General features: G+C 41.8%; 3 protein-coding genes across 6 annotated transcripts; all 3 read right to left on the bottom strand.

Moving 5' to 3' along the window:
* Positions 1-23,519: 23,519 nt before the first annotated feature.
* On the bottom strand, positions 23,520-45,706 carry Ldhb (lactate dehydrogenase B). Its single transcript, XM_038319134.2, has 8 exons — positions 45,600-45,706; positions 43,097-43,230; positions 38,719-38,836; positions 35,676-35,849; positions 32,634-32,807; positions 27,507-27,624; positions 25,705-25,828; positions 23,520-23,877 (listed from the first exon to the last, which is right to left on the bottom strand). The coding sequence occupies exons 2-8, from the start codon at positions 43,223-43,225 to the stop codon at positions 23,710-23,712; spliced, it is 1,005 nt and encodes a 334-aa protein (XP_038175062.1). The 5' UTR covers positions 43,226-43,230; positions 45,600-45,706; the 3' UTR covers positions 23,520-23,709.
* An 89,152-nt stretch (positions 45,707-134,858) lies between these two features.
* Kcnj8 (potassium inwardly rectifying channel subfamily J member 8) lies at positions 134,859-141,750 on the bottom strand. Its single transcript, XM_038319603.1, has 3 exons — positions 141,448-141,750; positions 140,174-140,616; positions 134,859-136,627 (listed from the first exon to the last, which is right to left on the bottom strand). Exons 2-3 carry the CDS (start codon positions 140,545-140,547, stop codon positions 135,727-135,729), a joined length of 1,275 nt encoding a protein of 424 aa, XP_038175531.1. The 5' UTR covers positions 140,548-140,616; positions 141,448-141,750; the 3' UTR covers positions 134,859-135,726.
* Positions 141,751-160,974: 19,224 nt separating this feature from the next.
* Positions 160,975-279,872, bottom strand: Abcc9 (ATP binding cassette subfamily C member 9). 4 transcript variants are annotated; one of them, XM_038319434.2, is made up of 40 exons: positions 279,798-279,872; positions 278,922-279,028; positions 274,726-274,886; positions 271,359-271,500; positions 270,332-270,453; positions 264,226-264,392; positions 262,573-262,815; positions 256,042-256,236; positions 252,803-252,955; positions 251,938-252,093; positions 249,804-249,938; positions 244,710-244,872; positions 242,629-242,669; positions 241,597-241,739; positions 235,236-235,344; positions 229,537-229,641; positions 227,781-227,853; positions 223,321-223,426; positions 217,170-217,208; positions 215,387-215,488; positions 212,612-212,696; positions 211,063-211,143; positions 207,772-207,909; positions 207,520-207,645; positions 202,838-202,934; positions 201,546-201,775; positions 200,327-200,475; positions 200,076-200,145; positions 198,531-198,688; positions 193,414-193,506; positions 186,424-186,526; positions 179,619-179,723; positions 178,355-178,475; positions 176,862-176,992; positions 176,109-176,187; positions 173,624-173,732; positions 171,696-171,799; positions 170,575-170,708; positions 167,357-167,419; positions 160,975-163,835 (listed from the first exon to the last, which is right to left on the bottom strand). In XM_038319434.2, exons 3-40 carry the CDS (start codon positions 274,865-274,867, stop codon positions 163,698-163,700), a joined length of 4,650 nt encoding a protein of 1,549 aa, XP_038175362.1. In that variant the 5' UTR covers positions 274,868-274,886; positions 278,922-279,028; positions 279,798-279,872; the 3' UTR covers positions 160,975-163,697. The 4 variants fall into 4 exon arrangements, with proteins under 4 accessions (XP_038175362.1, XP_038175363.1, XP_038175364.1 ...); XM_038319435.1 differs by lacking the exon at positions 279,798-279,872 and adding an exon at positions 279,290-279,622; XM_038319436.2 differs by lacking the exon at positions 279,798-279,872 and adding an exon at positions 279,290-279,622 and having other exon boundaries at positions 215,387-215,485.
* Between the last annotated feature and the right edge of the window lie 8,486 nt (positions 279,873-288,358).

Genomic DNA, 288,358 nt, shown 5'->3' with positions numbered 1-288,358 from the left:
TTGGACAGACCAAACAGGCAGGGCCATGGAGTTGGCCATAGCCATGCCCACTTGGCATTAAAAAAATAGTGCTCCTGGACAGAAAATAATTACAGATATGCAATAAAGACAGATTCAGATGAAAAAGAGCACTAAATGTGCCATGGTGTTGGATAAATGTATGTAGGCTTGGGAGAGAGAAGAAATAGTTATAAAAAAGTAAATGTTTTTTTTTAAAGTAAATCTTTAAAAAGACAGCATACAGACATTCATAGATCAAAGGAGTAAAGAAAAATAAACCACTTAAAGATGAACTATACACAAAAAGTCTGGGTTATGTATATTATTGCATTTCCTTTGGATATTTTGACTGTGAATGAGCTAAGTATAGAGAGACATTTCATTGTACAGGCTGCTAAGCTAAACCAGCACATATACTTTAAAGGTATCTTGACTTCTTCAAAATTTGGGTCTAACGATATATTGCTTTGGAAAAGAGGTTCTGCTTTTGTTTCCACAGAGGGTTAGAACCTGTGGATTCCTTCCAGACTAATGTGGTTTGATGGAACAAAACCCCTGAAGGTTTCCATGAACCCCCCCCCCCCCAAATACTTTACCCAACAAAGAGTGGGAAGCAATTTGGAGAGAACTATGTCCAAATTCCCAAATATTGTTCATAAATGTTTATTTACATTTAAAGGGGGATATGCTATAGAAATTAATACTTTGAATTGGTATGGATCTTTGTTTTTGATACAAGTTTAGGTCAATTTTGTTATATGTATATTTCTGCTCTTGATTAAGGTATTGTGTTTGTGCCACTCATTTAAAAAGTAATGTATAATTAAAAATACAAGTTAATAGATAATCATCTATAATAGTCAAGCTTGTAGTCATCTTAGTTAGGTTTTCTAGATGTACAGAGATATATTTCAGATGGATAGATATTCTTCAACCCTTTCAAAGACCTGCAGAATATAGCATTTAAAATGTTTTAAGAACTTAAGAGTTTCCATGACAATGAGACACATCTGCTCCTGGCAGCACTAATTCCTTCAGAGAGGTTTATGGGCATTAAAGAAACTCGTTATGGAATTTGCCTTCAATGTGACAAGGCTAGCCATTCGGGCAAGAAACTGCTATTGCCCAGACTGCTTGATGGTATGCTGTATAAACTGGACATGCAGGACCTGCAGAAAAATGATTGCTGAAATTGTCCAAAGAAGGTGAAATGGTCCTTCAGGGCTCTTGCTTCATGAAAGAGTCTGCCAGACATTCTGCAGAACACAGAAGAAAGTGACTGACAAACTGCCAATATAGGTGGAACTGTCCTTGAAATTTTCTACTTCATGGAGAAGTCTGCTGGATGTTATGGGTCTGTAGGCTGAAAATAGGTGACTGCAACATTACAGAGGAACTTTGGATGACTGTCGAGATTTCTCTGTCAATTCTAGAGGTTTGGAAGTTGCTTACTATGTGCTTCCTGTTTACTTAGGTAGTATTATAGCCTTCTGGGATCTTTGAAGAATTGAAGACAGATAGCTATAGTTTTCCTTAGTTATGATAAAAGATAAATTAGATGTAAAACTTTAGACTCACAAAGACAGGATAAATGATAGAGTATTTTCCTTAATTTACCAAATATAAATGTATTAAATATTGTAACTATATTCTTGCTTGATAACTGTTTTGTGTATGTAATTTTATTATGTTAAAGTTAAAAACCTTCCTTTTTAATTAGATAGAAAAGGGGAGATGATGCGGAATATTCTTCTGTGTATGTGTTGCTTTCATTGGTTAATGAATAAAGTTGCTTTGGCATATGGCAAGACAGAATATAGTCAGGCTGGAAGGGATCTAGAAAGAGAACAGACAGAGTCAAGGAGATACTATGTAGTTGCTGAAGGAGAAAGACACCAGCTGCCAGCCAGAACCTTACTAGTAGGTCATAACCCCATGGTGAGTCTTAGATGAATAGAAATGGGTTAATTTAAGATGTAAGAGTCACCTAGAAATATGTCTAAGCTATTAGCTAAACAGTGTTTTAATTAATATAGTTTCTGTGTGATTATTTTGGGTCTGGAAAGCTGTCTACAAAATATGTTTTCCAGGACTCACTGACATTTAAAAAATTCTTATCCTTACCTATTATTATACTTGTAATTGCATAGTTTATTGCTTATTTGTTTGAAGTCCAACAGTAAAGCTTATATGGATAACTTTACAAATCAAGTAAAGGGCTGGTGAGATGGTGCAGTGGGTAAAGGATCCTGCAGCAAGCCTGGGCACTTGAGTTTGATCCACAGACTTTCTGAAAAGGTGGGAGGAGAGAGCCGCATGCACAAAGCTGTCCTCTGACCTCCACATGTATACTGTGACATGCATTTCTACTTTCTGTTATACATAAATACACACAAAAAATATTTTTAAAGAAAATCAAGTACTACAATAGCATATGTGCCACATGCTCAACATGTCTGTGTCTTTGAAGAAATGGCTTGTGTGTGTTGACACACAAGGTTAACTGCTGAGGGTTCTGCAAATACAAATTCCAGTAAAACTGAACAGAAGGTCACGTTGACAAGTAATGAGAAAGGGGTGCCAGGGAGGAGTCAGAGCTTATGTTTGCTGTGATCTCAGCAACCACTAAGCTATGAATCAGTCTCTGGTGGAGACAAGTCCAAAAAGCCACTTCTCAAGTTATACAAATGCATGCTGATGCTTACTAAATTTAGTTTCTATCCACTTGGCGCAGAACAATTCCATATATGTCAAAGTGTTTAACATAGGAGTAAAGTCACAGGAGAAGTTAGAGAATAGTTGGAGAAGGGTCTTAACTAATCTTCCATCCTGGCTACAGGGTGTCTTTAATGATCTAGTCAAGCCTCCCCCTAAGGGCAGTGGTCCCCACTGGAGGGTGATGGAGTGAGAGGAAGCTTTCTTTTTTAAAGTTATTTTTAATATCATGCTATGGATATTTAATCACATAAAACACTTGAGGTGATGACCTTAGATGAACATAATTTTGAAGGCACATCATATAAATAATCAGTAGGGTATAAATTAGAGTGAACCATAAGGCTGAATCAAGTCTGTAAACATGCATATGCATGTAAGAAGGGAAGCCCAATCAACAGGCTAGGTGGCTCTGTGCTAAAATTTGACAGTGATTGTCTCTAAGTGGTAGTGGTAATGTCTCATATACATGACTTCATCCTCACCAAATTGTGCATGTATATACACTATCACAAAGTAAATAAAATAGTTTTCCAAAGTGCAATGATAGCACCTCATGGCTGTTTCATACATGTCCACTCTTGTTATTTTGAACTTTTAACAGATTTGTTTGTTCTTATTTGTGGATGGATGTGTGTATGCATGTGTATAAGAGTGCCCACACAGTCCAGAAGAGGGCTTCAGATCCTGTAGAACTGGAGTGACAGATCTTGATGAGCCTCCCAGTGTGGTTACTAGGAACAAGAGGAGCAGTCAGCACTCTTAACTGCTGAGCCATATCTCCAGCCCTATTTTGATTTTGTTTTAAAATTCCTGTTTCCCTTTATTTTCTCATGACAAGTTCTGGCACGTTCAGTGACTTCTCCTAACGGTGCCTCCGAGGCACGTGTGGGCTACTGTTATTCTCAATGTGGAGGAGAGGGTGTTTTTTTTTTTTTTGCCAAACCTTTGCTTTTGTAATGGTGAATACCATTTTGAAATTGTTATTTAAGTCAAGAGACATGAAATCCATGAAACTATATGATGTGTCATTGCCAATTATAGTCTCACCCATCCGTGTCATGAACATGAAGTCTCATCCATCCACAGAATGCCAGAAATCTGGGCAAGAAGAAAAGAGAGAGAGAGAAAGAGAGAGAGAGAGTGAGAGAGGGAGGGGGAGGGAGGGAGGTAGGGAGGGAGGGAGGGAGGGAGGGGAAGGGAGGGAGAGAGGGAGAGAGAGAGAGAGAGAGAAAGAGAGAGAGAGAGAGAGAGAGAGAGAGAGAGAGAGAGAGAGAGAGAGAGAGAGAGAGAGACTTTCATCAAGCAAAGTCCTCTCCTTCACAAACCTCTTGTTTATTTGAGAAATACAAAGTGTTGAGCAGGAAGTTGAAGGAGAGGAACTGCTCCAACAGGGGCAGAGGAGGAAGAACATTAGAAGGATGATGAGACCCAGTTTCACAGCTGTGCCACTTGGTGCAAAGAAACATGAGAATAAATTGGACGTAATGAAGATTCATTTTAATTCCTGTGTTAACTAGGCCAGCAGGGGTCACCAGATACACTTAGGAAAACACCATTGGCTGGGACATGTTGGAATCTTTAGGATGCCTGAGGCTTGAAAAACTCACCTGTATGTTCAGGGTGATTCTGGACATTTTTGTTTGTTTGTTTTGTTTGTTTTTGTTTGTTTGTTTGTTTTTCAATACAGGGTTTCTCTGTGTAGCCCTGGCTTTGTAGAGTAGGCTGGCACTGAATGCAGAGATCCACATGTCTCTGTATACAAAGTGCTGGAATTAAAGACATGCACCACTATTCCTGGCTGATTCTGGACATGTTTATAAACCATCTAGCATGTGCACTAGTCTAGTAGTCCAGGATATTTTATGTTTTTTTTTCTTAGACAAAGTCTCTCTGGCCTTAAACTCAGGGATCCTCTTGCCTCTGCCACCATGCCAGAGGCCCAGGATATTTTCATTGAACAGTAGTCTCTGCTTTCATGTGAACATAGGGACTTTAATCTTGTGAAGTATAGGTAAGTCATTTTGTAGCAGAACACCATGTTTCTGAAAAAGATTATAAAATGCTAAGCAGTATCACCAGATAGAAGGGGGGACCTGTGGAAGCCAGGAAGTAATGTCAGAACAAGAATATGGTAAACACATGAAGAGCTGACAGAAGTGGTAACAAAGGGAAAACCAGCATGCCTGGAACTCAAGTAATAATGAAAGTCAAGGGAAGACAAATGAGAGGAAGCAAAGAACAAATGGACCATAGAAAAACTGAGAGTGTGGGCTTTATCCAAGTCATTAACAGTATGACATTGGAAGAGAATTTGCTTTATAGAAAAGGTAACATTGAGAAGGGCAGGTCAGGATGCATCCAGTCAGAGGTTATAAAGCCTACATTTCAGTGGCAAATTCTAATGTAAAATGTTGTCTCTCCTGAGGTAACATCATCTTCATGTTTTCAAAACTGAAATGAAGGTGAGATATTTAATATTTGGATGTTAAGATTTCGATTTTCCAATGTGACATAGTTATATATTTCATTTCCATGTTGTCATCTGTTCAATATGCGTCCTTTACAACACGTCTGCTGGGGTTGTGATGACAAAATTAAGAATGCAATGTCAGGCTCTGTGATCAGAAGCCATGTTCTTGTGGGGTTTCTAGGATAGCATGTAAAGCTGATGCTGATGAAGTAAATGAATGGCCTTGGATTAGTTACTTCTGTAACCAAACATGTGATAGAAACAAGTTGAGGGAGGAGGGGTTGATTTTAACCTGTGGTCCCACAGGGGACAGTACATCATGACAGGAAGGCACGGTCCTGCTCCTTGGTTCACAGTGAGGTCAGGAACACAGAATGGGGTATATAGGAAGGAACCAGGGCAAGGTATTGTGAAGTCTGAATTTATGTCTTAAGTTTTAATTACTATGCTTAACAGATCTTTAAAACTAAAATGCCTCCAATCTGTAAGTCCCACTTACCTGAGGACAGATGGCTTCCTGGAATCCTGGGGGTTATTTGTGTAAGAATACAAGCCATGTGTTTTCGCTTCTATAGACAAGGTTGGTTGCCCCAACTGTACTGGATGTGCTTGGTCACATGTAGGTGGGGGTTACATAGGTAGGAAGTACATCAGGATGTATTCTTGCCCTGTTTGTACAAAGGTGGGAAGTACTTAGTCTTGTTGGTTTTGCCTTTATATACACCTGATTAACAAAATTCACAGGTATTTTCTGGAAATCCTGGGTATGGACCTGGCCAGTGTCCATTGTCCTGGCCAGTAAAGCTTGCTTCAAATTTGGCTCAGAAACTGTGGTAGGGGTGTTATTTTCCTCGAGTGAAATTAACATTTGTGGAGGCCCCAGTAAGATCAGAGCATCCACCCAAATTCTAAAGCCAGACCTTCACTCCTGAATGTAGTGAGGAGCGACTCTCCCACATCACCCGAATTCTGGCAATGAATTTCGCCCTCAGGAGATGTTCCAAGGCTCTGAGGTACACTTTCAGTTCTCGTAGATAAGGAAGTGAACTGCTGTGCTGAGAAAAGCAGCAAGCATCTAGAGAGTCCTCTCCTGGTAAGCTATAGTCTGGTTCTGTTCTGAGGGATCCCAATCTGGGGTATGGGTGGGTTTTACAGGACCCGAATACTCTCCTGTCAAGGGCAGGACCATTGCTCATCCGCACGGTTCTGGTTGTTCGGAAAGTTTTGTCTGCCTGTTTTGTATGTATGGATAGGTCAGTGTTTTCTGGAGTGTCTGTAAGTTTTCTTGCTAACATGGGAACTAAGACAGATATGGGTCAGTTTCAAATCCTACGGATAACGAATGACAATTGTTGGCCACGACATGTTTTGCTTCTGAGCTTTGAGTGACTGAACATTCTGCGTTCTGCGTTCATTGGTTTTGTTTTGTTTATCTTCGCTACTTCCAGCCGCCAACCACCACGGCTGTCGCCACTTGCTGTGGATGTTTGGATGGCTAGGACTCAGAATTTACCTCTGAATCTTGTCACTGGATTCTGTTTAGCAGGGATTCAAATACCTTTGGGGTGTGAATAACATTAAGGTTGCTTTGGGCTGTTCTACTTTATTGAAAAGGTAGCTCTACACTTGGGCTATGAATCTCCCTTCTCCTCTAGACTCAAACATACTTATGCAAGTTTCTTCTACACTGTGTTAGACGACCTACTTTGCCCTGTGAAAAGGGAAAAGAGGACAAAGCAAAACAGCCAAGGCTATTGGTTTCATTTAACTGACTAAAACTTTTGCTAAGATGCAATGCTCATCTCAAGATTTCTAAAACTATTATGGAAACTTTTTATACGTCAATATTTGTATATGTTTATTTGGTATGGTTAAAAATATGTAAAATCTATAACAATAACATTAATTTAAAATTCATAACATAGGAGGTTGGTGGTTAAAAATCTATACACAGATAATCTTAAAGGAACCATGTGACTTGCTGCCATCTTAGGTTCTGTCCCCCATCCTGATAGAGGCAGCCATGTGTCTGGCAGCCATCTTTACTGGGATTAGAGAGGATGAGTTGGTTCCTTATGACATTACTACCCTCTTGATTAAAGGTGACCACCTGATACAAAACAAGCAAGGAGGCAACAACGGGTCTCCAAGTTATTTTGAATTAGGATGGATTTTTGTTTGATAATTCCTGATCTGAACACAAAGTCACAAAAGTAAGATTTATGGAAAACAGGACTTAAAAACAATGTGTGTTTAATAAGGTATTAAAGCTACAGCTCCATGCATTTATATACAAGAATGTCCCCGAACTGTTTAATGTAAGAATCACCCAGGTTGTATTGGCTTCACAGCCATGAAGGGGTTGTGGAGAACAGTTGAGACTTGGCACTGTGTAGCAGGGCTGGAATTCCTATAGAGAGCCAACGAGAGGAACCCTGGTAGTTTGGAAATGCTTGTGCCATGTGATGATCACCAGAAACAACAAAAACAATGAAATGGAGCCAGCGAGGGCCTATAAGACAGGTTGTCTGTGTTGCTGAGGGAGGGCCAGAGAGGTGACTTAGTCTCTTGGGGAAACCCAAAGGTTTATGAATAAATTCCAGCTACTGAGCATTGAGTTGTTTGCACTGTTGGAGTTTGGTTTTACCTTGTTATGGTTGTTCCAGTATCTTTCTTCTTAAAGAAAAAAGGGATCTTTAAGAAGAATACTTTAATTTTGATATTGCAGAAACCCACCACTGAGAGACTTTAAGCTTTAAAAAATTTTAAAAAGTTAATATATTTTTACGTCCGGCAATGGTGGTATATGCCTTTAATCTCAGCACTCGGGAGGCAGAGGCAGATGGATCTTTGTGAGTTCGAGGCCATTCTGATTTACCAGAGCAAGTTCCAGGACAGGCACCAAAGCTACACAGAGAAACCCTGTCTCAAAAAAAACAAAAAACCATAAAAAACCCATAATACTATGAGACTTTTGAAGTTTATAAAATGTTTTTATATTATGATGCCTTTATTAATATGTAATCTTCAAAAAAATAAATAAAAGACTAAAGAATTAGGGCCACAGATATGAGCACTAAACACCAGAAGCTGGGACATTCCTATCTTAAGAAGCAGCAAGACAATGACCTTAGCTCTTTGACAGAGAGTAAGCATGAGGTCTAGACAGGCTAACAGAGATGATTTAAGAATGTGTGCCTAAACCTCCTTGGTTTTGCCAACCTTGGTAAGCCTTAGCTATTTTGATAAATTGATTCATAGAAGAAACTGATATTCTGTAATAGTGCAGTATGTAAGGACCAGGAAAATAAAGTTGCTAGTGTTATGGTTTTGGTCCCTGGTCCCTTTAAGAGACAAGCCACGCCCACTTCCTCCCCCATCCCCTGAGGCAGGCTGATCTTCAGCTTCGGGCCTGAGCTAGCTCTCTTTTCCATCTTCCTCTCGGAGAGGCAGCTTCGCTTCTGCCTCTCTCCCCACTTTTCTGCTCTCCCTTCTCTGTCTCTTTCTCCTCTTTCTCTCTCCCCCCATTCACCCTTCCCCCTCCATAACCCCCTGAATAAATATTCAACCTCACTCTGCATGTCGTGTCTATTCATGTCTCTGTCTCCTGCCTGCCCACCATGTGTCTCCCTGCCTAGGACCAGCCACTGCTCGGGGACCGACAGCAGTGTTTGCCTGGGATTGGCTGTTGCCAGGGCCCTCTGTCTGCTGCGACATGGCCCACTACCACATTTCTGCTGCCTACTGCTGCCGGGGATCTTGCAGCATTTTTTTTGAAAAAAATTATAAAAGCTAATCCCCAATGGGCTATATTTATGATTTAAAGTTTTATTTTTATACTAAAAGAGGTTTGGTTAAAAAAAATGGTAATTTTTTAAGGCATAAACTTAACAGGACTAAAACTGTAAAGTCATAACCTTTTGAAATCTACTAACTTGTTAAAAATCTTTAAAGATGATTCATACATGCAAGTTAATAGTCGCTTTATAATAATTAAATTCTTTAATGTATTCAGAACTATACTTGTAGCCATGCTAAATTCTAATATAATTAATTACAAGAATAAGCTTTATTTATCCTCCTGTATATGTTTTCAAGGTTAAGCCTAGAGCAAGTGACTAGACAGAAGTAAAGTTTATTTAAAATCAGAGATACTTAACAAATCATGGTGTTCAAACTCTTTGGAGATCTGCTGAATATGGCATTTAAAGTTTTTTAATGAAGAAGCTTCCAGTAATAGAGAAAAATGCCAGCCCCTACTGATACAATAAGGTCTCCAAAGAAAACCATGGGTCACTGACTACTCCACCTGGATTGTGGTAACACTAACCACTGGGAAAAACTTCCCCATGCCTTGCCAGCCACCAGGACTCTGCCCAAGTTGTTGGGTTGACAATTCTATTCTTCCTGGTTAAAATAAGGTCAATCCCTCAAGTTCCTCCTCTACAGAAAGAAGTCTCTCAGACCTAGGTCTGACAAAGGTCAATGCTGCTCGATGTGGAAGCTGAAGATTAGATGCTATCCTGTATGACGTCTGATGTTACTGTCCCAATAAAACCGTCAAACCACAGGAACCGAGAGCAGCTGTGGTTCTGCTTCTCCCTAGATCTTTGGCCGCATTGATCCACAATGGTGGAGGGAGCAGAAGCAGAGACCAGAGTTCAGGATAGCTGTGGGTGTGCTGGAGACAGCTCTCTGGGAGACAGAATTCGGTGAATCCGCTCAGCTTTATTCCAGAGTATAAGAAATATACAGGATAGGGGAGACTAGGGACAAACCCTAGTTTGCACTAAATGCATACGCCCATCACGAGGTTTCATATGTGGCAGCTGGCTTGATATCAGAGCTCCTAGCACAAACCTTCTAGCAGGAATCTGTGCTAAAGATAAGTCAGGCGTCTGGTTTAGAGACAGCTTTCAGATAAGTTCAGTCCTCCAGGCCCAGGGACATTCTCCAGACAAGGGCAGCTAAAGGTAGAAAGTTTTGCTGGAAGCGAGGGAGGGAGTTTCCGTGTTGCCCAGCTTTTGAGAAAAGCTGCCAGGCCATGAGATACCGAAACTGCAACCAGCCCACAATGCCTTCCAGCATCCCTTCCTGTTTCATTTTGTAATGAAGAGATGTCATTGTTAGCCCTAAGGAACCTTTGGCAGAAGGGTCCAGGGCCTGGTAGTGAACCTTGACCTGGTTGTTGGTAATTTTGGCAATGGTGGTGATTTGCTTTACTCAGTTAGGAACTGAGTAAAGCAAGGGGGTAAGAACCAAAATGAAGCATAGCATAATCAGAGAATCGATAAAGGGTAGGACCCAAGAAAGCAAGGGGTTATAGAACCAGCTAATTTGCTCTACAGGATGGATTTTCAAGGCCTGGTCTTTGAGTAGTTTTTTTTTGGGGGGGGGGTGTTGACATTAGTTTTAATAATATTTGATTTATTTACATAAAACGACATTCTTCCCCCAAACAAAACAAGCTCCCTGTGTCCAACAGTTACTAGGTCTAGCAATCTTCTGTTTTGGAACATGACCCCAGCAAGAGCGTTCATCTGCCTGTGGGGTGACTTGAGGCTTTCAGCTGTAGACGTCATGGCCTGATTGAGTCTGTCTCTCAAGTCTCCAGGCAGATGATGTGTCTGGATGATCCAGGGAGAGGGCAACTCCTGTTTCTACCATAAGGGAAGGAGTTCTTTCTCGCCTTTGGTTTGTACCGGCAGTGTTGGTTTTTCCTCCTCGTATAGATAGACCTGTGGAAAAATCCTAACAACAGTGCTAAACCCTGGCAGGAGGACATCTATGCAGGAGGCTGTCTTTCCCTTACACCAAAGAAGGGGAGGGGGGATGTATGTCAGCCTGGAAGAAGTGAGGTTAGTGAGAAGGTGTAGGCTGGTCCTGACTGGAAGTGTAAACTGGATAATCGGGCAGCTGGTCAGATAGGAAAATGTCTGACAGGTAAGAACCAGTGAAATTGCCTTCCAACAGGTAACCATCTAGGCAGGGGGTAAGTCTCTATCATTTAATTAATACATCGGTGATGTCTTATTACCATTGGTTAATAAAGAACTTGCTTTGTCCTATGGCAGGGCAGAAAATAGAACTAGGCAAAAAACCTGAACTGAATGTAGAGAGAAAGAAGGCAGAGCCAGGCAGACACCATGTAGCCGCCCAAGAAACAAGATTTGAGGTAACGAATCACAAACCTCATGGTAAAATATACAATAATAAAAATGGACTAATTTAAGATGTAACCAGGAATACACCTGAGCTGTTGGCCAAACAGTGGTATAATTAATGTCTGAGTGGCCAGGAAATGAAAGCGCAGTCTATGCTTACAGATAGGCCATTTAGACTATGTGTCCTGCTATAATTTACCCGTCTCAAATCTCTGGTGGCATTGATGGCTAGGCTAACTCTAGCTTTGTCAGTTTAATAACAGCAGCAGATGACTAGGTCCTTCCCCCAAGGCATCAGCCACCTTTTTGGTTCATTTCGTATACAAAAATCAGGCCTTGCTTTTTCTAGAGCTTTAAGGTCTTCTGCTGAGAAAGGCAAACAGATTTGCTTTGCTAACAGGCTTCATATTAAAGGATAAATAAAGGATGTTCCTTTATTTAAAAGAACTTACTTTGCAATGACTGTTCTTGGTAATAACTACTCCTGTCTCTGGTAAATGGTTAGATGGAAAGAAAAAGGTTTTAAGTTTAATTTCTGAGGGTCTAAAAAAGTGTTTTGAGGTATGTAAATGTGAGGTATAAGAATGTGATTTAAGGTAATGGAAAATGTGTCAGATTTTTTTCCCTCTCTATACTCTTGTTAAACTAAGATTTCAAAGGTTCAGAGTTTTAGTGTGGATTAACAGAGTTAACCCATTTCTGTTAATCTGTTACTGTGGCATGACTGTGGCTTACCAGCAAGGTTCTGGCATGCCTGTCTCTGGAGGTAGCTACCTGGCTTCTTTTTGACCCTGCCTACTCATCCTATTTATTTCTTTTAGCCTGACATTACTCTGTTAAGAAACTAGTTGAAAGCATCTTCCCTTTTTACTAACCAATAAAAGCAACATATAGACAGAAGGACTTCCCACACCATTTACCCTTTTTTGTTTAAATAAAAAGGAAGGTTTTAACTTTAACATAGTAAAGTTATATATAATAAAACAGGTATAATAACTAAGGAAAACTATAATTATAACTATTTATTCTTCAACTCCATCAAAGACTCCAGAAGGATATAATATTACCTGAGTAAACAGAAAGTGCATTGTAGACAACTTCCAAAACTCTAGAATTGACAGAGACATCTTGCTGCCTGGACAATCACCCAAAGTTCTTCTGTATTATTGGAGCATCCACCTTAAGCCTACAGGCCCATAGTGTCCAGAAGACCTTTCCATGAAACAGGAAATTTCAAAGACATTTAATCTGGCAGTTTGTAAGTCACTTTCTTTTGTGTCCTGCAGAATGTCTGGCAGACTCTTTCATAAAGCAACAATCCTGAAGGACTATTTTACCTTCTTTAGGCAACTACAGCAGTCATTTCTCTGTGGGTCCTGCATGTCCAGTTTATACAGCATACCATCAAACAGTCCGGGAAATAGCAGTTTCTTGCCCAAATGGCTAACCAACTACATAAAGAGCCTCTTCAATACTCATCTTCTTCTTGAAGTAATTGGAGCTACCAGGAGCAGATGTGACTCTCTGTCATAAAAAAAATCTAAGTTCCTAAAACATTTTAAATGCCATATTATAAATGTCTCTGAAAGGTTTGAAGAATAACTACCTGAAATATATCTCTGTACATCTAGAAAACCTAACTAACATGTCTATAAACTTGACTATTATAGATGAGTATCTATTAACCTGCATTTCTTAATTATACATTACATTTTTAAATGAACTGTACAAACACAATACCTTAATCAAGAGCAGATATATACATATAACAAAATTGACCTTAAATTTGTATCAATAAACCAAGATCCATACCAATGAAAAGTATTGATCTCTATATTATATCCCCCTTTAAATGTAAACAAACATGTATAAACAATCATCTAGGGAATTTGGACATAATTCTCTCCAAACTGCTTCCTGCATTTTGTTGGGTAAAGTAATTTTTGGGGGTGTTTGGTCTTGGTTCATCAAACCATGTTAGCCTGGATGAAATCCACATGTTCTTATTCTCTGTGTAAACAAAAGGAGAACCTTTTTTTCAAAGCAACATATCCTTAGTTCCATATTTTAAAATTAAGATACCTTTAAAATATATATGTTGGTTTAGCTTAGCAGCCTGTACAATGGAATGTCTCTATGTACTTAGTTCATTCACAGTCAAAAAAGCCAAAGAAAACACAATGATATACACAATCCATAGTCTTTGTGTATATTCCATCTTTATGTGGTTTATTTTTCTTTATTCCATTAATCTATGACTGTCTGTACTCTGTCTCTTTTAAAGACTTTGTTTTATTTTTTTAAACTATTATTTCCATTTATAACTGTCTATACTCTTTTTCTTCTCTTTCCCAAGCCTACATACATTTATCTAACACTGTGACCCATTTTGACCATTTTGAGATTTTTTTTTATCTGAATCTGTTTTCTTTTCTTTTCTTTTATTTATGTGTCTGTAATCCTTTTCTGACCAGTTCCACTTCTTAAAATACTAAGCAGAGCAGCTTGGACTAAGTTTGCTTTACCTTTTGGCTCCACTCAGTCCAACATGGCGGAGCTATATTTAGTGCCAGCTCTGGGAGTCATACTCACAGCCTCATTTCCAGGCACATAACAGGTCTATGTTGCCATTAAGCAAGTTGTAGCACTCTGCTCAAAAACCTCATTTAAATGTTCTGTAGCCAGACCTCTCAAAAGAGCTAGAGCCATTTGTGATGGTGAATCAGGAAGCCACTGTTTTTTAAAGAAGTCATGCAGTTTTTACTGCACCTCCTTTGCAAACAGAGCCTGTCTGAAAAAATGCTGTTACCAAGAGACTGAGTTTGGCACCCATTTTGTGGGTCCAGAAGCCTTTTTTTTTTTTTAAAGAAAAAAGCTTTCTTAGACTTTATGTGGAAATTCTTGCCCCACGCTGGCACCCCATCTATTGGCAGTGGCTGCTCATTCGCTCACAGCTTCCCAGACCCAAAATAACCACACAGAAACTGTATTAATTAAATCATTGCTTGGCCTATTAGCTCTAGCTTCTTATTGGCTAACTCTTACATCTTAAATTAACCCATTTCTATTAATCTGTGGATAGCAACATCACTGTGGCTTACTGGCAAGGTTCCAGTGTGTCTGTCTCTGGTGGCTACATAGCTTCTCTCTGACTACTCTCTGTCTATATTTCTTTCAGTATGGTGCTACTCTGGTAAGCCATTGACTGAAAGCAGCTTCTTTATTAACCAATAAAAGTAACACATAGATAGAAGGGCTTCCCACACCAAATGCTTGTGTCGCTTAGAGTTCTGTTGATTTAGTCTTGTAGGATTCTCCAGAACTGCCTGCTTCTGCATTTTTCTGGAGGCACCGCCCTAGTCTAAGTCTCATCATTATTGTGTTACTTGACCCTGGCAATGGTTTCCACAGAACTTCTCACCCACTTGACCGCTAAGGTGCATTTTGCCTCAGATGATTTAGTCCCAGTGTAATCTCAGAGGAGATCTCCCAAAAAAGAGCATTTCACTTCTTAAACTCTCTTATTTGGCAATTTGAACATTCTCCTCCAAATCTTGTCTCTCATAATGATTACTGTTTATAATTATCTTGCTGTGTTTTACAATGATTGGCGTTTGTAATTACTTCACTCTCTAATTATCTCACTAGTGATTTTTACCCACTGGGTTTCTCTGTACCTTCTACCTTTCACCTGACTCATGCTTTGGTGCCTATTAAGTCCTTCACATAGAAATACTACAAACAAGATTGGGCACCTTCTGGTCATGTGAGGAAAATATCAATGGTCACAATTACTTACAGGGAAAACAGAAGATTTGAAAAACATTGAAAGAAGGAGAGCAGGGGAAAGGAAAATGCAGAAACACAAAATCAGCTTGGAAGAAGAATGATAACCTTTTTCTAGGCAGAATCAAGAGCCTCCTTCTGAGGAAGCCCGTAACTTTTGGACCCAAGTGTTTCTTTTTTGAGTCAAGTGTGTCTATCTATAATCAAGCCAGAACAGTTGCTTCCCATATCATGAATAGTGGAAGATAATATTTGCATTTTTATTTGATGCTTAAGCTTTACTGTAGGTGAAGATAATTTAATTTTATTCAATAGTTTATTTTCTGTGAATCTTATACACAAGCATGGCATCTACCTCACTCACATCATCTTCCCAACATTTATGTGTCAGTTTTACATTTATTAGCATTTTCAGTATATGAGTGCTTTGTCTGCAGGTATTTCTGTTCTCCAATGCCGAGGAAAAGTCAGAGGATAGCACCAGATCCTCTGAAACTGGAATCAAAGACAGTGGTGAGCTGCCATGTGGTGCTGGAAATTGAGCCAGGGTCCTCTGCAAAAGCAACAAGTGCTCTTAACCACTGAGACATTATGTCTCCAGCCCCCCAATACTTATGTTTTAATGATGAAATGTGTAAATACCATTCTCTGAGAGTTTACCAGGAGTACATTTTTTATATAAACACAGTGAGCCTGAAAGTCATAACATTCAAATTCTCAATCTGTCAGCAACCCCTGCAGATTATGAAAATCTAAAATTGCTTTTGTTATACATATCCCAAAGTAATATTTGGTGCTAGCCTCAGTGCCAGACCTAGTGAAGACAAGAGTGTGTTGTTTTCATCGTTGTACCCACCATCCACCCCTTAACACACAGTGTGAAGCAAAATGCTCAATGGAGTCTGGGGATGTTTGCTGCTATTGGTCTTTGCATGGTTTTAGATAATACTCTAACTTTTGTTTAGATTTTGAAATAACAATTTTCACCTTAACAATGATTCAAAGTCCTTGTGTCCCAAGCTGTATTGCATAAGGCTATGAGCAGTATTAATTTATATACGAGCAAGGTCTGTTTTGACATATGCAACTCAAAGAACCAATTGTTCAATGAAACTTTACAGAGTAACAGGTACTTCTGAGGGCAGTGAAGCATAGGAGTATTTGTGCTGTGGAATAACACACTTATACACTTTAAAGATTTGTCACTCATATTGGTACACTGGTTGGCCAGTAGTCAGGAAGGAAGTATAGGTGGGGTGACCAGACTAGGAGAATTCTGGGAAGAAGAAAGGCAGAGATGCAGTCACCAGCCAGACATAAAGGAAGCAAGATAAGAATGCTTTACTGAGAAAAGGTACCAAGCCATGTGACTAAACATAGACAATAATTATGAGTTAATTTAAGTTGTAAGAGGTAGTTAGTAGTAAGCCTGAGATAACAGCCTGAACAGTGTGTTTCTTTGGGACTGAACAGCTGTAGGACTGGATGGGACAGAAACGTCTGTCAACATGTTATAGTACAATTCACCATCAGAATTTGCTTCATGATTTTTCTTTTTTCTTTCTTTCTTTTTTGGTAAGCTTATTTATTTCATGTGTACTACTGTTTGGCCTGCCTGCGTGTATGTGTACCAAGTGCATGCCTGGTATCCATGGAAGTCAGAAGAGAGCATCAGATCCCCTAGAGCTGCAGATATAGAGCTTCCAGTCTGATGCTGTCAATCAAACCCAGGTCCTCTGCAGGAGCGGCAAATGCTCTCAACCACTGAGCACCTCTCCAGCCCCTGCTTCATGCTCCTTATTTGTCTGTATGAAAGAGGAAAGAAGGAAACATTTTATCCTGTTCTCAGTGTTCATAAGTCTAAAATCAATTCATCAGTAGAACCTGTTCTTTCCTTTAAATGAGTTTGGCTGCCCAAATAAAGTTGTATTATTAACATATAAATGACTTTACTATTTATTACAATCAAGGAAGTTAAAGGAAGTGTTTGAAATGAGTCATGCCATTTATAATGATTTATAAATACATTGTTGAACTTACACAGTATTAAAAAGGAAGGGGACTGGAGAGGTGGCTCGATGGTTAGGAACACTTCCTGAGGCCCAAGCTCGATTTCTAGCATCCAATTGGTGGTCACAGCCATCTTTAACTCCAGTTCAAGGGGATCTGACACCCTCTTCTGGCCCAAGTGGACACCAGGCACACATGTATTGCATAGACATACATGCAGGTGAAAACACTTATATACATAGAATAAACAGAAAACTGTTTAAAAGTTAACATGGACAAACTATGCTTTGTCATCATCTATATGACTATTACCTTGACTTGTAGAATTATCATGGGCTTTTAAAAAATAAATTTATTCTATGACAACTTTATACATATAGATTTTGCATTTTGATCATAGCCCCACCCAATCTCATCTGCCTCCAACCCTTGCCAACCCCCTCCCTGCAAGTACCACCTCACTGACTTTTAATATTAAGACCATTTTTGTTAACACACCATTGAGCCTGTTCATGATAAGCACCGTGAAACATTCTTCTTCATTACCCTGGCTATATATTAATACTAAAGACAGAAATGATAATAAATAAAAATAGTTTTAATACACTTTTAAACGTTAAGGGAGCAGCTCATGATGCCTGTTGGCAGAGCTAGGAGCTAGAAGCTATTTTTAAGCACTGTTAAAAATACCCCACACATCGTTCTTATAAATATTCAGCCGATTAGAAAGAATAATTCATTTCACCAGGGGAATTGAAAGCAACAGCTGCAGGGATGAGGTGGGAGGCTCATGTTCCAAGCAGCCTTCACCCTCCTCAAGGCCAGGGGGCAATCCTGACAACCATCAGTGTTTTGAAATACAGGTCACTAAATATTTTACAGACAAAATCAACGAGAACCTGGGGCGTGCACTGTAGCTTTTTTTCTGATCCTCCTGCCACCCCGCACCCCATTTTGGATGAAAATTCCCTGTTATTTAACCCTTCAAACCCTTCAGGCTTTCTATATTTCCTGAAAAGTTGTTTTTATTCAAATTGAGACTCATCTTGAAATAATGTGCTGCTTATATGTCTGCTCTTCTCTGACAGTCCTGAGATTTCTCAGTTTCAAAATAAATTACTCCAGTCTCCTGGGGATGAAAGTATTTGTTCCTTCTCTGTCAACTAATAAGAGATATTGGTTTTGACACTGTAAAGTCTTACTTTGCTATCAGCACAGATGAGTTAAGGGATAGAAAAAGAAAATGATGGTTCACACATCATTATGGAGTTCAAAAAAAAAAAAAAAAAAAAAAAAACCAAGGGCCTGTGAGATAGCTCAGCAGGTAAAGGCGCTTGTGGCTAAGCCTCGTGAACCAAGTTCAGTCCCCAGGACACACATGACAGACAAGCAATTCCTGCAAGTTGTTCACTGACCTCCATACACATGGACTGTGGCATACACACACACACACACACACACACACACACTAAATAGATAAATGTAAAGGTTTAAAAAATAAATTAATATTTTAGACTATTTTCTTCTATTCTGTGAGTGAAAACAGTCTACCAATATCTTTTTTCTTATGGATAGTTTTTTACATATTTAATATCAATTTGAATAGTAATTTTTAGAAATAATCTACCTAGCACATGATATGGGCTGTCCTTCTGTATATGTGTTGCTTTTTTTTGGTTGATGAATACAGCTGTTTCAGCCATTGGCTTAGCAGAGTAAAGCCAGGCAGGAAATCTGAACAGAGATATAGCGATGGAGAGCAGGCAGAGTCAAGGTGACACCAAGTAGCTGCCAAAGGAGGCAGATGCCATGTAGCTGCCCAAGAAGCAAGATGAAACAAACCAAGAGCCTAGTGTAAAATAATAGAAATGGGTTAAACTGTAAGAACTAGCTAGAAAATATGCATAAGCCATGGCCAAATAGGGTTGTAATTAATATAGTTTCTGTATGATTATTCAGGTCTGAGCAGCCAGGGAAACAAAAGAACTATCTTTATTTAGAGGCACAGCACCTAGAATCTTTTCCCTAATTTGTTCTCAAAATTAAATCTTAATTCTTACACGCTGTGTAGCTGGGTCTTTGCCTTGTGTCTCCTTGTGTCAGCTGCTGTTTCTAGGGAATTGTTTCTCTGGGAAGAAACCTGGTTCTCTTGTGAAAAGCCGGACTTTGAACCTTGGAGAAGTTTTTCCAAACTTCAAGGCAGTAAAAGGATTTTCCAGATTTATTTCCTAATTAAAAATAAATACTATTTTATGTATGTGGGTGCTTTGTTTCTATATATGTCTGTATACCATGTAAGTGCCTGGTGTTTGAGGAGGCCAGGAGCCTCTGGAAATGGAGTCACAGACAGTTGTGAGCTGCCATGCGGGTGCTGGGAATTGAACCCAGGTCCTCTAGAAGAGAGCTGATGTTCCTAACCTCTGGACTATCTCTCCAGTCTTCCCAGGTATATTAAAGCCTCCATGTATAGATATTTGCCCTCTGTGTTGGGTGAGATAAGCATGAATGTTACACTTTTCCCCAGCCGTGCTTTCAGGTTATTCATACTGCTCCCACATTCCCAAATGGTTATGAATTGTTCCCTATCATTTCACAGATTGTTTTCCAAGACTGGCAGAACACTTTGGACTTCATCCCTGTGCTATTCTTACCACCACAACAAAGGCATCCAGGTTTACAACTGAGGCCACTTCCAAATGTTACTTAGTCTATAGCACTTGTTACGTTTTAAAGAGTCTGATTACGGGCTTAGAACTGTGTCTCAGGGACAGGATACGTACTTAGCATGAGCAAGGTCCTCGATTTAATTTCCTACATCAACTAAGACTAAGAAAAATTAAAATGGAAAAAATATGACACCATGATTATATATATTTGGAGAGCTATGAATCTTTAATATCAGGACTAGTGTCCCCTTTCTATATTAAATATGAAGTAGGGCTGAGATGTACAGGAGAGTACTTTCTGATGGAGGATTCCCATTGGCTAATAAAGAAACTGCCTGGCCCATTTGATTGGCCAACATTTAGGTGGGCGGAGTAGACAGAACAGGAAAAAGGAAGTGAGGAAGTGAGGTAGATGGCTCAGAAAATTGCCCAGCCTCTCCTCTCTGAGGCAGACTGCCATACCTCTCCTAAGAGAGAGAGATGCAATGAAGCTCCAGCCCAAGATGGACGTATGCTAGAATCTTCCCCGGTAAGACACCACTCGTGGTGTTACAAAGATTATTAGATATGGGTTAGTCAAGATGTGAGTAAGAGGCTGAAACTAAGGGCCAGGCAGTGTTTAAAAGAATACAGTTTCCGTGTAATTATTTCGGGTAAAGCTAGCCGGTGGCCGGGAGCTGGGCAGGATGAAAAGCAGGCCTGCCCGCAGCTCCACACTACAACTTTCTGCTTTTGCAGAGGACCCAGCATCCACAGCCACCTTTGACTGAACCTCCAGAGGGTTTCACACCTTTTCCTAACCGTCATGAATGTGCACATACCCACAGACAATGTTTTTTTTTTAAATGGGAACATATAAATATAATGCACATTTACACATTTTGTTTCCCTGAGTCATGGACTACCTCTTCTGGCATGTAACTCTTACTCAAGACAATACTTGAACACTTGCTGCTTAGTTCTTTTAATGTGTCATGGTTTCCTGCTATTTGCTTTATTTATTGTTCCTAAACTTGGCAAACAGCTTCTGTTTCCTAGCTGCAGACTTCCATGGCAGGATGTAGGAGGTCCAGCAGACACAAATATCCCATGTAAACTCTTAACTGATCCATAAGTTGAATCTTGGAAAACAATAGTTTACTATGAATCCAGCATTCACTTGGGAATTATGACCAAGAACTGGCATTGAGACTTATCCTCTCTCCTTGTAGAAATGGTCTTGTTGCAAACTTATATTTTGGAAATATGACTTGAAAAAATAAATAATACTTGTCTTGGTTGAAATGTGACTTGAAAAATTAATTTAATATCTGTCTTGGTCTCTGTTACCATAACACAAACATTCTCAGGTATGTTAGAACATGAAACAAAACTTCAGCGTGTTATAAAGAAGTGGTGTTTGCTTCAGAACACTCGAAGGTTAAGGGCAGTTGTTTAGATCTCCAAGGTCTGGCTTGAATCGTAGTTGTTCAGTGACTGGCTGTCATCTTTGGACACCTCTCATTTTTCCTCATGGTAAAACAGAGATGCAAATCTTCAGGGCAGTTATTTTAACCAGGGTGACTTTGTCCCTTCCGCCAGGAACATTTGAGGATAACTACAGGAATCTTTAGAGTGCCCTAAGGAATGGTGTCCATTGACATCTGTCAGGTCTGTCAGGTGACCATCCGAGCTGGGGCCAAGCATTTCACTGCCAGTTTTCTACAGTGAGTACCATCCAGTCCAAGCATCACTAGTGCCAAGGCAAAGAAACACGGCCTTATTACTTGGGAGATCAAAATCTGTGCATAACACCTGCAATATAAGCCCTACTTGGGTGTTAGCCCCTACTATGGCCACACCTGTACTAAGATTGCTATATAATTCTCTCATTTTATTTACATATCTTTGGCTAGGGATACAGCTCAATGGTAAGCATTTGCCTAGCTTCAATTCATATTGAAAATGAACCATTACTACCACTGCACATGAATGAAGGAATTAAGGCTTTGGTTTAATTAGACAGCAGGTAACATGCTCAGACCACTGTCAGTCCAGAACAGAGCTGACTCTCAAACCCAGGTGTCTTAGTTAGGTTTTACTATTGCTTTGAAGAGATACCATGACCATGACTGAACTTACCTGGAGAGAGTGAGAAGGGAACACGGAACACAAACCCGCTTAAGAGTTTATTAGAGGGGGTGCATACAGGCCTGGGGATCGGTGTGCAGAGAGGTGGGGGGAGGTGGCGCGTCCAGCTTTTAAAAGCTGCTTAGCACATGTGCACAGGGGGTGGACGTGACTATGTTATACACTGATGACGCAGATGAGCGACTCATGCATGCGTGCAAGGGTTTAGCTGAGTCATACGTGGAAGTAACCATGCATGTGTGCACATGGGTCATGCAGGGGTCCTTTGTGCCCGAGGGCCCGTCCGCACATGCCTGCCTTTAGAACCCGGAAGTGCAGCCTTATCTGTGGCTGAATAATTACAATGGCAACTCTTATAAAGAAAACATTTGAGGGTGGCTTGCTTAGTTTCAGAGGTTCAGTCCATTATGATCATGAAGTAGAGCATGGTAGCATGCAGGCAGACATGGTGCTGGAGCTCAGAGTGCTACATCTTGTAGACAAAAGAAAGTCAGCCGACTGTCAGGATGAGTGAAGATTGAGAAAAAGACTTCAAAGCCCACCCCTACAGTGACACTTCCAACAGAAGGTGTGGCCCAGATTAAAGGTGTCCACTCTAGCCTAGATTGCTGTGTGCTCCAGCCTCCAAGTCTGGATTAAAGGTGTGTGTCATCCAGCCTTCTCCAACAAGGCCACACCTCCTAATAACCCCATTCCCTATGACCTTATGGGGGGCAAAAACATTCAAACTACCACACCAGGGTTGTTATAATGGCTCTTAACCATCCCCAAACTGAGTCTTATATAACCCATGTGTATCAGTCTCTATCTCTGTCTCTCTCTTGTTTCTCTATTGTGCTGTCTTCCTGACACCTGGGACTGGGTGACTCAACCTAAACATTCATTTTCCTTCACTATCAAAAGCAACTCCAACATAAGTCTTTCCCAATTTCACAGAACAGTTTCTTCCTTTCAGAGAATTAAAAAGGGAGATTTTATAAGAAAGGTACACAAGCGAGCATGCGAGCACACACACACACACACCTCCATACACACACACACACACACACACACACACTAATACACATTACTTCTCTAGTTATACCTTCAAAATTGTAGCCACAGCTTGAGAGATGGCTCAGGGGCAAAGATCATGTTCTGCCTGCCCTTTCAGTGGACCCTTGCTTGGCTCCCAGCACTGACATCAGTTAACTTACAACCACATGTGACTCCAGCTTCAAGGTATCTGGTGCCTGTGACACCATGTACACATATCTACACATAGCCATAATTAAAACTCTTCAAAACTTGTAACCATATTCTCAAGACATGGAAATCATGGAACACACTACGAGTGAATATTCTAGTGCTGACTCTAAGGCAGGTTACAGAAACAGAGATGGCAGAATTTAGGGACATTGAAGGTGGAGGAAGGGTCATTTAAAAAATGGAGGAGAAGCATACAAAGTGAGCTTGTATCTTGTATCTCTTCACCAGGGAAGCGGAAGCCAGAAGGTCAAGTTCAAGGCTGGCCCTAGCTACAAAGGTCCTGAGACACCATCTCAAACAGCCTAGAGAAAAGGACACAAGGAAGCATGCCGCAATGTCTAACTTTATTTGTTCAAGAGCTCCTAGTGCAAGCATCAAACAAGTCTGGGTTTTGATCTGTGAGCTCGTATCACATGTCAGGGGAGAAGCAAACTGTGACCTACGGACAAGGCTGAAGACTAAAGGTTCACGGTTAGTGATGTTGGAGGCTTGGATTTTACAGCCTAGAACCCGGCAGTTACAGGTCTTTTAGGTCCTTCTGGATGTCCCACAGGGTGTCCGCACTCTTCCTGAGCTGAGCAACCTCATCATCCTTCAGCTTCTGGTTGATAACGCTGGTCAGTCCCCGGGCATTGAGGATGCATGGGAGGCTGAGGAAGACTTCGTTCTCAATGCCATACATCCCCTGTAAGAGCAACACAAGTATTTAGACCTGGCATGAGGTCATGGAACAAATGACCAGAGGAGTTATGTTGAATACAAATGACTGTAGAAATTTGGTGAACACAAATTTATTCTCTTTTTCATTTAACTGGTCCATATGTCCACATATCTTTGGGTTTTGAAGCCAGTTTCATATTTATAGACTACACAAACTTAGACAACAAAAAAACTAACTACAAGAAGGTAGTCAGTACTTAGTTTTTAAGTCAAATACTATTTTCTGCATAAATAAACTTTGCTATATGAGTCTTTAAATGACTTTCAATGATGTCCCTTAATGAACTTTCCATCAACTCATTTTTTTCATTTTTATATTGTTTGTGCCTGGGGTGGCACATGCCTTTAATCCCAGCACTTGGAAGGAAGAAGTACACAGATCTTTGAAGCTAAACTATGCAGAGCAAGTTCCAGGACAGCCAGGGCTGAACAGAGAAATTTGTCTTGAAAAACAAAACAACAACAAAAAAATTATTTTGTGTATGTGTGTTTGTGAGTTTATGTGTGCCAATGAGTACAGGTGTCTACAAAAGCCAGAAGACAACATCAGATCCCCTGGAACTGGAGTTACAATACCATCAAGAGGTGCTGAAGAAGCAGTTAACTATCTCTCAAATGCTCTTTAAATAGCAAAATTTATTATGGGGTCAATTTCCCTATATAACTAATAAATTAATTATAGTTAACAAGTTATCTTAATCTTTAAAACTATACCTCAAACATTTTTGTACATACACCAAAGTAGATAAAATAAAAACATTCTTCTCTAGGCACCCAAAAGTCAACAATTACTCAAGTTTTCCCATACTTTCTTTGTAAACTGTCCATAGTACCCTAAGCCAAACAACTGGTGCCACACTGCACTCCTAACTACCTTTCTGTATGTGTGGGTATGCATGTGTGCATCGTGTTTCTGTGTGTGCATGTAGAAGTCAGAAGTTGGCAGCAGGTGTCTTCCTTGATGGCTCTTCACTTTACTTCCCTTTGAAATGACAGCTTGTCAATTCAGCTTCCCAGCCAGCTTGCTTACTTTTGGGGATCCCACTTACTTTCCATATTTTTTTTTTCATTCTTGGCACTGACTTGTAGAATCAACTCACTTGCTACATATGGTGTTTTAACATAACTTTACTTTTGTTCAGGGGGTTTTATTCCAATGAAGTAATGCAGTACAGGTTCGTCTCAAACTGCCATGTAGCTGAGGATGACTTTGAACTTCTGATCCTTTTGTCTCTACATCCTCAGTGCTCAGATTACAGATCTGCACAACCACACCTGATTTCAGCAGAACTGGGAAACCAAACCTAAGGCCTCATGCATGCTAAACAAGCACTCTTTCCACCAAGCTACATCTAGGCTCTGGCTTCATGTTCTTTTGGCCTCTTTTGTATGTTTGTTTCATAGTTTTTGAATTAAACTAGATTTGCTATGTTATTGAGTGCTCCATGAAAGACTGTCTATGGTTTATTACATAAGCCTAAAATGGACCTCGTATATGCTTATTTAATAGTACAGTTGAGGCAGGTTCTGAAGAGGATTCATGGTTAATAGTTTTTATGGCATACAAGGAAGATTTCTCAGAAAACGTATCAGACACTTTAGCTCCTAAAAAGTGAAGTGCTCTTGCCTTAGACTTTGGTTGGGAAGAGATCAACTATGTTTATATAAACTACAAATGCAGAAGTAACTGTGGATTGAAGCTTCCTTGTTTTTCTCTAGATGAATCTCTTTATACAACATGAGACTAGACACGCTGCTACTTCCCCCCCGCCCCCCCAGCGGTTTCTCTTACCTTCACCATCGTAGACACAGGGTGAATCCGAGACAGGTTTTTCAACATGGACTCAATGAGGTCAGCCACACTTAGCCCAATGGCCCAGTTGGTGTATCCTTTCAGCTTGATGACTTCATAGGCACTTAGGAAAAGAAACCATATGAGAGATCATTGAGCCTGACACTGAATTGACACCTGCTGTGTCTCTAATGGTGATCTTGGCCAATTTCTAAACTTTTCTGGCTTTAGTTCCTCTTAGTAAAGGAGAACATACACTTGCTTTGTAAGCTTTTTATGAACATCAAGTGAATTAATGTACAAATAAAAGCTGTAAAAATGTGAGGACTACGTGGCAGAGTGAGACACAGGTGTCAGTGAATATTTATGAAGTCATGATGGCTATGAATGTTCACTCTCTTTTCAAGATATTTTAAAATTTATGTGTGTGCACCACGTTTGTCTGTGTGTCTGTATGTGCAGCTGGGTACATGTGCACATAAATGCCAGTATCCAGGGGCCAGAGGTATCAGATGCCCCTAGAGTTGGAGTTATAAGCAATCATGAGTCGCCAGTGTGGGTGATGGGAACTTAACTCCAGTCCTTTATAAGAGCAGTACACACTCTTGATTGATAAGTTATCTCTCCAGTCCCTAAAACCATACATTTTCTACCATCATTGATTTACAAAGAAATGTATTTCCAAATGTATTAATGAATTTAGGAAACAGTGAACAAGAGAGGCCATCACTCAAATGAGTAGTAGCTTTATTCATAAAATCAAAGCACTGAAAAATCTAAGATTTTTTTTTTTTTTTTTTTTTTCCCGAGACAGGGTTTCTCTGTGGCTTTGGAGCCTGTCCTGGAACTAGCTCTTGTAGACCAGGCTGGTCTCGAACTCACAGAGATCCACCTGCCTCTGCCTCCCGAGTGCTGGGATTAAAGGCGTGCGCCACCACTACCCAGCCAAATCTAAGAAATTTTTAACCTGTAGATTTATTTTTACTACACAGTCAAAATCTCCAAGAAGAGTCATTCTAAGTAAAACTTCCATATTTGAGGTAGCAATTTTCCTGCAAGAACTTTGCAAACAATAACACTGAACGCTTGTTAGCGATAAAGCGTGGCCCTGTATGTGATGTGTGGCTTCATTTTGACAATTCATTTCTCCAGGGCCTTACACTATACACAACTAACGGGTCTATAAGAACGTTATTATCGATGACTTAACCTATACTTAATGCATCTATGAGAAGAGGTGTGATAGATAACCCTGGAGGTTAAATGGCTTCCAGTACAGTAGTCAGCTTGAGTATCGGAACCAGAAGCATCCAAGCCTGCATTTTTGGCTGCATTTCAAAGTAATACATTGTTGGGGCAAAACAATCATGAAAGAGAATAGTTGTTAACTGGGAGGAATGGCTTTAGAGAACGAAATTAATGTGGGAGACTTTTTTTAAGGGGGTGGGGTATGGCGAAGGGCAGTAAGACCAGTGCTGCTTAAATACTTTCAGCAATCTGCCCGGCTGTGTGTGCACGTGGCCATTTGTCTAACAGGGTCCAGGTTTACCTCATTGGTTGACAGGTAACACAGTGAAGGCCCTCTCCCTAGGCAGTTTCATGTTGACTGCTATAGCTGGCTTTCTATTGTAGCTGTCTCTAGATACACACAACAAATCTGACTGGTCTAAATTAATCCTGCCCACTTCTCAAAGAGACACATCAAGTGAAGAGCTTCCTGAGCAGGCTGTGTGGAAACAGCTTAGAGTTTTACCTTCTGGGACAGGACACGAACTCACCAAAGTGGGGTCACCTCTACTCACCTGTCCACCACCATCTTATGTACTTCCTTCCAGTTTTCACTGTCGTTGTCCGTTCCCATTTCAGGGTTCAGCTCCTGAAGGGAGACTCCTGCCACATTCACCCCACTCCACACAGCCACTGTGAGAAAAACAAAAATTTCTTATCTCAGATCGCAACTCTGATGCAAATTATCCCAACACCAGTTGGTACTATTCAGTGGCATCTGACTCTAGTATAGAGTTTTTATCCCCTTTGGAGGGAGTATTTGTTCTAATACTTGGCTTCAACTAGCAACAAAACTGACCTTTTAAATATATACATATATATTTAAATAAAATATACAACATGCATGTGTACATACACACATATATAATTTTTATGCATGCATGAATGTATGTATGTATGTATGTATGCGTGTGTGTATGTGTGTGTGTATGTATGTACATGTATGAGCATGTACAGGTACCCAAGGAGTCCAGAAGTGAGAGTCAAAGCAACTGGGGCTGAAGTGACAGGCAGTTGTGAGCCACCTAATGTGGGTGCTAGGAATTGAACTTGGTCCTCTGCCTTCTGCCACAGCAGCGAGCGCTCTTTGCTGAGTCATGCCTCCAGTCCCTACTACTGACCTTTGCACTCTCAACATATGTGGTTCAAAACAGTCACTGTATAATTTACAGAGAACACAAAATTCTTTCCAAATCTCTAGGTTGGTAAAAATTACAAGAGATTATAGTTTGGGACCATCCTAAACTCTCAATTTTAGAAATATAAACTTCTCTATTGGGGATTGTTTGGTAACAAAAGCCCCTTTCTTCTTAAGAAAAAAAAATCTATGGTAATTATCCCCAAACACAGTTATTATAAAAGCACACTAATATGTAAATTAGGGTCTTCATAATTTAGGGGAGAATGTCTACAAACAAACACAGGAACTGGACTTTGAAACCCCAGTCTCACGCTCCTTAGGGACTTTTGGAGAACACTGGTGACTCACAGTATGAACAAGGGCTCAGGGATAGTCCAGTGCAATTACGTAGATACAGCAGCTAAACTGCTAGGGACCAAATAAGATCCCCTTGGTCCACAGTTTCTACTGTTCCAGACTAACTAGACATCCTCATGGACTTTAAGGAAAACCATGTGATGTGGGATTCCCCTCTGTATGCTGTGAATACCATGGCCTATTGATAGAGCAGAACTTAAGTAGGCAGAGAAAACAAATACAGAGTTTAACATGGCTTCTCGCTGTTTGCTGGTGGTGTGCTGCAGCTCCTTTAAGAGAGGTTTTCCTGACCCATCTGTAGCTGTGGCTTTGAAATGCAGGCTTTCTGGGTCCTGCTGCCAGAGTGACCTCTGACTCTTTCAGGAGATCCAGCCAAGGAGCATTTAAATGGGGTCTGTGAGAAGAACGCTACAACTTGCTTTGTGGAGACATAGACCCACTGTGTGCCTAAAAATGGGGCTGTGAGCATGGCTCTCAGAGGCAGCAAACAGCTGCACCATGCTGGGCTGGGCAGGGCAAGCAGGCAGTGCCGTATTTCCTCTAGCAATGGTGCCACTTAAGTTTATAAGAAGGGCTTAACATTTTAAGAAGCACTTCTAGTCAAAAAATAATTACAGTTATACAATAAAGACAAATCAAGATGGAAAAGACCTCTAAAGGAGACAGTGTTTTAAAAATGTACATAGCCTTGGGAGAGAAAAAAAGTAAAGAGACTGTAAATGTAATATAAAAGAGTACAGATAGTAACAGATTAAAGGAGTAAAGATAAGAAAATAATTATTAAACTTGTAAAAAAGGTAACAGAGTAAAAAAATAAGCCATGTAAAGATTAAATATATGAAGAGAATTGGATTATGTGTATTATTATGTTTTCTTTAAATTTTTTGACTGTGAAGGAGCTAAGAGAGACATTTCATTATATGGGCTGCTAAGCAGAACCAACATATATATTTTAAAAGTATCTTAACTTCAAAATATGGTTCTAAGGATATGTTGCTTTGGAAAAGAGGTTCTTCTTTTGTTTTCACAGAAAATGAGACTCTGTGGATTGCTTCCAGACTAATGTGGTTTGCCTTAAACAACCCTTAAAAAATTATTTTGCCCAATAAACAGCAGAAAGCAGTTTAAAGAATTGTGCCCATATTCCCAAATATTGTTTATAAAGGTTTGTTTACATTTAAAGGGGGATATGCTAGAGATTTGCATTGGTATGGATCTTGGTTTATTGATACAAATTTAAGGTCAATTTTGTTATATGTATATTTTTGCTCTTGATTAAGATATTGTGACTGTGTAGTTCATTTAAAAATGTAATGTACAATTAAGAAATATAGGTTAATAGATAATCATCTATAATAGTCAAGCTTGTAGTCATGTTAGATTTTTTTTAGATGGACAGGCATTTTTAGATGTATTTTAGATGGATAGGCATTCTTCAAACCTTTCAAAGACTACAGAAAATGACATTTAAAATGTTTAAAATCTTAGGACTTTTATGACAGTGAGACACATCTACTCTTGGCATCACCAATCTACTTCAAAAGAATGATGGTCATCAAAGAGGCTCCTTATGGAGTGTGTTAGCCATTTGGATAAGAAACTGCTCTTGCCTGGACTGCTTAACTGGACATTCAGGACCCACAGAAAAATGACTGCTAAACTTTGCTTAAAGGTGAGACTGTCCTTTGGAGTTCTTGTTTCATGAGTCTGCCAGACATTCTGCAGGACACAGAAAAAAGTGACAGACAAACTGCCAAAATAGGCAGATCTATCTTTAAAATTTCCTGCTTTATGGAAAAGTCTGCTGGGTACTATGGGTCTGTAGGCTAAAGATGGATGCCCCAATGGTACAGAAGAACTTTGGGTGACTTTCCAGATAGCGAGATGTCTCTGTTAATTCTAGAGTTTTGGAAGTTGCTTATAATGCACTTCCTGCTTACTTAGGTAATATTATATCCTCCTGGAGTCTTTGATGGAGTTAGAGAGTAGATAGTAATAATATAGCTTTCCTTAATTATGATAAAGGATAAAATAGATATAAATATTGTAACTGTAATTATTGCTTGATACTTGCTTTGTTATATGTAATTTTACTATGCTAAAGTTAAAACCTTCCTTTTTATTTAAACAGAAAAGAGGATGTGAGGTGGGATTCTCTTCTGTATGCTGTGAATACCATTGGTGAATAAAGGAACTGCCTTGGCCTGTTGTTAGGGCAGAACTTAGGTAGGCAAAGAAAACTAAACTGAATGCTGGGAGAAAGGAGACAGAGTCAGAGAGAAGCCATGGAACTACCAGAGACAGATGCACTGAAAACTTGCTGGTAGGCCACAACCTTGTGGTGATGCACAGATTAATAGAGATGTGTTAAAATAAGATGTAAGAGCCAATAAAAAGCTAGAGCTAATGGGCCAAGCAGTGATTTAATTAATACAGCTTCTGTGTGATTATTTCGGTTCTGGGAAGCTGGGACAAATAAGCGGACCCTTTCCAACAACCATGGATCTATCTAACTGTGCCCAAGCAAGAATGACTTTTCTCTCATTCTGTATAAGTACAGGTCAATAAGGAAATAGGAAAAAACACTGCTCTAAGTCAAAATTGACACACTAATAGAACAAAGCACTGCACACCCACCGGAAAACACAGCAAAGGACCCAGAACCTGGGCAAGATTTATCTGGAAAGATAACCTTGAACTCTTCAGAAACAGACATGGATGGACATTCATGCTCCAATAATGTCAACATCAAGAAGACACACAGATCAAGAACTGCTCCAGACTAAGGAAGACTCAGGAAACAAAATGAGATACAACTCAAGATGTCAGGATGGATCCAGATGGGGAAGAGGGCCCACAGGACATCAGAGGGTGACATTTGCAAATGGCCCGTGGGTTAAATATGGGCTCAATGTTACATTTCCCAATTTTGCTTCCTGTACCGTGGTACAGGAAAAAATAAAAGAAAAAAGAAACCTCCCTAGGCTTTGGTCCCAGCAATCTGGAGACAGAGGCAGGAGGATCAGAGATCAGGGTTATCTTCTGCTACTGGGAATTCTGGGCGAAACTGGACTGCATGAAAAACAAAAGCAAAGCCACAGAACAAAGTAAAGCATGAAGCAGGAGGGAAAGATAGGACAGAAGAAATCACAAATTAAAGGACTTATGGAGAAAAGAACATGATGACTGTGATGTAATGGGGGACGGCAAACACAGTGAGACAGGCAAGCCGGCTAAGCAGGTAAGGCTGTTTGTTGCCAAGCCTAATGGCCTGAGTTTCATCCTTGGTAACTTTGTGATAGGAGGAAACCAACTCCCAAAATTGTCCTCTGATTTCCATGTGTGCAGATGTTCACACACAGATATTTTTAAAAATATGTAGATGAAGTTGGGCATGATGGCACATACCTCTACCCCCTGCACTAGAGAGGCAGAGGCAGATCTCTGTGAGTTCAAAGCCTACCTGGTCTACATGGCAAATTCCAGGACAGCTACATTGTAAAGTTCCACAGTAAGACCTTGTCTGTAAATCAACCAAAAAAAAAAAAAAAAAAAAAAAAAAAAGGAAGAAAAGAAAAGAAAGAAAGATAGCAAGGTGGATGGATGCATGCATGCATGGATGGGTGGATGGGTGGATGGATGGATGGATGGATGGATGGATGGATGGATGGGTGGGTGGGTGGATGGGTGGATAGGTGGGTGGATGGGTGGGTGGGTGGATGGGTGGATGGGTGGGTGGATGGGTGGGTGGATGGATGGATGGATGGGTGGATGGATGGGTGGATGGATGGGTGGATGGATGGGTGGGTGGGTGGATGGATGGATGGGTGGATGGGTGGGTGGGTGGATGGGTGGATGGGTGGATGGGTGGGTGGATGGGTGGATGGATGGATGGATGGATGGATGGATGGATGGATGGATGGGTGGGTGGGTGGATGGATGGATGGGTGGGTGGATGGATGGATGGGTGGGTGGATGGACAGATGGCAGCAAAAGCAAACTGGAATAGAATCAAAAATACAACTATACTACTTCTAAATTTTTTCTGAAATATAACAAAGCATATAAAACTAAAATTCAAAATAAATCAAAAAAAAGAACAGTCTACATAAGCTGAAAGCACAAAGGAAATCATTTTTCTTACCGCTGGAGTCACCATGTTCTCCCAGAATCCACCCATGGCAACTGCTGGGATGAATGCCAAGCTTCTCAGCCATAAGGTAGCGAAACCGAGCAGAATCCAGGTTGCATCCACTTCCGATCACACGGTGCTTAGGTAACCCGCTTAGTTTCCAGGTGACATAAGTAAGAATATCCACTAGATATTTTAGAAAAAAAGAAAGTATTTGGAAGTGCTGAACCAATTAGAAGGTGTTCTGGCCTCTCCCTCTCCATATGCCCCTCTCTTGGGTGAGATGTGACCTAAAAGACGTCTGTAACTTAACTTTTCAGAATCAGGTTCAGACAGATAAAAATGAAGTATTTGTAAAGAAATGTAAATATGAAATATATAAAAACCATGCACATGTATTATTTGACATAAGAATATCTAGGAGCTTTACAAGTCAATGAACTTTACCATGAAAGAAAGAAAAGGGCTGGTTCAGCCCTCACTGGGATAGCTTGACTAAGAATGTCCCCCACTGGCTCCTGTAGCTGAATGCTTGGTCACCAGGGAATGATCAGAAGAATCAGGAGGCATGGCCTTGTTGGACTAAGTATGGCCTTATTGGAGTACGTGTGGCCTTGCTGGAGGAAGCATGTCAGTAGGGAGTGGGCTTTGAGGTTTTAAAAGCCCATGCAAATCCCAGGCTCCCTCCCTCTGCCTATGGATCAGGATGTAAAACTCTCAGCTATTGCTCCAGCACCATGTCTGCCTGCTTGCTGCCCTGCTTCCTGCTATGATAATGGACTAAACCTCTGAAACTCTAAGTCAGCCCCAATTGCATGCTTTATTTTGTTATAAGTGTTGCCTTGGTCATGGTGTCTCTAACAGCAACACGGCACTGACAAACACACTTAGATTGCCCCCAGTTCTAACAGTCTGTGGCTGTGGAGGTTGTCATCACAAACAATGTCACTTCTAGGTTAGCAAGGGCTGCCGGGATGCATTTTCTTGAGTATGATATTGTCTAACAAGTTATCATGAAATTCATGTCATTACTGTATCATGGTTGGGCAGCTGCTATGTAACCTTCACCCCCGTGTGGCACAGTGGTAAGACGTTTGCTGCATCATAGAAGGTAAAGGCTATGTTGGAAAGAAATGGAAATATGCACACTGTTGGAAAAGAAGCCAACAGAGAGTTTGATGATTCCCCCCAGTGCACTCCTCTGTGCAGCCTGGCAAAGGTATTTTAAGCACACTCTGCCTGAATAATGCCTTTGTATGCCAACTTGAATGCATCAGAAGTGATCCCCCCTGCAGAAGTGGTCCCCACCCTGCAGAAGTTCCCTGAAGACTCAGACTAGGAAGGTTTACCGTGGGAGTGATATAATCAGTGGTGACTGAAACAGGACCTGGATATGGAATAATATAGCTAGCTCTCTGCCATTTCTGTCCTACAATGACCTGGTGCACATGTTTACCTACAAGACTGAACCATTCAGGAAACCCCAGTCTAGACTCATAAAGAATGGGGATACAGAAATGATCTCCTAACAGGTCCCAACCCCCAGTACCAGGGGAACTGCAGCGATCCCCAAGTTTCTTTATAATCCTCCAAGGAAGGGTCAGAGATATCGTTACCATTTTATCAGCATTCTGTCTATGCCCACCATCATGTCATATCATGGATAATAAACTACAGACCGAAGATGGGTGACCCTGACCTGAGCTGGGGCACAGCTCAACTGTTAGAATACTAACCTACCATGCAGTTCAATTCCCAGTGTACCCCAAAACAAGCGTGTGTGCATGTATATATGTGCGTGTGCGCGTGCACGTGTGTGTGGTGTGTGTGTGCAACAGAGATGGAATTTTAGCCATTTGTTCTGGCACATGATAAAGTAAAATTTACTTACAAAACCTTAAATTGTCCTTAGGAAACGTTCTTTTTATAAACAGAAAGGAAAAAAAAAGGCTAAGGCAAGAAAATGTCAAACAAAAACCAGCCTGGCCATTTCAAAATCACTTTCTTTGCAAGATGGTGACAGAGAAGTAATTGATACCAGGTTCTAAGAGCTGACTCTGTTTTTAAGAAGTTTTATTTACTTTTGTTTTATGTGTGTTTATTTACCTATATCTCCATGTGCCACTTGCAGAGGCCAGAAAAGGACATTAGATCCCCCAAAACTGGAGTTACAGAGAGTTGTGAGCCACCATGTGGGTGATGGGAACCGAATCTGGGTCCTCTGCAAAGGCAGCTGGGGGCTCTTAATTACCAAGTCAAGGGGCTTAACTCTCCAATCCCCTTTGGGAGATGTGACTATTTTATCTCTTGTGCTGAGTTATCAATTCAAATGAATGGCTCACTAGCAGCTTGGTGGTGTGGACTTTGCTTCGTGCATCCACTCTGATGGCCCGGCAGAGGCTCTAAACAATGGCATCATATAATTTTTATTATTAGGCTAACAGAGGTGGTGTCAGGGACTGGAGTTGTGTTATATATGGCGTATGCACACAAGAGCACACACATACCTGTGCGAGTGTGAAGGCCAAAGGTCTATGAGTCTTCCTCAGTTGCTCCCCATCTTATTTTGAGATGGGGTTTCTTAACTAATCCAGAGTTGGCTAGTTTGGCTAGGATGGCTGGCCAATGAGTACCAGGCAACCTCCTGTTGCCATCTCCCTAGCACTGAAATTAAAACTGAGTGTCCCCAAGCATGGCATTTTACATGGTTGCTATAGATCCAAACCCAAGTCCTTACGTTTTCGTAACATATACTTTGCAGGGTCGTCGCCCAGCTCCACCTTTACAGCATTAACAAATGCCTTCCAGCTCTACAGCACACATGGATGAAACAAAAAGATAAAACCAAAACCCCACCATACAAAACTCACGTCTTTAAACATTTGGCCTGGGATGGAGCCATCTGTTTTGCAAACACCATCTTTCTGCACCAGTAACAGAAGACATGTGAACCAACTCTGCCAGTAAGTGAACCCAAAACAAAGTCCCCAAAAGCGAAGCAGACAGAACAGAACCAGACAGGCCACTGTCACAGTTAAAGCCTCGTGTCAGTACCTGGGTTGGACACCACAATGATGGTGCAGTCAGGGCTGTACTTGACGATCTGAGGTATAATGAACTTGAACACATTGACATTTCTCTGCACCAGGTTGAGTCGGCTCTCTCCCTCCTGCTGACGGACTCCCGCGGTCACCACCACGATCTTAGAATTGGCTGTCACCGAGTAATCTTGAAGAGAAATGGCAAAGGAGGGAACCTTAAATTCAACTCCTGGGCCAAACAGGCCATCTATGGTATGCTCTGGAAGCTTCACTATGCATAAGCCTCCAGAACTTACAAGAGTTAAAGTTTCTGTATTAAAAGACTGTGTTTTAAAAAGATTGTGTGTGTGTGTGTGTGTGTGTGTGTGTGTGTGTGTGTGTGTAGATGCGGGCATCAGATCCTCTGGAGCTGGAGTTGTAGGTGTTGTGAGCTGCTCACACAAGTAGTGTGGACCAAACCTAGGTCCTCTGGAAGAGCAGCACAAAGTAGTCAACTAAATACTAGGCTATTCCTCCAGCCCCTATTTAAAGGTTTTCAGAGCTGGGTGGCAGTGGTGGTACACAGCTTTAATCCCAGCACTCAGGAGGCAGAGGAAGGTAGTGTGAGTTCCTGGCCAGCCTGGTGTACAAGAGCTAGTTTCAGGACAGGCTCCAAAGCTACAGAGAAACCTGATCTCAAAACAAACAAACAAAAAAGGAAAGAGAAAAAGCTTCTGCAGCTGCATTTTTCTTCCCTGAGAGACAACGAAGCAACCCCACTTTAAAACTGGCAAATAATGAACCAGGGAGATACCCTAAAATATGTCTGTGGCTAAGAAGTCCATTGTATTTTAATGAAAAGCTGAAACATGTCAGTGAGCCCACAGCCCAGCAGACAGGCTTTTCACAATCACGATGAAATTACGGTTTTGCATATTCCTGTTAGTAACACACAATACAAATAAAACTCAATTTTAAGTTTCTCTTTAGCCATATAATGCTACTGATATTTATAAAGGAAAAAGTGTTAAGTTTTGATTGGAAATCAAATTTTGATTTCTAATATTCCATGTACCAAGGGATGGGACACACTTCTAATACCAGTACTCAGGAGGTTGTACCAGGATTGCCATGAATTCAAAACCAGTATGAGTTACACACTTATGTATTATACAAATATATACATGTGTATGCAAAGGCATGCATGAGTGCACGTGTGTGTGTGTGTGTGTGTGTGTGTGTGTGTGTGTATGTATGTGTATATCTTTAAGAGAGTCTCACTATGTAGCCCTGTCTGGCTTGGAACTCATTATGTAGACCAGGCTAGCCTAGAACTGCCTCCCTCTGCCTCCTGAGTGCTGGGATTATATGTGTGTGCCACCATACCTGGTTGTAACATATTTGTTAAGGAAGATTATTTATGTTCTATAGCATTAACTTTTGGAGAAGACTTTATTTTTCTGCTAAGGAAGTGTTGACGCCATCAAAAAATTCCAACACAATAGCTCATTCACATCACTAATGCAGAAGATTAACAGTCTTTTCCCATAAGATGCAAGGACTGGGGGCTGGAGAGATGGCTCAGTGGTTAAGAGCACTGACTGCTCTTCCAGAGGACCCAGGTTCAATTCCCAGCACCGACATGTCAGCTCACAACTGTCTAAAGATCCAGTTGCAGGGGATCTGACACCTTTACACCAATGCACATAAAATAAAGTTAAATAAACCATAAAAAAAGATGCAAGGACTGGTCTTATCTCCTCCTTATGACTGTGTTCTGAAGGTGGAATGACAAACCCAACCACCTGACGCAGGACTCTGAATGCTACATAAGTAACAGTCATTAGCTGGCTTCTTCCAGGCCACCAGTCCCTGGATGCAGAAGGAAAGAAGAAACCACAACATTGTATTTATCAAGACGGGAAGAAAAAATGAGCTGAGGAACTAGAGGACAATTTGGGATAAACGAAACACAGATTACTTGAAAACTGAGATATTACATATAGTCATTCTGGGGTTTTATTGTTTTATAGAAGGTATATTTTAAAGATGATTTTTTAAAAAAGAAAACATCCAAATTTTAGTTCAGAAAACAAGCTGCACTGCCAAGCACAGCCCTGCACACCTATAATCCTGGCAGCTAGGAGAGGCTCGCCTCAAGTGCATAGTGAGTTCAAGGCAACCTGGATTCCATGAGATCTGTCTCAAGCAAGCAGAATGAACAAAACCCACGTGTCTGTAAAGTAAAGCTGACAAAGATGGCGGCTGGTATGTGGAGCACAGGACCACATTCTACAGGGATTCTCAAAGACAGAACGTGTTCACATGCTATGTGCATCTAAAGCAAAATCTCCAGAAAACAAATTTCTAGAAACTGATGCAAAAAGGTTAGCTTGTCTGAGGACAATACAGACGGAAAACACCACCACACATTACAGCCTGAGATTCTCTCCTGGTGATATGGCCACAGTAGAAATGAGAAGAATCTCATTTTTAATGATTATACGATATATATATATATATATATATATATATATATATATATGAAGTAGAATTAAGAACAAATTGTAAATTAAATAGGGGACCATTTCTAGGTAGATGGAACTTTTGTAGTATATGAAATTACTAAAGCAGATCATGAGCATTTTGTCGTTAGCAATTATTAAAACAATCACCCCACAACTGCAATTTTTCCTAGTTAAAAAAATAATTTTAACTGGGTGGTGGCGGCATACATCTTCAATCCTAGCCCACAGGAGGCACAGGCAGGTGGATCTCTGAGTTCAAGGCTATCCTGGTTTACAGAACAAGTTCTAAGAAATCCTGTCTCAAAACCAAACCCAACAACAAACCCAAAAAACAACAATAAAACCCAAAAAACAAACAAAATTTAGGCTAGAGTATAACTCAGGGGATGTTGGGCACTTGCTCCACATCCAGCAAGACCCTGGGCATCAGCACCACAGGTAGTAAGCAAATGATCAGTTTGTCATGCTGGAGAGTACATTCCCACCATCTATCTGTTATAAAAATTCTTTCCCGTAAGAACCCTTGTAGTACGGAAAGAAATTACCTACCTTTATCCGCCACGATTTTAGAAGTCTGAAGAAACAAGCTCCCGTGCTGCAGATCCATCATCTCTCCTTTGAGCTTGTCTTCCAGGACATCCACAAGGGCAAGTTCATCAGCTAGGGACTAGAAACACAATAGCAGGTATTCATTCCTATCACAGTTTGAATATGAAGTCTCCCACAGGCTATGAGTTCTGAACACATGGCTCACAGCTAGCAGTGCTGTCTGTGGAAACTAGAACCTTGAGGACTTGAAGCTTCACTGGAGAAGGGGGTCAATGGGGATGGGCTTGGGGTTCACATTATAGCTGGCTTTTACTTCCCACCTTATCTTTGCAGCCTGATCTACAGAGATATTCATAAACATGCCTTCCCTGCCATGATGGTCTGTGAGGGAAAATAATCTACATTCTCATTTGAATTGCTCACCAAATGTTTGAGTATAAATATAGCACCCTAAGTTACACAAGGAAGGTTTAGCACCAATATATTCTAAAGAAGTCTTTTACAAATGGCTAAGCACTCAATGTCTAAAATCCTCAACTTTGGTGTTTGGTCTTCAATGACGATTCAAGAGAAATACCAAAGATTCCTTGTGAAAGTTAAGTTGGTTCATTAAAAGACACATTGCCTACACATTATATATACATATATGAACATATATATATACATGAACAAATATGTACATATATGAACACACACACATATCTATGAGAGAGACAAAGACAGAAGATAGATAATAAAGACTGACTCAGAACATTAGAAGTGTGCTTTGATGTCATCATAATTCAGAGGGCTCCTGGAAGGGTGATCTATTTAAATCTCCAAAGGTGAGTTCACGGTGGAGTTGAACGTGGTTGAATCCTAGAATGCCCAACATGGCAGGAAGGGCAGGCAAGTCTTAGGATAAAGAACCAGCCCTTGGGAACCAATCCCTAAGCACAGGGATAGACAACAACTCTGTATCAAATATGGGCACAAACTTTTATCTACTTCTTACTTATATGTGTTTGGAAAACTTTTAAAGACAACTGTTCTTCTGCATGCAGCATCTAAGAGCCCACAACACCCTCATTTTCATTTTCTAGTTCTAAATTAGCACCTTCTCACTTAATAATAGCCTAATATTCTGTAACCACACCCAGCACCAGCAATTCCAATCGTCTTTTAGTAATAGCACAACACAATCCAGTGGTTATGTCAAAAAGCACGACACAGGATGTCAGTGCCTCTGCGTCAGTGGGTGTAGAGAATTAGCTTTGAAGTGCATGTTTAGCTGAAGGAAGCAGGAGAGTCAGCACCTAAAAAAAACAACCAAAGTGCTGAATATAGCCGACTGTGTGTACCGCACACCCTCCACAAGCGGAGATACACAAAGAGATGCATGGCCAAGGACTGATGCTGCGGATGACTCAAATCTCTCTACCTACATCTCCACAGCTCATGCATTTACTGTGCCTATAAATAACCTATTAAGGCAAGAATGCTAATGTAGAAATCTTTTTAATCAAGAAGAATGGACGTAGGTTTTGAATTCTGCCTCTTAGTTAATAAATGACTGACATCAATGGGTTGGTATTTGATACCAGCAATTTTATATTCAAGTTTGAGATTTTTTATGGGAGGAAAAGATATAACTTTTTAAATAATTAACCAGATGGGGAAGTACCATTCACTAATTTGCATTTTTGAGCTTGTCCTAGCCTAGGGATATGTATTAAAATATTCTGAGCAGCCGCAGTGGGCTGCAGGAACCAGGGCTACAGTTCTCTCCAGTGTCCTGTGCTGCTGTCTGTGGCACTGGGTGGGTTATTCACATTAAATAAGTACATTATTTTGTGGTGCTGAGGAACCGAATCCAAGGCCCTGTGCGCTGCAGGAAAGCTCTGTCTCTGAGCGTATGGTATCTCTATGGTCAACTTTAGAGTCTTTTGTCAGACACGTGAAGGGACAGCCATGTGTGCAGCTCACGTGACAGTGGACAGGTGACATTATTTCTCTTGCCTCAGTTACTTTGTCTCAAAACAAGGAAAAGAAAAGTCCTCTGTTAGGAGGATGTGGTGTTACGGGCCAAGAATTACAGCATCGGGAAGGTTGAGCTGACGCAGAACTGTCACGAGATTGAGGCCAGCCTGGTTTGAAGGAGACCCCGTGGCAAAACAGTAGCATCTACCCCCCAAAAGCTTTTTTAACCTATCAATTGTTTAGAATAAAGCACTTTAATAGCACTGTACATGGTATATTTGGCATGCACTTATTTTTTTTAAAAGACATGTAAGCTCAACTGTTTTTGTTCTGATCAAACAAAGAGGGCACACTCAACTAAGACAATTTAAAACCCCTATAATGCCAGGCGGTGGTGGCGCACGCCTTTAATCCCAGCACTCGGGAGACAGAGGTAGGCGGATCTCTGAGTTCGAGGCCAGCCTGGTCTACAAGAGCTAGTTCCAGGACAGGCTCTAGAAGCTACAGGGAAACCCTGTCTCGAAAAAAAAAAACCAATAAATAAATAAATAAATAAATAAAACCCCTGTAATTCAGGAGACTCTCACATATCATGGGTATCTAGTCAATTAAAAGCAGCCAGAAAAAACAAGCAAAAGGGCACAGTGCACACTGATCAATTCTTTGATAACTACTTCTCAGTTAAAAGATTCACAATTTGATCCTTTAGAATTTAAAATTTACACACTGGAGAGACGGCTCTGTGGTTAATGGCAAAAGCTACTCCTGCAGAGGAACCAGTTTGAATTCCCAGCACTCACATGGTGTCTCACAACCATTTGTAACTTCAGATCCAACACCCTCTTCTGGCCTCCTCAGGCATGAATGCACATACATTCTGGCAAAACATGCATACACATAAAATAAATAAGAAAAAGAACCTAAAGTTTGGGGTCAAGTCTTGGGGCACATAACCCTAATCCCAACATTCAGGAGGTGGAAGCAGGAGGGATCACGACTTTGAAACCAGTGTGGGATACACATAGAATCTCAAAAGCAATGAGAATAAAAAGTGCTGGGAACGCACCCAGGAACTGAGCTGTAGAATGCTCATCTAGCATTCAGAAGAGTCCTGTGCTCCGTCCCCAACAAAACAACAACAACCCATTAAACTTCACGAACAGAAGGAATATGCTTGGTCAGAGGGGGAAGCCTCCGCACAAAGAGTCAGTGTACTCTGTGGCGGGGGAGGTGCTGCTCGTGTGAGCATGGCTTCTCTCTTCCTACACGCAAGGACGCTCTCAGAACCAGCAAGGCCTCAAGTCACTAAAGTCAGAGAAGCAAGGAAAGAAACGGTGCTGTGAACCACATGGTCTGTAAGCACAGCCAAGAGTCTAGGCAGCGAAAGGAAGAGTGAGTCTGGAGACACAAAGTCAGCCTGAAAACTGACGCCCAGAGCTGTGGACGGCAATGATTATGTGAGAATTTGTCCTGTTCTTAGAAGACGTGCTGGGGGGCTTAGAAAGCTTCATCTCATCAAGATATTCTCAAATGTTTTAGGAAACTCATACATATGCACATAATACGTATACACATACATACATATATACACACATACATACATATATGTATACATACATATACATATACACATAATGGAGGAGGCCAGAGAGATGAGAAAGGAGGGAGAGGGAGGAGAAGAGGGAGGGAGAAGACAGCAAAATGTAGAGGGCTGGCAAACATGAATGACGCATACATGGAAATGCTGATTTATTAAGATAATTCTTATACATTTTCTGGTAAGTTTGAAATCATTTCCAAATAAAGCCACAGGTTTAAGGTTTGAGACTAGTAAGACGTTCTTTCAACAAGCCACTCTACAAAAATCCCCTAAGAAGAGAAAGCAGAGACCACTACATCTGAATTTTCCAGTAACTCATTCAACCACAAGTCTCAGTTTATCACCATAGAAATGAGGCAAGTTACCATGCTGTCCTCCTGATGTGACACCCACCCCAACGGGTTAATCACAAAGAAGTCCCCAAAAAGCATATACTGAAGAGGATGGCCCCGAAACTGACATGGACCAGTAGAAAAAAAAGTCAAAGGCTTGCGAGACAGAGAAAAAGAAGCGTGGTAAGGACATAAAATGCTTGTCTTGGATGGAGGCAAAATCAGCTATAACAGATGTGATTTTGACAACATGGAGAATTTTAAATGTGAGTATGATGGGGGATACCACACTACTATAGCAGTGTTAAGAAATCCCTGGGTGGTCACACACAGTGACCAGTACCCTCTGATACTGTACAAGTACTGAAAGATAAGTAAGCGTGACCCTACAAGTTACTTCAGATTGCTGAGGGTGGGCTGTGCAGCTAGAACATGTAGAACATGCATTCCTGCAGCACGTGTGACCTCTCTTGCTCTTAAAACATACCTTTCCCAGAATGCTGATAGCACATGCCATTCCAACTTGTCCAACGCCTACAACAGTAATCTTATTGTTCGGGGTAGCCGCTTCCTCTTCTGCGACTGGGGCAATGAGCTTTTCCTTAAGGGTTGCCATGTTGCCTACAAGAAAAGGGTGATCAATGCATTTTACATGAGTGGAATCTGAGTGAGAAACAGCCTAAAATAACAGAGCTTCATGCCGAGCAACAAGGAGCCTCAGGGTGGTCTAAACACAGAATGCCTTTGCGGGAATCACATCTCACCTAATGGACGATTTAAACACAGGAAAATTCTCTAGGAGCTTAAAATAAAAGTTCTTCCCCTGGGCAGAGGACTCTACACAAGCAATTAAGTTGTTATCATCACTCCTATGACCTTCTTTGTTATAACCGCTCATTACTGGCTAAAGGGTAGAGACATTTGTACTTAAATAAGCTATTTCTTTCCATTGTCCCTCCCTATAAGAAATTTATATACCACCATGTCATTCAGCTAACTTATATTTATAGCTTTTTTAAGCCAACAGAAATGATTATAATTCCCATTATAAATAATTACTTTCACTCCGGGAGGGCAAAGCCTGAGTTTTGTGCTTTAAATCTCATGAAACATTCTGTGCTGCTCTGCCCTCCTCACAAGTTTCTCCCTCACAACCAAGTATCAGATTTAGTAACCTATGCTGATTACTTTGTTGCTGTTAGCTTAGTTTATCACAGCTGAGGCGCTGGTCCCCTATTCATAGCCCATCCTGTTCTTCCCACAGCCGTTTTCACTTTTAACCCCTGAAGAGCTAAGTGGCAAAACCCGACTTTGCTCGCTGCTGTGTGAAGACCCTGTTAAGTTGTCCCGAAGGAAGTAGCTGGAGTCAATAACGACTACTGCAGTCTGTAGCTTGTTAGTTATTTTAAACAGTTTCTCCAAACGGTACCACTCCAGGGGATATTTTGCCTTAGAGAATCACGTTTGCAGCTTCCTGGCGGACACAATGACTGAAAAGCCTCCAAAGGGCTGGGACAAAGCACTTAAAGCGAATTCAAACAGACCCTATATTTTAAGCGGCTTCAACAGAGCGGCTGTCTTTCTCCAGTAAGAAAAGCACGGCCTCCCCAACCCCTGCCCACACCAAGTTTATTTTTGTTAGTTGGCTTAAAATCTGTTAGGTAGGTTCCAGAAAGCATTAGGAAGGCCTGGAATCCCAGCAGTTAGAGGAGATGGAGGCAGGAGGATCAGGGGAGGTCAAGGTCAGACTCCATCACAGTCACTCACTGAAATCTTGAGATTCCTGGGAGCTTGTCGTGTGTGTGTGTGTGTGTGTGTGTGTGTGTGTGTGTGTGTGTGTGTGTGTGTGTGTGTGTGAATCCAGAATGGGAAAGCAGAAGCTTTCTCCAGCTGGGCTGTCCTGAAAACATTTTAAATTGGTTTGGGTAATTTCAAAAGCGACACTGCTGAAGATCCAGCAAGCACAGGCAGACTCAGCTGTGTAGAGAAAAGTACACATTCTCTTCCCAGCGCCCAACAATGGTAGAAAATAAGGAAATGGTAAGCGTTGTAGCAGGCCTGGCGTCAAATCTGAGAGGTGACTGTAGTGAGAGATAAACTGGAACAAACAAAACATGCTAGTCTCAGGGTCCCCCACATCCCCTCCCCTGCGGACTTGAACAAGCCTCAGGGACTAAGGTCCCCTCCGCAGGGGATCTTTCCGTGTTAACTGTTAAAGCCCAGGTTTTTCCTCGAATTTCCCCACCCCAGGTTGGGGCTCACTAGCTTCGCGGCCCACAAGCCACCTCTCCTGTGCAAAGCAGGTCGCAAGGGAGGCAGCAGTGCACATCTCGGATAAAGTCTCCGGGGGCAAGTCTAGGCCTTGCACACTGAACGCAAGAAGTAAACAAAACCTTAGTGCATCCTAGAGGCACAGCAAGCGCAGATACTCAACTGCGGGCGGGGGGTGGGGGAGGAGGAGGTAGCGTGAGTCGGGGATGAAGCCGGACGTTTAGGACTGAACTTTGCTTTATCCCCATTCCTACAATCGCAGGGAACTTAATCCATCACTAGGTGCAAGGCCTTCCAACCTTCACAGGACCCACTTGTAACGCCGGATTCCCTGGCACTTAGGCTCGTGCCCCCAGCCTGCACCCCAGAGGGTGAGTGATGCGTCCGCCACCTGCCGACCAAGGACTTGGTGGGACTAGGTTCACTTACGCTTGTACAAGTCTCTCCCTCGATAGCACACAGGCCTGGGACCAGCCTGCAGGATGCCCAGAGTTCAGCCCCAGCCTCCTGCCCACCTCTGCTCTCTGGGCTGGACGCCAAAAACCGCCAGGCAGAAAGAGGCTGGAGCTGAGATGCTCAGAGGCAAAGGCCCCAGAAGGTGGATGTGTCGTAGCTCCTTCCTCCTGTTCCGCCAAACAATTACGCCTCTTCGCTCCCTACCCCCAAAACACACCCTGCTGTTCTGTGAGTCGGGCTTTGGGGTCTTGGGTCAAACCTACCGGACAAAAAGAGACTCTGCCTCGCGCTGAGGAAGAGAAACCACCGCAAAGTCAGCAGACTGCACCGCCGATCCTAGATCTGCAAGGAGGAGGAGGAGGAGGAGGAGGCGGGGCCCGCTGCCCTCCAGCCTCCTAGCTTTCTCTATTGTGATTGGAAACCCGAGCCGGGTCTACCACTCCCCTCGGCTCGCTCAATCCCCTTCAAGGACAAGGCTGCAGTGAGCACACGCTCTCCCCCTCTCCCTCTCTAAAAGTTGGAGGTCACCTTCTGGCAGCCAGGGCATTCTCCCAGCTTGAGGTCTGGCTCTCACTGTGGCAGTTGTCGCCCAAACCTGCCTCTCAGGCCCTTCTGGATCTTGCGCAAATAGAAATCTATGTCTAGATTGCGTTTAGACTCAACTTTAGACCAGTCTCCTCGGTTAAGATGCTGCTGCTGGTCCATCCCTCAGAAAGAACCCCGTGATTCTGAACTCTCTCAGAACTCACATCAGAGCAAGGGTCTTGCGCATGCCTGGAATCCCAGCACTGGGGATGCGGAGTCCAGAGGAAATTCAGGAGTCTGAGACTAGCCTGGACCCTCCTCTTAAGAGTCTGTTTCAAACAAAAACTAAAAACAGAAGAAAACTAAATATTGCCCGTCATGTTCAAGTTCCTTCGATAAGACTTTGGCCTCCCCTCTCCCCACACCTGCTTCAACTAATAGCTGCCTAAGAAAACCAAGGGGCCTGATTTTTGCACTTCCTAGTTCTGCCCCCCACATGCTCAGCAATTTCTCACCCAGCCCAGAGACTGGTTCCTTACTCCTGCATGGAAAGGTGTTTTGAAGATTGGGGCAGCTATGTTTTCTTACGATAAATTGTTTCCCTATCTAGCTATCTTACTGACTCCAGTGTGTGAGCATTTGCCTTTTGTTTTCTCTAAGTGTGTAGATCTTGTGAAGGACTGCTAACTCTATAAATAGAGCTCTCCTCTGCCAAGCCCTGAAGACAGAAGTAGGAATAGAACGCGGTGTTCATGGGGTGCTTCTAGGCCCAATTTATTGAAAATCTGGGGGAGTCCGGGTGGAGCTACCACAGTACTGGGGAACAGAAGAAACACTGGAAATTGAAGAAAATAAGACACTTCGATATAAAGGTATTAGCAGCTGGGGTGGGGCTCAGCGGTAGGGCGCATGCTTAGTGTGTGCGAAGTCTTGGGGTTTGGATCCCGGCAGTGAAAGAGAATAGCAGCCCCAGGAGCTGGAGAGGGGATGATAATGGGAAGATGTTAGGGAAGGAATGCACTTTTTCTTCCTGGAAGAAAGGTACTTGCTAAACATCTAGGCAATGCGGGCTAAAGAAATTAAAGTAAATCATTCCTAGGGAGGGAGATCAGTTATAAAATTGAATACGAATATAAGAAGAAAATTGTCAAAAGCGACAACGGGTTTTTCCTTTCTAAAAGTAGGCACTGAGGACTTCCCTAGGTGACCAGTGCTGCTCCAGGGACCAAGGCACGCGAGATGAGACATTCGCTAAAGGGCTGTGCCCTCGCAGAGGATGAAAGACACAAACAACTCATTAAACAGGAGATAAAGAATGTGCTCACGGGCGGGCGTGGTGCCTTTAGTCCCAGAACTCAGGAGGCAAAGACAGGCACCTCTTTGAGTTCAAGGCCAGTCCTGTCTACAGAGCAAGTTCTAGGACACCTAGGCCTACACAGAGAAACTCTGTGCTCCCCTCCCCCACTCCCTAAAAAAGAGCATGATCATGGTACAGCTCCTCAGAGCACTGTGAGCAGGGTTCATGAAGTGCAAGGGATGAAGCCTAAAGCTGAGGGTGGAGGTATCACGTGTGCAACAAACGCCTGTGGTGTGTGTGCATGTGCGTGTGTGTGTGTGTGTGTGTGCTTGCTTTTTCTCTTGTGTCTTAGAAAGGTAATCTCCCATTGTCAGGGCACCATGTTTTAGAACCAGGGCAGCTGAACTGTGGAACAAAATCACTTTGGAGACCGTCTAATCCAAGTAGATACTCAGCGTGTATCCCTAGTGTATAGTAGCTGCCACGTATCCTAGTGCGTGTAAACTACACATATCTTAATACTTGTGTACACTACAAGTGTGGGAGCTGAAGCAGTTCGCCCTGAGATGCAGATAGAATCATGGTTACCAGAGCCTGAGTCCAGCAGAGAGGACGTGGGATGGAATGGAGGTGAGAGGCACATGACATAAACAGAAAACCTCCACCTTAGAAGAGTCGCTTGTCCTTAGAGTTTTCTTTTTTAATCCAGCCTGTTAGACACAGTCACTGTATTCTGACCCCTCAGCTACCGCTCTCACCATAGACTCTTTCAGGCCATGTTTCTTTCTAATCAGCTATATCCCATAAGAAAAAGCCAGTAAGGAGAATCCAGGGCAATTGGCAAGAGGGGTCCTGAGTGTTAATATCGCAAAGGAACTGTATTTAGATTCTGATTGACTACCCGTTTCTTGAGAAGAGGTTCAGTGTGGGCTAGTGATAGTGTGAGTTATATCAGCAGTTTTAAATTGACTCAGGATGTTACCTAGCTGTTAGGGTCAAAGCTGGGCCCTGGCAGCCCTAACAAAGTTTGTATGAAAACCTGTTCTCAATAATTAAAGAAACCAGTTAAACAGGGCAATTAAAGCAGAGAAAGGGGAGTTATCCCTTTTTGCCACACTGGGAAGAACAACAATTCTAGTTCCTTGGGGAGGAGGGAGAAAAGGGGTCCCTCCCTTGTTTCAATGGTCTGACAGCCAAAGGGAGGGGCACAAGGGTCTTTCCCTAGCTCATCTTCCATGTAGCTCCTGCAGGCTACATGGGAGCACCTAGCTGGATTGAGATTGTAGCTCATCTTCTGCATAGCTCCCGCAGGCTACATGGGGGCACCTAGCAGATAGAGACTGGCCTGCATGTGCTCTAAGCTGTGCCAGGGTTTAGAAGTGATGCTCTTGGTAAATCATTCCTGAACTCCAACCAACCAGTGTGCATAGAACCGGATTTGTCTCTCCTTGAGGGTCTGAAAGCAGCAGTGGACAGACACATCTTTGGTGAAGAACGCCATTTTTGTGGAAAAATGTGTGCGGCAATTACATACAAAATTTTGCTGTCTCTGTTTTGGAAAAAGAAGTGAACCTTTGGTTGCTTATTTGTTTTCTAATGCGTGGGGCTGGCGTTGGAACCCAGGTCCTTCCACGTGCTAGATTGTGGACCCGTGTTGTCTACAAAACAGCCATTTCCACTTTGTGGAGTAACTGTGGTTATGGGCAGGAGACCTCCCTCCCCAACAAGAGTAGCCTTTTGGCCTTCCACCTCAAAGAAGCTGGGTGGTGGAGCACGGCTTTAATCCCAGCACTCAGGAGGCAGAGGGAGGTGGATCTCCATGAGTTCGAGTCCAGCCTGGTCTACAAGAGCTAGTTCCAGGACAGGCTCCAAAGCTACAGAGAAACCCTGTCTCGAAAAACAAACAAACAAAAAAGTGGGGGGCGGGGTTCTTATTAGGTTCTCACCTGACACCTGTGATTAATTCTGTTAGCTCTGCTCAGCTCTTAGGAAGGGTAAATGAAGGAGAGACTCCACAGCTGGAAGCAGGCCCTTACCCATGCTGGTGTGGGGGCTTCTCTGTGTTCCAGCTCTCTGGGGGTAACTTCCACACCCACAGGCACCCCCCCCTCACCCATGTTCCTGTAAGTAAACTCGGGTTCACAAGCTGGACTAGGCGGGGTCATTCCTCTGGTCTTTCATTGGTGTGGGATCTCGGGTGTGTGATTCTCATGGGATGAGGACTACACCTCCCAGAAGGCCTTTGTGAGCAGAAGGCCCCTGCGCGCAAGCGCAGATCGCAGTTTCACCCCTCTGGACCCAAAAACTACATTTCCCAAGAACACTGTACCCCTTTAAAAGTTTTAAATCCCCCGCCATGTGTTCTCTTGTTCTCTCTCTCTCTCTCTCTCTCTCTCTCTCTTTCTCTCTATCCCTCTCTTTCTTGTCCCTCCCTCCCTTGACCCGCACTGTCGAGCACACCCTTCCCTTAATAAATAATTCTCCCACGCACGTGGTCGCGTCCTGGGTCTCCCTTCCTCCGGCTCCGCGATACACCCCACGCCAGAAAAAGAAGAACAACATTGGTGCCGAAACCCGACGGCTGTGTCCCCCGGATTTCGGGACTGGGGCTCCGGGCTTGGCGCCAGCCTGGTTCCCCCGGACCGTGCCGGACCGGCTGAAGAACTGGAGACCTGAGACCTGAGGACCGGAGGCCCTATGGACTAAACCACCTGCTTCACATCTCAACACCTGCCTGTGCGCGGCTCTTCATCCAACACCGGCTTCAACCGTGAGTTAGTTCCCTTCCAGCTGGTCAAACGACCCTGGTCTACCCACCGGTCTCCATTGAGCGCTCGGCGGCCCGTGGGCTATTCCTAGGGTCGGGGGGACTTCTCTGAACCCCTTCTCCGGCCTTCAATCCGGCTTGCGTTCCCAGCTCTGACCGTGATTGAGACGGCAAGAAAGCCTCTCACTCCGCTCGCACCCGGGGCCCGGGGCTCCGGCTCTCTTTTCTTTTCTTTTCTTCCTTCCCTGCTTCTGACTCTCCACGTGATCACTACGGTGTGATCTCCCGTCCAGGACGGAGGCTTGGTCTTGCTGCACCTCTCCCGTCGGAGGAACGGTCCTCGTACACTTGGGGTTCAGCCAGCCAAGCGTAACATTCCGCGCGTGTCACCGGGACGCTGGGTCACGCGCCTGAATGTTCGTTGCATTTCACCTGCCAGGAACGGTCCTTCAGGTTTGAAGTGCTACGGTTTTTCTTTGCGGGCGTGTTCACGGTCTAGCTATGGGAGCCAAGCAGTCTAAACCGATCCCCCCTGCCTCCCCACTGGGACAGCTCTTAAAAACACTCAAGCCCCACGCTCTAATGCCAAGCGTTCATCAAACAAAGTTAATACGTCTATGCTCAAAAAAATGGCCCACATATTCCTTAGAGGGTAATTGCAAATGGCCGCCTAACGGCACCTGTGACCCTGATATTTTACGGGAGTTAGCCAATCACTGCCATCGCACGGGCAGATGTAAAGAACTAATATATGTCTCTGCTTTCTTTTACCTAGCTCTCAAGATAGATTCTTCTGCCCTTTCTCGTTGTTCGTCTGCCCACGTTTCTAGCTATGCCACCTGCTGCTAATTCAAGACCAGCCACTCCCGCAATGGACCCTGCGGATGAACCCCCGCCTTCCAGGCCCAGGAGAGCAGCCTCCCTTCGTTCCGCCCAGGCGGACGACACTCTACTTAGATCCCCCAGGGTCTCTTAGGTCTAAGGAGCGACCTCCCAAAGCTAAACAATCTTCACCTAACCTTGCTTCCTCCAGGTCCAGACATACATTTAAACATTCTTCTTCCCGCTCTCCTCCCAGCAGGTCCTCATCCGGCTCCACCAGCTCCTCCCCCTTCCCTCCCCCTTTGCACAGACGGTCCCGGTCTAGGTCTCGGCAAAGATCACGTGGGACTTCAGGTGCCTCATCCGCCCGACTCCGCCTCCTCGGTCTTCTAGGGTATCGCGGCATTCCCCGCATTCCCGCACTCTAGCCCTTCAAATTCCCCTATTGTCGGGGTAGGGGGACAGCCCTATTTGCCCCAGCGGACTCTGCCACTCAATTGCGTGTTTAGAGGTATTTTTCTCACTCATTCGTTTTTAGTCATGCCAACCTGCCCAGTGCCTTTAATGGGAAGAGATCTTTTAGCTAAACTGGGAGCCTCCATTTCTTTTGCCCCCCCCCCCACTCGCTTTGTTCCAGACTCGCCAACGACACAGTTACTGCTGCTCCTGGCTCCCCAGCCTTCTGACACTAATGCCTCTCTTCCTCTTCCAGCCTCCCTGGTGGATCCTCTGGTATGGGACACTCAAAATCCTGCTGTTGCTAAACACCATTCACCTGTGGTCATTCAATTACAGGACCCCACCAGATACATTACTCAAGCTCAGTACCCTCTCTCTTCCCAGAGCAGCAGAGGACTTAAACCGATTATCTCTGACCTTTTGAGGAAAAGACTGCTCCGCACCACCTCCTCCCCCTTCAACACCCCTATACTGGCTGTTAAAAAACCTAACGGGACTTATCGTTTGGTCCAGGATCTCCGGCTTATTAACTCAGCTGTTGTTCCCCTTCACCCAGTGGTTGCTAATCCCTTTACACTTTTATCCAATATTCCTCCAGGAACCTCTCACTTTTCAGTTCTAGACCTTAAGGATGCCTTTTTCTCCATTCCCCTTAGCCCTCAATCTCAAAACATCTTTGCCTTCACCTGGACTGACCCGGACACTAATTTCTCCACACAGCTCACCTGGACCGTCCTTCCCCAGGGATTCCGGGACAGCCCACACCTCTTTGGCCAGGCTTTGGCCTCTGATCTGCTTTCACTGTCTCTCCATAAATCAAAAATAATTCAATATGTAGATGATATTCTCCTATGCAGCCCGTCTTTGGAGATCAGCAAGACGGACACTGCCGCCCTATTAAACTTCCTATCCAAAAGGGGCTATAGAGTCTCATCCTCTAAGGCCCAGCTGTCCACTACTGAGGTAACGTATTTGGGTTTGACCATAACCCCAACACAAAAGGCTATTACTCTAGACAAAAAAAACTAATCCAATCCCTTACAGTTCCTTTGACCAAAGTGGAGGTCTTATCGTTCCTGGGAGTGGCCAATTTCCTGCGTTCCTGGATCCCTTCCTTTTCCCTTTTAGCTCGTCCCCTGTACGAAGCAGCTCTGGGCTCCCTGCGTGAGCCCTTACCCCATTCAATCATAAAGCCCTTCCAGAGGCTCCAACGGGCTCTCATTCAAGCCCCAGCTCTTCATCTTCCGGATTTAACTCGTCCCTTTTCTCTTTATGTAGCAGAGAAGGAGGGATACGCTCTCGGGGTCTTAGGACATCAACTGGGACCTTCTTTTGCGCCTGTAGCATACCTGTCAAAGAAGATGGACCTCACCACTCGGGGCTGGGCACCCTGCATACGTGCGCTGGCAGCTGCTGAGCTTCTGATTCGTGAGTCAAAAAAACTGACCTTTGGAGCGCATACCACAGTCTTCTCTCACCATAACTTGTCCAATCTCCTAACTTACAAAGGCTTACAAACCCTACCCCCTTCTCGAGTTCTTTCCCTACAGGTGGCGCTGGTGGAAGATGCCAGTCTCACGTTTCAATGCTGCCCACCTCTTAATATTTCAAACCTTCTACCTCGACCTAAGGTTGATGACTCCCCATCCCACTCCTGCATTAAAATCCTAGAGGATCTACTACCTCACCCCTCACATATACAGGAGGGCAAACTGTCCCAGGCCACTTATACCTGGTACACAGATGGCAGCTCCTTTTTATGTGATGGGACTCGTAAAGCGGGTTATGCTATAGTATCAGATACAGAGATAATTGAGGCAAAGGCACTCCCTGCTCATACTACCAACCAGCAGGCTGAACTAATAGCTCTCACCCGTGCCTTTCAGCTAGCGAAAGGACAAATTTTAAATGTTTACACAGACTCTAAGTATGCATTTCATATCCTCTTATCCCACGCAGCTATCTGGAAGGAGCGTGGGCTTCTTACGACAAAAGGTGGATCCATAACTAATTCTGATCATATCATGGACTTATTAAAAGCCTCTCATCTCCCTAAAGCTATAGGAATTATTCACTGCCGGTCTCATCAGTCCGACAGTTCTACTGTTTCCAAGGGAAACAATCGGGCTGACAGGGCAGCTAAGACAGCAGCACTCCAGAGCCCGGATCTACCTCAGTCTCCCCAGGGAGTCCTTACAGCACAGCCCACATTCCCGCAGACACCTGACACCCAGCAGATCCTGTCCTACCTACACAGGCTCTTTCACCCTAATAATAAGGCCCTGCTCCACTTTGTTAAGGCTCATCTCCAACCTACTCCTGAGGATATAAGATTTCTAAAGGCCATGACTGCCTCCTGTCAGATCTGTCAAAAGTCAGATCCTAAGACTAAATACCGTAGCTTCCCTTTTCCTACCCATCAGGCTAGGGGCTCTCTGGCAGCTAGACTTTACTCATATGCCTACAGTCAAAAGAGTTAAATATCTTCTGGTTTTGGTGGATACAATGTCCGGGTGGGTTAAAGCCTTCCCCACTACTAACAAGAGAGCCCAGACAGTCTCTGATATTCTTCTCCGAGAGATCATCCCCCGGTTTGGGATTCCAACCTCTCTCCAATCAGACAACGGCCCTTAATTCACCTCCCAGATTTCTCAAAACCTGTCTAAGGCCCTCGACATTCCTTGGCATTTTCATATCCCGTACCATCCTCAGTCTTCAGGTAAGGTAGAGCGTGCCAATCGCTCTCTAAAGGACACCCTTCTTAAGTTGTCACAGGAACTGCATCTCGACTGGGTAAAGCTCTTACCTTTGGCCCTTCTTAGACTCAGGGCCCTACCAAAGAGCCCGCTGTTTATTTCACCCTTTGAACTCATGTATGGACGGCCGGTTCTAACCCCTGGCCTTCCACCTAAAACCTCCCCCCTACCTGATCACCTGCTCACGCCATTACTAACCCACTTACGCTCGCTACTGTGGGATTTCACTGATCACTCATTACCTCGACCATGTACTAATCCATGTCCACCACCAATTAAGATTGGAGAACAGGTACTATTTTCTCCCCCAGGTCAACGTCCCTCATCCCTTTCCCCTAAATGGCAGGGTCCCCTCAGAGTAATTCTTCTAACTCCCACAGCTGCCAAGCTCGAAGGACTTCCTCACTGGATTCACCTGTCACACCTTAAACCATTCACTCCTCCAACTCAAAAAGATTCCTCATTCACAGTAACTCAGACAGGACCTTGCTCTCTCAAGTTCCAGAGGACACCAACTTCAGTACAAGAAAAATAACGGTTCCATCTACACTTAACTCTTTATTACACTAACACACCCTCTTTTCCTTTTCCTATGTATGACCTCTAAATTCTAAATAACTACTTAGTTGTCATTACAGGAATCATCATCGCTCACGGAGACAAGGGATTCAGATCATAAATATGGTCAAAAACCTTATTTCTCTTTTAAGACATTTTCTTTAAGTTCTAGGAAGCCAGCTTGACACACCTGAACGGATTGGACACGAACAAAATAAGTATTCAAACGGAATAAGTATCATTTAATTTTTTTATCACTCTTGGCCTCAAAAAAAAAACCCTAAAGCCCCCCACTACCTCGAATCCTTAAGCCTTCACCTCATATCCCTCCCCCCTTTAATCTTTCCTTTCCTAATGCGATTCTTGTTTTCCAGCACCTAACGACAACCCAGTTCCTCAAGATACCAACGGATGCGGTTTCAATCAGCCATCCCCGGGACACGGACCACCAGGACATCCCAGGATGTCAGTAAACAGGACATCATTACCAGGACACACCGGAACCATCCTAGGACGCCAGCAAATGGGACCAGGACACCAGGACATCGACCCCACCCCCCCAAAAAAAAAAAAAAACCCTCGACGCCCACAAAGTCAGCAGGAAGCAGCTATGAGACCGGGCTACGCCCCCATTCCCTACCCACTAAGACTCCCCCCAAATTTTTAATAAACCAAAAAGGGTGGAGATGTGATTCTCATGGGATGAGGACTACACCTCCCAGAAGGCCTTTGTGAGCAGAAGGCCCCTGCGCGCAAGCGCAGATCGCAGTTTCACCCCTCTGGACCCAAAAACTACATTTCCCAAGAACACTGTACCCCTTTAAAAGTTTTAAATCCCCCGCCATGTGTTCTCTTGTTCTCTCTCTCTCTCTCTCTCTCTCTCTCTCTTTCTCTCTATCCCTCTCTTTCTTGTCCCTCCCTCCCTTGACCCGCACTGTCGAGCACACCCTTCCCTTAATAAATAATTCTCCCACGCACGTGGTCGCGTCCTGGGTCTCCCTTCCTCCGGCTCCGCGATACACCCCACGCCAGAAAAAGAAGAACAACAGGGTGAACACGTGTTTGTTCCCGCCTCCCCAGGGCAGGTGAAACAAGCCAGGCACTCACGTCCCCCTTCGCGGAGTTCAGCAGAAAATACCTGGAGGAGTCACCCGCTAGGCGTGACGTCTTAGCTTTTCTTGAAGGTGAATTTCCAGAGAGGCGTGCTCCCTCCCGCAGAGCTGATGAGGAAATATCTTTCCCAGAATTTCACACAGCATGGTTCCAGAGAACTCAAGTCGGAGGAGGTATTCTCCGTGAATGTGGTTTAAGTCTTCCTTGTCTAAAGGCCCTGAAGTTATCTACATAGCACATCCCAGGACCCAGGAGCCCAGCATGAACAGGGTGTTCTTCAGAAGGGGACGACCTCTTGTTGTTCCCTGTCTCACCTGCCTGCTGTCTCATTACACTGACCCTATTCAATATTAGTGCTTTATTTGTGCCAATCAAAAAAAATTGTTCCAAAAAAAATTCCACGTGAATGACCGTTATGATTCATAGGGACATAGACTTCGCTTTGTAAACGTTAATATTTATTGTTGTTGATCTTTCACAGTGGCCGTGCATCTTGTGTTGTCTGTATTTTGTGCTTCAGTCTGGAAACCGGTATCGGAGCCCTACAGGGCAAGCCTACAAGCTTTGCAGATCTCACAGTTTTATATGCGTATGAGGCTTAATGCATAGTTAACTTGCATTGAACAGTTTGTGCAATGGACACAGCATAATTTCTAGGTAAAAAATAAATATACAAATACTCAAAATATATAAACTATATCCCCCTCTCTTTCCTCCTTTTTCTCCCTTCCCTTCCTCCTCTCCTCTTTCTCCTCCCTCCTCCCTCCTCCTCCCAGGAGTTTTATTAAACACCCTCTATTGAGCTCCTGGCCTCTCTTTCTAGGTACTTGTGAATAGACTTGGCTCACCTAAACACTCACTGGTTAAGCTCAGGTGAGTGATTTGCATATCAGGGCAACCTGAGACGGATGTTTCCACAGTGTTTCTCCAGGAGGAAAGGCCACCTGAGGGGATTCATTCACACTTACAAATGGACCCTGGTGAGGAGCTATGGGGGGGGGGGGGGAAGCACAGGCTCCTGAGGCCCCAGGTTTGAGCCTCAAAACTGCTTAAACTAGGTGTGGTAGTGTGCCTCTGAATTCAGACATTCAGGGCCTGAAGCAGAGGGGTCAGAAGCTCAATGTCATCCTTAGCTTCCTAGCAAATTTGAGGCCAGCCTGATCCTATGCTACCCTGTCATTAGGGCTGCTGTTTCGTGCGGGCATACATCAAGGCAGAATGTTGTATATATAATAAATAAATAAATTTTTATAAAAAAAAGACACAAAGTTGTATCAGTTTCTTCCATGTTCCCACATTCCCTGCATGTGCATTTGATGAACCCTTTTCTCGTCCCTCACTTGATTAATAACTGTTGTTCCCCTCTTTCCGGCATCCTGAGGGCTGCCTTTCTGGCACATTCCTATATGGAAACAGCAGAGTGCAGAATTAGGACTTACTTTGATGTTGAAATTGATCACCATAAACTCCCCCCCTTATCCTTCCTGGCTTGGGTGTGAGCTCTCCTAGCATCTGCTAGGGCTCGCTGTACAGCCGGCCTCTCACCCCCTCTATCCGTGCTGCGTGGGCTGCTGCCCATAGCTATGGCATCAACAACGTATTACCCTTGCTTTCCACCTCCTGCCCAGACCCCCTCCTAAGCCCTCAGGTCTCTATTTCCAGCTGCCTCCTGGACAAATCTGCCCGGAAACCTTATAGGTGCCCCACACTCCACATGTCCATGTCAAGGGCCACCCTGCAAACTTCCTTTTGGCAGTTGTCAGAAGCTGAGAATACCTCAGCCACAAATAGTTTATTTTGGATGTATATTATTTTAAGTATTAAATTAAGTGTGGGGGATGGGTAGAGAGATGGCTCCGTGGTTAAGAGTACCTCCTGTTCTTGCTGAGGACCTGGATTCCGTTCCCAGTTTCTACACTGCCCCTCACAACCATCTGTAACTCCAGTTCCAGGGGCTCCAATGCTCTTCTGACCTCCAAGGGTTTCAGCATGCACATGGTACACAGACATATACCCAGGTGTGCACACTCACACTCATACACATCAGATTAAATAACATTTAAACAGTATTCAATATTACAAGCTTAAGATGCCTCGGCTTCTTAGGAGAAAGGTTTACTCAGGCCAGTGGCTTCAAGGGAGAGAATAAAGCAGCTAGGGATTGGGTGGGAAAATTTCTTTTCCATTGTGTTGTCTTTTGGTGACTTTTATACACATGTGTACTCAAAGAATAATAATTAAAAATAATGAAGAGTCAAAATTAATTTTTTGTGTGTATCTGTGTGTATGGACATGTATGTGTGTGTATAGGTTTGTGCCTGTGCATGCTTGTGTGTGTGTGTGTGTGTGCCTGGGTATCCACACAGAGTCATTTCACACGTCTCTGGGTGCCAGACCCTGTTCAGACCTTACAAGACAGATGGAGTTTCAGAGGTCAGGTTGCTTGGAATCCACAGACACATGAATTCATGTGCTAATGATCTAGGGCTATCTCGGGCATCGAGCTTGTGCATAGAGAGGACTTGAGCCAGAGAGGTTTCCTAAGGTTGATGAGAAAGGCGGAGAGGAGAGACACAGGAGCAAAGTGAATGGAATCAGGAGTGTCTGACATGAGCCAGGCAAGGTGAGAAGAGCAGGGAACCTGAGGTTGTCATGGGGGTACAGATCTCTCTATTTAGTAGCTCAGACTATGTGCATGTGTGTGTGTGTGTGTGTGTGTGTGTGTGTGTGTGTGTGTGTGTGCGTGCATGCAGTGTTTAAACTAAGGAATGTCTTTTCATATTGCCTTAAAAATGTAGTTTATCTTTACACAGCCTAAAAGCATATCCACAGATGTGTGGCTCCTGACCGTTCTCACCTTCGTGACTCTCAGACACATTAAGCATCTGGGTTTTATACAATTGGCGCACAAATACATGTGTGCACTTTTGAATAAAGGGACTCAGACATCTCATCAGTGCTCCCCCCCACGTGCGCGCGCACACACATACATGTGCACACACACTCAAGACACAGATCCTTTTGCGTAAATGATTGTGTTATAGGAACTCTTGGACACATACTCCAGCCATTCCCAAACACTGGCCCTCAGCAGACAGTGTGAACTCCTCTTTGCCCATCTGAATACACTGATTAGGTTTTTCTGGGGCAGATTGTATCTGGTAGATACTGGGTTAACCCATGTAAACCTTGTACTTGGTGGTATTTAGGGCCACGGAGTTACATGGTGCAAACCACTGCCACTTTGTTGCTGTTTCTTAGATGAAGTCTTAGGTAGCCTAGGCTGGTCTTGAACTTATCATGTACCAAGAATGTGATTGAATTTCTTTCTGAGCCTCCTGTCTCTACCTTCCACATGCTGGGATTACAGGTGTGGGTAGACTAGCATTATTCCAGATGCCCAGACATTTCCTAGACCTTTTCATATGTAGTCAAGAGGGCCTGTACAAACAGCTTGTTAGCATCCTTTAAAAGTCCCCAGGTAACCCTAAGAAAGAAAACCATTCTGGACGAGTTAGACCAGACTTTCATTTTCTTCATGTGCAGATAACTCACAGCTTGTTTTATTGCTGTTTTATGGTTTGTTTTGGGGGGGGGGGGAAGATACTAAACATTTCCTTTGAAGGAGCTAAATTTTTCTAACATGATGTACACACGTCGAAACAGAAAGGAGAATGGCTTATCAGAGACCAATGATAAGAATGAGAATCCGGTCTCAGGACTCTGGCCAATTCAGGTTAGCTCTGTCTACTTTCTGTTTGTGGATCAAGATGTGAGCTCTCAGATGCTGCTCCAGTGTTTCCCTGCCTGCTGCCATGCTCCCCACTGTGATGGGGATGTATATGTCGGGGACAAGCCTTGGTAGAAATACCTCTTGCCAGCGTAGGGACGTGTGGATAAGTAAAGTAATAAAGAGGATGAAGATGCGAGTAAAAATAATAAAACAGAAAACATAGGATAGTACTGAGAGGGAGTTCCAGTGAATAATGAAATTGCCCACATTTAATTTTCCATACACTTTTATACCCCAAATACAAAAGGGGGAAGAAGGACACCAAAGTCTTCTTTAACATGATACAAAAGGCAACTAATTGCTTCAGTACTTTGAACCATCAAGCCATGAATCCATTCTTTAGCATTGTGTTGTGTAGGCAGTGAAGCCACTTTATACCAAGTATCCTGGAGGCAGCCACTTCCCAGGTTAAACCACCAGTTACAGAAGAAGGAGCAGAAGTATGCTTGCATGTCCTGACCATCTGCCAGGATGGAGTGCATCTACCTGTATGTACCATCTTAATGTCAGAAGAACCAAGTAACCACACCCATAATCAGGATGTGTAGCCCTGGTTATTGTCAACAATTCTGAACAAGCTAAAAGTCTCTGATCTTCAGACAAGGTGGAAGTAGGCTCACATTTTTGGGCCTCCAAGTGTATAGACAAACCCTTCTTTCTATCAGTTGACTTTGTCATGGTCTTTTATGACAGAAATTGAAAAGTAATTAAGAGACACACTGTGCAAGATGACTCAACTATTTTAAATGTTAATGTGGATGACTGCTCTGAGAAGATACGGTGGCAGTCTGGTGAAGATGGTCACAATGGGCTGATGAGGCTGATTCTCTAGAGATGAGTGAGGCTACCTCATCCACCCGTGATCTGCATGCTTGTATGTCTGTCCAAGATGGACTTACGCTAGAATCTTCCCGGTAAGGCACCACTTCGTGGTGCTACACAGATTATTAGATATGGGTTAATCAAGATGTGAGTAAGAGGCTGGAACTAATGGGCCAGGCAGTGTTTAAATGAATGCAGTTTGTGTGTTGTTATTTCAGGGCATAAGCTAGCCAGGCAGCTGGGAGCCAGGCGGGAATGCAGCCCGCAGCTCCTCACTACAATACTAAATATGTAATGTTGTACTCATTAGCTTTCGTAAAGAAGAACAAAAATGGGACAGGGATGTAGCACACATGGAAGACTGTTTGCTCAACATATACAAAGCCCTGGGTTTCATTCATAAATTGTAGGAGGACACTGATCATTGATTTCCTGACTGCCCAGACCCAAAATAATCACACAGAAACTTTTTAATTAAAACACTGTTTGGCCTATTAGCTGAGGTTTATTAGCTTAGGTGTAACTAATTCTTACATCTTAAATTAACCTATTTCTATTATTCTGTGTGTTCCCACAAGACTGTGGCTTACTGGGTAAATTTCCGGCATGGGTTTCCTTCGGCAGCTACATGGCATCTCCCTGACTCTGCCTTCTTTTCTCTTCCATCTTAGCTTGAAATTTCCACATTGCTCTATTCTTCCCTGCCATAGGTGCAAATCAGATTCTTTATTAGCCAATGGTAATAAAACATATTCACAGCATAAGAGGGGAATCCCATATCAAATAATGTAGTGGTACACATCTGTAACCATAGCACCTATTTAGGAAGCAGAGACAGGAAGATCATAAGTACAAGGTCATCCATGGCTGCTTAGTGAGTTCAAGGCCAGCTTGAACTACCTAAGACCTTGTCTGGAAAAAAGAAAAAGAAAAGAATGGTATTGTTGGGGCTGCTGACCAATCCCTGGTATGAGGGGCGTGGTCGCTCCAGGGGTGAAAGATACCTTTAAAAGAACCGGGTTTGGGATAGGCCCTTCCCTTCTTTTTCCGCTTGGTTCTCGGCATCCCTGAAACCTCAGATGTGTAAGTGTATCCCACTTTCTCCTTTTATTAAAACTGATTTATTCTAAAAGGCTATTTTTGTTATTTCCAAATTCCTCCGACTGCCACAACACTTTGGCGCCCAATGTGGGGCTGACCACCGAACCCTGAGCCCCGCCATCGGGGAACAACTCCCATTTGCGCAGCTTTTGCGGCTGTGGGGATCCAACATTGATTTTAATTCAGCGGGTTGTCCGCGAGCAGTTTTCTTTTTCCCCAGGAGCTGCCTGCGTCTCAGCTGCCTGCACTTGCACACGCTGAGAACAGAGCCCAAGCTCAAGCTGTGCCCGGTCTGAGCCGTGCCCAATCCTGCGGTATCACCGTGCACCAGCTCAGAGCTTCGGGCCACCCTCCCCCTGCCCACTTTGTAGATTGTAGATTGCTCCTGCTCAAGTGCAATTCCCCTCACCGTGGCCCCGATTCGCATCCCTGTGCTCCGCCCGCAGCTGCCGCTTGCTCCGCGCACCACCGTGATTCCGGGTACCATCTTTTATTTTCCCGGTCACGTGGATCCAGGTGCACTGCGCCATCTACTGGCAGACAATGGTCATTACAGGTAATTTTTCTTTTGATTGAAAATAATCTGATTGAAAATGTCTGATAATATCACCGTTGACAGATTTTATAGCTTATTTAATTACACAATGACTGAATTTTGGAGTGATGCAGATGTGATTTCCTTTGGTTGGATATTTACAGGGCTTGGTATCTTCCTTATTTTTATTTTTTTCATTACAACGTAGTTGGACAATAGAAAAATGATAGAGTCCTTAGAGGCAGAAGTTGAAAAATTAAAGAAGGGCACAACTGTTTTGGGAAACAACTTCCAAATGGTTGAGACAATTTCAAAAACAATTCAGATCAACAATAACCACATCAATAAACAGTTTGAAGTTCTCGAGGAAAGAAATAATAGATCTTCCTCTGAGATGGCTTTATCAATTGAGAAAAATACGCAGGAGATTTGTAAACAGTTTGAAGTTCTCGAAGAAATAAATAATAGATCTTTCTCTGAGAGGGCTTTATCATTTGAGAAAAATGTGCAGGAGATTCGTACTGCCTCTCAGAAAAATGTCATTGCTATGGAAACAGGAACAGCTGATTTGAATCATAAATTACAGTCCCTATCTGTAGGAACTAAAACATTATCTGAGAAGATTCAAACCGTTAAATGTATTAACAAGACTTTATCAAAGGGCTATAAAAGATTACTGGACAGAATTTCAATACAAGATGGCACAATTCATGCCATAAAAATTCTGTCAAAGGATGAGATATTATCGGTGTTGGACAAACTTTATATCTTAGAATCCTCTATAAAGGCCTTGGAACATAATTCTGGACAAGAGATTCAGACATTACAGAAGACAATGGTAAACAGATTTTAAAAGATTGAGGAAATTATAGACTCTGATGAACAGGAACAAATGGTACAAAAGAAAATCTTAACCCCATCAGTGAATAGAACTCTCCGGGATAATTTCCACAAGACCTTACCTGTCTTTCCAGTAATAACAACAGAGAAGGTGACTGGTTCTAAAAACCCTAAGGTCACCAAGGAATATACATGGGAACCCATCCGTATGAATGATCTGAAAGAAATTAAACAGGCTGTTATGAATTTTGGGATACATAGCTCCTTTGTTAAGGAGATGCTAAAATCATGGTCCATAAGTACCAGACAGACCCCAAACGATTGGATTCATTTGATATCGCGGATCTAGAGAGCAGATCTTAATTAAACTGGAAGTGTATGTTCAGACAAGAGGCTAGACTTTTAGAACAGCAGGAAAGAGCGAAGGGAGTTGACATTACCCTAGATCAAATTCTGGGTGAAGGACTTTATTCTGATCCTCTAGAATAAGCTAATTATGATGAACACACTTTATCCATATGTACTACAGCAGCCTTATTGGCTTGGGACAGGGTTCAAAACCCAGGACAGAGAACAGAATCATATATCAGAGTTAAACAGCGTCCGAGGGAACCATTTGGTGACTTTTTACATAGACTAACTAAAGCTGTACAAATAGGGATATCTGACCCAAAAGCAAGGCGTATAATAATTGAGTCTTTGGCTTATGAGAATGCCAACGTGGAATGCAAAAGGGTTTTGACCCCTTTAAAGATCGGATCAACACCTTTGGATGAATGGGTCTTGCATACAATGAATATTGATATGTTTGACTATGGCACTGAAGCATGGGTAGAAGAAGCAATTGCCAATGGTAAAAGAAGGCATCAAAATACCAAATGTTTTAATTGTGACAGAATGGGACATATAAAACAGAATTGTAGACAAAGGATTTCCAAAAGTAATAATAATAACGCCTCTTCTAGGAATAACAAGAATGGGAGGCCTCAGCCATCAGGTTTATGTAGGAGATATGGAAAAGGTAGACATTGGACGAATGAATGATTGATATTTGTGAGTATTGTTTTTTAGAAAACTGTATTGGTGCTGATTCTTGTATATTGATATATTGAACATTGTATGAGAGTATGATCCTACCTCTGTTTGAAACAATTGTTATATTGAGATATATACCATATTACAATGTACATTTCTACCTCAGATATTATTTATGTAATGACCCTGTTTACATTTGAAAATCATTGTCTTCATTTATTGCACAGTTGTCTATTCTATTAGTCATAAAGTTAGATAGGTGTTGAGAATTATATGTTTATCATATTTATATTTAGGATAATCAGGTTTTTTTAGACACAGAGATTATATTTAATACAGATAGTATAATCTTCGACCTCTTCGAAGAGCTGAAGAACATGGCCTTTAATCTAACCTAGAGTTTTGTACTTATGAGACACAATCACTCCTGGCAACAATGCTCTACTCCCGAGAGAACGTTGAGCACCAAAGACACTCCACTGGAAGTTTGTCTTCTTGACAGAACTGGCCTTTGGGCAAAGAAAAGCCCATACCTCGACTACTGACAAAGATACAAAATATCCATAAGCGGATAAAATAAAATTGTCTTATCTTGCCAAGACAGGATAGGATAGTTCTACTAAAGGTTCCTTGCCGTTAAAAAATGGTATGTCAAGTTGTGTTAGGCCTTAGCCAAAGTTGGTTGCCTCAACATTGCTAACAGGACTTTGTGTGATTGCCCAGGTAGTCAGTTGTCTCTGTCATCTGTTGCACATTTTGGAAGTTTCTCATTTGTACTTCCTGGTTACTTTAGTAATATTACTTCCCTTCTCAGATCTTTGATGGGGTTAAAGATTAGATAATTGTAGCTACCCTCTACATTATTTAGACTCCCTGAAGTAAAATGTTTAATAAAATTTCTGTTATATGTTCCTTGCTTAATATTGTTTGCTTTTCGTAATTTTATATGATCTGTTCCCATTGTATATAGTTGTATTTGGTTTTTGAATCTGTCTTATTTAGACAAAAGGGGGAGATGTTGCGGCGGCTGACCAATCCCTGGTCTGAGGGGCGTGGTCGCTCCAGGGGCAAAAGATACCTTTAAAAGAACTGGGTTTGGGATAGGCCCTTCCCTTCTTCTTCCGCTTGATTCTTGGCATCGCTGGAACTTTGGCTTTGTAAGTGTATCCCACTTTCTCCTTTTATTAAAACTGATTTATTCTAAAAGGCTATTTTTATTATTTCCAAATTCCTCCTACCGCCACAACATGGTATGACAGATATGACTACTACACACATCTGTGAAAAAAGCTTCCTTTTAAAAGGTATGTGAATTCTAAGGCAATTGAACATAAAGAATGGATTATGCCTTAAAGATGCCCCACAAACTATAGATGACTCTGTGAGAGTATCTAGGAATCAGAATGTGGGCTATGAGGGTAGTTCAGTGGTAGAATCTATGCTTAGTTTGCTGAGGCACTGGATTTAATCTCCAGGTTTCCTAAATCAGGGAATGAATAATGACCAAATTGGCTTTATTACCATCAAGTTAAAGAAAGCAGGAATTATGTGTACAGAATCTAATCCTGAAAATGTTTTCATCACTCCGAGAAGATGCACAGGGAAGATGGGAGGACAAAGACAGGAGAGGGGGACCAATCTCAGTCACACTTGGTGAAGAGCATCTGAAGCAAGGCAGGCACATGGCTTCAGGAAGACTGAAACAGGAGATTTTTTAAACAAGGAGACCAAGGTTACAATATGGAGGTGAGAATGGCCATGGTGGGCTCAGAGGACTTGTGCCCGTCCAGCCAGGGTAAGGATGCAGTTAAGTAGTTTGTACAAGGCTTTATCTGTTAGGGACGCGTGATAAGCAGTTATTTGTTGCTAGGTAACAGATCTATCATGAGCATTGTGACATGTGTGCATGTCAACAGTCTAATCCTGTGTTTATGCTTGGGCAAGACACTGAAGAGCTAACACAAAGCAGCAGCACTCCAAAGCTTAGTAAGCCTGGTAAGCAAGGCAAGCATAATTATAGTTAAACAATTAAATTTGGGGTTGGGATACATTACAACCTAATTGGTAGAGTGCTCACCTAACATATAAAAGATCCTGGGTTTGAGCCCTAGTACTGCTTTAAACCAAGAATGGTGGACATGCCTACAACTCCAGCCTTGAGAAGTAGAGGCAGGAGGATCAGAACTTGTAACTCCAAAGTCATCTTTAGCTGTATAGTGAGTTTGAGAACAGCCTGAGCTACAAGAGACTTTGTATGGGATGAGGGAGGTCATGTTTCAAATACTTTACATAAAATTCCTCAAATAAAGTTAACCAAACTTACTGTAACTTATTAAAACCATTGAGCTGAAGGGCAGCCCCACATGAAAAAGTTATTAGAAAAATGTGACACCTTGCTAGTTCTAAAGACAATGAATGCCACAGTATTTGGAAAAGCAGCGTTAGCCAAAGCTTAAAGACTCTTGTTTGTTGGCAGTGGAGAATGTGGTTGAGTGGCGGTCCTGAGCTCACCCTAGCACCAAACCCCCTTGCTGAACATGCTCTGTGTGGAAATGAGCTGCGTGGAAGAGAGCTGTGGGGCAGCTGTATGCCATAATGTTCTTAGACACTGCCATCTGCTGGAAGTTTTAGCTAGCACATTTAGCTAGCACACCCCACACAAGTTTTTCTTGTATTTCTTTTTTCTCCCTCCTCTTGCTCTTATTTTGCAGTCCTAGAGATTTAACCCAGGTCACACCAGGTACCCACAATCTACAACCCTGCTCTTCACCAGCCTTCTATCATGGTTTAACACCGACCATGTGGGGAATGGGCAATCATGGATTCTTTAATGTGCGGCCTCTTCAATTCTGTAACAGCAAGTCTTTGTAAAAGAGCAGATCTGTGGTAATATGTGAGACAGGAAAAGCAGGACTGGGGCTGGGGAGACAGCCCAGGGGTTAAGAGCACTGGCTGTTCTTCCTGAGGAGCTGGGTTCAATTTCCAGCACCATATGGTGACTTCCAACTATCTGTAACTCCAGTTCCAGGGCATCCAATGCCCTTCTCTGGCCTCCACAGGCACCGAACATGTTTATGCTCATGGTACACAAACATAAACAAACACCCCTACAAATACAATAAAAATAAAATTTTAAAAAGAAAGACTGGATTTAGGTTTAGCTTTAAAAATAAGGCAATTCCTTCTTGATTTGATTCTTAGAAGAATACAACACATAAAACCATTTTGCTTTCTTCATTTCAGATCTGGTGTGAGAAATTTTTCTGTATATGTGTTGCTTTTATTGGTTAATGAATAAATCTGTTTTGGCCAATGGCTTAGCAGAATAAAGCAAGGCAGGAAATCCAAGCAGATAGAGGAGGAAAGAAGGCGGAGTCAGGAGATGCCATGTAGCTGCTGGCAGAGGAGACAGATGTTGGAATCTTGCCGGTAGTCTATGGCCTCATAGTGCTGCACTGATTAATAGAAATGGGTTGATTTAAGATATAAGAGTTATCTAGAAATATGCATAAACTAATAGGCCAAGCAGTGTTATAATTAATATAGTTTCTGAGTGATTATTTGGGTCTGAGAGTCCAAGAAACGAACGAGCAGCCTCTGCCTACACAGATCTGCTCCTTCAAATAAAATTATTGCTCTAGTATTTACTGAAGATCCAGACTATCCTAGAAAGCAAATATTTAGTTTAGGTTAAAATTCAGTTTAGAATTAAAGCATCTTATAAGCCCTGGATAGAATTAAAGCATTTTATAAGCACTGCCCTGGATAATGGTAATACATTAAAGGATAAAATGTAAATGAAATAATAGAAATGAATCCTGGGCTGGGCCTCATGTTTTAGTTCAGCGATGCTGGCTAGGCTACTCCACTTGGCTGACCTTGTTTGTTCTATTGTTGACAAAAAGGCATCTTCACTCACTGATCGCTCGGCTATAGGCTCAGAATAAAAACAATAACTGATTAACATAGCACCAAAGAAATACACAAATCCAACATGTTATTATACTTTGGGGTGGGTGCTAAAAATCAGATCCTGGACCCTCTCTACACACCAAGCAAGCACCCACCCACTGAGCTCCAAGCCCACCCAGTCATCTGATTCTAAACATGGTTGATACTCCTTTTTTAAATACTATATGAAATTCAAGTTATAATGAAAGGGATATCTTTTCATACCTTCAAGATGTTCCAGCTACCAGATTTATCCTCCTAAGTTCTGCTGACCTGATTCTGGATGGGAGGATGGTTTCTGGGTCATCACTTCTTTGGGAGTGTTCCGTGCTCACCATGCCAGGTGCTGTCTGCTTCCCAGTCAGCTGAGAATCACATGTGGAACTATTTTGGGATCTAAGGGACTATCGATTCTTGCCAAGGTGATGAGAATGGGTACAAAATTATATAAGCATCTGCATGACTCAGCAGTATATGTTGCAATGTGCCCTTTGTCTTGTCCTGTTTATTTTAAGGTCACACATTTCTACAATAGGCCTGAAACACAAAAGTGTGTGTGTGTGTCCCTATGTACGAATCCACAGTTGACTGCCTGGGGCTGGGTGCTTCACCTGAGAAAACCTTACTCCCACTGTGAATGACATCATCCCCTCTGACCCCAGACTCCAAGGCCTGTCTTTGAGGCAGATAGGAAACAGAAATCAAGTTTCCTGGGTTAAGACATACCTGGAGGGCAGTGGAACCCCTCATTTTGTGTGCTGCAGCAGCAACAATAGAGTGGAAAGCCAACAGAGATTGTCAAAGATCTCTCAAACTCACTATCTTCCCAGAGGAACAAACAGTGACACGAGTAAGTGCCTAGATCCAGAAAAAGAGATTAGAGAGAGGAATGTCTGAAAATTTGTAGATAGAGAGAAAGAGCAGAGTAGAGAAAACAGCAAACTAGGGGTATTATATGGCCCTGGGTATTCATACACACACACACACACACACACACACACACACACACACACACACACCACACACCTTTGTGAACCTGTTTATACTTTTAAACAGTAGTTTTGGAATGCTCTTGTCATCCCCAGGGTCATGAGTAGACATTCTCTTTAAAAGTGCTTTTTTTTTTCCTGGAATATTCTATGTCCTTATTCACTGTCTTCTCAGTGGTGATATACAGCTGGCAGAGAGGATGAAGTTCATCTGGGTGTAACTTCTGAGGTTTACATGGTTTTACATGTCTGTTTTTTCTGATTTTGTAGGGTAGGGGAGTGTCCTAGAAGCCAAAGTTGAAAGGAATTGAGTTATTCACCTCAGATATTTGGAGATGGAGGGAGAGTGTGGGAGTCATTTCAGAACTCTGGGAACAGACAGATAGAGCTGCTAATCCATATCTAGAACTTTCCATATGACAACAGCCAGGCCAGAAACATGGGAGCATGGTGCTGTCAACTTTCCCCAACATCTACGTATTTTATCAGGAACTCAGATTATGGTTGTGCAATCCATGTGCAGTGCGTTATCCCATTGTCCCAGAATTATCTCTGAGACTGGCCCAATACCACATTCTGAAGATAACTGAAGTTCTTTTGACCTTTGTTGAAGTCATGGCCTTGCCACTGGAAACAACCAGCAGTGTTCACGGAAAAGTCTACAAGCAGAGGAGGGAGGGACATTAAAAAATGAGCAACCACAATCCATACTTCAGCTTTCTCTCTCTTTCTCTGTCTCCCTCTCTCTTGTGCATGCGTGTGTGTGTGTGTGTGTGTGTGTGTGTGTGTGTGTGTGTGTGTGTGTATGAGCTCATGTAAGTATGGAGGGTAGAGGTTAACCTTGGGCATTGTTCCTCAGGTAATATTTACCTTGGTTTTTTGAAATTAAACCTCTCATTAGCCTAGAACTCATCAAGTATGCTAATCTGGCTGGTGAGCCAGAAAGCCCTAGGGATCATCTTGTCTCCAACTTCTCAATACTGTGGAAACAAGTGGATGCCATCATTACTAGATTTTTTATCTGGGGTCTGGGAATTGGACTCAGGCCATCAAGTTTTCAAGACAAAGACTTTCATGACTGAACTTTCTCCTCAGACCCCCATCCAATTTGTAAACTCGTTTATTTGCTGCTGCTGCTGCTGCTGCTGCTGCTGCTGCTGCTGCTGCTGCTGCTGCTGCTGAAGATGATGATGACTGGTTTTTGAAACAGGGTTTCTCTGTGTAGCCCTGGCTGTCCTGGAACTCATATATAGACCAGGCTTGTAAATGAAAGTTTCTGTCCCATCTAGTCTCGCAGCCATTCAGTCCCAAATAAACACACAGATTTATATAAATTATAAACTATTTGGCCAATTAGCTCAGGTTTATTCTTAACTAGCTCTTTCAACTTAAAATTAACCCATTATTCTTATCCATGTTTAGCCACGTGACTTGGTACCTTTTCTTAGTAAGGCGTTCTCATCTTACTTCCTCTATGTCTGGTTGGTGACTGCATCTTTGCCTTTCCTCTTTCCAGAGTTCTCCTTGTCTGGTCACCCCACCTATACTTCCTGCCTGTCTACTGGCCAGTCAGTGTTTCATTAAACCAATATGAATGACAAATCTTTATAATGTACAAGGGCATTATCCAACAGATTAGGCTGGCCTCAAAATCAGAGATTTGCCTGCCTCTGCCTCTCTAGTGCTAGGATTAAAGACATGCTTATATATATATACACACACACACACATATACACACATACATACACACATATATGTATATGTTTCTATATATACATACACACATATATGTATTTGTTTCTATATATACATATATATAATTTTACTATACGTATGAGTGTTTCTTACATGTCTTACATGTATGTATGTGTACCATATGTGTGCAATACCCTTGAGGGGCAGAAGAAGGTTTTGAAACCCCTGGAACTTAAATTATAGATAGTTGTAAGCCACCATGTGGGTGCTGAGAATCCAACCTAGGTCCTCTGCAAGAGTAGCCAGTGCTCTTCATTGCTGAGCTAACTCTCCATCCTGCTTCATTCAGTTTGTTAGTAAACCTTATAAATATCCTAGAGTTGCTAAAGAGAGGACAAGTGCCCTTTTTGGCATTTCCTAGTAGGCACATGGAAGACTGCTATCTGGTTTTAGAATCTAAAGTTGCTTTTAATTACATTTTTTTGAAATAGGGTCTCATATAGTATAAGCTGAACTCCAACCTGACCTGCACTTGAAAGTGACCCTGGCCTCTTGATTCTCATACCACCATCTCTAAGGTGCCCCACAAAATCTTCTTACTTGCTAACATGGGCTCTTGGGGTGTCCAACAGAAAAGCAGGGGCAATTTCTAGTCTCCAATCATTTGAATCAGTTGCAGGATAGGATGATACTGAAATGTGTAAAAGGAGCAGCGGGCCACTTCCCACAGTCCAGCTCCCAGCCACCTGGCTAGCCTATACTCCAAAATAACAAATTGTATTCATTTAAACACTGCTTGGCCCGTTATCTGTAGCCTCTTATTGGCTAACTCTAACATCTTGACTAACCCATTTCTATGATGGAGGCAAGTCTTCTATCAATCTGTTGATTTCATTGGTTAATTAATAAAGAAAAATGCTTGGCCTAATAGGTTAGAAAATAGGTGGGTGGAGTAGACAGAACAGGAAGAAGGAAGTGAGGTAGAAGGCTCAGTCAGATGCCACGCCTCTCCTAAGTTAGGCAGACTGCCTTGCCTCTCCTCTCAGAGGAGATGCGATGAAGCTAGCCACCAGGTCAGACATGCTGAATATTTCCCGCTCGTGGTGTTACACAGATTATTAGATATGGGTTAGTCAAGATGTGAGTAAGAGGCTGAAAATAATGGGCCAGGAGGTATTTAAATGAATACAATTTGTGTGTTGTTATTTCGGGGCATAAGCTAGCTGGCAGCCAGGAGCAGGGCAGGGAGAAAAGCAGGCCTGCCCAAAGCCCTCACTACACTTCTAATAATCTGTATGTCACCACGAGGTAGTGGCTTACCAACATGAGTCTAGCCAGCGTCCGTCTCAGGAAGGGGAATCATGGTGTCTGCCTGACTCTGCTTTTTTTCTCCCAGCATCCTGTTCTGTCTACTCCACCCACCTAAGGGCTGGCCTATCAAGCTTCTTTATTTAAGCAATCAAAGTAACACATAAACAGAAGGCCCACCTACTCCAGAAATGTACATACTTCTATGATTAAATGCAAATGTGTCATTCATTGTGTCTCTTTTAGAAGTTCAATACATGTCTGCTTGCACATGTATGCACCTTAAAGAGACCTGATGTAACAGTTGGAGTGAACAGTATGTTTAATTAGGAAGAAAGGATTAGGGAGACTGAGCCTGCTTCCAAACCTCTTTCCCTCCCCTCCCCTCTTCCTCCCTCTCTCCTTCCCTCTTTCCCTCCCTCCCTCCCTCCCTTCCTCCTTCTCTCCCTTTCTCCTTCCCTTCTCCCTCTCTCCATATAGACATGGGTTAGTTGAGGTTTATGACCTATTAGATAAAGGTAATAATCTCCCATTCCTCATTTTTCTAAAGATTCAAAAATAGTACTATACACTCAGAATGCTAAGAGCAGGAATTAGTAGAAACTGACTTCTATGTATATATAAACTTCAAATCTTTTTAAAATTTTTTAAAGTTAACTAACTTTTTGGGACTTTCATGCATGAATCCTGCATTTACATCATTACATAATCTTCTCTCTCACCCCTTACAAATTGTCAAGTCCATTTAATGGCTGGTCATTTGGGATTAGATAGCCTCTCGAGGTGATTGTCTCTTGAGAAGACTGGTTCTTCCCTTCTACAGCCATGAGTGGTCTGTAGGTCCATCTAGGTCCTTGTGATATTTCCTGCATCTGGGTTGGCATGCTAACTAGTACTGTCATTAGGCTGTTCTTGTTTAGGCAGTCCTATTGTTGAGATTTCATGGATGTAGCAACCCATCATATAAAGAAGCTACTATCTTGCTGCACACACCCTGACTCTATGTTCTTGAAGCAGTTTTGAAGTGGTGATTTTTAAAGTTTGGAAAGAACCCAGGTAGTTGGGCAGACAGTTTGCTAACTGTTGATGGAAGAGCAGGCCATGTCCTGCCACCCAGCTAGCTTAACCCACAAAATAACCACACAGAAATTGTATTAATTAAAACACTGCCTGGCCCATTATATCTAGCCTTTCTTGGCTAACTCTCACATCTTGATTCAACCCATTTCTAATAATCTGTATGTCACCACGAGGACATGAATTACTGGGAAAGATTCAGCATGTCTGACCTGGCAGCTTCATGGCAGGCGGCTCTCTGACTCTGCTCTTCCTCCCAGCATCCAGTGCTGTCTTCCCCGCCTACCTAAGTTTCTGCCCTATCAAAAGGCCAAGGCAGTTTTCTTTATTCAACCAATGAAAGCAACATAAATATAAAAGGACCTCCTACACCATTTTGACAAAACTGGCCTCTGGGCAAGGAACTGCACATACCTCAACTATTGACAAAATACATAGTATCCAGAAATGGATAAGCAGAACTGTCAAATCTTGCCAAGACAGGGTAAGACAATTTTGAAAAATTCCTTGCCTTTGAAAATAATCTGTCAGTTATTCTAGGCCTTAGCTAAAGTTGGTTGCTTCAACACTGCAAACGTGACTTTGGGTGATTGCCAAGGTAGCTAGTTGTCTCTGTGATTTGTTGCATATTTTGGAAGTTGTTTGATTGCACTTCCTAATTACTCAGGTAACATTATTTCCCTTCTCAGATCTTCAATGGGGTTGAAGACTAGATAAATGTAGTTACTTTCCTCTCATGACTTGGCCAAGTTATTTATTATACAAGACTTTAGTTAGTTAGAATAGGATATTTGTTCTTATTGTATATAATTTCATAGTAGGTTTAGAACTCTCTTAATTAAACAAAAGGGGGAGGTGCTGTGGGAGCTTTTTCTGCTCCTTCAGCCTATAGCCGCTGAGATACCAGCCCACTAGGGCGTGGTCTCTTTCTCTTTAAAAAGCAGCGGCAGCCCTCTGCTCTCTCTCTTGCTCCAGTGACTACACTACTTTCCTGGCTGTTGTGTAGGACAGTGTTCTGTAAGCTTTTCCCTTTCAAATAAATAACCTTTGAATCCAAACTAGTGTTGGATTGTTTCGTGCTTTAGCTGACTGTATGGATGGGAAGACAAGAGACTGCCCTGAAGCTCAGTGGTAGAATACTGACCTGGCTTGAACCTTCTCCTTCAGTTAGATCATTAACAGTACCATAGAAAGAAGGAAAAGAGGAAGGGAAGAAGAAAGGGAGGGAAAGAAAGATGGATGGAGGGGGAGAGTGGGGGAAAGACATTAAGAGGAAGGTAAACCTGCCAAACAAATTATGTATCACTGAGAACCTTTGGTTTTCTCTGCAGAGTTTATGGTGCTGTTTAATGGCTGTTCTCCTGTTTCAGCAGAAGTTTTACAATAGAATGATGGGGAAGCTCAGCCAATCACATTTTGCTTGGGTGTGACGACCTGTTCCCCAGGGGAAGAAAACCTAGAGATCCAGGTGCGCTCCCGCGGTATTCGCCTGACCCGTTTAGAGATCGGAACTTTTACGCCGGTTGCGTGAGTTTCCCCATTTTTCAATTATTAAATTATATCTGTTGTTTTTAGCTGCTCTGTTTATTTAAGCGTACCAGTCGAATACGCCCTTCAGTAGAAACTTACTTGTAATGGAGGATGGTAGACTCTGCCTGTGCACCAGTGTACACTGTAACTTCAGAAGTCCTCACTGATGGAACAATGGAACCCTGAAGTTCATCTGGCTGGAAGATGTGGACAACATTCTAGAAAACACTGAAGGACCTGCTAGAAGGTGAACAATGTTCTATAAAACACCGAAGGACCTGCTAGAAGGTGAACAATGTTCTACAAAACACCAAGGGACCTGCTGGAATGTGAACATGAGAGGAGACATTTCTGGGAATGCTGTTCCTCTACACAGTGTGCCTTTCAACTGTCAATCCTGGAATGATCTTGAGAGGCAGAGTCCTCCCAAGGAGGTGAAAGGATCATAAAGTGTTGCAGAATATTAGTTGAAGATGTGTTACATTCATTTATGCTGGGGAATATTTGTTTAAAGATGCAAAGATGTGTTGCATTTGTTTAATTCTGTAAAGTGGTATTACTTTACCTGTCTAAAACACCTGATTGGTCTAATAAAGAGATGAACTGATGGAGGAGAGTTATCTGTCTATGTTTCTTTCATTGGTTAATTAATAAAGAAAACTGCCTTGGCCCTTTAAGAACAGAAAATTAGGTAGGTGGAGTAGACAGAACAGAATTGTGGGAAGAAGGAAGTAGAGTTAGGGAGACGCTTCAGGCATTCGCCATAGTGAGTCTCCATGCTTCTCCTCTCCGAGATGGACGCAGGTTAAGATCTCTCCTGGTAAGCCACACCTCGTGGTGCTACCCAAATTACTAAATATGGGTTAAAGGAAGATGTGAGAATTAACTAATAAGAGGCTACAGATAATGGGCCAGGCAGTATTTAAAAGAATAAAGTTTCCGTGTAATTATTTCGGGTGTAAAGCTAGCCGGCGGCCGGGTGGCGGAAAGCTAGCCGGTTGCTGGGAACTGGGCTGCGGGAACGCAGCCCCGCCGCTTCACACTACAGATTGGCGCTCCAACGTGGTGACCAAATCCACGTAAAAACCTGAAAAAGCTTTAAATAAAGGAGAGAGAGAGAGTTTAACACAGCTTTTTGCTATTTGCTAGGACGTGCCATAGAGAGATTTCCTGTTTCGGCAATAGCGGCAGAGAAAAAGCTGAGTCATTTTAAAACGCACCTTCCTTGTGCTGTGCCGCCAGCGCGAACTCTGGCTTTAAAGCATTTCAATGGCTTTTATAGGACTGGATATTTGTGTTCCCACGTGGGATCGGAAGGAGAGTGCACTGAGACCGGTTCAAAGGCTCAGAGATCCCTGCCTGCACCTGGGCAGATGGCGGAATCAGGCTTAGGCAGGTGGAAGAGCATGGCAGATTCCTGCCACAATACAGAGAGATGTTTTCAGACTGCGCAGTGCTCTGCATGTCAGATTTGGCTGTAACTTGGATGAAAAGAGTTTTTGTGCTGCACGCTCAGTCTCAGAGTTAAAGTGCTGAGTGCGGCTCCTACCTGGCGGCCCCAGAGCTAGTAGAAAATGGTACATCCTCCATTTTGAAATTGGAGAGAGGTGGAGCCAACATCCAGAGCAGCCCGCAGCTCTGCAGCTCAGAGCTGCAACCGATTCAGAGTCACAAGCGGCTCAGCTATGTTGGACTGGGCGTGGCAAGCTCACAGTACCTGTTTTTTGACCTAGGAATGTCACAGCTTAGAGTCTTAAGCGCTTAGCAATGTAAAGGCTCAAATCAAACAAGTTTCTCGACAGTAAAAAAATTACAGATTCACAATAGGACAGATTCAGACATAAAAGACTTTTAAATGAGTCACAGTGTTGGATGAATGTATGTAGGCTTGAGAGAGAGAGAAGAAAATATAAAAAATAAAGTTAATGCCTTAAAATAGGGGTAAAGTCTTTAAAGAGACAGAATAAAGTAAGTGATAGAGTAAAAATAAGCCACATAAAAATGGAAAATTCACAGAGAGTCTGGATTATGTATTTTATTGTGTTTTCTTTGAAATTTTTGACTGTAAAGGAGCTAAGTACAGAGAGACATTTCATTATATGGGCTGCCAGGCTAGACCAGAATGGACATCTTAACGGTATGACTTCAGGATTTGGATCTAAGAACATGATGCTTTGGAAAAGAGTTTCTTCTTTTGTTTTCACAGAGGACGAGACTCTGTGGATTGCTTCTATCCCAATATGGTATGATAGACCACGCCCTCCTGAAAGGTTGCTGTGAACATCTTCAAAAAATTACTTCACCCAACTGCCAACTGAGAGGAACCTAGCACACAGGTTACACCATAAAAGACCTAAATAACAGCGCCCCCATTCAGCAGGAAGCAGTTTGGAGAGAAAAAACTGCGCCCATTTTCCCAAATATTGCTTATAAATGTTCTTTTACATTTAAAGGGGGAGATGATATAGATATGAATTTGCATTGGTATAGATTTTAAGGTCAATTTTGTTATATGTATATGTATTTCTGATCTTGATTAAGCTATTGTGATTGTAGTTCATTTTAAAAACTGTAATGTATAATTAGGAAATATAGGTTGTTAATGGATAATCATTGATAATAGTTAAGCTTGTAGTCATGTTATTAGATTTTCTAGATATGTAGAGATATATTTCAGTTAGATAGACATTCTTCATATCTTTCAAAGACTGCAGAATATGGCATTTAATGTTTTAATAACTTAGGGTTTTTCATGACAATGAGACACGTCTGCTCCTGGCAGCACCAATCTACTTCAAGAGGAAGATGGGCATCGAAGAGGCTACTTATGGAGTTTGTTAGCCATTTGGGCAAGAAACTGCTCTTGGCTGGACTGTTCCATAAACTGGACACAAAGAACCCGCAGAGAGAGGACTGCTGAACTTGCCTAAAGGTGAGATGGTCTTTCGGGGTTCCTGATTCATGAAAGAGTCTGCGAGACGTTCTGCAGGACACAGCTGAAAGTGACTGAACTGTCTTTGGAATTTCCTGCTTCATGAAAAAGTCTGCTGGACACTATGGGCCTGAAGGCTGAAGATGGATGCCCCAACGGTACAGAGGAACTTTGGGTGACTGTCTAGGCAGCAAGTTGTCTCTGTCATTTCTAGAGTTTGAAAGTTACAAATGACTTGTTTACTTACGTAATATTATATCCTTCTGGAGTCTTTGATGGAGTTGAAGAATAAATAGATAGTTATAGATTTCCTTAGTTATGATAAAAGATAAAATAGATTTAAATATTGTAACTGTAATACTTGCTTGATAACTGTTTTGTTATATGTAATTTTGCTATGTTAAAGTTGAAGCCTTTTTTGTTTAAACAGAAAAAGGGGAAATGATGGAGGAGAGTTATCTGTCTATGTTTCTTTCATTGGTTAATTAATAAAGAAAACTGCCTTGGCCCTTTAAGAACAGAAAATTAGGTAGGTGGAGTAGACAGAACAGAATTGTGGGAAGAAGGAAGTAGAGTTAGGGAGACGCTTCAGGCATTCGCCATAGTGAGTCTCCATGCTTCTCCTCTCCGAGATGGACGCAGGTTAAGATCTCTCCTGGTAAGCCACAACTCGTGGTGCTACCCAAATTACTAAATATGGGTTAAAGGAAGATGTGAGAATTAACTAATAAGAGGCTACAGATAATGGGCCAGGCAGTATTTAAAAGAATAAAGTTTCCGTGTAATTATTTCGGGTGTAAAGCTAGCCGGCGGCCGGGTGGCGGAAAGCTAGCCGGTTGCTGGGAACTGGGCTGCGGGAACGCAGCCCCGCCGCTTCACACTACAATGAACAGCCAATAGGAAGGCAAGAGAAAGGATAGGTGGGACTGGCAGGCAGAAAGAATAAATAGGAGGAGAAATCTAGAATCACAAAGAGAAAAGAGAAGGAAGGAGTGAGAAAAGGGGAAGGAAAGGAGGATGCCGGGGACAGCTACCTGGTCACACTGTCAGCCATGGAGTAAGAAGGAAAGAAAGATATATAGAATAAAGAAAGGTAAAAATCTCAGAGGCAAGAAATGGGATAATTTTAGATAATTTTAAAGTTAGAATAGCCGGCTAGAAACAAGCCAAGCTAAGGCCAGGCATTCATAACTAAGACTAAGTCTCCACGTATTTAATTGGGTGCTGGGTGGTGGGCTCCCAAAAGAGTAAAAGAACAAAAAGAAAAACAGAACAAACAACAACAAAAAACAACAAAACAACAATTACAATTAAGCATTTTGTATATTTCTTGGGCATGAGCATTAGAGGACCCACTTCACTCCTGAAGGCACAGAAAGGAACCATGTGAACCAACGCATCTCAAATCCCAGTGGGAGCCAACCTCTAACCATGTGCTCATCATTTTCTAATTAGACTATTGAGCACTCTCCTTTCTTCTTGTCTTTCCTTCCCTCTCTGTCCCTCCCTCCCTCCCTTTCTCCTTCCTTCCCTCTCTCCCTTCCTCTCTCCCTTCCTCCCTCCCTCCCTCCCTCCCTCCCTCCCTCCCTCCTTTCCTCGCTCCCTTCCTCCTTCCCTCCCCCTCCCTTTATTTTCTCTATTTTGTCTATTTTATTGAGATAGGGTCTCAGGTAGTCTAGGGTGACCTGAAATTCACTGTGTTACTAAGGACAACCTTGACTCCTAATGCTCCTGCATGTGTCTCCCAAATGCTAGGGGACAGGCATCAGTAACCACGCCCAGCTTTAATATTTATTGACATAATTTAAAACAGTGAATTTCTGTTAGTTGAGTGGCTCCCTATGCAGCCCAGGCCGCTTTCCATCTTACTATCTCTCTGCGTCTGCTTCCTGAGGGCTGGGATTATGTACCTGTGCCAAATTCTGTTTTCACCTGGTGATTTTGTTGTGAACTCTCAGAATGTGTTGTCTGTGGATTTGTATCATTGTCACCAGATGGCAGTATGAACCCATTTATTCATTTCTTCCTCATTATTTTTCTGCTTACTGTAATTCTAGAAATGAGAAGTGATGGCTGGCATTTCTCATACTTCTTATGACAAGTCAGGACCCTAGAATCACAGATCCATGTGGGGGGAAAGATAGTTGAAAACGTACATTGAAGTAGACAAAGGAACAATAGTGTATGTGGGGGGGACTGGATTTGTGAGGCAGGTGGTATTGTCATGTATATGTAACTTTAAAAAAACATAGGGGCTGGATATATAGTTCCTCTGTTGAGAGTGAGTACTACTCTTCCAGAGGACCCAAGTCTAGTTCCTATACCTGTGCCAGGTGACTCACAACCTCTGGCAATGCCTGCTACAGGGGGATCCAGTGCCTCTGACTTCAGTGGGCAGCTGCGCTCACATGAGCAGACAGATGAGCTATCAAGTGTACACATGCACTCATAATTAAAAAATAAAATCTTAAAACACACAAGCCAGCAATAAGCAACTGTTGCCACATCCGAGGCAAAATTCCATCAAGAATGAGGGTACAATGAGTCTAGGGGTGAGATGGGCTCCCACATAGCAGCAATTTAATGCCACTTTCTATCCTGTTGTTCATTAGCCTCTCTCAGTTTACTGTAATGTAGCATCTTTTCCATATTAGTTTCTCCAAGGTAGAAAAAAGAGAAGAAAAATTATCTCTTTTGGATTCCTAAGTTTGTCTTTTAGCAGATTATAGCATTTAGATTTTAAGAACTTTCTCTCTTCTTAAAAAGAGTTAAGAAAAGTTTCTAAAGATTGAAAATCAAAACCTACAACTATGTCCAACACAAAAACTGCCCATGCTTCTCTCAGTCTTGGTGAGGGCTGTTTAAACAAAACTTCCAAGTAAATTTTCAAGACACAGAGAAAAATGGTTTGAAATGATGAATTCAGGTTCTTGTTGCTATTCATTGTATGTTTAGTTAGTGGAGCTGGTGTTGCCCATTTTCCAGCAATATAGAACAATTATTGACCTTATTTCCACCCCAGATGATAGTCTTCAGGGCTCCTAACCACCAAGAATGATGCTACAGACCAGAGAGCCTGGATTTCATCAGTGAGAAGTCATGGAGAATAGAGGCATCGTCATTGCCAATAACGTTGGGTTGAACCTTACACATTCACAGCTCAATGTGTGCATGTGGGCTTGGTAGTCCCATCCCTAAGATGGGAATAATTTCACTATGGGGAAAATTTAGGGCCTGTGGCATGCATGCAGCATTGAGTAGGGTGACTTGTCACGGTCTGCTTCTCAATGCCTTTCCAGGATACAGGTAGTATGACCTGGCTTATATTACACAATATGACCAGTGTGCTGACTAAGTTTAGGTGGCTCAGCAGGTAAAGCCACGCACTGTCAAGCCTGAAGACATGAGTTCAATTCCTGGATTTCACATAGGGTAAGAAGAGAATAAATAACCTTCACATATGTGCCATGGCATGAGTGTACCCACATACCTTCCTCCTTTCCTCTGTCCCTCCCTCCTCCTCTCTCTTTCTCTCTGTCTCTCTATCACACACACACACACACACACACACACACACACACACACACACTCCCCCAAAACAATGGGAGAATAACTAGATTGTAGACAGGCTAAACGCTTTCTGTGAATGTTTATTTGATACAGCTAAGGCGACACTCATGAAAACGCTAAATGGAACATCTTATTGAAGGGATAGACAAAACAATTTTAAACAAGCCCTGAAAAGCTTCATGCTGAATTCCACTCTGTTGCTCTCAGAAGTTAACACACTTTATGTGTGTCCTCAGGCTCTGGAGGTATCCTAAGGACAAGACAGAGGGGAACATCTTCTTTGGTTCTTCTTTCCTCCTTAGGGCATGCTCCAAACTGGACCAGTGTTGTGGAATGGGAAGCGGGTATACAGGAAGCAGAGAAGCAGAGCAAGTTGAGCTTCTTTCCTTAACTGAGCATGAAGCAATACTTCCCACCAATAGAACTTGGTGAAGGGAAGACAAGTCACCATAGCTCAGTGCTGTGTCTGGAAGGGGTTAGGAGCACACTATCACTCAGGAGGATTTGAAAGCTGTGTATGTGTCTTTGCGCGCGCGCGTGTGTGTATGTGTGTGTGTGTGCAGGCCATAGGTAAACCATGGGTGTCTTCCTCTATTACTCTCTACTATATGTATTTTTAAACTTATATTTATTTGTGTGTGTGTGTGTGTTTACATGCTCCTGCTACTAAGAGTGTGTAGAGAGGTCAGAAGAAAACCTACAGGTCTCTGTTCTCTTCTTCTAGCATGAGTGTCACAAGCATGGAATCTATGTCCCCAGACTTTACAATAAAAGTAAAAAATGTGCCTTTTTCCACCGAGCAATCTCACCAGCCTGTCTTTTTTTTTTTTTTTTTCCAACCTGGGCTGGTTCACCCCTCCTTAGGCAACCTGGTGGTCCTCTGCTCAGGAGATCATCATATTGATGTCAAACATAGTGCAGACACCCGATCAGCATAGCATACTGCAGCCCAGAACTCCTGGACTCAAGCAATCCTCCTGTCTCAGTCTCCTGAGTAGGTGAGACTATAGGCATGCACCACCATGCCCAGCCCATCTTTTTTTTAGATTTTATTTTAGAGTTCTTTGTTTATTTGTCTGTGTCTGTATGCACACATATGTGTTGGTGACCTTGGAGCCCAAAGAAGGAGTGGAAACACAGGGTCTTTCAGATGGAGGTGTTTGTTGCATTACTTAGAAATAGACATTGTATTGTCTTGTTTGAGCTTCGTCTCTGCAGAGTTGGGATGACACCCCTATTCTACTTAGATATAGATGCTCATAGCCTGAATAATGTGCCTGAAGATGTGTATATGTTATGTCCCAAATGTCTCTTCACAAGAAGAGAAAGAAAACTTCAACAATATTATTGTTGAAGGACACAAAGTCAGACTGCCACTCAATGAGGGAAGCCCAAGAAAGGGAGATGGACAGGGACCAGAGAAAAGAACCTAATATCCATCCATCCTAATAAACAGTGATGGTTGAGGTTTCTGGTCAGGTCCTTGTAGACATCAGACTGTGTGGGCAGGGGTGGGAAAGGGAAGCAGCACATGAATACACACACACTCAGTATGCTAATGATGTCTGTGTAGGATGGAGGGGCGTATCTAGCATTTACTTCTACATATCTCAAAACCAAATATTGATGCAACAGTATTATGTTTAAATGTCAGCAATGAGACTAACTCAAGAGTTTGGACACTATTTTTTAAAATAGGAAGGGCTAGAGATACAGACATGAACTTTGGCCTCTAAAGCTCTTTTCTAAAACTGAGCTGGAATTGAGCTGGAAGCTTCCTCTCTGCTGACTGGCATCAGAAGGGGAGATGCAGAAAGAGAAAAGGTGTCTATGGTCTTCCCTAGCTGTGACCCTATGAGCTACAACACCAACTCATCAGGAAAGATGAGCCCATTTGTAACAGCAAAACGGTTATGGGTGTGACCAACCACTGTGATTGGGTCTGAGGCCCGCACCACAGGAGGGAATCTATGCCTGATGTTGTTAACTTTGTCAGAATCACAGGACTAGAGAAGTCCTAAGCTCTAGGACTGCCATTGATTCAATAAATAAAACTAAAAATTATTTTCTGAGTTAGGGAGACAGCTCACTATGTAAAACACTTGACACCTGAGCACGAGGACCATGTAAACACTAGGTGGGTAGGGCAGCCTGCCTGTTACCCTGGCACGTTGCTAATGAATCAGGGTATTTAGAACAGCCAAAATGGTGAGTTCTGGGCTCATCTAAAGCAAAGTGTGATGGAGGAAGAGACCTAAGGTCAAATCAGGCTTGCACACATGTGGCCATGTGCCCCCAGGCTTTCACACACACGTGTGCACGTGCAATCTGATGAGGTACCTCATGGCTCCCAGCACTGTGGAACTGCAGGTCAAATAGACCTCTTGTTCCTTTAGTTTCTTTGGCCAGGTATCTTGCACAACAGAGATAAAAGTTGACAGTCATCAATGGAATCATACACAGGGGTTCAGAGATTAAAAGGGCATTAGCAATTATCTAATCCAAACCATGGTCAAATCTGAGGAACCAGTGTCAGCAACCCTCAGAAGGGAACCTGCCTTTTATCTCTGTGGGTTGAGAAGTGTTGCACGGTCTAATCATAATCATATTTACAATTGGGAGAAAATATACATTTAGAGCAAGCAGTCAGACCCTTCACAGCTAACTTAAGTTCCACTCACAAGAACCTTGTTCCCTATTTCTTGCCTTCCCTATTACACAGAACATGCGGTAGTTTTTCATTTCGGCGACTGTGGGAGCTCTGGAATGGCCGTTTCTTCCTGTGTGACGATTTTTATTTTCCATGGCAGGCTGCCAACGCTGTGTGTTTACCCACAAGCTCAGGGGAGTGGACACCACAGCCGGGAGAAAGGACTTTGTGTCTTTAAGGTGTTTGGAAGCACCATCGGAAAAGATCCCTCCATGTCTCTTGCTTTCTTTCCTGAGACATAAAAGTTAGAACAGACAACATAATAGCCAGGTACGTGGAGCCCAAGTGGAGTGAAATCTTTCATTTCATGCCATCAAATAGATTAACTGGCTATTTGGACTCTGAAACGCAAGCATCTTGTTCAAGCTCACTGAACCGGTTTTTACCATGGTTTTAACCATTGTAATGCGGCTTTCGTGATGGAGTTTGTACATCTTGTTCATACCCATTGAACCGGTTTAACCAGTGTAACGTGGCTTTCGTGGCTGAGTTGTACAGATGCCACTGTCCCCAGAGAAGCAGATTCTTACAAATGACCAAGTAAGAAAAGCCACAGGGCTCGGATTGTGGGAATTCTCCCCTCCCTGGCCTCATGCATTGTGGGAAATGAAGTGCTGAAAAGTCCCACAGACTCTCTTACCAGCTCAGTAAGCATCACTCTCTCCGGGAGCCATACAGAATGCAGCTGGCCAGAGACCCGCACTGCACTCACAGCTGTGAGCCTTGGGGCAGGATTCACACTGGCCAGCTCTCTCGGAATGGTCCCTTTACCACTGCTTTCTAAAATCTTCAGTTTGAAATGCCATTCATTGTTTGTTTGTTTCCTTGCTTGGGAGGTGACTGATGGTTCTGGAAAAGATTATGCCATTTTTTTTTTCACACTGACACTTAGCAACAAAGAGAAGACAGATATCAAGAGATTGCCTCTTCAACATTCAAACCATCGCTGAAAATTTCAAGACATAACATAAGTGTGTGTGTTGACTGAGTTGTTTTTTTGGTTGTGTCTCACTCACTTTTCTTTGTGTCCTTGTTTGTTGGTTTGTTTTCAAGTCAGGGTTTCTGTGGAGCCCGGCTGTCCTGGAATTCACTCTGTAGACCAGGCTGGCCTTGGATTCAATAATCAGCCTGACTCTGCTTCCCTAGTGCTGGGTTTAAAGGCATGCACTACCAGTGCCTGGCAATAAACTAAAAAATGCCACACCATGCCTGGCCCTTCTGTTTTTTTTTTTTTTTTTTTTTTTTTTTTTTTTTTTTTTTTTTTTTTTTTTTTTTTTTTTTTTTTTGTGACGAGAGATCTGGGATGTTCTCTTAGTAATCTGAAATATATATTATTTTTAGCCATCCTGCTGTATAACAGACCTCAGAATTTTAGTTGTAACAAACTTGCTATCCTGTGACCTGTATCTGTGCATCTCTTTGTACCCACATCCCCAACTTCTGGTGACCACTATTCTACTTTCTTCTTCAACGAGTTGGATTTTATATATTTTTTTTTTTTTTTGGTTTTTCGAGACAGGGTTTCTCTGTGGCTTTGGAGCCTGTCCTGGAACTAGCTCTTGTAGACCAGGCTGGTCTCGAACTCACAGAGATCCGCCTGCCTCTGCCTCCCAAGTGCTGGGATTAAAGGCGTGCGCCACCACCGCCCGGCTCCCTTCTGTTTTCTTTAACGTGCTTCTTGTTGTATTTTTTTCTTCTATTGTATTTTTATACTATTAGGAGAGCACTCCAATTGTTCACAGGGAGAATGCTTAATCAAGTCTTGGCCCTAGTCTATTGCCAGCCCCTTTCCTGTTGGAAGAATTGGAGTAAAGGCAAAAAGACATGATGCTGGCGAGGGTGTTGTGCTCTACCCCAGCTTTGTGACTTGGATGTCACTTCTCTAAGAAACTTAGTCCTCTTGCATTCTTTTCACTGTAGAAATACAGCAAGTGTCGGGTCAGCTAGGGTCAGCAGTGAACACTGTGGCAAAAATAAAAAATAAATGAGTGAATAAGAAAGATAAATAAATATGTCTGTGTGCGCATGTGCGCATGCATGCAGACATGTGTTTCATTTGCTTAAAACTTTTTATTTAAAAATAGAGCCAGGGATAGTGGCAAATGCCTATAATCTCAATAGTCAGGAAGCTGAGGCAGGGCGATAGTGATTTCAAGGCCAGTCTGGGCCATGTTGCAAGTGCTAGATTAGCCTCATAAACATAGTGAGATCCTGTATCCAAACAAAACAAGCAATAACTGTTTACTTCCCTCTTGGTGCTATCATACATTCACACACCAAGTGCTACTGTGTATGACACAGTTCTTAGAGTTTCTGGGTCTAAGGTATAATAATTGATGATCTTGTAGACAGACCTTAATTCATTCTCTAAAGGATATGAATGCTGTTTAGAGTTTCTATGGAATCTGCTGGCATCTTATAGTTCATTCTTTTTCAAAGGGCTTATTTGTGTGTGTGAGAGAGAGGGAGGGGAGAGAGAGAGGGCGAGAGAGAGAGGGAGAGAGAGAGAGAGGGAGAGAGAGAGAGAGGGAGGGAGAGCTCATTTGAGAGTGACAATCTGTGCTGGTGCAGAGGCTAGAAGGGAGAGTCAGGTGTCTTCCTCTGCTTCTCTCCAATTATTCTTTTGAGGCAGAGTCTCTCCCTGAAGTAGGAGTTTATGCCTCTGTGCAAAGCTGAAAGCGAGCAAGCCCCAGTGAGTGACTCTCCCTGTATCTGTGCTCCTTGTAGCTGGGATTGACAAGGTGCACAGGACACCTGCTTGTAACATAGAACCTGGGATCCAAACTTTGGGAGTCGTGATTGTGTAACAAGTGCTCCGGGTCAAAAGTCTACCAAGCAGCAGTTTCCCAGCTTGCTTAGCACTTGTGCTGTTCTCCTTTTACCGGCTACTCCACCTGCTGTACAGGGAAAGTGGAACCACCCTTGAGGACAGGTATTGTCCGAGGTTGCATTATTTTGCTGTAGCACTATTTCATTTGTATTTTAATAAACAAAGCTTGCCTGAAGTTCAGAGAGTAAAACAGCCACACTGGCCAGCCTTACAGACCAGGCAATGGTGACACACACCTTTAATCCCAGTAGCCACACTGGGTTGCCATAGAAACCGGGTGGTAGCCGTGCACACCCTTTATTCCAGTCCTAGAGAGGAATATAAGATGGGAGGAGACGGCTCTCAGTCAGTCTCATTCTGAGATTCCTGGAGGCAGGATCACCATTTCGTATGGGGGCAGAGGTAAAAGTTAGTGGGTGGATGTTTTGCTTTTCTGAACTTCAGGTCAGAAAATTTCTGTCTCTGTTTTTTATTATTCATGTTACATTTTGCTGTGATAAAACATTCTGATCAAAAGCAAACGCTGAAGGAAAAGGTTTATGCCGTCTTACAGGCTAAGTTCATCAGGCAAGAAAGCCAAAGGATGGATTGAGTTGAGACGGAAACCAAGACAGAATGCTGCTTACTGGCTTGCTCCCTACCCTTCTACTCAGCCAATTTTCTTATACAGCCCAGGACCCCAACCACCCATAGTGGGCTGGGCCCTCCCGAATCAATTAGTGATCAAGAAAATAAATACCCCACAGACATGCCTGCAGGGCAATTTGATGGAGGCAATCGCCCCAGTTAAAATTTTTGGTTACGTCAACTTGACAGCTAAAGCTAGCGAGAAGTATGATCTGAAGACAATGAACAAAAGGATTACAGTGCTGGTCACCAACCAGGATCCTGCCTGGCACCTTACCTGGCTTTTGTATACAAAGGTTTGGTGAGAAGTCATTTCTTTGGTACACCCAAAACATTTATGGAAGAGTCTCCATTAATCTCCCCAGTGCATGACAGTAGGATAATGAACCCTGGGACCCTGGGCTCTTGAGCTCACATGGGCTCCTATCTTCTCTGCAGACTTCTGAGTTAGAGTCTGGATGTTGTGATCTCACAGTCAGATTCAGGAGGGAAGGATTCATTTGGACCTCACTGGTGACCTATTATTTATTTGCCTCCTCTACTTAATATTTTTTCTCAAACTAAGATTTTTTTCCCACAGGACTTAATAGTATTAGGCAGGCTCTCCTCACCACCACTGTGAGAGGGTCATTCCCTTTGTCTCTAAGAAGCACACATGTAATTACAATGCAAATTTGCTTCCCGTCTGTAATCATGGGAAACACAGAATGCTTGTACAGTACATTGCAATAGCTTAGGGACCTCTTGCCTGAGTTTTTACCTCTTTTGTCCATGTGGTCATAGAATCTTTGTGAGAAAATGAAAGTTTTCAAATGCCTCATACACCTTCAAAATAATCAGTGAAGCTGATATAGAAAATGGGCCTGGAGAGACGGCTTCACGGTTAAGAGTACTGCCTGCTTTTGCAGAGGACCTGGGTTTGATACCAAGGACCCATGATAATCATGGCAATCTTCTTGCCTCAGCCTTTGAGTACTGAGATTACAAGCATGTGCTAGATATTCAATTTTTCTCAGCATGAATTTTATACAAAAAGATAATCTTTTTTTGAACATTTTAAAAAGATTATTTATTTATTATATGTCCACTTGCCAGGAGACAGTGCCAGATCTCATTACAGATGGTTGTAAGCCACCGCGTGGCTGCTGGAAATTGAACTCAGGATGTTTGGAAGAGCAGCCAGTGCTAACCTCTGAGCCATCTCTCCAGCCCACAAAAGGATAATCTTATCGATCTTCATCTGATTACTCACCTGTTGTTGGACTTCTGACTTGTTTCTGACTTTGTTTCATTATTAAAGATGTCTTGGTAAATAAATATGTGTGTTCATGCCAGCTTTGCCATTCTGTATTGCTGATGAGTTTTCACATATAATGCTTTTTATTTCATTTATTATTATTACTTGTTTTTTTTTGAGACAAGGTCTCTACATATAATTTTAAAATAATATTTTCATCTATTCCTTGAGAATTTCATGCATGTATACAATACATTTCAATAGTCTCCACCCACCATCTCCCTCCTCAACTCCCACCAGACCCCAGAATATGTCCCCTTCCTAACTCATGAATTTTTCTCTTATTATCTCATTGAGTACATTCAGTGTTGCCTACATGCACACAGCCAATGGAAGTGGTGTCATCCACGGAAGTATGGGCAACCTATCAGTGGTCATATCCACAAGGAAAAGTACTCTCCCACTCTGCCAGCTGCCATGGTGCTCCTCATGCACCATGACCCCACTCATGCTCAGAAGGAGACTGGCTTGACCTTGTGCAGGTCTTGCACAGGCAACTGTGCCGCTGTGAGTTCCTGAGGGCAGAGGCCGTGTCATATTGAGAAGACAGCGTGTCACGGGGCTGCTCATCATTCTCTCGTTTATATTCTTTTTGTCCCTTCTTCCTGAGCTTCAGTGGTGTGATGGTGGAGGGCTTGGCATAGGGGCACCATTCAGGCCTGACCTCTTGACAGTCACTTATTTCCAGGACTTTGACCACGTGAGACCCTGCATCGACCTCAGCCTGCTACAAACAGAAGGTTCCCTGGTTAAAACAGAGAGCTACTGATGTGGGGCATCAACATAAATATTTAGGAAGCAGTTTGACAGTATCACAAGGGTAGTTTTTAATTTGAAAGTGAAAAGATGACTTTCTCCTTTTCATCATATTGTTGGTATCAGTTTAACAGTGAGGGTACCAGTTTCATCGGTTTGGCAAACACTTAAATTCTTTCCTTTGAGAGCTGCTCATCTGTCGTCATTCTCCCTGGGTTTAATTTGGTGTGTGATGTGTTGCTATTAGATGCATAAGAAAACCATCACCCATTAAAGTCATTATCTAAATTGATCTTTATTGGAAATGTTTTCAATTCTGGTGTTTGCCTTTCAATTTTGATGATGGCATTTATTGATTGTAACTGCTAATAATTAAAGTTTTTATTGTCTGTTTTTCTGCTTCTCATAGCCCTGCTTTGCTGTATTTATTTATCTATGCCTCATTGGTCAAGAACACTGACCTGGGTTGAGTTCCCAGCACCCACATGGCAACTCACAGGATCTGTAGCTCCAGTTCTACGGATCTGGTGCCTTTTTCTAGCTTCTGAGGGCACAACATGAACACTGTGTACTTTCATTGCATTCAGACAAAATACTCATATGCATAAAGTAAAAATAAATACATCTTTAAAAGTACCTATTAAAACATTATCAAAAATATCTGCAAGAATCTTTGTATTTGAATAAAGGATTAAATTTTCATTACCTGTAGCCAGCCTTAAATCCATCTGAAAGCTTTTTGTAAACAACAACAATAACAACAACAAATGATTTTCTCTCTTCGAAACCTCCTTATCTATTGTTTTTGGGTTTCATTCAATTGTTTGTTTGTTTTTCTTTTCTTCTTTTTTTTTTCCTTTTCCTGTCTTCATGCAAGCGTCCCTATTTCTGGTGGGAAATTTGCTAAGTGATGTGTGTGTTTTCTCTTCCTTTGGGATTTGAATTATCCCAGAACCATTTTTTTTCTCTATTTTTTTCCCCTATAAATCTGCTTCTCAGATGACAATGTCTGTGTTTGGTTCCACCCACATCTGGATGAAAGCTCCTTGTTTTCCTCTGGAGATACACACTGACACTTGAGTATATTTTCATTTGTAGAAAACTACAAGGTGATAATTCAAAGCCTGTGCAGACAAAGGGCTTTTAAACTCAGAGCAACTTCAAGTCGTGGGGATTCATTTGCTAAAACTGTTCAGGGAGAACAACCTCTTTTTTTAATTATTTAATTTTCGAGTTTCTAATTTAATTACATCATTTTTCCCTTCCCTTTCCTCTCTCCAAACTCTCCCACATGCCCATCCACACTTTCCTTCAAATTCATGGCCTCCTTTTCATCAAATGTCACTGAAGAGATATATGTATATACAAAAGATGTACACCTATATATAACCTGCTTGGTTCATATAATGCTATCCTGTATAAGTTCTCAGGACTGACTGTTTAGCACTGGACAACCAATTGTCCTGCTCTTCTCTGGGGAAAGTCACCTCTCCCACTCCCAAGTTTCCTTAGTTACCTCTAGTCTTTTTCTATAGGGTTGAGGCCTCAGGGACTTAACACACACACCCCACTTCTCCACTTCCACCTCTACCCTACCCTCTGCCCTCCATCCACTTTGGCATGGAGAAAAGCCTCTTTTTTTTTTTTTTTTGTTTTTTGAGACAGGGTTTCTCTGCAGCTTTTTTAGAGCCTGTCCTGGACCTAGCTCTTGTAGACCAGGCTGGCCTCGAACTCACAGAGATCCGCCTGCCTCTGCCTCCTGAGTGCTGGGATTAAAGGCGTGCGCCACCACCGCCCGGCTTGAGAAAAGCCTCTTTACATTAGAAAATAACCCAGTTTCTTAGGGTGAAACCTTTGAACCATTCTTTTTTTTTCTTTTTTCTTTTCTTTTCTTTCTTTTTTTTTTTTGTGACCTTATTCAATTAAGGGAGAGGATTCTGTCTTTTCACTATTTAAGACCAGGTCTCATATGGTCTGAGCTATGTAGGATGACCTTGAGTTAGTGATCCTCCTACCTTTTCCCAAGTTCAAGAGATAGAGGAGTGCTTTCTTGGTTCTCATTTTATGTTCTTGCAGTCATCAGACGAGGACCTCATATGTAACCGGAAGTAAACATCAGTGGCTGTCAGTGTGCAGGTGAGGAGTGCAGAAGCGGTTCCTGTCTACAGACTCATCATGGTTCTTAAGACTGTCTTCTTTGGTCTAGTGTCACAGAACAGGCTTGGATATGCCCCAACAACTTCTCCCAGGAAGATTAGCGTGAGTGTTTAAGACATCATTAGGGACAGCAGAAATGCCATCAAACAACTGCTGCTTTCATTTCAGTAGGAGCAGCGAAACTTAAATGTTTGATGTGGAATGAATCAATTATAGACATAGACACACTAGCCTGGTCTTATCCTAGAGCCATCTAAGGGTAAAGATAAATAAAAGCCAAAAAGGTGACTGCAGGAATCAGTCCCCACCTGTTTTTGTTTTGTTTGGTTGGTTGTTTTGTTTCATTTTGTTTTTTGTTGTAAGTGTTTTGTTTTTCAACTAACCCTCTTAAAGAACTGGTACATAGGCACGTGATGGCATTTGGAGTGATCGTACCCTGCAAAGAACCGTGAAAATTTCTGGGGCTCTTGAGCAACGATGTTTGGAGTTTGCATCTATTTTCTACGGTTTCATCACTTTCATTGTTCAGAGAGAAAGCAGCTTTCTTTAGGAAAAAATATATTGAGAACTAGAGAGATGGCTCAGCTGTCATGAGCATTAACTGCTCTTGCTGGGGACCCAGGTTCAATTCCCAGAACTCACATGGTGGCTCACTCCAGTTCCAGGTGATCTGACAGCTTCTTTTGACCTCCATGGTCACTGTACACACATGATTCAGACACACATGCAGGCATGCAAATAATGCAATAAAATAAATATAAGTTACAAAGAGATTTTTATTTATTTTGTGTATGTGTATGCATGAGTACAGGCACACATATGACACTGTGCATGTGTGTAGATCACAGCCAGACTTTTGAGAGTCAGTTCTCTCTTACCATCTGGATCCTGGGTATCAAGCTCAGGGCATCAGGCTTGGTAGCAAGCACTTTTATTAACTGAGCCATTTTTCCAGCCCTTAAATGTGAAATTTTGGTTTTCCTGTATTTTAAATAATCAGATATAGATTGGGTCATGAAATCCTTCTGGTTAAGAGGTGAATATTATATCATATTTCAAAGAGAAAGGTCTAGTGATGTGTTGGGGGTCAGCTATAAAGGAAATTGTGAGGGGGAATAGTTAATTTAGCATAAAGGAAAATAATTAGCAATTTGCTCTCATCTGTTTGCTACTATAGTGGACGCTTATAGCAGGAGCAGCCTAGACAGGATTAGACTGAGATGAGCTGGTAGCCAATGGCCCAGACTGGTGAACTGAGCTATCATCTGTGAAGCAGAGAACATGAAACTGATAAGACAGGATTATCAGAGTTGAATTTCCTCATCAATATCTTTCCATAACTTCTACTTAACTAATCGAGAACAGAAAAGGGGGCAGGGAGGAAAACAACTCTAGTTGTTTGTTTTCATGACACATCACCCTTCCTAGCCTTTGTTCTCAGGGGTCCAGGTTAAGAATCAACGCCACCTGCTCACAACAGTTAAGAGTTTATACTTGAGCACACACACTTTGAGATGATTCACAGGCACTGGAGATGAGCTCGGGGGGCCACATCCACGGCTGCCTCGCCTGTGTGGCAAAATGCCTCTCAGGTGGTGGCCGATTCAAAATGAGGGACTCGTGCTTCCCGGAGCTTGGCCCCCGGCAGCTCCCTGGCAATCTGCTTGAGTTGTGGTGCCTGATCGGCCTCAACGACTCCATTCACTTTGTTCCTGGTGATTCTTTGCATTGGCTCTGCTATTTTCTTCCTCTGTCCTATTTTTCTCTTACAAAAAAAATTTAATCTGTTCATCGAACCAGGAAACGTTCCCAACAGCTCCTTGAATACGGAGGAACTGATACGTCAGTTCCCTCCCTTGATTCAAGCCATTTATGTTCTGATTTAGACTCTGGCTCGCTCTCTGGGGGAACTTATGGATACCCTAGAAAGAAAGAGCTCATGATAGGAGAAGATGAGTAACTTATGAAGGAAAATGTATAGAGTGACATGAGTTACCATCTATGGAGAGGCTAGCCAGAATGAGAAACCCCTGGTGCATTTTAGATAGGAAAGAAAGGCAGCCTATTCTTGACAATATGAAACCAGCCATTCAATATTGGAGCAAACCCTGGGAGTGGAATCCTGAAGAATGGTGTTTGGGTTACCATGAGAACAGATATGATTTAGGGCCATGAGAAAGTTAGCAGTTGGTTAATGGTGTGAGACGAATTTCAAAGAAAAGCTCTGCCCACCTGGCCCTAACCACAAGACATACTGAAAACAATCAATTGCCTGTAATCATTTTTTTTTTCATGTAAAGCTTTTGTGTCTGCCAACTTCCTTCTGTATTCTCATACAAGTGATGCTTGAATTTTAGTAAATTTGCAGCAGATTCAAAACTCATTAGAGTTGTGTCTGTCTGTCATTTGCCGAATCCCGGGTTCTCCTAGCCTTCACCCCTGTTCTCTCTTGGTCTTCAATCTCCAAGAGAGTCGGTCCGCGGCATCAGGGTAGTAGGCTGGACTGAGAACAAAGAGCCTGCCACCATGTTGGAGAGTCCAGGAGCAGTTAAGAGCACTGGATGTTCTTCCAGAAGAAATCTGAATTGAACTTTATGCCCTCGCAATGCTGAAGTATGCATGGGCAGCCCATATATGATGGTTCTGTTGAACTTGCCTATTTGGGTTTCATGGTCTAAGTTGGTGAGGACGACAGGCCAGGTCTCTTCCTCAAGAGTAGGGACATGGCTTCAATTTCCAGTACCCATCTGGTGGCTCACAAATGTCTGTAACTCCATTTCCAGGGAGATCTGATGCCACTTTCTCCCTCCTTGGGCACCAGGAGGTCATATGTACATGGTACACAGACACACATTCAGGTAGAACACCCATACACATGATTTTTTAATTAAAAAATGTGAAGGATTTTGTCATAGAAATTGTAAACCAAGGACTGGGATGACCTGACAGTGTCAAAGAGACAAGAGGCCTTAAAAAAAATCCTCTTTTTAAATGGAATGAGTCTGAGAAGACCCAATGTCAAACAGAGGAGACACAACAGCAAAGGAAGGGGTTGGAATGATGTAGGGTTCACTGAAAAGGCTGAGAGTGGGGTGTGGTGAGCTGTCTGGAACACTGCCAGGCTGAGGAAGACGAAAGCTGAGATGAAACCTGAGACGCAACCTGTCCATCTTTATAGATAAAATCAGTTTGACCCTAAAGAAAAGATGTTTCAATTTGGGGACAATAGCCCAGTTGGAGTGTGTTCAAGTGGAAAATAAAAAGATGTTCAAGGAATTGACATGACTATAAATTGAGAATATGATAATAGCTAACTTGTGAAGTTTTTTTTTCTTTCAGTAAAGACAAGCAGGGGTGGGAGTGGGGAGCAGTGGATACAGACAGATGCAAGACCTGGAGAAAGTTTCTTCCCTTAGTAGGAACTGCCTCAGGTCCAGCATATTTGTATACTGATTGAAATGATCTCCAAGGAGACAGGTGTTGCCATAAGCAAGGGAAAAAGGTAGAATACAGTGTTTAAGGGAAAGAGGTGATGCAGGTAAGTGTAGGAGGGTCCTACACTGAATAGAAGATGAAATCAAATTCATGAGCACATGTGAAGTCTATAATAAATTGTGGTAGATTCTTGAATGTTCTCTCCAAACTCATTTTCTTTGCAGAAGAGCGAAAATCTAGGTCATCATCTCAGAGTGAAGAGCTAGGATGACAAATGCATGAGAACGCATGTGTAGAATCTTCTGGAAGCACTTGTGGCCCATTTGAGGTTAAGAATCATAAAAATGAGCCCAGTGAGCATGAGTGAATATAATTAAATTTGGAGTTTCCAGAGGATGTGGGAAAGGGGCGGCAGCAAGAGAGTGGAGAATGATTAGACTGAGTATAAGCAATTCTATCAGAAAACACAAGCATCTGAACTAGCTAAGGAGGCTGTAAGCAAAGTACTGTGAATAGGAGGTAGGAGAATCAGAGGCCAAGACAGTTGAGTCATTGGTAGAGTCAGCTACAAAGCAAGGGATCTGGAAATCTAGAATGTGACGAGTAGAGAGATGACCTTGGACTTGAAGCTGGAGGATGCTGCAATTACTGGGAAACAAGCAAGCATGACCAATCGAGAGGCAACCTAGGCAGAGTGAAGGACAGCAAGATGTGAAAGGACGAGGTGTTGGAAAAGTTGGGCACTTGAATGTGAATATCCCCAAGAATTTCTGCAGGATTTTCTATGGTGACCAAGGCTAACACCTGAATAGACAGCTAGAAGCACTTCATCCATCTGGAAGAAAGAGGAATAGACAACACAGTATGATGGCAAGGGCAAGGAGTTTTGGAGGTCCAGCCAAGAGAAGCCTAAACAATTCAGACAGCAGCAGTTCCCAAGTTCTGCAGAGTGTTAGCATCACCTGGGGAGCCTTGGTATCCACGGATTTCCAGTTCCTAGCATGTATTCACAAAAATCAGAATGTCAGTAGGTGGGAGCTCAGTCTGGGAAGTGTTCTTAAGGTCTTGAGATGATTTATTTCAGTGACATCCAAGTCTGAGGGCCACATGGCACAGAGAGTCAACTCAACCTATACCATTTGGTGAGAATTAAAGGAGGATGGGTTGATCTTGCTTGGGAGGCTCTTTCCTGAAAGTATCCTTGTGAAAATGGAAACAGGAAATGACAACAGCGCTAAGAACAATAACAAACCAGCTGTGGGAAGCCGGAAATGGGGCCGTTGTTGTGATAAGAAAGTTGATAATTCGGGTGAGTTAGGTATGCTCTAGTTCATGCATGGCCATGGGACTTGGTGCCAGATTCCTATCTGTATCCTGGGCCTCCTCAGTGGTAAAATGAGGTCAAAATATATATATATTTCAACTGTTGACAGGATGCAAACAGCCTTGGCAGGGTGCCCCTAGTAAACACAAGTTCCTCCTTGTTAAACACTTTTGTGTCTTCTGCATGGATGCTCTTGGGAAGCTTTTCATTATAGCACTTTTGCCCATTTTTGCATATGTTCATCTATAGCAAGGTCTATATAATTTAATTTTTTATGCACAGGTACATGCATGCATAAAAAATGTTCCTCAATGTATTTCCAAATAAACCCACTATGACTTGAAAATATGAACAAAAAAATACACTTAATCACTTACCTTGGTAAATGTGCCACCTTACCAGTACAGTTGACTGTATAAAGTCATGGCTGTTCCTCCTCAAGATGCATGACCAGCTAGGAACTTCTGTGGGTACTCAGCGTTGCCTGACTGTGAGGCTCTGCCTCTTGCTAGTTGGGTGAATGTTCATTATTCAAAATTTGGAGCATGGTTTCAATTGACTGTATATATCTCTGATGACACTGTTGTGCTGGAAAACTGTGATGGACTGGGGTTCATCTGTGTCCACACTCAGGAGATCACAGGACAACAAGCACCATGCCTGTCATGGAAGGACGGGTCAGCGTCACTGCTCTCTCATAGAGCCATGGCACAAGTGGGATGTGGTTCTGTCACTTGTAGCCCCGGCATCTGAGAAGCTAAAGCAGAAGGACCACCATGAGTCTGAGGCCGGATGGCTTGTGGAGGGAGACCTTGTCTCAATAACAGCAAAGTTGACATAGGCCTGCAGAAGATTGTCAATGGTACCTTCTGAGAAGGAAAGGGAGACAATGGGCTCTATGGTTTCCCCCTTTTCCTCTGCGAATCCTTCTAGGCCGTGTTGAAATCGCATAGGTGCCAAACGGATAAAGCAGTTTCTGGCCCACAGTGAGTGTTAGCCTTCAGTAAGTGGTTGTCACTATCCATCACCAACAGCCACTTGAATTGGAGTTGTTTGCAGCTTTACAAATCAGTGACGTGCCTAGAAGAATTAGAAAAAAAATGTGCAAGAAATATAAGCATTACTCATGCTGCATGATTTTGACACTTTTCCTGATAGTGTTTATGTGGGATTGAAAGGTCGCAAGGACACATTTCATTTCCTCTGATAAAGGCAGGAAGTTGACAAAAGGGACCAGATGGCTCATTCCTTGGGTTCCTGGTTATCAGAGACAGGAACATCACTAGAACAAAAACCTACCTAGGAAACGCTCCTCTTTTCATCCTTTTTATACCACAATGACCCATTGTCTCTCCTTATAATTTGTTGACTGTGACCCTGCTGAAGATGAGTCGTGCAGAAGCAGCCTGCTGATTCTACAACGGCCTTCAGTAGTGACATTCTGCAATACTCCAAGACGGCCATGGCTCTAGGGGCAAAACAGGCTTTCCAAAAATATCCTTAATAGCACAGTCTTTATTCAGGCCCTTTCACATTGATTTTTTCTGATTATTGTATAATAAACATATATAAATCCAATTTGAAAATTTTCAAGTCTTGTAAACTGGCCAGAAACATTCAGGTCAGCTAATAATAACGGGACTAAGCAGTTTCTTGGCTCCCTTCTTTAAGACTTAATATCTTTCCCCGGGCTGTAAGTTAAACAAGCTTCCCAGGGTTTAAAGAGCTGATTGCTGGTGTGCTCTTTGACACAGTGGGCTGGAACAGCAATGAGCTGCTCTACAGGAGATGGCTAAATGTCTTACATTTCTCAGAATTGCAAGCCATATCCCAATTTTACCATAATCGTGGGAGAGGGAGACATTTTCATCATCAGAAACTGATAATGCTATACCATGAAGGCTTTGTCCTATAATGTTGTTAAAGGGTCAATGACAAGATGGTGGTCCCTGCTGATGTGGCTTTGAAGGCCTAGTAACATCATGGTTTCCACTCGAGCATCTATTTTTTCGTAGACTTGACCAAAGCTAAGGTCATCTGGGAAGAGGGAACCTCAGCTGAGAAAGTGCCTCCTTCATCAGAAGAGCCTATAGGGAGGTCTGTGGGAGTATTATCTTGATTAATTATCATGTGGGAGGGCTCAGCCCACTGTGGGTGGTGCCACTTCTTCAATGTGGTTCTGAGTTGTATCTAAAAAAATGCAGGCAGATCAGGGCATGGGGATCAAACCAGCAACTCGCTTTCCTCCATGGATCTTTTCTCTGTTCCTGCCTGAGTTCCCACCCTGACTTTCTCCAGCATTCTAGGCTGTGATCAGGACCTGCAGGCCAATATACCCTTTCTTTCCTAAGTTATCGTGGCCAGTGTTTTATCACAGCAAACAAGCTGGGATACCACTTCCACTAGGCCTTATAAACCTTTTAGAATCTTGTATTAGACAATCATGTGGAAAAGAGAAATTTAAATTATGCCTTCACTTGTTTGCATGTGTGCTGTATGTGTGTGTTCATGTGTGCATGTAGCATGTATGCATACAGTATGTGTGTACACATGTCTCTGTGTGTGGTGCATATAGTGTATGTGCATGCCTGTGTGGGTGTTCATGCCTGTATTTGTCTCTTTGTGTGTGTGTGTGTGTGTGCATATAGTATGTGTGCATATAGTGTGTGTGTGTGTACGTGTCTGTGTGTGTCTGTGGTACATATAGTGTATGTGCATGCCTGTGGGTGTTCATGCCTGTATTTGTCTCTTTGTGTGTGTGTGTGTGTGTGCATATAGTGTGTGTGTGTACGTGTCTGTGTGTGTCTGTGGTACATATAGTGTATGTGCATGCCTGTGTGGCTGTTCATGCCTGTATGCATCTCTGTGTGCATATAGTGTGTGTGTACATATAGTGTGTATATGGATGCCTGTGTATGTGTGTATGCGTACAGTATATGTGTGTGTGTTTAGAGGCCAGAGGTTAAGATCGGGTATTTTTTCTCAAACATTTGCTACCTTACATTTTAGAGAGTCTCACATAGAACCTGAAATTCTCTAATTCTGATGGAGAGACTGAACAGTTAACCTCAGAGATGGGCCTGTCTCTCCTCCCACCCTCAGCACTGGGATTACAGGTACCTTCTGCCACATATAGATTTTATGAAGGTTTGGGGATCTGAACTCTGGTCCTCATATTACATGGCAAGTGGTTTATCACCTGAGTTGTCTCCCAGGGTCTTCACTTAAATTTTTGTAAGAACAATACTTTGCATCCCTTTTCCTTTTCCATTTTGCAATTCCCATGATTTCTTACTTATTACTGGTGTAAAATATGCCAAGTTATCTTAGGCCTTTTTGGAAAAATTCTGTAGGCCGGATGCCCAGACTATTATTTGTTTAAAAGATATCTATCCTCCTCACCCAGTTTAGCACTCATGGGACTAACCAAGTAGACCAAGACAGGTGCCTTGACAGCCCATTTGATTCATTTATGTGATTTTAAATCACCTCCTACTCACACTATTCTTTATCAAGAAGTAAAACCTGAAATAGAAAACAGATCTTGCTCCAGTGGGTGGGTCCTAATTCAGTCCTGGATGGCCCCAAATGGGAGGCTGTATTGATTCCTTACACACCACAGGTTGGATCATTAGAACTGTGTCTAATTCTGCTCTTGCAGAATGCGGGCACATTACCCAGTGCCTGTGGAGAAGGTAAGAGAGCAAGGTTGATGGAGAAAATATCAAGCTTCAGTCTCATCTTGGTTTGCTTTCTACTGCTATGATAAACACCACAACTCAAAGCAACTTTGTGAAGAAGGGGTTCATTTATTTGTCTTCAGCTTAGACTTTATCATGAGGGGAAACCAGGGCAGGAACTAAAGGCAGGAAGCTGGGGGCAGGAACTGAAACAGAAGTCATGGAGAGAAGCTGCTTACTGGCTTGCTCTCAGGCTCACGTGCAGCTACCTTTCTTCTACCTCCCAGGAAATCTGCACATGGGTGGAACCATCCAAAGTGGACTGCCTCTCACTTCAGTCATGTAAGAGAACATCCCACGGCTGTCCTACAGGCCAATAGGATGGAGGTGTTTCCATAGTTGATATTTCTTCTTTCTAGATATGTCCAGATGTGTCACATTAATGGAAGCTAAACCAGCACAGGACTCAGTAGGTATTTTGACCAACCTTACCAGAAGTTGCCCTACTGACTTTTAACTCACTATGAAGCCAAGAATGACTTGACCCAAACCTCCTCCTCAACCATTCCTCTCCCTGTGAGTTCTGTAGTTGATGGCATTCATCAGCACTGGGGATCAAACCTAGGGTTCTTTGCATGCTGGACAAGTACTCTGCCCACTAAACTCCATCCTGAGCCCCTCATCAAAGTTTTAAAGAGGAGATAGTACCAGAACTAAGAGAGATAGACCTTTATAATTTCATATCAAACATTTTTTGGATGGATGCAGGTCAAAAAATTTGATCTAGGCCAAGATGAATAACTAAAAAGTCCCTTCCTGCCTCCCTTCCTCTCCAGGTCCCCTTCCTCTCTTCTTCCTTTCCTCCCTCCATCCCTTCTTTCCTCCTTTGCTTCCTCTTTGGTGATGACAGCAGGATACAAAACTCCAGACTTGGAAGGTCTGTGAATGTCTTACTTCATATGTTTTGATGTCCCTGGAGAGATTGGTGGGGACAGTCTAGGAATACCCTGCTCAGGGCAGAGGGATAGTAGTGCCTTTGTCTAAAAGTTCTTCAGTTCTGAGGCTGCTTCCATCACCATTTCTCTATGGTGCTGAGGATCATGTATAGTATCTACCATCCCAGACTGTGGTACACATCTACAAAGAGATATTAAAAACTCAAACACATAATATTTCACTTTAACTCTATGCCATCATCCCATGGCCTCCCTCTTGACTTCCAGACAGAACTCCTAAATGAGTTCTTCCAAAAATATAAATTTCAGAGTACATTCTGAAAGTTCCAGAAGATATTTTATTGCCCCCAAAGAACAGTTAAAAATGCAAACATGCTAAAGCATAAACAATAAATCAAATATATGAAACCCACAGAAAAATGTCATAAAAACCATGAACACCACACAGAATGTGTTTAGCATGTACATTGTTGATCCTCCAAAATTCTGATGCTCTATGTAGGAATCCTGGTATTTGCAGGGCCTTTTCCAGATGGGCAGAGATCAGTTCAGAGTCCCCCTTCTCTGCTAGCAGAGGAGATTAAGAGGGAGGGCATTTTATACCTCCCCAAATATAAAATAGTAAACTTATTTTAGTAAAAATAGCATATTTGTGTGACAATATCATGCACTGCAAACATTTCAATTCTTGACCAATATTTTAAGATGTGTAAAGTTTTCCAATATTTTTGTATCTGACAAAGCCAGCGTGTTTTAACATAAAACAGACGGCACATTCTGGGGAAGATATTCTCCATCTGTTCACAGGAGTGAGGCCTGGGTATAGAGGAATCTGCCAAGGGTAATGGAGGGCTTTGGACATGCATCTACCACTGAGCCACATACCCACCCCTTAGATGAAGCGATTTGGCTCATGTCTGTTATGATTTTAGTAGAAAATATCCCCCACAGGCTCATGCTTTGGACCGTTAGCCCACAATTGGTGGTATTGCATTGGAAGGCTGTAGAACCTTAGGGCTGGAGTCTTGATTCAGGAAATGGGACAGCGGAGTGGAGAAAGGCCTTAGACCATCTAGCCCCACCCCACTTCCTTTCTATCATCCGCTTCCTGACCTACTTTGTCACACTGCTGCCGCAGCATCTTCCCCACCATTATGGATTTTATTTCCTTGACCTATGCATCTAAATAACTGCTCTTTCTCTTAAGTTGTTTCTTGTTGGTTATTTGACCACAGCAATAAGAAAAGCACCAGGTCTCTTTTCTCTCAAGGATGGAAGGAGAGATAGTTAGGATGATAGAATGTGGGAAGGAAACTGCTCCCTTCCTCTTGATGCAGGGGAAGAGAAAACAGGAGGACACACATTTTCACCCGACTCCTCCCCTTCTAGTTTCCATAAAAACTCCCCACTGGACAAGTCAGAGTACAGAGAAGTGGAGAGAGGAGAGAGAGGATCCAAGGAGCAAGGGGGCATGCTTGATACAGGAGTACATCAGGAGAAGCCCGGGACCCTGAGTAGATCAGGGCTCTATGACTTATTGGTTATGTTATTCATTGATTGATTAGACACTTACTGAGTATCTACTGTGGTGTCAGATACTGTCATAAGTTTCTAGGAACAGGAAGATTCATAATACCAAGTATTCGGCATAGAAGAGAAGATTGGCCATGTACAAGAAAGTGAAATTCTCATCTAGGTGGAAGGTTAAATTCCAAAGGCATGACACAGCTGTTTGAAGAAGGCTTCAAGCAGCTGTATTTGAGGAGATATTTTCCCTCCAAACATTTGTTGAAAATAACAGGAAATCCACTTCCAGGAAGAACGACAGATTTGATCCTGTGAACAGGGGAGAAAAAAACAAACCAAACAAACAAAGAACCCCTAAGATATTATATCAAGACCAGAGAGCAAGGAGTAAAGCTGGTGAAATGTCCAGTTAAGGAGGATGTGGTGGAGGTTGTCCCGAGATGGGAAGGTCTGTGTACAGGACAGACGGTGCCTCTGAGCAAAGGCACCAGTATGGGAGCACAGAAGGGGAAAATGTTCACCACAGACCTGGGCTATGTCCAGGATCCCCAAGAGCACATCTGTGGGGAAATCCCATGCAATCCAGAGACCAGAGAGACCTTCTCCTTCCCCCCCTGCGAACTTGTCCCCAGAACCCAATCCTTTACCTTTAAAAAAAAGTCTTTTTGTTATGTAATTAGTCTGTCAATTAATTTGTGTATGTGTGATCTAAAAGCAGACAGTGCATAGGAAATGAGCCTGTTTTTGGTTGCACTCATCCTGGTGTGGAGGAGAGGGGTGTCCATTAGATGCCTCCTTCCAATGCTCTTCTATTGCTGTTTTTATTCATTTATTTTATTTATTTATTTATTTATTTATTTGTGATAGTCTCTCTCACTAAACCCAAAGCTCACTACTTTGCCCATGTTGGCTGGCCAGTTAGCTCATGGGATGTGCCTTTCTCATCCCCACAGCACTGGGTTTGCAAACACCTGCTACAATACCTGATTCTTACCCGAGGGATCCATATTCAGGTCTCTGCGCAAACACTTAAACCATCTGAACCCACAGAACCATCTCTCTATCCCTCTTTATTTGCTTCTATACATTAAAAACTCCAGTTACGTACTTTTTGTTTTGTTTTTGAGATAGGGTTTCCCTGTGTAGCCTGGCTGTCCTGGAACTGTCAACCAGGCTGGCCTCACACTTAGAGCTCCATGTGCTTCTGCCTCTTGAGTGTTGGGTGTTGTGAGGAGGCCTCTCATTTGTTTCTGGCAGCTCAGACCTGAAATATTCACAGAGAAACCATATAATTTAAATCACTGCTTGATCCATTAGCTCTAGCTTGATGGAGGAGTGTCTATGTGTTACTTTCATTGGTTAATAAAGAAACTGCTTTGGCCCCTTTAATAGGACAGAAAATTAGGTAGGCAGAGTAGACAGAACAGAATTCTGGGAGAGAGAAAGCAGACACTTCAGGCAGTCCCCAAGCCTCTCCTCTCTGAGATGGACGCAGGCTAAGATCTCTCCTGGTAAGTGACCACCTCTTGGTGCTACACGGATTACTAAATATGGGTTAATTAGCCAATAAGTGGCTGAAACTAATGGGCCAGGCAGTTTTTAAATGTGTTTTCTTTGAAATTTTTGACTGTAAAGGAGCTAAATACAGAGAGACATTTCATTATATGGGCTGCCAGGCTAGACCAGAATGGACATCTTAATGGTATGACTTCAGAATTTGGATCTAAGAACATGATGCTTTGAAAAAGAGTTTCTTCTTTTGTTTTCACAGAGGATGAGACTCTGTGGATTGCTTATATCTCAATATGGTATGATAGACCACGCCCTCCTGAAAGGCTGCTGTGAACACCTTCAAAAATTACTTCACTCAACTGCCGACTGAGATGAACCTGGCACACAGGTTTCACCATGAAAGATCTGATTAACAGCGCCCCCCTTCAGCAGGAAGCAGTTTGGAGAGAAATAACTGCGCCCATGTTCCCAAATATTGTTTATAAATGTTCTTTTACATTTAAAGGGGGATATGATATAGATATGAATAATTTGCATTGGTATGGATTTTAAGGTCAATTTTGTTATATGTATATGTATTTCTGCTTTTGATTAAGGTATTGTGATTGTGTAGTTCATTTTAAAAACTGTAATGTATAATTAGGAAATATAGGTTGTTACTGGATAATCATCGGTAACAGTAAAGCTTGTAGTAGATTTTCTAGATATATAGAGATATATTTCAGTTAGGCATTCTTCATATCTTTCAAAGGCTACAGAATATGGCATTTTAAATGTTTTAATAATTTAGGGTTTTCATGACAATGAGACACGTCTACTCCTGGCAGCACAAATCTACTTCAAGAGGAAGATGGGCATCAAATAGGCTCCTTATGGAGTTGGCTAGCCATTTGGTCAAGAAGCTGCTCTTGCCTGAATTGTTGCATAAACTGGACACAAAGAACCCACAGATAGAGGACTGCTGAACTTGCCTAAAGGTAAGATGGTCTTTCGGGGTTCCTGATTCAATAAAGAGTCTGCGAGACATTCTGCAGGACACAGCAGAAAGTGACTGACCTGTCTTTGGAATTTCCTGCTTCATGGAAATGTCTGCTGGATACTATGGGCCTGAAGGCTGAAGATGGATGCCCCAATGGTACAGAGGAACTTTGGGTGACTGTCCAGGCAGCGAGTTGTCTCTCATTTATAGAGTTTGAAAGTTGCTCATTTCTTGTTTACTTAGGTAGTATTATATCTTTCTGGAGTCTTTGATGGAGTTGAAGAATAAATAGATAGTTATAGTTTCCCTTAGCTATGATAAAAGATAAAATAGATCTAAATACTGTAACTGTAATTCTTGCTTGATAACTATTTTTGTTATATGTAATTTTACTATGTTAAAATGAAAGCCTTTCTTTTTTGTTTAAACAGAAAAAGGGGAATGATGGAGGAGTGTCTATGTGTTACTTTCATTGGTTAATAAGGAAACTGCTTTGGCCCCTTTAATAGGATAGAAAATTAGGTAGGCGGGGTAGACAGAACAGAATTCTGGGAGAGAGAAGGCAGATGCTTCAGGCAGTCACCATGCCTCTCCTCTCTGAGATGGATGCAAGCTAAGATCTCTCCTGGTAAGCTACCACCTCGTGGTGCTACACGGATTACTAAATATGCCTTAATTAGCCAATAAGAGGCTGAAACTAATGGGCCAGGCAGTGTTTAAATGAATACAGTTTCTGTGTAATTATTTTGGGTAAAGCTAGCCGGGTGGCAAGACACAGCTCCGCTGCTCCATCTATACTAGCTTCTTATTGGATAATTCCTACATATTAATTTAACCTATCTCCATTAATCTGTGCATCACCACAAGGTTGTGGCCTACCAACAAAGTTTCAGTGCATCTGTCTCCAGTGGTAGTTCCATGACTTCTCTCCTACTCCTCCTTCTCCATCACATTATTCAGTTTAGTTTCTCTGCCTAGCTCTGCTCTACCCTATCAGGCCAAGCTAGTTTTCTTTATCCATTAATGGTAATCACAGCATACAGAAGGGAATTTCACATCACCGCCCCTTTTCTGTTTAAATAAAAAGGAAGATTTTAACTTCAGCACAGTAAGATTACATATAACAAAACAGGTATCAAACAAGAATTACAGTTACAATATTTATATAAACTTTATCTTTTCTCATAACTAAGGAAAACTATAACTATTTATTCTTCAACTCCATCAAAGACTCCAGAAGGATATATTATTACCTAAGGAAACAGAAAGTGCATTGTAATCAACTTCCAAAACTCTAGAATTGACAGAGACATCTTGCTGCCTGGACAGTCACCCAAAGTTCTTTTGTATGTTGGGGCATCCAATCTTCAGCCCACAGACCCATAGTATCCAGCAGACTTTTCCATGAAGCAGGAAATTTCAAAGACAGTTCTACCTATATAGGCTGTTTGTCAGTCACTTTCTTCTGTGTCCTGCAGAATGTCTGCAGACTCTTTCATGAAGCTGGAACCCCGAAGGATCATCTTACTTTTAGACAAGTTTGGCAGTCATTTCTCTGTGGGTCCTGCATCTCCAGTTCATGCAGCATAACATCAAGCAGTCCAGGCAAGAGCAGTTTCTTGACCAAATAGCTAGCAAATTCTATAAGGAGCCTCTTCAATTCCCATCTTCCTCTTGAAGTAGATTGGAGCTTCCAGGAGCATATGTGTCTCACTGTCATGAAAAGTCCTAAGTCCTTAAAACATTTTAAATGCCATATTCTGAAAGATTTGAAGAATGCCTAACTATCTGAAATACATCTATGTATATCTAGAAAACCTAACTAATAGGACTGCAAGCTTGACTGTTAGAGATGACTATCTATTAACCTATATTTCTTAATTATACATTACATTTTTAAATAACTACACAATCACAATACCTTAATCAAGAGCAGAAATATATATACACACACCGTATAATAAAATTGACCTTAAATTTGTATCAATAGACCAAGATCTGTACCAATACAAATCTCTATAGCATATCCCCCTTTAAATGTAAGCAAACATTTTAAAACAATATTTGGGAATATGGGCATAGTTCTTCTCCAAACTGCTTCCTGCTGTTTGTTGGGCAAAGTATTTTTTGGGGGTGTTCATGGCAGCCTTTCAGGGGGTCTTGGTGCATCAAACCACATTAGCCTGGAATTAATCAAAAGGTTCTCATCTTCTGTGGAAATAAAAGAACATCTTTTCCAAAACAACACATCCTCAGATCCATACTTTTTTATACAAAATGCCTTTAAAGTATATATGTAGGTTACTTAGCTCCTTCACAGTCAAAAAATTCAAAGAAAACACAATAATATATATATATGTATATATATATATGCCAGACTCTGCATATTTCATCTTTACTTGGCTTGTTTTAACTTTATTACTTTTTAATATTTATCTTTACTCCTTTAATCTATGACTGTTTGTACACCATCTCTTTAAAGACTTTGTTTCATTTTTTAAGCGATTTACTTTTTTTCCAACTCTCTACACTCTTTTTCTTCTCTCTCCCAAGCCTACATACATATATCCAACACTGTGACCCATTTAGAGGTCTTTTGCATCTGATTTTTTCTTTATTGGGTATCTGTAATTATTTTCTGACCAGAAGTGCTTCTTAAAATGCTAAGCTCCTCTTATGAACTTAAGCGATACTATTGCTAGGAGAAATATGGCACTGCCTGCTTGCCCTGCATGGCAGAGCTGCTCACTGCCTCCGAGAACCATGCACAGTGCCCCATCTCTAAGCACACAGCAGGTCCATTTTGCTACCAAGGAAACCACAGCACATTGCTCACAAGCCTCATTCAAATGCTCAGTCTCCTGAAAGAGTTAGAGGTCACACTGGCAGCACAGTCCAGAATGTCGGCATTTCAAAATGCTTTTTCTCTGCTACCGCTGAATTAGGAAACCACTCTTGAAGGAGCCGCAGTGTGCCATCAGCAAGCAAAGCCTAGTCAGAAAAAAAAAATGTGGCTAAACTTTGTTGTTGTTTTTGTGTGTGTGTGTGTCCAGAGTTCCTTTCCAAGTTTTCTCAGGTCTTACATGGATTTAGTCCACCATGTTGGGGTGCCAATTGTTGTGAGGAGGCTGCTAGTTTGTAATCACAAAGAAACCGTATTATTTAAATCACTGCTTGGCTCATTAGCTCTAGTTTCTTATTGGCTAACTCTTACATATTAATTTAATCCATTCCATTAATCTGTGCATCACCACAAGATAGTGGCCTACCAGCAAAGTTTCAGTGTATCTCTCTCCAGCAGTGACTCCATGGCTTCTCTCCTATTCTCCTTCTTCCTCCCAGCATTCAGTTTAGTTTTTCCTGCCTAGATCTGTTCTACCCTATTAGGCCAAGCCAGTTTTCTTTATTCATTAATGGTAACCCCACAACATGCTGGAACTAAAGGCATGAGCCACCACCACAGCCAATCACACAAACTCTTCAAGTCATTCCTAATAAATTTTTGATAATTTTATGGAACGTTTTGCTAAGGTAAGTGACTTCAATACCACAATCTCACCAACAGATAGGGCACAACTGGTCACAAAAGAAAAAGCATAGATCCAGCCCCTCTACTCAACCAAATGAACCCACATCTGCCTTCTCTAGGGTGTAGTCCGGGGAGTCAGCCAGACTCTGCTCTCCACACTCTCCCCAGTCCACCAGATTTAGTCTGGGTCCCACATTCAGGGTCCTGACCTAGTTCGGAGATCCCGGCTTACACCACAATCTAGTTCTTGGAGTGTCCCATGACCCACCCTACCTATCACTAACCCAAGGTTCCTATGTGATTTTTAAAAAAGATTTATGTGTATGCCTATTTTATCTGTATGTATGTATGTGCAACATATGTGTGCCTGGTGCCCCAAAAGCTAAGAAGAGGGCATCCCAGCCCCTGAAACTGAAGTTAAGGGTGATTATGAGCCAGCATGTGGATGCTGGGACTGGAACCCAGGCCCCATGAAAATACATCAGTGCTCTTCATCCCTGAGCCATCTTTCTGGCCCCATCATTGTAGTGGGGGGAGCTGTGGGCCAGTTTCCCGCCGCCCTGCTCTCGCATGCATAGCTTTACACGCGAAATATCAACACACAAACTGTATTCTTTTAAATACTGCCTGGCCCATTATTTTCAGCCTCTTACTCACATCTTGACTAACCCATATCCAATAATCTGTGTAGCACCACAAAGTGGTGCCTTACCAGGTAGATTCTAGCGTACGTCCATCTTGGGCTGGAGCTTCATCGCGTCTGGCTTCTCTCTCTGAGGAGAGGCGTGGCATCTTACTGATCCTTCTACCTCACTTCCTCTTCCTGTTCTGTCTACTCCACCCACCTAAGGGGCGGTCTATCAAATGGGCCAGGCAGTTTCTTTATTAATTATCCAATGAAATCATCAGATAGATAGAAGACACACCTACATCATTTCCCCTTTTTCTGTTTAAACAAAAAAGAAAAGCTTTCACTTTAACATAGTAAAATTACATATAATAAAACAGTTATCATGCAAAAATTACAGTTACAATATTTATATCTACTTTATCTTTTATCATAACATAGGAAAACAACTATAACTATCTATCTATTCTTCAGCTCCATCAAAGACTCCAGAAGGACACAATATTACCTAAGTAAATAAGAAATATGCAATTTCCAAACTCTAGAAATGATAGAGACATCTCGCTGCCTGGACAGTCACCCAAAGTTCTTTTTTTATTGTTGGGGCATCTATCTTCGGCCTATAGGCCCACAGTATCCAGCAGACTTTCCCATGAAGCAGAAAATTTCAAAGACAGTTCAGTCACTATCTGCTGTGTCCTGCAGAATGTCTCGCAGACTCTTTCATGAATCAGGAACCCAGAGAGATCATCTCACTTATAGGCAAGTTCGGCAGTCCTCTCTCTGAGGGGTCTCTGTGTCCAGTTTATGCAGTAGTCCAGGCAAGAACAATTTCTTGCCCAAATGGCTATCAAACTCCATAAGTAGCCTCTTCAATGCCCATCTTCCTCTTGAAGTAGATTGGTGCTGCCAGGAGCAGACATGTCTCATTGTCATGAAAAGTCCTAAGTTATTAAGACATTTAAAATGCAATATTCTGTAGTCTTTGGAAGATAGGAAGTATGCCTATCTAACTGAAATATATCTCTATATATCTAGAAAATCTAACTAACATGACTACAAGCTTAACTATTATCAATGATTATTCATTAACAACCTATATTTCCTAATTATACATTACATTTTTAAATGAACTACACAATCACGATACTTAATCAAGATCAGACATACATATACATATAACAAAATTGACCTTAAAATCCATACCAATGCAAATTATTCATATCTATATCATATCCCCCTTTAAATGTAAAAGAACATTTATAAACAATATTTGGGAACATGGGCGCAGTTATTTCTCTCCAAACTGCTTCCTGCTAAATGGGGACGCTGTTAATCAGATCTTTCATGGTGTAACCTGTGTGCCAGGTTCATCTCAGTCATCAGTTGGGTGAAGTAATTTTCTGAAGGTGTTCACAGCAACCTTTCAGGAGGCCGTGGTCTGTCATACCATATTGGGATAGAAGCAATCCACAGGGTTTCATTTTCTGTAAAAACAAAAGAAACTTCTTTCCAAAGCATCATGTCCTTAGATCCAAATCCTGAAGTCAAGGTATTTTCAAAATATCTATGTTGAATTAGTTCAGCAGTATTTATAAACAAATATCTTTTAGCAGCTGTTGCTTCTTCCCCAGCATTCAAACAATTCAAAGAGAGAATAATAGCATACAGTATCAAGATTTTCTGTGTATTTTCCATCTTTATGTGGCTTTACTTTAACTTCTGGTTCTTTTATTTTTACTTTTTGAGACAGGTTCTTTTTATATCTTTGTCCTGGGATAACTCTGTAGACCAGGCTGTCCTTGAACTCTCAGAGATCCATTTGCCTCTGCTTCCCAAGTGCTGGGATTAAAGGTGTGCTCTACAACACCTTGAACTCACAGAGATCTGTCTGTCTCTGCCTCCCAGGCATTCGGATTAAAGGTGTGTGCTACCACACCTTGAAGTCACAGAGGTCAATCTACCTCTGCCTCCCAAGTGTTGGGATTAAAGGTGTGTACTACCACAAACTACTCTCTTTCTTTTTTCTTTGTTTGTTTTTTAAGAACTTTAACCTTTAGCCTGCATATAATTTTAACACACTGTAAACCATTTAGAGGTTTTCTTTGTCTTTGAATCTTTCTTACTGTATATTTCTCTTTTTCTGACCACACGAGTCTTTAATTTACCAAGCAATATAAGTAGGATTAAAGCCGTGGCTTTGACAGCTAGATCCAGCCCATTCCTTAGCTTTCTACGATTCCAGCCTTGTGGCTGAGGTACGGGCTGTAGCCATGTTTATCACCACAACTCTGTGGCCGTTCAAGGTCCCTGCCAGCAAGCAAGCTGCAACAGTGTTAAACAACAATCAAAAGCTCCATAGTCAGGACTGCCTGCTTGAAAGAGTCAGAGTTTGCCCTGGCAGGACGGCCCAGAAAGCCGGCATTTTAAAACAGCACAACTTTTTTCTTGCTACAGCTGAAAACCAAAAAACATGCATTCAGCTTTTCATCAACACCTTTTAAGTGTTTCGTGGCAGGACTTCTTAAAAGAGCTGCAGGGTTTTGCAGCTAAAGCTGAGTCAGGAAGCCTCTCTTAGATGAGAGTGCTTGCTTGCCAGACCCAAAAAATAGAGCTTTACTCTATTCTTTCCCAAGCTTTCTCAAGCTTTCTGCAGATTCAGTTATCCACGTGGGCGCCATTCTGTAGTGAGGAGCAGACGGGCTGCGTTCCTGCAGCCCTGGCTCCTGCACGGCTAGCTTAAAACCCGAAATAACAACACACAAATTGTATTCTTTTAAACACTGCCTGGCCCATTAATTCCAACCTCTTACTCACGTCTTGACTAACCCATATCTAATAATCTGTGTAACACCACAAAGTGGTGCCTTACCGGGAAGTTTCTAGCTTACGTCCATCGTGGGCTGGAGCTTCATTGCGTCTGTCTCCCTGAGGAGAGGCATGGCGGTCTGTCTAACTTAAGAGAGGCGTGGCATCTGACTGAGCCATCTACCTCACTTCCTTCTTCCTGTTCTGTCTACTCCACCCACCTAAGGGCAGGTCTATCAGATGGGCCAGGCAGTTTCTTTATTAATTATCCAATGAAATCATCAGATAGATAGAAGACACACCTACATCACATCATCACATTGTTTTTAATATTAGTTTGCCACTTGATAGCAGTGAGTAGTATCATGATAGTATAAATTTTATCCTATTTAAAAATAAGACTCTCAGCTTTAAAAGGAAGTCTTTAAATTTTAATAAGTAGTAAAATATCTCTCGGTGTTCAAGTTGCTTGTGTTGGCTCTCTACCCCTGTAACAAAATGCATGAGACCGTTAACTTACAAAGAACCAAGGTCTGTTTTAGCTAACGGCTTAGGAGGTATTAGTCATGGGGGTGGGGGGATGGACACATAGCCTACTGACTTTTGTACTAGTCACTGGGGGGATGACCACATAGCTTACTGATTTTTGTCCTGTGGTAATTCAGCACATCACGGTGGGGAACAGTGTGTGGTGGTGGAAAAGGCCTGCCTCTTGGCAGTGGGGAAATGAAAATGGGAGATGGGAAAAGATCTTAATGTTGCCTTGCCGTGCATCCTCCAAGGAAGGCCCTAACTTCTTTTCTGTAGGCCCTGCCCCTGGAGGTTCAGTGCCTTCCAGTAGTGCTCTAAGGTAATGCCTTTAGCAGGGAAGGGGCGGGGTGGGGGGTGCCTTGGGATACCTAAAGTCCAAACACTATTGCTGCCTTTTAATTAAGAAAGCAGCTAACAAACCTGGGCTTGGTCCCTGAGCTCTGTTCCAATGAAGGAAAAGGACAAGAGTCTTCCAGAGGACTTCAGGAGCAGCCCACGAACAGACGCAGTTACAATGATAAAGCAGCCCATGTTCCTCACTCCAGAAGATAATTAGACTTGTATACTCTAGTGAATTCTTTCCAGGCCGCTTTTAGCCTGGCACTGCTCACACCGCTAACTTTCAGCCTTGAGCATGGACAAGAGCCAATGAAAACGAACCATAACTCATGGATGCAGGGACGAGGGCTCTCTGTGGGTGCACGGCTGGAACGCACCATGTGGAGAAGACCTAGGGTTTTCTCTCTCACGCATTCTGCCCACGTGAAATAGAGAAGGTATGATTTTAGGTAGGATTACACAGCTTTCCTCACCTCCTGGTTTGATTCACTGGACGGCTAACACAATCAGTTTATGACTTTTGCTTGGTATGTTCAGAAAATATATTAGGGGAAGCCTAGCTATCTCTAAATTTCCTAATTTATCAGAATATTTGTAAATTTGAGCTTTAGTCTGAGGCTTCTAATCTCAAAGTTGGTGACCAACCATACAGTTTGCACATTTTCATAACTATTGAACTGTTTTGCAACTGTGAATTGTATAGACATCTATTTTAAAATAACTATCTCATTTACTCTAGATCTGTGTCTTTCTTCTCTTTTTCCACTATTCTTTCATCCCCGATGGTGATTCACAAATACTTAAACAGTAAAGAAATCAAGTTTGCTGGTCTCAGATAAAAATCAAATGTTAACTTTTCCCATACTTCTGAATGTATACTTTCTAGATCACCGTATTTTACCCTGGAAAACTGGGCTCTAGCAGTCATTGACACGAAATCTGCAAAAGGAAAGGGACCTTTTGGGCAGCAGCTGCTGTGATGTCAGAAACCACTGTCATGTCAGAAATGTGGTGAAACTACGCACACTTAGTTTGGAAGTGCAACCTGGGGTGTGTGTGGTGGGAGGAAGGGCTAATGGTTTTGGTGATCACTTGGTTATTTGGCTCTAGAAACCAATTCCTTTAATTCGTTTTCTAAATTTGTCTCCCTACTTTTACATGAGACACTGTATCTGAATATCAAAACACAGCGAAGAAGGTGATCTTCCCAGTGATGGTGAGTAAGAACGATAAGCTTGGCTGGTGACTGTGTCCTTTGTGGAGTTTGGTCAATATTTATAGGCGAAAATACTGTTATGTAGGTCAGTGAAAGGTTTACAGGATGCTTTCAAGTTTTCTGCAATCCTAAGATCCTGAATTATAAACTTTCTATATAAACTTTCGAATAATGGCTTTTAAAAATCATATTTAAAAAAACCATGTTAGTGGCTAAGTCACAGTTCTGAAATTTTCATGATGTTAATCTTTACATGCACATAAATATATAATGCTAGGGCTTGGCAGATGGAACACTGGCTGTTCTTCCAGAGGACCTAATCCAGGTTCATTTCCCAGCATACACAATGACAGTTCTAGAGCATTTATGGCACTCTCTTTTGGTTTCTTTGGGCACTGCACACATAGAATTCACAGACATACATGCAGACATACATAGAAAAAATAGTGGTTCCATGCCACAATCATTAGGGATTGTTGAATTTTAGTCCTTGGTTTGAGTTTCTGATTTTCTTTCATATTTCTTCTCTGTTGCCTAAACAGTCTACTTGGCTCAAGTAATTCCAAATTATTCCAGAAACTTTTCAAGAGAGTAAAGCATTTTATATTCAAAGACTAGTAAGACTAAGAGGGAGAATGGTAATTAGTACCCAACATAGTGATTATTGATTCTGGGTATTAATCAATTAATTGAATGTTTTAACCTAATAATTTCTATATTGTTATATAGAGACTTTTTAGAGAATGTTTAGTTTTTAATAAACAAGGAGGTTTAGAATTATGATTTAAACTCTCTCTTATTGTCTCGGTTTCAAGCAGAACATTTTCACTGGTTCTGATCTCTTGCCTGTCACAGACACTTCTCCAGATCCTGGATGCTCAGCACATCCAGTTTGTTAGCTAAAATATCACACAAATAGCTCCTCTCCCTGCTCCTGGCAGTCCTTATTCATTTCTATGAGCTAGGTTTCCACTGTCTATATTTCTCTTTGCAATTCTCTTTCCTAAACTTCTTCTAGAATGGTCCATTAACCTCTACCCATTAGTTCAAATTCTTCCACAGCAGTCCACAGGCATGAAATCTGCATGGTTGCGTTTATTACAGCGCTGACTCCTCTTCCTCAGTACCAGTTTCTGCTCTAGTGACTTTTCTGTTACTGCAATAAAAATACCCTGACTGACAAAAAGCAACTTAGAGGAGAAAGGGTGTGCCTAAGCTCAAAATTTATTTGAGGTCCACAATAAAAAGGAGGTCAAGACAGCAGGGACTTCAAATAATGCATCACACAACACCCACTATCAAGACTAGAGGGCAACAAACATGTACATTTCTCACCTGCCTGTTTGCTTGTGCTTAGTTTGTTTTTTTCCTCATATATTCAAGAGTCTCTTGATAGGGAATGGTGCCACCCACAGTGTGCTGGGTTTCCCTACATCAATTAAGGCAGCTCCCCCAACAGGCATACTCACTGGCCCACCAATGGAGACAATCTTTTATTGAGAATCTATTCCCAGGTGATTCTAGGTTATGCCATTGACATTTAAAGGTAACTGTTGTCCTATATAAATGAAATTATTTACTCAAGCTTCCATCCAGGGTACTATCAATCCCCAAGATTCTTTATACTGGGGGAATTGTTATCTCTGTCACCTTATACAAGCTGTATAAATTATTTCTCATGTCTGAGAAATGCCTTACAGAATGAAGTTAAGGAGAGGATGGTTTATGTTGGTTGGTTCATGATGTCAGAGGTATCATTTTAGTCCTGTCTCCAGTGTTCCTGGCTCCATAATGAGATAGTAACTGTGAGGGTTGAAATCAAAGAAACAGAAACTAAGCAAGTCTGGGGACTGGGAATAACTTCAAAGGCACACCTATTTTTCAGAGTAATCTCAACCTCCTGTTTCCAGAACCTTCTAATCAGCGCCATCAACTGGGGACTAAGCCTTCAGGCAAGAGCCAGGGGAAAACTTTATATAAGTGTATAACATTCTACCTCTGGACCCCAAAGGCATCTCATAATTTAAAATGCATTTAATCAATTTCTAAGAGTTTTAAAAGTCTACCTGGCACATCCAACCGTGGCCTTCAAGTTACATTCATTTTAGAATATATGTGAGTGAAGTCAACACATTTGTATAAGACAGCACCATGGCACAGTGTCAAAAGTGTGCCCCTACATAGTTCCAATGTTGTTTTAAAAAAAAGTTCAAAGACCCCTCTAATAATCAAAACAAACTTTTAGTTGGAAGCTATCAAAAAATGAATAGCACAGATTTTCACTATTCAGTGGTCTGAGCAAAATCTGCCAGGATAGTCATTAAACCCTGCAGGTTTTGCTCAGCATGTGCAAAAATGATGTTATAATATAAGACACAAAGGATTTGAGTGGCCTCACCCTGGTGATTGGCTGGTTGCAGGCACGGGTCCTGTCTCTTGGGCAAGCTCAGATCTCTACCTGTTGGTTTCTTTAATGGGCATATTCTATATTTCATCTTCATGACTTCACTTTGGGGCTTTCTCCAGGGAATCATTCTCTGCCATGCATTGTCTGGTCTCCTTGTCTTTCTTTTGAAATCTAGACGGAGTCTTCCATCACCCCACAACTCTTCCCTTCTACTTCATCCTCCATTATCAGTGGGACACAGACAGTACCCACTGCTGCTAGCACAGGGTGTCTGTCACTCTACCTGCTCAGCTCACAGTGATCCCACATGCCTGGATGGTTGATCACTGTGAAAAAAATCTCAAAGAAATAATTTCTTGGGCTACCCTTTGCAAATAGATGGTAGTATACTCTGAAGAGAAAGTTTTTCAAGTTTTTACTCTTTTATGCCCTTGAGCCTGTGATGATAAGGTTCCAGCAGTTTCTGTGATAACCTTGAAGTATCTTCTCTGTTATCCAGATGCAAAGTCTGAGCTATATCCTCAGTCCTCAGCACTTTATTTTTATTTTTTTTTTTGATTTGGGAAAAAGTGCTTGAACATTTATTGTTTAGTTTGCTTTCATAAGTAAGGCAAAATCTATGTATGTTTTGCCTCATGACATAGCTAGTATTTAGTTGGTTGTCAAGATGATGATCAAATTTAATATAATCTTTTTTTATTTTTTTATTTTTTTTCATGGTTTATTTTTTTATATTTAAAAATTTCCATCTTCTCCCCTCCTCCTCCCCCTTCCCTCTCCTTCTCCTCCCCCTTCCCTCCCCTCCTCTTCCCCCTTCCCTCCCCTCCCCTCCACCCATACCTCCCCTCCCTCCCTCTCCAGGCCAAGGAGCCATCAGGGTTCCCTACTCTATGTTAAGACCAAGGTCCTCCCAACTCCCCCCCGGTCCAGGAAGGTGATCGACCAAGCTGAGAAGGCTCCCACAGAGCCCGTCCATGCAGAAGAATCAGAGCCCAGCGCCATTGTCCTTTGCTTCTCAGTCAGCCCCCACTGTTGGCCACATTCAGAGAGACGGGTTTGGTCGCATGATCCATCAGTCCCATTCCAACTGGAGTTGGTGATCTCCCATTAGTTCTGTCCCACTGTCTCCATGAGTGAACGCACCCCTCACGTTCCTGACTTTCTTTCTCATGTTCTCTCTCCTTCTGCTCCTCATCAGGACCTTGGGAGCTCAGTCCAGTGCTCCAATGTGGGGCTCATAGATTTCTCCCCTGTTTCTAGGCATAACCTCACCATGTAGCTCAGGTTAGCCTAAAACTCACTGCATGCTGGAGCAGTGTAATTAAACATTTCTCTCTCTCCTGACTGCTCCCAAATACTTGTCTGCTTCCCAAATAATTGACTTTGAGACTTAATATTACTTATAAATGCTTGGACAATAACTCAGGCTTGTTACTAGTAAACTCTTATATTTTAAGTTAACCTATATTATTTATGTATGCTCTGCCACATGATACATTCATCTCCTACTCTCTCTGCATCTGATTGGCTTCCTTCCCATCATTCTTAGTTTGATTTCCCCACCCATACTTCCTGACTGGCTGTAACACCCGATTCTGTGTTACCCCCTAGGTACAGTTTGTGTGCCACTGTACCATACCAGTTGGGCGAGGGCCTGGAGATTGAAAGAACACACAAAGAGACCTGGGTCATTCGAAAGGAGATCAGCCAAATGCCGTTTATTTAACGTTTATTTAACCTTGGGGAAATCCTTATAAACCTCGCTGCTGCACAAGGATTTCCACCCAGGCAGGTGGGAAATTACCATACCAAAGATGGTGTCAACAAGGGCCTACAGCTAATCACCAGGTGGGGCAGAGGGAGCACAGGAACAAACGGAATGCTTGGTTAGCTGACCAGAAACTGTCCTCAAGATGAACCCCAGGAACAAGGGTAGACCCGGGCCCTACAACTGGCTACTGGCCAATCAGTGTTTTATTAAACCAATTCAGGTGACAAATCTTTACAATGTACAAAAGGATTATTCTACAGCAGAGCTGGTCTTTTAACTCCTGATCCTCCTGCTTCAGTATGCCAAGTACTTGGTTTATGAACTTATCCTATACCACCTGGATTCTTGGCTTCTTCTATACAACTAATTCTTCAGAAATGAATATTTGATTTTAGCTTCAAATTTACATAGGCCTGTTGTACCAAACTGAAATCTTTTCATGTCTTTCTGTTGTGTCTGTTCCTGATTCTCACCATACAAACCAATAAGAACAACAATAAGCATGCCATTGCTTGAATCCTGTACACTCTCAGAATTTCCTGTTCAATGTTAACTACTCCTTCATCTTCAAACTATATTTCCTCAAAGTCTCAGGACCGAAGTGTAAAAAAAGTTACTTTCAATCATACACATATGCATTTTTGTTTAATTTAACAGCAGAATCCCTGTTACAATTGAAACTTCATGAATGTTCACTGTTATCTGCATTTTGATTGGCATTCTGGCCTCATGACATTTTGAACTCCTAACAGAATTACTTACTAAGCTCTGATCATAACATTTTAAGTTTTCCTCTAGCCTTCATCTGCAATTTTTCTACATTACTCATGCAAACCAATTCTCAAGTCATCTGTCAGGAACAATCACTGCAACAACCCCACTGCTGTGACAAAACACCAGACAGAAACAACCAGTGGGAGGGAGGGCTTATTTTGTCTCATCGTGTCATAGATTTCTGCTGGTAGTTTGTGTAGTGATGAGTGGCAGGTTGTGTTCCTGCTGCCCAGCTCCCAGCCACCTGGCTAGCTTATGCCCCAAAATAACAACACACAAATTGCATTCTTTTAAACACTGCTTGGCCCATTAGCTTCAGCCTCTTACTGGCTAACTCTAACATTTTGATTAACCTATATTTAGTAATGTGTGTAGCACCACGAAGGGAGGCCTACTGGGAAGATTCTAGCCTATGTCCATCTTGGGTCAGAGCTTCATTGCATCTGACTCACTTCCCTTCTTCCCAGCATTCTGTTCTGTCTACTCCAGCCACTTATGTTCTAACCTATCAGGCCAAGCAGTTTTCTTTATTAATTAACCAATGAAATCAACAGATTGATAGAAGACCCTCCTCCATCATTTTCCCTTTTTCTGTTTAAACAAAAAAGAAAGGCTTTCACTTTAACATAGTAAAATTACATATAACAAAATAGTTATCAAGCAAGAATTACAGTTACAATATTTAGATCTATTTTATCTTTTATCATAACAATGGAAAACTATAACTATCTGTCCATTCTTCAACTCTATCAAAGACTCCAGAAAGATATAATACTACCTAAGTAAACAAGAAATAATCAACTCCAAACTCTAGAAATGACAGAGACATCTCACTGTCTGGACAGTCACCCAAAGTTTCTCTGTACCATTGGGGCATCCATCTTCAGCCTACAGGCCCATAGTATCCAGGAGACATTTTCATGAAGCAGGAAATTTCAAAGGCAGTTCAGTCACTGTCTGCTATATCTTTTTTTTTTTTCGAGACAGGGTTTGTCTGCAGCTTTAGAGCCTGTCCTGGAGCTAGCTCTTGTAGACCAGGCTGGTCTCGAACTCACAGAGATCCACCTGCCTCTGCCTCCCGAGTGCTGGGATTAAAGGTGTGTGCCACCACCACCCCAGTCACTTTCTGCTGTGTTCTGCAGAATGTCTCGCAGACTCTTTCATGAGTCAGGAACCCCAAAAGACCATCTCACCTTTAGGCAAGTTCAGCAGTTCTCTCTCTGTGGGTTCTTTGTGTCCAGTTTATGCAACAGTCCAGGCAAGAGCAGTTTCTTGTCCAAATGGCTATCAAACTCCATAAGGAGCCTCTTCAATGCCCATCTTCCTCTCGAAGTAGATTGGTGCTGCCAGGAACAGATGTGTCTCATTGTCATGATTGCCATTTGGGCAAGAAACTGCTCTTGCCTGGACTGTTGCATAAACTGGACACAAAGAACCTGCAGAGAGAGGACTGCTGAACTTGCCTATAGATGAGATGATCTTTCGGGGTTCCTGATTCAAGAAAGAGTCTGTGAGACATGCTGAAGGACACAGCAGATAGTGACTGAACTGCCTTCGAAATTTCCTGCTTCATAGAAATGTCTCTGGATAATATGGGCCTGTAGGCCGAAGATGGATGCCCCAACAGTACAAAAGAACTTTGGGTGACTGTCCAGGCAGCAAGATGTCTCTGTCATTTCTAGAGTTTTGGAAGTAGCTTACTTCTTGTTCACCTAGATAATATTATATCCTTCTGGAGTTTTTGATGGAGTTGAAGAATAAATAGTTATAGTTTTCCTTAGTTATGATAAAAGATAAAGTTGATATAAATATTGTAACTGTAATTCTTGCTTGATAACTGTTTTGTTATATGTAATCTTGCTATGTTAAAGTTAAAGCCTTCTTTTTGTTTAAATAGAAAAAGGGGAAATGATGGAGGACTCTCATTGGCTAATAAAGAAACTGCCTTGGCCCATTTAATACGCCCGCCCTTAGGTGGCTGGAGTAGACAGAACAGGAAGAAGGAAGTGAGGTAGATGGCTCAGTCAGATGCCACGCCTCTCCTAAGTTAGTCAGATGCCATGCCTCTCCTCTCTGAGCCAGATGCGATGAAGCCAGCCTCCAGGTCAGACATGCTGAATATTTCCCAGTATGACACCGCCCGTGGTGTTACATAGATTATTAGATATGGGTTAGTCAAGATGTGAGTAAGAGGCTGAAACTAATGGCCAGACAGTGTTTAAAAGAATACAGTGTTGCATGTTGTTATTTTGGGGCATAAGCTAGCCAAGCAGCCAGGAACCAGGCGGGAAGAAAAGCAGGCCTGCCTGCAGTTCCTCACTACATAAGTTATTAAAATATTTAAATGCGATATTCTGTAGTCTTTGAAAGATATTAGGAATGCCTATCTAATTGAAATTTATCTCTATATATCTAGAAAATCTAACTAACATGTCTACAAGCTTGATTATTATTCATGATTATCCATTAACAATCTATATTTCATAATTATACGTTACATTTTTAAATGAACTACACAATCACAATACCTTAATCAAGATCAGAATACATATACGTATAACAAAATTGACCTTAAAATCCATATCAATGCAAATTATTCATACCTATGTCAGTCTTGAACTCTTGGTTCAGGGCCCATGGTGAGGCAGTCAAAGCAGGAAGAGCATGAGGTGTTAAGGTTTTGTACTTCATAGCAGATTGAAAATACAGAGTGAAAAGTCGGTCTGTATCTGTCATAGCCCTCACAGCCATACCTCTGATGGTCTGCTTCTTCTAGCCAGATCCTGCTTGTTAAGTGTTCTAGACCTCCTAAACCACACACGACACATGATCCTGCTGGGGTGCATTTCATATTCATACTGTAACAGGAAGTGAAAGTAGAATGGAATGAAATAATTTCAATAGCTTTGAACAGTTATGTGGTTTTGAATTAACAGGGATGGGAAAGATTAAGGAGGGAAGGTTAGAATTTGGAAACCTTTGCTAATAAAGTAAGTGAGACTTTGGTAGCTGAGGATGAACTGCCGATTTTGACTTTTCAGACACAGACTAGAATAAGATTCCACAGTACAAGAAGCTTCTCTGGGGTTTGGGATGAAGACAAGGTCATTTTCCCAGGGGAGTAACCGATCAAGCAAGCGCCTAAGATAAACAAACTGTCTGGCTCTTACTTGAAACAAGCAGTGGCTAAGCAAGACTTACGGCAACCAACTCTGGACCCCATCCAAATGTTGAATTAATGCAAAGTTCTTATTGACTAAAATGGAATCTCACTTTTGGCAGATGCAGTAGAAAAGCTCCTTTGCTAATTCTGGAAGTAGATTAATGACCCTCTCACCTCCCAGCCTGGGTCACTGAGCACTATCACAAGAGAAGCAGAGACTTTCTGCATGCATTGTTTTAAAGATTTGATCTCAAAACTTGTAAAACTCAGAGGCACAATTCATTTATAACATTTAAAATTAGATTTCAGATAAGTCTTTGAAAATATAGTAGCTCACATATATATTGTGGTTTCAATTGTACAGTCTCTGTGATATATGTAATTGAAGTATATATGAGATAATTTTAATACTTTTGTATTAAAATTTTAATACAATTTTTTGTCTTTTCCCCCCATGTAACAGTAGACAACTGATCTCCTTGTGAACAAGAAGAAAGGGTTCAACCATCTTCTATCCACTTCCTTTTAGGATCCTCACTTGAAGGAGGGTTTGGTCAGGTTACCACCAAAGACGATGGCAGGCTGGGTCAAAGACAGGCCCTAAAGGTCTCAGCTCTAACAATCATAATCTAAAGTCCTATGTCATAGGAAAGGTGTCTCTTCCCTGGTGATGTTATTAAAACCGTAGTCTGTATCTTACCAGCTGGCTCTCCATTGCTCAAGCAGCCTTATCGGAAGGCTCATGTTGCAATGAACTGAAGTCATCACCAGTCAGGGACAGTAATTCCAGTGGCTCTCAAGAAGCTCCACAACACAGGACCTTAGAACAGACCCTTTCTCAGTCACGTGTTCACAGTGGATTCTTTCAAGCTTTGTGAGAGACTCCAGCTGATACCTAGTTTGCTGAGAGAATCTCAAGTACAGGACTGTATTTTTCACATTTCTCGTGCTGTGACAGTGTATGCAACAATGACGGTTTAAGGAAGGAAACATTTATTTTGGCATGTTGGTTTTAGGGGACAGTCAATCATGGTGGGGAGGTCATGGCATGATGAATGCTGGCACTCAGTTCTCTTTCTCATTTTGTTTTTCTGAGACCCCAACACACAGCATGATGTTGCCCACTTTTAGAGTGGATCTTCTTTCTTCAGTTACCTCTTCTGGAAATGCTCTCCCAGACACACATAGAGGTGTGTTTCCACAGCAATTCTGATCTGATAAAAATGGCAATAAAAATTAACTAGTACAAAGACTCAGTTAAATCATATTGGATTTTCTGAACCCACAAAACTGTGGGGATAAGGAGTTTATGTTCTTAAGTCAACAGTTAACTACCACAAAGGCAATACAGATATGTTCCCTGATAAAGGATGAGCGGAGATGTGGACGCACTCACTGATTGGGATGCACAGCTGCATATCAGCCCCATCCACCTAGGGGTGGCACCACTCACAGTGGGCTGGGTTCTTTCCCATCAATCAGCAGTCAAGAAAATGTCCTGCAGACATGTTCACAGGCCAGCCTGCTGGAGACAATACCTCATTGCTGTTCACTCATCTCAGATACGTCTAGGTTTGTGTCAAGATGACAAAAATCACGACATCTGTAAAAATGATGTTTTTAAGTGTCTCTTGTTCTCCTATCTTCCCAACACGTGGGCTTGCAGAATGGAAGGATGAGAAAACACCTTAGGAATAAGTCATTCCTCCATGTAAGGGATAAGGATGGAGACGCTAAGCCAGGTTCCCTCACCACACTGTTCACACCTGACATTTCCAGTGGCAGAGGAGTAAAGGTTTGTTGTTTGATACACAGTTGAAGGATTGGGTGGACAAAGTTTTTGCAAGTTTGGGAGAAAGAAGTTTTCTGCTCAGTCAGGAAGGGGAAATTGACACAGTATTTGGCAATGCAACTGACCTAATGTTGAAGGATTAATTTGTTTAATGAATATATGCCACAAAACTTAAAAGTATTAACTGAATGATTTATGGTTACAGATAACAAGGGGGTGGATGCTCTAAGAACTAAAGGATGCCTTTGGGTAGGATTTTAGGTTCTGAATGGTGAGAAATCACTCGATGACCAAAATGCTTTGTCCCCTAATGCCCATCAACTAACAATTGAACATGGGAGTTCTCAAGCATTTGACAGCAGATTCTTCACCCCTAAGTGTGTGCTGATAGAGCCATCCTAGAACAGCTATTCTAAAAATATTTCCTTCCTTCTTCTCTCATTCTCTCTTTCCTTCCTTCCTTCCTTCCTTCCTTCCTTCCTTCCTTCCTTCCTCTCTCCCTTCCTCTCTCCCTCCCTCTCTCCCTCCCTCCCTCCTTCCTTCCTTCTCCTTCCTTCCTTCTTTTCTTCTGTTCTCCTTCCTTCCTTCTTCCTTCTTTCCTTTCTTCCTTTCCCTTCCTTTCTTCTTTCTTTTCTTCTTTCTTTCCTTTCTTTCTCTCTTTCTTTCGTGTGTGTGTGTGTGTGTGTGTGTGTGTGTAAGCACACATTTCACAATGCAGCTATAGAGGTCAAAGGACAGTTGGTTGGAGTTGCTTCTCTCCTTCCAGTGTGTGGGTTCCATGGATGGAACTCAGGTTAGAAAGCTTGGTGTCAAGTGTCTTTTCCTACTGAACCATTGCACTGACCCCCAGACTAGATCCTGAGCTCTACATCTGCAAGTCTCCTAGGGGGGAATCATCTTAAAATTAACCTGCAAATAATCACAGTGACTAAAAAAGATTAATCTTTCCCAGAGTTGTCTAAAATCCCAATACTAGTTATGTTGGCTAGTTTTATATCAACTTGTCACAATCTAGAGTCATTTTGGAAAAGGGAACCTCAATTGAGAAAATTCTTCACCAGATTTACTTATAAGCAAATCTATAGTGCATTTTTTAGATTGGTGATCAATGTGGGAAGGCCCAGCCCATTGTGGGTGGGGTAACCCCGGGCAGGTGGTCTTGGGTTCTATGAGAAAGCAGACTGAGTAAAACCATGGGAGGAAACCCGTAAACAGCACCTTTTCACGGCCTCTGCTTCAGTCCCTGCCTCTAGGTTCCTGCCCTGACTGCCTTCAGTGATGTACTGACTTGTAAGTATAAGACATAAAAGCTCCTTTCTCCCTAAGCTGGTCATAATGTTTTCTCATAGCAATAGAAACTCTAATGGAGATGCCACTGATCATCATACTTTGTGACCTTTTGACCTTCTGTAATCTAGTGTCTGTCTTCTTTAAAACTATTTCCTTTTCCTGTCTCTCTGAAGTTGAGCAAATTTGTTTCTTGGCTCTACTAAACATTCCTTTTCTCCCCTTTCTCCTAGCAGGCTATCTATTGCATCAGTTCTGCTAAGTTGTCTATGTGGAACACACACACACTTATGTACATAAGTACACACACATACATATAAACATACACATATGCACACACACAAACACACACCTATACACAATGATAACAATCTCTCATTGCTTCTAGGGTAAAGTTGAAGATTTTTTTTATGATTTGTCCCTCCCCCACGGTGGCACATGGCCTTTATTCAACCCACTATTTCTTAAACAAGCTCATCAGAGCTGTCCCCTTCCTATCTCCCTCAACCTGGCCACCTTTTTTCTACTGGCTTCAATAAAAGTGAACTTCTTCAGAAAGTCCATCTTGTAACCTCTTATCTAAAGGCTTGTTCATGCCCATAGCACTCACCTAACTAATCACATGACCTGTTTATTTCCTGCATCTCATTTTATCTCTATCTAAAACAATGCAATGATTTCAAATTTTAATTCTGACTTTGTGTCTTGTTCTCTTCCATAAGATCATGGGTCTGTAAGGCCAGGGATGTTGTCTACCTTGTCTATGTTCATCTGGTTTACTGATCCATTTCTACTGTATTGTATAATTTATTTTTTTTCCTGACTTCAACAGGACACTATTTTTAAAAATTAATGTTTTATGTGTATGGGTGTTTGCCTGAATGTGTGTATACACACTGTGTGTGTGTGAAGTGCTCATGGAGGCTAAAAGAGGAAGTTTCATACTGTGGTGGTTTGAAAGAAAATGGCCCCAAAAGGGAGTGGCAGTTTTATGAGGCATGGCCTTGTTGTGCAGATGTGGTCTTGTTGGAGAAAGTATGTCACTGTGGGAGTGGGCTTTGAGGTATCATATATGGTGAAAATACTGCCCAGTGTCTCAGTCTACTTCCTGTTGCCTGCATTTCAAAATGTAGCAGCTACCTCTCCAGCAAGCACCATGTCTGCCTGCACGCTGCCATGTCCTACAATGACAATAGACCCTTTAAATGGTAAGCGAGCCACCACAGTTAAATGTTTTCTTTGTAAGAGTTGCTGTGGTTATGGGGTGTCTTCACAGCAATAGAAACTCTAAGACACATCCTTGGAACAGAAATTACAGGGCTGTAAGCTGTCAGATGGGTCTTCCAGAAGAGCAGAAAGTGCTCTTAACTTCTGAGCCATCTCTCCAGCCCCCTTAAACTCATCGCCGAGTTTATAGTCCCTAGGGGTCTGGACATGCCACATCTTTTTTGTATTTTAATCTCTTCGTGCTGGCTTCCAGTTTTGTAAAATACAGTCATGAGCCCTGTGATGACTTTTTTGACAACAAGTCATATATATCCAATGTAGATCCCAGGAGATTATGAGGGAGTTGACAATCCTTGTTGCCTGGTGACATCTTGCAATCACTTTAGATGTCTTAATGCAACACATCAGTGCATCGCTCATGTGTTTGGGGTGATGCTAGTGTGAGCAAACTGATTGTATCATCTAAAAGTGCAGTGCACACAATCACATGCAGCACATATTCCCAAGTGATGGCATTTCTAGTTTACATGTCTGCTCTTCTGTCTCATTATTATTTTAGAGTGTATTCCTTCTACATGCAGATTCCACAGTTTACTGTAAGATAATCAATGACTTCTCCAAAGGAGGTATGAACAAGTGACTATTCATTATCAACATTATCAACAGAACAAAGGAAGGATTCCACCCAAGTCAAGATTGGTGAACCAATCGCTTTAGTGGGATTATTTATTGGGATATGAGGGGTGTTATCTTCTGGAGCATGCGGAGAGACTACTTACAGGAGCATGGGAGACTGAAAAGCCCACTCTAATGTGGACAAAGACTCAATTTGGAGCCAGGTGCAGACAATACCACCGACACATCTCCCTGGCAATGGTTTACAGCTTGTGGCACTAGCACCTTAGAAAGTGTATTTGCGAATTTTGTAGCTCGGGCTCCTCAAGCTTTCGAAGTTTCTTTTCCTTCCTGAGTCTTACAGGCTTCTCTTTTTCTTCCAACAAGGACTATTTCAGTTCAGAAGGAAGAGCTGAGCAACTAACAGCACCGAGCTGTGCTGTGGCCACACCCAGCTAGGGTTGACCCAGTCTTTGCTGCATTAAAGATTACAGTAAGTGACTGACTTTACCGTGCAAGTTTATGTGAGCACAGTTATGAAAGAAGGTGACAATGCATCTGTCAGAGTGTGCCACAGTCCTTTATTGGCACGTGACTGTGTGTCTATGTACAAAGACATTAAAGATTTAGTTCAGAGCAAGAATGTAGTTTAAAATCGCAGCACTTTTCCATAATGCACATGGTCCCAACATAAGAGAGTAATAATTGTCTTCAATACAGTGTCTGCACTATAGTAACCCTCAATGCATCTTATATTGTAACCTTAATAACTGCGGCTATTACTATTAGCTAATATTGTAGCTACTTTAGTGATAGCCATAGGTGATGGCCCTACAGTAATAGCAACCATAAGGCAGAAAAGCAGGATTCTTTAAGAGGTAAGGCAGCAAGAGTCCAGTAATAAGGAAGAGGAGCGAATTTGTTCTCGAATGTCCATAGATTCCTAACATAAGGCTTGTGCCTGTGTAAGACCATGAGTGGGGGACCCTGCCTTCTGCCACCGTCGCTGACCACTGAGTCAGCTCCTGAAGTCCCACACCCTCACCAAGAGCAGCGCCTTCATTTTCAAACAACACAAATGTCTTCACACTGAGTCATTTAACACAGGGAAGGAAATTAAAGGAGAAGCCACTGGCCCCATCCTCCGACGCTCCTCTTTCCGATTAGGCGCATCATTAAGCAGTACGCAGTGAGTGAATCAGACACTGTGAGCCTTTCTAAGCAGAACCTCTCCCTCACGGGGTAAGCATCGCCTTTAGCTGACTCCCTTGCTTCTGTTAACAGTCAGACAGAAATCCGATCGGAATTAATCTCCCGCAGCACTGCAGTGTTATTTTTCTGTTAGTAGGAAATGAATTCTGAGGAATGTCTGGAAAGATAAGGAAGATGAAAGGCATTGCCGGGAAAAGAAGGCCGAGCTGGCCGAGACCTGTTACCCAGATTCATCCAGAAGTGCCGAGTGCTGGGATGACTGAGGGCAGTGAAGGTCAGGAAATACCCCGTCCAGAGACAGCTGGCAGGGCAGCCGCTGACACGGGGCTGTCACGGAGTCTTGGCACCTCGCGTCCTTTCAAGCCCAGGCAGAGGCTGACCCTGGGGAATCTTGGGTCTACAGATTCTAGGAAGGCCTGTGGCTTCATGCCCGTAAATAGCTTGGATCACCCAGAGTGATAGAGAGAAAACGCTGAGGGCACTGGTGGAGAGAAGCATTGCAAATGAAGTTGTATTTGTAGGGTTTTTTTTTTAATTTTGTCACATTTATTCATAATTTGTTTTCAAATTGCCCGTGTTGGTATACTTTGAAAAAAATATATATCTGTGTGTCTCTGTGTGAGTATGAACATGTTCATGCAGGTACCCATGGAGACCAGAAGAGAATGTCAAATTTCCTGAAGTGAAAGGTTACAGACAGCTGTCAGTCACCCAATATGGGTCCTGGGAACTGAACTCCAGTCCTCTGAAAGAGCGGTAAGCACTCATAACTCCATGGTATATAGACCAAAATTTTAGCCTTCTTTAATTTGAAATAGGCATTGAATATCATTATTATTTAAACCTGGAACACAAATGCACTTAAAATTTTTCCACTTCACCAGGTGATGGTGACTTGCCCCTTTAATCCCAGCACTTGGGAGGCAGAGGCAGGTGGATCTCTGTGAGTTCAAAGTCAGCCTAGTCTACAGAGCCAGTGCCAGGACAGCAGGACAGGATCCAAAGCTACCCAAGAAACCCCATCTCAAAAAAAAAAAATTTCCCATTTCTGGGAAAGCTACCTCTAAGTAAAATAGGATCTCTTGCATGCTATTGCTCTTTGCTCTTGAGTGGATAGACTGCATTTAGAACAGTGGGTGATTCTGAGAGTGGAGGTAGGTGATAGAGAACCTCACGGTAAATGTGGCAGTATTTCCCAGCAGAGACACAGCACAGAATAACACACGCAGAAAGCTTGGTCTGGAATTCAGTAGGCAAAGAAGAGAACTACAACTAAGAAACAAGAATTTAATATTTACTTATTCTATTTGATGCTTGTGAATATTTTGCCTGCATGTATGTATAATCACTAAACGTGTGCAGTGCCCAAGGAGGCCAGAGGGGGACGACAAATTCCCTGCAGCTGGAGAGGCAGATAGTTGAGAACTGTCATGTGAGTGATGAGACTTGAACCCAGGTCTCTGCAAATGCAGTAAATGCTTCTTAACCACAGAGCTATGTAGATAGAATGGCGGGTTGGGCACCAATCTGTAGAAGGAACAGCGGGACGATAGCTTTATGCCTGAAATAATTACACGGAAACTGTATTCATTTAAACACTCCCTGGCTCATTAGTTTCAGCCTCTTATTGTCTAATTCTCACATCTTGCTTTAACCCATATGTAGTAATCTGTGTAGCACCACAAAGGGTGGCTTACCAGGAGAGATCTTAACCTGCATCCGTCTTGGAGAGGAGAGGCATGGTGACTGCTTATGGCAACTGCCTGAAGCGTCTCCCCAACTCTGTTTCCTTTCTCCCACAATTCTGTTCTGTCTACTCCGCCTACCTAATTTTCTGTCCTCCTAAAGGGCCAAGGCAGTTTCTTTATTAATTAACCAATGAAAGTCATCCATCAGAGCTATCTCCTCAGCCCCAAGTCAGATGGTTAGTCTGTGGCAAATCCATTACACTTGTTGTCTAGGGTGGAGATAAAATACCTTTGAAACCTAATTCCCAAATCTTTGCTTCAGGGATAGTTTTTCTGCCCTCTCCACTTGCCTTTCCTGATCTTTGCCCTTGATAGTTGCCTGTCTTCAAAACTGCCATGTGTAAAACACTAAATTGGGAAATGGAAATGAGGCATTCTGCACACAGGAGACTTTTGTTCCATGTGTCTATTTATCCTTTTCCTGTTATCTATGTAATATCTTCTATTTCTGACACAGAGCATTGAGCAGAAGATAACTAGGCGTATTTGTTTTCTCTAAGGAGGAGCTGAGAGATACAAAAGTGATCAGGTGGAGAACTTGGGGCAGAAAAACAAAAACAAACAAACAAAAACTGAGTCACAATCAAGAGCCATAGAAAAAACTTCCCTGTCAAAATCAAAATCACACCCCACTCCAGTTACTTAGCAGGCAGAGGAAGACAAAATGTGCTGGACCCATGACACAGTTGCCTTGCTGATCCCTGGGAGAATCAACACCACTTTGCCCATTCTCAGAGATACTGTATTTCCCTGCGTTCTTTCCTCCCAGCCCCACTGTTTAGTCAACAGTTCCTAACTAGTCTTCCCCATTGAGCACTGGCTCTTTCTGGATGAAATCCTTGCATCCAGAGCGGTTTCTAAATACCCTTGGCCTTGGTCTGACAGAGTGACTCAGAACTCACAGTCCTCCAGTGGCCCAAGGAAATGACCTCCAGAGAGGACATGGTCATCAGTAAGCACATTTCCTCCCTGGTGTTGATGCTATTTTGTGATTTGCCATCATAGAGAAAGAAATTTTCTCTTTGATAAATAAATTAATCACAGATACAGAATGAAGAATGAAGAAGACTTCTGCAACTCCTGGGGTTTCTCTCCCTATCTTTTCTTTATTTCCAGGATGTAGAAGGTAGAAAAAGAACAGAAATTCATGTCTCCAAGGAGCGGTGCGTGAAAGAAACCACAACAAACCCTACAGGCAGCCCAAGAGGAAGCTTGGGGCCATGCTCTTCCCAGGATCTTTCTACACAATTCTCATCAAATGTGATGGGAATTCCCCACAGACCTTGAGAGGATGTGACTCCAATTACACCCCTTGGTAATTCACTGCAAAGACTCAAGTTCAAGTTCATGAAAACCTTAATCAGCCTTTAATGTCAGGTCAAAAAGGTATCATTGGCGCTAACTCTGCTTTAGAAGGTTTACCTCTTCATTAGTCATTTTTAAAAGCGACTCTGTCCCCTTGGTGACTTTGCTGACAATATGGAAGTCATACCCCCATCTCAGTGGTAACCAAAAGGAAACTATTGCATGGAGCAGTTTATTTTAACAGCTCAAGAATTATTGCTCAGCATCGGGGACATGGCTCAGAGGGTGAATGCTGGCTATGCAAGCAGGCAGAGCTAAATTTGGACCCCAGAACCCACATAAAAAGCTGGCACTACCTCATGCTTATGTAACCCCAATGCAATGGGAATAGGGACAGGCAAACCCCTGGAGTTTCTGACCAGTGACCACAGCCACAAGATGAGCTCCAGCTCAGTGAGAGATCCTGTCTCCAAAATAAAATAGTGAGGACATACATACCCAATATCAATCTCTGGTTTTGAGATGTATATTTGCGCCTGTACACAGCCACCATGTGAGCACATCTTCACATACAAACATGTGCACACACCTACACACATAACCTGAAGCTAAATATCTACAGACTACAGGATTGCTTCAGTGAGCATTGACGAAGCGAAGGATGAAACGGTCACAAGCAAAATTAAAGTTATGGTCCACTTCTCTGTTAAAAAATGCTGCATATATATAGTTCAACACAGTTCTCAAAAGGCCTCAAACACTTGACATCTACCCCTGGAGAAAGGCCGTCTTTTTCAGAAACAACAGCCAAGGCTTTTCTAGTTGGACTCTGCTGTGTCTGCCTGGGTTCATTTCTCAGCTTCATTCCCAACGCCTTGCAGCTCTTCACGTTCACTGAATACCACAACTCTATTTATGTCATATACAGACCTGCAAGCTACTGAGGCTAACATTCTCTAAACTGTGCTTTTGTGTATCCTTTCAAATCTCTCGTTAAAACTCCTTCATCTCTTCTCCACTTCTCCTTATGGTTCTTTCATCATAACTTTATAAAATCATCTAAATCTCTCCCCCTGTTCCTGTCTTTAGCCTATTTATCACTGTGTTTGTCTTAAACATGTGGTGACAGGAGAGGAATGGCTGCCCTCTCCTCCCAGGCCCCTTTCATAGCTACACTTTTTGCTTTTCTGGGAACTTGACCATTCAGCTATAGACTTGACATTCCTCATCTGCTGTCCCAGTGGCCATGAGCCTAATTTTCAATTAAATGACTTTGAACAAAAGCCAATAAGCCATTTCCAGTTCCCGGTTTAGGAAAATTCCACTCGGACTGGAGAGGCAGCTCAGTGACAAGAGCACATGTGGCACTCCTGGAGTGCAGCACCCTCCAGCTCCGGGGCATCTGGCACCTAGATCTGGCCTCCGTGGTTGGTGAGAAAGGCCTGGCAGTAGCGGCATGAAGTGGCTGGTCACAGTGCATCCACAGTTAGGAAGCAGACAGCAGACAGGAAGTGGGGCCATTTTATCAAACCTCCAGACTGGCTTCTAGTGACTCACTTCCTCCTGTAGGCTCTCCCTTCTGTAGTAGTGGTTCTCAACCTTCCTAATGCTGTGACCCTTATTTTGTGGTGACCCTAACCATAAAGTTATTTTCATTGCGACTTTGTAAGTGTAATTTTGCTACTGTTATGAATCATAATGTAAATATCTGATATGCAGGCCATCTGACATGTGACCATGTAAAAGGACCATTTCATTCCCAAGGGGTCATGACCCACAGGTTGAGAAACAATTTTCTAAAATTTCCACAACCTTCCAACTCCTGTTAAGGGCCAAGAGTTCAAACCCATGAGTCTATGGTGGGCATTTCACATCCAAGTCACCACAGAGTCGGGTAACAGATGAAAAGTAGCCAGAGATAAACCACAGAGCAAGGTAACAGGTGAAAAGTAGCCAGAGATATACCACAGAGCAAGGTAACAGATGAAAAGTAGCCAGAGATATACCACAGAGCAAGGTAACAGGTGAAAAGTAGCCAGAGCTACACCACAGAGCAAGGTAACAGGTAAAAGGTAGCCAGAGATATACCACCATTAGTGAGGCAAGTGACAAGTATGCAGGGTTCACTATAGTAATACTTCCACTGTTGAATGTGCTTAAACTTTTCTGTAACAAAAGGTTAAAAAGAGGAAATTTCCCCTAAAGAAATGTGATTGTTTTTAGCGATTTCCAAAAGGAATCAAGATGAAAGAGAACTTTATATTGAATAATCACACAAATTCTTCTATTCATGGTAGAAATGTTGTTTAAGTATTCACTGTTTTCCTTACTAAATGATTACTCATGGAGCTAGAGAGATGGCTCAGCAGTAAAGAACCCTGGCTGCTCTTGTAGAGAACCTAGGTTCAGCTCCCAGTACTCAAATAAGGGCTCTCAACCATCTGTAACTGGGTTCCCAGGGGATCTGAAGACTTCCCCTGGCCTCCTTGGGAACTGCAGGCAATGAAAGAATTGCATGAGTCTAATGACAGCCTCAGCTACATAACAAATACCATGTCAGCATAGGCTATAATGTAAGACTTTGTAACACACACACATACATACACACACACACACACACACACACACACACACACACACACACACACACACACACAGTAAGAGGTCACTTCTTTGTCCTGGCTGCTCTGCCCCAAAATAATCACACAGAAACTGTATTAAGTAAATCACTGCTTAGCCTATTAGCTCTAACTTCTTATTGGCTAGCTTTTACATCTTAATTTAACCCATTTCCATTATTTTATATTTTACCATGATGCTCATGGCCTACCAGAAAGGTTCCAGCATATCTGGCTCTATTGCGGACCAATGGCTTCTCCCTGAACCCCCTTTTTTCTCCTAGCATTCAGTTTAGTTTTTCCTACTTATCACTATTCTACCCTATCATGGGCTCAAGACAGTTTCTTTATTAACCAATGGTATTCACAGCATACAGAGGGGAATCACACACACACACACACACACACACACACACACACACATACACACACACACACACACACTACAGAAATCAACCAACCCATCAACCACCCAACCAAACACCAAAAACAACCCTCGCCACAAAGAACAGAGACGTTAATCCTACACCACGCCTTCACTAACTGTGTCCAGCATTTGTTGCTCTGCAGCTGGTGCCCTTTCAGGAACATTGTACCTTTCCTGAAGAGCAAGCAGCACTGTCCATGTGCCTGTGGCACATGTCCAGCTGCCTGTAGCAGCTGCTTGCTGGGTTTGTTTAGCTGCCTTGGGCTATTATGATGAAAAACCTTTCCAAGAACTGCTATAGGGGCTGCAATTGCTATTAGACTGTTTTATGAAGACATACTTTCTTCAGTGATTTCTAAGGAAATGTCTCAATATTTCAATAATATAAAAAATAAACAATAATTTCATGTACACCCTGTGGGAAGCAGGACTTACTGGAGAAGGAAGGAGGTAATAGAAAGAAACAGTTACACACTAGATATAATTGAATGTGTATATTTGCTAGTGGATGGCACATGCTTTGGTAGAAGATTAGCCTAGTGACAAAATGCTCACCTATGTTGGTCAGTTGACCAACTACGGAGACTGCTACAAAGGAAATACAGTTTTAAGACAAGACATAGGAGATTCAGAGATAAAGAGCTCAGGTTCCCATGCCATCTCAAACTTAGAAATAAATATCAAAAAATATTGTCAAGCCAAAAGTCAAATAAGCCTGCAATTCTCTTTGGCCACAGGTCTAAGAATGGACTCTCAGAAGACAGTTTCATCACTGTGTGGTTCTGTGCCTCTAAAGATGTCTTTCTTGGGGTTTTAGATGTGAGATAATTTTGTGTAAGAGGACTCACAAAACCACACAGTGAGTAGAAAGGAAATGTTTAATAAAATATTTAATACAGTTTTTCTCTTGGAGAAAGAGCTCTTAAAGGTGGGAAGTTGAGAAAACACTTGAACAAGAGCAAGGACTCAGCTTTTCTGTGGACTCTTGCCCAGTTATACCCAACAGACTGTACAGAGAAGTCAATGTATAGGATTAGTGATTGATCAAATGCTGCTTAAAAGCAGACAGATGTAAGAGGTTTGCTTTATGATTTCTACCACACACAGCATCATGAAAAAAGAATAAGGTTGATATACAAAAGGTGCTTAATGTGATTGGAGCATTTCCTTCCCATTCTATCTGCAGTTAGCCAGTGAGATCACCAATTACATGTTTCAAATAGACTCAGTCCTTGGCCAGGTGTGGAATTCCAGGTCCAATCCTAAATTGTGTTTAAAAAATGAGAGCCATGAATACCGCCTCTGTTCTTTGCAATAACCTTAGCATGTCACAATGACATTTTGTGTGTGAAACAAGTGTGAGCTGTGAGTCTTCTGCATTGAGTGCTATTGTTTATTAATACAGAAAGTTCTATTTCTTGAATATGAAACATTTTTCAGTGCATTCAACTATGAACACTGCGTCCCAACCCTATGTTGGTGCTCAGTCTAATATTCAGTCATCAGAACTCAATGAGTAACATTCTTGGGACTGTCAGCCATCAGAACTCAATGGTACTGTCTCAGGGTTGTCAGTCATCAGAACTCAATGGTACTGTCTCAGGGCTGTCAGTCACCAGAACTCAATGGTATTGTCCCGGGCTGTCAGTCACCAGAACTCAATGAGTAACTGTCTCAGGGTTGTCAGTCGTCAGAACTCAGAGTGACAGTCTCAGAATCATCCTGCAGTCATGATTCTGATGGGCACTGGTTTCCCTCTGGAGTCATGAACTGCACCTTAGGCACCATGAGGGAAGAGTTATTCCTCCGGATGGAGTTGTTTCTCCTCATAGAGTTGTTTCTTCTCATGGAGTTGCGCTTCCTCAGAGAATTCTGGTGTGATAGTTCACTCTTTTGGAGGGTCTGAATCAGGATGGAAGGCTTCTCATCCAGCTCCCGGGCACTGCATCTCGGGGCAGCCACCTTCACAGTATTACCAAATTTAGAATAGTCCACAGCGTACACTCCCTCCTCCTCGGTCACAATCGACACGAAGCGGTGTCCCCACTGGATCTCCTCGGCAATGTAGGAGGTCCGTGCCTGTGTGGTGATGCCAGTGGTTTCCACCACACCCTCCAGAATCACTATGACCTCCAGGTCTTGATTGGCAAGGTCAGTTGCTGAGATATCATACAGGGGGCTACGCTTATCAATCACATGGCAGATGATCAAAGGGGCTACTAAGAAGATGTTATTGCTCTCAATGGGATTATCCACTGGAATGTCCAGCTGATGAATTGGCACCACCTCCCCTTCGGGCGTCGTTGTTTTCTTGACTACCTGGATACGCACTGAGGCACTAATTATCATGCTCTTCCTCAAATCACCCACCCGGAACATGAAGCACAACTTGCCATTGCGGACGGCAATCACAGCATGGCGGCTGAAAATCAGAGTCTCGGCCCTTCTGTGGGCCTGAGCCGTTTTCATGAAGATGCAGCCCAACATGACCGCGTTGATGATCAGACCCACAATGTTCTGCAGAATCAAAACCGTGATGGCCAGAGGGCATTCCTCAGTCATCATTCTCCCGCCAAATCCGATGGTCACTTGAACCTCAATGGAGAATAGGAACGCAGACGTGAATGACCTGTAAGGAAGGACAACAGAAATAATGCCAGGCCAGAGACCACATGGTGAAAACAGTCTGGAATCTAGTAAGAAATTCTGGAAAGACTAATTTTAAATATAAGCATCCTCTTCTCCCCTCCCCCACTTCCTCCCATTATCCTTTTTCTCCTTTTCCCCCTCTCTGCTATTTCCCTTTCCGTTTGCACCTAAGTACATACATCCAGATTTGGAGACACAATTTCAATAATATTTCCTAGATCATATACTGTGCAACGACATTCATAAAATAAATAAATATAAATTGTAGATATATTCCACTTTCACCAAAGTGCAACTTATTTTGTGAAATCTTATACCACCTGGGTGTTTCTTATTTCTGACTTTCTATTGCTTAAGAGATTTGAATCATATGGAAGGTACTGAGTAATAAGCACAATATTTATTATTTATAACTCATAAAATTATAGTCATTATTCAGTGATTAATTGTTCTGCTTACACAACTAGAATGGTGCTAAAACAGTATAAAAGACACCATCTCCAAACATTAAAATTTTAATAAGAATGATTTTCTATTTGGAGGAGAAGCAGTTTCTCTGATTATCTCGTTTTGTTTTCTAAGTAATCCAGAGAATGTGGAAGCTATTAACAGAGTTTCCGATGTCAATTAGCAAATGACTGTGTCAAGACTAATGTAAAGACAGCTTCTCTGAGTCCTATCAGTTCTGGCCTGGTGTTCTCAAAGAGGCAAGAGGAAGGTGGCAACAGGCATCGGGATTTTCTTGGGGAGTTTTTTGTTTGCTTGCTTGCTTTGTTTTGCTGTTATTGTTTTGTGGCTGTACATCTCCTCTCCATCTTAGCGAATGAACAAGGGTTTTCTGGTTTCCAGTGGACCTGTGCCCCTCAGAAAGACTCCTGGATAACTCTGCTTAACCTCTGATGACAAAGCATCACTTCTGGTTGTTAGCAAGGTTTGCGCTTGGCTGCATACCCAGTAACTGCTGTGGCCTCCTCACAGCCCCTATTCCTGCCATGCACCCCAACCTCAAATTTTTCTAATTTCATAGACGAGAGATCCATACATTAGCAGTGTGTCAAAATACTATTTGAGAGTGCCAAGCACAATGAGGAAACAAAGCATTTGAACTTTGAGCACTGAGTACACACTGCACCTTGGCAGGAAGCCAGGAGAGCGTACACATCCATCAGTTTTTAAGTAGGGTCAGAAAGGGGCTGTTTATCTCTGTTTTGGCTAAAAGGGTTTGTGCAAAACTATAAGAACTGACTTCTGCCCTACTTACACACCATGAGATATATGGCATGGCCTGAAAATACTACAGATAGCAGGGATAGATTCTAGAAGAGGATACAGGACATATAGTACTGAGTTTAATAATGGTTTATGTGTTAGAGAAGAACCCAATGAAGGGTTTCCCTCTTCAAAGTCTGTCTCCTTGGCTTTAGAAATGGTTCACGGGCTATGTTTTCATAACGTTTATTTTAAAACGGAATTTAATTTCTCTAGCCAGTATAAGATTCTATCTTTTTCTGGCCACCTGTCAGGCTAAACAGTCTCAAGAGAAAAAGCATTTAGGGGAGGCAGAGCTGGGGGTGTATCAGCTGAATAATAATGAGAAAAATAACATAGTTTCTACTTTCTGATTCATGTTAGAAAGTCATCTGCACAAAGGAGAAAGCAAGTCTCCCTAAAATGAGAGTGATTGCATGGTGTTTGGGAACACGAGGGGAAAGCCGGGGAAGAAAATCACTTCCAAATCTGATACTTTGGTTGACACTGAGATTATGAAAGGAATGGAAATTCAAATAGTTAGAATTATTAAACATCTTTTATGTTCTCTAGGAAGAGAATAAAGCTTTAAATGATGCTGTGGAGTGCGCTCCAAAAGTCGGCACTCTTCTATATTAATAAAGTCATGTTGACTTCACTGTAATTCTGACACCATTTCCCATGGTTCAACACCAGCAGGCAGGCCTCTGGGAAATAGATATTCTTCAGAATGTCTTGTTTGAAAAATGGGAAGTAACAAGAAGCAACTTTTAGGAGTCAGTGAACACTATAACATTCTCTTCATAGAAAGAATGATCTCTTTTGATTATATATATATATATATTATTTTTAAGTTCGCTAAATGATTTCTTCTTCATAGACAGTAACAATGGATTGTCTTGAGTAAAGTTAATATGTTTCCAAGGCTGTCATGATCATTTCTCCTATTGCTCTTCGTCGGAATCTCTTGCCTGTTTGCTGGAATCTTCTTTGAATACATCACCCTCCTCAGCCATACCAACGCCAATAAGTTACTTAGAACCCTGTATGACAGTAACATATTGACTTCAAAGGCTTTACACATGGGACTTTGTTCTCTGCATCCCTCACGCTCTGCTCACTGGGCCTTCTTATCCACATTGTCACTGAGGCAAATGTTGGAGAAAAGAGAATTCTACGTGCCCAGTGGTAAAACTGTGGACCAGTCTAGTGCATTGCCTTCTCCCCAGATCTGAGAGGGGATTTCTGTGTGGTCTAAGTTGATCTGTTGATGCACTGGCCTGGCCAGTGGGGAGAGAGGGTAAAGTCATGAGAGGCTCTGCTTCTGGCCATACCATTCATCTTTTATAGGATTCCAGGGCCACTAAAAGTCTCCTTCTTAACCGTTTCCTGCCTGGATGATTCTTCTTCAGTTTCTCTGCCTGATAAATTCTGTGGATTTGGAACATGATTCAGAAAACACACTGGAGATTTTCCCAGTATTACCACTGTTTTTATCCAGTGAACATTTCTGCATTTGATATAAATCATATCTCCATCCAACAAAACAGATTAAGAAAAAATTTGCCCCACTGCAACATTCTTGGGTCTCCTGGGAATACCAAAGGAGAGCCACAGAAATCAAGGGCACTTTAGCTGTCTTTGAAGCATCCGTAAATGCTGGATCAAATCTGTGTAATGAAAAGCTGTCTCGTTCCTGTCCCGTGGGAGTTTTGGAAGGGGAGTCTTCAATATGCACTTGTTACTCAGCCCCTGTCGTGTAAACTTGAACTAAATTTCACTGAAAACGTCTCTGCTGCATTTAAGCTTCCATTTTTGAATCTAAAGCAATCTATCAGATACATTAAAATAATCTTAAAGAAGGGCTTACATTTATTTCAATTATTTTATTGTTAGCGTATTTTAAAATCAAGGACACTTCATGTAAAAATGTTTCTCACGTTTGCACAATACTTTTGGTAGATTGGAGATGTTTACTGGTGCACACTGGACATCAACATCATGATGAAACTGAGCAGAGGTTTGGGGAGTCAGGAATCCTTTGGAGCCATCCAAGGTTAACACAAAGAAGCAGTCACGCTTGTCTCGGAGACCCAGCCATCAAACGACATTTACAAATTCTTTTAATGTGCTGGCCTCCACCCTGCACCCCCAATTTGCTTTCGTTTTTGTTTCTTAACTGTCCAATGAAAACCCCCTATTTCACCATCAACTACATGAAAGAGATGTTTATTTCGACATTGCTGCCAACCCGCGTGTCACCCCATTTTATTCTTACCTGACATTGGTCACACAGACAGTGGACTCCAGGCCGCTCTTCTCCAAGGCGCTTTTCTCCATGTAAGCATAGATGTCCCCGTGGGCGAAGGCCACCAGCCACCACATGATAGCGAAGAGCAGCCAGCTGCAGAGGAAGGACATGGTGAAGATGACCAGCGTGTGACGCCACTTCAGGTCTACCAAGGTGGTAAAGATGTCCTGCAGGAAGCGACCCTGTTCACGGATATTCTTGTGTGCCAGGTTGCAGGCTCCGCTCTTAGCAATGAAGCGGGCTTTGGGGAGGCGGTCGCGGATGCGCGGCTTGCGCAGGTTCTCAGCGGCGATGCGTGCCAGTACATACTCCTCTGGGATGATGCTCTTCCTGGCCAACATCTTCCTGTCACCATAGCCTGTCTATGCACCTGCCCGAACCTGCGGCTCCCTTCCTCCACGCGCGTCCTCCTACGCCAGAAAAAACAAAAACAAAAAAACCGCTTATTAAAATCTGCCAACTTCATTTCTTCCCCTTGAGTCCTTGTACATAGGGGATACCTTTTCATACACACACGAAGTGGCACACAAAATTGAATGAAGTTGGGGTCAACAATACAAACGAGAAGCTAGTTTGTGTCTGAAGTCTGAGAACCCTGAGAAAACTTTTGAACCAAAGGATTATTTTTTTTCCTTTTCAGACCAGAGGAATTATTTTTTTGCCTCTTCCCTGTTATCCCTGAGCCCTCTTGTCTCAGATACGCAAATCTTGGAGCATTTTCTGTAAATACAGCCTCGAAGAGAATTCTGTGATTCACCGCATCTCGGGATTAGGGCAAGGATACGTGCACACGCCGTTAAGGAAGAAAATTAAAGCCAGCTGGGTTAACTACCCACTCGTTATTTAAGTAAAGTAGCAGGGTTAAAAGTAAAGAAAGAGGAATTCTTATTTTTAGTAGCAGCGAAGAAATAGCTTCCTGCTCTTTAAGAAAATGTTAACGGTAATTGACAAGGTACCGAGCGCTGTTCTTTTGAACTTGAAATTGAATGATTTAAATTGGAAGGATTTACGAGACGCATTTTAAAAAGCAACCTACCTAGCCTCCCCTCCCCTCTCTACCTACCACACTATATACTGGAAACTAATTAGCAACACAAGGATCAAACACACAAGCAGGGCTTGCGGTGGAGTTCTGGGTATGAGCCCGGCTGGGTGCACTTGGGCTGTGTGGGCTTTGAAGTCACGGGCTGGGCTGCGACCGGCTTCCCCTAGTTCTCCCCGGGAGGAGCAATGCAACTTACAGACTCAGGGCAGCGCGCGCCGCGGCGAGAGCTCCGCGCACCTCAAGGCACACCGCGGGCGGGTCCCTGTCTCTCGCATCCCGGGAGCAGGGGCCGCCACAGCCCGAAGGGCAGATCCGGGGGATGCTGGTCCTCCAGAACTGAGTTAGGACTCTAGAAGGTGCGATTCACTGTGCACGCGGGGAGGAGGGTTGTAGGACGAGGGATGGGTTTGGTCCCCCCTCCCTCACTGCTGCCAGACTCCCGGAGGGCGGGGGAGGAGTTGGCAGAAGAGATGCTGATGGTTGTGCTCAGCTAGCTCCTCAGCCGCCTAGTTTGGGCCAGACGTCCTAGTGAGCAGGGGAAGGTGGAGGCGGAGACCAGTCTTGGGGAGGGAGGGAGCGGGCTAGGAGGGAGGGACCACCGCAGGAGGAGGCACCCGCCAAGTCAGCTTGGTTCCCAGTAGCCACTACTCTGCTGCTGGTCCGACACACACGTCTTTAAAAGGCTCGTGGCTCAGAGAACTTTCTGAGTCCAAGTTCACTGACGCAAAGAGATTTTAATTTATTATTTTTTAATTGTAACTTTGGGAGATCACTGGGTTGCTTCAGATTGAATAAAACCAGATGGAGAGAGTTTAGGTGTTCTGGGTGGGATGAGGTAGAGAGGAGTGGGGTGGGGTGGGGTAGGGTGGGGTAGGGTGGGGTAGGGTGGGGTCCCAGCCCTGAGAGCATTAGAACAGAGGATGAGAGAGTTGAAATTCTTTCTAATAAAGTACCTCACCACTTAAGACCGATTCTTGGGAACTTAAACACACACACACACACACACACACACACACACACACACGAAAGGGAGGAAGGGGAGGGGAGGGAAAAGAGAGAAGAGGGGAGCGGAGGGGAGAGGAGAGGAGGGAAAAGAGAGAAGAGGGGAGGGGAGGGGAGGGGGAGGGTAGAGGAGAGGAGAGGAGAGGAGAGGAGAGGAGAGAGGAGAGGAGAGGAGAGGAGAGGAGAGGAGAGGAGAGGAGAGGAGAGGAGAGGAGAGGAGAGGAGAGGAGAGGAGAGGGGAAGAGGGGAGAAGTAGAGACTAATAGCAAAAACTCCATCAGCAATCTTCCAATAAAGAAATTTACAATCAGCAGGATGGGCTGTCTACAGCTTGCCACCATCAAGACGCAGTCAGTGCTCAGGTTTCTGGGTTTCTGACTTGTGGTCTTCCCTCCAGTCCGCATCCCCGCCTGGCCCCGCCCTGCCCCATCTAGATTGTGGAATGATAAGGCAGCACATTTGCAAAGAAGAAGGATTGTACAGTAAATATCTTTCTATCTTTCTATAGCTTTTGAGAATGAGCCAGGAGGAACAAATGTGCTTTCTCCTGAGGGTCAAGCCTCTGTTTTTGGTGCTTGGATTAATGGAAACTTTAATTCTTGGAAATTTTATGTGTTTTCCCAGACTTGGGGGTCGAGAGTATATGAAGTATAAACAACACGCTCATTTACTAGAAAGACCTAAAATTAGTCTTTAATGAAGGAAAATGAGTTCTCCCCACCTCTTTTTTTCCTTTGTGGGTAGATCTGTTTAACCCCTTGAAGGCTGGGGTGCCTGTCCCCTCAGTGGCTTCTTTCTGCGTCCTTTGTTCTCTGCTGTTGTGACCTGATAGCAGCCAACTAGACGCCACTTGTGCAGTGAGTCCCACCACTGAAATACAGCTTGCAGTGCAGCATGCTGTGCAGTTTACTGTCTGCCAATTTAACACCAAAAAACATTTAACATTTTTTTCCCATAAGACAGGGCATCATGTGTTCCAAGCTGGCCTAAAATTTGCTGTGTAGCTTAGGATGGACCTTGAACTTCAGATCCTCCTGCCTGTATCATCTAAGTGCTGGGTGACAGGTGACATCATGCCTGCTTTTTGTTGAGTTTGTGCATGCTAGAACTCTACCAACCAAGCTATACCCCTACTCCTTCTCTCTCGTTTTACTGCTGTCCTTTGAGACAGGATTTCACTGTGTAGCCCAGGCTAGCTTGTAGTTCACTATATAGCCTAGACAGGCCTGAAGTTCAAGGCAATCCTCTTGACTCAACCTCTTGAATACTAAGATGAAAGAAGTGATGTATGTACCTACCATGCCTGGTTATTAAACATATACTATGCATTTACATAACTAGAAATATATAAATATATGTCACTATTGCTGATCTTCAGAGACAGACAGCAAGAGTAGAAGAGATGGGATATTGATAAGATCTGACACAATTAAGAATGTGTGTAGGTATGGAGGTAAGAGCAACGGTTGCTCTTCCAGAGGACTTGGGTTCAATTCCCAGCACATGTATGGTGATTCGCAACCATCTGTAACTCCAATTCCAGGGGATACAACATCAACTTCATACCTCTGTAGACACCAGGCATGCATGGGATGCATAGACATACATGTGGGCAAAATTCTTATACAAATGAAATAAATAATAAAAGATTAAAATGTTAAGTAAAGTGAAATACAGAAGCTACCATAGGAATTCAGGACAAAGCAGAACAGCCTGGGATGCTAGGGGAATGATCCTGGATTGTTTGGTATCCAATCTTGTCTTTGAAAAACTAGGTCTATTTGGAGTATATTGAAAAACGGGGAAAAGACATTTCATAGACAAGTAGACAGCCATGAAATGTGGGCAAGAGCCCTGGTATAGAAGAAGTGAATCTAGTCAGCAACTAGGAAACACCCATAAGGCAGGAGGCAATGGGCTTGAATGCAATGCTCGCTGGGTAGCCCAGTCACTAGCTTTCTTAACACAATAACTTGCCCATGTGGAAGTCAGGTTATTTGTAGGCACTACAAGCTATTATTTAAGAATAGAGAGTGTGAGGGTTGGGTTTCATTGTCAAGTTGGCTGGATTAAGAATCACCTAGGAGATTTGTGAATGTGTTTAGAGAGAGAATTAGCTGAGGGGAGAAGACTCATCTGGAACGTGGACAATATCTTCCTGGTTGGGGTTCTAGACTGAGCAAAGAAAAGAGAAAGGGAGCTGAGCACCAGCATCCACCTGTGAAGATGGACACTAAAAAGAAATCCCACACTAGCTTAGAACTGAGAATTAGAATAATAAAAGGTTATTTATTTAGGGGTAGATTTACAGATCACAGTCCTCTGCATGAACAGGGAATAGGAGCCGAATCTAGCAGCCAGAAGAGAGAGATAGCATACACTTTACATTGGCATTTATAATATAAGAGGCCATGCCCAAGTGGGCTGGTATCTTAAAAGCTACCAGCTGAAGGAGTTCCTACAGTACCTCCTCATTTTGTTTAAATAAGAGAGTTCTAATCCTAATACAAAATTATATACAATAAGAACAAATATCAAGTGTAAAAATTAAAATTACAACTAGCATAAACAATATCAAGCAAGAAACATGATAAATGTTTCAATAATCTTCCTAACCTAAGGAGTATAAGTCTTGTATTAGAAATATCTTGGCCAAGTCATGAGAGGAAAGTAACTACGACTATCTAGTCTTCAACCCATTGAAGACCTGAGAAGGGAAATAATATTACCTGAGTAAACAGGAAGTGCAATCAAACAACTTCCAAAATGTGCAATAAATGATATAGACAACTGGCTATGGGCAATCATCCAAAGTCTCATTTGCAACATTGGAGCAACCAACTTTGGTTAAGGCTTAAAGTAACTGATAGACCATTTTCAGAGACAGGAAAAATTTTAAAACTGTCTTACCCAGTCTTGGCAAGATTTGACAGTCCTTTCTCTTGTATCCTGCTTCTCCTGTCTGGACATTGTGCATTTTGTCAATGGTCGAGGCATGGGCAGCTCCTTGCCCAAAGGCCAGTTTTGCCAAGAAGAAAACAAGCTCCAAGTGTAGTGTCTTTGGGACTCAACATGCTCTTGGGAATAAATTGATGCTGCCAGGAGCAATTGTGTCTCACATCAAGAGAACCCTAAGTTATTTAAATGATATACTCTACAGCGTTGTGATGAGGTAAGCAGGTCTGCTTTTTGTCCCGCCGGGCTCCTGCACGGCTAGCTTTACACCCAAAATAACAGCACACAAATTGTATTCATTTAAACACTGCCTGGCTCATTAGCTCTAGCCTCTTATTGGCTAACTCTCACATCTTGATTAACCCATTTCTATTAATGTGTATAGCACCACGAGGTGGTGGCTTATCGGGAAGATTCTAACCTACGTCCATCTTGGGCCGGAGCTTCATGGCGACTGATTCATTGCCTTCTTCCCAGCATTCTGTTCAGTCTACTCCACCAATCTAAGCTGCTGTCCTATCAAAAGGCCAAGGCAGTTTCTTTATTAACCAATGAAAGTAACACATAAACAGAAGACCCTCCCACATCACTACAGCTCTTTGAAGTGGTTGAATATTACCTATCTATGTGGAATACAATCTCTATATATTTAAAGAACCTGATTAGTCTAACTATAAGTATGGCAAACATGGATGACTATTGACCTATAAATCTTAATACCAATATAACTTAGAGACTAAGATTTCATATTAGAATATTAAACAATCTTTAAACAACTGTGTTATAAATGAGGACAATGACCTTAAAATGTGAACAATGTATAAGTATCTTAATCACAGGTAGAAATGTATAGTGCAATGTGATAAATATATCCTAAAATTATATTAATATACAAAATGTCTTAAGCAGAGGTAGAAACATGCATACATACAATATGACAAAATAATTTTGCCTAGGTGTACAAATATTATAGACAGAAATAGGAGCATATTCAATATAATTTGAATTTGTATCAATATACAAGAATCTATACCAATGTAAATTATCTATAAATAATAGCTCACAAGCAATCTCACTATTACTCATTATTATTATTAGCATGAGTAAGCTCACAGTAATCTATTTATTATCCCATCCAGTTTCTCTCTTATTTTTTTCAAAAAGTTCCCTGAGCCTACATAATTTCCACCCCAACCCCAACCTATACCAATTATAATCAACCCCTAATAGATGTCCCTAACCCCAAGGACAAACTTTGTTGGGAGAAAGGACACCATCTTCTAGAGTCACTTCCAGCTTTCATGGGGATGATGTTCTTTCTATGGGATCCTGTAAAAGTAAAATGATGGTTAAAGTTCAAGATTACTGTCTGGTATAATTGCAAATAGTCTCTGAGTATTCTCCAGCGTTTTTCTGAGGCTCCTATTTGGAGTTCTGGCCAGAACATTGTAAAAAAGATGCACCATTTTAGCTAACTAAGTTGGAACCATCTTAAGCAGCTGGTACCCAAAACAGGTCTTATATAGTAGTATCAGCAGCATGACATCATATCAAACGGGTGAAGTTGTTGTTGTGGGGCTCCATCTTCTTCCTGGAAACTTAAAAGATTACTGCAGGAAAATTCATTGTTCATTGTGGAAAATTTAAACATTATTTATATGGTGGTATACTCAATGAAAGGTGTGATATAGAAAAAATAGGTATGGAGAAGAGTTACATTTTTCCTAAATTATTTCTTCCTTCTGTCCTATACCAGATGACATGAGATAGAAACTCTGAATTTTTCTTTATTAATTTTGATGGTATTCAATAGCTTTTCTTTTCCTCTGGAAACAAGAGCAAAACCCCTTCCCCAATGTTCCACAACTCCTGGTTTCCACTGTGAGGTCAACACATCCTTGAAATACACTGGCTGATATAATTCAGAAGTTTTTTCTGTTCTCCATTGTCTCTCTGCTGCTGTTGCCTACAGCACAGCCGCTCTGCTTCCTGGCTGCAGATGCTGGAGGACCATCTGCCTCACACTCCTGCTGCCATGCCTTCCCTGTCATGCTGGATCATATCTTCTAAACTGTAAGCACAAGCAAAGCCTTCCTTCCACACCATGCTTTTCAGGTATTTCATCCCAGCAATAAGAAAAGAAATGATTATGAAGTGGTTCCTGATGTTCTTACTCTCTAAAGAAGTAAAGCTTTTCAGGTGCTTACAGGCAATTGAGGGGTGACAGGCCGCTGTCTTTCTCAACTGCCAGTTGCTATGGTTACTAAATGAAGGTTGGTGAGACCCTGGAAATGACTTCTGAGATGAAGGGTGGGATCTTTGTGTCTGATGACTTTGCCTTTGACTTGACTTGTGAGTTTTCAACTCTTGACTTTGGAATTTGGAAAATCTTCCAGATGACAGTTGGAGCATTTGCATCAGCAGCCAGGATTACGGTTGGTCTATTTTTTCGGTGTGCTGCTTTATATGTGTCCTCATCTAAACCACTTGGGAACATATTGCTTTGGAATCAACATAATAAAACATTACATAAACTGGTAATCAAAACAGCATGTCACAAACTCACTTTCAGAGTGCTATCAGTAATTGAGAATGACAGTATAACTCTTCACAGTTACCTGTCAGGGCATTCTGGAAATATTTCTGTCTGAGTTAGGTGTGTATGTGTACACTGTATAACAAATATTTCTCTCCTTTTAATTAGGTCATTCATCTTGTCAAAGAGATCCTACAGAATGGCAAATGAAAAAGATTTGCAACCAGTTACTGTGGTTAATCCAAGTAAACCATCTCACGAGTGAGTGTGAGTCAGAAAGTCACAATGTGGGTAGTCAATAACAACCAATATGTTTTTATTTGCATCTAGGTGGATAAAACAAACTTTCTGCTCTCAGGGTGAAGAGAAGAAACCGTGGTCTATTAACCACAGAAGGAAAGGATTATATAATTATGAAACATGAAGGTTTATGAACAATAAATCAAGGGCTGGGGAGAGAGTTCAGTCAGGACATGTTGGCCATGCAAGTAAGAGGAGCGGTGTTCAATCCCCACAAAGTTGTGTGTGATGACACGTTTGTAATCTTAAAACTGGGGCCTCTGGGGTTTGCTGGCCAGCCAGACTAATCTACCCTAATCTGAGAGCTTCAGGCCTATGAAGCTTCAGTGAATGTTTCTCAAAAAAGCAAGATGGATGCCACCTGAGGAAGACTACTGGAGGTTCACCTTGTACATGTACCCATCCTGGACTATGAGCCCTTTAGGGAACTCAAGACAGTTTTGGAAATAGCTTGACATGCTTGAACACTGCCACCAAGAGCAGTGCAGTCAACAGAGAAGGCAGAAGTAGGATACATCAGTGATCCACCCATCCCCCCACTTACCTAGTGGGTCAGGCAGAAACTAGGCTGTGACAAACCGTGACCCACTGAGAACTCAGTTATTTTTCTCACATTCCTTTTAAGTTTAGAACACAGTGAAGTAATCTATGCAAACTCATCTGCCTAGGGAGGGAACAGCTGTGGCAAGCTCAGAAGGTCTGCTCTCACACTGCTTTTCCCACTGGGCACTCTTTCTGAAGAATGGTTTTTCATCCATGGTCCAACTACATGAAAAATGCCTGGTGATGTGGCTTTATTCTCCTCTGAGGTTATTTGGGGCAAATATGAAACAACAATAAAATCCTTCACCACAAACTAAAATGTCTTTAATGAGAAGGTATAAATTCTTCCAATAAGATGAAACAAAACACATTGCTTCAGGGATGTGAGGAGCTTCAGCTGTTGGAGAAGGCCGCTTGTTGGTTTCCTCATGCCCGGCTAGCTTAGACCCGAAATAATCACACAGAAACTGTATTAATCAAATCACTGCTTGGCCCATTAGCTCTAGTCTCTTATTGGCTAACTCTTATATTAATTTAACCCATTTCTATTAATCTGTATATTGCCACATGGCTTTCATAAAGGCATATTCATTTAAGTTTATTGTACTTTGTCCATATTCCCCTCTATGTACATCCAGTCCTCTGTCTGAGAGAAAGGGTCATATTTGTTTTTCTGGGTCTGTTTTATTTCATTCAGTATGATAAACTCTAGTTCCATATATTTTCTTACAAATGATAATGTCAATTCTTTGCAAAAAAATCATTATTATTTTGCATATGTGTGGGGCTTGGGCACAAATGCCATGGCATTCCTGTGGAAGTCAGAGGAGACCTTTGGGGAGGTCAGGTCTCTTTCTACCACATGGGTCATGGGGATTGAGCTCATGCCATCAGGTTTGAGGACAGGTGCTCTCTCCTGCTGAGCCACCTCACCTTGCTACTCTTCCCTCTTTGTGACTGAATGAAATTTCACTCTGAATGCATGCTTCATTCATCCTTCTGCTGAGGAAACCGAGGCTGATCTTGAGGAGTGGATTAGTCTCAGGAGAGCAGATTGTTCTGTCTGAATCTCTAGATGTGTGCCCTGAGTGATCTTGTGATCTCAGGCACATGATGCAACCTTCCTTGAAGTCTTCTCCAGAGATGCTTGATCTTGTCCTTGCAGTCCCCAAACCAAACAAATCCAAATAACTCCCCTTCCCTTATACAACATCTAACTTTGGGTCTTCTGCTGCATTAACAGAAGATGGACATATTCAAAAGTAAGACAAGTTGTCCTGTATACAGTGTCTTGGACAGTGCCTGCCCTAGGTCATGTGCTGATGAATTCTTGTTAATATGTGAGGATTGGTTTGGTCAAGGAGCCAGAGCATGAGGTGAGTGTAGGAAGGGAGGGAGGTATAGCTTGCAGATTCCTTTAGTTATTACCTAACTCTTCCCTTAATCTAAGGCTAAGAGAATAAGGGACTATGTACTATTTTTATAGAGCTGAGAGTCTTTTTTGAGATCTTACCAACCTTCAGAGTATGGTATACAATCAATAGTTGTATTGGTACCTCTGCAGCTCTTAAATTTGACTGACAACAAATATTGAACAGGAAGGAACCAAAATACTAATAATAAGACATGAACTTGAATATCACTATGCCTGTTTTATTGGAATCGTGAATGTCACCAAGAGAAAAGTGGCTCCTTTAACTAAGGAGAGAATATCTGTCAGCATTTTCTACACTGAAGTTATAAAATGTTAGCTCTAAATAGAGTTGTAAAGGCCCAACTCCCACCCCAAGAAATGAGGAAGAGTTGTTAGCTGTTGATGCTTCCAGGACCTGGACTTGGGTGTTGATAGCACAGTGTGGAAGAGAGAGACAGAGAGAGCTGCACAAGCCTGGCCTCTGCTCTGCAGGGGAAGCTCCTGGCATTTAAGAAGAGATTTCCAAACATGTCCTTCTCTACCCTGTGCACTCAAAGGTTTTGCAAAGCCAGTGACTCATGCCGTGCCTGGAAAGAAGAATGAACATTTCCCAGAACCTCATGTTGAGTGGCTGCTGACTGCCACCTTTCAGAAAGGGCTGACTGCAGAGGGGATTACAAAAGCTGAAAGATTTCAAAGGACTTTTAGATTTGAGCCCATGGAGGCTGGGGTTTTCTTTTCTACCATTAAATTGGGGGTTTTACTTCAGGTAAAGATTATCTGAGCAAAAACATTTTGTGGGGTCAGTTTGTTACCTAAACAGGTCCATACTGGAATTAAATAGTTGAGCTTGGTTTCTAATTTAAAATGTCATATTACCTTATTTACTGTTAGAACAGAAGGGGTAATATAACAACCTCTGCCAAACTGCAGAAATTTGTTATACATTTGAATTTTTTTTCAAATAAATAAATAAAATATAAAAGTTACAGGAGAGGTACTAATTAAGTTCATAGAGCCTCGGGGTGAGGAAGATTTGTGATTCAGGTGGTGCTGGGAGTATAGTTCAGTGGCAGAACACTTGCTTAGCATGCATTAGTTAAGGTCATTAAACCTCTCAGGATCCAGAAAGATTCCTTGTGGCAGGCTAATTGGATCTGAGGACAAACAAAATAAACCAACTCCTGTACATTACCACTACATGTTCTTTATTCCTTTGTAGGAAGAAGCAGAAATCGAAGGATGAGGAGGAAGTGGAGGGGGAGGAGGAGGAAGAAGAAAAAGAAAAAGATGCAGAAGCAGGAGTGATCTCCATGAGGTTTTTATTATTTCAGACAAAGTTGTAAAATTCTGTATGCAAAGACAGTGATAATATGCTTAACAAAATTACAAAAAAAGGACAGGTAAAAGCTGACAAAACTGTACTCCAGAACAGGTGGCTCCACCATTAGGTAAAGTTACCAAACATCCCCGAATCCTGGATTCACCCATTCTCCTCATCTAAACTCTTTTGTGATAACCAGCTTTGGGGATACCCAGATTTGTTTGTCAGCAAAGGTGGGGCGTGCTGCCTTCTTGCTCAGTGCCTGTCTTCTATAGACATTTCCATGTGGTCTGTTAGCAGGTAATTTTGTGGGATTGACTCTATGTAAATTTGACTGTTAGAACAAAGAGTTATCATTCTAAGGCCTCAAAGTGTTGGGGAATGGAAAGGTCATTCCGTTGCCCCTGCAGGAGAAGTTACACTGCTGAGGTGTTCTGGGAGTGAATCCCATTTTGAAGGGAGAATCGTGGCCTTACAAGGTTTCCACAGATATGACAGAGACCCGTCCAAAAGACAAGTGTTCCCACAGCTCTGCAAAACAGGTTATTCTATGTGGACGTGTATTTACACAGTTTCTGTGGATCTGCCTATTGGTCTGTCAGCTGTACATTTACTGTAAAGTCTTGTGGGCTCTAACACATGAGGCCCTAGGTCAGTTCCCAGCTCTGTAAACAAAACAAAACAAAACAAAACAAAAACAAACAAATAAAACTCCAAAAAACAAAGCAAAACCAGTTCCAGGTTGTTCTCTGACCTCTAATCCGTGTGTACACTCATGCAGAAGTAGATGATATCCAAGTTTTGGCAAACTTCCAAGAAGTAGCTGGTTCTGTTCTACTTTGTTCTAATCCACGGAGAAGGAGTGCTCATCAGTTCTACACAGACTCAAGACTGGTACCCAAAGGAACCAGTGCTCTCCTTTCTTTGGTTGGTGGTTTTGAAAATCACGCTTACTCACCCTGTTTTTTTTTTTTTCCTTGTTGGTAAAATGGAGACATTAATATGCACCTCTCAGAACTGTGCGTTAATGAGCTGGGTCCGCAACTAGGGTTAAGAAGCAGCTAGGACATATATCTCATGGCATGACTGAAAAGTAATTAGAACTTTGACAAGACATGTGTTTTATTTGTTATTTTTTAATTTTTTTTCTGTGTTTGCAATGCAATTTTTAGTAGTTCTAACCAGGGATAAATAATAATGGAGGTGACTAACGTGGTTTTCTTCTTGTGATTTTAATGAAACCTTTCAGAGCAAAGAACTTATATGTCATTTGGCATGGTGTGTTTTATGCTTTTTTTAATCAGTGATGGAGAGTAAATTAACTTATGCCAAATACACATGTTTAAGTGACTCTTCTTTTGACTAGCTAACTCAGTGAATTAAATCACTAGTTTAAAAATGTTGAGCTAGAGTTTATTTTTTCTTTTTAAAATTTTATCTATCTATTTATCTATTTTTTACATATCAATTCCAGTTCTCCCTCCCTCCTATCCTCCCATTTCCCCCATGGCACCCTCATCCCTTTGCTCCTCAGAGAAGTAAAGGCTTCTTCCCCTGGGAAGTCAACTAAGTCTATTCCTGCCTCGATGAGGTGATAGAGTCCATTTTCCTACAATGAACTGTTATTTTATTTAATGTGTTGAATTTTGTTTTCTAAACAACTGATTATCAAAGACTGTTTCCTAGGCAAGATTAGTCTAACATTTCTCTTTGACTCCCCTGGCTTTGGGTACCAGTCTTGAGTCTTTGTAGAACTGATGAACGCTCCTTGGATTAGAACAAAGTAGAACAGAACGAGCTACTTCTTGGAAGTTTGCCAGAACTTGGATATCATCTACTTCTGCGTGTGTGTGCATGTGGATTGGAGACCAGAGAACAACCTGGAAGGCACTCCTCAGACACTGTCCACCTTCTTTTGAGATAAGATCTCTCACTGGAACTTGCCAAGGAGGCTGAGCTGCCTGCCAGGGAACGTCAAGGATTCACCTTTCTTCACCTCCCCAGCACTGGCCTGATTCGCTTGTTTCTGGACATCATCTTGCCATGTAGTCTTGGCTGGCCTGGAATTAACTGAATTAACTGTTACAATTCACAGGCTGGCTTCAGACTTACAGAGAGCTGCCTGCTTCTTCCTCCTGCCCGCTGAAATAAAGCTATGCATCCCCGTACTTGTCTCATCACAGCAAATGTGCTTTCGGCATGTGTGTGACCTCTGGCCTCCAAGGACACTTGCACTCACGTGTGTGTGTGTGTGCATGCACGTGCACACACACACGTGTATTAAACATTTCACTGAAAAAGAACCTGCCTGCTCAGCTATGCAGCTCCACACGAGGTGAGGATGTGATCTGTGTCGCATCCTTGACACATCTGCCTCTTTAGGGTTGTAACCCTACTTGACTGAGCTTAGTTTCTTGGTTCCTCCATTTGCTCTATCTGTTGAGCTGTATGCACATGGAATCCCAAGGTAAGATACAGACACAAATTCAGCCCTGGTGGATCCTTCCAGGTCTCTAAACTGTCCGTGCCATTTACCCTCCTTTCAGTGGTGTCTGACATTCCATCCTCATCCAGGTTATGCTGTCTGCCAGTTTCTTGGTAGGCAGTTCTTTTTCCTAGATTTCTCGACAACACACGTTGAGCACGTTTTTATAAACTCATCAACAGATATGCACACTTTAAAATTTCTAATAGATTATTCGTTTTGCTAACTCTTGTGCTAACATTCCCAGCTCTCTCTCTCTCTCTCTCTCTCTCTCTCTCTCTCTCTCTCTCTCTATATATATATATATATATATATATATATATATATATATATATATATATATATTTCTTTGAGAATTTCATACATGGTGTTTTCACCCCTCTCCCCTAACTCTTACAAGATCCACTTCTCCTTTTCATGCCCATCCAACTTTGCATCCTCATTTTTATTTGTTTCTTTCTTTCTTTAAAAAAAAGATCCAACAGAATTCAGTTAGTGCTTCCCATATACTCTTGAGTGTGTGGTTATCTACCGGAGTATGGGAGATCTACCATGAGCCACGCCTTACCGTGAGCTATACTCTTGATGAAAATTAACTTCCTCTCTCCCAACAGCTATTAATTACTGAACTCAATCTCAGCCAGAGGTGGGACTGACACCCACCTCTCCTCCACCAAGCTGGTATTTTGGCTGACTTGAGCTTTGTACAGATCTTGTAAATTCTGTCACAATCACAGTGACTTTATATGTGCAACTGCCTATTGTGCCTGGAAAACACTGAGTTAAAAATACTGTTACATTAAAAAAAATTATTCTAGGTTGTTAATTTTATCAAACAGTTTAATTTTGAGCATGTGATGCTTTTATTTTTTTAAAATTCCATAAGAAATCTATACTTTACTGTAGCACATTGATATTATTTGTCCTTACTAAAACCTCAGGGGCATTCATATTATGAGCTATAATTATATAATTTCTCATCTTGAATATATGATTTCACCATTACATAATTAGGATATCAATGTCTTATAATTACTATTATGATTATTGTTTTTTTTCAGTGCAGGGTTTCTCTTTGTAACAGCTCTTGCTGTCCTGAAATCTACTCTGTAGTAGACCAGATTGGCTTCAAACTCAGATCCACCTGTCTCTGCCTCCTGAGTTCTGGGATTAAAGTCATGCACCACCACTGCCTGGCTATAAATTTATGTTTAAAGGGAAGTTGATATTGTGATTTAAGAAAAATAAGATGTATCCATAAGATGCAGCATGTGTGCTGAGGTCATGTTGCTAGGATACCATCATACAGGATGATATTTTGTAATCACATTGTCATTTCATCGTCACTGTGTGAATGAAACACGGGAGAGGAAGCAGTGTGTTGTGTGCTTGAGTTTTCCTTCTTTGCAAATGAAGAAACAGGAACTCAAATTTAACTGCTAAATGCTAGATTGTGTACCCACTAAATGATGGAAGCTGAGTGTTAGAGAACCCTGTCTTCTAACCCCCCCAGGTCCCTGTCAGTACTCTTCTAAATAGAGCCACATAGTTATTCTTTTATTGTGCATATAAGATAAATTACTTCTTCTCAAGAGACACTAACTCACAAGTCTAATCTTCAGTGAGATCCATGGTTAAGAATCCAGCCCTGAGGTCAGATTGCTTGACTTTGCCTCTCAGTTCCACTGATGCTTGGGCAAATTAGCTTTTCTGACTCCCAGTTATAAAAACAGATAAAAATATTTTTATTTTGCAGAACTTTTTTCCATATTAAACTAGTTCGTATTTGCAAGGTTCCTGCCATATATACTCAGCATTTGTCAGCTACTCTTATCCTTGTAGCAAAATTTTAAAGGGACAGTTTTATCATATGTGTTCTATTAATATCTGAGCTGATGTCAAATTATTCTTCTGTTCTTTTCCCCAGTGATTTTATTCCTCTTGTGTTGTTTGATATGGGATGGTACCAGACATTACAGAGGTTATATAATATTTAAACCATAAATCATTATTTCATCTCTATGTTTTATTGGCAGGCATAGCTAAGTTTTATTAAAATACCATTTAGCCAAAAATTCCTCATGAAATATGAAGCTTGCTAATTTTCTCCCTACGTTGTTGGACAAAGGCCTAGATGCCTTGTGTTCCTGATATTATCAATGTTTGTTTTGGGGATTTAGCCCCCTTAAGCCTCTCAGGACTCAGAAGGACCACTATCTCAGATGAAAACTGGCTAAAGATATCAGAGGGTAAACAAATTAATTCACATAAGTCTTTTCATAATGTCCCATTTATTCTTTCTGTGCTCACTCCAATGCTCTCTTGATGTTTATCCTTGATGTTCCTCCCAATCCCATAAGGTTTCTAGTTTATATACTCACACAGACGTAATTACCAGTTCTCTGGTAAATAACAATGATACCAAGCATGCATTTCTTAGGGCTGATGGGATGGATACAGTGAGCACCAGTTGTCATACCGCTGCCTCCAAGAGGGTGCGCCTGTGAAACGCCCCTGAAGATAATGGGAGGATTAGGATGGGGCTTTAAATCAGAGCAGAATTCTAAAAATAAAAACGAGGACTGTGTTGGCTACATTTGTGTGGTTAGAATTTGTATCGGAGTCTTACTAGCTGAATTAAAGGGAATGGAATCCTTAGCCTTAGCGGTGGCGTCTCATGTGACTAGATCAAAGGGGAAACTATGGTAGTATAAAATCCAGAGCCTGGCATTTCCAGCTTTCCAAGCCGAGGTGTTGTTGCTTCTAAGGCCTGAATGAGAAGCATTTTCTTTCTCTGGGGCAGGGCCCTTTCCAGAATTCAAGGCACCCAGTATATATTCTATGTATCAAGATTATACAGCCAAATGAGAAGTCATCCAATATAACAGTACACGCAAGAGTTAATGCCCAATAATTAATACATGGCTGAGGTATTTTGGGAAGAATCCCACCATAAGAAAGAGAAGGACACCATGGCTTCCCAAGGTTTATAGTACGATAGTGACTATCAAAAGGCAGGCTCTCAAAGCTTTGCAAATTGGGTGTAGCCTAGGGATTTCAGCAAATGTACTCTCACTGTATAATGCTTGTGGTCACCAGCACAATATAATTTTTTTATCACTGTGTATATATGCTAGAAGTTCAGTGAAGTGGGAATGCTCCCATCACCCCAACTCATCACATTCCCAGCATTCCCTCTTTCTTTTGTTGACAGACTTGCAATATTAGGGTTAAATGCTTGGCACTTTTAAATGTCTGGGGTTGGAAGTTTGATGGGAGAAATGAAGAATGCATGAAAGTCTATGGGTCAGAAGCCCTAACATGGCAGGTGAGTGTGCTCTGGATGTGTGTGACTGCCTGCTTGAATGGTTGTGCCAAATGTCTCATGGAAGCCGTGTGGTATAGTCATTTCTATTGGAAAGTCAAACCTGGGCTTAAAAGCCAGTATCTGGAGGTGCTGATTTTTGTTTTGATTTCTTGTTTTCAAAAAAATCCCCACATTTTTTCTTTGGACTTTTCCTCCAGCCATGGCAGAAGTAGGCTGGGAGACACTGGAAATGAAAGTTTTTGTCAGTCAGCTTATTTGATCATGTGATAAGCAGAACAGGAAAGTTTGTCTTTAAACACCCTTTCCCCTAAAAGATGAAAGTAGTCAGTGGCCAGTACAGTGTATCAGTGTTCAGTGCAGTGCATCAGTGGTCAGTGCAGTGCATCAGTGGCTAGTGGCTAGTGGCTAGTGCAGTGCATCAGTGGTCAGTGCAGTGCATCAGTGGTGAGTGCAGTGCATCAGTGGCTAGTGGCTAGTGGCTAGTGCAGTGCATCAGTGTTCAGTGCAGTGCATCAGTGTTCAGTGCAGTGCATCAGTGGTCAGTGCAGTGCATCGGTGGCTAGTGGCTAGTGCAGTGCATCAGGGATCAGTGCAGTGCATCAGTGTTCAGTGCAGTGCATCAGTGGTCAGTGCAGTGCATCAGTGGTCAGTGAAGTGCAAATGTGCCCAGTGAAGTCCATCAGTGGTCAGTGCAGTGCATCAGTGGCTAGTGGCTAGTGGCTAGTGCAGTGCATCAGGGATCAGTGAAGTGCATCAGTGTTCAGTGCAGTGCATCAGTGGTCAGTGAAGTGCAAATGTGCCCAGTGAAGTCCATCAGTGGTTAGTGCAGTATATTAGTGGCCAGTGCAGTGCATCAGTGGCTAATGGCTAGTGGCCAGTGCAGTGCATGAGGTGTCAGTGCAGTGCATCAGTAGCTAGTGCAGTACATCAGTGGACAGTGCAGTGCATCAGTGGCTAGTGCAGTACATCAGTGGCCAGTGCAGTGTATCAGTGGCCAGTGCAGTCCATCAGTGGTTAGTGCAGTGCATCAGTGGACAATGCAGTGCATCAGGGGTCAGTGCATTTGCATCAGTGGACAATGCAGTGCATTAGTGGTTGGTGTAGTCCATCAAGGGTCAGTGTAGTGCATCAGTGAACAATGCAGTTCATCAGTGGTCAGTGTAGTGCATCAGTGAACAGTGCAGTTCATCAGTGGTCAGTGCAGTGCATCAGGGGTCAGCGCAGTTCATCAGTGGTCAGTGCAGTGCATTATTCCATTAGAACTACTATTGGTAGCTTGGATTTTATGAGATCACAGGCTGTCAGGTCACTTCTAATTTGTGTTAAGTTTTCCTCAGCATAAAGATTTACATCTTTAAATTATTTCCTTTTTAATTAAATGTACATGTGTGTGAGAAGAAAGAGCATGTACATGTATGAGTTAAAGGGCTCATGGAAGAAGAAGTGGGATCCCCTGGAACTGTAATTACAGGTGGCTGTGAGTCATCCAACATGGGAACTGGAGCTGAACTTGGTTATCTTAATTACCAAGCCAGCCTTCCAACCCAGACTTTACTTCTGATCAGTGCATACCACCTGGTCACAGCTTTGACCTCAGAGGCAAATTCTTGACTTAGACAGATGCAGGACAAAGTTGTTCCAGGTATGCAGAGAAAGGGCCTTGAGGAAGCTGACTACTCACTTGTCCAGTCCTTTGGACAGACAACAAGAGAAGCTGAGGAGGTTATAAGCTGGGAAACAAAAGAATTTTGTGTTAAATTGATCATAAAGGCTGTGTGGAAGGTGAGAAAACATTAAAGTTGTTCAGAAAGTCTATGTGTAAGGCAAAAAGGCAGCAGAAATGGTAATGTAACAGAAAGAAAATGAAAACCCAGAGACAATGGAACCGATGGAGTGGCCAGTTCCCAAACTGACTTCTAGATATGTCCCCATCAATGGTTTTCCTGAGCCCTGATTTTCCCGAATTCCAGTTCTAATTGCTTTGCTCTTTGAGAAACAGGGTATTGCTGACTATCATGTGAATGGCCATTAGAAATTTGCTGCGGGGCATATAATGAGAGGTGATTTAAATTCCTTGTAGAAGACACATAGTACGAACACATCAACATGTAAAGATGAAAATACTTGAAGAACAAAATGTGACAGAAAAAAGAGAATAGCTATGTGATCCCTTCCACTTCTTCCACCCTGGGAAACTGGGAAACACCGGCAACAACCCCCACCCCCAAACCAGACACCCGTGTCCACTGTTTACATCTGGAAATGTACAGGGAATAGAACATATCCGTTTGGAACTCACCCTCCACACAATCACAAGCAAATGATTTGATAGATGACCCCGGTGTGGAAATTCCACATTGCATTCTCATAAAAATATTCATGCTTAGAATTCCCACTGCTGGTGAAATGGCAAATAAAAGAAAAATGGTGTTGTGAGCCCTGGCTGTCTTCTCAGTCGAGATTCAAAACAAGATTGCATCAGCAAGGAACACCAGTCATAGAAACACATCAAGTACAAGATGTTAGAAAAATGAGGGGGAGGGGGAGGAGGAAGAGTAAGTCCACTCAATGGAAACAGTCCTGGAGTCTGTTTTTAAGGTGATGGTAGAATGTATTCCGCACCATGGAGTCTGAGTAATTCAGAGTAAAGTGACATCAGTGGCAAAGAGAATCTAGTGTAGCCAGGCATGGGGCTTCAGCCCTTTGGAGGCTGAAGTCAGAGGATCACTCATGAGTTCAAGGCCAGGCTCAGCTAAATAGTGAAAGAAGAGGGTGTGGGGCAGGCTTAGGTGACTTCACCCAAACTTGGCCAATAATAAATCTCATCTGAGGCACTTGCAAGGAAAACATAAAATCTCTTCCTTTGTGAGTCTGAGCCAGTGAATCATACCAATGCTTAATAAATCAATGATGTCAATAACATACAGGCACATCCTTTTCACTGGTATTTCTCCTCTGAGCCGGTGGTGTACAGTTTTAGGCAATAGGGTCAATATGGGGGTGAGTCCTATAATAGCAGAATCCAAAGACTGGAAGAAAATAAGTGTCAAGGGATATGTAGATTAGAAGACAATCATACAATCAAAAGAACCAGTCAATAAGTGTTTGGGAAAATTCCAGTTATGATGTGGGAGAGTCTTCTGTTTGAGTTGATTTCATTGGCTAATAAAGAAACTGCCTGGCCCATTTGATAGACCGCCCCTTAGGTGGGTGGAGTAGACAGAACAGGAAGAGGAAGTGAGGTAGAAGGATCAGTAAGATGCCACGCCTCTCCTAAGTTAGTCAGACTGCCGGGCCTCTCCTGAGAGAGAAGCCAGACACGATGAAGCTCCAGCCCAAGATGGACGTATGCTAGAAACTAAACGGTAAGGCACCATTTCATGGTGCTACACAGATTATTAGATATGGGTTAATCAAGATGTGAGTAAGAGGCTGAAAATAATGGGCCAGGCAGTATTTTAAAAGAATAAAATTTGTGTGTTGTTATTTCAGGGCATAAGCTAGCCGGGCGGCCAGGAGCTGGGCGGCAGGAACGCAGCCCGCAGCTCCAATCACTACACAGTTATAAAAACACTTCAAGTTCAAGTTGTTAGAAAAATAAAAATAAAAATGAAGAAGAAGAGAAGGGGAAGTGGGGCTGGGTAGGAGAATAAGAAAGTCCACTCAGTGGAAACAGTCCTGGAGTCTGTTTTTAAAGTAATGGTACACATGCGTGACTCTTGGAAATCATGAAGGCAGGCAGGTCAGGTATTGGCTGGCATGTATGTTGACTTAACATCTATTGGCTGCTTAACATGCAATGGAACTGTCTGTAGAAGAAAAGCCGCCCACCGTAATTGGGTAAACAAAAGGACTAGTTTATTATGTTAGATAAGTCAATATGTTCTCATGAAATATAGAGAGTAAACATACAGAGTACATAATAAACCAATTTAATATACTGAGAATAAATAGAATAAACATAACAAGGACTAGTAAAGAGTAACCCATATGTGGCTAGCAGTAAAAAGAATCAATGGATAAATTGCCATATTTATTTGGAGTTATATATTTGTCTTTAATGCCAAGGGCACAAAGATGAGCAAGATATAGTCCAGAACATAATACCAGTCACTTAGAAAGAAAGTCACTTAGGGTACCAAATCTAGATCCAGTAGGATCATGAGAAATAGTAGAGAGAAACTATCTTTACTTGAACAATGACACCAATAACCCTGTCATTTTGCTATGAACTTTCTTGTCTTAATTATTTTTATAGATAGTAAAGAATAAATATTTATAAAGTTGATTTGGTTAGATAAATGTAAAGTTTAACTCTGTTGAGATTATTTTTTTTCCATGACATTTTTCTTAAAACAAGTAGTAAAAACGCTTTCTGTGGAACAATCTCTGTACACTGTGAAGATGTGCTGCTCTCATTGTTAATAAAAACCTGATTGGCCCATAGCAAGGCAGGATTTGGGGGAGGGGGCAGAGAGAATGCTGGGAAGAAGAAGGGTACAGTTGGAGAGTTGCAAGCCAGACACAGAAGCAGCAACCTGGGAAGTTCATAGATGAGGTAAACAAACCTTGGGTAGCAATAGAATAATACAAATGGGGTAATTTAAATTTTAAGAGCTGACTAGAAACAAGCCTAAGTTATCAGCTGAGCATTTATAATTAGTACTAAGTCTCTGAGTATTTATTTGGGAGCGGCTGCCAAGGCACAGAGAAATTTTGCCTACAAACTCCTTTCTGTCATTGAAGGTAACACAAACAAAATAATATATGATTAACTGACTGAGAATATCCCCCTGACTCCATCTGGTAAGTTTGGTTTCGCAGATAATCAAATATTTACTCAACTTAAGTAAGTAAAGGTTCTAGGGACCCAAAACTCCATTGTGTACAGGATAGTGTAGTTTTGCATCTGAAGGGGCTACGTCTATAGACAAACCTCCCCATATAAAAGGAAGTGTGACTTGATAATAAACATCATGGATATTCAGCCCCAACAGAATCTTTTCAAACCAACAGTGTTTTAGTAGATTAGTCAAATTTTTGCAAAGTAATTTTGAGATTGAACTTTTCGGTAATGACTGTGGTCTACTGACTTTCTGCAACTAGAACGTTATTTTCTCCTAATAAAGTTTTATATATGGGACAAAAATGGTGGTGACTTGCAAAGCAATCGGGACCATTTTTGTCCATCTTTATGAACTCCTTACATTAGAGTTCTGCATCTCTGAAGGCACATTGATATATTCAGATGCACAAGAATTTTACGTCTTGAAAGAAATGCATTATCCATCAATTATGAGTCTTCGAGATCTTGCAATGTGTGAAGACTCTGATATGAAACTCAGCAATGCCTGTATCAGATGGGCAGGAGTTTAGGTAGAATAACAGGGAAACAAATATCTAGCAAGCTAGACTTTACTAACTAGCATCTATGTAGAATAGGACACTAATAGCCTGCAGATTTCTGGCACACTCTTGTGCACTAAAATTAGAACAGGACAAATGGCCACATGTGTGTCGCCAACGTCTATGGGTGAAATTTGTCAAGTACAAATAAGCACTCACTACCTATGTAACTCTCCCACAGAAAAGTATTGTAGGGAATCTGGTACCCTTGAGGAATGTGTACTTGTCGAGATTAGCATACAGCTAAGATGTGGCGTGAAAATTATATATATGTGTACATATATATGCACATATATATACATATTATATATATATATATATATATATATATAGAGAGAGAGAGAGAGAGAGCATGTGTGTGTGAGTGTGTGATGGATAAGGTCATTTATCTATATTTTTTTGAGTCCTGAATAGCATTTCAGGGTTCAGAGTCATTGTGTGGCTGATAAAGAACTAAACTGCAGAAAGCTTAACTGACCTATCACTGAAGGATGGAAGCTACCTTGAACTTCCTCCTTATTGGACAGAGGAAATTAGAGACATTTATAAAGTTTTCAAATACTCAACCCCTTGCTGTGCTCTTTCTCTTGGAAGAGGCTGGCTTTACAGAGGTGCCAAAAATGTGATAATTTTTGGTGACAGGAAATTATTTAAATGGGAAAAGGTTAAAAAAAACAGTATTAATAATGTTAAAAGCATAGAAAATACTTTCCTAAGGTTGATCATGACCTTGAGTATTTCGCTAGAAAACAATTTTTTTTTTTTTTACTCTCTTCCTACATGGGCACCCAACAGCGAGGCAAGGTTAGCCTTCCCAGGAAGTGTGGTTATACAGAGGACTCACCTCAGCTCTTATGTGTGACAGACATTGACCAGGCTTAACTCAAACTGACTCACTTCTTATGGTAGCTTGCATGTGTTAACCTAGCCTACTATTCTAACCTGGCCTGGTCATTAGAAAAATAAGCCAATGATGAACCTACAAGAAGTGTATCTCGGGAAACTGTTACACCAAGCATGAAACAGAGACCTCAGTTTTCCACACAGAAATCCGCTGAAGCTTAGGGCGCCGCCCTATGAAGGCCAAGGTGAGGCTTCCTCGGTGTGCTGACTGCAGGCGCTTGAATCTGAGCAGTACTGCAAAGGCATCCCCTCACATGTCCGCACGAACGAACGAGGCAAACACCCCATCTTCCTGGGCCAAGAGGCTTTCTGGGGTGTCATATTCCAAAATGTTTCCTCGCTTCATCACGATAACCAGGTCTGCAGTTAAAATGGTATGGACTCGGTGCTGTGTGAACACACATTAAAAAAACCCAAAAATATTTGTTATGAATTTGAACACATGGGTCAAAAGCAATGAATATGAACACTTCACAGGCTGGTCATGCAGGGTTACTTCTGTACTTTGTGTATGCCAAGAAACACCCTTTTCTTGAATTAATTAATTAATTAGTATACTTTTAAACGCCAACCAATGCAGTTAGTTCTGTTTGCTCTGGCTTCACTTTAGTGCAGCTAGTGACGCACTAACAACCATGGTGCACTGACAACCATGTCTGCTAATAAAGGTGCATCAACAAAAGTCTGAAGGGAGTCACTGGGAACCAGTTCAATTATAATCTCATGTGGGAGCCCTCTAAGTCCCTGAATCAACACACAATAAGAAGGACCCTGAGAGATTCAGGTCCAGAAATCCCAGCTGGGGAAGTCTATTCAGCATTCATTATTCAGGGATATTGATGTGTAGTCTCTTACTCAATGGAGATCACCATCCGTCACTGGCTCACTTCCCCTTTGACCCCATGGAATAGGAGCCTTGGTGTCATTTAATATTAATAATGAAAACTGCCATTTATCAATCGTATTCATATGTTAAGTGCACCACATGAATGTACTCATGAATCATTAAAATGTTCTTCAGCAGTGGGTCTTCCTTTTCTTCACTTTATCAGGGATGTCATTAGGGTTCAGCCAGATCAAGGAAAATGGAGAGATTACCTAGATAACTAGCAGAATAATCATCATGGAATCATTATTGAGACAGGTTTTCCTAGCTTCAGGGAGCAAAGTGTTTGCATCCTGTGACTGCACCTGGCTACCTTGGGTAGTCACCAACCTCGATGAGTTTTGTTACAACGTACGTGAGCAGACTCTGATGTCAGACCAGCTCGCGCCTCAGCTCCCACACCTGTTACCTGGACAATCGGCATCAGCATCCCAACCATGCATGCTGCAGCTTTGCACCTATAATGATGGCGGCGGCGGCCCTGCCTTCTGTCACAATGGGAGATAATTTGTGTGGAAACTGCACACCTTTTCTGGCACATGTAAGCAAATGATCACTGCCAACTGCTGTTAGGAATTCTCTTGTTGATGTAGAATAAAAACTCTCTGTGCTGGTGTTTATTCTTGCTGAGATCAGCCTATCCCACAAAAATCTAAAGGCAGCCTCATGCAGTTTTCAATTTGCTGGGAGATGCATTTTGAAAGTTGCAACGAGCAGTTGAAAGCAACTCTAGTACATACATACATACAATACATACATACATTTATACACACAACACATATCCTCAATATGTTCTCTGTGTTAGCATTTTGACGTGAAACCAACATAAAAATCTTCATAAGTCTGTTTACATTCTTCTGTTCTTACTGTTTGAGATGTGAGATGTATTTTAGACGTGTAGTGAATCTCACACGACACTAGCCACTTTCAAGTCCTCAGTAGTCACCCACAGCTATTTTTAGGAATTTGTCAGAAGCTGGAGGGCAATGCCATCTTTGAGAAAAGAGCAGAGCCATGTGCACCCCCACACATTTGGAAGGAATAAACATGGAAATCACTTTATAGCTCTTGATGCATTTTCTCTTCAGAAAAATAGTATTTCTTCAATAGCCATATCAGAGGTGCTTAAAAAAGAATTTGGCTTTTATATCTATGAAGACAGTTTTATAAACATTAGTATAACAGTCAAAAATAATGTTTACTAAAATTATAAGAACATTGAAAAATGTTAGCCAACAGAAATAAATATCATTTGTGTTTACTCCATTGATCCACACAATTTTTTGTTGTTGTTGAAAAAGTGTGGGATCACTTAGTGTTGACGAAAATCTCAAAATGCTCCAGAGAAGTTAATCCAATGGAGAGCGAGGAATAACTTGTTTCCATAAATAAATACCAGGAACTAATCTGGTATGTGATGGCTCTTTTGAGAAGCTGGAAAAACACGTATTTTTAAAGAGATTTTATACTTCAGTGGCAGTTAACCAAGGTCACAGGGGAACTTTCAGGCAGAGAGAGAAATCTTAGCAGAGATGTCGCTTATTCTGCAAGGAGCCTATGGCAAGTGTGCTGGTCTATCGTCAAGGAGAACCACTTGGGTAGCATAGGCTTCCATGCCTCAACCTGTGACCTTTAGGTGTGTGGGGGATGCTGGGAGTTTAGTGACCTCCACAATAAGATGTGCATAGTGAAAAGTATTTCACAAAACAGTTAGAAATCAGGTTTAAAAAACAAGGCATTTTTTTTCACTTAAAGATATAAATCATGATCAAGTAACCTTAAAGATAAAGACTTCAAGGGACTGACCACCACCACCACCATGCTTCATGCAGAGCAGAGACTTGGTCTCCTGGGGTAGCAAGGGTCTGGCAATCCTCTCTCCTCACACTCATGAAGGGGCAACAGGGAATTCTCCCTGTCTCTACTGAGACGATTCTTGAACCGTATTCACAACAGCTGGTTTTCTAGCCTCTTAGATCATTTACTGTGGTGAGAATGAACCCGTGAGCCCCCTTTAGGAGAGGAACCACAGAATTTATCAGGAAAATTAGAGAAAATGGCGTTTCTTTCCACCGGAGCCCCAAGGGTAATCACTTCCCGGAGCTTGAGAAAGATGCCCTTCAGAGGGTGGCTTTCCCCCAAGAGTAGCAAGAGTTCCCTACCAGCTCAGGCTCCCCAGCAGTTACTCTAAGTGATTTTTTAAATTACTTAATGAAGATTAATACACAAAGTTTTTTTAAGGGGGACTAGAAAGAGACTCAAATCAACTTAGCACAGAGGGAAACCTGCTTCCCGCTTTGTAAATGCTGTTTTTGTAAACATAAGCACGTTCCCCTGTCAGTACCACATGCGATGCAAACACTTGGGCGAGCTGACCTGTGTGGTCACACCCATGGTTAGTCCTCCCCGTCCCCAGCACACCCTTCAGTCGCAGCCTCAGTCAGCTCTGCCTTACGCAGGCGCAGGTGAGTCTGCTCAGACATCTACCAGAGAACGAGGCACTCGGAAGAGCAGAGCGCGGTCATCTACTTGTTGGTCATCACCAAAGTAGAGAAAAGGCCATTCTTGTGTTCGAGCAAGTGTGGAGCAGTGTCACACTCCACTAAAATACCCTCCGAAAAGACTAAAACAAGGTCTGCGTCCACAATAGAAGAGACGCGGTGCTGGAGGAGAGAGCCATAAGAGAGAAGAGCATCAGCGAGGGGAGAACGGACGAGCGTTTCCAGAACAGTCTTCAGGGGGCTGCAGTGAGAGCAAAGATCCCGCCTAACACAAGGGAGAGTGGAAAACTAACGCCCTTGCAAGCTATCAAACTGGGGCTAAATGACTCATCAACCTAATCACTGCTACCTAAGGAAGGAACATTGCCTCCCCATGCCATGGGCATCTCATTGTCTTCAGCTTTAAAACAGGTAAATGAGTAGAAACAGAGAAAACGTATATAAATATTAGTTAAATGGGGGATGGAACTTAGGAACCCGAGCTGCAGAAGAGGGAAGAGACCCCCCACGCCTGTCACTTACAGCTATGGTCACGACTGTGCGGTCCGCAAAGGCTGTCATTACCACCTTCTGCAAAATGTTTTCCTGCCGAAAGGAAAAGAAAAGGTTTAATTTTCGGGACCCTATTTTCTGTCGCCAAAGCATCTTATATGCCAAGATTGATACTCCACTGCCCAGTTCCTTCTAAGCTTGTCGACTCCAAGGCTTCGGTGGTGTTAAGGGGGAAGCATAACTAGTAGCAGGCTGGGTTTGGAAATGTCTTCAAAATTCCTAAGTGGAGAGGGGACCATGAGAGGGGAGGAAGATATCTTTCTTAAAAAATAAGTTATTTAAAACAATTTTTCTCCTTGTGTTCGCCGTGTGTGCATTTATGCCGAGAGTGTGCAGGCACCCATAGAAGCCAGAAGAGGGCACCAAACTTCCTGAAAGAGGAGTTAAAGTGAGAGGTGATTGTGACCTAGTGGATGTGAATCTGGGAACCTAACCCGAGTCCTCTGCTAGAGCAGGGCGTGCTCATCACTGCTGAGCAGCTCTGCAGCCCCAGAGGAGGATCTTATGGGCTGGGGGTGGGAGTGATAGGACACACATGAGTTGAAAGCAGAAGGGAAGACCTTGGAGGAAGGAGAAGTGTGTGTGTGGCGGGGTGGGGGGGGGTGGTAGGTAACGGCAGCGGGGGATAGGTGAGAATGAGAAGGAAGGACAGTGGTGGCATTTATGTCTGAAAGTGCCATGATGAGATCCATGCTAACTGAAAAGGACAGCTCAGCAGTCCATCTGACTGACAGATTTGCCAGGAACTCAAAGGAGAAAACGAACCACAGGAGCATGGAAGCGCTGGCTTCTATTTGACCACAAGCCACATATGACTGAAGCTAAGCAAAGCCTACCCTGGCACTAACCTTCGACTTAACAGGCAAAGAGAAACTGAAGTCTATGCCGACACTTGGACTTTTGACCCATATGGAATGTTTAAGACAAGAATACCTTTCTTCACATCCTAAACTATGGTTATCATTATGTCTGAAAAGCCATATGAGTGAAGAGTCTGCCTCACTCCTACAGGAAGATCCCATTACCCCTGCATCTCATTCCAAATGCTTGGTCTTGCTTGAGTCCTTACTCTTACTCCCTCACCTGTTCTGCACCTTGATGAAACTGATGTCCTCGAACCTGACTTGTAACACCAATTTTGTGTTACTTCCAGCCATAGGCCATTTTGTTATTTTATACTATGTTAATTGTGATGTCATGTAACTTGGAACTGTACTTTGATTAGTCTAAAAGATGTAAATCCAGGTGTAGTGGTTTGTTTGTTTGTAACCCTAGCTCTAAGGAGGCCAAGGCAGGAGGATTGCAAACCTGAGGCCGACTTGGGCATGATAGCGAGTTTCAGGCCAGCCAGGATTACACAGTGATGCTCTGACTTAGGACACTGGGATAGGGAGCAAGGAGGAGGAAAGGAGTCAAATTAACACTTTCATATATGGTTGGTTCTTAGCAATCTTGAAATGGTTTTATTTGGGGGTAATTTCACCCAGTCTGAAGTGAGCAGCAAGAAAACAGCATGGAGTTAGGGATGTAAAGACTCTTTACACATGAGCCTTATAAATGAGCACATGGGGAAGGCCAATCTTAATTCAAGCTATTATTTATCTTAACAAATACCAATTTCTGTAGCCAACGGATGGCTTTAGCTATCACAGTCTACTGAAAAGAGGTCTATATTCCGCAGCTGAGCTCTCATGACCTGTGGCCTTGTTCCTTATTCCAGCACACTGTTCTGATCCGCTGAACCCTGGAATATGACACCTGGAAATGTACGGAAAATAAGGATCTGGACCTGATGAGTGTGTAGAAGGAGGCCGCTTGTTCCTCCTGACCGCCCTTCTAGCTTAGACCTGAAATAACCACATAGAAACTGTATTAATTAAATCACTGCTTGGCCCATTAGCTCTAGCTTCTTATTGGCTAACTCTTACATCATAATTTAACCCATCTCCATTAGTCTGTGCATCACCATGGTCTTCCAGACTGAGACCTCTGCTAAACAGCCTCTCTTTCCCCTTCCCTCCATTTCCTTTCTCCCCCAGGTAGTCCCACCACAAGCTCCATACCAACAGCTCTGCTTTGTCTCCATGATATTGATTCCTTTAGATTCTCTGTAAAGGAGGTCATGCAGGATTTGTCTTCCTGTGACCAGATCATTAGCTCAGTGCCCTCCAGTTCCAACCACACTGTCACAAGTGGCAGAGTGACCTCCTTCTCAAAGGCTGTGTGGCATCCCATGATCTCTACACAGCACATTCTTTTTATCTGCCTGCCTACACACACAATAATGTTGAGGGGAGCAAGGCCATATGGACACCTGTCTATTATAGTCTGAGTCCTTTGGATGTACAGCCAGTAGTGGGTTTGCTGGGTCATACAGTAGATCTATTTTTTTTGTTTTTGAGAAGATTCCCTATGTCAAAATTGCTGTAATAATGTTCATTCCCCTAACTGTGTGCCAGGGGTCCCTCTTCTCTCTGTCCTCCATGGTACTTACTGTTTCTCCATCCATTTCTTGGCACAATAAACTCAGTCATTTATAAAGTCACATATTGCAAAAGTGTTGATAGATTTCCAACATTTCCACTACAAAGAAATGTGGTCAATTGCTTGAACTAAAGACATGCTTGGTTCTTGATTGACTCTTTTTATGGTATATAATATAGATGGTGACTTCATAATGTCCTCCCCGCTCATGATTGTGGTGTGTGTGTGTTTGTGTGTATGTGTGTATGTGTATGTACACAAATAGGTGTCTGGTCCTTATTTCTCATTTCTTCTCAACAGTTTTAGGAGTCTGAATTCATGTCAAATGAAAGGGTGAAGGAGAGGTTAAGAGATCAAGTTGCTTGTCCAAGGTTACAGTCAGTCAATGTGTAGTAGGATATGAAGAAATCGAATATTCCAACCCTAATTCCACTTTTTTTGTGTGTGTTATATCATCCCGCTAATCCGTATTCTCCCAGTGGATGAAGGTTGAGTTTGTTTTTTAATCAATGAATCTCCAGTCCTAGTTTGGATTATTAAAAGTGAGTCTTGGTAACAGAAACTCCTTTTGGTTGATCAAGGAGTTGGTTGGGGAGTCATTTGCAAGGATAAAACTGAGGATTCAGAACCTAGTTAGAAGAAGTTGCTGCAACTTTCAGTGCATTTCCAACACACTGGTTTTCAAAGCAGAGGTGTAAACTTACCGTGGCCATGTCAATGGAGGCTGTGGCCTCATCCATGATGAGTATACTGCTTTTTCGCACGAAGGCCCTGGCCAAGCAGAACAGCTGCCTCTGCCCGACGCTGAAGTTTTCCCCACCTTCAGTGACAGTGGCATCTGAGGCAGGATAAGCAAGAGACTCGCTAAGAATAGTTAGTAACTTTTGGAGGGCTGAGAGAGAACAGGAAAAACATGACTGGCCTGGTGTGCTGTTGAAGTGATGGCATCCTGAGAATCAGAGAGAAGATAAGACTGGCTCATCTTATCTGTGACAACGCGTAGAGAGTTGTATCCTGACATCTAAATCTAGAAATACTGCTAGAAGGCCGGGTGGTGGTGGCGCACGCCTTTAATCCCAGCACTCAGGAGGCAGAGGCAGATGGATCTCTGAGTTAGAGGCCAGCCTGGTCTACAAGAGCTAGTTCCAGGACAGGCTCTAGAAACTACAGAGAAACCATGTCTCGAAAAACCAAAAAAAAAAAAAAAGAAAAGAAAGAAATACTGCTAGAATATTTGCAAGACCAGAAGACCTTGGGAATCGCTGAATTATTTAACCCAGCTCTCCCAGGAGACTGTGGAATTTATCTAACTGTGGCCTAGGGAGATCAAATGGTTTATCCAATGTCACATTTAGCTAATGTGTAGAAGGGTTTGAGAAGAAATAAAAGATGTCAACCCCAATTCCACTTCTCCTTCTGTTATATCGCCCCACTAATCTGTGCTGTCACAGTGGATGAGGGCCGAGTTCATTTTCAGCAGTGTCTCTCCAGCACTGCTGTAACTCTGTTAAAACAAACAACCAAAGCAGATGAGAGCTGAGACGTGGCTCAGCAGTCAAGAGCACTGTCTGCCCTTGCAAGGGACCTATGTTTTTTTTTCCCCCAGAACCTACATGATGGCTCATAACTTCCTGTGACTCCTCTTCTGGCCCCTGTGGGGGCTGGCTGCATCCACATAAAGACAAAGAAGTCCACATAAATAAAAATAAATGATATTTTAGATAAGAAAATTGGCTCTAGAATTAGGCAGTCCTACTGAGCAAGAAGCTAGAGGCAAGTGGAGTCTGTTGTTTAGTGCTAAGTAACTAATTAATGGAAAGTGTACCTAGGCCTCCTGGCAGAGATTTCACCATATTCTTCAGCTGGGCGATTTCCAGAGCCTCCCACAGCCTGTCATCTGTGCATTTGCACTCAGGATCCAAGTTGAACCTATAAGGAAACATCTCTGCTTATCAGTCAATAATAAACACAAGACAATATATTTAGCATCAGGACAGGGCTCAGCTCAGAACAAACCTAAAATCTGTACTTTAGTGATGAATGTATAAACAACCTTTAACGTTAGCCTAAACATTTTTGACATTACTAGGTATATTTGTATATATAATATAATATGACCAATGTTATTTCCTGGATCTATATTATGCTTAGTACAACCCAAATACTATCTAGTAAATATCCTATAGAACTGATATTAAACACTTAAGTCTATATCGAAATATATATAATAACACATTAGAAGTATTTGGAGTCTATCAGAGATACAAGTTGATATAATACTGCTAAATAACTTGATGCATCTAGAACTTTTTAAAAATATTTTTATTTTTATCTCTCTGAACATGGCTGACAAGGAGGGCTGACTGAGAAGCCAAGGACAATGGCACTGGATTTTGATTCTACTGCATGTACTGGCTTTGTGAGAACCTAGTCTGTTTGGATCCTCACCTTCCTAGACCTGGATGGAGGAGGGAGGACCTTGGACTTCCCACAGGGCAGGGAACCCTGACTGCTTCTTGGACTGGAGAGGGAGGGGGGCGTGGGGGGAGGGGGAGGGAAATTGGAGGAGGTGAGGAGGTGAAAACTTGTAATAATAACAATAATAATAATGAAAATATAATTACATAATTTCTTCATTTCTCTTTCCTCCTGCCAACTTTCCCATGCATCCCTCCTTTTGTCTCTCAAATTCACGGCCTATATTTCTTTAATTACTTGTCTGTCTGTCTGTCTGTCTGTCTGTATGTATGTATGTATGCATATATATGTGTGTGTATACATATAGGTATATATAGAAAAATATAAACACAACCTGCTCAGTTCATACAATGTTACTTGCATGCATATGTTTTCAGGAATGACCACCTCATATTAGATAACTAATTCCTAAGGAATACTCTACCCCACTCTCAGCATTCCTTGGTTACCCAACAGTTTTTTGTCTAAGGTTGGACCACCAGGACTTTCAATTAAAGAAATCTTACAGGTGAATAATGAATAATAGTTCATGCATGCTTTTCTTCAATATAAATAATAATTCTTGAATGGAGGTGGCAAATACGTCTTTGTAATTAAGTGATGACAGGGAAGGAAATCAAGAGAGAAAGGCAAAAGCAAAGAAAAACAAAAAAAGCCACACATACACACACACACCCATCCATTCCTCCCCACCCCAATGATCTAGTAGATTTCTTGGTAGACCTTGAACTCAGACAGTCTGCCACTGAATGGCAATTCTATCACTTAAATGAAATATGAACTTGGGAAAGCCACAACAGCTTTGAATTTCAACAGAATCATTTGTAACGTGGAGATAATAATATGATCCCAAAGGATTTTCTGAGTATTAAAGGCAGCTACTGGGGGAGCAAATATCTCCAGCTGTTTTGTACTTTTTACTGATTTATGGGAAATGACAAACCAGGACCAGAGACCTCTGGAGCCACTTTGTCCAAGTGATCTTAAAGGAGAGCAAAAGTTGTGACAGGCAGGGAGGCAGATAGAGAAGATCTACATTATCCTCTGAGCCCAGGACTGACACACAGGAACCAGACAGGTGTCTGTGGGGCGGGACACTTCAAAATGTTGCCAGTCACTGTGGGCTTTATAGAATCAAACAGGAGAGAGCTCAAAGCGCACATCCAGGCTAGCACACCTGGGCGCTCCTAGCACACCTGGGAGCTCCTATTCCAGTTATGGGGCAGCATGCTCAACTTTCTCATCCTGATGAAGTCGGCAGATTAGAGCACTCACCTGATAGAGCCGCTAAACAGGATTGGGTCCTGGAGAATGATAGACAGTCTAGAGCGTAGTGTGTGCAGGGGCAGTTTGGAAATATCTATCCCATCGATGACTATTTTTCCTGTTATGGACAAATAAATGCCACAAACGTGTTAGCAAACTCATGAGAGAGAGTTTCATTCATTTAATCATTAAAATTGTTCTCCTCTTCTCTCTTCCACCTTTGCCTGGCCATGAGGCCCTGAACTCAGTTGCAGTTCCACAATGAATGAAGTAATAAAAATTTTTTCCTAGTTCTGGGTTGAAACACAGAATATAAAACTCCCCATTAAAGAATTAGAAACATCTGTCTCTAACAAAATGTACACTTCCGGGGAGATTTGTCTTTCTGACATATTTTCCCCTGAAGGAATGTTCTGGAATGTTCTGTTACTATTCAGTATTTGGCCATGAGAGCCAAAATCACTTTTCTCCGTTGGATCCCCTTTCTTCTAGAATGCTTTTACCTTCCTTTCCTGTTTTATTTTGTTTTGTAGGATTTGTTGGAATCAGACATCCTGTGTGTATTTTTTTAATTTTTATTGTCTGGCTCCATACATATAAACTTCTTGAAGACAAAGCCTTTGGCCTGTCATGGCTGTAAGGAATAGCACAAGGCATTATGAACAGGAAAGCAAATTCCGACATGATATCAGAAGTTACCAACTATAGCCCATAATGCCTGTAGACTTACAGGGCTATACAATCTTTACATCCCCTTTACCTGAGGTTAATTTCCTTATCCTTGTCATACAAAGACAATGTTTCTTGTGAGACAAATATGATGAGCTCAGAATGGTGGTTACAGCCCACTTAGTAATAAGCAGGTGCCTTATTCAAGCAGAAGCAAAGATGAGCGTAAGTGGTTTCTTTCAGGGACGATACAGCGTCTATTAGCATATTAATCAATGCCTGCTACTAAAAGGGTCTCAAGTTAGTTATAGTTCTCAAGGGCCTATGGTCACCTTTGGAGATGCTTGAGGAGCAGGCTAACCAAATAAGCTCAGCCATAATCAAAGTTTTGCTAAGTGAAAACAATTCATCTGTTGTCTTTTAACTGTATAATTGGCCAGAAACACAAACTCTGCTGAAGGCATTGCCCACCAGGGAAGGAACAAATTACTAACCCCACCAACCTGCTGGTGGATGCTTACTATGCCGCTGAATTTTAACCTCCCTCCATTCTGACTTCTATGGTTCATATATATATGTGTGTGTGTGTGCGTGTGTGTGTGCGTGCGCGAGCGCGCGCGTGCATACATAAAGGTGTATGTGCATATACGTAATATGTAAATATATATATTATACACACAAACACATATTTTGAGATAGTTCTCTCCATTATGTAGCTCCTTCCCAGAACTCACTATGTAGACCAGGTTGTCCTCAAACTCACAGAGATTCACCAGCCTCTGTCTCCTGAAGGCTAGAATTAAAGGCGTGCACCACCATGCCCAGCTACACTTCAGTTTTGTTGCTCACAAACTGAGCTTTTCTCTCACAGACTTGTTTTGTAAATTACATAATATAAGTTATCAAGTATAATAAAAATGCCAAGTGCTGTATTATCACCATAGTCAATGGACACAGTAGTAGGGATCGTTTCCTGGGCTAAAGGTCAGGGTCATTGCTGGAGTCCCTTTCATCACGATGGCTTATGTGTTGACCTGTCTACAGCCACTTGGTAAACTAAATAATGTGACCTATTACTTTTCTAAAACAAAGATTAAATGATCTCTGCTGTTATAGCAAATAAATAAATATCTGAATATTGTGGATATGAATTTAGCATTTTCCAGCAAGATTTGTTTATACACAAATATTTCAGCATCATTAAACGGTGTCATTAAGAACACAGCTACAAAAGTCACATGACTAAATTATAAGTGCAGGTTACTTATTTCTGTGTGCTTTCTTTTCCTTCAGTAGAGAAAGACATTGTTTTAGTTGGGGGAGAAGAAAGCAACCTTTCCCTCCCTGTTCCTTGCAAAATTTCTCCGCTATCTGTTGATATTCAGTGTGGTGACTGTGTTCATTCCGGAAGTCCATGACAACCCATTGGCAGTTGTCACCAGGTCTTTGTTTTGGACAATCATTTTATTTTCCCAGTTCCATGTTCTTTTGTTGTCTGGGGTGCCTTCCTCGACCCATGTGCAGGATACGAAGTCCCGATGAATATGTGCTCTTTATTTGTGCAGAATTAGGGAAATTGATTGGGCTCTATTATTTGTAAAATATTTTTATTTCTTTAGTGTGTTGCATGCATTGTTGCACAAGCACAGGTGTACACACTGTGATGCACATAAAAGCTGGAGGACAACCTGCAGAAGTCAGTGTCTCCTCCCACTCTCTAGGTTCTGAGTACTGAATGAGTCCAGTGTCCGTCTGGTTGGCAAGACCTATACACACTAAGCCACAAAAGGTCACCTGGCTGACAAAATCTTAGTTTACAACTCACCATCAAATATGTCGACCATTCTGAAGAACGCCAGAGATAAGGACGACTTCCCGCTTCCAGTACGACCACAAATGCCCACCTGGGAAAAGCAGGAGCAGTCGAGACTCAGACAAAGGCATGAAACAGATCAAGGTATTTCTAATGTAGTCAAGGTGTCATGGACTCAAACAATAAATTTGCTCAAATAATTGCATCACGATTTTCTTCTTATCATGAGTTATGATAAAAATAAAGTCCTCACTGAAGTAATGATTGCCTCCTATTTTTTTCTGTATGGCTGTGTTGTTTCCCATTTAGGGCTTCATTTCAAACCAATTTATAGCTGGACCTTTACACAAGTGTCCAATTCTAGCTGAGCAGAGATGGCTTTATAAACATGGGTTTAAAATGAATGGATTTATGAGAATTCCCCACACATATTCTTTTAAAGATAGGAATTAAAAGAAGTTATTTCAGAGCAGATCTAGAATGGGGGCAAAGGTCATAGAGGTGATGTCTAGTACAGTTCCAAGCCAGAAATCATAAATTTCCAGCCTGGTGTTGACCATTCTGATTTTGATGAGGGGTTAATGAAGGGCAGAATAAGGTAGGGAGCATTTGGTATCCTGCTTGGATTCCCCTCTCTCCCTTCCTCTTCCATGCAGCATATGTAGAACGTGAGTCTGGGTCTGGACACTCTGGAGGGGGCTCACGGGGTGCTAGAGGCTCCACCAGAGATTAATGCAGATAACCAGACGGTGGTGAATCCCATACCTTCTGCCCAGGTTTGATGTAAGCCTTGACATGTTTCAGAACAGGTTTCAGGTTATTTTCATATCTGACACATAGATCATGAATCCTGATCTCACCTTCCTGTGGCCAATGTTCTGGGACTTGAGAGGGATCTGGAGTAGTAGAATAGACAACCGTGGTTAAGAAACAGAGGAAGAAAGAAATACACACTTAAATATGTGTATTATTTCCAGGAATAATAATGTTTACAATGCATACACACACACACACACACACACAATTTTCCCTAGATTCTTTGTAATACTGAAACAAACTATGGTGGCTTAGTTCTTTAATTTAAATTGCATTCAGTGTGAACAATAGTGATTGAGAATTAAGATTTTTTGAGTTATTTTCTTTCTTTAAAGGTTAGTTTTTGAAATTTCTGCATAGATACACAATGTGTTGCGATCATTCCTCATCGTAACTTTTGCTTGGCTGCCTTTTAGTCCTGGCGACCCCCTGCGCTTTTCTATCGAGCTCCCCTCCCATTTTCCTGTCTTTCCTGTGCAGTACAATTTTAACTTGTGGGAGGGGGTGGGTGTTAACATCATCCCATCGCCTCAGCTTCCCAGCATTAAGTGCTATTCAGGCTAGGTAAAGAGAGTTCATTTGTGAATTGATGTCCATGTACATGGATCCTCAAACACCTGAAGCTTCTAATGTGAGAGCATCAGTTATTTGAATGAAGACAAAAGACATGGCTTTCTGTATCCCTGGGAGGCGGACAAGAAGTTGGCATCTGCAGTTCTAAGGGGACAAAGAATTCTGGGAGCACAGAGGGTGGAAATCTAGGGCATCCAAGATTGTGTTTGGGGAGGAAGTAGGGGGGAGGTGAGAAGTGGACAGGGCAGGTGGCAAGAGTCACTTAGTGGCCTCAGCTATAACCGGGACCATGCGCTTTACCTGCTAGAAAGCCACTGAATGGCTTAGTAAAAAAAATGCATTTTGATTGAGATTTGCATCTAATAAAGACCATACTGTGTCCATTATCAACTTTCTGGGCAGTTATTCTAATAGAATTAAGAATCTTGTTTAGTACTTTCAAGTTTCTTGATGTCTAAGTTAAAGCTATAAGAAAGAGAATACAATGTAATAAGGTCCCAATACATTTACAATTATTTCTAAATAGTATTGAATAATGTCTACTTAGAGTCTACTTGTATCTAAGACTAAATGTTTGCTTCTTCTCAGCTAGTGATATCAAGCAATATCAATATGAGAAGTGGTGTAGTGTGTGCATACGTGTCCAGCTCTCAGAAGACCGAGTCAGGAGAATATTGAGCTTAAGCCTAGCCTGGGCTACATAGCTATAACATGTCTCACAACCCCGAACTCCAAGGATACTTAAGTAAATAAATAAGCAAACAAATGTAGGAAGGAAAGAAAGGGAGGAACGTAAACCCAGAAGAGAGTCTCTTGGTCGACAAAGCAAAGCCAACGCAAGGTTCCCAGAGCAGTCATGTGCACAGTACCCATGGTGCCTTCGTAGTTCTCAGACTCCATAGTCAAGAAACTGTTCACTTTCTTCACTGCGCCCATCTGGACCTCCAGGTCAGCCAAGTTCCTCACAACCCAATTCAAATAATTGGTTATCTGTATCAGGTGACAAAAGTGGCCACATTTAAAGTAAATAAGCAATTCTCATGATCACTGAACATCTGGCCAGATGACCCATGCACTATCTATCAAATGGTTCAGTCCCTAAGTACTGCGGGCCAGCAGATACCAGGGAGGGTATCATGAGACATCGGTAGAGGTGTGTGTTCTTCCAAGTTCTCCTACGTCTCTTTTTCATGAACTGCTCTCTGATTCCCCTACACAGTGGAGAACTGACTCCATTCATGTGCATGTCTCATTTGTATTCGTGCCCTTTTTAGTGCCTCAATTGAGATGCTAACAACACAAGACAGGGATCTCAAATACCTCCAAGAACAGGAAGCCTGTGGGATTTGAGAAGTTTTTAGAAACTAGTATTGATGCCAGAAAGGAACCGAAGGGACTGGGAGATGCTTCAGTCTGCAGAGAGCTTTCCATACAAGCATGAAGGCATGGGCTTGGCTCCTCTGCACCCACATAAAAAGCTGGATATAGTGGTACAAGTCAGTAACTTCAGCACTGGGGCAGCAGAGACAGAATTCCTGGGGCTTGTTGGCCAGCAAGTCTAGCCAAATCAGCAAGCTCCAGGTTCAGGGAGAGACCTTTTCTCAAAAAGTAGGGATGGAGGAAGGCACTCGACATCAACCTCTGGCCTTCACGGGCACACGTGAGCACATTTATACATAACCTGCTGACACACATGAACATATACAGACACCTCCAAAGAGAAAGGGCACAGCAGGAGAAAGGGCTCAGCAATTAAAAGCATATAATGCTTTTGCAGAGAGGAGTTTGAACCACAGCACTCATGTTGGTTGGTTCTCAGATGCCTGTAGCTCCAGCTCTAGAGGCTCTGACATCCTCTTCTGGCCTCCGTGAGTACCTGCATCTCTGTGTGCACACATGCACAGGCACACAGTACACATGATTAAAAATTAAATAAAATCTTTAAAATAAAAAGGAGAGGTATTAATCTAAGCTGTCCTAAAACATTAGCTTTGGGCTCATATCTTCTATTGTGTTCAAATGTCATGTTATAAATTTGAAATTTTACTAGTGTCCATGAACGAGAGTTGATAATTACTGCGGACAGTCCCTCCGGCATCGCATGGAAAGAAAGATATTTTTGTCAGTACCCACCGTGAGGGCGTACAGAAGGCCCAAGCCCACCAGTCCAGAGTTGGAAGAGCCGCTACTGATGGATGCAATGGAAGCCGTGAGGACAATGCAGGCCCCCAGGTAGTCCTGCAAAGGGGAGAAACAAGGGACAAGAGCTGAAGATCCCCCAGTTGTTAAAGTAAGGATGGCAGCCATCTTAGAGATAGTGACCAGTCAGTGCAAAGCACACGGCCCAGGAGTGTCTGCTCAGGCTTCAGGTGAATGGCTCGGCGGAAGTGAGGTAAGGAAGACTTGCGTCATGGAGGTCGGATTCGAGAGTGGAACTGTATCTCTCATGGGAGAGATGGGTTACCTGGAGAGAACTGTGGTAGTTGTCACAAGCAGGATCATATTTAATCTTTCATACGCATGCTTTTCTGACAGACAAACAGCTATTTCCTAGCTTAGATTTCACGTTAGCTTGTGTAAAGGGTACCATAGACTCCTGTGTGTCAGAACGAAGCCCCTGCACAAAGGAGTCTCTGGTGCATGTTGGGATCTGGAGCTGAACATTTCGCCAACTGTGTTTATGTCTGGGACATGAGATTTGCAGATTATGTAGAGAGATGATAATAAGGGCTGGGTTTGCTCAAAAGTTACAAGTACACGCATCTCTTAAAGCTCCAGACTTTTCTATGACTCAACGATGAGTCCTTTTGCAAAACTTACAAAAAAATAAATTCACGAAGGTCAACCTTGAATTCAACTAAATCGCATCTGCCCATTTCCTCACACCCCTTCTAATGCCATTTCCCAGCTTCCTGAGGGATTTTTCTGCCTTATTTATCCCATGTGTCACTTGTTCTAGACACAGGGAGACTTTCAGACGTTGGTGTCTTCCTTATCATAAGTCACAGGCAATTGGGGAATTCCTTCTGTGGCTAGAGAGAGCTCCAATACCTCTATACAACATCAAACCACTGGATGATAAGACTTCAAAAATAATAATAAAATCTTTACTGTGCTAAAATCAAAGAAGGAAGTATCTCCAGCTGATCCCTGAGCACACTGGTACCTGTATCAAAACAGTTATAAACACCCCTCTGTTGCAGAGCTGACCATGAGTCCAGCCTTGACATCAGAGCATGGTCAAATGCTAGCTTTGCCAGTTAGGAGCTAGCAAACTCAGGTAACTAATTTAGATGCCTTTGACTCTAATGGGAAAACTAGAATTATGCCTAATTCACCAAATCATTAAAAGAAATGAAGTCATAGTTATGCTTCCCCACCCCTGGGAATTGAGATTGTTTTTAGTTCTGAATAATTTTCTTGAAGTAAGATTTGAAAATCTGCATACATCATCGAATACCAGAGGTCAAACCATGCCCTAAGATATAAAAAATATAACAAGCACTTACACAGAGCAGACCTCTGGAGGCAATGAATATCACTGAGTAGCAAATTCCTCTTCAATTGCTGCTTCTGACATAGCCATTACTAACAGCTTACCGCACCCCAGCCAGTCAGTTCTCCCCTCACAGCTTTGCTTGAAGTGATAACTGCCTGAGTGCAGAGCCCATCACTTCTGACCCCTTTTAAGGTGTGTAAATGCCAACAAGTTCCCGAGTACCTTGAAAATGCTTACAGTGATAGGCTTTCCCCCTTAAGCGTGCTATATAAAATGCATAGTTTCAACATGATGTGATATGTGGACACATTACATGGCATCTTTTCTAAAAAGACTCACAAAGAGGCAGAGAGGTGCTCAGTGGCTAAGAGCACTTGTTGTTCTTGTAGACGACCCAAGCTCAATGCTTAGCTCCTACATGGTGACTCACAGCTACTTATAACTCTAGCTCCAGGGATCATAGGTCCTTTCCTGGTCTCTGTAAACATTTTATTCACATGTACACACACACATACACACACATCACACACACATGCACACATATAATTTTTTAAGTTTTAAAAATAAAATTAACACATGGATTCTTTTCTCAAGGGAGAGCCCAACCACACCAAATCATCTGTGTAGTGTCAAATTATAATTGTGTGTGTGTGTGATATTTGGTTCACATGTGCACAGGTACATGCATGTGCGTGTGTGTACATATGGAAGCCTGAGCTCAGCCTCAGGGACTCTTCCTCAGGTGCTGTCCATTGTTTTAAGACTCGTTCTGGAGCTCACCATGTAGCTATGCTGCCTGGCCAGGGAGCCGGGGGACCTGCCTGTCTCCACCTCATCAGTACTGAGATGAGAAGTGTATACCACCACGCCAGTCTTCTTACATGGGTTCTGTGGGGAGTGCAGGGTGGAACTCGGGTCCTTGTGTCTCCAAGGCAAGCTTTTACCAATGGAGCTGGCTCCGTAGCCACTCTGGAATTATCATCTCTCCTGATCGTGTAAAGCCAATGTTCCTGGAATAGAAGCCCTTGATTCCCATTGCCCAGAGAGAAGCTTCTGGCCTGATTTCAGGGAGTTCATGATGCCGACCTGTACTTAGGCGTATAATGAAAACTGTAATTCTCTGTAAAAACAGACTTATGGTGATGTTTTGTTTGTGCTGTAACAAATAAAGCTTGCCTGAGGTTTATATTTAATGAGACCAATTAGAATTTTTACAACACAGACTTTGTAAGCAATCAGCAGCAGCTGGAAACTGCAGGTTCTGCTCTCCTCCATGCAGTCCTTAGACGTTGTCTCTCTCCAGCACTTGGGAACAGGGAACTGATATAAGGGACTCAGATTACAGTGTGATTGCAGGCCTGGCTCCACGGGAACTGGCAGGAGAAAGCTCTGCTCTTCCACCAAACAGATTATAGACTAACCAACTACTTGCACTTTCGCACGGCGTGTCTACCAACTTTCGCCTTGTTTGTTTGTTTTGGCTTCTTGCTGAGAATTTTCTTTTAGCCGTCCACCACACAGCATGACAAAGCCTTGGAACCACAGCTGTAGATAGACTTACACAACTTCTGCAAAGGGAAGCACGAATGCCAGAGAACTGGGATTGTTTAATATGGAGGGATGAGGGGAGGACATACGCTGTGTTCAAAGGCCCGGCCCTGGGGACACACACAGAACCCTGGCCACTCCACTCAACACTGACAGGAAAGCAGTGCCTTCCACTGCCAAAGCAAGCAGGGTGGCCACAGTCTAGCTATTAGTCCGCTAGTCAAGTGACTTTATCCCTTAGACTCAGCCCCTGTGGATGTGCTAAACCTTGCTTATGCATCTCCCAACCTAAGCAAATAGGAAGGGTATGTGGTAGGCAAGATGAAATCTTCCACACGGAAACCATAGAACCAAGGAGAGATAATAACTTGGATGGTCTTAACTCTTTTTGTTTCTTTTCTTTTCATGTGTCTATGCAGGGTGCATGATGTGTGTGTGTGTGTTCATGTTTGCATATATGCACCTATGTGTGTATTTGTGTGTGTGTTTGCATATATGTACCTATGTGTGTAGTGTGTGTGTGTGTGTGTGTGTGTGTGTGTGTGTAGGCAAGTGCGTTTGCTGAGGCAGAGTGCTCCCGAGCTTGCTAACTCATCTAGTCTAATTAGCTAGTCTGGAGATCCCTTCTCTGCCTCTCTAGTGCTGAGATGAAAGAGGACTCTTACACCGGTGGTTCTAGTGTCCAAACTCTGCCCTTTAGATGTGTGCAGTGGCACTTTATCTATTGATCCATCTCCTCGGCGTCAGGTTTTCTTAACTCCCATTCAACATGAATGGAGAAAGCAAAAAAGAAGAGAACCAGGAATTTACTAGACAGAATTTTAAAGCTGGTTGCAGCCCAGGGACCTTTCCCATTCAGTCGTCTCCTTCTGCTCTGGTTTCCCGCCCTTCTTGCTGGGATTTTCCACCAGCAGCAACAGGTGGTGGGAGAGGCTCTAAAATGAAAAAATAAGTAAGAAGCAGAAATGGAAGGGTGAGAAGCGCTGAAATCAAGTGTTCTCCTTTCTACATGAAGGTTCCTCGTCTTCCTGGAGGCTTCGGGAAAAGCTGCCTGAGTAATTAATGCCCAGTGAAGTGGCCCTTTTCCCACAGTGTTAGCTATGTCTGTTCTGAGGACTTTGGGAATATTTACGGGGAGCAGATATTCGTGTTAATTTCCTGGATACCGGGTAATAAGAGGGGCAGGAAGGGCTGTGTGAACAGTGCAGATAAGCTCGATGCAGAATTTTTGAGCCAAATAAAGGCTTTTCTTACTTTTTTCCCACCCTCGGAGGATTTATGAAACTAAGTGTGGCTAGCTGTGGGGCTGAGGACAACGTATACTCTCATCTCTAAGATCCTGATTTCAGTGGTCATTTTCCTGACAGAAAAATCAGTTATGTGAGGCTGAGGCTGTGGATACAGTGTTGAGGATCCAACCATAGATGCACAGCAGTAATGAAGCCAAGTAGGAGAAATACATTTTTCCCCCAAAGAATTCGTCTGCTTGATTTATTCAACAATTCACCTGTGTGGCATATGCTCTTAAACTACAGAATAGGGTTTTCAATTATTTTTATTTTATTTTATACATAAGGGTGTTTCATCTGTGTGTTTTTCTTTGTACCATGTGCATGCCTGGTACCTGAGGACCAAAAGAGGGCACCAGACTCCCTAGAACTGTAGTTGTGGGCACTTGTGGGCAGACTTGTGGGTGCTGGGAATCGAACCAATGTCTACTAGAAGAGCAGCCAGTGCTCTCAACATCTGAGCCATCTCCCCAGCCATGCATTAGTATTTGAGGTAGAATTCTACTATGAAAGTGGTCTAAGGACTCTCAAGCTGTATGAAACACAAAATGCAAAGAGGAGGTAAAATAGCAAATATATTCCATAAAATGTCTAACTAAGGAGTCAGGAAATTATGGGATGAAGAAAAGCATTCTCTCCTTTGTAAAATGTAATCACTTCTTAGTCTTCAGGTAAAGTGAGTTTCTTTATACTCAGGTAGGTTTGATTTCATGTGGGGGTTAAAATCATGGGTCAGATGGAGCCATTTTGGGCTTGGCTGCTGTCTTTTCTCTTGCCCTGCCTTCTTTCTTGGCAGTCTCTGGTCTAATGTCTTCTTTTGGCTCTAAGAACTGTACATATGGTTTGCATGAATATTCTTGTCTTACACTTGTCTGTGAACCTGTCATGGGAAAGTGTGAAGGGCAGAAGTCATAGTCAGATGTCTCAAGTCCAAGGCAAATGGATTACCCCTAATGTCACGCCTGATCTCCCAGCTAAGGAAAACCAGACTCACGGGCATCTGTTGTCATTATCTCCTTATGCTTCTGAAAATTCACTCATTGTGCATGTTTGCTAGTTCTCCTATTCAGATATGATACTTCCCCTTAGAGAAAAACGGATTTTTTTTAAACAGAAGAGAACAAATAGAAGCTTAGTCTAAATAATGCTGTTCTAGATGGCCCAGCAATTATGTTTGGGTTTTATTATAGGTTTTGTGCAACAGTTTACTTAAATTTCAGTTGTCTGTAATTCCTAAGCCACTCTGTCCTGATTTTTCCAACCCTCACAGTCACATGAAAGATGGTTTATTAGTTGTTTTCCACAACTAAAGCTTCTTTCAAAATTTTGTATAACACAATTGTGTTCTATTGCCCAGTGAGCTCTCTGTGGTCACTAACACAGGGGTAGAATCTTTGTCAACCAATGAGAAATCACAGTAGGTGAAAAACACAGGGTGTCTAAGACTCTGTCTCAATCCACAGCAATCCATTCTAAGATCAGTCTTGAACTTGGGCACCTTCATTTTGACCTCATAAAATTTCTGCTATCACCTGCCCCCTCTGGTGGTTGGGTTTAAAAATAACTGCGTCTTGCTGGGGAAACAAATCGACACAGAAGGTGTTTACCTTCAATTGTCAGCTTGATACAACTTGGGATCACTGGGAAACAGAGTCTCAGTGAGGTATTGTCTACACTGGGTGACAGAGTCTCAATGAGGCTTTGTCTATACTGGGTGGCCATGTGAGTGTGCTTGTGGGAAACAGACATGGAAAGTTAGCTGAGGTGGACAGGTCTATGCCACTGCGGGCAGCACCAATCCCTGTGCAGGTGTCCTGGACTGTGTAATAGAGGAGAAACTAAGCTACACATCAGCAAGCGAGCAAGCATATATGCATGTATTTATTTCTACTCTTGCCATATGACTAGGTATTTGGAGTTTCTGCCTCAGTTTCCCAAAATGAAGGGCACCAATCTGTAATCATAAGCTGGAATAAGCCCCTTTCTCCCCTAAGTTGTCTTTTGACAGGACATCTTACACACAACAAGAAGTCAAGCTAGAGTAGCCCACTAGGGAAATTATGCCATTTTCAGTGTTATTTTAGTAACACATTCATGATGTACATCCTTATTCCTATTTTATAAATGCAGAGGAATCTGGGAGTGAAAGAAATTAATCTGGTATATGATGTCTATACACTGCCAAAGTCTATGTTTGTTTCTCCGTGTCACGTAGGATGGAAGACAGCAATAGATGACTTAGTCCATTAATGTTTTGTACTAACGTAACCCTCCATTGGCTTAAAACAAAGTCACCATTCCTTACAGGATATCTGGCTCAGCGAAGGACTTGAGTATATATGGTCACTTTTCAAATTCTCTCTTAAAAACTGACATTATATAAATACTTACCATTCCGTTAACTGGGGTAGTTCAGAGACTATGAAGAACGCAGAATGATTTTTGCTTTGGGGGCTACTTTTGTTGTGACTGACGAAAACATTGTGGTAAGTTAAATTTCATTTGGAACATGAACAAACCGAAAAGTCCAGACAATAGAGGCTGGTACTGACTCTGAGCGGAAAGCTCATTCTACCAAGTGTCTGGAACACGATGAACATACCGTCCTGACCTCCAGCCATCGGTTGGCAGCTGAGAGAAATAAGTAAGCAATGTTGTTTGTGTCTGTCAGCTCTAGCATGCGTTGCTTGAATCTGGTTTCATGCCTGCAAAAAACAAACAACATTATGATGTTAGCCACCTAACAGGAGAAGTAGTAAAAAAGCCAGACATGCTTAACTACCACACAGTTTGCTCAACAGAGTGACACGTAGATGGGACAGATGAGTGGCAAGTGAACTCCAGAATCACCCTGCTGCATTCTGGATGGAGCCCAAGAGGTCAAGTGTTTCTCTCTTTTCATGCCACAACTAGGAATAGGAGCCGTAGCCATGGCAAACCTTCATGAAAGGGTACTTCACAATTCTGCAAGATTGGAGGAGCCGTGTAAACAAGACCTGACCTATGTCACAAGGGCTCCAGAAATCACAATATACTTTCACTTGAAGCATTTATTTAATTTTCCAAATGCTATTGAGTTGGGCTGGATGAGAACTGGTGAAGACAGAAAGCTAGGCATCTATAGCAGGTAAACATATTCCTTCGTGCTCATCGGGTCATTGTCAGCAGACCCTGTGCTTAGCCGGTCATCTGCAAAACCCCTTTTTGTGGGATTTCGATCCTTTTAGCCAATGGCTTTGGGGATTACGAATCCTAAGGCATGGTTTTGACTGCAGATGTGACAGTTTAGAAACTCAGGCTGATCCTCTCAGTAGGTTGTGGTGGCACACGATGATGGCAGGATTTGCTGAAGGAGGCAGGAGCACAAGAAAGCAGGACCCTCTCCCTAAGCTTATAAATTGTCAAGTCTGCAGACAAGTATCTTTAGGGATGAAGCTGAGTTTCTCAGGTAAACAAGGCATTGTAAGTACCCCAAGTGACATGAAAGAAAGTCTGCCCTCCTCCAGGGCTGGGCAGGTTTCTCACCCTTAATGGTCATGGTAATAGAGAGATTGATCCAAGAAAAACTAAGCTCATCCTTGCTGTTCAACATAATCAAATAAAATTCTGTGTAGCCTGTTTTACGAGCAGAACTAGGAATAGCCTTCACGGAAGCATATATTATGTATAAGTGTGTTTCACCCTACATCCCAATCTTATGCACTACCATGCACCAAGAATACATGAAGTGTAATTTTTTTAAGAAACCAAGAAGAACCTTATGTACTTGAACATCAGCAGTTTGATTTCACAGACATACATGCTGAAGAGCATCTTTTCTAAATAGCAAAAATATCCATATTTTGTAATTATTTTCCTCGAATAATGGAAACAAGAGAGGGCTGGAAAACAACTGGTTTGAACGTTGGTTATAAGCCCAGTTGAGTTTGCTTCTTCCCTCTATGTGGTCACGGCTGCTCTGACATAACCCATCTATGGGTCATTTTTGTAAGGAATTTCTGACCCACTAGTAAGTCTCGTTTCCTAAGAGTCCCCCACTCCTGTAAAAACTTCCAGTAAAATTGCAAAACTTAAATAACTCATCACTTGTATCAAAGAACGGAGAAGTCCTGGGTGGGGTGGTTTTTGGCCCACCATCAGAGTCCATTCAGGCCAATATAAAGCAGATACTTGGGATCTCTCCAATCAAGCTGATCATTCCAGTATGCCAAGCCAGATAGATAATTTGGTCAGACAGCAATGTCTGCTCTACAGTGATCAGATAATTTGGGAGTGAGAGCCAAACCATTACTTCACTTTGAGTTATGTAGCCTTGAACTAAATGCCACGTCCAGGGGGACCTGTGCTGAAGAACAGCAGCACCATGGCTTGGGACGAAGCCGTTCAAGGAACACATCTGCCTTCCAGATGACCTTGACAGGTGACTATAGTGAATTACTAATCAGTGAAGGGCGTAGGAGGCTGTAGGATGACAGCAACGGGGCGACAAACTGTGAAGAGCTTTTTGTAAGGGTCACACTTCTGTGCATGCCAGGGGCATGTCAGGTGGAAGTGCTTGCTAGGGAGATGCCGGCTATATTTACATCTATTTACTCAGATGCATTTAGTCAGTGGCTGTTCTCCATGCTGTGCTAGACTCCAGAGACACCCAATGTCTTTCTCAGAATGGGAGAAACTGGACTAAGTAGTGAGGCTGGTGCAGCTGGGACCTTCCTTTAACAGCCCCAAGAACATAAAAGGGAAATGTATATTGCAAGATCTGAATAGGGTACCCCAGGTAGGGGGTGGGGAGAGGGAAGGCCTAAGCCAGGCTTTGCAGAGCGCAGGGATGATATCCAATGTAGTTTTAGGGGATGGATGACATTGGGCTCCTCAGGCGAACAAGGCATTGTAAGTACCCGAATGACAAGAGACAACACAGAAGTGAGGAAATTCAGTGCCTTCCTGGACAGGGCAGGTTTCTCTCCCCACTGAACAAACGCATCTAGGAGGCTCAAAGCTTGGGAGCCATATTCTAAATGAAAAACTAAATCTTGGTTCTGTCAGCATGCCCACTCTGGGACCTTCTTCCTGCTGCGGTTGTGGAGTTTCATTTCTAAGGCTCCACACGTTCGTAGGGAACTGGCAACAGCCTGAAGCAGCAGGGAGAAGGAGGGGTGAAAATGCCGTGAGCATTCTTTCTCTGTTTCTATTTGGCAAGAAACCTGCTGTTTTCCTAATGGAAACTTTGACACACTCAGCCTGTATCTTTTCATTCGCATCCAGCCCATCTTCTGAACATTCTTAGACCTTTATTCTGTCAGACAGAAAAATAATAATAAAGCAATGGCAAAGGTCACTGACAACTTAGTCTAATTTAGCTGCAATACTTTCCTTGTAGATGATTAGAGGTTCACTGCTTCGTGTGAGTGCACCCTGAGCCCTGGGCGCAGAGGGGACACAAGATCCAATCAGTAAAGTTGACTTTGAGAGAGAGATGGCCCAGGGAATACTGAATAGACATGGAAAGAAGCAGATATGGGAAATCATGTGCACTTGTAGTTAACCTTCCAGTCCCCCCAAATTCTGACTTCACTCCTCCTTAACCAGTTCTGTTCTTGTGAAGGCACTGGAGTTTCCTAGCCAGAGAACACCTTTATTTCTTTGTATTCTTTTGTGTTTTTACCACTGTTGTCCATTCAATATTTTAACAAGCTCACTTGTCTGATCGCAGTCAAGAACCATTATTTCTCAAGCTGCACAGATCAGTTCTGATCAGTTCTTTAGTTTTGTGAAATTTTCAGGTAATTAAGCACTTCCCACTGTCCTGAGCTTTTACCTCTTTATGTGGTTTAGTTTCTCAACTGGTCTGAATTTCACTTCCTTGGTAGGAAGATGAGATCTTCCCTGAGAAGTGGCACTTGGCCTTATTTCATGTCTGAAGTCTTTGAAAAGGATAACCAATCTTAATTAAAGTCCATCACAATGATGCATCTTATAATGCTGTTGTTCCAGCAGCCTCCTAGCATCTTCTTACCACTAGCCTCAGCTGCCCTGATTAATCCTTTATGAGTCAGTTATTCTAATTAATACAACTTGGATTGGATCAGTTTCCTGTTGAGATTCTTCAATAACTCCACAACACAGAAAGAATAAAGTCCAAGTTCCATACAGAGGCGCTCATTCGATATCTGTTAGCATCATCCCCCTTGTGTTCAAGCTACATGGTGATGACCTCCATCACTGTGTTCATTTAACACTCAGTTTGATTTTTACATGAAATAGAAATCTTCATGCCTTTTCCTCTGAATGCACGGTCCCCTTTCCTTCCAGCTCAACTGTTCAAAGGCCCATTGTCCTATAGGTGCTTCCATCTTGTTTAAATACAAGGTGCCTACCCAACCCTTTGACACAGTTGCCTGTGTGGTGACTCCACAGATGTCACTATACTGTCGTCTTTGTCTTTAAACCCCCTCTCTTGTGTGGTGATCCCATAGGATCGAGCCTACACTAGCCCATGAGTCGACTATATAGACATTTCCCAAATCACTGTAAACTCACTGTGAAAACAAAATCCTGCTCTCTCAGAACTCATTTTCTAGTTGGAAGAGATTGGACAATTAACATGCAAATGTTTTTAATAAAACAGATAATGAAAATATACTCATATAAATACTCATAAAGGAAATAAAATAACAAGAAAAGGACAGAGAAAAATTTGCCTTCACAGTGCCTACTTAAAATAATTCTCAACCTACTAGGAGAAACTAGTGGACCATTCTTCTACAGGGAATGCTTAATAGCCCCACCCTGTGCCAATACTTTATAAGTCAGCCATTGGAAATAATATACAAAAAATTCCTAAGTCTATAATTTACCATTACTTGGATGACATTTTGCTATCTGATTCAAACATAGATACTTTAGAATGCTTGAAGAGGTAAAGAAAGTTTTGCCAAAATGGGGATTACAAATTTCTCCTGAAAAAAAATACAGAGATCCTGTCAATTACCTAGGTTATAGAATAGGTTTACAGAAAATTAGAAGAAAAAAGGAATAAATTAGGAGAACCCTACTGTGGATTCTGAATGACTTTCAAATATTGTTAGGAAACATTTCTAGTCTACGACCAGCTGTGGGATAACACCTGATCTAATAGTTCATTTAAACAAAACCTTAGATGGTAACAAAGACTTGAATAGTCCCAGAGAATTAACAGCTGAAGTGGAAAAGGAATTGATTGTTGTTGAAGAAAAATTACAGGAAGCACATGTGGATAGGGTAAATCCAAATCTTAATTTCACTTTAATCATATTGCCTTTCAGAATTTCCCCTATAGGAATTTTAATGCAAAGGGAAGATATTATCTTAGAATGGATATTTCTACCACATAAACCAAGGAAAAATTAAAATCTTTTGTGGAAAAAGTCTCTGAATTAATTATAAAAGGAAAGTTGAGACTTCATCAACTAGCAGGTATAGACCCAGCAGAGATTATAATGCCTTTTACTACTGATGAAATTAAAAAGTTATTGGAAGGCAATGAACCTTGACAAAGAACTTGTGCTATTTTTTAGGAGAGATTAATAGCAATTATCCCAAAAGTAATAGAATTAACCTTATAAAGAGAACTACTTGGATCCTTCCCTGCATTATATGGGACACACCAATATCTGAAGCCTGTACATTTTATACTGATGCAAATAAATCAGGAAATGCAAATTACAAATCAGAAGATTTAAGTAATGTGGAGCAAAGTCCTTACAATTCTTTCCAAAAAGCAGAATTATATGCTATTCTTATGGTGCTAAGGGATTTTAAAGAACCTCTCAATATAGTTACTAATTCACAATTTGCAGAAAGAGTTGTCTTGCATATTGAAACCACTGAATTTATACCAGATGATACAGAATTGACTTTATTATTCATACAGGTTCAAGATATAATCAGGAATAGGCTTTGTCCAATATACATAACACACATTCAATCTCCTATGGGTCTGCCAGGTCCTCTAGCATAAAATAATGCAGAAATTGATCAATTACTGATTAGAAGTGTGTTGAAGGCCTCAGAATTGTGTAAGAAAGATCATGTCAATAGCAAAGGTTTAAAGAAAGAGTTTTCTATTACATGGCAAGAAGCTAAGGAGATTATAAAGAGATGTCCTTCTTGCTCTTTCTTTAACCAAACACCACTACCTGCAGGGACTAACCCAAAGGGTTTTCAAAGGAATAAAATCTGGCAGATGGATATGTTCTACTTTGCAGAATTTGGAAAATTAAAATATGTACACCACATCATTGACAACTATTCAGGTTTTCAATGGGCAACTGCTCTGAGCTCAGAAAAGGCTGATTCAGTAATCCCACATTTATTAGAAGTTATGGACATTATGGGTATACATGCACAAATAAAGACAGATAATGGTCCAGCATATGTCTCTATGAAAATGAAACATTTGTTGCTTATTATAATATAAAACATATTACAGGTATTCCACACAATCCTACAGGTCAAGCAGTTATAGAAAGATCAAACCAAACTATAATGGCTATGTTAAACAAACAGAAAAAGATGGAAAATATTCCCAGAAATAGATTACATAATGCTTTATTAGCCTTAACTTTTCTTAACGCTAATGAGAAAGGTATAATATTGGGTTGGAAGTATCACCCCAGCCTACCAAGCACTTGAACTCCAATTTTCAACCTGACACATGCTTGTACTTCAACTCCTAGCCTGCCAAGCACTTGGAATCCAACTCCCAGCCTGCCAAGCACTTGGACTCCAACTCCCAGCCTGCCAAACACTGACTCCTCCCAGAGAGGGGTCAGGACCACTCCCACTGAGTATTTAGGCTCCTGCTGAGAAAAGGAACAGGTCATTTTGGGTTTGGGTGTGTTTTCTCTCTGTCTTTTCCCTGCCATGCTCCCAGGCACCTGGGAGTGTACTTTTAAACTCAGGCATTTAATTTGGTTCAATCTGGTCTGATTGGATTCCTTTGTGCTGGCAGAAAGGCTTTTCTTAACAAGAGACAACAGCAGGAGAAAGACATTGGATAATAGAAAATTCTTCTAAATTAAATCAGCCAGTGTATTTTAAGGATGTGTTGACCTCACAATGAAAGCCAGGAGATGTGCTACTTAGGTGAAGGGTTTTACTGTTTTTTCGACAGGAGGAGAAAAGTTATGGATACCATCAAAATTGATAAAGATTCGGTTTGAAAATGAGAAGCAAGGCTGACTTACATGTATTATGCCAATCTTTCCAGTGTCTGTGATAAGCAAGACTGACTTACATGTATATGTCAATCATTCCAATGGTTGTAATAAGAAAGACAGATCCCCCATTTTTCAGATGAGGACATGGGGGATTTGGAATTAGAAAACCTTGTCTAGGCCACACAACCAATTCTTTCCACTCTGTCAATTCATTCTTTACTCTTAAATTGTCACATGAGAAACTCTAAGCAATGTTCATTCTTATTGCCATGGTGTAGTTCACTGTGAGAAACAAGTGCACCCCAGAAGGGGTGGCAGTTAGCTATTATCTGTTGATAGACATTTGTGGATAGATTTTTCCCTTGTGGGCAATTTGAAGATATGTTACTCACCTGAAGGCCCGGATAGTGGTGAGCCCTTCAGCTGTTTCTGAGAAGTGGCAAAGCAGGGGGAGCTGGGTGCTGTCATCAAGTTCCTGGAGATCCCTAGGACAAAGGCAATGGCATGTGTCACCTGTCTCCAGGATCTGAGGCCACCGTTGAACTTGCTAGTCCTCAGACCCCAGGGCTTGCTCTTGTCACTGCTCCTCTCTACTCCACCTCCTATCTGTTTGCTCTAAGTTGTCATGCTTAAAAGCTTGGCTGAAATGTTTCCCATGTGAATATGACCTGTTTGCTCATTATGTACCCCACAGCTAGTGTGTTTTAGCTGTGACATAAGACTTGGACTTTTGTAGATGCTTTAGATGAAGTGTGGACCAATAGTCCGTTCGCATCCATCCATTCCTTCATCTTGAGTGCAAGTTGTTGAAGGTTTTGTTAATTGAGTGCTTCAGTAAAAGAGTTACCATGACAAAATATAAATGCAAATGCAATAACAGATTAACCTTGATTTAGAATGGATGAATTAGTGAAAAATAATTCTGTGGGGGGTATGGTCTTCTTCTTATTATTGTTTGGAGAGGAGAGCTGGTTTATTGAGAAGGTGTGTCATGAAACCCAAGCTGGCCTTGAACTCACAACATCACTTGTGATGACCTTGTACCCTGGATCCTCCTGTCCCCACCTCCTAAGTGCATGTAAAACCATATCCAGTACAAGAATATAGCCTTGTAGGTGTGATAATGGACTGTAGAGGATTCTTAACCAAATGGAAAAGTCACTAAACAGAAGTAAACTGATAAGAACTGGCATCATGAATGATATAAAGAATGAGAGAGTAACTGAGAGAGGGAATGCAGTTAGAACAGTCTATGGGAGGAAGTCTTAAAGTTCTGAGTTAATAAGATGCTAATCAATTTAAAAGAAGAGGGAAGAGAGCGACAGTGGGAAGCTGGTTGCTAGAGGGAGCTTCATGAGCTACTGTGATGCATTAGTTGTTCCAAAGGTCACCTGGCAGCTCCCAGCATAACAGATTTAAAACATAACTGCTACTTACCAGTGTTGAAGGACAGAGAGAGAGAGAGAGAGAGACAGAGACAGACAGACAGAGACAGACAGACAGAGTAGAGAGAGATAGTAGATGGATGGATGGATAGATAGATATAGATAGATAGATAGATAGATAGGTAGATGATAGATAGATAGATAGATGATAGATAGATAGATAGATAGATAGATAGATAGATAGATAGATAGATGATAGATAGATAGATAGATAGATAGATAGATAGATAAATAGATAGATGATAGATAGATGATAGATAGAGATAGATAGATGATAGATAGAGATAGATAGATGATAGATAGAGATAGATGATAGATAGATAGATAGATAGATAGATAGATAGATAGATGATAGATAGATAGATAGATGATAGATAGATAGATAGATAGATAGATAGATGATAGATAGATAGATAGATAGATGATAGATAATAGATAGATAGATAGATAGATGATAGATAGATAGATAGATAGATGATAGATAGATAGATAGATAGATAGATAGATATAGATAGATAGATAGATAGATGATAGATAGATAGATAGATGATAGATAGATAGATAGATAGATGATAGATAGATAGATAGATGATAGAAGATAGATAGATAGATAGATAGATAGATAGATAGATAGATAGATAGATAGATGATAGGTGATAGGTAGATAGATAGATAGATAGATAGAGATAGATGATAGATAGATAGATAGATAGATAGAGATAGATAGATGATAGATAGATAGATAGATAGATAGATAGATAGATAGATAGATAGATAGATAGAGATAGATAGATAGGAATAAATCAGTCTGAGTTGAATCCCTACCTCCAACAAATTTTCACTGTTCCCCCAAGGATCTAATGCCCTTGTATATACAGACTTATGCACAAGCCTCTATAACCTACTTAAAAATAGAAATACCTCAATCAGCTCAAAGTAATCCTCTTCACACAGATGTGTATTTGTAAATTTTCTATTAAAAGTATCTTGTTTATTTATTTACTTATCTATTTACTTATTCATTTTTTGTAGGAGTTCACAGTATATCCCAGGTTGGCCTCAAACTTGCTGTGATTCTCCTGCCTCAGTCTCCCAACTACTAGAATGACAGACATGCGTAGGCATTCCAAGGTACTGATGTGGGTCCTTCTGTCTATGTGTTGCCTTTATTGGTTAATGAATAAAGAAAACTGGCTTGGCCTGATAGGGCAGAGTAGAGCCAGGCAGGGAAACCTAAACTGAATGCTGGGAGAAAGAAGGTGGAGTAAAGAGAAGCCATGTAGCCCTGCCAGAGACAGAGGCCAGAACTTTTCCCTGTAAGCCACAGCCTTGTGGTGATACACAGATTAATATAGATGGGTTAAATTAATATTTAAAAATTAGCCAATAAGAATCCAGAGCTAATAGGCCAAGCAGTGATTTAAGTAATATAGTTTCTGTATGGTTATTTTGGATCTGAGCTGCCAGGCAACCGGGAAACAAACAAGCAGCCTATTACAACAAACAACTTTTCTTTAAACCATATAAGCTTACATTTCTAGAAAATAAGACTGAGTTAAACCAAACGTTAGAGAGTATTTCTCTTTTTTCTTCCCCTTTCTGCCTTTCTTGAGGTCACGGGGGTTGGGAGAACTAGAAGGGCTGCCCTTCCCTTCACCTGTGAGCATCAAGTGAACTAATAAATGCTGTCCTACAGCATCAGCCACGGAGGCCATTCTTGATTGACTGTGTAATCCCACAAACAAGCGCAGTGTTTTCTCTTAGAGTTTCTGGAAAGGACTTGGCACAGTTCAGGAATGGCAGATGTGGGGAGAGCACAGAGGAAAGGTGGTGAGGACTTCCCTCTTCTTAAACATAAACAGGTGGCTATCGGCGCAGTGGACACCAGCAACAGATGGCTAAAGCAAGTACAGTGAGGTCAGGGCTGAAGAGAGCATCAGGAAGAAGCTGTCTTTGTTTACAGCCATGTCAAACATGAAACCCAGAAGGTGAAAGCACAGTTGGATCTGTGCTCTTGTAGGAAGGAAGCAGACAGCTAAACACCCATTAGACCTGAGACTTCAGACAGTCAAAAGGTCCATTTATTGCCTGCTGTGAGCTTGTCCACTTCAGTTCCCTTTGATATATATAGTCTGTTGAGCTGCGTGAGCTTTTCCCCTGGGTGAGTCATGGGCAGAATTCTTGAGCCTGTAAGATTTCATATCGTTGGCCATTGGGCTGTTTCCCCAACTTTCAGATAAGAATGGGTAGACTTTGGCTTCTGAATCTGCTATCAACTCTAATTCCTTAAAAAATAATTGTTATCTTACAGTTGGCTCTTTTTTAAAAAAGAACTCTATTATGTGTCCTTCCCCTCTTTCACTGGTACTAAAAATTAAAACATTTTATATATATATATAATATATATTATATATATAATATCTTTATTTAACATTTTAAAAGACCAAACCCTTTATTATAGTCACTACTCATGTGGACAGATGATTCAGATTATGTTTCAGGAGCAAAGCTCAATGTTCACATTTGTAGTGGGTTAGAAATCTATGCCTAACATTCCCCACTCATTTTATCTTGGTCATGGCAAAAATGGGTCAAATGAACTTCTGGTTGCAGTAAGATACAAATGCTTGGTATAAGTGCTGAGAGGCACTGACTCTGTGCAAATCAACCAGTGGTCATCAACCTGAGTTGGCCCTGCAGCACAGTGTGTCAGCATAAACATCAGAGGAAATGGAAGTGTAAATCTGACTGCTGCCTTCTTCATTTTGGTCTGAATTTGCTACAGAAAAAGGAAGGGAGAAAGGAAAGGAAGGAAGAAGGGGAGGAAGGGAGGAAATAGGGAAATTGTCATTCCTAACAATGAGGGAGGAAGATTGGCAGGGAGGAAGGAAGGGAGGAATGAAGGATGCTGAGGAAGAAAAACCACTCAAATATAACACACATCTCCAGTATGTGAAGTACTCTTAACTCACAGCCCTGGGGGAGAAGAGAAATACTCTAAAATGATGTGAAGCTCTGTGTGTGGACCTCACTAGAGGCCTCCCCTTTTCTTCTTTCTCCCCTCTGTATAACTTAGTCTTCTTTGTACTCCTGTAATATGAAGTATGTCTAGGGTTCCAGAAAAACATGTTTGCATTTTATTCTAGTTTAATCCATGTGTTACTTTATAAATGGCTTTACCTTATATACTTTATTATATGCTTTTTAATAAAAATTAGTGTATCTCTGGCTTTCTCTTAAGAAGAGATGGGTTTTGTTGAGAACAGATTCCGTATCACACACCTCGTGGCTCCACACAGTTACTTGTAACACAGCAGTGTTTACTGAGTGCTGAGACAGTCCTTGCAATAATAAACCTCATCGTATTCTTTAGGAAAGCACTAAACACAAACGTTCAAGTTTACAATGGTGGACACCGTATTGATAATTAATTATTCGATTTCTCAGGGAAACAATAAGTCCTATATTAATAAAAAGTCTTAGACTAATGTTGTCCTTTTATTTATTTGACTGAGTTAGCAGGTACAAGGGAAATTCTGTAAGCTCAAATTCTCCAGTCTCTTAAAGTGATGGTGTGCCTCTCAGATACTCAAGATTATCCAACTGCATAGTCAAGGATGACTTATCTCTTCCCCTGTCTTCTTCTACTATTTCAAACTATGCGTTTAAAGGACTTGGTGATTTTCACCTTTTTTCCTGCTTTGAAATATATTGGCTCCAACTTGCTCACTCCTCAGGACTGTGTTTGATCTTGTGAGTTTCCTGCTACTGTTACACTCAGAAAAAGAACCAAGGATGAAATAACTGGCACATCTATATCTCTCAACTCAAAAGACAAATCGTTGGCAAACTGAACAATGTGTTAGTGTGTGTCAACTGAAAAATGTGTCAGTTGCAGAAAGAATGACATTAGATCTCACACTGAGACATAAGGTTTATGCAAAGCCAGTTGCATTTCTAAATTCTCCACCTTAGTTTGAGAAACAAAGAAACAGTGGAGAAACCACAGTTCCCAATGAATTGAATATGCAGGCTTTTGAAAAGGAGAGAAGAGTTTTACTTACTTAGAAGCAACTCGGAAGTATTTCTGGATGAAGTAAAAGGCGACACCAAGGGGCACCAGGGCGACAAGGAACACAGGCGTAGCATAGGAGATCATCCCGATAGCAGACAAACAAAGCAGGGTGGAGCGGGTCAGTGATTCCAAGGTTGGAGGGATGTGCTATGGAAGATATTTAAAGGACAACCTTTTCAGCGCATGAACAATATCCATGACAGTGTAATAAAAAATACTCACTTTTATATTAATGTTAAGTAATGCGGACTGCCAAAGCAGCCTCTAGGAATGTTCACTGTGAATAATTTTGCATGCCGACAGAGTTCAGTAGCTGTATCTATTGACATAGCATTACATGTTGTTCACCTACTTACCATGGGTATTTTATATAAACAGCTATACTAGAAATATTTTTCACCCTGTCTTTGTTTCGCTTTACCAGGATAGACTAGAGGCGTTTCCTTGTCAGTGGTCTCAAACACTCCTTTTTAACAGTCGCACACGATCTAAAACTCACCTGCTCCTCCACTGAAAAACACAGAAGTTATTTTTCCTGTAGCAACTTGTGTCCTTTGAGCATTTTTGGTTGTATTACTTGCCTTTTCCATTTTTAATTTAGATGCTATTCATATATTGTGGTGTTTATCTTCTTTCTTTTGCAATTTAAATTTGTCTTTGGTGCTTTAGGCTCAATCAGAATTTATTTTTTGTACAGTTATTTCTATTTGTCTTTTTCTTATTTTCATGCTATGCTCTGTCTTACATCAAAAGACCTTTTGCAGTCCATAGTTCCAAAACTATCTGGTTATCTTTTATATCACCATGTCATGACTTTATTTGGCCATCTTTATTCTATAATCATATTGTTTTATATTTTATGGATAATTTTCTCAACGTCTTCTGGTTTAAAAATGAATGATTCTCTCAGATTCCAGATGCCACATTTACCTTGTGTTAAATTTCTGTGTGTACTAACTTGTGTGTGTGTGTGCATGTGCACATGTGTGAGTTGGTAGGGTTGCCTATAAGTGAACATATGGCAGCTTGAGGTCAGAACTGGGCATCTTCTATAATAGTTATCCACTTTATTTTTGGGTCATGGTTTCTCAATGAACCTGGGGATGATGTTTTTGCCATAGTGGCTGACTAGCAAGGCCCTGGCATCTACCTGATCTGCTGCAAGAATTTTACATGCAGAAACCTATACATACAGTTTCAAAATTAAAAATAATAAGACCTAAAAAATAAGATGGGGAGCATTGAAGAACATGCATGCCTATGTCAACCTCTGACTAACACACACTCATATACACACGAAAGTATGCATGGGCACCTATATGTCAAGGGCAGATACACAGTATGTGTATACAACATACATGAACATACAAACAAATTCTTATCCTGGAAATCTTTTTCTTCATTTTGATAGGAGATCAAATGAACCCTAACTTAAATTTTAGCAATTCTTTGCCCTCAAGAGTCCTGTTTGGAATGCTGTTTAGTTTACACTGAGGAATTTGTCTTAGAACTTAGATGCAAGTCAGATACTCACCTGGTCAATGATATTAGTATCAGCAGAAAACCGATTGAGAATCAGTCCCAGGGGTGTGGTATCAAAGAACCTAGGTAGGGAATAGATAGAAGAGTATAGTGATGTGGAATATCTGACGAGAAGCACAACTGAGGGACATCTAGAGTCCTGAAAAGGACTAATTCTTTCTTTAACCTTCCACATTTCATTTTTACATGTATGTTCTTATTACTGCATGCATAGGGGCAAGAGATTACTACTTTTTCTTTTACCTTATTGGCCCAAGAATTATCTTATTCAGGAGATTGTAGTGGAGGTTCTTGGCAGCTGTGAGGCCCATCCATTCTACCGTGAGGGAGGTGACGAGGCAAAGGAAGATGCCGACTCCACAGAGAATGCTAAACCCAGCCACGTAGAACGTCTAGGAAGAACCAGCATGGGACAATGACGTGAAATGATTACCTGGGTTTTTCCTAACTAGAAAATGAATGAAGCATCAAAATCAGACAGACTGTTAACATTCTTGTTTTGCTTGCATTTAGAGAGCTGAAGACAGGTGGTGGGTACTCAGGGCAGGGATCCCTTCAGGTCAGTCCACAGGCCAGGAAGCCCCTGTTTGTGTGTTAATGTACATTGTATGCATGTAAGGTCTGCCCCAATGACTGCAGGGTCGATGTATCTTTCAAGATGGAGACAGACTCTTGGTTTTCTACATTGTCAAGCTCATTCTTCCCATGATCGCTCAGTATACTGATCCAGGACAAAAAAATTATTGGAAGACGAGAATCTCCTTTATATGTGTTTGGCATGTAATATATAATAGTAGCATACATTACATGTAAAACAGATTGAATTTCTTGAATCTGTATCTAACTATTATGATTAAATGCTTCTTATAAAAACAGAGCTGGAAGATGGGCGGTGGTGGCACATGCCTTTAATCCCAGCACTCAGGAGGCAGAGGCAGGCGGATCTCTGGGAGTTCGAGGTCAGCCTGGTTTACAAAGCAAGTTCCAGTTTAGAGTTATTTTACAGATAAACCCTGTCTCAAAATACAAAGCAAAACAATGAAAGAACAACCGCAGGGCTGGAGAGATGATTCCACAGTTAAGAGTACTCCTTTTCCAGAGCACCTGTATTTAGTTCCCAGAACCGACATTGGGTGGTTTGCAGCTGCCTATGGCTCTAGCTCTAGGAGATCTGGCACCTTATTCTGGCCTCCATGGGCACTGCCTTCATGTGCACATACCCACACACAGACACATAGATATAATACATAAATATGTAATAAGCAAAAATAATGTGAGCAAAGCAGGTATTTAAAATGATAAACAGTAAGAGCCATGTTTCCCATTATTGGCAGTTTGCCTTGTTTTATGTAGTTCCCTGATTACTAACATACTGAACTTGCACCAAATTCCTCTGGCCTTCTGACTGTTAACTGACCTCAGCAAAGGGCCTCCCTCTCCACTGTTCCTGGGTGCATTGTACCTGGTCAGCTTTCCCGGTGTGGTTTATGCTGTATTCAGATGTCCATGTAGCCAGCCAGTAGTCTATCGCCACAATCACTGAGTGCTTCAGAAGCTTAGAGAAGATCATGAGGAAGAGTAAGAAGAACCCTCCTGAAGTGAGGTACCACCAACAGGTCTTCCAGGGCATTTTCGTCCTGAGCCTCATCACAGTTGACATGTTATCATCCTCATCTTCCTCCTCCTCTTCCTCTGTATAGTCACACATGCAACAAACCTTGTGTAAGCTTCAGGTGAGCACCAGAATGAATTTATATTTTCTGGCAAGAATATTCAAACCACATTTAACTTTACAGAAGTGGGTTGTAATGAATGCGTTAATTCTGCGGACTTAAATGGTTTAATTTAATACATTCTTGTGACTCAGATCAAGACAATGTCATGATTTTGGCTGACTGCTTTTCAAAATTCTAGCAAATCTTTCTTCTTCTTCTACAGAATATAGTATTAGATGTGGAAACCTGAAATGAAGAAAGGGCTCCCTGACATTTACATTCTTTTTCAGGTGTGACGGAAACCACATGCGTAAGGACCAAACGACTCAAGTATAGGAACTGTCTTTCTGATCTTTCCACCGATTGTTGGCGTTTAAACAATTGATATTTTAGTAACAAACAGATTCAGTCATGATACTAGACTTTTACAATTGTTCTGTTTTTACATCCCCACTTTGGTCTTTCCACACCCACTGAGCATGCGTCTCACAGAGGCTGCTAGGGGAAATACGCTTGGCCTTGACATGATGGAGGACTTTCATTGGTTAATTAATAAAGAAACTGCTTGGCCCAATAGGTCAGAAAATTAGGTAGGCGGAGTAGACAGAACAGAATTCTGGGAAGAAGGGAAGTGAGTCAGATGCAATGAAGCTCCGACCCAAGATGGACGTAGGCTAGAATCTTCCCAGTAAGCCACCCCGGTGGTGCTACACACATTACTAAATATGGGTTAATCAAGATGTGAGAACTAAATAAGAGGCTGAAACTAATAGACCAGGCAGTGTTTAAAGGAATATGGTTTCCGTGTAATTATTTCAGGTGTAAAGCTAGCTGGGTGGCAGGACACAGCCCCGCTGCTCCATCTACATTGATGCTGTCATGCTAAATATATTAAGCATCTCGTTTGGCTCTGGGCCTTGTGCAGTGTGGTTTGTTATATGTGTATGGCACACTCTCATGTCAGTTTCCAGAGTGATGTCCTCATAACACACCAATCTAGCTGAATGTTTCAGATTTAAAAAAGAAAAAAGAGACTTGCCTTCATCTTCATCCTCCATCTGTGCTTTGGCCTCTCTTGAGTACATGGCTCTTCGGAGAGTCTTCCTCTCTAATGTCGTCTGGTCTGCTTCCATGTCCTGTGAACAACAATATGCTCACTGAAGGAGTTTCTATCTAAGGAAGGGATACACTTATCCATGGATGACATACTGGATGGTTTCTTTTTTCCTTTTTTTGTATTTTTCAAGGTAGGGTTTCTCTGTATAACAGTCCTGACTTTCCTGGAACTAGCTATTGTAAACCAGTGTAGTAAAGAGTGGTGGGCCGCGTTCCCGCCACCCTGCTCCCAGCTGCGTGGCAAGCTTATGCCCCGAAATAACAACACACAAACTGTATTCATTTAAGCACTGCCTGGCCCATTAGTTTCAGCCTCTTACTCACATCTTGATTAACCCATATCTGTGTAGTATCACAAAGTGGTGCCTTATCAGGAAAATTCTAGTGTATGTCCATCTTGGGCTGGAGCTTCATCGCGTCTGGCTCAGAGAGGAGAGGCATGGCATCTGTCTCACTTAGGAGAGGCGTGGCATCTGACTGAGTCATCTACCTCACTTCCTTCTTCCTGTTCTGTCTACTCCACCCACCTAAGGGCTGGCCCATTAAATGGGCCAAGGCAGTTTTCTTTATTAACGAATGAAATCAACACAAACAGAAGACTCTCCCACAACAGCTGAGGATGACACTAAATGACTGGTCTTCCTGCCTCCGCCTTTGAGTGCTATCATCCCAATTAGACTTTACAAAGAAAGTAGACACTAGTGTTGCCTAATGGTGTAAAGACCAACACTTGTCAATGGACTAGATCAAACATCTCTCCTTTGTGAATGATGGGATGGAATGGGACAAACCCAAAAAGAAGAGTGGATTTAGTTCTTTGCTGGCTCCCATAATACTATGTGTGAGCCTAATTTTACTTTGCTTTTAAAAAAACTTAATGCAAATATTCCTGAAAGTAAAATTTCATAAATAAGCTAATTATTGGAGAAGTATTTTAAAGTTGTGTTGGTACTTGGTTGAGTAAATACAAATTCTGTTTCATTTACCTAGTGAATATTTACATGGTCTGCTCAAGACAAGAGTAGGCGATCATCAAATGACAGTCACTTATCCACTCAGTAACACGGTGGCGAGAAAAGTTGGTGTCACGCAAATCACAGTTCTCAGTCATATCTGAATCAGTCAAACATGTTACTTCCTGGTTGTAGTTTTCATTGTCACCCTTCTGGCACAGCCCTTCATTCTCTCCCCTGAATTCAGTTCTTTCTGAAGCCCTGTGCCAGGGCTTTGATTGTCATTTTGTCTCCTGTTTTTTTGGCACTCATTCCATTTGCTCGGCATATGTGGGCGAGGCTTCCTCAGCTTTGGCACGACTGAGCTTGAGTCAGAAGGCTGCTTTGGGGGTCCTCACATGCTGCAGCAACTGAGCTTTGCCTTTCCTCCCACAGCATCCATGTGCCATTAACGCCCCCCCCCCCACACCACCACCAGTCTCAACTGTGACGAACACAAATGTCTCCCAATGTGGCCAAATGTCTCCTAAGAGGCAGAATTCACCCTGGAGAACAGGTGACACTCTGCCCTGACATATAACAATCAAAGTGAAAGCTGTTTCTGTAGGACCCTCCCCCAAGGTATTCCAGGTGTGCAGGTGTGTATGTGTGCATGTGCATGGGTGTGTGTGAGTGTGTATTTCCATGCATTCATGGGCAGACCAGAGGACATCGTGTACTTCCTCTGTTACTGTTCCCCATATTTTTTTTAATGTAGGGTCTTTCATTGAACTTGGAGCTCACCAGTTTGGGTAAACAGCTGGACAGCAAGCTCCAAGGATCCTCCTGTCTCTACTTCCCAGCTCTGGAATTACAAATGTGTGTGTAATCATGCACACACACACACACACACACACACACACACACGGCTATGCCTGGCTTTTTAAGTGAGTCCTAGGAGTCTAAACTCAGGTTTTCATACTTGAAAAGCAAGCATTTTACCTCCTCCCCAGTCCTATGGAGGAATAGCTCTCCAGCTTCAGATTGGACTTCAGATTGGAATCCAGGCAGGTGCTGGATTCTGTCTGGATTCTGTCTGTCTTCTCCTGGCCTCCATTCTACTTTGCAGCTGGCTTTGCCATGGCCACGCCCTAGCTTGTTCCACATCTCCTGTGCTTGATAGATGCCCTGCCATCTGTCTTTGATTAGGAAGCTAATCATCCCTTCATTTCTAAATGCAACTGAATAGACATAGACTTTCTTCCTGGCTTGCTAAAAAATGATATTGTTATCCCACTCAGCCTACTGTGTTCTCTCTCTCTCTCTCTCTCTCTCTCTCTCTCTCTCTCTCTCTCTCTCTCTCTCTCTCTCTCTCTCTCCTGCCTCTCTCTCTCTCTCTCTCTCTCTCTCTCTCTCTCTCTCTCTCTGTGTGTGTGTGTGTTTTGATTCCAGATCCTGATCCTTCTTTTCAAAGAAAACAATAGATTGTCCTGCTCCTGAAAATGACTTCATATTATTTCCCCCTGGCACTTAGATCACTAAACTGATGTTAATTGGGGGTCCCCTCGGGATGCTCCTCATCAACCCTCACATACCTGCTTCCTTGGGCACAGCACTGCACACTGTGAGATGTTCCCTAGCACCCTGAGTCCCATGAGCCTGTTACCCTTCTTATTCTCTGCAGAGATTTTTCATAGGGGTTTTTCTTCCTCGGGTGTGGTGATATTTTGTTTGTGATCTAACAAATAAAGCTCATCTGAAGTTCAGAGTTCAGAGCTAGCCACACTAGTCAGCCAGACAAACCAGGCAGTGGTGGCACACACCTTTTATCCCGGCACTAGGCAGATGGATATTTGTGAGTTCAAGGCTACTCTGGGCTGCATATTGAATCAGTCTAAAATAAAAACAGAGATCACACCTTTGATCCCAGTACTTGGGACCACATACCTTTAATTCCAGCATTAGGGGTGTAGAGACAGGAAGAGATATGGCTGGGCAGAGAGAGGAATCTAAGCTGGGAGGAGACAGGAGCTCAGAGCATGCAGTCTGAGGATTCGTGGACACAGGATCTTGTCCTTTTAGACTGAGGATTTGGTAGAGATAAGAACTCTAGTGGCTGGTTCCCTTACTATCTGATCTTTCAGCATTTACTCTAATTTCTGACTCCAGGTTTTTATTAACAAGACCAACTAGAATTCTCACAACATGGGTGGGATGGGGATTTGCTTTTGAGATCTTCAGAAAGTCACCAGACAGAGAACTTTGAGAAGAGTGTGGCTTTTTGACCTTCCTTTCACTACAGAAGTATAGATTTTATTTTTCTTTCTTAAAAGATACAATTTGATTTTCTGATTTTTTTTTAAGAAACTGGCTAACATAACTGCTTTATTTTTTAAAGCTCATTCCTGTCCACTGTACTAAATTCTGGATATATCCCAGGCCAAACCCCAAAGCAAAAGTTCTCAAAGATTTGAAAATTCAATGTCCTATTTCTTTTCCCAATCACAAAATGAACCAATTTCCAGGTTCTGGTTTCCAAGTCTATTATTGCGCCATTTAGTATGGCTGAAATGTGGCACAGCTACTCTGGAGGTGGACCTGGCTTTTAATCCCATCAGTACCATGAATACATGCTCAGGCAAATTGTTTGACTTCTCCAGGCTCCTGTTCTCTCTTCTGTAAAAATGAGAAGATCCTTTCTGTGCTTACTCATCGTGACTTTTCATGAGAACTAAGTGAGAGTGTTAAAAAAAAAAAAAAAGTCTTCGTGGAGTATGAAGAAGATAAAAGTAGTGTCTTTTTCTTTCTGTTGAGCTCCATCCGCCATCATGGTCACTGCAGACACACTCAGTGACTCCAGCCAGAGCTCAGAGCTTTGCTTTCTTCAAAGCCACCTTGGCTCTTGTATTGACTGTGTCTGATGGTAGGCAATGCATGAAAATGATCTTACCACTCGTGAGAAAAGAAGAGATCAATCGGAAAAAGAAGGAAAGTCTCAAGCCTTGATAAACAGCTCATTCACCTAGTCACTACACACACAATTCCAAATGGCTCAGAGTCAAAACTCAGGTAGCCATTCATCCAGAAGAGAACATAAGACAGGACCAGCCTGGGGGCTTGAGAGGTAGCTCCACGGGGAAGAGGGCTTGCTGTACAAAGAGGAGGGTCTGAGTCTGTATCTCAGCTCCCAAATAAAAATCCAGGAGTGGCCATTCACATCTGGAACCCCAGCATTGTGTGTGGATGGTGCAGACAGGAACAATGATGGTGTGTGTGGTTGTCAGCCTGCATCCGGATTCAATGAGAGATCCTCACTCAAGGCAATAAAGCAGAGAGAGACAGAACAAGACATTGAGTGTGCTCCTGTAGTTTCTACACATGTGCCTATGACTGTGTACTCCTAGTAGACACACACACACACACACACACACACGCACGCACGCACCATGCATGCAATATATACCAGGCACACAGTAAATAAACAAGCAAATAACAAATAAGTAAATAGTAAAATATAGTAAGTTTAAAGTAGACTGATCAATAACTGTATGCAAAGACGCAATTATCTTGAGCTTCAGAAGAGGCCGTCGCAGAGCCCCGTGTATCCTACGAAACACAGCGCTTCCTTCAGGGCATTTCTAGTAATTACATGGGCCGCTCTGACCCTTCTTACCTTCTCCAATTCTTGATCTTGTCGATTCATGAGAGTTTTCCAGTGCTCGTAAAGCTCCACATCCTTGGTCTGAATGTCTTTCAAAGTCCCTTCTCGTAGCACACTCCCATCCTTCATGGCTATGATCTGAGGGAAGAGACGGTGAGCAGAACGCTAGCAGAACCCCGAAGCGGCCCAATGATTTAGCTGTGTCTCAGGGAGTATGTCCTGGTGTCTAAGATGCGACTGTAACACAAACCCAGGAAGTCTCACCCAGTCCGCGTGGGTCAGGTACTGCAACTTGTGAGTCACAAGGACAACCGTCCTCTTGTCATCCTGGAGGAACTTCAGAATTCCTTCCTGCATCAGGTGATCGCTCAGATGGATATCCAGGGCAGAGAATGGGTCATCCTGCAGCAGGGAGAGTGGGAAGGGAGATAAGCGGGCCCCCGTACTCAGTTCCGCCAAAAATTCTCAAAAGAACCAGTTAAACAGTGAGAAGCAGAAACATGACCCAGGCTTTTGGTGAAGAAAGGAGGGTGCCTGGGACATGTCTTCTTTGTTTTATTTTATTTCTCTGTTGTACTTCTACGTGTTTATCATGCAAACCAGTGTCTACATAATCTGGGTCCAAGTAAGGAGTGACTGGATTCTTATTCCATCAGTTCTACATAGTGGGATGCATACTCACAAATGTAGAAATATAACTCTGAAAAAATTTAGCACATTTCTGTCAGCTATACACATTAACCTGATTGATTATGTAGACAGGGAAATAAAGCAACTATATTTAGAAGTTAGAGTCAGTTTAAATGTATAGCCAATACAAGGAGTAATATAATTAGCTCAATATTTATTCAGTACTCAATTATTCTCTGCTCAATAAACAGAAACACTAAGTGATGATTTTAATTAAAGTATTTAATAACAATCTAATGAAAAATAAACATTAGTAAAGTAATTAAACAGTTACTTTTTAGATAGCATAATCACAGATAAATAGGTGAATTAATGAATGCCCTCAAATGGCTTTTATATGAATACATTTAGTAACTGATATTAGCCTACAGCAGTTTATTTAAACCATTCAAATATAGGAATATTTAAATAATGGAATAGTTAACAAGGCAATTGTCATTATATATGTATATATGTGTGTGTATACAGATACCTAACAAATACAGGCATAAATATATGTTTATATGCCATCTGGGTAATTAAATTTATTTTAAAAAGTAATGAAATGAAATTGATTAATAACAAAATGCTCTGGAATATTCCAAAAATACTTTTCATGATATTTAAATGTTTCAAAATCATTTTGAACCTTTAGATTATTCTCATTAATACCAACTCTTTCTAAGACACTCTGTGAATTAGAACATCAAAGAGATGAATCTGTCTCCCTGTGGCCCAATAACGTGCTTTTCAAAATTGTCAATAGGTACTCTGGGCAGTGGTAGCATGCACCTTTAATCCCAGCACTCGGGAGGCAGAGGCAGATGGATCTCTGTGAGTTTGAGGCCAGTCTCGTCTACAAGAGCTAGTTCCAGGACAGGATCCAAAGCTACAGAGAAACTCTGTCTCGAAAAAAACAACAAAAAAAAATATCACAGGTGGCTCTGGAGAGATGGCTCCGGGGCTAAGATCCCTGGCTGCTTTCCTAGAAGACAGATTACTTAAAAATGAAAGCTTGTGTAGCAATATAAATCATTCTAAGATACACTGTTCTCATGCTGGTAGTAGGAAAGAGACTTGAACTCTCTTTCAGGACACTGGCAGGGTTTACCTCCATCTCCCAGCAACAATGCAGCAGGAGTTTAATTGCAAGATTTACTAGCCAATCACTGGTTTTGAAAATTCAGATAACTATTATAGGGGATGAATTGATTGCTCTTGACACGACTTCGGTTTCTGGTTCCTGTAAGACCCAGAGCATCTTCGGTTGTACAGATCAAATATCCCAAATCGTTTGTATAAGAAATTATTCATATGGAAAAAGGTATGTTAGAAATGAGTTTTTATAGGAACTCATGTTTGCTTTCCGTACAATTCTGAATTGAAATGTCATGAGACAGCAAGCAGAGTGCTGGAAATGAGAGAGCTGGAATGTAGTTACATTCCCTCCTTTCTCTCTCTCTCTCTCTCTCTCTCTCTCTCTCTCTCTCTCTCTCTCTCTCTCTCTCTCTCTCTCGCTCTCTCTCGCTCTCTCTCGCTCTCTCTCTCTTCTAGGCAGTGTATGTCCCAACTGCCACTTCACTTTTAAAATGACGGGCATACTAAAGGGACCTGTCAGAATATTCACCAGACTGATGCAAAAACACAATAAAATAATGTGGTGTTTCCTGAAATCTCTTCAAAGTGATGTTCTACTGTTACCGTCTTATAAACCAAGCCGTGGTGGATTGACAGGCTATGTCTCTCTCTAAAATGCCACAGTGACAGCTATGTGTTTCTGGGACTGAGCACAAAGGAAGTTAGGCTAATTCAAAGGCCTGCTCTAGTCAGCCAAGGAGGGACTGGGGTCAGCCATCCCAGCTACAAGCTAAACCTTCTACAAGCAGATTTACAAATGAAGGCTAATGATGGCCCAAGAGAGGGACAAGCTCACATTCTCTGCTGGACTCTAAAATTCCAACTTTATATATGTTGTTATTTTGACCCCTACCTTCTGTATAAACTAAAGCAGATCAAAATCATAACCAATATAATAAAAAAATTCTGTGAATATATAAAACCTCCTAAAGCATCTTCAAGGCATGGGTGCTATTGGTGTTGAGCAAAAGTTACTTACTCTGTAGATCAGGCTGGCCTTGAACTCACAGAGATCCACCTGCCCCTGTCTACCGAGTGCTGGGATTAAAGGTGTGCACTACCACCACCCAGCAAAGATTGCTATCATTTTGTGAATCATCACATATAATGCTTATCTACAGCCTGAGATGCTCATGATTGGAATGGAATATCTATTTAGATGCTCCTATGTCCACCAAGGGTCTATTTTCTAAGCCTTACCTCTTTACCATGAACAAAAGGAGAAGATTCTGCCCAATTTTCCAACATCATCCATACCCCTTCTTTAATGATTCTCCTAGTCAAGAAAGCCAGAAAAACCCCTTCCTCTAGGAACTGTCAAATCAGTTCAGAAGCAGATGGTGGTTACCACCAAGCCTGACGACCAAGCCTGAGTTGGATCCTTAGGACCAACATGTTGAAAGGAGAGAACTCAGTAATTTGTCCTCTGACTTCCACACATGCACCGTGACAAGCAAGCTCTGCCTCCCCTTCCCACACAAAATGAATAAATAATGCATAAAGCTTCAAAAGATACTGCCTAAAGTGTCTCGGTGCTTTTTATTGTAATTTCGTGGGCACCAACCTGGAGCCACCGACTCTCAGCTCTGTATGCTGAGTCACTGAACTGTACTGCGAGGATTTGCTGACTCTGTACTCTGTAATCCCCTTAAACCAGCTTTCCTTCAGTTGTCTGGCTTGGCTTTTTAAAGACACATTGTCTAGAGGGAGAAATCAAAGAATAAATAAAATTAAAGTTCACATCCTTACCAAGAAGACAATGTTGGTGTTTTGGTAGAGCGCCCGGGCCACACAGATCCTTTGCCTCTGACCCCCACTCAGGTTGATGCCCTTGAAAAGAAATACCAGAAACACCCATTTTCATCATCAATATGGGATCTGATGGTGAAGATCACCTCTAAAATGCAAGTCTCTCTAAACACTTTTAACACGACTAGTGATCCTCTCTAATACCAATGCTTGATATCTGCCAATGGTTCCTGCCCAGTCACACCATTCCTCCTCTCACTCTGTGAGCTCCGCTGAGCAAAAGCGTGAATAACCAGCTCTCTTGGTGGGTGCCAAAGACAAGCAATTCCCAATTTTTAAGTTTTCACATTGGCTATACTTGGACACATAAATTTTTTTAATTTTCTTTTTAATTATGTGTGTTTCTGTGTGGGTAAGTGCACATGAGGGTAAGATGCCCGCGGTCAGAGGAGGGAATCAGACTGCTTAGAGTTGGAGTTACGGGAGGTTGTAAGCTGCCTAAATGGGCGGTCAGAACTGAACTCAGGTCTTCTGCAAGAGAAGCAAAAGTTCTTTGCTGCTGATCTAGTGCCCAGCTCTCAACAAATACCACTTCAATTTGATTTTATAAGTTTTTACCAAATATCACTTCACAACAATAGTTTTATGATGAAATATTAGCGATAATTAATAATAACATTAACTTATCACCTAGTCTTACCAGGCTGGCATATGTGACTTTACAATTTTCTCTATTTTATTCCTCAAAGAAGGTCCAGCAGATCAAGATTGTTATCATTTTACACCTGTGGATGCTTTCACTCAGAGACATGAAGCTACAGCTGCTCTTAAATGAGTCATGATGTTGTAGTAGAAAATAGTCATTAAGAAGGTGGCTGGGCCTAAGCAGCTAAAACTGACTATGTTTGGGAAATTTCTCAGTTGTTTAGCCTTCGTATCCTCAGTTGTCCTGTGCAGAGGACAAAATCACTCACAACATCAATTTATTATCACACTAGATAGCCCACATTTGCCTTTGTTTCAGGACAATTTTGAACCTATAAGGGTTACAATTCTTGTTAGTCATTAGTGTGATAAAGATGGCAGGTCTAAATGTTTTCATCTGCCAGAATAGCATGATGTCAACATAAAATAGGAGAGTATAAAGACAAATAACACCTTAACAAAATAACAGATGTTGGTGTGGCGGACTGGAAGAAATTATCGGAAGCGATCTCAGTTTCCAAAGCAAGTCACGCCAGCAGAACCAGGAAGGCAGAGTATGCTTGCTCAGAGCCAGGGGTGATGGTTCACTCTCCCCACCCCTGCTCACTGCCACAGGTCCTGAGGAACTAGCACAATATGACTTGTCCAGTAGGCTCTCGGTGGGTACTTAAAGAACGGTGGTGTCAAAGAATGCCTGTCCTTATATTTTGGTGCCTGTCACTGGGACAACACACAATTCCTAAGCCCCCAGACTTCCCTATGCTCTTCTGAGGATTAAAGACAAGCAGACAACTTCTCTCTCTTTTCTTCTGTGCGTTGCTTAGTTCAATTACATGTAGCTCACCCTCTCTCCAATTTCAGTTTGGTCTCCAAACGGTAACAAATCAATATCTGGCTGAAGAGAGCAGGCATCGGTAACAGCTTTGTACCTTTGGGAGAAATGATATTCAGGGTCTTTTGAAATACAGATGTTCCCTCAAGTGTATTACATTCTCTGACAATAGCCACTCCCCTCCCCTCTTCTCTGTACCTTCCCTTTCTTTCCCTACCTTTCCCATCCCTTCTTCCCTCCCTTCCCTCCTCTCTTCTAGTCTACCCCTTCTCCTAGTCCCCCTTCTACTCTCAAGTCACATTTATGGGTAAAAGGTTTCGTTATCTATTTTAAAGGAAACGAGGATCCAAAAATGGAACAAAACATGCACTATTTGTCTTCCTGTGTTTGGCTTATGTGACTTAGTAGCTTCGGATGTATCCCATTCTCCAGCAAAGAATATAATTCTCTTCTTCTTATTTATGATGAATAAACTCATATATGTAGATATACAGTCTTCATTCACTGGTTTGGTTTTGAGGCTGTTGTTCATTATTCCCTTGTTGCCCATAACCCCAAGTTCATTCAGTATCTTAGATTGGAATAACGTTGACCGAGCACATTAGTGTGGACCCTCGACTAGGAAAGTGTGAATTTCCATTCCTCCCTCTGTGAGCAATAATAGCGGTGTGAGGTTATACGCACATTAAATAACTAGATTTTTTCATTCATAGTTTATATTTAAGACATCACTTTGTACTTAAAATTATATCCACATTTATTTGTCTGTTAAAAAAACTAAATCTAGCCAGATGGTAGTGGCACATGCCTTAATTAATTAATTAATCCCAGAACTTGGGAGGCAGAGACAGGTGGATCTCTGTGAATTCAAGGCCAGTCTAGTCCAAAGCAAGTTCCAGGACAGGCTCCAAAGCTACAGAGAAACCCTGTCTTGAAAACCAAAACAAAACAAACCAAAACAAAATAAGCTGAAAGCTAGCATCTTCAAAAGAGGATCAAGGCAAACACACAGAGAACTGGGCTTTCTCAGGCACTGTAGGGGAACTAGCACTCCTGCAACATGAGAAAATAACTATTCCATAAAGGAATGTAGAAATTTGCCAGGAAAAAAAAGGAGCAAAATGAAGCATAAGGGAGATCAAATGGTTAGACAGTTCATGATATCTGTGAGGTACAAAAGGAGGCTGTCCCTCATAGCCAAGCACAGGCTAAGTGGCTGCCCTCAAATATTGCTGTGTATGTTAAGGGAGGAGAAACAGAAGGGAAGGGGATTGGTAGTACTCAAATTTAATTAATTACATAAAGATGGGGTTAGAACACAGGTGAATTAAATATGGAGAAGCAAAGGACTTGGAGACACTGGAGAAATTATCAACAATTTACTTATTGTGTGCATGTTCACATGTGCAAGTGTGTTCATATGCTCATTTTGTGCAGGTTTTTTTTATGCGTGTGTCTATGTTCATGTGTGTGCAGGTTGTGGGTGTGCATACCCATGTGTGTGTAGCTGCATGTGTTTATCTGCCCATTTTAAAGTCAGGACAACATCAGGTGTCTTTCCTCAGGTACTTTCCACCTTATTTTTTATTTGTTGGCCTGGATCTCAGCAGGTAGGTTAAGGCCGGCTGGACAGTGAGCCCTGGAGTTCATTCTGTCTGTCCTGCTTCTCTAGTGCTGGGAGCACAGAAGCATGAGACCACATCTAGATTTTTTACATAGGTCCTAGAGATCAAATTCAGGTCCTCAGGTTTGCAAAGAAGACATCTTACTACCAGCTGAGCTATCTCCCTGGCCGTCAACCATTTATTGGTTCTAAAATATTCAAGTCAATCTTGATTCCTTCCCCATCTGCCTCCATTATTATTCTAGAACGTTTTTCTCAACCACCCACTCTTTGACACTTCTACTCTCTGATCTAAGCATGTGTCTAAGTGATTCTTCCAAATAACTCCTTTACATCCCTTTGACTCAATTCAGATTGTGTCTGCCTGTGTTTTTCTATCTAATCTGACTGATGTTTTAACCTCCAAAGTTAACACTGCATTTTCTTGCAGCCCTTTCCATTCTTATTGTTAGTTGATATTTTATTTATTTATTTGTTTGGGTTATTTCTGAAGCAGGATCCCATGTAACCAGGCTGTCCTTCAGCTTAATATATAGCCAAAGATGATCCTCCTGACATCACAACATCCAAGTGTTGGGATTTCAGACATGCCCCACTCCACCAACCTGTACCCCCTTTCTAAAGCCTGCAATTACTTCTTGGGATACACACAATTACATTGAATGGGCTTTATATTCACTCCAACCTGGTTCACCTTTTGTCTGCTTGTTTCCAGAAAACTCAAATAATATATATTGTTCTCCCAATATGCCATGCTCCTGCCTTTTTTTCTTGTCAGTATTCCTCTCCTCTTGCCTAATTCTCTTTAACTTTCAAGATCTCAGCTTTTGATCATAAGACCCATCACTGTGAATCTGGCTCAAGGCACAGGACATTTTGTCTAAACTTCCTATGGAAGATGGTAGAGAAGTTGTATAGGTCAACTCAATGTCGTCACTAGGGGACTCCATTACCAAACTCACCATCCATCCAGTTAACTCTCTTGATTCAGTATACATGGACATGTCCCTTTTACCTACTCAAGAACAAACTACGCAGTCCTATCCCACTGTAACACACTCTTCCTTTAGTTTTGTGGCATTGCCTCACTATGAGTAAACTGGTCCAAACTCATGGATCACAAGGGGTTGTTTCAGTTGTAAATTCCATATGTACAAAGTTACCTCTGTCTGTTGAAAGGACTTCCAAAAGTGATGTTTTCCTCAACTGTAGCATTTAGAAGCCAGGGTTTCTGGGCAGCATAAGCCACAGAATACCTGCTCCTGCTGGGGAAAGGACAAACAACACTGATTACGTGGGGTGCTGTGCTAAGCATTTCAGTGCAACTAAGGGCAATGAGAGCTGACAGAATATATCAGACATGGAAGTAGACAACTAAAAGTCAAGTAGAACTAAAAGTCAAGAAGGCCAAGACACCCAACCTTAGAAGGCATTTATTAAATAAGTCACTTAAATTAAAGGGATCAGAATTTAATTAAAAAATCATGCAATGAGTAAAATTTGATTCTCTTGTGCTGATGAAGTGCTTAATGTTATAAACTGTAAAGAGAAAATTTCTTTTCTGAGTTGAAATTAAGGTGTTATTGATAATTCACTCTCTTTAGTAGACACAGGTATTTTGGTTTATACTAAACACACTTTATGAAACAGTGAATTTTTATAATTACTTTTAAGAACTATGAATTAAAAACTAGAATTAGAGTGCACATTTCTGTTTAATTACATAAGTATATTTGATCTATATAAAATATTACAAAATGAAGAATGATATTTAGAGAAGTCTATTTCAATGTTGAAACTATACATTCAAGGTCCATGTTTCAAAACATAAAATATTTTTAGGGAGAGGAGTTGAAGGAGAGGTGAATATGCTCAAAATAAATTATAGGAAATTCTCAAATAACTAAAAAAAATTTAAGAGAAAGACAGAAAGTAAATAAAAACTATTAAATACCTCCTCTCTTTTCTATTTCTTTAACTTACAAATTGTGTTATATGCTTACACATTAGATTTCAACTTGCAATCATTTCAAAATACATGAGCTGAAGAAACAGAAGGTGAAGGACCAGGCTGGGGAAGGGAGTGGGTGAGCTTCGAATCAGATCTCCACAGTTAGTTCATGATATGTCAGTTCTAATGACGGGATTACAGTTAACAGAGAATAAAGTTAAGAGGAAGAAATAAGAAAAGCTAACAGTCATTGGGAAGCATGACATCATAGGGCTTTAGAGGGCATTAAAGTCTAGTGTGACAGTCATCTTTTAGATAGTTACATATGTGGGACAGCAGTGGTCCCCAAGTCTGGCATGTCTCCTGTCCTTCCCCTTAGTCTGGGGAGTGTTCTTCTGATGTTGGCAGTCAAAGCCTGTTTGAGCTTTTGGTTTTTGTTTTGTTTTGTGGGTTTGTTTTGTGATGGGCTGATTGTTTGTTTTTGAGTAGTTAAAGTACTGGACTCTTGATTTCAATGCCACAATCAGAAATTATTTGACATATAAACACTGCGTGTACTTTTTCCTGGAGTTTTTGTTTAATGAGCCCCTCAAGCTCCTTTACTAAAGACAGTTTGATTTTCAGCCAAACTTAAAAAACATGTGATCCATTGAGAAAAAAACAGTTGACATAATGAGCTACTTGGCAATTTTCTTTCTTTCTTTTTCTTTTTAATTTATTGAGACAGGCTGTCACTCTAGTCTGGACTAATCTGGAGCTCAGTGTATAATGAAGAATGGCCTAGAAATCAAACCCATTCTCCTGCCTCAGGGTTACAGGCAAGGGAGTGACAAATTAATCCTTCAGCATCATGCAAAGTTTGAGAACCACTGCTGTTGGAGATATGGTAGGTATCTTAAAAATGACTGTACACCACCAGAATATGATGGGCAAGAGATTAAAGACTGACGGAGAAAGTTATTCTTATTAAACTTGGGTGAAAATAGAAATAATACCTTCGGGTTGCTTCAAAGGAAGGCTCAGATTCATTTACACTGTAAGTATGGCAAACAATGTTCATTAATTATGAACTGTGACCATGAGAGGACAGATGTGCACATAGGTATGAGATAAACATCAGAAACATTCTTCCAGTTCCTCCTCAAGCAGGAGGTAACCAATCACCAAGCCCTTGGATGACAGCAGGCCCAGCTGTCCCCCACACAAACTGCTGCTTTGCATAACATCTTGTAGTCTATGTCCAGCTCTGCTTCAGTTGGCTCTGGAAACTTGAGTAATTTCCCTAAAACCCAGATGCTTGTAGTTCTGCATGTCCAACTTCTTATCATCATTACAATTTGATTTTAACCGATTTAAATTCCTCTTGATGTCCCGAGACAGTATCAAAAGTAATACCTCGAGAGACTAAACCTGAAAGGGTCACAAACCCCAGGTGTCATCCTCCAAGGATCGTGTATGAAAGTCAGACGTGAAGCAGGTCAAACTGTAATATCTGAACACAGCTATGGAGTGATGTGAAATTCATACAAGTGGGATTGTACTGATTCCATGTAGTTACACATGTAGTTAATTATGGTGGGAAAATTACCTGAAGATTAGTATTTTGTATTTGAATTTTGAAGCATTTAGCCTTACTCAAATTTTATTATTTTGGAAGGTTTTTCTTCAATTGATCTATGCAATTGATCTAATCCAAGAGTAAGTGTTATGCTGCTTCACACAGTGCTCTATGCTTTCTGTGAGTAAATATATCCAATTACATTACCTATTGATAAGTTTGTTTTAGAAATGGTAAGAATTAGTTTCAGTATTGCACATTGCTGATGACATGATAGGATGTTTAACAGAAACAAAGAGTCATTAATATGAGACTAATAAAATACCAGACTATAAAAGGTCTCACCACAAGTATCCCCTGATTTAAGTAATTCATGAAAAACAAATACTAAAGTACTCCATATCTCAATTCAGATATCAAAACATTTGATCTTAATGTCTTAGTAGTAATATTCTTTAAGTCATCCGTGAAAGAAAAGTAGATGTGCTGGAAGTTAGTGGGCTCATTTGTGCGTTGTTCACCCAGATGGAAATGCCCTCCACACAACTGGATGGAGACCTTGGAAACCACCAATTTGCCCAGACAATGATCAACTAAATTTCCACTTGGTTCAATATCAATTAAAATACTTTATGGAGCTGGGGAGATAACTCAGTGGGCCAAGTCTTGGCAGCCAAACTTGACTGATTTGAGTTCAAGGCCTGGGAACCATGTGGTACAAGGACAGGCTCACTTAAGTTGTTCTCTGAACTCCTCCTGCACACTGTGGCATACGCATCTCCCACACTAAATAGATAAATAAATAATTAAATACATATTTGATCACCTCCTGGTCCTGAGACTAGTGGAGACCCTGTGAGAAGGAAGGTTCTTCCCGTCCTGCATGGTGCTGCACTGTTGTCAGAACATGACAAGCAGTAAGTACCAAGGTGAACAGGAATCTCCATGGAAATGCATTTCTGGTCATGTCTGTGAAAGTGTTTTCAGAGAATTTTAACTGAGGAGGCAAGATCCACCCTGAATGTGGGTGACAGCATCCCACAGGCTGAGATCTTGGGCTGAGCAGAAGCACCCATGCTTCTCCACCACCAGAACACATATGCAGCGTTATCATCTGCTCCCTGCTCCTGCAGCCATGACTTCCCAATCATGATGAACTGTGCTCTTGAAATTTGATGAAAAAAAAAATCCCTTCCTTCTGTAAGTTGATTTTGTCAGGTACTGCAGGAGCTCCTTCAGCCAACAGCCTTTAAGATACTAGCCCACTTGGGTGTGAACTCTTATACTATAAATGCCAAGGTAAAGTGTGTGCTTGCCTGCTCTTCCAGCTGCTGGATTCGGTTCCTGTTCCCAGTTCATGCAGAGGACTATGATCTGTGAGTCTAGCCCTAAATAAATAACTCTTTATTATACTCAATTCTGAGCTAGTGTGGGATTTTGTTTTAGCGTCTGTCTTCATCTGGTGCCCAATGTGGGGCTCAAACCTATGGCCCTAGGATTAAGAGTCCTATGCTCTATTGACTGAGCTGGATGGCAGGTCTGGGTAGGACAGAAGCCTCTACCAACAGTCAGGTGGTGTGCTTACTCACAGATGTAGACAAAGTAACTAGTTAATGGAATTAGCAATGGAGCTGATGCAATGGGGAGGATGAAGAATGGACCACACTAGGAAAATGCCCAGAGAACTTGAGGCCAGAGAAAGTGCATAGCAGAGTCCCGTGTGCTTTACTCTGCTCAGACAAAGAACAGGTAAATCCAGTATGGCCAAAACGTGACATAGCAGTGGACATAAGACCCACAAAGACAAGCAGATGAGAACTACTTAGATAGTGAAGGATTCATGAACCACTTTGCAGAGTCCTACAAAAACATCATAAACTTCTACTTAAGAGAGAGGTTCAGTTGAGAAGCCACACTTCTGTGGATCATAGGAACTGCAGGTACAGGAGGGAGGAGATACAGAGACCTCTGGAGGCTAGCAGAACAGTGAGGGCAGTGCCCCTCACAGAGCTGTGCTGAGCAGATAAAGATACCCAGCTGCCTTCCTTGGCTCACAGGGCTGGTGAGAGGGGAGGACAGAAGAGCAAGAGATAATGAGCACAGAAAGGGCAGTGCCTGTGATGGGGGACAGCAGAGATTTTTAACATCAAATACACTCAGTTTGAGGTGCCAGGGAAGTTTGCAAATGACCTTGGCCATGAAGCATAAATTAAAGCTCAAGGAGACACAAGAAAAAAAAATGAAGACTTTGGAATGATTTCCTGTCTTAACATGTCTTAACATGTAAACTGTATATATTCCATTTTATTCTTTAAAAATGTGTATTGCTGAAAAATGTTGATAGAGAAGTCAAGAACGAAATTAGTCTACATAATAACTCCTGTATAATAAATTTTTACATATTTTGGACCATAGCATATGTGTGTCCACACACAAATGAATAATTAATCTTAAGCCATGACATCCTTAAGAATGTGGGATACATTGTAGGTATGACTTTACTTTGCTTCCCCAGCACCTGATGCTGTTACTAACACTTTTCACATGCAGATGACTTCCTTGCTTAGTTTTCAGTGAAACTTGCAGCATGATTCTCCCCTTACCATGTAGTTAGACAGTGGCACATATCTGTAATCCCAGTTCCCAGGATGATGAGGAAGGAGGATCATGACTTTGAGGCTAGCCTGGGCAACATAATAAGCCCTCATCTTAGAAAGCAGCCAGAACCAACCAGAAACCAAGCCACTCCCCATTGTCCATTGCATAGATTTCTTTTCCTTGTCAGTTTTTTTTTTTGGTGGTAGTATTTTGGGGGACTCTACCTTCCTCTGTCTTCTGCTTCTGTATTTACCAGATCATCACACATTTTCTCAAGACATCAGATTCCACTCTCCGCTCCAAGTCTTTTGTTCTCTTGGAAACAAAGTAGATTGTTGGAACCATTCACTGATCTTTTTTCAAAGTAATAAGGAAATGGAAACTGGAATTTTGTTATCTAACAAAATTGAGAGTGCAAAGAAAACAACTACTTAGATTATGAAATGCATTTCCATATTGTCGTGTTGCTTATTTATTAAACCAATGATAATAATCATGATGGCAATGCCCAGAGTCAGATGGACTCACTCGGAGTGCAGGCCCAGAAAATTGAATGAGACCAGGGAAGAGCATATTAGAACTCCCTGGAGGCCTGAGAGAGCACTGACTTTCTTACAGATGTCAATTTTGGTAAAACAATGTTGATGGAGGAGGGTCATCTGTCTATGTGTTACTTTGATTGGTTAATAAAGAAACTGCCTTGGCCCTTTAATAGGACAGAAAATTAGGTAGGCGAAGTAGACAGAACAGAATTCTGGGAGAAAGAAGGCAGACGCTTCAGGCAATAGCCATAGGCAGATGCCATGCCTCTCCTCTCCAAGATGGACGCAGGTTAAGATCTCTCCTGGTAAGCCACCCCTCGTGGTGCTACATAGATTACTAAATATGGGTTAAGCATGATATGAGAATTAGCCAATAAGAGGCTAGTACTATTGGGCCAGGCAGTGTTTAAATGAATACAGTTTCCATGTAATTATTTGGGGTGTAAAGCTAGCCGGGTGGCAGGTCGCAGCTCCGCCCCTCCTTCAGCACAATGTTAAATGAAAGCCAAATAACCTGATGATGAAGGCAACTGTTGCATCACATAATTTAACTGGTGGGATCTGCTTTCCCTCCAGAGCACAGGCTGACAGCGGGAAGGCAGACACTGCTCGGTGTCTGACTGCAGTGATCAACACCAAGCTGAGGCTTCATGATCCTGAGCTATTTCTCCCTCCAGAGCAGAGGATGACTGTGGGGAGGGAGACACTGCTCAGTGTCTGACTGCTCAGGCATTATGATTTCCTGAGCTATCCTCTGAATATCAGCAAACAGTTTCATGGCTACTGCCTTCTAAATTTTTCCAACACAGATAAAATAGACTCTCAACTTTTCTCAGCTTCTTTCTTTTGCCAATGACATTTTTTGCAAGCAAGAGTTCTAGGCCATATTTCACAGCCAAGCATTTCTCTCTCCTAACGTTTCAAGCGCAGTATATGTTAAAGGGCCCACAAACAATCTTTAGCCCCTCAGAGACACCTGTGGAACTTGTAGCCACGAGTTCAAAACTGGACCCTTTCCAACAAGCCTGCTCAACTTTAGGGCAAGTAGTAGTGCTAGGATGACTCTCGGTTGTGGGAGGCCTCACGGTGCAGCTCAGGTGGCTTAGCAGGTATCTCTGGTCTTAGCACCCAGAATAGCAGCAATGTAGTTCTCAAACATATCTCCGTACTTTGCAAATTTCATGGAAAAAGAATTGCACCCGGATAGGAATTCCTACACTACACCTCATTTATTTATTTATTTGCTTATTAATTTATGTATATGTGTATCTGTTGGTTGACTTATTGACAGAAGTTTCAACTAGTTCTCTCCTATACTGCCCATGAGGAATCAACTAGGTAGCCCAAACTAATTTAACCTAGTTTGCTCTTCAGCACTCAGTGCTGCACTGGTATAGTCCCGTATCACTTTGTTACCTTGACCCGTTTGTAGACTCCTGCATCACCGCCCTGGGTGAGTGACCTCTCTCAGTGTTAATGGAGGTGTTTGCTAGCGTCTTGGCACCTGAAGAGGCACCAGGCTTGTTTGTTTTCTCTTCACGTTCTTTTGGGCTGCATAGCACACTAGGCTGCCCTACCCATGTCTTCCCCAATACCTCTAGTGTCTAGCTTACACTAAATATGAAGAGAAATCATTACTTCTCAGTCTCTTCTGAAGACTTTAGAAAACATCACTTGATATTTGTTCCCTGAACATTGAACCCTTGATGATCTGTTTGCAATTAAACTTCATAAATAGTATAAACTTTCCCTAACTTATTTTATTACAGAATAAATTTTGTTATTTGAGTATTTCCTATGTACATTTAAAAATTTGTCTTGAGTACCCCAATCTTTTTTATCTTAGCATGTAGTAGTTAACCAGCACAGTGAGTTGCTTTATAATTGACATTTGAAGTTTCCCCCTGTTTTCGATATTTCTGTGATTTTTATTTTTATATATTTGCATATTTCAGAAATTCTATGACCCGTGAAATAAAGAACTACCATTCTAGTCTTCCCTTGGAAGCTTTTCAGCTGTGTGAGAGAAGAGAAATCCACTAAAAGCACTGTCCTAGATAGTGCAAACTTTCAACTTGTTACAGCCTAGAGTCAACTGGAAAAGGAATTCTCTCAATTAAGGGATCAGACTGCTCTCTGGGCAAGTCTATGAGGGATTGTCTTACTATTAATTAACAGTCATAGACCCAGCCCACTGTCAGTGGCAGTATCCCCTGAGTGTGCAGCTCTGGGCTGTATAGGAGAACTAGCTAAGTATGAGCTAGGTGAAGAAGCAAGCATCATTCCTCTGTGGTTTCTACTACAAGTTCCTCCTTGATTCCCTGCCCTGACTTCCCTCTGTGATGCATAGTGACACAGAAGCCAAGCAAAGCCCTTCTTTCCCCAGGTTGCTTTTGGTCTGAGTATTTATTGCAGCACCAGAGAGGAAGCGCAAACAGACATACTTACTTGCTCCAGTAAACTTTTCCTTCCAGGGTCTGCATCTCACCAAGAATGGCAAGGAGAAGAGATGATTTCCCACACCCCACTTGGCCCACGATCATGGTTAACTGACCTACAGAGACAAAGCAGAAAACAGGAAGATGAGAAAGCCTTCGTTTAGCCAAATAAAACCAAAACCTGGCCATGGTGGGTATGCTGGGACTCTCAGCACTACAAAGATAGACAGCTAGGAAAATCAGTGCAAGCTCAAGGCCAGTCTGGTCTACACTGCAAGTTCTGGGTCAACCTAGTGTATATTGCAAGTACTAGGACAACAAGAAACACACCGTGAGACCTTGTCTCAAACACTAAGAGCAAAAGCAAAAATAAATAAATAAATAAATAAATAAATAAATAAATAAATAAATAAAAAATAAATAAATAAATAAATTCAGCAAGATAAATAGCAAAATAAGTTTTTATAAAAGGATGACACATTTAGACATGTCTCATATTTCAATCCCCAGCCCAGTTTGGTACCAAGCAGTGGAGTAAGCAGCTCCTGCCCCTATCTTTTGCAAAAGGAAAGAAGAAAATAAAAGCTCTGGGTCTGACTTACTACCTTAATTTCTTGAAAGACCTCCTGTGGGCTAGGCTGCCCTATAACTTGTGAATTTCTGACTTTCTGCCTCTGCCAGCTGAGCTTCATTGCAGACCCATGCTTTAGTATTTTCTAAATGGAAAGTATCTGGTACTAACTAAAGAATAAAAGGAACAACTTCTTATACTATCAACACTAGTTTTACCTTCATTATTAAATTCAAACAGTGAAGGAGCAATTATGACAAAAGTCGTAGTTGAGATAAAGTGATTTGGACTGTTAAGACTCTTTAGCTCCTCACTTTGACCTCCAGGCATGACAGAAAATGCCAATGCTACTGATCATCACACCAGGCTGAACAAATATTTCTACTCAGTTATTCAAACATTTTAAATAAAATTATTGTGACCATTCCGATGTATCTTGTTCTTATGGTGCTATTATACATGCTATTGTCCTGTTGATTTCTTTCTTGGGTAATTTGTTGCTGGCACATCAAAATACAGAAATAAAACTTAACCAAGGAAGAAGATTCTCACATGGTAATAAAATGCATGCAGAAAACAGAGAGAGATGGAAATAACCCTAGGCTTAAATATTTGACAAACTAATATTATTAAAATGTCCGTGCTTTCCAACACTATCTACAGACTCAATGTAACCTTCAGGATCCCATGCCAAAAACATTCTACAAATGATACATTCCAAAGCCTCCGTGATCTGTGTGCTAATGGCATGTTGGGTGACAAAATGGAATGAAGAGCCGAGAACTAACACACATGTATCTGGTCACCTAATCCTCGGTAAGCACTTCAGGATCACACAGTGGGGAAGGAAACAGTGGTGATGGGCAAACCGAATAAACACTTGCGAAGACTGGGCTTCGACTATTGGAGTCCACGGCGTCCTAAAGTCATCTCACAGTGGTACATAAAGCCCTAACAGGCAGTGTAGAAACTTCAAAACCCTCAAGAAAAGCAAAGGGGAGAGCTTCTTCATACTGATATTGGTGTGAATTTTTGGATTTTTAAATGAAAACAAAACATAGTGAAATGGGAATACCTCAAACATGTAAATGGTACAGCAAAGGAAACGATGAGCAGAGAGAAAATAGCAGAAAACACTCACAAGCCTGCTACCTGGTAAAGCATTCGTATTCAGATTTATAAGAATTTTCTACAGCTCAACAGGAGAAAAATAGAATGTGAGCATTCAGCACAAAAAGAAAATGTATGAAGGTAACTCGAATATTAAAACCAGAACTACCATATGGTTCATCAAACTCACCTCTCAGTATCTCTACAAAATAATTAGAATTCAGATAGTCAAAGAAGTCTGTACTTCCACACTCTCTGAACCATTTTTCATGATATCAGTGCAGATAGAAACAATCCAATGTCCACTGACAAGGTAAGAAAGCATGCTACATGCATGTAATAAAATGTTCATCTATCAAAGAAGGAATCCCCACTGTTTTCAACAACATAGATGAACCTTATGCGAAGCAAAGTAGGACAGACATAGAAGAGAGAACAAGGCATGGGCGATGAATACGGTCTCTAACAGTCGAACTCACAGAGGCAGAAACAGCCAAAGTGGTTGCCAGTGAGCAGAGGAAGGGAGCTGTGGGGGAACTGTTGTTTAATGGATATAAAATTTCCCAAATGATTCAATATCTGCTCTGTATAGTATCTAAATAACTTTAATCTGTGGCAGGATAGCTCAGGCTATGTTCTTCCCACAAAAGTTTATAAATTAATAGAAAAATAAAAGGAAGTGACTTTTGGAAGTGACTATGCATTAAGTTCTTGACTGTTATGATAGCATCAGAGGCCTAAGTTAGGCCCAAATTCTCAAAGTAGAAAGAAAGGCTGTTAAGAGTCATAGGTATTGGATGACTTCAAGGAATCAGTATTTTCCAGATACAACTGGGCAGTGGTACATCCGAACCCACAGTGGTTATGGCGGTACACACGAAATCAGCCCAAAATCCAGCCATACAAAATCCCAGCATGTGGTAGGGAGGTAGACATGACATCCCACCACTAACTGAGGAGCTGTTAGCATAAGATAGCAGCTGGTAGAGACGTACTAAGTTTTATTTTCTGACATGACATCTGGTAGATCAACCATACTTCAGGGCAGACCCCATTCCCAAGAGTTGCTAAACAACAGAAACTATTCGATGGATTTAGAAAGGAAGACAAAGGCTCAAAGTTATGGAAATAAGGAAATGAGGATGGAGTTGGAAGATGGAAGTGAACATGACCAAAATACAGCATAAAAATTCTGCAAAGAACTAATAAAAACATTATTTAAAAAAACTCAAAATGAAATATTGTGGGATAATCTTTTTGTACACTTTGAAGATGTCTCGCTGTGTAACTTTGCCTTCCAAGGCACCTTCTGATTGGCTTAAAAAGAGCTGAGTGGCCAATAGCTAGGCAGGAGGGGATAGGTGGAACTTCCAGGGAGAGTGAGGAACTCTGGAAGAAAGAAAGGTGAAACTTGCCAGCAAGACATGGAGAAAGTGGGATGCATGGTATTGAGCAGAGGTAACAAATGATGTGGCAGAATGTAGATTAATGCAGGTGGGCTAATACAATTATAAGAGCTAGTTGAGAACAAGTCTAAGCTAAGGTCAAACTTTCATAATTAATAAGAAGTTTCCATGTCATTATTTAGGACTTGGCAGTCCAGAGAAAGCCTGGCTACAATGAAATACTAAGCAGATACAGCTATTGTAGACGAGTTGTATCTTAATAAAACTTAAAGCCAAGAAAATTAATGAGCAAATAAAATGATCAGATGGGTGATCCTGAATTGCTTTCAAGTGCCATCCATTGCCGGTTCTTTAAGTAAACTGTAAAGATTTGTTATACCTTGCCTATCTAGCGTACCTGACTGGTTTAATAAAAAGCTGAATGGCCCAATAACTAGGCAGGAGATGTTAGGCAGGACTTCTGGGCAGAAAGAGGAATTTAGCATTAGAATCTGGTACAGCAGGAGAAGAAAGCAAGACAGTGAGGGAGTTGGACAGACAGAGTGGAGGAGAGGTAAAGAGAAACCAACAATCCCAATTCCTTAAATACCTTGAACCACCAAGTGAACAATAAATAATTTTGTTCAAAGTCAAAGCTTTTTAAATGACTGTCCAGTTTTATAATTTCTAGTTCACCGTGATATAGTTGCCTCATGAGGAACCTAGTACATATAAGTACATAACCTATGGTTGTATCTTTCAAAACTCCTTTAACAGGCAGGAAAGATGGGAGACAGGTCAATGATTAAGATTATGGGGACCAAAGTTCAGATTCCCAGAGCCCAAGTAAGTCCAGTCAGCCCTGGAGATGGAGACAGGGCATTCCCAGAGCAAGATGATGGAGACAGGACATTCACAGAGTAAGATGGTGGAGACAGAAAATTCTCAGAGCAAGATGGAGACAAGACATTTCCAGAGCAAGATAATGGAGACAGAGCAAGATGAAGATGGGACATTCCCAAAGCAAGATGGCGGAGACAGGGCATTTCCAGAGTAAGATGATGGAGGCAGGGCATTTCCAGAGCAAGCTGGTAAACCAGACACACCATATCACTGAGCTATGAGTTTCACTGAATAAGGTGGAAAATTAACTGAGGAAGATTCCAGACCTCAACTTCGGGTTTCCACATATAAGAACTCACCCCCTCCAAACATATTCACACACACGCAAAGATGTATGCACACATTCATACCACCCACCCACCCCCCCCCACACACACAAATACACACAGATATGAAATGGAAACTAAATAAACATAAATAAATCCCCCTTTTTACTTTTTGTTAGGCTCAATAATCTTGAAAAAAAAATACAAAAATATTTAAGTAACAGGCCTTCCTTACCTGTTGGAATTCGAATGTCGATATTGGATAACGTAGCCAAACCACTGCCCCATGAAAAGTATCCATTCGTCACCTAGAAAGTAAGGATATAGGAATGAAGTTACGTGCACGGTACTAGTGAGCAGCTGAAGTGCAGCTCCTTTCTAATATTTAACACAAGTTCCAGCACACAGTGGCAGCCTAATCTGAGTTCTAAGTATTCAGTGCTATAAATGAGAAATGAAGAATGGGAGACTGGAGAGACAGCTCAGCAGTTCAGACCACTTGCTGCTCTCAAACAGCTCCTGTGTTCAGTTCCCAGCACCCACGTTACCTGACTCACAACCAACGGTCACTCCAGCTCCAGGGGATCAACTCAATGCCCTCTTCTTGCCTCTGTTAGCACTTACACACATGCTACATATAAACTAATACAGGCACGTACACATACAGATAGCAAACAAGTAAATACAAACTTTTTAAAATGAAAACAATTATATTTACTTGTCATGTACTAGAAAAGGAGGGCAGTGCTAATGGCACCAGTGAAAGTAGGACAGAACTAAGACGCCTCTGGTGACAGATGTGACAAGCAACTGAAGATGCCATAGCTTCACCTGAAACCACCAGACAAGGGCCTGGAATGCGTACAGTCACCTTAAACAAGCAGTTGCCTGCTGACCATAGGCCAGGTATTGACCCTCACTGCCTTGGCCTGGCCTGGGGATCTGGGGAAGAGGTTTCCAAAAGGGAAATGTCCCAAGACTCTGGCACACTAGTGTCATTATTGGCCCCTCCCTGGGATTTGTCCCAACCATCAGTCTCCAGATGTGCCCCCAAAGCTGGCATTTCTACCTGAGCTCTATCTAAGGACAGAGGCCAGGGAAGGTATAAAGTCAAGTTTGAAATTCTATCTCTATGGAGCCCAAGAGGCTGAGTGAAGCCATAAGGTACATGTATTCATATTGGGTACCAATTCCCTCTCAGGTGAAGCATTCTATCAGGAAGGGAAGCTTATCGAGAATCAGGAATTTCAAAAGGGGGGTTCCTTTAAGACTCAAGCAATCAACAACTCACAAGTATCAGGAAGTATCTGAAACTTACAAGATTCACACTGCCTGTCAATCCCTAATATTATCAACTAGTAAAGACTAAAGAGGAGATGCTCCTACCTGCTCTGTTCCCTACAGTTTGTGCAGAGAGAGCCTTGGTTCCTGCTTTCTTGAGTCATTACCCATTCTGGAGTGGATATTGTTTTTTGGGTCATCCATGGTTCTATAAGTAACCCCTGACCCATACTCCTGTAAGTAACCCCACTAGACTCATTGGTTCACCATGTTGGACTTTAATGGTGTCATTACATTAGTCTGTCATTAGCTTCCTGTCTTTGATGCATAGACATTTGTTAATATCTCCCTAGAAATAGTGCCATGCAACAACTAGCTTTTCTTTATAAAAATGGAATTATGAAATCCTGGTATTTTCTAGGAGTCAGTTTGAATGTGAGTCCTGGAGGAATGAGTTGAATACTAACTTCTGGTAGATTTGAAAGAAATGCTCTTTTCTGGGTACCAAATACAAAATACAAAGATGAAACAGAACCTGTGGTCAAGAGGTGAAGAAAAGTATAAACTCAATAAAGTATAGTTTAAAGATCATCAGGCCTGTGGCCACAGTTAGGAGGCCCTGTAGACACATTTGGGACACTTTTACATACGTCAGCCTGGAGTGTCACTTAAGTGCTCCACTTGCGTAAGAATGTAACAGATGAACTAACCTTTATTGCGATATCCTCTGTCTCTGGGGGCCGAAGACGACGTGGTTGCTCATAGTTGTCCAGGTGGTATCTTCCAGGCTGTTTCCTGTTTATTGGTTTTGATTGCTGTGTTCCAAATAGAAACAGACAGAAGTTGAAGCGTTATAAAAACATTGAGATTTTTTACCAAACGTTCGCTCAGATTGCTATTTCACTTCAATTCCAAGAAAAACAAGCAAAGTGAATGTCAAATTTTAGTCTCTCCTATGGCTACTCCACAAGAACTAACAGCCAAAAAAATAATTAGCTAAAACTTTAAAGCTAACTAACTGACCTCTTGAGAAAACTGAAAAATGAATATGAAGTGCTTGCGAATGGTGGTTGCTAGGGTGCTGATCCCTGGAACTTGTTGGCTTCAGTCTAGTCCAGGAAACCTGAGGCCCTGGTTCAGTGAGATCTTGCCTCAGAGAACAGGCACAGTGTGAGAGTGAAACCCTCAGCAAGCCTCTCTGTACACATAGGCTTGTGAGCCTATCTATCCATCCACATATGCACACATCACTCAGACACAAACATACAAATAAATATTTTTAAACCCTGTGTACTATAAACAGGCTGATCAGATTAACACTGAGCAAATTGCAAACCATCTGGAAGAGCCATCAGACTTATATGCAAACATCCCAGAAGGACATTTACATGTCATCTTTGGGGAATCATGAGAAGTTTAAATAAATCTGACATATGTACGTAAATCAAACTAAACTAGAACACACCAGGAATCTCTTGTGGACTGTCAGGAGAACAAGACCTAGGTGTACACAAAGGTGGACATGCATCACCAGGAGATCCATAGGAGCTACAATGTGATCTGATCTATTTCAATTGTAGTACAGTTCTTTGTCAGCAGAAAGACCTATCCCCTGCAAGGAAACCAGCAGCAGTAAGGGGAGGAGGATAGCTTTGCCTGTAGAATGCTTGCAAGCAAACCTGAGTTTGATACCCAGAACTCTGATTTTTTTTTTTAAAAAAATCTGTATATGATGGAAGGACTCGCAATCTCAACATTGAAGAAAGTTGAGATAGGCCAGATCAACTCACATGAAGCATTCTAGGCCAAGGAAAGTTCATTGAAAACAAGGTGGATGGCACTCAAGAAATGACAGCCAGGTTTGTCCTCTGGTCTCTGCACACAGGAGTTCACAAAGTGCACACACACAGAGAGACACACAACATGCACACACATACATAGGTACCTGCTGTAGGACAATGGTCTTATACTCTGTAAAGATTTGTCAGTTGTACTGGTTTAATAAAATGATGACTGGCCAGTAGCTAGGCAGGAAGTATAGGCAGGTTAACCAAGTAGGAAGTATAGGGTGACTAGAATAGGAGAATTCTGAGAAGAGGAAAGGTTCAGTCTGCAGTCATTACCCAGATACAGAAGAAGCAAGATGAGAATGCCTCACTGATAAAAGGTATCGAGCCATGTGGCTGACACAGACAAGAACTATGGGTTAATGTAGGATGTAAGAGTTAATAAGAATCCTGAGCTAATAGGCCAACCAGTTTATGATTAATGTAGACCTCTGTGTGTTTCTTTGGGACAGAAACCTCTGTCAACAGGTACCTACAAACACACACAAGGACTGGATAGATGGTTCAGTTGTTAAGAGCCCTGGTTGCTCTTCTAGAGTACTTGATTTTGGCTCCTAGCACCCACATAGAGGTCACAACTTGGTATACCTCCTCTTTTCTGGCATATGTGGGTACTGCACACATGTTACACATACATACATGTAGGTAAAACACCTATATGCATAAAAAACATTTTTAAAAATTTTAGAGCAAAAAGCTCAAAACTTGTTTATAAGTTTAACAATGAAGTACTTCCCCATGAATAATTAATTATATGTCACATTCAACTACCTTGTAGAGATAATTAAAGTTAAAATGTAACAGTTTGAAACTGTTAATTTGCCTAGAAGACCAAATGATTGAAGCATGAAACTTTTAAAAACATTTCTGCCTGAAATTTCAGGTTTAACATTTATTTTAAAAAGGATAACTTCTATGAGAACTAACAATGTCTGAAAATAATCAGTAGTTTTATCCAAACAAGACATTGCCTTTCCAACTTCCATCAACTGATGTCCCAAAAGAACATCAGCTATCAAGCAGAAAAAAATGCCAAGGCTTCATGGGAGCAGCACAAACCAAAATCTCAGTATGAAAATAGACAGCAGAGGATCAGCCAAGGTTAAGCCATCTAGGATGCACTGTACACACACACACACACACACACACACACACACACACACACACACACACCTTGCTTTAAAAGAAGATGGGGTGATGAAATATAAGGTAAGTTGTATGTCCTCCCCAAGGTTCTCACAGACAACACTGGAGGCATAGTGCATGGAACATTCTGGAATTATCACAACTCTTTAGGGTCGATATATGTTGCATGCTAGTAGATCTGGATTTATACTCTATGTATAGATCTATGTATAGATCTTTTAGAGTCTTCTAGAGTCATGATGACTGTGGTAGTGCTGCCCCAGAGGCCCAGAAGGATGACTTCATGCTCTTCCTGAAACCAAGGCGAGGCCGACAAGTAGAGATGTGTTGACAGAGACTTGAGTTATGGCTCCACAGATGTAACTTGAAGAGACTTTGGCCCTAGAGCACCATCAATTCTCTGTGGCAATGCTACAGCCAAAACTACTCAACTCTAAGCTCTCACAGAATATATAGCATCCCAAGTGTTCTCAAAAAGGAGTTTCCATCAGTATTGTTTTCAAGCACACACCATTTTAAAAAAAAAGCTTGTCATTTGTGGTTTGGGCCATCCACGGTGATGAATGACCCTGGAAGGCACTAGAAGTTCAACCTGGATTCAATAACTGAAGATATTGGATGGGTCTGAAGGAGATTCTCTTTTCTTCCAACAATCTCTTTGCAGTGTGATTTTACTCCTCTGCCTCATCTTGTACAGAAAACAATTCTTCAGATATCTCCAACTCCATGAACTTGATCTCCCCTTTCTTTGAGGTCATCTTGCTCTGCTCACTCTGCCCCTCTAGAAAATGGTCTAATTCATTTTCTGGGAGATGAAAATCAACAAAAATATGAGGACCTGGTTCTAATCAAAGATTTGATTTCTTTCTCTTAAAAAGTATAGATACACTTGAATATACTTTTTAAAGATTTTTTTTCTTTGTGTGTGTATACAGGTTTGTATAGGTGCAAATAGAGGCAGAAGTGGCCATAGAGGGTGTCAGAGACGCTGGAGATGGATATACAAGTGATTGTGAAGTGTCCAACGTGGGTGCTGAGAACCAAACTCAGATTCTCTGCAGCAGCATCGAGTGTTCTTATGCTGACTGAGTCGCCCTTCTAGCCCCCATGAATTTCTTACTTGGTCCATGCAGGGATGCCACCCCTGACCTGCAACACTATAAGCTCCCTGCTTTAACCTGAACTAGCCGTCCATTCATGTGCGTTTGGACTATGCACATGTCCACGCAATATCAGGCATCCTTGGCAGGCCTTGCTATGCAATATAGACAGGCGTACATGGCAGTTATTTCTCAAACAAAAACCACACCTGTTCAATGTTGACCTGCTCAGCCTAAAAAAGGGTTCTTTTATTTAGCTACAGAAAAGCAAAGAAAACAGTACACATAAAAATATTCGAACACCTGGCTTAACTGTTTCTAGCAATTTTAAACTCATTACGAAGAAAATTTTAATACAGATGGATTTCCTGGCAAAGACCTTCTGAGTTCCACTCATCTTCACTATTTCTGCCTCCCCAGCCCTGGAATTACAAGAGCACATCATTGCACCCAGATTTATATGTGGATGCTGTGGGTATCAGCTCAGGTCCTTAAGCTTCGTGACTCACTTTACAGAAAGAGCCACCTCCATAGTCGAAGAAACGTTTCCCCCAGTCCCATTGACTTAAAGCTCATCTCATGGCCTATGTGTCGTAATTTCTACCTCCGATGCTGATGTTTCTTCTTGGACAACAGGAAGTGTTGCAAAAAATCAACTGTAAAAGACACCCATATTGATCTTATCCTAATGGTAATTGCCTCTTTAATCAGAGCCCTGTTTCAGTGAATGGCTCTTCTTTACACCCAGCAGTCAGCCAGTCAGAAAGCTCCCATCCTCGAGTCTTCTTTCTCCCTGGTTGCCATCTAATCTTTCAATACATTTTTATTAACTGAACATAAAAAAAGACACAGAGGTATCTGGAGGTGTAGCTCAGTGGTGGAGGGTTTGTTTAGCATGGGTGAGGTCCTGAGTCAGTCCTGAACAACACACACATGCTCATGCACACACGCACGTGCGAGCGCAGCCGCGCGCGCGCACACACGTACAGAGGAAGAGAGAGACAGACAGACAAAATACTCTGAATTCAATCTCTTCTTTACCATGTTCACCATGACTGCAACAGAATCCGAATTCTAGCCATCATCTCTTGCTTGTGTTATTATAACCACCTCTACTCACCAACCAGTTGCAATTTTTGCCCAGTCCAACTGATTTCTCTAACTAACCAAAACTAACTCTGAAAAAAAATTAGTAAAATTGTACCGTGCTTGTAATCCCACCGTTTGGGTGTGGACATGAAAGGAAGAATAGGTATTCAAGGTTATTCTCAGTCCCACAGAGGTCTATGAAAGTCTGGAATACATGAGATACTGTCTCCCAACCCAAAAACAAGCAAACAAGTAGCCTTGTCCAATGGTTCCTACCACACGTCTGTAAGATCGCATTCCTCCCCTTGTTCTATAACCCCCCCATCATTATCATAACTGCTCCTCATCTCCCTCTTTTTCACAGACCCCAAACCTACTGCCCTTCTGCCCTCTGCTCTTCATATAAACCAAATCCATCCACCACTGCATACCTTCACACTTGCTAGCCTTCCTCTTCCCAGCGTCCCCCTGGAAAATACACATCTGTGTTCTTCAGGTCTTGGCCCAAAGGCTGGCTTCTCAGAGGGATCATCAGGTGACGGGCCACCATAATGTAGTACCCTTTCACTTTTTCATTTCCTTTTTATTTCTCTTTTCATGCAAGAAATGATCTTGTAATTCAAACTAATCTATCATTTGATTCCTGCTGCAAGAAAACACAGCATGCTGGGAAAGACCTTGTGTGCCTTGTTCAGAGTGACTGTCTAGCTCTTGGCATTAAATACAAGGGAGACAGTAAGTCTGGAAGCCTGGTGAACACATGACAAGTGGTTGATATCTACTGCCTGTGACACACGTCCAAACAGAACTGAGTGCTTCCAGACATTCTGCAACTATTGAGTAAACATTTTTGGCGAGGATGAGTGAACCTGCTGGGTTACAAGTGCCAAAACTCAGGTGAAAACTGGTTCTGATCCTTCTCATCTATGACTTTGTTCAAGCCACTGGAACATGCAAAGCCAGTGTATTCAAGTGAAAATAAAAACAGGTAACGTGCAGTGATATGTTGTTAATCAAACTAACTAATTCATTCTCTCACAATTTATAGAGGCTATATTCCTTTATCTGTGTATTGATTTTGGGCACATGAAGATTTGCTTTTGTAGAAGCAAGTAGCCACTTTTCTTCTTGTAGATTCAAACAAATAAAGCTTACAGTTCTTTTCTAGCTGCACCTATATAAAAACATATTACTTGTTTGGCCTGTCCTTTGTATAGCAAGACTTACCACTCCAGTGTGCTTCTTACAGGACTCAAAAGGCAGTGTGCCCTCCCCAGTCCTCCAGCTGTCCTCGCCAATCTCATCACTCAAGAGAAACTCATTCAACTTTTGAACACTGCAGAAAGAAACCAGGAAACACTATGTCAGGATACTAGGTAAGGCAATTGTCTAAGAAGAGCATTGACTTGTTCAATCTGGGACTTCATTACCAACATAGGACCAGAAAGTCACAGCGCTAGAACTGTCTTAGGTAATGGTGTGCTCTCCATCTTGAATGTCAAGCGTTCCTTTTTGATGTATGCATGGTGTAGCTGCCATTGTGCTCTGGTGTTTTAAAGGGTGTGGTCTGGAGGAATAGTCTTGTCAACTACAGGAATATGCCCTGCGCACACTCATGTTGTACCTCCGGACACAAGGACGGGTGCCTAGACCAGACTCACGAGTCTAACAGTGCCTGGCATACACTGTTATGTGGAAGGTTGCTCGATGAATCAAAGAATAAACAGACTAATGATTCACACACTATAGCTCGTGGGGCCAGTTCTCCATTTCTCCCTTCTAGTATGCACACAAATCTCACTGAAGGTTTTATGGAATACATAAGTCTAAATGTTGCTGAACATTAAGAAACCATAACTTCTCAGCTACTCTGGGAGTGGAAAGAACTTTCTCTTCTCTGTGTAACATCCTGTCCTTGCTAGCTTTCATTTGTCAACCTGACATAGCCTATAGTCACCTGAAAGTGAAGTCTCCAATGGAAGAGTTCCTAGATCAGATTGACCTGGGAATGATTGCCTTGATTGACTGACCGGTGGGAGAGTCTGCAAAGATCACCTTGACTGACTGACCTAGGGGTGAGTCTGTAAGTATTGCCTTCATTGATTGACCTGGGAAAGAGTCTGTGGGGATTGCTTGATTGATTAGCCTGTGAGTTAGTCTGTGGGGATTGCCTTGATTGATTAGCCTGTGAATTAGTCTGTGGGGATTGCCTTCACTGTCAGTTGATATAGGAGGGTCTGGACCACTGTGGGTAACGACCCATCCCCTTGGTAGGTGGCCCTGAGAAGATTAAGAAAGCTGGCTAAGCACTGCGAACCCACCAATGTAAGAAGCCCCTCTTAGATCACATATGATGCCGCACTTCCCTGCTTTTCAACATCTTCCCCACGATCTTCCAGTCTTACCCCCAAATAATTCTAGTGTCAGCACCATTGCTCCACTCACAAAAAATAAACACCTTTAAGGCCCCCAAGTGCACAAGATGTCTACCCCCTCTGATAAAATTCATTTCCCTCTTCCTCTGACTAGTCAAAAGCCACTTATCCTTTTAGAGTTAGCAGGTACGGTCACACCCTCCAAACTACCATGAACAAGATGGCCTCCCTTTCCTCTAAGTGAACTGATAGTTATCCTCAGGTCATGCCATTCTGTGTATTAGGGCTCATTTTGCTTCCTGGCATTTCTAAATCCACGGTGGACTCTCCACTTGTAGCCATTCTATCTCTCTTCTTTACAGTTAGTTATTAATGCGGCCCCAAGAGAATGAAGATCCATCTAAGATGCTTAGACATTTGGTGATAATAAAGGCGGTAAATGAGGAAAATTGAGATTTGTAAAATAGACCTACCTGATTTAGAAAGGGTTCTGGGCCATTTCTATGCAGTGTCATGATTTTATCAACCTTCAGAAGCAAGTGATATTACGGTATTCGTTTGATAAATGAGAAAACTGAGCTTCAGATACAGTCAGACAACATATCTGAAGTAGAACGAGAAGTACTTTGTGCCTAGGATTGGAAAGTCAGCATGTTTGATACAAACAAGCTTGCTGGCCTTCCTTCACCACTGTTTTTAAGTTCAGTATTTTACTATCGTTTCATTTGTTTAGGGAACTGACAGAAGTGCTCACAGTTTTACATGGTCACATTACTTTGGCTTTTGAAAAAATATGTATTTTACCTTTGATTATGTGTCTGTTATGGGTATGCAAGTGGAGGACAGGTGCCAGGAGAGGCCAGGAGAGGGTGTTAGGTCCCCTGTAGCTGGAATTACAGGAGGTGGTGAATTGTCTAACATGGGTGCTGGAAACTTAGTGTGGGTTGTCTAGAAGAATAGTATGTAATCTTAACCTCTGAATCGCCATCCCAACCCTTCAAATATGACGTTGGACATTTAGGCACAACTTGAAAACCTTGAACAGGTGTTACAGTAATTAAGAATATTAATTTTGTGGCTGATAGTTGTATGTTTTTTAATAGAGATTATAAAGTTTTGTTAACTGAAATACAGAGACCTGGCCAAGGTGTAAGCATGCTTGATTGAGTATCAGTAATTATCTATTTCATAGATGGTGATGTAGGAGACTTGCCAAGCAGAAACATCTCTGAGAGGCACACGAGAGAAAAAGCAATGTTTGTTGTTGTTACTTTTCCCTGAAAATGAGAGGGTTCTTTAATAATGTTTTCTTCCCCTTTGGCAACTAACATCTTTGGACATAGTCATTACATTACCTATCAAATACTAAATACCTATAAGGAATACTACATAGTTTGCTGAAGAAGGGCCAGACCCACAAATTATTTCTAAGAAGGTGGAGAATAAAGTTTACCATTTTGAAAAAAAAATCACTCTTACTCAAATCTCAAATACTTTTTGTTTTTGAGTCAGGGTCTCAGGGAGCCCAAGTTGCTCAGTTCAGAGCACAGTGTAACGTTGAACTCCTGATCCTCCTGCCTCTACCTCCCAAGCCCTTGGATTGCAAGCTTGTGTCACCATGCCTGCTCCTTTTATAAGAATTTTAATTTTTTAATTTTAATTTTATGTGTAGAGGTGTTTTGCCTGCATGTACATCTGTACATCACTACATGCCTGGCATCCGCAGAGGCCAGAAGAAGATGTTCGATCCCCTGGAACTAGAGTCAAATTTGAAATAGCAAGAGACATTTCTTTATTCTGCTTCATAACACTGAAAGTGAAACTCAAACAGGGTGGGATGTTAGAGGCTGCGCCAAGACAACCTGGGTCATATGTGTCTCTTCATTCCATGTTATTATAAACATACTAACAGGTACATTGCATGTGTGCATATGAACATGCTCTACCCAATGAACATCACAAGGCTTCCTGAATATTGATAACAACTCTTTCAAAAGAAAGTGTGGGAGTTATCCTGGAGCTGGGAATTCTATACGGCCTTGCATTTCCTCCAGTGAAGAGGTTTCTTATTTTCTCTCATGCACACATAGCAGAAGTCCAGCCCATTCCAACCCACCAAGTGTCTGAATATATTTAAGAATCCAGTAAAGAACTTGTGACTTCTAGAGTCCTGAAGAGGAGATTTCAAAATCAGCTGACCAAAGTCTCCCGCTATAAACAGGCGGCTCAGCTCACTGCAAGCCAACTGGCATTTGAGATTGGTCACGGGTTCCCAGGCACTGAAGCAAATGCAGAGGCCAGTCAACACTGGGAAAATACTTTTTTCGGTTCCCAGAACCAGAATCCAGTGGGAAAAAGTCTGGACACTTCTGTTGACCCACCGTCTTTGTAGGATGTCTTTGCAAATCAACGCTGAACGTCATTTTAGAGAAGTGAGCTTTTAGAAGCACATTCTGTTTGGCTTGTGGCTTGGGGAAGCTGGCTGGGGGCCCTGAAAGCACACTGGGCTTTATCACACTGGCGAATGCCTTTTCCCCAGGAGGGATAAAGGAAGAGGGTGATGAGAAATCCACAGAGGGCATTATTACCTTCCACCACACTAAGATTTACTTGCAGGATTGTAATGCTAGATTTTCATCTTTTTCAAATCAACTGTCAAAGTCCTTTTAATGCTTGGCAAGCTCCTTGTTTCAAAAGCATGATATGTTATGAGTTATAGACTGCTTTTTATTTCGACTTCTAGTGCAAAATCAAGTTTCAGTTAATTAAGACTGCAACCACGGAAGGGATAGCCGTTAAACAGAGAAAATGAAAATAGGGACCAAAATAGCAGACTCTGGCTATTTATCAATTTTATCGTTTGAAGTGGCTTCCCTTCCAGAGTGCTGCCTAATTTGGAAGGCTGACTACGAGCTACAGTCTATCTATGTAAGCCATCCAAAGGCAGAACAATGAAAAAAGAAACGAGGGTAGCCGAGGTCAGAGGGTCGGAGCTCCAAAGCCCAGCAGCTCTGGAACAGTTACTGAGAGCCTGGCTCAGAGAAGACTGGAACTCTCTTAGGATTCCATCTCCTCCACCCACCCCATCATAACCTGCCGCTTTTCGGAACAGCTCATCTGCATTGAATTGTTATCTGGTATTTAGTCACTGGCAAGTTGATACAAAGCGTTGCCTACAACCAATGCACTGAACATCAAATGCTAGGTTTCTCAGTCATGTATGTGCCTTGTGGAAATTATTTAATTTTGAGATGCTCTACATTGCTGTTGATGGTGGAATGCACCCTTAAGGGCTCATATTCTCTTCAGGGTTCAAACATGTAAACATATCTTTCAAAGGTCATATATAAACATGACAAAAGCCATTTGCAGTAAATGCGGAGATTCTACAAGGCATATAAAAATTGCGAAGTGAGAGTAACATATGACTTCCAGACTGGCTTGTTTATAATATGGTGGAGAACAGCAGTGGAGACACAGACAGCACAACCTGCTTGTCAGCATAGCTGTGTGTGTGGTACTAATGGAAGAAGCGGGAAATGGCCACCATCATATGACACCTACTTTTGTAGCTGTTGATTATGGGAAATTATAACTAAGACAAAGTCTCCCCTGACTTGAAGCATGCTTAAAAGAGAAAAGTTTCAAGTCTTTCTATTTTCAAAAAGTAGCAACTGGCCTTATTACTTTTCTTTTTGGCCAATTAAACTGAAAACCATACAACATACTCTGTTGATTCAAAAATATCCCATCGCTGCTGGTACACCTACAGATTGGTGCAGCTTCAGGGATACATGATGACCACATCATAGATATATTAAATATACATGAAAGCTTTGACCTATGTCAATTTGATGAAAAGCATGTTTGCCAACTTCATCAAGAACCTTTAAGATACCACCATAACTAGCACCATCGCTTAGAGAAATGTGACCTATGCAACCACCAGAGAAGACTGCAGAGATAAATGGAAGAGTTTGCCTTGATATCAAGCATGTGGGGGTGAGGGAACAAAGACATTCTAAATGCTCAGTAAAAGGCCAATTGTTCAATAAATCAGACTGCTTCTAAAGAATAGACTGTGACATGGCCAGGAAGCTTCCTCCTGCAGCAGATGGGAACAAATATAAAAATGCACTGCCAGACATTATTCAGAGAATGGGAGACCTCGGGACACTCAGCCCCAAATGGAATACCCCCACCAACTCCCTCTCCTCAGAGGCCAGGGAATCCTGGGGAGAAGGATGTATGAGGAGTGTAAGTGTCTGAGGGGATCGGACACCAGGAGATCACAGCCCTCTAAATCAACATGAGCCACGCTCATGTCCACTCGGAGACTGAAGCAGCAAGCACAAGGCTGGCCTGCATGGGTCTGCAGCAGGTCGTCTGTGCGCTCATTATGGCTTCCAGTTTAGGGTTTTTATGAGACTCCCGAGTGTGTGAATGAGTGGGTCTCTGATTCTTGTGCCATCTCTTGGGTTCTTTTCTTTCTGTTCGTTTGTCTTATCCAACTTCAAGGTGATAGTTTTTGTTTTATCTTATATTTTATTTTGTTATATTTTTTAAAATAAGTGAATGAATGAAAACTTGTCCACTGGGGTAAAGGCCCACAACTGAACTGTCACTTATACCTACTAGGAGAGATAAAATCAGTTTTCTCCAACAGTGTGACACTGTGTGTATCAACCACTCCAGGAATGGCCTCACGTTCAGGAGCAGTTGACCAACATATAGTGGCCTCCATGGCTTTTTGTTTCTTTTTTTTTGTGTGTGTGTATATATGTGTATATATGTGTGTGGTTTATTTGGGTACAATTTGGTGCTTTTTGGTGTGGTTTTATTATTGTTTTTTGTTTTTGTTTTTCTTATTGTATTGGACTTCTGTTTGTTTTTTGAGAAAGAACTTATAGTTAGGTCAGGGAAGGATCTGGAAGGACTTAGGAGAGGGAAAGAATATGATAAAAATAATTTAAATTTAAAAATTGTTTCAAATAACAAAAAATATAATAGTAAAAGAGGGAAAACCAAGGATCTGAAATCTACAACAGTTCCATATGAACTAAAACACTGAACGTCAACATACTCAATTTCTAACAGTGAAAATCTCTGGCATCATCTTTAAGTTCCTTTTGTACTTCTGCAAGTTCACCAGCAAGGACACATATTATTCATGCCATCAATAAACAAAGAGACCCAGACAGTTCAGTGCATACCTGATGATGGCTTTGACTGCGAATCTGACCACTGTGGACAGCAGGAAGAGGGGTGTGACCAGGATGTGGAAGAGAGACAGGGAGGCAAAGGCCTCTGCGGGCTTCAGGTTGTTTCCGCTGGCATACGCATGCGTCACAAACGTCTGCATTCACACACAAAAAGGTTTATTAGAAAGTCCTAGAGAAAGTGACACACACACTGACATTCAACTAGTCTATCCCAGCATGTTCTACTGTGCTGGCATGTCCATTGGAACCATGAAAAATACTGACTCCAAACTCAAGACTGAGACAATACTAGCCATGGATAAAGACACAGTGATCTGCACATAATCCTAGCAGTAAACTTGCAAGACAGACAAGACAGTCTATTTATAGAACAGGATAGTGACTTCTCTCAAATTGCTGTCTATGGAGGAATAAACTGAACAGAGAACTCAGAGTCCCCAACACCCAGCCAGACACTTTCCAAGCAACTCAGAGTCGCTATTCTAAGCAAAGAGAGTGGTCTAGCATTTAAAGGTCTCTACTGTACTAAAATTCCAACACCACAGTCCAGTGAAGACTTGTTCTCATCTTTAAACACTATATAGAGAAATAGAATGTAATGATTTAACACACCCTGATTGCTAATGTGAACTATTTTGTTATAAGAATTATGAGACCAGGCCACCGTAATGAAGATGGATACTTTCCAACCACTGTTAATTTTAATCACATTCACCCACATTTGGGAATAGGTTTTATTGTCATGGTTGAGCAAGGTACTGACATATAGTAAATTTGAAGCCAGGGACACCACTATTTATACAAATGCTAGGAATATCTCCTTACAGCAAAGAACGGTCCAAACCAAAGTATCATGCTGTTGGGGCTGAGTAATCCTGGACTAGAACCATTGGACTAGAAACTACAGAGAAGGAAGTGATGTGGGAAATAACAGCCACGGCCACCCACACATTTTTTGTGAGATGTCATTCATGAGCACTGATCTGCTTCTAGTTCTAAAAGCAAGAAGAAAAAGTGTCTTACTGCAAGAACAGCCGCGATGGGAATTGCTGCATTCATGAAAACTGCGGGAAGAAATCAAATGTGTTATTTCAGTGCAAACATTTTCCCCACTTAAATTAATCATCCACTATTACTTTAATGCTCCATGAAGACAAGAATGGCAGAGTATGTTAGTAGCATTCTGTCTGGACTCGCCATGTACTTTCTCCTCATCTCTGGTTATGTGAGCTCCCACATACACATTTTAGCCAGAAAGCTCTAAGCAACAGAATTCAGATAAAAGAATCCTTTGATGATGCAAATTATTAAAATGTTTAAAATGTGTATTTTGAGAGCATGTATGGGTTAGAGTTTATTAGGTCTATTGAAACTTGGTTGTTATGCAGATCAAAAATGAGAATTTTACATTAATTCATGCTCAGGGTCTAATAGGGGTTATTGGCGTTCACTTTTAGACCTTTCAGTTAACAAATAATTTCATTTTTTCACCCCTCCTTAAACCATAAACACAGAGTCAACAGTGGGGCAACTCAGAATTTTAGACAAAAACTCTAAAGGGATTTAGTGAGTATATTTCTCTTCTCTCTTTCTTTTTTCTTGTTTTGTTTAAAGACAGATTGGTTTAATTTATGTCTATGTACTTGTGCCCGAGTGTACATATGTGCATTATATGTGTGCAGCTGACTGAGGAGGCCAGAAGAGGGCATCAGATTCTCTGGAGTTAGAATTACAGGTGGTTGGTTGTAAGCCGCAACAGTGGGTGCTGGGAATCGAAACCAGGTCCCCTGCAAAAGCAGTAAATGCTTTTAACTCCAGGCCCTGTTTTTATTTTTGCTTTCATTTATTGACATGGTCTCACTTTATAGCTGAGGCTGGACTTGAATTCACTCTGTATCCCAGGCTGACTTGACCCTCAAGGCAATCTTTCTGCCTTAGTTTCCCAGGGCTGAGGGTATGGCCATACATCACCAAAATATTAGTGTTTGAGTAATAGTAAAGCCAGATAGATGGTTCATTAGGATCCTTCTTGGAAACCACAGGGCTTTATCAAAATCTTGCACCATTGTCATATAGATACAAGAACCAATGAGTATAAAGACTTCTCATGACACCTAAAATAGAATGTGCCCTCAATGTTGACTGTAATTCCATTTCAAAGCAGAAACAAATAACATCACAATGATCTAAAGTCATTTATGGTTCAAGAGAAAATAATGCATAAACCTTCAAATTCCTAAGTCATTAATGACTTTTGAGAACAAAACAACCCACAAATCAAATCAAGTAAGAGTGGGTGACATTTGACTAAGCATGTATAAACTACAGTAACGTAAACCCATTTTTCTGGACAACACTGAGTTTGTACTGAAGATGGGAACAGTATGTAAACATTCTCAAGAACACACTAGGAAAGCAGATGGTGAGGTCATAAAGTCTGACTTCTTTCACTTGACGCTTTTCTCCTCCTTCATTTACTCTTCAGGAAAGCCTATCAGACGCACCCTCCAAAACAGATAACATATGCAAGAGTGGGATCTTTGAAACAATTTAGAGATGGACATTAGCAAGATAGTCAAATCATCTTCAGAAATAGCTCCCATTTTACTGAGCTAGCTGACGTTCCAACTGTAACTGATGAGAGTTCTCAGCTGGAGCTACCAGCTGACATCATTGCCATTTTCAGAGAATCAGGTGAGAGTTCAGTGGGTAAAAGTGCTTGCTGCACAGGGCTAGCAACCTGAGTTCAATTCCTGGCACCCACATAAATGTGGAAGAAGAGAACTCATCCCACAAAGCTGTCCTCTGACCTCCACACATGTGCCACAAATGCACATGCCCACACACATCAACAATTTAAGATAAAGTTTAAAAAAAGTACCAAGGATTTCAGTATGTGATATATCACAGCCAAAAACAACTTGCAAAGAGCCAGACTCAGGTGTCCCAGACCAGCCTTGTGCTTTTTCTTCTTGGTGTAGAGTGTCATGTGGACCAGTATAGACAGCAATGGGCTTCCTTTGAGGACTAGCACATTTCACTGCTCATAAGCCAGACACAACACTGTGTACATATCGGCCGCTCAGAGAGCAGTGATGACTCACTGGAGAGGGACGTGTAGAGCGCAAAGGTTTTGAGGCTGGAGAGCTCCTTCATTCTCGTCTCCTTCACACTTTTGCAGAAAATGTGCTCCCAGGCATAGAGCTTGAGGAGCTTGATGCCTTTCAGGATCTCATTAGTCTTTTTCAGCCTCTCGGTGGAATAATCCTATAAGACAAAGGAAGAAACCTTGATGCAAGATGCAGACAATTACACTAAGTGGGCGGGACCCAGAGACGCTCAGGCCCTTGGGAGGCCTTGGTTCTGAGTAGCTCTCCAGTTAATCACACTAGAAAGTCCCCGGCTTTGTTCAGTCCAGTGCCACAATCTCACCTCCATTCATTCTGATATGGAAGTAATGGATTTTGTCGTGGACTCTTTATCCAAATGTGTCATATTGTGTTCCTGTTTGTTCCCCTTCTTACTGTCCTCCCCCATGTCCTCTCTCCCCTGCAGATGGATCCTATTCCTCTCCCAACCAATCCCACCTTCTGCTTTCTTACCACATGTATTTCATTGCCCTCTCTACCTTCTCTCCTGTAAAATAGCCTCCTCTCCTGATATAATTCCCTAGTATGGTGACACACACATAAATGCATATAAACACATATGCATGTAAACACACATATGTACACACACACACACACACACACACACATGCAGGGAGCCGATTTGCCGGCCGCCATTACAAGATGGCGCTGGACCCCTGCACCACCGAGTAAACAACTCCATATTAGGCAAGGCTGTAGACAGAACCTCTCGCATGCGCAATAGTGCGCAGTAATCATGGCCAATCCTGTGGCCGGGGGCATCAAAAGACGAGTGTGTAGCCAAACCAGGCATGACCCGTGTCCACTCTCCCTATATAAGCGGCTTCAGTTTATTACTCAGGGCCCCTCGCTTCCTGCTCTCCCTTTAACCAAGACGCTCCAATAAAGCATGATTTGAGAAGAATCCTCGACTGGTGGTTGTTCTTCCCTGCTGGCCAGGGGGGTTCGCAGCACACACACACACACACACACACACACACATATGTATATATATTCACACATACACATTGATACATTGCACAGGTGCACACACAAGCATACACAGATACATTACACATGCACCTGCATAAGCTCATACATACACACATACATACCATCACATATATATACATGCCACTCACACATACACATGGACACACACAAATGGACACAAACACATAAATGCACACAAAATATGGACTGCTTCTTCAGTTTGTGTCATCCATACCCAGGGGCCATGCACACACTCTCTGAACCATTCCAGCTTTAGCATGTATGTTGTCAAAGCAAGAAGTTTCCTCAGCTTTAAAATGAAGAACCGACCAAGGAGATAACTCCAAAATGTCTAGTGAGTTCTTCAGATTCGCACGGTGTCCTTGAGTAACAACTGAACCTAAGTATGAGTGTTAACACTGAGTGTGAGAAGGCTCTGGTTGGCTGCGGTCTCCCCTCAACACCACCACAGAAGAACAAGTGTGAATTGAAGGTGGGTGGTTTGTACTAGTCAGGTCAGTGGAGCAGCAGATGGCAGTTGACTTCAGGGGGTTTTCCCATCAGGAAATAAAACCCTGATAGGTAAATCTGAATAGGCAAGGCCCCAAGACCACAGACCTCAGAATGTCTGGCTTCAGCTGTGCCTTCACGTTTGCCACTGCCATCTTCCTCTGGTATCTGGCATGGTGTGAGTGCATGTGGGGAGATCCCCACTGCCTCTAATGTAGTGTGTTTATCTAAAGGAAACATTCATTCTACTGGGAAATTTTACCTGTGGATTATTATAAAGATGATTTCCTCCTAAACTGTACTGTTTAACTGGAACATAGAGTTTATATAATAATAGTGTTAATTTAGATAGGACTTTGATGAGTGAGGGGCTTTACTAAATAAATATAGTAAAGAATTATTGCCACACCAACTCCAGTGTCATCTGTGTGACATGACATATGTCACTATGCCGGACGGGAGCTAAGTGTCCCATGGAACTAGGCTTCCTGGAGGTCAATGGCAGACAGCCCGGTATTGGCTGCCCTTGGGGCATAGACAGGTTTCTCGATTAGCTGGCTATGTGGGATATGAGCTTTGCACAATTTCTTTCATAATAATGATAGTCTTTATATATACAAGACAAGGATCATTCTCTTCAGGAACAGCTTTGAGATAGGGAAGCACAGTATGGGAATGTATAAGACTACAGCAGAACCTTTGTCATACATAGGGTGTATGATGAGCAAGGGAATAGATAGGATAATGTTGATGGACAAAGACTGTTATGTTATACTTTGAATTTTATGGATAAGCTTGCTAGATCCCAACCCCCATGGTGTCTGCTCCATAAGAAGGTACTAAAAAGTGTATTTCAACAGGTGCAGAGAGCTGATTAGGCATATTTGGTCACTAGATGAGATAAAGAAAGGGTTAGAAAGAGGAAAGGCCATGATAGCGATAATGAGACAGAAACTTTCTATTCTGAAGGTAAAACTACTTGACTGAGGTTTAAGTTCCCAAGGACAAGATTTCCTCTTCTAAGGATGCTTTATGTCTAACACCTGTCCCTGATAATATGCTTTTCTTAAATATCACTGATGTGACTAAAAGAAGCTTTCATACTGTGCCAACTGATGACACATGACCTTCTGATTTGTTCTTTGTTTGAATACTATATAATGAAAACATGAATTTAGTAAAATTGCAGCAGATTCCAACCACTCTCTTGTGTGTTGTGTCTGTCTGTCATTCGCCGAACTTGTGCCTTCCTGTTACCAAGACCCTGCTTCTCCCACTGTCTGAGTGGCTCTCCTGAGTCGGTCCATGCAGATGTTAGTTTAGTGGAAAAATTAATATAGTAAAGGTAGGATAAAATGGTGTCCCTGCCTCTGATAAAGCAGAGGCTGCAGAGAATGAAAAATATAACAAGGAAGTGTCACACAGCAAGAACGCAGGAGTTTCTATTAAGAAGCCATATAAATTGTGGCTTAGGTTAATAACTAAGAAAAACAATTGAGTCCCAGTAATTCAGTTATCTTAAATTCTTTAAATGTTAATGTTGGGCACTGAAACAAAGCCTTAGAATGATATCAGATTAAGATATTTTGATAACAGTTTTGAGGTTAAGGATCAAAAGACAAAGCAGCCCAATTATTACTAGCTCATATACTTTTCTTGTGAGGATCAGTGGGTGAGCAAAGATGATTAATTCCTTGTAAAATAAATTCATGGTAAATTCAAGCCAGAAAAAATTCAATAATTGGCCTGTCCCCCCACCCCTTGCCAACATGACTGTGAATTCGCTCAGTAGGATTGGCTGCCACTGATAGGTCACCATTGGAGGGAATTTAACCTCAAATGTACCAAATCTGATCTGTGACCCCTGCTTGGTTCATTCTTTCTTGTCATAACTGGCACACAGTAGCCTCAAAATATGCTTAAGATTAATTTTTGACAAGTTTTTTTTTTAAAAAAATCCAGCCAGTTCTCACTCAACTTGGTATACCAGACTTTGTTGACTCCCCAAGTGGGCCTTACCCCTTCTGAGGAGTAGATGGGGGTGTTATGGGCGGGGGAGTTGGGGGGAGAAGGGGAGAGAGAGGGAACTAGGGCTGATATGTAAAATTTAAAATTTTTTAAATAAAAACGATCATGAAATAATAACAGCAGCCAAAAAGACCCATCCAGACATGATAGTGCACACCTCTAATGCAGCTCTGGAGAGGCAGAGGCCGACAGATCTTTGTGAGTTCAAGGCCAACCCAATCTACATAGTGGATTCCACGACAGCCAGAGCTACAGAGTGAGAACCTGTCTCAAAAGAAAAAAGCAAAATAAAACAAAACAAGGCCAAAAACCTTGCCCCCTGTGATTCTCATAGTGAGAGACTAAGACAGTCAAGTCTCAAGTTTCCAGCCTACCTTTGTGAGTTGTTCTTGCCCAGTCTCTACAGAAATAAGTGTGGAAATTGTTCAAAAAGACTGGAGCTATATCTACCACATGGCCCAGCTACACCATCCCTCAATTCTGACCCGTGTAACTCCAAGTGGACACACCAGAGACTGATACATCCATGTCAATACAGCACCAGTCATGGTAGCTGAGATTTGGAACTAAGCGAAGTGGAAATGGATAAGAAAATGCATGCACACACAGTGGGTTTGATTCCACCGTGAAGGGGAACAAAATTATACTCTTTTCAGGACATGGGCGCAACTGGAGGTCCTCATAACAAGAAAATGAGATCAGACTCAAAATAACAAAGATCACATTTTCCGTCAACTGTGAGTTCTAGGTTTTACACAGATACATAAATTCATCCATGTGTTTATAACATGGAAGTGATGTGGGAACTGTCTAGAAAAACAAATGAGTTTAATGGGAGAAAAAGAGGGGTTGTGGGTGATACAGATAGAATATATTCAACATATACTAAATGCTTGGGTGAAATTTGATACATAGAATGAATAGATACTAATTTTAAATATTTTTGCAGTAATAAAAATACATATTCCTTCACCAAGAATACAAATGAGACCGGGATGGTAACCCCTTAATCCCAGCACTCAGGTGTCAGAAACAGGTAGAACAGAGCAAAGTTCAAGACAGCCAGGGTTGCATAAAGGAAGGAATGAAGAAAGGAAGGAAAGAGGGAAGGAAAGAAGGAAGGAAGGAAGGAAGGAAGGAAGGAAGGAAGGAAGGAAGAAGGAAGGAAAGAAGGAAGAAGGAAGAAAGGAAGAAGAAAATGAGAGAAAGGATAAAGGCAGGGGAGGAGAGGGGAGGGCAGGATAAGGCATACAAAATTTTGAAATCATCCAGATTGAAATGGTTAGACTTCCTCTATTATAAAAATACAGAAATCAGCCGGGCAGTGGTTGGCGCACGCCTTTAATCCCAACACTGGGGAGGCAGAGACAGACGGATCTATGTGAGTTCGAGAGCAGCCTGGTCTACAAGAGCTAGTTCCAGGACAGGCTCCAAAAGCCACAGAGAAACCCTGTCTCGAAAAACCAAAAAAAAAAAAAAATACAGAAATCAGTCAGCACTGCTCAGTTCCCTAATCATGTATCCAAGGACGTGACTCACCAGCGTGCTCTTCTGTGCCTCAGCTAGCTTCGTTGCGATGAAGTACTGAATTGGAGCAAGGAGCACAATGACAGCAGCACCAACCAAGGCACTTGATCCAAGCAAATTGTACAGCAGGATTACCCCCATTATGATCTGGGAGGAAGCACAGAAAGAGAGCGTGAGTGAACTGTGGGAAACAGTGAGGGGGGGTGCCATTAGTGATAATGTACACTCTTAATTATCATGCTAAGTTTATTTGGGATCAACTCAAAAGTGACAGTTGGGTTTTGCTAAGATTTCCTTTTGCAGCCAAGCAGTGGGAATATATTTTTAGTGTGTTGATCTGTACAACTGGTGTCGGTCTGGGTTTTTACATGAAGCTGCAAAACAGTCTCCTGGTGTTTATGACCAGATAACACAGCTGAAAACTTGAAAAGACTTTAAAGGATGGAAAAGGCTGTCACTCACCATAACCTTGACATTCTAAGTTCCCTTGGAATTGTGCTAAATTTTCAAAGTTGTGGAAAGGAAGTACTGGCAGCATTTCATATGAGAATAGGAGAGCTGTTGGGGAACAGAGGTCCCTACTTAGTGATTCCAAAAGTCACTTAAGACAAAAAATCTAGGACTAACCAAACTTGTGAAGAAAGCTGGATGTGATGACACTAGCCTGTAGACTCCAACACTTGGGAGCTGGTGTGGGACAATGGTCTGTATTCTGTCATATATATTATATTTTAAATAAACGCTGATTGGCCAGTAGCCAGGCAGGAAGTATAGGCTGGACAACTAGACAGGAAGTAGAGATGGGTCAATTAGAACAGGAGCATTCTGGGAAGAAGGAAGCCCATTCCTCAGCAGTCCTGGCCAAGCCACAGAGCAAGCAAGATGTGACTACCTTGCTGAATAAAGTACTGAGCCACGTTGCTAACATAGATAAGAATAATGAGTTAATATAAGTTATAAGAGTTAATAAGAAGCCTGAGCTAATGGACCAATCAGTTTATAGTTAATGTAGACCTCTGTGTGATTTTTTGGGGGGCTTAACGACTGCAGGAACTGGGCAGGACAGAAACCTCAGACAACAGGAAGCCATAGGCACGAAGGTTGCTGTGCATTCAAGACCAGCTAAGACTACATATATAAGCCCCAACCCAACAAGAAAAAACAAACAAACAAAACCAACCAATTATAAAGACTCTCAGGCTACTTTATCCCATTCATTTTTCTCTTTTGATCCATTTTTTTTTTATTTTTGGTTTCTGGGAGAGGCTCCCAACTTGCTACATAGACAAGGCTGGCTAAACTAGCCAAGGGTGGCCCCATGCTTGCTCTCCATTATGCTCAAACACTTGTATTTTATGAATTCAAATTTCCACTAAAAACAAACTATAAATAATACATTTAAGAACTTGTATTTTATTGTTTTATGTACTTTTAATAAATGTAGTATACAGTGTGAGTTTTAATTTAAAGATGAAATTTTTGAGATAATGAAAAATGCTCCACATGGCAATCCAGAAAAAAATATCTGGAAGTGTTTCTTTGGCTATTTTTATCCAGGGGTCTGAAAACCCCATCTTTTAAAAACCTCATTTAAAATGCAACTTTATATAATGTATAACTAAATAGCACTGCAGCTTGTCATGTTTCAACCACCCAGTTAAAGCCATGGAATGTTTTGAAGTGACCACTCTAGTTAGGAAATGCTGGTAGGAGTTTGACAGAATGAAAGAGTCCAAACCAGGGTGTGGATTTGAACAGTAAATTCAACAGCCAGTGGATACTAAGTGCTATGAAATGTTAGACCCTCTTTCCAAATGCTTTGGACCCAGTGACTTATTTGAACTTGACAACTTCCACAGCTATGCCAAGAAGATATGTGTAGTCTGCCCATCGTACAGTTAAAGAAAGCCAAACTTTGAGGGGCATGACAGCCATGCATGCAAGGGGCACACAGGCACTGGAATTTAAGCAATATAATCCCAAATCAGACTTTTTAATCTGCTCACATTCCTTAGTCTCATATTCCTTGTCTACAAAACTGGCTAAAGGACAGTAGAACATTCGAACAGTAAACCCCTTCCTGAGCCAAGCATTCTCAGTTCTGCTTGTTCTATTTCCAGTGAGTGCCTTATGTGTATTGATCTACCTGAACAGGCATGGCCCACAGATTGGGACACAGGAACAAGAACCACATGAGCTGATTGGTTTCTATGGCAACCAAGTTGTTGATCTGTCCCAGGGTCATCTCGCCCATGGATAGGTTGGAAGTGGAGAGCCGAAGGATTTTATTGTATATCATAGCCTACAAGGAGAAGGGGAAAGATGAATGCCAAGCTTCAAACTTAAATCCAACACTAATAAGTTACTTCCATTGAAAAAACAATTATTTTAAGTTTTTTGAAAATTTACAAGTCTCTCTATCTTCCTGAACTAATCATGTTCTTAAATATGAACTTGTGTTTCCTAGGATTATAATTAAAACCTACACTCAACTTTAAACATTATGTTCATGAATAAACAGACAGAGGGATGGTAAATGCAAGACTTTTGAAATATCTTTCTTAATGTGTTATCTTGAAAGTTCCCCCATACATTAAGTTCGTGTTTCTTTCATTAAGTAGAAGCTACAGACCTGGAAGCCAAGAGGGTCTATGAGAAGGGAGGGGGAGGGGCTGTGGGAAGGAAGAGGAGGTCCAAAGGTGGGGTTTGGGGAGGGTAACTGAATATGTATGACTCAGAAACAGGAAGGGCTATTTTCAGGGGTGAAAGTTACCAGTGAGAGAGAGGGGGGAGAGGGAGAGAGAGAATAGAGAATAATGAAATGTACATATGAAAATGTTACAATAAAGTCCATTATTTTATATGACAAGTTTTTAAAGAAGTAGATCCTAGAAGCTTACTGCCACAGTATCAAACAAAATGGAGTGGTAGCATTCCCTCCCTGATAGTGGTCTCACCAATACACAGTGCACAGCATTTACAAGACACAAAGTTTCCTGTGTTCTACATACAAGCAGCGCCCCGCGGAGGTTGATGCCAGTCTCTATGGTCACATAGTAGGATGCCTGCAGAAACGTCCTTTGCAGGATAAGGGCCAGGAAGAGTAGGACTGCCAGCACATAGGCGTTGTCCAGGAATTCCTTCGATGAGAGCGTCTCTGAAATCTTATCCCAGAACAGAAGAAGAAACCAAATTAAAACCAGCTTTTCCATCTACCAGATGTATAATTTGTATTTCTTAAAGGATACATGATTTTCAATTTAAAACTCAATGTTTTCACAATGAAGACATCTATCTCCCTTGAGACAGGCTCTCTTATTGGTCTGGAGTTCACCAGGTCAGCTAGATTAGCTGGGGTTGAGCCCCAGGGACTTTCCTGTCTCCATTTCCCCAGTGCTGGCACAACAATCATAAATCACCTGGCTTTTTTGCTTGTCAGTCAAGAAGTTGACTGAATGAGCTACCCTTGCCCATTGTCTTTAACATTAAACACAGTTAACTTCTTCCTGTTTCCATGTATCCTGATTCATACCTAGTGAGACAAATGTTAAAACATGTCATTCATTTCACGTGCATCACTTCCAGGAAGAAAGGATGACTTGTGAAAATTTGACTCAGAAGGAAAATGAATGACCCCATCATAGGGATAAGAAAACAGATGGCTACAGTCAGTGAAGCACACGGCATCACTAAAGACAGTCTCCACCTTTTATTATTGAAATCTAGTGTTGTGCCGGAGTCTAGAAAGCAAACAGATTTTGTAGTTTCAACTCCTTTATAGTCCCTATCTGATGGAGGAGGGTCATCTGTCTATGTGTTACTTTCATTGGTTAATAAAGAAACTGCCTTGGCCCTTTAATAGGACAGAAAATTAGGTAGGCAGAGTAGACAGAACAGAATTGTGGGAGAAAGAAAGCAGAGTCAGACAGATGCTTAAGGCAGACTCCATGCCTTTCCTCTCTGAGGCAGATGCAGGTTGAGATCTTTCCTGGTAAGCCACCACCTCATGGTGTTACTAAATATGGGTTAAAGCAAGATGTGAGAATTAGCCAATAAGAGGCTGAAACTATTGGGCCAGGCAGTGTTTCAGTGAATACAGTTTCTGTGTAATTACGTCGGGTAAAGCTAGCCGGGTGGCGGGAAGTGGCCTGCTGCTCTCATCACTACACCCATCTTCTCCTCTTCCTTTTTTTTTGTGGTGAATAAAAATGTAATTGGAGGCGATGTGTAAAACCCTAAGCAAATTCTGTGCATCAGAAAGGCCGTTCTAACAGCAGCAAAATTCACAGAAATGGAAGGAGTTAGGGACTAGGCAAGCAAGCATTTGTTCGGATGATGAACTTGAGCTAAATATGCGATGCTGCCCTTTGTGAGGGGATTTCAGTAAAGTGTATTTATTTGTTTTGTTGGTTGGTTGATTGGTTGATTTTGGTTCTTTGAGACAGGGTTTCTCTGTGTAGCCATGATGCTTGTCCTGGAACTAGCTCTGTAAACCAGGCTGGCCTCAAACTCACAGAGATCTACCTGCCTCTGCTTCCTGAGTCCTGGGATTAAAGGTGTGTGACACCACTACCTGTTTTTTAATAAAGTGTTTTTCTTTTAATCTAGTAAAGTTTTTACTTCTTTTGGCTTCTTCATTTGTCTTCAGCATTTGAACCTTGATCCTACCCTGACTCCATTCTCCCAGCCCTAGTTCAGGCATATGAACCCCCTCTCCTACCCTGACTCCATTCTCCCAGCTCTAGTTAAGTCATGTAAACCCCTGCTCCTACCCTGACTCCATTCTCCCAACTCTAGTTCAGGCATTTGAACCCCTACTCCTAACATGATTCCATTCTCCCAGCCCAAGTTCAGGCATGTGACCCCCACTCCTACCCTGACTCCATTCTCTTAGCCCTGCAGTTCAGGTGTGGGCTGTTATGCCTGGATTTTTCTACACCGCTACTGAAGAAAAGAACCTAGTTTCTTATGCTTAGGTGTCAAGTCCTTTTCTGTCAAGAAAATGGAGACAGGAGGATCACTAGGGCTCAGTGGCCACCCAGTTTTAGTCAAACTTAACTCCAAACTCAGTGATAAGCTTGTCTTGAAAAGCATCAGGGTAGAAGAATGATTGAGGAGAACACCCAATGACAACCTCTGGTCTATACACACACACACACACACACACACACACACACACACTCACTCACCTGAAAATATGCATGCATATACACACACACTCACCTGAAAATACACATGCATACACACACAAAATAAAACAGCAAAGAAGAATATACAATATTAAAAACCACATTGCTCATACTATTGCCACAGACCTTTGAAACAGTAACTTAATGCCCTCACATCCTATTTAAAGATTACTATAAAATTCAAGTAAGATAACTAATGTGAAATTTTTGCATAAAGTTCCTTACTCATGAAGGGCGATTATGAAACATTTATAAACTCCAAGTTTTAGGAATAATAATTTTAATGGTTAGTTACATTCATATAATATATATATATATATATATTATTTTCTCTTAAAGGAAAATTATTAACTTTACTTAAACATTCATTTTCTCTATTTAAAAAGCTTGCTTGAATTTCTCATGCTACTACATTAATAAAAAGTGACAATTACAAAGTGATCATCCAATAATGTGTTCCCTTTCAAAAGTACTGTGAGCAGGGCAGGCAAGATGGCTCAGAGAATAAAGGTGCTTGCCACCAAGATTGATGGCCTGAGACCAATCCCCTGGATCTACATGGTAGAAAGAGAGAACCCACTCTACTCCCATGACTTGTCCTCTGATCTCCACATGTTAGCTATGTCGTTCACATGTCCACAAACATATACACTGAGTGATCTGAGTAAGAATGTCTCCCATATGTTCCTATGTTTGAATACTTGACTCTAGTTTGTGAAACTGCTCAGGAAGGATGAGGAGGTGTGACCTAGATAGAGGAGCTGTGTCACAGAGAGCAGGCTTTCAAGTTTCAATAACATGACATTCCCAGTTATCCATTTCTTTGCCTCATGTTTGTGGATCAAGATGTTATCTCCCAGCTACTGCTCCAACACCATGCCTGCCTGCCTGCTGCCAAAATGATGGTCTCATGATGGTCACAAAGTCTAGCCCTCTGGAACTATAATCATCCAACAAACTCTATCTTCTGTGAGTTTCCTTGGTCACAGTGCCTTCACAGCAATAAAAAGTAACTAATGCAAACACAAACTAAATAATAAAAAGAGAGACCATGAACTTACTCCTGCTGTGCTGTTCGTCTTGTTCTTGGTTTCATTCACACTCTGAACTATTCCAGAAATACAGAGAGGACCAGCAAACCCCAGCAAGTCAGCTAAGTATCGGAAAGTGCTGCTCAGCAAGATTGGTCTCCCAAAAGCTCTGTACATGGCCAGCCATATGGATGGGGTTCGATTCGGATGGTCTGCAACTTTTTTCTGAAACAAACAAGAGACCCAAGTAAAACAATGAAGCAGCAACTGACAGTGGTGTGCTTTCTGAAATCCCAATGATATTGTAAAGACCTAAAAATTATTGAGGAAATTTCTGTGCAACATGGGAAATTCTGCACCATTGCATCTTATGCAGATGGTAGCTACCAGACCCTCCACAACAAAACAGATACAACATAGTATATAAGCTAGTTCTTCTACATCTCTGCATTATTTTTAGTTATCAAGGTATGACAGGGGATTCTTATAGACAAATTTATATCTAGTTCTGTTGAGCTTGGAAAATATCAGTCATGAGTATAACCAAAGAAAATCATATAAAAACAAAATGATGAGAGATAAGGTTAGGTGTTATGAGGCTCCAACCATGTATTTCCTTTCAAAAATACTGTGAGGGACAAGATGGTTCAGTGAGGTAAGGTGCCTGCCACCAAGCCTGGTGCCCTGAGATAAATCCCTAGGATCCACTCCTACAAATTGTCCCCTGATCTCTCTATATAAGTTACTGAATGCAAATGTCCACACACATACATATTATAGAGATTTGAATAAAATGGCACCATAGGCTCATATGTTTGAATATTCAAACGTGTTTGAATTTTGTATTCATAAGAGGTTCCCAGTCACAATACTTTAAGCTAAAACAGATGATCTCACATGATTTACCTTTCACATTTTCTTAGCTTCCTGAAGAGTAGTAGTCAGTTCATTTTTAAATTGTTGGAGGCTTGTGTTTGAAAAAGAAAAAGTGGATACATGCTCAAAGTGACCATTGACTCACACATTGGCCATCTTTTGTCAAGACTTTAAGGCCTGACCATCTATGGTGGCAATGAAGACAAGTCAATGGAATCAAAGACTGGGGGATGGTTTAGCTGGTCAACCACTTGCCTTCCCATCATGAGGACTTGAGTTCAATCATTAGAAACCACATGAAAAAAGCTAGGCACAGTGACTCAGACTCCTAACACTAGGGAGGCATCCCTGGGGCTCCCTGGCCAGCCAACCTACCTCATAGAGGACTCCTGTGTCCTGCTGAGAGACCCTGTCTCAAAAAACTGGTGGAAATCTCCTAAGGCAACCTATGACTATTATATAGCCTCCACATGCACGCAAACACACACAATGGAGTAGAATTGGTCTTTCTAGTTGCCCATTAAAGTCAGTGATTTAATTTTCCCAGGTTTACTCACAGTACATGAGCATGGCAAGTTCAAGCTATACATAGAAATTGTGCAGGAAACCTGGGGTAACTTTAGTCTATATTTTAAATCTTTACTTTAGCAGAGAAATATACACACTTTGATACAATACTTTCCTCAAGGGAAACCAGAAAAATGACTCAGGCCCATTTGAAGCAGCCTTCTTCTGCAATAGCAATTTCAAAACACAGGATTCTGATATACGAGGTTATTTTCATCATTTACCATAAACACTTAGCTAATTTTCACTTAGAGTTGCCAAAAATAACTCTTTAATGGATTCAGCATGCAAGATTTCCTTCCATTATCATGAATACCAACATTTTACAGACAGTTGTAACCAAAATATATTTACAACTGTGTGTCATCACACCCAGGACTGTTTGAAATGGTAACAGGACAAATTCAAATTTCCAAAGGAGTAAGTGGGGTTGAGATACAATGTATACATGTATGAACTTGTTAAAGAATAAAGCAAGAGTACTTTTTAAATGAAATAGCCACTTATTTTTAACATTTTAGGAAATTATTAAAACACAAAAAAATGCTAGAAGCAGTCAACTTTTGAAGACATTTATGATAATATATAACATAAGAGTTGACACTCCTTTAATATCTACAGTTTACAAGTCTGAACTACAGGACCCAGCTTGTTAATAATCAATATGAAATCTCAGAGGTTATTAGTGCTGGGCCTGGTGGCACATCCCTTTAATCCCAGCACTCAGGAGGGAGAGGCAGGAAGATCTCTTTGAGTTCAGGGCCATCCTGGTCTACAAAGCAAATTCCAGGACAATTAGGACTGTTACAAAGAGAAATATTGTCTCAAGAAACTAAAAAAGGGAATTATTAATGAACATATGTTGTGGGGATATTACTTTAACTATGTAAATAAGTATTGCATTTGTTTATGCTGCATTTGTTTAACTAGGCAAAAAATTGTTAAATTTGTTTATGCTACATTTATTTAATTATGTAAAACTGTGTTGCTGTTTTACCTTACCTGCCTAAGCCTAAGGAACCTGATTGGTCTAATAAAAAACTGAATAGCAAATAGCTAGGCAGTAGAGGGATAGACGGGATTGGTGGGCAGAGAGAACTAGGAAGAGGAGGAATGTAGGGCTGAGAGGAGAGCAACAAGAGCAAGAAGAGAGAAGGAGAGGGAGATGCCTGGGGCCAGACAGACAGACACGGAGTAGGACATGCAGAATGAAAACAAAGGTAAATGCCCCAAGGCAAAATGTAGATGAAGATAAATAGAGTAAATTAAGCTATAAAAACTACTGGGAGAAACATAAGATAAGGCTGAGCATTCATAACTTATAATAAGTCTCCATGTCTTGTTTGGGAGCTGGTTGGTGGTCCAGAGAGAAAGCCTACTATAAATATATGATATTTTTATCATAAGGAGAAAAGTTATTCCCAAGATACTTGAGAAGAATTAAAATGTATGAGTTATTAATTTTCTATGATAACAAGTTAGTTATATGGGGTCACTCAACTTACTATGTTTTATGTGTATGGTCGTTTTACCATCTGTATGTGTGTGTACCATATGTGTGCAGTACCCTCCAAAGCCGTAAGGTGGATCTCCTGGGAATGGAGTGATAGATGGGTATGAGCCATTCTGTAGGTTCTGAGAATCAAACCCAAGACCTCTGGAAGAACAGTCAGTGCTCTGAGCCACTGAGCTCACTCAATGTGTACTTGAGCATGTGTCCCAGGGGAAAACTGTGCCCCCACTGTCTTTCCTTATCTGACTAGGGACAGCAATCATTACATCTTTTTACTCCAGTAGCCCTTCCTCTTTTCCCCGGTTGTGTGATCAAGATGAAGTCAAACTACTGGGTGAGACAGATGGGAAAAAAAATCTATGTTCCTTTGGCCAGATATTGATGAGCTTTGTACTTTCATATTTGCCAAGCCTTCTCCCCCCTTCTCTCCCTCTCCTTCTCCCTCTCCCTCTCCCTCTCCCTCTGATGGAGGAGTGTCTATGTGTTACTTTCATTATTAATAAAGAACTGCCTTGGCCCTTTAAGAGACAGAAAATTAGGTAGGTGGAGTAGACAGAACAGAATTGTGGGAACAAGGAAATAGAGTTGGGGAGACGCTTCAGGCAGTCGCCATAGCAGTCTCCATGCTTCTCCTCTCTGAGATGGACGCAGGTTAAGATCTCTCCTGGTAAGCCACACCTCGTGGTGCTACCCAGATTACTAAATATGGGTTAAAGGAAGAAGTGAGAATTAACCAATAAGAGGCTGAAACTATGGGCCAGGCAGTGTTTAAAAGAATACAGTTTCCGTGTAATTATTTCGGGTGTAAAGCTAGCCGGCGGCTGGGTGGCGGGACACAGCCCCGCCGCATCACACTACAGATTGGCGCTCCAACGTGGTGACTAAATCCACTTAAAAACCTTGCCCGCTTGGGATCGGAAAGAAAGTACTCTGAGACCATGCCAATGGCTCACTGCTCCCTGCCTGCACCTGGGCAGATGGCGGAATCAGGCTTAGGCGAGCAGGACAGCATTTGCGGATTCCTGCCGCCATAGAGAGAGAGATGTTTTCAGACTGCACGGTGCTCTGCGCGTCAGATTCGGCTGTAACTTGGATTAAAAGAGTTTCTGTGTTGCACGCTCAGTATCAAAATTAAACTGCTGAGTGCAGCTCCAATGTGGACTGCTGTGTACCTGGAACTTTGTGCAGCTCAGGGGCACCAAATGACTGCGGCAGTAGCAGCTCTGGCTCTGCTCCGCCTTGCTAAACTGTGCTGACCTCAGGCAGGTCTATCGTAATTACCATAATAACAGCGCAGTTAAGGTTTAGACTTGGCTGTAAACAGGCGGTACCGTATTACCTCTACCTGGTGCAACTTAAGTTTTTAAGAAGTGGTTAACCTTTTAAGAAGTGCTCCTGGATATTAAAAAATTACAGATTCACAATAGGACAGATTCAGACATATAAATGTACGTAGGCTTGAGAGAAGAAAAAAAATATAAAAAATAAAGTTAATGCCTTAAAAAAAAAGGTTAAAGTCTTTAAAGAGACAGAGTAAGATAGTTATAGATTAAAAGAAGTAAAGTGATAGAGTAAAAATAAGCCACATAAAAATGGAAAATTCACAGAGAGTCTGGATTATGTATTTTATTGTGTTTTCTTTGAAATTTTTGACTGTAAAGGAGCTAAATACAGAGAGTCATTTCATTATATGGGCTGCCAGGCTAGACCAGAATGGACATTTTAATGGTATGACTTCAGGATTTGGATCTAAGAACATGATGCTTTGGAAAAGAGTTTCTTCTTTTGTTTTCACAGAGGACGAGACTCTGTGGATTGTGGATCCCAATATGGTATGATAGACCACGCTCTCCTGAAAAGTTGCTGTGAACACCTTCAAAAAATTACTTTGCTCAACTGCTGACTAAGATGACCCTGGCACACAGGTTATACCATGAAAGACCTAAATAACAGTGCCCCCCTTCAGCAGGAAGCAGTTTGGAGAGAAAAAACTGCGCCCATTTTCCCAAATATTGCTTATAAATGTTCTTTTACATTTAAAGGGGGATATGATATAGATATGATATAGAGATGAATAATTTGCAATGGTATGGATTTTAAGGTCAATTTGTTATATGTATATGTATTTCTGATCTTGATTAAGCTATTTTGATTGTGTAGTTCATTTAAAAAACTGTAATGTATAATTAGGAAATATAGGTTGTTAATGGATAATCGTTGATAGTAGTTAAGCTTGTAGTCATGTTATTAGATTTTCTAGATATGTAGAGATATATTTCAGTTAGATAGACATTCTTCATATCTTTCAAAGACTGCAGAATATGGCATTTAATGTTTTAATAACTTAGGGTTTTTCGTGACAATGAGACACGTCTGCTCCTGGCAGCACCAATCTACTTCAAGAGGAAGATGGGCATCGAAGAGGCTACTTATGGAGTTTGTTAGCCATTTGGGCAAGAAACTGCTCTTGGCTGGACTGTTCCATAAACTGGACACAAAGAACCTGCAGAGAGAGGACTGCTGAACTTGCCTAAAGGTGAGATGGTCTTTCGGGGTTCCTGATTCATGAAAGAGTCTGCGAGACGTTCTGCAGGACACAGCAGAAAGTGACTGAACTGTCTTTGGAATTTCCTGCTTCATGAAAAAGTCTGCTGGACACTATGGGCCTGAAGGCTGAAGATGGATGCCCCAACGGTACAGAGGAACTTTGGGTGACTGTCTAGGCAGCGAGTTGTCTCTGTCATTTCTAGAGTTTGAAAGTTACAAATGACTTGTTTACTTAGGTAATATTATATCCTTCTGGAGTCTTTGATGGAGTTGAAGAATAAATAGATAGTTATAGATTTCCTTAGTTATGATAAAAGATAAAATAGATTTAAATATTGTAACTGTAATACTTGCTTGATAACTGTTTTGTTATATGTAATTTTGCTATGTTAAAGTTGAAGGCTTTCTTTTTTGTTTAAACAGAAAAAGGGGAAATGATGGAGGAGAGTTATCTGTCTATGTTTCTTTCATTGGTTAATTAATAAAGAAAACTGCCTTGGCCCTTTAAGAACAGAAAATTAGGTAGGTGGAGTAGACAGAACAGAATTGTGGGAACAAGGAAGTAGAGTTGGGGAGACGCTTCAGGCAGTCACCATAGGAGTCTCCATGCTTCTCCTCTCCGAGATGGATGCAGGTTAAGATCTCTCCTGGTAAGCCACACCTCGTGGTGCTACCCAGATTACTAAATATGGGTTAAAGGAAGATGTGAGAATTAACCAATAAGAGGCTGAAACTATGGGCCAGGCAGTGTTTAAAAGAATACAGTTTCCGTGTAATTATTTCGGTTGTAAAGCTAGCCGGCGGCCGGGTGGCGGGACACAGCCCCGCCGCTTCACACTACATCCCTCTCCCTCCCTCCCTCCCTCCCTCCCTCCCTCCCTCCCTCCCTCCTTCCCTCCCTCCCCTCCCCTCCCTCTCCCTCTCCCTCTCCCTCCCTCCCTCCCCTCCCCTCCCTCTCCCTCTCCCTCTCCCTCCCTTCCTCCCTCCCTTCTCTCTCTCTCTCTCTCTCTCTCTCTCTCTCTCTCTCTCTCTCTCTCTCTCTCTCTCTCTCCCTTTACCTTTTGTTCTTCATAGGCATCCTTCAGGCAAACATAATTTGTCACTGCCCTCATTGCAATAGGCAACTTTCCAATCGCCTTCAGATCAATAGGCTTCCTGTGAGCAGATATGATTAACGTGTTCATCCACCAGTACGTTGCTTTGGAGAGTAAATTCACAAATGGCTGGAGGAACCTCACACCCAGGTCCTGGAGATCTTCGGGAGGCTTCACTTTCTGAGGATTCATGAAGAAAACATATCTCTGCAGGAGGAAGAATTCCACAGTGTGACCATTAGCTTACCTTCTCTCTCCACAGACTAAAAGTAAAACCACAACATTTCCCACATTTTTGTTTATGACAGCCAAAACTCATGTTTTAATTTATGGTTCTTTCCATTGCATTCTGAAATATCCTTTGCAATGTTTCTCCCTTACTTTCCTTAGACTAACTAGTTGCCAGAATTCCATATTGAAACCATTTGGAGACAATCCTGAAAAATTAATTAGCCCACTAAAAGAACCTATTTTTATTCTATGATAGGGTAATATTAATGAAGATCACTTTATCAAATCATTGAGATTTTAACACCATTGTTGAGTTACATGGTTTGGCTAATGTTAACTGTCTGTTGTCCACATTCATGGCAATGTGTATCTTTCTACTCATAAAGTCATTTGATAGAAAATGAATATTGAAAATTGTGTTAGTGTTAGTCTTACACAATGTAACTGACAGCATTAAGAACAGAAAGTAAAGAATGATTGAAAGCACAGGCTCTGTGTGCCTTAACTATGGTTTTAATTAATACATTTTGGACATGTACCTAGTTACCACTATAGACCCTTCATCAGGGAAATGAGAAGAGTAGAGAAAATTATCTTTTCAATAATCATCAAATTCAAGGTTCATATTTTCATAAACCCAGACACGCCTTTGACCAGTCATGGATGAAGTATTCAGTTACTACCTGTGAGAGCATAAATGGAGTCTGATTCACACAGATTCTGAGACATTAACAGTGTGGTGGTTTGAGTGAGAACAAGACATCACACACACACACACACACATACACACACACACACACATACACAGGCTCATAGACATAAATACTTGGTCCTCAGGTGGTGAAACTGGGAAGGATTAAGAGATGTGGTCTTGTTGAAGATTAGGTATGCCACTGAGGGTGGGTTTTGTAATTTCAGAAGACTGGTATTATTCCCAGTCTCTCCACCTGTCTGTCTATCTATCTATCTATCTATCTATCTATCTATCTATCTATCTCTCTATCTATCTATCTATCCATCACCTACCTATCTATCTATCTACCACCTATCTATCTATCTATCTATCTACATATCTAGCTATATCTGTCTATCTGTTTCATGCTGGTGGATCAAGAGATACGCTCTTACCTACTGTTCCAGTGCCTGCCGGCCTGCCTGCTTGTCCTTCTACTTGTTTGCCACCATGCTGGTCATGATGAACATGAACACTAATCCTCTGATACTGTTATTACCCCTAGTAAACCCTTTCTTCTTTAAGTGTAACACACATGGATTACATATCCTTTCTTCCCCTTCTTCAGAAACACCACCTATTCCTGTGTGGCTGTAGTCTGTTAGGCTGCAGTCTTGAGTGGCAGTCATCACACAAATGCAATTGGTACTCACTCTGACCCGGATGACGTTGATCTCCACAGCCATCAGCAGCCCATTCAAGATTACCATCACGCCTGTGATGCAGAAGCGCAGATCTGACACTCCCCACCCCAACTGCCAGTATTTGACCAACTTTATTGTCTTTGTAATAAAGGCCATCACCCAATATAGGAATAAAGCTGCAGAAAGAGAAAGGGGAAATGTAAAACTTCACTAACATTTCAACACAAACATATAGGATTCTGTCAGTCTCTGAAGTAGCTTGTCTGCATGTACTCCTTAAGACCTTCAGTTACATGAAGAATTAACAAGTTGTATCTGTGTAATTTATTGTTTAGGTAGGTATACTGTAGTTCTCAGTGTGTGTGGATCATTGTTGGCATGGAATCGCCATGGGATTTATACAGCTGTGGAGCAGAACTTCTGCTGTACTGTTAACCTTCAAGGAGGAAGAGATGCTTCTCAAACAAGTAATTTTCCTGGATCTTCCTGCCTCTCCCTCCTGAGTGCTGGGATTAAAGGGATGTGCCACCAGGCCCAGCACTAATAACCTCTGAGATTTCATATAAACAGCACAGCCATCTGCAGGACACAGAAACAAGCAACGACCTTGAAGAGCAGCCTAGTCCTTGACTAGCTAGCTGAATGAGAAGAGTGGACTCCTCGCTCCTCACCACCACAACCAGCATCAAACCATGAATGGGAGTGAGAAACAAAGAGATAGCTACATGAAAGTAGTCTGCTCTGTACTGGGGTTGTTACAAGCAAATACAGGCTAAATATGAATCTAGAACACACCAGACAATCCAGTCTGGGCAACATTTAGCAGAGCCAGAATGCTTCAGAGTGCTCACCCTTTCCTCCCTAAAGCAGGGTGCACATTGGCCTCAGCACTCAACATGTATCAGGGATTTTAAGCTGAAGATGTAGAAATGGGGATAAATTTAAGGGATATTAGCAGACCAGATAATCCACTGTCTAAAGAGATCCACCTTAAATACCAGAAACAGCCTGAAAACACGTGATGGAAAAGATATGACCTGAAACTAGAAAGCATGGCATCCTGGAGAAACCATATTAACTGTAAGACAAGCAGACTTCAAGATGAAATATTATCTGGAAGAAAAAATGTCATTAATAATCTAATAACAATAAAAGGGGTTTTGGTTTTGGTTTTTGTATTTTTGAGACAAGGTATCTCTATGTAACAGCTCTGGCTGTTTTGGAACTTGCTTTGTAGACCAGACTGGCCTTGAACTCACAGAGATCTACCTGCCTCTGCCTCCCAAGTGTTAGGATTATTAAAAGTGTGCTCCATCACACCCTGCCTTAAAGGGGTCCTATTTTTCAACAATCAAATTATGAGTGACCCAATGAACACTTGAAGATCTAGACACTCTCAAGCATCTCATATTGTTTGATGTCAGTGAAACTATCCAGTTTTTGGCATTCTAAGATCTACTCACCGCCTTCAGACTATACCTTCACAGTAACTGACCATGGAGCTGGTAATTAGGAAAAGGGGCATTATAAAATCAAAACAGGAATGAGATATAATTCAGCAGTCAAAGCAGTTATTGCATAAGCAGCAAGTGCAAGGACTGGAGTTCAGATCCCTAGACTCACATGAGTGCTGAGTGGTCTCAGTGACCTGCCTGTGTTTTCAGCACCCGGGAGCCAGAGACAATGGACCCCTGGAGCAGGCTGACTAGCCAGAGCAGCTGTACTGGTGAACTCTTGGTTCATGCGAAAGACTCTACCTCACTGCATAAGGCAGAAGAGCAATGATGATGATTCCTAACATCACCTGAGGCAGCCACACACATGTGCACATGTGTGCATCTGCACCTATGCATTCACGTGTTCACACATATATGAACATGCATAGGCATATGGACACAATACAAACATGCATATGAAAGTGAAGGAAACAAAACAACAGGAACCATTCACAGTACGGTTGTATTCATTTTGCAATGTAATTGAATTTTAAAATAAAACCGGGAATGGTGATACATGCCTGTAATCCCAGAACGTGGAACACTCTTCTGATGCAAGAGAATCAGAAGTTTGAGGTCAACCCGAACTACATATTGAGACCCTTTCTCACACACACAGGGAAAATGTCAAGAACAAAGTTGGAGAGATGACTCAGCAGTTAAAAGCATTGGCTGTCCTTCCAGAGGACCCAAGATCAATTCCTAGAACCCACATGGTAGCTCACAACTGTCTGTAATTCCAATTCCAGGAAATCCAGTATCTTCTCGGGTATATACATGGTACACAGATACACGGGCCAGCAAAACACCCGTACACATAAAACGAAAACAATAAAATAAAATAAAAAATGAAAGTGTTCCTTTTTTTAAAGTCAAGAGCAATGCCTGTCACTTCTGCTTGTTGTTTAATGAGTGACAGACACTTAACAACTTAAAACAGCCCACACTTGTCTGGCAGTTTTCACGTGCTGTGAGTTGAAGCATGTGTCATCTGGATTCTTTCAACAAACAGCAAGCCAAGTGATGACAGCAGGGGCTGCACTGCTGGTCAGCAGTGGACCAATGGACTTTGAAATTTTGTCCTTGCCACACATTGTTGGAGCCTCCTTGACCTCAGGAGAATATGTGACAGATTAGGAACACCACACACAGAAACAGAGTAGTCACCTCAGAGTCTTTCTGTTCGGGAAGCTAGCTAGATGTCTCCAAATGCTTAGAAATTTAACCAAGTATATCTAATAATCCATGTGAAAGGATAGTTCCTGTACACACTAGAAAACATTCTAAGTAACTTATAAGGAAAATTCTACTTAAGAAAAACTAAACTTAGATTAAGCTTTAGTTTTAGACATTCATTTTGCAGGGTTCCCAAATCAGTGTTTCTACCTTAAACGTTATGGAAAGGAGGACAAAGAAGAAAATCTGGAGAAGAAAGGCAGTGGATTGCAAGTAGAAAAGGACTGAACGCAAAGCAAACAACTGATTAAATGACTGCCCTCAGGAACTTCAGCAAGGCCGATCAGAAAGGACCACAGCAGACCGGGAGTTCCTTAACCAGGTTAGGTAAAATGGGAGACTAAAGTGACCAGCATTGGGAATGGAGGCAGCTATGTTTCTAGCTTCATCTGTGAGGATGATAACCAGGGACAACTTTATGATATCCTATCTGAAAGCTTATGCCAAAGGGAATTGCTTATAACCAATGACCGTGTGTGTGAAATAAAGAGTCTTGCCTTCTAATGGTATCTTATAGCACCTTGATTTTAAATAGATCATGGTTCTAAAAGCAAAACTTAAAACTATAAACTTACCAGATAAAGCATGAGATAGTAAAGATTTAAAACATAGGAAGAAATAACAACAGAAAACCATTGGATAAACTATACCACATCAAAATTAGATTTTTCTATTTAACAGGAGACCCAGTTAAAGACATGAGTTTTAATGTTCCACACCTGGAGGAAAATATTATGATGATGTCATGGTATTTAATACACGAAGAGTACTCCTACAACTCAAAGATAAAACACAACTTACTGAAAATAGGACAAGACATAACAACAACCACTTTTAAAAGATAGCAAGGATGCCAACTTGATACCTCACAAAGACGCAGCCAAGAAATCCATCAAATGACACTCTGTGCTAGGAACCAAGGAAGATGCATATTAAAGCCACAGTAAGCTACTGGTATACACCCACCAGTCTAGATGTGTGAGGTGCACCAAGCTCGCTGAGTCTGTGACCACAAAGAGCTGAAGATGTAGCAGACTGTTAACAAAAATATAAAACGATTCAACAACTTTGGGGAAACATCTGTTGGTTTCTTGCTGATATAGACATATACCTCTACCTGCCCTCTGGCCCAGAAGTTCTCTCAGAGGTTTTACCCTAAAGAAATAAGTTCATGTTTCCATGAAATTTCACAATAGCCCTTTACTGTCATAACAGCTCGACTCCAGACTGAGTCTGGGTTTGTGTCAACACCACAGGAAAAAGGGAGTTTCTACAGAGGAAAATTGTTTCACAGTTGATCCTAAAGACAAAACGCTGATCAAAGCACACCGTAAATGAGCCTCACAGAATGATGCTGAGAGAAAGCAGCCAACATTAAAAGAGTTGAGAGTATTTGATCCAATCTGTGTGAAACTGGAGAACAAGCCAACCTCCACATGTTGGAGGAAATCAGGATGGATATTATCTCTGTGTGAACAGAAGGGAAGTGAGGGTAGTCTAAGACAGACAGAGGCTCCATGTTCAGCTGGGGGTGATGCTGTGGCGGGGTGATGGTATATACATAGCTAACAGTTCAAGACCTCTTGACTTCAGGAATGCAAATTTTAGTTCACAAAAAAGAACTATAGAAAAAGGTTTAACTCCATTTAGGGAATATGGTGTTTGTGTGTGTGTGTGTGTGTTTATATGTGTGTGTTTATGTGTGTGTGTTTATATGTGTAAAGAGTAGAAAAATAAAGATTTTTGGTAAAACAAACAGAATAAAATCTAAATTGAAGAATTTTGGGCAGTAGGTAAATGAGTACATGTATAATTCTTTCAATTTTCTGCAGGTTTGGAAGTTTTTATTGTGAATTTGTAATTAGAACAAATTGCAAGTTCATGATTTTAAAATGAGCATTCTTTTTGTGGCTCAAATCTTTCTCTTAAAATGATGAGAAAGTAGCCCCGTCTTTTCATTGTGTCAGTTCCCCATTTAAGACATAAACTAAAGCCCTGTCTCCCACCTACATAACAATTGTGCACTGATTTTGACGTCAAGTCCTTAAATATATTGTTAATACATGTTCTTTTTATTTGTATCTTGTAACTTAATTATATGCTTTCAAATTTTTCTTTTTTCTTGACCATTAGAAATTTCCCGTGGTTACTAGAAAGTCTTTGTCAGAGTTCAGGCTTTGGCAAACCTTTTGTGCTAATTAGATTCCCTTCCCCCAGCCATGTGTCAGGCAACCCAGAATTAAGTAATCAGTATTTTTTTATGCAGCCATATTGACTGTCAACACCCTCTTGACAATAAAGCACTACTGTATATTTAATTTCTTCTTATAATCTCCTGGTCAGTAGTCAATGGCATTTTCCTACATCAACCACATAAAATCTGAGGTTCTTGGGCAGTTCTAAGCTTGCGCTCATACTAACATGTGATTGTAGCTCTAGCTCTAACTTTGACAGGTTCACAGGACCCTCAAGTTCATCAGGAGTGTTTTTTAAATTCATCTGTTATTCTATAAAAGTTGCAAGGTTGCTGACTAAAGTAAATTTTCATCAAATTTAAAAAAACACAATGGGTGTGGCAAAGCACAGTAAGTAGTCAAGCAGGGGCTATGGCCACTGTTGGGCTACCTGTCCCCATTTCACAGACATTACCAGTAAGGAGAACACAAGTCCTGTAGAGTCAGAGGCTGTGACACCACAGCACAACAGAGTGTGTAAGGTTTGTGTAGCATCTGATCCTCTTGTCCTCCAAGGCCCATGGTGGAGAAGAGGAAAGAGAGGCAAACAACAGAGTGGATGTAACACCTCTGAGGACCCCTAGCTTCGGTAACCCCATGTTCCTCTAGGAACTTGCCATTCCCCCTCCAAGGAAGCTACTGTGATCATCCTTCTGAAATGTAAAGAAGTCTATCTAAGCAGTGGGAAATCTGTCCCTTTCCTGTGCTTCTTGTCCTGACTCTTGGACTGTAAATGGATTTAAGTAAACTTGCCATTCAGGCCCATATGGGAATAAAAACTAGAGACGCAGAGACTGTCATCCAGCCCCAAACCACAATGAGATGGAATTACACCGGTTTTTCTCTCTCTACCTTCATTAAACATATAATCTCCTCCAATAAAAATGATGTCCCCAAGGCCAACACATCGCTCTCTTTCCCCCACACTAGCACATCACAGAGGGCATTTATTGGAGGGAAAATGGAGTTGCCACAGCTTAGGATGCATTAATGTCCCCCAACATCACATTCACTGGGAGACTCCATGAGAATAAAGAGTTTTTCCATACTTCCCATTCCCAACCCCCTTTGCTATCTATTTGTCATTTGGAGAAGAAACAAGATGGTTCTTTTGTGGAGGATGATCTGAAAATCTGTGAGAATATTTACCTAAAAGCAATTTCGGGAAATTGGATGTTTCGATGTTATGATAATACACGATGGACGTTGTGGTGGCGATAAATCCCATCACGGCCGGCATGAAAAGATGGAGATGTCTGGATGCCCGCCGCCTGGAGAGAGCAAAACAGTGTCAGTGTCTAAGCGAAGGGTTCTAGAGAGTTCTTCATTGTGTTTGCAACCTTCAGATGAGAACTCACTCAGCTATGTCTCAAAGTCAGACTGCAATAGTAGTTCCTTAGAGAGCATGAGAGCAAATACATCATGGCTGTGAGACATAGTTGTGCTGAAAACATTCATCCGAACACAAAGCATCAATTAAATACAACGAAACAACAAAATCCTTACAACAAAACCTATATACCCACCATTGTATATGTGTGTGTGTGTGTGCATGAATTTATACATTGATCTATAAATTACATGTCAAGTCAGGCCCGCTAAAATAATAATCACCAGAGCAGTAAAAACAATGAGCCAAAAGAGTGAAAGACATATTTGAGGAAGTATGAGTGACAGTGGAGATTGGGATACAGAAAAAATGCAACTGAACATAATATCAAGAATAATGAGAGGTATGAAGACATTTTCTCCCATTTGTGGATCCTACTATTCTTTATAAATATATAGCACCATTTATCTATATGTATTTACATGTCATGGAGACAGAGGGAGGTTATGAATCAGAGACAGCCTGGGCGCCAGCTAGCCTGGTGTATGCAATGGCAATGGAATCACATGTCAAACAGGCAGACAATGAGGACCGACACCAAAAGTTGTACTTTCCACATGTACACCCCATTCACACACATGAACATACATACATCACACACACACACACACACACAACGAAAACAAACCAACGTGGTTTTCCTGTACGGTGGGTGTGGGTGGCAGTTATCACAGCTACTAAGTCATGATCTGATCCCCTCCCCGGCTTAGCCTGACTGTGTGCTCTGAGCTACAGCTCTGTGCCTGCTCACACCCAGTAAGATACTGAATGAGCTGGGTCACTTACGAGTCTGAAACAATGCCTTCTGCTATTTCACAGACATGGACAAACAGGAGTGCGAATGTCAGAATCCATCTCAGGTTGTGTCCAGGAAAATGAAGCCATGTGTTGTGATGAATTTGCACCTTTGAGCTTTGGCTCCCCCATCCTGAGAGAAAAGGGGGCAAAAATATGATTAACAAAAAGGTCATTATAACCAGGAATGCAATTGATGTTACTGAATGCCGCATGCTTTGGGGAAATTCCTAAAACACTAGAGCCTCACAGCAATGGAAACTTTGGTCTATTTTCTTTGTGTTAAAAATAACTATTTAAGTTAGATTTACAACACCATGGAGGCTCACACGTTAACACATGGTACATTGTTCAGACATGACTCTCCACCTCTGAGAGCAGCATGTTCATAACTGATGCACCCTCAACTTCTGATTCGTCCAACAAGAAAATGAATAATAACAATATCTAAAGAAGATCAGCATCTGTAGTCTTTTAAAACCTGAGACCTTGCTACACAGGGGCCTAACAAAAAAACCACATATTTGGTAGTACGATAGGGGACCCATTTGTAGAGGCAATTCTGAATCACATGAATGTATTTGTGTGTGTGTGTGTGTGTGTGTGTGTGTTCACACGTGTGGGGGACGAGCACATGTATGTCATGATGTACATATGGAAGTCCTAACCTTCCACTTTGTTTAACACAAAGGTCTATTATTGGTCACGGTTGACCTGTGAGCTTCTGGGGCTTTTCCTGTCTCCCCCTCCCATCTTGCAACAGGAGTGTCTAGAATATAGATATGCAATAGAGCATCTTTTTTATATGGGTTCTGGGGATTCCAACTCAGGTCCCCATGCTTGCACAGCAGTGCAATGAGCACTGTTCAACAAGAGTACTATGTGTTTCTCAAGGAAATTGGGGCCTGTAGAGATGGTTCAGCAGTTGCATATTGATACTACAGAGGACCAGAATTCGGTTTCCAGATCACAGATGCTTATAACACTAGCTCCAGCCATGGTATCTGCATGCATGTAAGTATACATGCATACGTACACACTTTAAAATAATAAAGTAAAATAAAAATATTCAGTCATTCACATAAGCCTTGGGAATAACTGAGAATACTACTGGTTCCCCCTGTGATCACAACAGAATTAAAAACAATATTATTTCTCGCTCAGATTTTAAGTTTTTCCTCCCCAAACTGTAGGTAGAGAGAATATCATCACTTATGGTACACTAGACCAGAATCCCACCTCCATTTTTTGCCCTCCTCTTTCTTTCTAGATTTTTATTAAAGAAATAGACAATGCACTTTGAAAATTAATGAGAAGTTCTGCTAGAAAATATTGTAAGAACGAAATTCTGCGTAGACAAAGGGAGACAGCAGAGCGTCTGTGAGAAAACCCGACTCACATCTCAGAACGTCCAAATGTCACTCACAACTGGAAGATAAGCTTTCCTAACATATTCTCCTGTGCTTTGCACCTTCACCTCTAGCAAGCGAGCTCTGTCTCTCTCCTGTGATGGTATCATTCCCCTAGGATGCGGCACTACTTTCATACTAAGTGGCCAATGTCATAAATGAACATTCCATCAGTCCTTCTATTTAAATATCCTAGAGGTCAGCTGCTGTGGTGACATTGAAGTGGGGGATGTCACAGGCTAACTGTGTGTAGGGATGTGAATTATTAACTACACAGGGTAACTGCATGTCAGGATATGAATTATTAACTACAGACCTGCATTTAAAAATAGTAACGCTTTAAGATACCGCTGCGGAAAAACTGAGCAGGGTGTCTACTCTCTGCTGCTAGCATATTCAGTGTCTATACATCTATTTAGCATAATTAGCAATGTACCAAGTGTCATACTGGTCTCTCTGTGCACCAGATGACAGATGATCTCTGTTGGAATGTTATTCCATGATACCTGTGGAAGTTTCCTTTCTGCCTCTGTGATAAACGCTCTTACCCAAAGCAAACCTGGGGCAGAAAGCACTTAGTTCCTTTTGCAATTTACAGTCCCTTGGCAAGGCAAGGGAAGCCAGGACAGGAACTCAAGCTAGACTCTTGAAGCAGAAGTCTAGGAGAACTGCCACTCACTGGCTAGGTGCCCCAGCTTGTTCAGCTACCTTTCTTAGACAGCCCAGATCCACCCAGCTAGGGATGGTTCTGACTGCCTCGACTTCCCTACAAGAATGAATTCCAATGTAGAACTGCAAGCCAGATCAGCTTTTTCTCCTTTGCATTAGTCAAGATATTTAGTCTTACATTAATCTTAATCATTTTATACATAAAATGGTTTAATGTTTTATGAGTTAAAGGGTCTATTTTTTCCAACTGTGGTTGGTTGCAATGCCTGGAACTCCCACATCACTCGGGAGGTTAAAGCAAGAGGATTACAAGATCACGGGCAAACTGGGCTGCATAGCAAACTTCAGATATCTGAGCTGTGTAACAGAAACTTTTCTCAAGGAAAATAAAGAGGAAAAAATGAAAGGGAAATGATCTATTTTGATTGTTTGCAGGAAGTTCCTAAAATTATATATAACTGCCCTAAATAACTGATTGTGTGCATATATAAATGGTTAAATAAAGCATAGTTACAAGGTTTTTTGTTTGTTTCCTGAGTCAGTATCACTGTATAGCCCATCCTGGGCTAGAACTCAGGCTAGCCTCCTGCCTTAGCCTCCCAGATGCTGAAACTGCAGGGCTTAGCCACCACACCCAGGCGACTTTGCAAATGGTTTCCATAGGAATCTTTCTCCCTAAGTTGCAACCTACCAGCCTCCTTCTTTCAAGACCCGGATGTGTCACCCTACAATTGTTCCCTCATGCTTCCCCAGGAGTCAGCTATTCCAGCAGGTGAGTTCTCAGGGAGCTTTTGCAAAGGGGCTGACAAGATGGAGTTATGGTGGCTCATCTCCTCCTGTGGTCTGCACTGGAGGTGGGAGCTCATCTTTCCCAGTTTCTATCCTGCCTCCATGCATGAGGCAAACAGTCCACAAACACTTTGGTTCTGTCTCGCAAAATTATCCTTGCTCCCTTTGAAAGAGTTGCTGCCACACAGCTGGCACGTACATGTGGAATATTCTACCGCAAGCGCACACAATTAAAACACACAAAAACAGCATCACACTGTCTTCACAAACTTACACATCAACTTTCAAGGTGGAAAACTTAACACGGCATCATGCAGAACCTCCACCATCAGTGAGGAAGAAATGTGAGGTACTGCAGCAAAGGACGTTTGAGGACTCACCAATGAACAGTACTGGGGAGGACGTTTGAGGACTCACCAATGAACAGTACTGGGGAGGACGTTTGAGGACTCACCAATGAACAGTACTCGGGAGGACGTTTGAGGACTCACCAATGAACAGTATTGGGAAGGTGATGAACAAAAGGAAGACGTGAGGGACCAGGTTGAGTGCATCCACAAAGCAGGGGTTTTGGAGAACACCATAACAGATGTTATACGAGGAGATGTTGTTCCCACAGAACGAAAGGCTCATTTCTTCTTATTTGATTAGCCTAAAATGGAGAGAAGACCATGCCAGTATTAAACTTTCTTTCCTAAAATGATGGCTTTAATTGAGGGGACTATGGGGTAAATTAATGTCCCTTGCTTTTGTTCCTGGGGAAGCAGCAAGCTATATCAAGGTAACTTCGGGTTTTCCATAACATTCTACTAGGCCTTCTTTCCATACCTTTTAAAAAAGAAAAACACTTGTGCAAAGTGGTGCCTCAGAGAAGTATGACCTGACTAAGGGAAAGTCAAAGGACATAACGGTGATATGGCAGGGAAAGGGGGAGAAACTACACTGGTGAGTGCAAAGTCAGAATCTATGATATGAAATTGTTTCCCAGGCTCATTCGCCAAGAATCAAAAAGGAGGGTTCCCTAGTCATGTTATCTGGATACAGATGAATGGAACAGCTCTCTCTTCTCCTATAGGAAATAGTAACGGAAGCAGACAGGGATGCAGACAGGAGCTGCCTTTCTCTGAAGAAGAACAATGTCAAAAATTTCAGACACATTTAACACGATGCCTGACAAGTTAAGGAGATTCCTGAGGCCTCAGGGTCAGACATCTTCTTGAGCAAGTGTGGCCCAATGGCTTTATTACAGTCACAGTGTGGAGCTGTCACCAAGCTAATTTTAGACATGTTCATCATCCCCAAAGAAACTTAATATCCTTTGATCTACCTGCTCCCATTTTCTCATCCTCCCGCCTTAAGGAAGAAGTAACATATTTTCTCTGTTTTAATTCTTTTTTACAGTGTGTGTGTGAGGGAGAGAGACAGAGAGAGAGAGAGAGAGAGAGAGAGAGAGAGAGAGAGAGAGAGATACAGTAGGCATGTGGGGATCAGAGGGCAACTTGCAGGAGTCAGCTCTCCCTTCCACCATCTGGGTTAGGTAGGTGCTCAAATGCAGGTCATGCATCTTAGCAGCCAGCAGCTTTATCATTGATCCGTCTCACCAGGTCTTGTGTACTTTTTCAACAGTATTTTAAGCACCAAGATGAACAGCTTTCCATGGTACAGGTTCTACCACATTTTAACCTTTTCATCAGTTGATAGACTTGCACTGAGTGCAGACTTCTAGGTGTTATGAAAATACCACTAGAAATATTCCTAATTTCAAAGCACTCTGTCCAAGTTGAGACAAAGGCTAGCTACTGAGTTGGAGATCAGTGTTCCTGTGCAATATAAGAAGGTGTAGGTGGGAAGGAAACAGGGTTTCGTGCCAGGCTTTGCGAGGACCTCAGCTTCCACCCTGTGTGGGTGTGAGCCCAGGATGTGCTCTGGCTTTGATTTTAAGTAGAAGACCTTTCTCCCTGCTAGGCTGGAAAGACAGTAGCACTTGCTCCATCAGCGTAAGACCTGGGGACCCCAAGTAGTCCTCCAGCAACCTGAAACCTTTTGTGTGGTGCCTACTACTTAAATAGCATCGACTTCGTTCTTGGTGCTGTCCGGATGTCACCTGAAGTTCTCAGAACAAGCATGTATTGTCGGTGATGTTGTGGGGGTTTATAGCAGACTATTCTGAGCTTTGGATGAGTCCAGCCATTTGTCACCTGGTAGACAACTTGTCAGATTTATGATCTGTGCTTTTCCATTCTATCACTTAGCCACCCACCCATTTTTTTTTTTACAGAACCGATCTTAATTGTTCATATTAAAACACATAGCAGTTTAAGAGTTTAACCTCCGAAGACTTTTCCACATTCATGTTGGATTCTGAGTCAGAACATTAAAATATAATATTTTATTAGCTAGCAGCACTTGTCTTTTTTCTTTATTAATTTAATAATTAACATGATTTTTTCCTGAAAACAAGATGAATAATATGACAGAGAGAATCTTGACAGTATTAGATAGATTGCTGGGAAAATCAACTTTCCCTCAGAGGTCTTAAAAATCATTGCATGAACATCAGTAACTAGTTAGAAAGCTTGTATGGTTATATTCCAAATGTTTGTTTATAACACTTCACACATATTATTTTTGATAAAGGCTTTTGTGGATAAGTCACTGACAGGCTCTCTAGTTGAGATCTTTTTTAAAAAAATTGTATTTTTACAACAAATTCAAAATTCAGCTATATATTTGGTAAATCATTACACACTAAAAAAAAAAACTCACACGGGAGAAAGAATTGAAAACTTCCAAATAGTGGCAAAATGGAAGTTAAACATTCACATATGTGTATTAGTAGACGTGTTCTGATAAAGATGGAAAAGCAATCTAAAAAAAAATCGTAACTAGCAATGAGATTTTTAAGACTATTTCCTTGTTTAGTGGAAATGATAAAATAAAACTCTAAATCAATTTTGTTTGTTTCTGCAGCTCAGGAGCCCAAACCCAGGGCACTGAGCTCGCTAGGCAAATGTTTTACCACTGAAGCACACACTATCCCCTGCCCTCAAGTTCACATTCCACAGAAAAAATCTAGACGATTTTATTCCCCTGCTGTGGTCCCTGAGCCTTGCCCTGGTTCCCACTCTCTCCACTTATATAGCTCTCCTTGTTTCCTTTTGACATCTCCTCCACTGACCCTTTGACCTTTAACCCCCTGTCCAGGAAGCAGGTTCTAGCAGCCAGCTACAGCAAATCAAAAGGAGGGAATGAGAAAATTTATGGCAGCTAATTTAGTGTCTGTATCCATCAAAGACACTGAATCAAGATGGTGTGTGTGTGTGTGTGTGTGTGTGTGTGTGTGTGTGTGTGTGAGTGTGCATGTGGTTTGTGTGTATGCATATGGTGTGTCTGTGCATGAGTGTGTGCCTATGGTGTGTGTGTGTGTGTGTGTGTGTGTGTGTGTGTGTATGTGTGTGTGTGTGGTGAGACACCCGTCTGTGTTCTAGAATTCAAATCCAGACCCTCAAGGTTCTAGGCATTCAGTCTACAAACCAAACTATACCCCAACCTTCTAATAAATCCTTAAGTTTCCAAACAACAGCGTCTGGGGTTCCAGAGCTCAGGCTGTTGTGAGCGTTTCAGGACGGCTTTCCACTAATGCTCTTGAGGGCTAAACTGTCATCTGTTACTAGTGTCTTCCACCCTGGATCTGCTTAGGCTCAGTTAGGCACAGAAGTCCCAGCAACAAGGCAGAGGATCAAAAGGGAAAACAGAACATCTTTCTTCCCCCACACAAAATCCCTCTGAAAGACCATCAAGTGTTTATAACAGCCATCAGGGTTGGGGAACTGGAAGGAGCAAACTTTAAAACAAAGATCAAAAGTGAAACTTTGACTATGGGATGGCTTGCAGAGCAGAAAACAGAGGGGAGAGGATTTCTTCATGGCCTAACTTCTTGTTTCCTAGAGAGAGTAGCAACTCAAAAGCTTACTTAGTCCACCGCACCTGGGATCTATAAAATGCGGTATTCGTTCATATGTCTAATAGCTCGTCTATCAACTCGATTGACTCTTCCAAAGGAGAACAAAGGCTAACTGATGTAGTTCCTAAAACATGCCAAAACAGCACCATGTATCATGGAGGCCAGCTGCTTCTGCCAGCCTCCTCCTTCCAATGTAGTCCCTGAGTGAGAAGCAGCCACCTACCTGCCCACCTAGTTGAAAATGTCAGTTGTGACCCATTGACAGTTCCAGCCAACCTCAGGCTCAGGGATCATCTAAGACAAACATGCACAGGCTGGCTGTCCTCCAAACACATGAAACAATTCACCTGATTACTCAGCACTTAGCACTGCCCTTTGAAGGCACCTAAGGCATCCCTGATACTCCTTGACACCCAGGATGCCCATTGTTTACAAAGGCAAACGCTGCAATCACTTCATCGAAGTTTCTCGGTAGAGGCCTCACAAAGTGAGTCTAGCTAGCTCTCTGGCTGGTTCTATACAGATCCAAGGAGGAAATTTCCTAACAAAAATAACTACTCACTTGATGGAATTTTTGATCTTAGTCCATCCATTTACCCTTCAGAGACTGTGACGTTTTGTGACACAGGAAAGCCAATGATGGACTCCTTCCACAGATAAGATTTCTTAGTCACTGTAATCAACAAGGAGCAAACAAGCAGAAAATAAATAAATAATAAATACCTTGAGTTTGGCTCCTGTACTCAGTCCCCCTACCGGCCAGTCGAGCTACCTTCCAAACGCCTGCCCACAGTCTGAAGAAGTATATTTCAAACCAGTGCACCGGAGTCCTAAAGAGCAAAAAGGAACAAATTCAGTGGATCGAAAACTGCTTCGTGAATAATAATAGGAATGGCTAAGAAGTCTATACATTAATCAGTGACACCTTTCCCTCTTTCCTGTAGGTTTTGGCTCCAGCAGGCAGGGTTGTGTAAATCAGACTGGAAACTTGATCCCCACCTTCTTCTCTCCAGCCAGGGCCCTGTCCCCTGAATCCTAGAAATAGCGAACGCCTATACTGAGGAAATACTAGATCAAAATCAACAGCTTACAGCCGGTGACTCTTCAAAGCGGTCGGTGATCGCTCTGTAGCAAGCCGAGGAGCTCGCGCGCTCCATGGGACAGCAAGTATTCCTCCCGGGTCGGTCGACAGCCGGCGGGTGGATTATTTTTAGGGTGGGTGGGAGGCCAGCTGCTGCCTCCTATCGCGTTTCTCCTCCGCTGCGCTGCTGAGCTGCGCTGCGCTGCGGGCCGGGCGGACTCCGCCGCGCCCAGGCAGGATACCGCAGAAGCCCCGGGCACATCGCCTGAGGCCCGGGACCCTCACTACCCGGGACCCTCTCCACCCCGACCCTCCCTAGTCGGGGCCATGCCCGCTTGGGATCTTCCACCACCCTTCTCCGGAGCCACTTTCTTCCGCTAGGGGCGAGCTCAGGGAAGATGTGCGAAACCAGTGCCGTAAGCCGCGGCCCCCAAACTCCACTAGATAGTAGAACTTGCAAAAACAGACGCTTGAACCCTAAAAACTAGGGTTGTCAGATGTGAAAACACGCAAGGTACCAGCTCTGCTGTCAGCCTTTGCTTTGACCACCAAGAAACAGATTTGGAGTTGTCATCCCTTCCAGCGGAACTGGGAACTGAAGGGTTCATTCTAAACAGAAGAACCCGCCACCAGGCTAAGTAAGCGCGCATGTCTTATTTAGATGGGCAGGCGCAGGGCAGAAGCTTCCAGTGACCCGAGGAGAACTTGTCTGCTTTCTAGATCTATTAGTGGCCCTTGATGAGTGATTTTGATTCTGAGGTTCGGCATCAACAGTACTTTCTTGTTTCTGTGCTTTCACCAACTACAGATGGAATTAACTCTTGAAACAACACAACCTACTTAAAACAAGATCAACTGAAGGCAGGCTGTGGTGGTGCTCTTCTGAAATGTCAGCGTTTGGGAGAAGATGCAGGGAGTTCAAACCTCAGAGAACTACACAAAGGGTTAGAAGCCAGCGACACACACACACACACACACACACACACACACACACACGTTTGATATACATACGTATGTGTTTTGTTCCATAATTAGCTTTCCCTCTAGAAGTAAGAAGTGAATTTTTAAATTTTTGAATTTTACTTATTTCAGGGCTGGGGATGAAGGTTTCAAACCCTGGCTTGGACTCAGACTTGCAGTAATCCTCCTGACTCCGTTTCTGGATTGTTGGGATTGCAGATGTAAGCCACAATCATACTGGATAATTTTGATCCCACTAACTCTTGACTAAAAACTCTTGGAATTCCCAAGGTCAGGTTTTGAGTCCTTTTCAGTAATCAGAGTTTTCAGCAACTGTCCTGATCAGATAAAGGACAGTCAGCCTGGCGGGCTGGTGCCTGTGAGGTTCCTCATACAGTCCCCTAGGGGCCCTGGTTGCTGAGCTGAACTCAGAACCCTATGGCTTCCTGACCTCCTGGAGTTGGTGCAGAAGCTGACCCCAGCACAATCTTCCCCAGGGGATGTTAGAACGAAGCTGCTTTCTGGGAAGATCCATGCGATCTTGGCCAGTTTCCAGGACCAGTGTGTGCCACTGCCAGGGGCCAACAAGGCCTGAGAGAGTGGCACCTGGGAAGGTCCCGGAACTGATCTTCCAGCCTCAGAATGACATTCAATTGTACACTATAGTGAGCCTTTGGGGAGGCAGGAAGAGTGTGGTCTGAGATCTGGGAGTCTCAGAACTACATTCAAAGTGTGGAGACACCAAGTTGGGAAAGAATTGGGAACTGGTAGAGAATGCCAAGTACACAGTTAGAATGGGAATACACAAAAGGAAGTTGAGCTGAGGAGTTTTTTTAAAAATACTACTATTATTGAGACTGGTTTCACATCCCAGCGGTTAAGAGTGCTCCTGTGGTAGGTTCCCAGAACCCATGTAGGGATGCACAGCTCTCTGTAACTCAAGTTCCAGGACATCGGATGCCTTTTTCGGGCTCTGAAGATACCAGACACACATGGCACACATACATATGTTCAGTAAACACACATAAAAACAACCTTATAAAGGAATCATCACTATTTTAAGGCTACGTATAACAATATTTATAACAAAGCACACGAGTGGCTGAGGGAGGAGGTGCTCAAATAAGCCTGGGATACAGAATGACACCAAAAGTATGCATAGATTGATGATAGATAGATGATAGATAGTTGATAGATAGATGATAGATAGATAGATAGATAAATAGATAGATAGATGATAGATAGACAGACAGACAGATGATAGATAGATGATAGATAGATAGATAGATAGATAGATAGATAGATAGATAGATGATTGATAGATAGATAGATAGATGATTGATAGATAGATAGATAGATGATAGATAGATGATAGATAGATAGATAGATAGATAGATAGATAGATAGATAGATAGATGGATGGATAGATAGAAAGATAGATAGAAAGATAGATAGATGATAGATACATAGATAGATAGATAGATAGATAGATGATAGATAGATAGATAGATAGATAGATGATAGATAGATAGATAGATGATAGATAGATAGATAGATAGATAGATAGATAGATAGATGATAGATAGATAGATAGATAGATAGATGATAGAAAGAAAGATAGATAGATGATAGATAGATAGATACATAGATAGATAGATAGATAGATAGATAGATAGATAGATGATAGATGCAGACAGACAGATGATAGATAGATAGATAGATAGATAGATAGATAGATAGATAGATAGATAGACAGACAGATAGACAACAAAGCACGATTCATGTGTCGCAGGCTTCAGGCAAATGTAAACGGCCTTCACATTACTAATCAGACTCCCTCTCCTGCAGAAACATTCATGACTATTTTGTTCTTGTGCTATTTTTACTATGCATGTTTTAATTATTGCAATAATAACACATAATCTGTCTCTTTTGCAGCCATTATTTTCTTTCCCAGGACACTTGAAACAGGCCATAGAAATAATTTAACTTGTTGCATAATATTCCATTCTGTGGCTTAAACACATGTCCTGATATTGAGCTTGAAATTCTTAATTTTTCCATACTATCTGTTCCTAAACATAATTTTAATTAATTCTAGTAGGCAATTTATTTAAGATACACCCTTTGGGGCCAGGTATGGTGGTACACACCTTCATTTCCAGCACTGAGGAGGCAGAGACAGGAAGATCATTAACTTAAAGGCTAGCCTGGTCTACATGGTAAGTTCCAGGCTAGCCAAAGCTATATAATGAGAACCTGCTTAGAAAAAAAATGCATTTTCTGAATAGTAATTGCAGGATCAAAAGTGTGAGCCTCTGGGAACCAGTGCCAAACTGGCAACTGTATTCTACAACAAAACAAGCACCCAATACTTTCAATTAAAAAAAAACTTACATTTTTCTAGATTTTAATATATTTAGAAATATACTATATTTCTCTAGTATAGGCTGACTTGGAACTCCCTATGTACCTAAGGATGGCATTTGAAGTCCTGACCTTTGACCTTGACCTCCTGCGCATAGGAGTTGTGCCATCACATTTCACCGAGCAGTACTGGGGTTTGCACCCAGGGCCTTGTGCATGCCAGGCAAGCACTGTACTGCCCGAGCCAAGGCCCTTGGCCAGTCCCTTGCACACTTCTGGTAAGGAATGCTGGCTTAGATAGATATATTGTCCCTTTCCCCATAGCAATGCCGTCTAAGGCTTTACACAATAAACATTGGCCACCTTTGATAGTTATTATAAATGCTTTGCTTTTTATTCTCGGATTCATTTTACCTTATGCTGTGGGATGAGAGTTGATGTAGTTTATACATGATACCACTGCTGCTCTTCTGTCCCTGTCTGTGAAGCTGGCCTTGCCATGTGCATGTGACAGCTCTATAGTTAAATGTGTTTCTAAGCTACTTACGCCGTTCAGTTGATCCACTCTCTGTTTCTTAGCCTAGAACTATAATCAGCCCAACTCTACTATTGTGGCCATATATGTGTGTGAATTTTAAACCTTTTCATGCCTGTTTCCATTTTATTTTTTGTTTTACTCTCCTTTTGTAGCCTTCTTGGTGTCCATTAAAGCTAAGAAGTAAGTTACTGAGGCCTGATGGCTTCCACGTCCTGCTTCCCGTCCATCCACACCACTCCCTTTCCACTCTTCCCCTTGCTAAGACTGCACATTACACTATGAAGGTCACTGTTCTATTTTTATGCTTTGCCTGATTAGGATTTTCTGACAGTCTGTATTAATCTTGGTTCCAGCACGTGGTAATTTTTTTTTTTTTAACAACCTGGACCTGGCACCCTCTCAAGTATATGGGACTTCCTAGCATTTTGTCTTAAACATTAATATATTCTAAACCAGCAAAAGATAGGGCATCTCTCCAAGATGTAGTTTAATGTGTGTGTGTGTGTGTGTGTGTGTGTGTGTGTGTGTGTGTGTGTAGTATAGTGAAAGAGGGTCTCACTATGTAATCCATGCTGTCCTTGAACTCAGTAATCCACCTGTCTCAATCTTCCAGACTGTAATTATAGGAGTGAGACACCACACTGGGTTATAAAATAAATTTAGTTTACTTTGTTCAAGATAATCTTTTCTAAATTTCTATTTATGTGAATATGTGTTTGTGTGTGGGCATGTGAGGGTAAATGCAGTACCCTAACATGCCAGAAGGGGGCATCGAATACCTTGGAGTTGGAGCTACTTGTTAAGAGCCACCTGATTGTTGGTGCTTGGAAACTAAGGTCTTTTGGGGGACCAGTGTGTGCTGGTACCCGATTCAGTCAGTTCTCCAGACCTATAAAATATATTTTAAATCAACTTTGTGGGGTGCAATACTATCAAATAAAGATGATAATACAGGTATAATTTGAATGTTATATATTCAAATGTATAATTCATGAGACTGGAGATAATGGAGCATTCCTAACTCTCTCTTTGGCTCTCTCACTCATCAGTCTGACTGTCGTCTATTTAGGCGTCTTAGGTTTCTATTGTTGCTATGAAACTCCATGACCAAAGAGCACTGGGGAGGAAAGGGTTTACTGGACTTATGTTTCCACATTCTGTCCAACACTGAAGGAAGCCAAGACAGGAACTCAGGCAGGGCCGGATCCTGAAGGCAGGAGCTGATGCAGAAGCCATGGAAGGGAGTGGCTTACTGGCTTTGCTTCATGTGATTCGCTCAGCATGCCTTCTTATAGAACCCTGGACCACTAGCCCAGTGATGGAACCACCCACCATGGATCAGTAATTGGGAAAATGCCCTTTAGATGGAGCTCATGGAGGTATTTCCACAATGGAGGCTCCTTCCTCTCTGATGACTCTAGACTGTGTCAGGTTGACTCACAAACCCAGCTAGTACACTAGAGCAGACACTTGCCAGCGTTTATCTCTTTTTCTCATTGTCTGTGTCTTCTGGGTTGACCGCAGACTTTTCATTGTTAACCGATAAATACACAGCAGCAAGAAGGGTGCACAGCACACAGCACTAAAATATGTCTTTGCCGGTCAGATTCCTGCACTGTGACGAGTATCTGAGATAAACCATTTTAAAAGGAAGGTTGGCATTGGCCGACGGTTTCAGAATTCTCCCTTTGTCTGGGCCTGTGTCAACCCAGTGCATCACTAGGGGTCTGTGCTGAGGGAGGTCTGCTCCCCTCATGCCATTTGGAAAGCAACAAAAAAGAGATGAAGGGGCCCAAGGTGCTGCTAACAGCTCTACAGCATTCCCAGGTTCCCGTGTCTCACTCTTGCTTAGCGTTGTCTCAAAGCTGGTTTCACCTCAATAGTCCAACCGAGTCGTCTACCTGTCCTGCAGAACTCCTCGCACATTCACACATCAAACCATTATCCTCAGTTCTGTTCATCCAAATGCCTGGGCCATTTTGTCCTGCTTTCCCCTCTATGAAGTATGTCCTATCTCAATGTGTCACACAGACAGCTGTGCTCCAAACACTCTGTCACACATACTGCGAAACTGAATGTGTGTTCCAATTCTGTTCAAGTAATCACAGTCCGTGCCACCTTCTCTGTGGCTCTTGCAGTGATTCTCCCAACATGGTACAGGCTCTAGTTAAAGCTACCTGCTGTTCCCTAAATCCATCCCAGTGGTCTCTACTCTTTCTCATCTCCTTGTTAGTGCTCAGGTCACCACGACGGGGAGCACAGTCGGAGCCGAGAAACCTAATCAGACAAGCAACCCTCTGCCACCTGAGTCTGCTGGCTCCCCCTGACAGGAGCACTGTCATGGACTCTCCATGTCATCCTTCCCAGAGAGCAAACATGCAAGTGGCGAGAAACATAGAGTGGAAGATGCTGTTGAAAGCTTAGTGGGGACAGCACCATCTGTAGGCTTGATCCCCCACTCCCCCACCCCCGAAGAATTCTGAGCCACGTAAATTGCTTTGAAAGCAAAGAACTTTGCTCTGAGCCAGTGCTACACTGAGTTGAAGGAATCGAGCCATTGACACTTTCTCCCAAGAAGACAGATAGAGGAAGGACAGATGCTCAGAGCCCTGAAGACCCATATCTGCATCACGATGCAGCCCACAAACCGCCAATATGGCCTCATGTCCTCCGAGCATAGAAAACGGAATATCGGAAAGATCTTGTTGAGGATGTGAATCAGATAAACTTCTTCGGAAATGACCAAAGAGGACCTAAGGTCAAAGTCAAAACGTGGCTGTTCCTGGAATAGCAGGTCACAGTGGCCGATTTGGAACTAGGCTGATCCTACTGCCTTCAGCAAGCCAGATAAGCACTGGGGATTATGTTGGCTTAGTCACGAACACGGCTTTCATTCACTGCAAATGTGAACCACTTAAAAAGAGCTCATTTCCTTCTTTAATGACTCATGTGGGAAAGAGCAGTCAGAGCCAGGAAGGGTCTGGCTCATTAGTGTTTGATGAAAATTCAGTGGGAATCAACAGACTGCAGTTGCATCAGCTAAAAACCAAAGTGCCCCTTATTTTATTGTTATTTTGATTTCCTCCTTGTTGTACCAGAGAGGAACCCAAGGTCTTCATGCTACGGTTTTACCACTGAGCCACATCCTTAGTCCTTCAGCTTCTTTTCTTCTATTTTTGTTGTTGTTGTTGTTGTTGTTTGAGACAGAATCTTACTAACTTGTCCAGTCTGGCTTTGGACTCATTGCATAGCCCAGGTAGGTATTGATGTTGCAACCTTCTTGCCTTGACCTCTCATGTGGCTAGGATTAAGGGCATGCGCCATCACACCTGGCAAACATTTGTTTTTTAAAACAAAATACTCAGACTGTGGTCAGTTTGTTCAGACTATCAGGCAATTTGTTCTTTCCTTAAATATTTATTAGGTGCTAAGAACATCCCTTAACTCTAGTCGGAGAAATGAGCACTGAGTGAGGCAGGCATGCTGGATTTTCTCTCCATAGCCTCAAATCTAAGAAAGAAGAAAATCTGAACACTTCTTGAGTTGAAGTGTAGCAAGGAGGATCTGCTTGTTCGTTCTGGTCGCCCAAAAACAAAACAAACCCGCAGAAACTGAATTAATTAAAGCACTACTTGGCCGATTATCTCTAGCTTCATATTGGCTAACTCTTATATAAATTTAACCCATTTCTATTAATCTGTATATCGTCATGTGGCAGTGGCTTACTGGTAAAGATTCAGAACATCTGACTCTGGCAGCGCTCCTCAGCGTCTCTCTGACTCTGCCTCCTTTATCCCAGCATGCCATATAGTTTCCCCTGCCTAGCTCTGTTCCCCTATAGCTCAGCTATAGGCCCAAAGCAGTTCCTTTATTAACCAAAGAAAGCAACACATAAACAGAAGGACCTCCTACATCACTGAAGTTGTAATGGAATTGTAAGGATGGAAACCAGATGACATGGGGCTGGAGAGGCAACACAAAGATTAAGTGTGCCCTTTCAGTCCACTGCCCTTTCAGAGGACTGGAGTTCAGTTCCCAGCACCCACGCTAGGCAGCTCACAACAACCTGTACCTCCTGCTCCAGGGGATCTGAGACCTTTTTCTTGCCTTCATACACACATGCATGACTTGGATGCTCACGTGTGCATGTGTTCGAGCACATGCGCACGCGCGCACAGACTCTGTAGTAGAAGCAGTGGCCAGTAACTAAAGTACAGTGAATGCAAAGAAGAGTAAAGGGAGATGAAACAAAACAAGCCATGCCTCAGGTCTTCGAGCAGCCGGGAGCTGCAGGAACATGGTGAGTTCGCTTTGTTTAAGAGAGTGTCCCTGGAAAGTCAACTGTGCTTCAGTGGAAGACCATACATCCGAGGGTCTATGGGCAGCACAAACAGGACTCGGTGTTGTTGTTGTTGTTTAAATGACACCAAACTGGGAAGTGACATAGGAGTTCCTTCTGTTTGTGTGTTGCTTTCATTCCTTAATGAATAAAGAAACCGCCTTGGCCTAGGTTGGCGGGAAAAGCTAAATGGCATGCTGGGAAAAAGGAGGCAGAGTCAGAGAGAGACACCATGGAGCTGCCAGAATCAGACATGATGAATCTTCCCTGGTAAGCCACTGACATGTGGAGGCACATAGATTAATATAAATGGGCTAAATCAAGGTGTAAGAGTTAGCTAATAAGATGTTTGAGCTAAATAGGCCAAGTAGCGATTTAATGAACACAGTTTCTGTGTGGTTATTTCAGGGCTAAGCTAGCTGGGTGGCAGGGACAAACAAGCAGCCCTCTCCCCTACAACAGGGAAGGCAAGAAAGAGGGTAGAATCTTGGAAGAGTAGGGTAAATACAGTTAATACAATATGTGAAATTCACAAAGAACTGGTAGAAATGAGGGGGAAGCTTCAACATCGAGGTGCCTCGTGGGATTTAAATCACAATGCTAGTGGTAAGAAGGAAGAATCTGATAAGGAAGGGACACACAGAACAGAAGCTGAAGGTGGTTCCTGATTGCCTGCTCTTAGGAGGGACGTCACATTGGCTGCAGCTAGGCATGTCCCCTTCTAGAAGTGATCATCTCCTCACCTAGATGTGTGTTTGTGCACAAACAGTTAGCAATCTGTCACTGGGGGTAAAAGCCTCCTCATATGCTGGGTTTGCCTTGTATATTTCTATGGGTTTTTTCAGACATTTTTCTGTGCCTGGGTTTGGCATCTA

The sequence above is a fragment of the Arvicola amphibius genome, chromosome 2, assembly GCF_903992535.2.
Source record: "Arvicola amphibius chromosome 2, mArvAmp1.2, whole genome shotgun sequence".
NCBI classification, from domain to species: domain Eukaryota; kingdom Metazoa; phylum Chordata; class Mammalia; order Rodentia; family Cricetidae; genus Arvicola; species Arvicola amphibius.
Note: the sequence above shows the minus strand (reverse complement) of the source record. Positions and strands in the feature narration are given on the sequence as shown.

What these genes read in the sequence shown, in the direction of transcription:
- Kcnj8 (XM_038319603.1), bottom strand. Translation starts at nt 140,547, where the DNA reads ATGTTGGCCAGGAAGAGCATCATCCCAGAGGAGTATGTACTGGCACGC. An exon ending in GTCTGTGTGACCAATGTCAG is followed by an intron (nt 136,628 to 140,173) that starts GTAAGAATAAAA and finishes CCTTCCTTACAG; the next exon opens with GTCATTCACGTCTGCGTTCC.
- Ldhb (XM_038319134.2), bottom strand. Translation starts at nt 43,225, where the DNA reads ATGGCAACCCTTAAGGAAAAGCTCATTGCCCCAGTCGCAGAAGAGGAA. An exon ending in TAAAATCGTGGCGGATAAAG is followed by an intron (nt 35,850 to 38,718) that starts GTAGGTAATTTC and finishes TTTCTCTTCAAG; the next exon opens with ATTACTCGGTGACAGCCAAT. An exon ending in CTGTGTCTACGATGGTGAAG is followed by an intron (nt 23,878 to 25,704) that starts GTAAGAGAAACC and finishes TTGCTCTTACAG; the next exon opens with GGGATGTATGGCATTGAGAA.
- Abcc9 (XM_038319434.2), bottom strand. Translation starts at nt 274,867, where the DNA reads ATGAGCCTTTCGTTCTGTGGGAACAACATCTCCTCGTATAACATCTGT. An exon ending in TTTCCCGAAATTGCTTTTAG is followed by an intron (nt 264,393 to 270,331) that starts GTAAATATTCTC and finishes CTCTTTCTGCAG; the next exon opens with CTTTATTCCTATATTGGGTG. An exon ending in ACATCAAACCTGGGCAGAAG is followed by an intron (nt 176,188 to 176,861) that starts GTATGGGATTCA and finishes TGCTTTTCCCAG; the next exon opens with GTGGGCATTTGTGGTCGTAC.